This window comes from Cyprinodon tularosa, unplaced genomic scaffold (assembly GCF_016077235.1).
Source record: "Cyprinodon tularosa strain WSP-4 unplaced genomic scaffold, ASM1607723v1 ctg223, whole genome shotgun sequence".
NCBI lineage: Eukaryota > Metazoa > Chordata > Actinopteri > Cyprinodontiformes > Cyprinodontidae > Cyprinodon > Cyprinodon tularosa.
In genome coordinates this window covers 749,152-1,037,509 of record NW_024038833.1, presented here as the reverse complement: position 1 = coordinate 1,037,509, position 288,358 = coordinate 749,152, and the positions used below count along the sequence as shown (strand labels likewise).

At 36.9% G+C, this 288,358-nt stretch overlaps 5 protein-coding genes across 7 annotated transcripts in view; 3 read left to right on the top strand and 2 right to left on the bottom strand.

Annotated features, from left to right (window-relative positions):
- The window catches only part of LOC119784299 (ERC protein 2-like), a 226,543-nt gene extending 171,839 nt beyond the window's left edge, over nucleotides 1-54,704 (top strand). The window contains exon 21 of the mRNA XM_038286276.1: nucleotides 53,508-54,704. The gene's annotated coding sequence lies outside the window, so the exon portion shown is untranslated. The remainder of the gene's footprint in view (nucleotides 1-53,507) is intronic.
- Nucleotides 54,705-62,313: 7,609 nt separating this feature from the next.
- Nucleotides 62,314-76,919, top strand: wnt5a (wingless-type MMTV integration site family, member 5a). 2 transcript variants are annotated; one of them, XM_038286309.1, is made up of 5 exons: nucleotides 62,314-63,250; nucleotides 65,504-65,652; nucleotides 67,014-67,261; nucleotides 72,788-73,080; nucleotides 75,017-75,475. In XM_038286309.1, the coding sequence occupies exons 2-5, from the start codon at nucleotides 65,516-65,518 to the stop codon at nucleotides 75,473-75,475; spliced, it is 1,137 nt and encodes a 378-aa protein (XP_038142237.1). In that variant the 5' UTR covers nucleotides 62,314-63,250; nucleotides 65,504-65,515. The 2 variants fall into 2 exon arrangements, with proteins under 2 accessions (XP_038142237.1, XP_038142238.1); XM_038286310.1 differs by lacking the exon at nucleotides 62,314-63,250 and having other exon boundaries at nucleotides 65,516-65,652; nucleotides 75,017-76,919.
- A 6,715-nt stretch (nucleotides 76,920-83,634) lies between these two features.
- Nucleotides 83,635-86,958, bottom strand: LOC119784347 (zinc finger MYM-type protein 5-like). Its single transcript, XM_038286350.1, has 4 exons — nucleotides 86,795-86,958; nucleotides 84,913-85,002; nucleotides 84,684-84,803; nucleotides 83,635-84,587 (listed from the first exon to the last, which is right to left on the bottom strand). The coding sequence occupies exons 1-4, from the start codon at nucleotides 86,877-86,879 to the stop codon at nucleotides 83,827-83,829; spliced, it is 1,056 nt and encodes a 351-aa protein (XP_038142278.1). The 5' UTR covers nucleotides 86,880-86,958; the 3' UTR covers nucleotides 83,635-83,826.
- Nucleotides 86,959-119,216: 32,258 nt separating this feature from the next.
- cacna2d3a (calcium channel, voltage-dependent, alpha 2/delta subunit 3a) lies at nucleotides 119,217-287,431 on the bottom strand. 2 transcript variants are annotated; one of them, XM_038286305.1, is made up of 37 exons: nucleotides 286,684-286,811; nucleotides 286,260-286,341; nucleotides 257,749-257,865; nucleotides 238,581-238,640; nucleotides 220,224-220,386; nucleotides 206,511-206,642; nucleotides 205,739-205,950; nucleotides 203,012-203,086; nucleotides 197,749-197,838; nucleotides 196,125-196,238; nucleotides 190,788-190,866; nucleotides 186,072-186,205; nucleotides 181,270-181,287; nucleotides 173,411-173,482; nucleotides 173,061-173,141; nucleotides 170,267-170,341; nucleotides 166,187-166,270; nucleotides 166,016-166,087; nucleotides 165,382-165,443; nucleotides 165,231-165,298; nucleotides 163,940-163,985; nucleotides 163,623-163,720; nucleotides 163,429-163,522; nucleotides 163,205-163,300; nucleotides 161,814-161,935; nucleotides 161,016-161,093; nucleotides 137,412-137,473; nucleotides 135,837-135,881; nucleotides 135,694-135,756; nucleotides 133,771-133,841; nucleotides 129,551-129,626; nucleotides 129,402-129,454; nucleotides 127,202-127,257; nucleotides 125,419-125,533; nucleotides 121,906-122,018; nucleotides 120,842-120,924; nucleotides 119,217-120,764 (listed from the first exon to the last, which is right to left on the bottom strand). In XM_038286305.1, exons 1-37 carry the CDS (start codon nucleotides 286,809-286,811, stop codon nucleotides 120,672-120,674), a joined length of 3,282 nt encoding a protein of 1,093 aa, XP_038142233.1. In that variant the 3' UTR covers nucleotides 119,217-120,671. The 2 variants fall into 2 exon arrangements, with proteins under 2 accessions (XP_038142233.1, XP_038142234.1); XM_038286306.1 differs by lacking the exon at nucleotides 181,270-181,287 and having other exon boundaries at nucleotides 119,218-120,764; nucleotides 286,684-287,431.
- On the top strand, nucleotides 149,378-155,463 carry LOC119784319 (leucine-rich repeat and transmembrane domain-containing protein 1). The gene is made up of 4 exons (XM_038286307.1): nucleotides 149,378-149,696; nucleotides 151,561-151,942; nucleotides 152,601-152,806; nucleotides 154,035-155,463. Exons 1-4 carry the CDS (start codon nucleotides 149,690-149,692, stop codon nucleotides 154,556-154,558), a joined length of 1,119 nt encoding a protein of 372 aa, XP_038142235.1. The 5' UTR covers nucleotides 149,378-149,689; the 3' UTR covers nucleotides 154,559-155,463.
- Nucleotides 287,432-288,358: the final 927 nt, after the last annotated feature.

Here is a 288,358-nt window from a genome sequence, read left to right as displayed (position 1 = left end):
TGAAAGAAAACCGTTTATACTCATCAACTACAGCTTTGTAGTCAGCTATGATGTTTACCCATGCATTTGTAAGTGGGTCTGTGTGTAAGAAAGTGTTGGTTGAAGCAGCCTACATAGCCTATAATCCAGTCCATGTGTGTTGAGAATGCAGCAGTGTCAAGATTCACTGTAATGAAACACACCACACTGCCCCCTCTCTCCCTAACTTTCCATCTCTTCACATTTTTCCATCATTCCTCTTCTTTCTACCTTTCTTAAACTTTCTCAGCTCTAACTCATCTCTTTTAAAGGTAAGCCTGGACTTTGACTAGCTTACCAGTTCAGATCTTCGATCAGATATCAATTTGAGGTATGCTTTTAGTCAGTTCTGTATGTGTTTCTATTAGAACCTCTTATCCCTTCCTAATAGAATAAGCCTAGCACATTAGCCTTTTAGTTGAGAGCAGTATTGTGGCTAGCAATATCAGTGGTGCTCATCTATCCAATTCTGTTATTCTGGCATCGTGCAGCATAAGTGCTGCTAGAGACTTGAGTTCTCCTTTATGGTAGAACAGATGGGAGCCATTCAGGGGTATGTAGCTACAACCCAATAAGGCCCTACCTAATCCCCATATCCTGTCCCTGAGTGAGCTCTCCCTAATATGAGCAAACAGAGATGACAGCACAGATAAACAAAATAGCTCAGAATCTATGTGCATCATAGATTTGACTACTGTTTCCTAATGACAATTTTGAGTGCCACTTTAAGGCAACAAAGTGATTTCCCTATAAACCTTTAAGGTCTAAGTTTCAGTTTGCATTGATTATCCATAATGCTCTTATTATGGATACTCATATCTTATTGGTTTATTTAGGTCATGGATGTACTGTTTTTAATTAGAGGGGTTTTGTTTACCTTTTTGCCTCCTGGACCCCTCTCTAATGAAATACAAATGTCCTTTTGGAGACACAGCAAAGAAGAACAGGGGACAGAAAAAAAAGAGAACTCCATGCCAAAAGAATAAATTTAACAAAATAACATTTGTGGATACATTGTGCCTTTTTTCTACTGAAAATGTAATCGTACTATGTAAAGCCAAAAAAAGCTGAGGCACAAATACTTTAGTCTACACATGAATGTACATATGGACACGTACATTCAAGCAAAAGAGTATAAGGACTTACACAGGTTAAGACAGGTTTTAAAAAGGGATTTAATTCAGTCATGCAATGTTTGCAAAGATAAAGAAACTTTTTGAGGGATGTTTATTATATTTGAATCAGTAACTGGCTGTTGTTAATAAACAGTCTCATACCAAATGGCATTAAACATGCAATCCTATTCGTCATTTTGGATTACATCTTTTTTTTTTCACTAATGGATAATAGTGGCTCCTAAAGTTAAGTGGGAACCCAAACTGTGGATAAGAAGTTACAAGTGAAGGACTTTAAGATCCTCTTCTGAAATGTGATTCATCTAAAAAAAAATGATTTCCGTATGTAACACTAAAGAAAATTTTATTTCTATAGCACCAATTCAGTACATGGACAATTTAAAGTACTTTACATGAATTATGCAATAAAATAGAAGAGAGAATAAGAGAGAAGAGAGAACAGTAGAGAGAACAGTAGAGAGAACAGTAGAGAAAAAGCAAATGAAAATAAAAACATGATAAAAGCAGGTAGGAAAATAAAAAAAATAAAACATCTGGACCACATATTTAAACTAATAATATCTCAGTTAACAGTTTAACTTCAACAGTCAAAGGCAGCTCTTAAAAAATGGGTTTTAACTTTGACTTAAGGAAACTCAGGCTTTCAGCATTTTGATAGTATTCTGGGAGTTTGTTCCTGATAAGTGGAGCATAGGAACTAAATGCTGCTTCTCCATGTTTGGCTCCAGTTCTTGGTGTAGAGAGTAGGCATGAACTAGAAGACATGAGTGGTCTGGGAGGTTGATACACTGATCACAAATCTGTTACTGTATGTATTGAGGTGCTAATCTAATTAGTGATTTATAAACTAACAGAAGGATTTTAAAGTCTATTCTCTGAGCTACAGAGAGGCAGTGTAAGGACTTTAGAACTGGGCTGATGTGTTCCGCTTTCCTAGTTCTAATGTGAACATGGGCAGCAGTGTTTTGAATCAGCTGCAGCTGTCTGAAAGACTTTTTAGTCAAACATTTGAAGGCACTGTTGTGGTAATCAATTCTACTAAAGATGAATGTATGAATGAGTTTTTTCTAGATCTTGGACATTAGTCCTTTAAACCTGGAAATGTTCTTCATGTCATAAAATGCTGACTTGATAACTGCTCTTATGTGCCTTTGCAGGTTCAGGTATGAGTTCATCATGACACCAAGATTTCGGCCATAATCGGTAGTCCCTAGCTATAGTTTCTGAAGCTGTCTAAGTCTGTATTTGCTTTGGTCCAAGAATGTTTACCTTAGTTTTGTTTTTATTCATGTGGAGAAAATTATGCCGTATTGATCTTTTTCAGGCATCTGGCCAACCCTCTGATGGGTTCATAGGCACCTGGTGACTGTGTAAAGCCATGTGTCGTCTGCAAAGTTACATAAACGTATCTTGTTATTTGCTATAATCTCAACTAAGGAGAGCATGTAGATGTTGAATAGTAGGGTCCCCAGAATGGAGCCTTGAGGAACCCTGCATATGATTTTTCTGGTTTCTGATTTTAAGTTCCCTACTGACACATAAAAGTCCCTATAATTTTGGTAGCATTTAAAGCAGTGCAGTGCTGTACCAGAAAAGCTGACCCAGTTTTCCAGATGGTCTAATGAATTGAGTGATCAACAGTAACAAACGCTACAATGAGTTGCAATAATAACAGCACTGTTGTTACTGAATTTACACGGATGTCATTGAACACCTTAATCAGGGCACTCTCTGTACTGTGGTTGACACGGAAACCTGACCGGAAGACAAAAGAGCGGCTTTACATTGTTAAGAAGGCCTTAACAGTAACTGTTGAAATACAACTGTTTCAATAATCTTAATGGGAGGTTTGATAAGGGCCTGTATTTCTGCAGGGCCAATTTATCCAAGATTCTCTTTTTCAACAATGGTTTGATAAATGCTTTTTTAAGGCTCTGGGGAAAATTTCCTGACATAAGGGATGTGTTTATGATATAAATCGAATCTGATCTAAAACAAGTAAAACCTTCTTAATAAAACATCTGGGAAAAACTTCAAGACAGGAAGAGGAGCTTATCTGCTGAGCAGTTTCTTTTAAACTTTTGGTGTTTATTTGTCAGAATTGGGGCACTTATTATGTTTTATTGAAGCTGATGTTGATGTGCAGACTGCTTTTCCAATACCTTTTATTTCCTCAGTAAAAAAAAACGTTGCAAACTCATTGCAAGCTTCTTTAGATTGGAGTTAATCGGCCATAGAGATGGGAGGGTTTTTTCCTGTCGTCTTGCAGTTAAAGTGAGAGTATTGTAAATGTTATTGTTGATAATCTCAGAGAAGAAAGATTCTCTTGCATCTTTTAGTTGTAAATTATATGTGTGAAGTTTCTCTTTATAGATTTCATAGCAAACTTCGAGTCCACTCTTTCACCACCTTCATTCTGCTTTTCAGCACACCCTCTTTTCTCACTGCTGGAGCATTTCTCCATAAAGAGTTTATCTTCACAGAGACAACTTTCACTTTAACTGGAGCAACAGAATCAATTATGTCTGCAACTTTAGAATGGAAATTAGTAACCAGCTTATCTACTGAGTTACAAGGTAGAGTGGAAGCAGAAGGGTAAGCCTGGATAAAGTTCTTAATTGTGCTTTAAATTATAACCCTCTTTTTTATAACATCTCTTTTGGTAATTAGATTATTTGGAAAAATGGCTTCAAAGTAAAAAGAAAAATGGTCTGATAGGGCAACATCAGTTACAGAAACATTAGAAATACTTAGGCCTTTACCGAAGACCATGTCCAAAACCTGTTTGTGAGTTGGCTGTTTTAATATGTTGAGTCAAACCAAAACTTTTAAATAAATCAGTTGTTTTGCACCTCTATCTTCAGGGTTGTCAACATGTACATTACATTACCCCACAATAATTAAATAGTCATGTCCAATAGATATCATAGATAAAAGTTCATTTAAATGATCATTGAAAAAAAAATTTTTATGGTCTTTGGAGGCCTATAAACATCCAGAAACATGGCTCGAACAGGGCCCAATAATTGGACAGCCAGATATCCAAATGATTCAAGTCACCCAGGATCACGTTTCTACACTTTAGTGAATAAATAAACAGAGCAACAAGTGCTCAACCTTTTTTAAAGAGTCTGTTCAGTTAGGAAAATAAAATCAAGATTTTGCACAGTAATTAAATCATTGATTAAAAATGATTTTCCTGGCAGAGCTCTTACGTTAATTAAAACCAGTAAAATACCTTTGTTGATATTGTCTCTAGCTGGTTTAGCTGCACATTGTGTAGTTTCCAAGTTGGATGTTTACTACTGTCCTTTAAGCTCTGTCCGTTCTTCCACATATTTATCCTGAGATTTTAAATCCATCTTAGTTTTGAGGCCCGGGCTTTTCCTGAAGATCAAAATAACATAAAACTGTTTAAAAAGTAGTCCAACAGGAGAATCCTTGAAAAATGTAGTTTTGTCCAACTTTCTGTCACTTTGGCTAAGAGATGAGAAGGTAAAAAGTATGAAAAATGAAGGCAAGCGGGAGGCGAGGGAGAGATGCGTCTGTGCAGGCAGAGAGATGGAAGCAAATATTCTTCAATGGGAATCAGATAACATAGAATTTCCTTTATTAACTTTTTTCTTATAATAAAAGGTCAACTCAGACCAACTTTCAAATATTAAGAGTAATTAAAGTAACACATTGTTTACTTTGAGAGATTAAATAGGAAATCAGGCCACTCCCTTAAGCTAATTCAACAACAACAATACTACCGTACTAGAAATACTTAGTACTATGTACTTAGAAATACTGTACAACTTAATTGAGGGTGTTTTTTGCAGCTTTGGTCCTGTATGGGTCAGTATGAAAGCACAATCAGACTCTAGTGCACACAAAACTATAGGCACACTGGATGATGCCTGAAAACAACAATAGAGGATAATTCAACGTTGTCAAGTACTGCAACGTTTGGTCCCAAGTCACAAAAAAACATGAGATTACCCATTCTAAATGAAAAAGGAAACTTTTTTGTAACTTCTTTGGGCTTTTTTATTTCAAAGTTAAACTGTCTTCCCAAAATGGTCATGGGGCTGACTAATGGTTTGTCAAAGGGTCACATTAGAAATGCGATAAAAAAATAACAAACACAGGTTGTTGATTATTTTTAATTAATTGCGATTAATGCATTTACTCTGACAGCTCTAGTCATAGTACATTTATTTTTTGTCTTTGTTGGTTTTGTCTGCCCCATTTTCATTCACCTGTGCCGGCCTGTGATGACATGCTTTTGTCATTAGTCAAAATGCCCAGTGCATTTGTCTTTTTTTTTGTGTGTGTGTGTGTGGATTCAAAAACTGCACCCTCTATGATTTTTAGGTCTGAAAAATTGCTTTGCGGGAGTAAATATTTACATACTATGCATGTCCTCCACTTATAAATGTGGTTGGACATTAGAATATGACCTACATGTTAATGAAGCTGCATATGTAAATATGTGCGCACTTTCTACTGAATTTCGCATGCAAACCTCTTTGTAACTTCTGTGAAAACCTCCTCTGCAGATGAAAGCAACTTAGCATGCGTTTCAATACACCCAAACTTTGCCATTAGAGCAGCATTTTTTATTTTTTTATTTTAAGTTTATTACAATATAAAAAATAATATAAAAACCATTTGCAAGAACACAATTTGGCAGGCAGATTTAAACGCTACAATTGGTTAAATTGGTAAAATAAAAAAATAAAAAAACTGGGCCCCACAAAGAGTCCTTCGACCCCTAGTGTCAATGGGGCTAAAAGATCCTCCACCTCCTGCATGAGCAACAGGCTCTCTTGAGCAACACTGCCAAGATTTTGCATTACGAAGCAGACGTGGACGTTTTGTTAAAAATATTAATAGTAAATGTCTAAATGTTGCTAATGAAGACAATGCAATTCAAGACACTTTGACCGAACTATTGAGAGGATGAAACAGTTCATTGTATTACCAAAGATGAAAGTAAGTCTTGAACAATATAACAGATGGACAAAGCCAAGATCCCCATTTCACAAAGCAGGTGTATTGTACACTAAGTTTTTGAAACACTTCGTTTTCCAGTTTTCCGTTTCACAGAGAGATTACTCAACCTCTATTTCTGTAACCATAGTAATTTTCTTCTTTCAGCTAACCCTGTTGGGAACAGGTTTTCCTCGATAAACTCAGTGTCCTGTGTCAAAGCATGGAAAGTGTTGGCTTCATTGTTTATTTGTCCATTGCTACGTTAAAACAAGTTTTCTGACTTGATGTAGAGGCTGATCAGGCAAAATGCCTCGTTGGATGCCTCAGGTAATGATGAGATTCCTGTCATCTCTCGTCAAAACCATCCAATGTTTGTAATGGCTGTATACACTGGCCACATTTCTGCATTGGAGGAGCAGTCTTACAGTTGATGTCATGATATTAAACCCTGCCCCGGGTCTCTTGGCACTGATCACTTTGTCATTTGTCAACATTTGTAAGACAGAGGTTAAACACCAAAAGACTGGGCAAGTGCATAATCTTTAGAGTAAAACATGAAATAATTGGCATCAATTGCTATGTTAATAGTTTTTCTTCCTCCAAATATCCAAATATATGAATAGTGCAAAGAAGCATTATTTGGATTTTTGGTACTGGTTGTGTAGTTTTAACCTTGGTTATTGTCCTAATTTAGATGGATGCGGAATATGCCAAACCACTGATCCAATGTGTTGTTCAAGTCAGTTTTCTTATTGATTGTTTCAAGATATTTGCTGCATCAGAATCAAACCTGGCATACATGAATATCATTAAAAAGTATAAACACAGGGACACAAGATCAATCAATCAAGATCAGTCTGTGTCTGACTGTGTTTGAGAAACATACATACAAACACTTACTTGTGTTTCCATCTGTTCCTTGCACTAACATAAATCAACTTCTTTTACCAAACAGCAACTTTCCAAATACATACCCTAATCATAAGGCAACTCTAACTGTAAAGTGTTACCATATTATCTGGAAAACAACTGGGAGCTGGGAACTGACTTCAGATTAAAGCCAGGTTCCTAGAATGTGGCTGCATAAAAGTGTTGCATAGCTATCTATCAACTTGACCTGTGGACAATAATTTTTCAATATTAATTTTTAGCTTGAGATTTAACCCCAATGTATTTTTTGGCATTAATGTTTAAAACATGAAAAAAATTCAACCATACCCAACCCGTCTAAAACAAATACAGCTGAATCTGTGAAATTAATTAGGTTAGAATAGGACTAGAATAAAGTCCCGCACCAAGCTAAATTCTAGTTGATGTTTATCAAATGGGCTATAACGTATTTAAATCAATTCGGCTAACAATTCAGTTTTTTTATTTTTTTTATTATGATAGTTACACACCTTTTACCCCAAGAAATAAATGAAGTAAGTGCATAAAATTATGATTATATGTAAAGACAATTAGCATGAATACTCTGTCTCTTTTAAATCTTTTTTTTTTTTCATAATATAATTTCAATAGAAACAATATGTGAGGCTCTGGTTTTGTTGCCATAGTGCTATTTCTTCTCTGTCTGCCAAGCTTATATACAGCAGTTACCCCACACTTTATTTACTGCAAGCTAACTAAGCAGTTTTTTTTATTTACCTGAAAAAAAGTGTTAGCTTTATTGAAGCAAAGCCAGTGACTTTTAATTGTTACACTTCATGCAAGAGAACAAAGTCCATTGATCTTTATTTTGAAATGCATTGTTAAAAATAATTGAAGCAATAAACTTTTGAGACAAGATGTTTTATTTATATATTTTTGTAAGTTGTCTTTAGACAGATTTAAAACTTAAACAAAAAAAAGTGATTTAAAACTATAATTATTTAATCAACATTAACTTAAGGCTGTCATCCACTAGCTCAAGCTCAATAAAATCCACAAAACTTCCTTCCTTGTGAACTTCCTTTGTAATTTTTTGATATCCCTCTGATCTGGGGTAAAGTTGTGCCATACCATGTGTCTTTGGTAATCAGTGAACCGTGACTTCAAGGTCAGAAGAGGCGTCTGATCGAGGCCATCCTTCAGCCAGCTGTCAGCGTCAACAGTCCATAAAGTCAAAGGTTGTTCCACCAGTTGAACATGAGTGGAGAAAAGTCCTTGACTCTGCAACACCTGAGTAGTGACCCTTGAGCATTCTGTGTGTTCGATCTATTTCAGTACATACTAACAAACACTTTTATTACTTTATAAAATGATGACTAAAGTAAATCAGATATTTTAGAAATCTAGGGACACCAGGGGCAACATGAAGACAAGATTGCTCTGCTGTAGGAAAACAAAATGTTTAAACTCTTAAGTCTAAGTCATGGCCTCTGTTATCTATGGTGGCATCATGATAAATTTGGCTAGAACATATTGCTTTTTAAAAGCCATAGGCATTGTTAGGGTTAACAGGTATTTAAGATGACATTAAAATGACAGTTACTTTGTCAACGTGAGCAGAGAAAGCTTCAGACAACATAATCCAGAGTCGCTGCCAGACAGAAAATTGTAGAAGTTGACAAGATGATGAGAAAGGAAAGGTGCAACTGACACCTTTTATGAGGCATGCACGTTTATTCCTGTTTCCTCTTTTTGGTGGTTTCCTTGAAGTTGTGACAGAGAAAGCAAAGGGAAAGGCTACATGTATGGAACATAAAGCATTTTGTCTGAGTAAGCATCATTTCCCCCTCCCAGAACACCTTCATTACACACGCAACATCACGACCACACACATACTACTAGCTGGGGAAGCATGCAAACATGTAGGAGCACTTTATCAGGTTTTGTGATTCTGTGATTGCAAGTAAATCCTTACTCATCATTCCTTTATTCACTCATTCAGAATCTGCATGTGCGTGCTGCTCAAGTAATTATGGGGAATCCGCAAAGTCCTGTGTGGGGGATCCAAGTATCACAAGTTAAATAAAGGAGGATCAGAAGAGCTTAGTAGTATATTGTATGTGTCCCACCTCTTCCGTCACCCAGATTCTAATAATGGCTGCTTAACGAAGGCAACATAGATGGGTTGAATTTGGAATTGTTTCCAAATACACTATATTGCCAAAAGTATTTGCTCACCTGCCTTGACTCACATATGAGCTTAAGTGACATCCCGTTCCTAATCCATAGGGTTCAATATGACGTCGGTCCACCCTTTGCAGCTAGAACAGCTTAAACTCTTCTGGGAAGGCTGTCCACAAGGTTTAGGAGTGTGTTTATGGGAATTTTTGACCATTCTTCCAGAAGCGCATTTGTGAGGTCGCACACTGATGTTGGACGAGAAGGCCTGGCTCTCAGTCTCCGCTCTAATTCATCCCAAAGGTGTTCTATCGGGTTGAGGTCAGGACTCTGTGCAGGCCAGTCAAGTTCATCCACACCAGACTCTGTCATCCATGTCTTTATGGACCTTGCTTTGTGCACTGGTGCACAGTCATGTTGGAAGAGGAAGGGGCCAGCTCCAAACTGTTCCCACAAAGTTGGGAGCATGGAATTGTCCAAAATGTCTTGGTATGCTGAAGCATTCAGAGTTCCTTTCACTGGAACTAAGGGGCCAAGCCCAGCTCCTGAAAAACAACCTCACACCATAATCCCCCCTCCACCAAACTTTACACTTGGCACAATGCAGTCAGACAAGTACCGTTCTCCTGGCAACCGCCAAACCCAGACCCGTCCATCAGATTGCCAGATGGAGAAGCGCGATTCGTCACTCCAGAGAACGCGTCTCCACTGCTCTAGAGTCCAGTGGCGGCGTGCTTTACACCACCGCATCCGACGCTTTGCATTGCACTTGGTGATGTATGGCTTGGATGCAGCTGCTCGACCATGGAAACCCATTCCATGAAGCTCTCTGCGCACTGTTCTTGAGCTAATCTGAAGGCCACATGAAGTTTGGAGGTCTGTAGTGATTGACTCTGCAGAAAGTTGGCGACCTCTTCGCACTATGCGCGTCAGCATCCGCTGACCCCGCTCCGTCAGTTTACGTGGCCTACCACTTCGTGGCTGAGTTGCTGTCGTTCCCAAACACTTCCATTTTCTTATAATACAGCTGACAGTTGACTGTGGAATATTTAGGAGCGAGGAAATTTCACGACTGGATTTGTTGCACAGGTGGCATCCTATCACAGTTCCACGCTGGAATTCACTGAGCTCCTGAGAGCGACCCATTCTTTCACAAATGTTTGTAAAAACAGTCTGCATGCCTAGGTGCTTGAATTTATACACCTGTGGCCATGGAAGTGATTGGAACACCTGATTCCAATAATTTGGATGGGTGAGCAAATACTTTTGGCAATATAGTGTAATTTATTTCAATGTCACATGTTTCTCAATCAAATTTACAACAAGATGGAGTTTGTCTTCAACAATAAACATTTTTTAGTATTATTTGATTTTATGCCAAGCTGATGAGGAATTATTAAGTTAATCGTTTTAGGGTTTTTTCTTCCCTTTCTTTGAGTCCAGTACCAATGGATGACTGGTTAATCAAGTAAAAAGCTGAAAAACTATTTTAGTGATGAGTTTTCAATAGACAGTGTCAGTGTCATTGGTAAAATTGAGAAATGGTCTCTTTAGTGTTTAGGTTTCTAATGTTAACCAATTATCTAAACAATAACTACAACTTAACAAAGGTTGGTAACTTTTGCATTTGGAGCAATCTATTCTTCCTTTTAAAACTGGGCAGGTTTACAATTTAAATTAACCATCTTTGTCATAATCTGACTTTTTTTTTTAAACCTGCCTTTTAAGTAATCTATCATGGGATACTATTTTGCAATTGGTAAATTTTTGTCTTTACTTTGCTGTTTAGTAAGGGATTTACTCTCTTGTATTTTCTTGGTCTAGGTTATTAAGTTTTTTTTTTCTTTGCCCTCTTTTGTAGTTGTTTTTTTTGTTCTTTAATTCTAGTTCCCACACAGTTGCTTTTTATATGGCTAAAAGTCTTATAATCAGACGTTGTTCGTATTTATAAGACTTCTCCGTCGTTCTATTGTTCACTTTTCCCAGTATTTCCCTTATTTACTTCTTTACAGATTCTCCTAGTGGCTTTATTACTGTCATTTGACACATTTTGCCTTTTGATTTTGATATCTTTTTTTATGTCAGTTTTAAATTATTTAAGTTCTTTCATTTTAAAAGTGTGTGCATAATGATCTGCTACATAATCTTGATTTAATTTACGATCATCAATATAATGTAGGGAAATGTCTGTGATGTTATTTCAGCACTTCCGACAAAAGGAGAATAAAAGATAAATACACAAATACACATAACAGCCTGACTGTGCACATATAGTCAAACTGAGAAAATGTAAATTTCATTGAAAAGTCTATTTCTTTAATTTTTTTATCTTAATTTAACTTGCACACATACCAGGGCTGTACTATATGACCAAAAGCTTTTTTACATTTGTTCTTTATTCGGTTATACAGTATGATTACGACATCAATAATAAACTCAACTCACCAAAAAGACTGGCAAGAATACCTACTATAAGAGAATCATGTATAAACTAATGTGAAATGTTTTACCAATATCACCAAATTCCTCCAAAACTACATTTTAGAAAGGAATGTTTTAATAAAAACAATAAAAACAAAAACAAAAAACACATTAAATTACACAAACCCCAGAATAGCAGCCCAATGCTTTATTATGGACTGTAATATGTATTTTAAAAATAATATTAACTAACAAAGACTATTATATAAAAGCTGTTATTTCTATTTTTATGTTAATTTCTCAATTTAAAGCTGATAGAAACATGACACTTAATTTATTCTATTAGATCATTAAAGAATGTATAAACAGATGTGGGGATTAAATAATAGTGTTCAATACCTGCTCAATTAATTTTATTTTCAAAAGGTGTTTTTAATTTTACAAACAAACCTCTTTAGAATGCATTTTCTAAATTATTGAATATGGTGTTTCCATAAGATTCTGTAGTATTCTCCTGTAATTTTTGCTTTTTTTAAGTCTCTGTTTACAGCAGCCTTTCTTTCTCCAACAAAACCCTTGATTTACACATAACCAAGTCCTTACTTAGCTTAACACATAGGTAAAAGTTATTATTTTTATTTAAATAAATAGATATATACAATTGTATCACATGCATTAAAGTTAAAAGAAATGTAATATAATGTTGGCATATTAAAGATGCATACAAAGATTTATTTGCATTATAAACATTTCCTATCACCCATTTCTATGATATTATGGTATTATGTATTAAGGCGCACTAAAATTACTTAAATTAAAATCTAATATTTAGCCTGGTATTAACTAAATAAATACCATATAAATTAATTTCACTTTTTTTCAAGGGGTAACTGTGTCTTTCTTTTTCAGCAATGTTGATGATAGTCCCTAAATTAATATCAGAACTTGAAGTTTATTATATAAATAAAAAAATCTTATTCTTAATGAGGTTACATGATAATGTAATTCTTCATGTTTTTGTGCACTATTATTAAAGTCTTAAAGGTTGTGGTATGTCTTTAAGTTGGAACCCTTTCACTGAACCGTCTCATGATTTTCTTTCTGCCTGAACATGCCAGGTGAAATGTGGTCTGTGTGTGTAAACTTCTCTTTCCTTTTGGTGTTCTTAGTGTTAGCCATACTGCAGTTATAAATCAGTACGCCTCAGACTGTCGCTATTTTTACATTCTCTGGTCCTCTTTTCTTTTTTTTTATATATTAGATAACTGTTTTGTGTTATTGTTTCTATGCTTATTGCTGCAAGATAAGTTGTGATGCTTGATGTGGAGGTGAATGTTTTGTGTGTGTGTGGGTAATTGAGAGATCAAGAAGGGAGAAAGATAGATAGATTCTTGCAGGATTAAAATGGTGTTTTCTGAGCTTATGTGGATGGCAGCACACAAAAGCCTTTCCCTCAGGAGAAACCTGCACCTGGAGAGGCACATTAAGTGTCTCCATGCATTTCTGCATGTGTGTGCCTGTGTATGAAATGGAGAGCAAAATAATTGCTCTGCGGGAACTCTCTGTGGGACAATCTAGAGGTCAGATTCCTTGTTCAAGCTGGATTACCTTCTAAAGGAAAAGTCTGAACCTCCACAAAGCCATGCTGATAGAGTGAGATATTAGGATTTGGAGACAGAGAAAAGTGAATCGCTGTCTTTTCATTTTAAAGCCGTAATTTTCTTCAGACTTCCTGTGCTCTCCTTGCCTTTCTTCCATTTAACTGATACTCACTCCACTATACACTAAAACAACCACACATCCTGAAGTCTCCGTTAAGGCCTCCATTGCTCCCTAACCTGTGTTTTTAACATACAGACCCACCCCTAGGCTGACAATCCAAGACGTGCCTATTGCTTCAAGGATATTCAAAGGAAGAAAAAAAAGGAGGTTGGAATGTGAGTGATTGGGTTTTCCTTTTACTAGAGTACTGGCAGTTTACTATGTGACCACTCACAAAAATTATGTTATACCTTATAACATGCTGCACAGCTCATTTGATACTTAAAACCTGACATGGTGGCATACCTTCTCACACATCTTCTAAGCACAACTAAAGTAAAACAAACATGTCTGATCAAGATTGACACCTATAGAATACACTGTGTTAGTGAAATACACCAAATATATTTTAGAAGAAGGTATCTTACAGTTTTTCTTGCAAATTACAGAAAAGACAAAACTGTTATCATAATCTGGAAAACCTGAAAAAGAAACATACAGGAATTATGTTTGTTTCCTTGCAATAAAAGGTGTTTGAGTACAGAGTCAGCTGAGGGGGTGCCACCCTGCTGCAGCAAAATCAGCATACTTTAGAATGTATTCGACATAAAAAACTGAACCTTTAAGGCCTCATGTAATGGGTCGCTTCAGTTTTAAACACTACCCTAAAAGACCTCAAGAAGGTGTTGTTGGAACTTGCCTAAAGAAAAATGTTATGTGTTAAAATCTATATAAATCCCAATAAGGATGGTATTTAAATAACTGAAACAACCATTCTTTTTCATACTGGACCAAGAAACCCAAAAGCAGCTTATCATCTAACTAGGCTGCTGCAGTTTGGAAGATCATGAACACTGCTACAAACTACCAGAGCCAGTCTTCCCAACCTGCAGAGGTTTCAAGTAACGAAGTACAAATACTTTGTTAGTGTAGTTAAATACACTATTAGGTATCTATACTTTACTCCATTACTTATTTTTCTTCCTACTTCTGACTTCTACTTATTACATTTTCACACAAGTATCTGTACTTTCTATTCCTTACACTTTTAAAAGAAACGTTACTTGCCACTCTTGGCTTCGGTTTAATGTTTATAAATATTTATTTTACGCCATGTGTGCCATCCATTGGAGACAATTTGCGCCATCCATATCTAGTGAAAACTAGTGTAATTGGATGAGTCATATAACGCAAACACTCATTGGTTAGCTATTCGTCACATTTGTGCTGACGCCAAAGGAAATCATCAGAAGCAAGCAGGTGTTCTTGAAACTGCAAACACGAATTGTCTATGCCATGCTATAATGTCGGATTCAGAAAAAAGTTGTTGAAAGGACAGGCCAGAGCGTAACTGGAGACGGAGACCAACAAGACCTCCATCATTCTTGGCCCTATCTCAAGGAATGTTTCAAAATAGTTGTAAAATTGAGCTTTCAGTTCATATAGTGGCATCTGGCTGTTTTTTTTAAAGGTTACTTTATACATTTATACTTTCAGTAGTTTTTGAAGCACATACTTTTTCACAGAGGACAAGTTGATACTTCAGCTTTTACCAGAGTGTTTTTTAAACTGCAGTGTCTATACAAGGCAGGATATCAGGAACATTACGGTATGCTTAATAGGGCACGCTCAGTGGATAAGAAGCAGAATATGATCAGGAATACAGGAACACTATGTATCACTAAGAACATCTCTTACCACTGGCCCCCGAGAACAAGAACATGAACTATGGCATCAGCAATGATCTCCAACTCAAACTCAACGATTTGGCCCAGATAGCTCGGACTGAGACGTACATAAAGAAGCAGAAGCAGGTGGATGAAATTAGTGGTAATTGGAAACTAGGCAATGTTAGGCAGGTGTTGTGAATTGGCGCTATATAAATAAACTGAATTGAATTGAATCTTGGCCTTCAAATCTAATCCAATCCTCCCAAGCATCGTTTAACAGAAGTGCACCCAGCTGACAGTATCAATAGATCAATAAATTCCTGACTGACTATCAGCTGCGGGTATGGCTGAAACGTATTTTCACCCACTCCAAAGCATGAACTGAACTGCAAGGTTCACTCTTTAGGGTAAGGATACCCTTGGAGTTTTTGACAGTGTCTAAGGGAGGGCTGAAGTACAGGCACTGGTACTACCAAGAGATATCTTGGTCCTACCAAGTGCTGGCTGCTTTGTATCCTCCTTGGTTGGTTGCTCTGGGAGTGGGAGTGCCCTGCGCCTGCTTGGTGCCCCTTCTTGAGTGGTTTCATAATGGTGAAAACCACTTCCTCACTACCTCCAAAGAACAATAGGTTAAATGCAGAAGAATAAATCGCCAAAATGGCCTTGTGTAAGGTGATCATGGCATGATATTAGGATATTAAATTTTTCTGTAAACAGGATTTTGGTTTTTTATTAATTGTAAGTCATATTTATCAATAATTACTAAAACCTATATATCACCAACCCTAACCCTTTAATGTATAGAAAGTTGTACTGACATCTTTGGCTATAGGGCTGGGTATACTCCCGCAACAGTGTGTCGCAGTGAGGTTGTTGCAGATATTTTTTCAATTTATGCCCAATATTGAAGCGTGGTCTGAGCTATGTTATTCCACGCCACAACTCAAGAGGGACAATCACTAACTAGCTGTGGGTCTAGATACGGCCCAGGTGGTGAGGAAGTGGGAAAACGCAAGGGGCAAGTTTATACACGCAGACAACCTGGTTTCTGACTATAAACCATCCTTAAGGGTGAAGAGGCACCTGACTCTTCATTGACAGCACCTTCAGGGCTGCCAACTTTTCACCAAACCTTGGAGTGAGATTTTAAAATGCTTTGGACAGGCAAGCTTTGTCACAGTGAGATTGAAAGGCTATGAAGACAGGTGCAGCTATAGGTTGTAGGTTTTCAGAGTATTTAACTGAAACAAAGTGGCAAAACATGGAATTTTTTACTGTGCAGTGAATGTTATTGAATAACAATAAATCCGTAGTTATCTAGAACATTTTCACACAATATACATTATTTTCTATATGCTGGTGATTTTCAGAGAATTGACCTAAAAGTATGGGCCCTACTAAAATACCTACATCTTCTGTAAATTAAGAATTTCACAACTGTGTTTATTAATAATTCTGTGCAGCTCAAGTAAAGTAAACAAAGCAAAAGAAATGAGTTATTACTGGATTACTGGCACTAATACAGGAATCAGTGCAATCGAATCCTGTTCAAACTACACTGTGTATGAATATTTGGTAATAGGATAATCATTAAAAATTTTAACTCATTATCTTTTTTAATTTTTACAATTGACAATTCAGACCTTCTAGGAGGCTGTAGATTCTATAAAAACTCACCATGACACAAGACAGCATTTCTGTGGGTGTTTCATTTTGGAAATTAGGTTTTAAAACATATTTAATGGACCAAAATAAGGATATATTAATGAGATAAGTAATAATAAAATAAGGACATCCCTGTGGTTCCTCCTCTATGGATCCACGATAACTGAGTTTGTAAATCCCCTTTGTATGTAGTAGGTCTTTCTTGGGTAGCTGATCTTTTGAAAAAAAAAAAAGGCATTGTTCTTTTTGTGGACCTCCAATTGGTTTGTGAAGCATATCTGAAAGCTTTAGAGATTTGTGTTGGTTTAATTAGTCCTAAAATCCAATGGGAGATTATTCAACTAGACTAAGCAATAATTATTTTACTTGTGAGTAAATATGGACTAAAACTGGGACTAAATCAGGTGGCTAAACTAGAGCAAATAAGGATTAAAGCTTGATAAAAAAAACCAGCTCTAGATGTAGGGAAAACAAACCATTTGCTGTGGTCCTATACTCAGTGTCCACATTGATTATATAAGCCAGCTGCTGTATAGTTTATTCATATGTACTCAAGTACTTTGCTTCAAATCTTCATTAATTTACAAAGTAAATGATCTTAGTCCAGATAAGATAAGATAAAATTCAAATAGCATAGTTCATAATAAATGCTCAGAAATCCCTGTCTTTTCTCAATATCTGGCTCAGGTCCAGCTCTGTTGCTCTCAGCAGTGAATAGGTGGGTTGGTGCTAAAATACGGACTGGATTTAAACCTGGCATGTCTTCGCCTGTTAGCACTAAGGTTGTCTTGGAAACACGGACTGGGTTTTTATCAGCACGGTATTTTTATATATAAATAAGTGGAATGGAGCTTACTTTTAATATCCGTCATTTTTTTTGCATGAAAAAATGGAGATGGAGAGTGAGAGTGTGTGAAGACACTGAGATGTGGGAGTCTCACTCCCAATGGATGAGAGTTGACAGCCCTTCATCTTGTCTGACGGGAATGGGGAGCAGAGTGGTCATCGACTCTAGGCTTATTTTTAATAGAGTAGCATTGCTAAGTGTTGTTTGACTATCTCTGTCCATATTAACAATTCTTTGCAAATCCTAAGGGCAAATAATCTAAAGTAAACTTATCAATGTTATTTAATATGTGAGCAATATTACTCTCAGCATGACCCGCCCTTGTCTGCCACTGATTGGCTCACTGGTTGTTATGCCAAAAGTTAACCAATGTAATCAGTAAAAGCAGTGAGTACTAGCCAATTAGAAGCAGCGTAGTGCAGGTGATGGCTTCACTGTCCTTGGCAAAAAATGGGAAATTTGACTCACAAATTGTACTTAATAGTGTGAATCACTGGGGATTTAGAAGTGGATGTACAAAATGCCAATTGAAAAATAAGTGGGTATACGATGTATACCCACATACATTGTGGACTACACCACTGCTACAAACCACTGATTATGGTTGAAATCTTGGTGTAATGATGGACTCAATATGTAATGTATGATGTTGTCAGTTTAACAACCTCCCAGACTACTCAGATCTTCTAGTCTACTCTGTTCTTCCAGAACTAGAAACATATATGGAGAAGTAGAATTTAGTTTCTATGCTCCACTTATCAGGAACATACTCACAGAAGACTGTAAAAGTGCCTGAGTTCTTTTAAGACAGAGTTAGAAACCAATTGTTTAGAACTGCCTTTGACTGTTAAAGTTAAACTGTTAACTGATGTATTATTAATTTAAGGTTGTGGTCCAGCTGTTTTGCTTTACTTATATATTTTTTACCTGTTTTTTGCTTTTTTTCTGCTTCTATTTTTTTTGTATCTAATTCATGTAGGGTACTTTGAATTGTTCATGTACTGAATGGTGCCGTACAAATAAAGTTGCCTTGCCTTCCCTTGCTTAAGTCTTCAATTTTTAGAATAAAGTTCTCCTTAGTCCCCCAAAATGTATAACCTTTAAAAGCCAGAGTGAAACTTTGTCCAATGAATCTTACCTTCTTTGGTTAAGTAGGGAGTTTTCAGCCAAGTTGAGCTTTCCATCGAAACCTTAGAATTAGAAGCCAGAGTGGCCATGCCCTCTATCAGCAGATCGGCTCAGACAAGCAGATTAGCGATTTAGTTTCTTGATTTGTCTACCATATTTATAAATTACTTCTGAATTCATTAAATCACTTAAACAGGATGCTTGAGATTGGTGACTTTTTAAAGATTTTTTTGAATTTATTTATAAAGTATAGGAGCAAAAAGACAAAAGAAAATAGACAATGTCTATATATATTTTTTTCACCTTCTTCCTGGTTTCTCTTATCTGGGCCCCTGGAAAAGCCCTTCTTGTAAGATTACATTCAGAACAGGATTAAAGCCTGTGTAAGACCCTCCTCAGCTTACACCACCACTGCTAAAAGGGGATCTATGCCATCACACTTTCTCATTTAAACCTGAAGACACTTACATCCATGTACATAAGAATAGCCTATATCTGACCATTTCATTTTGGCGAAGAGACTGTTTCTTAAGTTAAGGTTTATAACAGCTACCTTAGCCTGAGGTACATATCCCTGTAACAGGGATAGGCAAGGCAAGGCAAGGCAAATTTATTTGTATAGCACAATTCAGTACAAAGACAATGCAAAGTGCTTTACATGATTAAAATACAGGAAGATAAAACAGAATCAAAGCAAGTAGGAAAAAATAAAAAAATAAATAAAATAAAAAATGAAGAAACAAAAAAGAATATTAAAAACAGTTGGACTAAAGAAAATATGTTTTAGTTGAACTGTTTAACTAGAACAGTCGAAGGCAATCCTAATCAAATGTGTTTTTTGTCTTGATTTAAAGGATCTCAGGCTTTCCGCACTTTTACAGTTTTCTGGAAGTTTGTTCCAGATAAGTGGAGCATAGGAACTAAATGCTGCTTCTCCATGTTTAGTTCTGGTTCTAGGTATGCAGAGCAGGCTGGAGCCAGAAGACCTGAGTGGTCTGGAGGGTTGATACACTGATAGCAAGTCTGTGATGTATTTAGGTGCTAAGCCATTCAGAGATTTAGAGACTAACAGAAGTATTTTAATGTCTATTCTCTTAGATACAGGGAGCCAGTGTAAGGACTTTAGAACTGGGGTGATGTGCTCTACTTTCTTAGTCTTAGTGAGGACACGGGCAGCAGCGTTCTGGATCAGCTGCAGCTGTCTGATCCACTTTTTAGGCAGACCTGTGAAAACACCGTAATTCGACAAAAAAAAAACGCATGGATTAGTTTTTCCAGATCATGCTGAGACATTAGTCCTTTAATCCTGGAAATGTTCTTCAGGTGATAGAAAGCCGACCTTGTAATTGTCTTTAAATGCTTTTGGAGGTTCAAGTCTGAATCCAGTACTACACCTAGATTTCGGGCCTGATCAGTGGTTACTAGCTGAAGTGACTGAAGCTGTGTGCTAACTTTAGATCTCTCCTCTATTGGTCCAAAGATTATTACTTCAGTTTTGTTTTTATTCAGTTGAAGAAAATTATGGCACATCCAGGCATTGATTTCTTTTAAGCATTTCCTCAGTGCTTGAATTGGTTCATAGTCACCTGGTGACATGGTGATGTAAAGCTGTGTGTCGTGTTCATAGTTATGGTAGCTGATGTTGTTTTTTATTACCCAAGCAAGGGGGAGCATGTAGATATTGAATAGGAGGGGACCCAGGATGGACCCTTGGGGAACCCCACATGTGATTTTTTTCATCTCTGATTTAAAGTTGCCTACTGACACAAAAAAGTCCCTGTCCTGATAGATTAATCACATCTAAAATGGAGGAGGAAATCAGAGGGAATACTTCCTAAAAATAACATGGCTGGAACTGGATCTAACATACAAGTTGAAGGCGTATATGAGGATAATAGTTTTGCTCGCTCTGAAAATTCAACTGAATCAAAGCAGTCTAAAACCCCGTTCAGATTCTAAAGTGACCTCAGATGCTGCCTCACCTTTTATAACACAATTTTAATTTGACCTAAAAGTTGGTTTATTTTCTTCTTTGATCAGTAAAACTCAGTTATCTTGTGTGGAAGTATATGCACCAATGGTGCAAATTTAGTTATATGTTTTTCTTAGATTTTAATTTCTCATTTTCTTATTTCAACTGTTTTCAAAATATTAATATTTAGAAGATATTTTGGAAATAAAGAAAATCAAATTATTTATTGTTCATTTGAAGGACTGCAGAACCGGTAGGGCCATGACTCAACCTAATTTTAATAGTTAAACATGCAAAATAAAATTTAAAGCTAATCTAAAAAAAATGTGAATTCAAGTGATTTTTTTTATGGCACAATGGAAGAGCATCCTTCTCCAATTAGAAAGTGGTCAACTATTCTATCTCTAAATATATTGGCTAATTGTGTCATATGATGTAGAGTGTGAACAAAACTTTTAACACACAAATGCTAGCCACCTTGTGGTTCCTCTGACTCTGCAAGAAATAATGAAACAAAAAAAAAAAAAAACGTATTTTTTGGCACAATTGGCCACTCTCAAACTTCTAGTAGCACATGCGGTTTGCTTATTTTAACAGGGTGGAAAAAAACCACTTTGTGTGTCTTCTAATTTGTGAGACCAGTCTTTGTAGTTCACCCAAATCCACCCACTTACTGCAAACACAAATTTTTTTTCACCCGATTTAGAGCTCCCTATTCAGAAATTTTGAAGATAAGGCCCGATTATATAATAAAGTTTGTTTGCATTTTTTACATTTTTTTTTTTTGTTCCTTTGTTTTTTTCATGGTTTTATTCTATAATTGTATATTTAGGGAAAGCTATGACAGTTTTTTTAACAACCTTTTTTATGGGAGGCAACATGGTTATATGATTTGAATGTCACTACCTATTATCAAAAGGTAACATAGTGAAAGCCCAGTGGTGCTGAAACCAGTCCTGTGACAAGAGCCATGTTATATATGAAGCAAAAAAAGAAATAATTAATTATAAAAAATAAAAAATCCAGAAACGCTTTGTTATGGCTTTTAACTACAGTCGAGCAAGGATGAAGAATGGATAACACCAGTCATCAATAGGTGTCCTATCTATGAGTGGAATAGACTGTTAGAGTTCATGTAAAGCAAGTCTTCAACCCTGCAGCTATAGGATTAGTTCTACTACTGGGTGGTCTTCCTAATGCTGATCTCAGAAAATCATCTCAGGTTGCAGCACCATCACTCAAGGTGCCAGGATTAGAAATCTAGTAAGATCACTGAGATGTATGTTCAACAAAAACTGATGTTTGTCTTAATTTCAATGCAACAACATTAGGCAGTATTGTTTTGTTCTTCCTTTAGTTGGTGCCATTTTTTTCAGATTAAGAAATTATGGCTAATCTACAGAAATTTAAATCTATTCAAAAGAAAAGTGATGTTTTGCATATGTAGTTAAAGTTCTCTGACAAATTAATAAGCTGTAGCTTAGCAGCTAGTATTGAACATGCTTAACTGACCTTTTATTTTATCTTTGTTTTTGGTCAATGCAAGATAGACAATTTTACAGTCATGGATTATAGTAGGAACACGCAAAGGCACAAATATGCTCCCCTTACACAATATGTCAATACAGTTCTTTGTGCAGCTGCCTAATCAGCTTCAATATTTGTTTAAGCTGCTGAGATATTTGATCTGAGAGTTTTTTGATTAACTGTCAGACCCTAAAAATATATTGTAAGATTTACATTCGGTGGTTTAGGAAAATGTCTTTTCTTTGAATTTAAATCAATGTAGGTTTTCTAATGGCAAAATTATAAGACACAAGAGCAAGACCTACTGACAGACAGGAGATGAACTTTCATCTACACTATATTGCCAAAAGTATTTGCTCACCTGCCTTGACTCACATATGAGCTTAAGTGACATCCCGTTCCTAATCCATAGGGTTCAATATGACGTCGGTCCACCCTTTGCAGCTAGAACAGCTTCAACTCTTCTGGGAAGGCTGTCCACAAGGTTTAGGAGTGTGTTTATGGGAATTTTTGACCATTCTTCCAGAAGCGCATTTGTGAGGTCGCACACTGATGTTGGACGAGAAGGCCTGGCTCTCAGTCTCCGCTCTAATTCATCCCAAAGGTGTTCTATCGGGTTGAGGTCAGGACTCTGTGCAGGCCAGTCAAGTTCATCCACACCAGACTCTGTCATCCATGTCTTTATGGACCTTGCTTTGTGCACTGGTGCACAGTCATGTTGGAAGAGGAAGGGGCCAGCTCCAAACTGTTCCCACAAAGTTGGGAGCATGGAATTGTCCAAAATGTCTTGGTATGCTGAAGCATTCAGAGTTCCTTTCACTGGAACTAAGGGGCCAAGCCCAGCTCCTGAAAAACAACCTCACACCATAATCCCCCCTCCACCAAACTTTACACTTGGCACAATGCAGTCAGACAAGTACCGTTCTCCTGGCAACCGCCAAACCCAGACCCGTCCATCAGATTGCCAGATGGAGAAGCGCGATTCGTCACTCCAGAGAACGCGTCTCCACTGCTCTAGAGTCCAGTGGCGGCGTGCTTTACACCACCGCATCCGACGCTTTGCATTGCACTTGGTGATGTATGGCTTGGATGCAGCTGCTCGACCATGGAAACCCATTCCATGAAGCTCTCTGCGCACTGTTCTTGAGCTAATCTGAAGGCCACATGAAGTTTGGAGGTCTGTAGTGATTGACTCTGCAGAAAGTTGGCGACCTCTTCGCACTATGCGCGTCAGCATCCGCTGACCCCGCTCCGTCAGTTTACGTGGCCTACCACTTCGTGGCTGAGTTGCTGTCGTTCCCAAACACTTCCATTTTCTTATAATACAGCTGACAGTTGACTGTGGAATATTTAGGAGCGAGGAAATTTCACGACTGGATTTGTTGCACAGGTGGCATCCTATCACAGTTCCACGCTGGAATTCACTGAGCTCCTGAGAGCGACCCATTCTTTCACAAATGTTTGTAAAAACAGTCTGCATGCCTAGGTGCTTGAATTTATACACCTGTGGCCATGGAAGTGATTGGAACACCTGATTCCAATAATTTGGATGGGTGAGCAAATACTTTTGGCAATATAGTGTATATGCTGTTGTTCCCATCTTAGGGTGTGGGAACTGAGAAAATATAAACTCTATGAAAAACATAAATAAAACCTTACTCGGATTTCTCTAGAAAGTTACAAAAAGCTCACACCCCACATATTTATGGAGAAAGTGTATTTTTGTAATTTTTTTTTATTTGAAATGCTGTAGGTCTAATGGGGATAAGGGTTCTTTTGGCATCACACCACACCTGAGTTCAATTTCACTGGCTTGTTCGCAGACAGATCGTAAAGATGGCATACCAGAATGGATTCAATCTGTCTTCCCTTCTGGGTCTCAATTAAATTTCTCAGCCCTCCTCTTTCTATGTCACATTCTTTCAGTGTGTCTCACCCTCCCCTCTCCTTTAATGGCATCATGAATGATGGATGTGTAGAGTGGCTGTTGAAAATATTTCCAGCAACAGGTGAATCAGAGCAGATTGCATTTTTGGGTCAATTTTGATGTGTTCACCAGAAAGAGAAGTCAACTTTCTTTTTTATTTTGATTTAGATTGTTCAGATGTAATCAGTAAGATTCATCTGTTAACAAGCAACAAAGTTACACTGCAAACTGTCAATAAAGCTTACACAAATAAGCAGTTTCTCCTTAGTTGATACCATGTGGGTATAATGCATAGACTACCTCTGATGTTTTATAAAAGAATGAAACATCTTTTAGAAATTAAAGTTCAAACAGTTAATGCTTGATTAAATAAAACAATAATCATCTTCCCTGACCAAATATATTAAGATTAAGGCAAAGCAAAGAGCACAAATCATTGTATTTTTTCTTGGCCAGCTTTAACCTTTCTCTGCTTTAAAAATGCAACATGTGTTTACCAGCTCTAAAAACAATAGCTTAGCAGAACCGTATGCAAGACATATCAAATGCACTGAAGTGCAGGCCAGTGAACAACATACAAGCATGTGTTTGTAATTTTTTATGCATGTGTTTTATATATATATATATATATATATATATATATATATATATATATATATATATATATATATATATATATATATACATATATATATAGTATAGTGGGTGTATTTCAAAAGCGTGTAGTCCTTGCATGCCTTTGTTTCTGCAAGTGTTGTGTTTCACAGCAGGCATTCCATTCAGACTACCCCTGTTTTTTTATAACAGCTAGGCAAACACATATGTTTGTGTGCATGTAGCTGTATCATGCCCATGTGCAACTGTGTTGATCGCTCTTTGTGTTTTGCAGCATTTTATATGTTTATTAAAACAAGTCAACCCTACAGCGTTGAACCAGAAAGCAAATCTTCAATGCCTTATAAAAGTACTTACACCAGTGGAACTCTTTCACATTGTCAGATGTTAAAATTCATAAATTTCAAATCAGTTTTTCGGGATTTAATGTGATAGACAAACATGAATGTAGAGCATTATTGTGAAATGTAAAATAATAAATATATTATTACGTTTTCATACAAGTAAATTAAAAAAAGTAAAATGTAAAAATGTATTATATAGAACCAGCTTTCACTCTTCACACATCTTGCTACTTTTTCTAAGCAATTTGCTTCAGAAAATCATTGACTGGTATGCCATGTTTAAATATTCCATACATAGATTAATTCTATTTTACAAATTAATCACCATCTAAAAGTTTTACCTTTTCAGGGTCAAACTTCAATATTCATAATGATTCAATATTTGTAAAAATGTTGAATCCATCGATAATTTTCAACTTCATCATTAAGAAATACTTTGTGATGATGTAAGACACCAAAAAAGCAAAGTCTTCAGTGATGCTGCATAGATAAAAACATTTACAATTTTTAATTTTACAAGGCTTCGTACAATAAAGCCTCTTATGTCTAATTTACTTTTCGTCTTTTTCAAATTTTTTAAGGGCCCAAGGAAAGTAGAAAATGTGATTTCTCACACATCAAAGAGGATTCATAAAGATCTATGTAAGCGTAACACCACCAAAGGAGCACCTATTTTCTTTTATTGTCAGAGGTCAAAATGGGCTAGTAATGACCAGAATGACTTTTCCAGATTGAAACTGCCTTTTGGTCATCTACTCTACAAAGGCACTGAGATCACAAAACAGGGGTTTAGGCAGAGATTTCAGTTATTATCCTTTGCCCTTTAAGCAAATAGACCCAATGTTAAATGTGTTAATACACACTATGTGACTTGAAATGTTCACCATGAACTTGGGAACCCTTTGCTCCAGAAAGCTGATGTTGACAAATAACTAAGGGGTTAAAAGCACTGATGATTAAACAAATATTACATGTAGAGATGGAGTGTGCCACACTTTTTTAAAAGTATTCCTGATCAATGTGTTTGAAACATAATATTAGCAAGTTAGAAAATATTTCTTCTTCCCTCTTGCTTGAAGTGCTTGTTGATGTGTATGTTTTTATGCTGGTTTGGTAGAACAGGACAACATGCTTTTATCATGGTGCAGCAGAAACTTTATTAAAATCTGAAAGATCTTTTGTGCACATTTCTAAGATTCCCTTCTGGTGGACAAACAATTGGCAAAAAGAAAACAAGAAAAATGAAATTTTTGTGAATGTAACTATTTATTGATCATGCTTAAACTTCATTTTCATCATATTCTAACATCATTTTCTGTGTTTTACAAACTGAGGGAATATTTCTGAATTGCATCAGAATGTTTTTTTTTTTTTTTTAGTTTTTCTTTGGCCTCAGCACCTGCTAATCCTTTTTAATCATTGGATCCTTATTATGATACAGATGTGAAAGATTTTTTTTTCTTCAAAGTCAGTCAAAAATGCTTTTTTTTTTCTCCTTCCCTACTCCTTTGGTGTTACCTAGTAAGTGCAGAGGTTTTGAGGAGGGGGGATGGACCAGGTGCTAAACCAAAATCCTTCCTTGAGTGCTACTGCAAAGACCCGAGTTGACAGTGAGGATTGAGAGTGTCATTTGTGAGATTACGTGTAATGACCAAGATTGACAGACAAGACAACGTTGCACACTTACATTGATATATACACCAGAGCACTCAAAGCATGTAGACAAAAATGTATGCTGACAATTATAGTGAGACATATCAAAGTGTTGGGAAAAGCCCCTGTTTCAATGCGTGAGAGCAGGCGATTCCATTTTTACTTCCAAACAGTGCTAACTAAGATTACTTTCACTGTTTGGTTTTTTCCCTCTCTTTACTATTTTTTTTTTTGTCTTTGGGTTCGTATGAGTTTGTATAAACAGGGGAACTGTGCCAGATTTGCCTTTGGGAAATCTGTCATCTGGTGTCAGACTCTTCTTTATTCCTTTGCTTGCCCTGAAGTTGGTATAAATGTTAGCTAATTTGACTCAAAGGCAGCACATGCGGAGATTTAGAAATGTTTGTTTGATGCAAGGACAGTAAATAGAATCTACAAGTTTAACAGAAACCTTGCAGGAGAACATTCTTACCACACAAGTGCACAGAGTAGTAAGTGGAAAAGTATGCTTGTAAGGGAGATGGACAAAATCAATCCCATGAGCATGATGAGAGCTGCAATGAATTTTCTCACAACAATTGTAACTATAATGTTCCCAAATTATTTCAAAGTTTATGAACTTGGTGTTTATCTTTCATGCTGTGGAAACATTCTGCCTGAGAAAACCAAGTTTGTGTGGTTGCTGAGAAGGCATTATGTAGTTTGAAAAAAAACAACAAAAAATATATCAATACAAATCAAATGTATTAATCAATGGAGGCCTGGATTTGGAGTCATACACAAAATTCAAGTGGAAAAAGAAATTACAGGCTTATTGAACTTTGATGTAATATCCTTAAAACAGGTCTAAATTAGGCTCAATATTGTGTGTGGTATCCACATGCCTGTATGTCCTTCTTACAACATCTGGGCATGCTCCTGATGAGGTGGCAGATGGTGTCCTGAGGGATCTCCTCTCAGACCTGGACTAAAGCATCTGCCAACTCCTACAGTCTGGTGCAACGTGGCATTGGTGGAGGGATCGAGACATGATGTCCCAGATGTGCTCAAATGGATTCAATACTGGGGAATGGGCCCAACAGTAAATAGCTTCTATGCCCTCATGTTGCGTTCCGTCCACATGAGGTCTAGCATTGTCCTGCATTAAGAGAAACCCAGGGCCAACCGCACCAGCACACACTCTTCATCTAAGTCATCCGCTTGAGGAGCAATGGGCTGCCACTGTTGGCTCCCTGGGCAGTGTGGGGTTAAGGGTCTAATACTTTTCAGAAAATGCTGTTCATTATCACTCTTTCACTTGCAAGTGAGACGTTAGTATCACCATCTTATCATTTGAGAAGTATTAATTTAGAACACATTAGCTTTTCCTGGCTTATATGCAGGCTTTTTGCCTCAGTGTGAACTTGAAAATTTCTAACCTCTTCATTTTAAAGGGATGATCGCTTTCATCTTTTCATCTTAATTTTGCAAAGTGGCACAGTGTTCAAAGAAAAGAGGCACTACTCGTTGGCACTGCAGCTATTGACACATTCCAAGCACACTGTTCAAGGAGTTAGGACTGTGTTTAATGAAGGCAGAGTCTCGGCTTCAAACAGTGATCCAATCTATGCCTGCAGAAGTGTGCACGGCAACTAAGACATGCTCTTCTATTGGCTGCAGGGAACGAACAAGATTTTGAGCTCAGAGTCTCAGTTTTATCTAATTTGGGAATGCACGTGTTACTCTTGACTGAGAGAGAGAGAGAGAGAGACACGTGTATACTCACAAATGTAAGACTTGTGCAAGGGAGCATTAGGAATGCACGCATCCATTGAAATAAAACTGCTCATTTCCTGACTTTGGCTGATGTACCACACTAATATTGAATGTGACAAGTGCTAAGTTGTAGAAAGTTTAACATTATAGAGCTAAGAAAGATTGTTTCAAGGATATGATTATTTATAACAATCTGCTGCTACACACTGACCGTCATATACTGTTAGGTGAGTTGGCTTCTCTAAATTCTCTTTTGGTGTGAGTGAGTGCAGAATGATTTGTATCTGTGTTGCCCTGCAATAGACTGGCGACTTGTCCAGGGTGTGGGCACCAGTACCTCTTGCAAGAGCACGCACGCACGCACGCACGCACGGACGCACGGACGGACGGACGGATGGATATATTATATATAAATATTTTTTTCTCAATATTTTTTTTTCTGTTTTGAAATATAAGAAGGTCAAGGGCTGACCATTGTTTAAAATCCTTCTTGCTTTATGAGTGAGCATATGCTTAAGTTTGGATATTTTAAGTGCCTGTACGTATGCTCATGTTTTGGCTCACATGCGTGACTGTGTCTCTCCGGTTCCCTTTGAGGTGTGTTACTCTCTTTGATGTTGGCAAAGGGTTTATAAAAGGCTTGGTTTCAAGGCATGAACTTTGCGTTGCTGTACATGTGTGTCTGTGTGCAAGAAGGGATGTGGTTCACCTTGCACTGGCCACCTGTAAGCCATCGAGAAAAATTAGCCTCTTTAGACCTGATGGGATGCAGAGAAGAGAAGGAAGGGAATGGTGGGAATGTTATAGGAGGGCATTTAGAGGGTTGCAGTAAAGTTGGTGAGTTTTGAAGTTATATACATGTGTTTGGGGGGGTTGTTCATGGCAGATATGACGACCACTTTCAAACTGCATTCTGACTTTGCCGTTAGAGGACAGACTAGGCATACAGCATACAATGGAAGCATTTGTTTCTCATTTGTCTGCAGTGTCTTGGGATCTCTGTGTGTGCATGTGCGTGTGTGTGCATTTATTTAGTTGTGCTATTTTGGCAGTGAACCCAACATTGCTAGGAATCCACTAAACACTCACAACCTGGACTCATTACACTTAGCAAATAAAGAAGCCATTGATGCCAGCTGGGCATGTCTACGATGCTACATACACACAAATGCTAACTTATGATAATTGTAAACAATCATGGATGCCCCAGCAAGGTTGTTTTTTCCCACTACATCCACAGCTCCTATTGGCTGTGGGGCTTGTGACTGGCGAGACTAATGATGTGGTTCTTGCCTTCCTGGTTCCTGTCGTCTGCTGGAGGACTTCCTGTGACAGAGTGATATGTTCCTGATTACAGTCCACATCTAAGATTCCTGTAGTAGAACTCCTCAGATATACACACACATACACTTAATGGGTATAGAATAACCTGCATCCCCCTTGTCAGATATGTGATATCATTGACCAGGAGCAGTGTAAATACTGAGCATCTGTGTTTACTTCTCTTTCCCCTTTCTTTAAGTTTCTCTGTTTCTCTTTTTTGACATCTCTTGTTCTGTAGCCAGAAGGTAACTTGACTTGATGAATAGCTGACTGGTGCTCTTATATTCTTCTTTCTACTCAGAAGAGTAGTCCTGGAACTACAATTCACATCTGGGCTTTTAAACAGTAGGGTGGTAGGTGCTTGAATCCAGAGCATGACATTTGTTGTCTTAGACAGTGAAACAGGAAAGGTTCTGTCAGTCTTGATATACAGTCTCTATGTATTTTGTCTGGCAGAAAACAAAAAATACATATCATCCTGGTCACGACATTGCTGTGTAAAACATGGCTGATCTTAAGCCATCCAAAATTATGCAAACTCAATGTGTACTAATCTGTCACATTAAAATCTAATATGCTTTTTTCAGGCATTGTATTTTCACAGACATTATTAGACAGACATTTTTAGACAGACCTAGATGCTTCAGAGCATTCTTAGGTTTTTTTTTAATAGGAAGGTAGCTAAAATGCCTTAATGTTGGAGGGGAAAATTGTTTCATAGATTTCCTAAAATCCCAAAAAAAATCTATGCTCTTTATTTTTATTTATTTATTTTGGCTATCTCCTGTTTTCCTGCCTTAAGTTTTTTTTTAAATTAGGCTTACAGAAAAGATATTTTTGAACTATCTCAGCACCATCCCCATCTCCATAAAAAATCCCCATCATCTTGCTAAAAAGGATTAAAAAGTGTAGGAGAGAAGAAAGCTATTTAACACCTTTAACCCTGGATCTATGTTGTCCTGATGCTAAAGGCAACAAACATTGATATAGTCCAATATAAACTCAAACATCCTTTCTAGAAGGGAGATTGACTGTATCATGTTTGGGATGGTACATATAAAATAAGCAACCAGATGGCTAAAAAGGCAAACAAATAGATAAAATATAAGCACAACTAAAAATATCTAGAATATTCTAGATTTAGTGATATATTTCATATGAGCTCCATATTCTTTAAGATAGATTTTTTTCATGTGTTGAACGTGCTCCATTCACTGAACTAGGTACTGATTAATTACACACAGGATGGTCTTTTTTTCCTTTATTTATATTACCTCTGATGACCTTCTACTGACAGCTAATGAAAACAGACATCTCAGATTACAAATTTACATCTGATCAGTACAAAAATGAATTACCTGGATGAATCTGAAATAAAAAAAGGTGTATTTGATGCTTGCCTAATGCTTATTTTTTACAATATACTTTTAATCTGACTAACTTGTCTAATTGGAGCACGGCCCACCAGGTTTGAGCTGACATCTTCCCTACATCCTTTCCTCATCCCCCTCTCCACTCAAACTTATGTCACCTCTGACCCTGGTCCAATTCACTACTGTCATTATGCAATTAACACCAATTAAGTCATTTGGCTGTAAGAATGTGCGTGTACATCTGCATGCATGTATATGCAGGGTTGTGTGTATGCGTGAAGTATGTGAATGAGTGTATGTCTGCATGATAGGGCAATTACAGCAGCACAAGGGAGCCTTTTGGAAGCTTAGAGCACTGCAATCAACCAATCAGCCTTCAGATGGCTTTGACATGAAAAGAGAGCATGGCCTCTACTAACCCTGAGGGTCAACCTCAATTTACTCTATTTACCCACTCAGGAATGAACCTCTGTGTGTGAAGAGGGAGTAACAGATAGGGAGGGAAAGGGAATGATGAATAGCTATGGAAATGTCTAAGTGAGTGGGAGTGTAATAGAAAAGAGGAAAATAAAAGGGAGGGAGCTGTAGAGTGGACTTTTGTGCAGGTGAATTTTTGTGGATGGGTGAGGTGTGGTAGAGAGGAGAAGAGGGGATTTTTTGGGGGGAGGCCTTCGGGTTATGTTTGCAAACCTAAAAGGCCAGCAGTTGGAGCCCATTTTCTAACAATTTCCCCTTAGAGAGTGGTTTTACACAGAGACTATATATACATTTTTTTTTTTTTTTTTTTTTTTTAGTGCACAAATGAGGAATGACAAGTTTGCCCTTGGCTGGAGCTGTTAAAAAGTAAGATACTCTATGAAGATAAGATGGTTGTTTTTGCCATACATAAGTTATACAATTACAAATTCAACTGAAATATATTATTAGGTTATGCTAGCTTCTGTTAGTTGACTCTTTTAGATGCTTTGAGTACTTTATTCCAGATGGTTCAGTGGTTGAGTTGTTAAAGCATACACACATATAGTTACCCTACATGTTTCAAGGAAGGGCTTTAGGTCAGTAAATGAGGTGGTTATAACTCGAAACTCATACCCCCAACTAAAGGTTCATGTTTAAGGTTGAGTTTGTCCAGATGACTATTTGAAGTTTCTTCAGGTGTTGTAATGGGTCAGTAAATGTCCAGGCAGGGTAAGCAATATTTGTAGTATTTGACTATTTCACCATCTTTTCCCAAATATAAACCTTTAAACAGAAGCTGGATTAGGATGTAAAATACTTCTTAGAGGCCTGCAAGTACTAAATGTTTTTATGTGTATTCTTTTGTTTAAAATTGGAACTCTAATCTTAGTGGTTTAGGACAAATAAGTAATGTTTCCATTCACCAAAATCTTTGAAGTACTAGCATAAGTAGGGAAAACTTTCCTCAAAGGCAAGCCCAACTTACAGTAAAAAAAAAAAAAAAAGCTAATATTTTTAAATCACACTACCAAATAAGTCTACAGTCATTTAAATGTGCATTCTTAGCAGAATTATCAGTTTGGGCAGTAGAGTAGCATAAACTAAAAAAAACCCTCAGGACTTAGATCATGTAAAAGAGTGTATGTGAAAATAGATTTGTAATAAAGCAGAGAATCCACTTAATTATATAAATTATGAATCTATGTAATTAAAAAAAATGTTGGTATTCCAAGATTCCAGGTGATATTTTTCATTAATGGATATTTTAATTATAATTTTAATAATATGTTAATTTAATAATGATTTCACTCTTATCTGCGTCATAACAATTGTTTGAATATTTTAAGGGGTTTAAGCATAAAGCTATAAAACTGTGGATATTTGTCGACTGTTCTGAAATTTTATTGAAGATGGATTTTGGGTCCAAATATTAGTTTATAGATCTGGAATGTGGATTTATTTGGCTTATGCACAGAGAATATTAAATCAGCTACCACAAGATCATGGCAACCAGAATATAAGAATTTTTTTGACGGTCAGTTTTGTTGAGATCTCCTAGATAACTGGGCACAGGGGTCAAAGGCGTCATGAATAAAACTGATTATTTTAATGCAGGGTAGTGAGTGGGCATTGAAGTGATTATGGATCTACAACATATCATGTTAAATTCATATAGCAGAACTGAATGTAGGGAGGGAAACCTGACCCTCTGTGAAGCTCACCTCCTTTTACGGACTGTTGGAAATTAAAATGGCCTAAAAAATTGGGTGTGCAAGCAGTAAACACAGGTCAGAAGGGAGAGCCAGTCTGCAACATCATGCATTTTTTGACAAATTTGTTATTGTTTCTGTAACCCCATTCTTTTGTTTGTTTGAACATGCGTAACTGAAGTCTCTGTATGCATAACACAAGTATTAAATTCATCCTAGCCAGCATATGTGGCTGTATATCTATTTAGTTATACCAGCAGAGTACGCTTGCATTACACTCCCAGGTCAACTCAAGGGGGTCTACTGGTGAAAACTTTTAAGTCATTATCATTAGAGAGCTGTTGGTGCAGAGGTATAGTTTAGTGAAGGACATAATTGGCGAGTCATAGTGCTGTGTAATCTTCTCATATTCTATGAAAACAGCATATAGCTATTGGTCACAATGGCCTGGTTAAAGTGGGACCTTTTCATTTTAAAGGAATAGTACACCCAAAACATGATTAGCCTTCATTTTCTACTCACCCCCATGCTGAACAACACTCTGGAGTACTTTTTTTATATCTCAAATGCATCTGGAGATCTGGGAGGCTTCTTGCTGTCTGCTGACATTCAAATAATGGAGGTCTATGGTGCCCGAGGCAGAAAGGTCCATAAAAGTCCACAAAAAACCTGTCAATATTCCTCCATACTGCTCGTCCAATGTATTGCAAGTGTCCTGAGTGGGTAGCATCCAGAATTTACTCGAAACGAAGTAATTTAGAATGTTTTTAGAGCATAAACAGTAGTGTATAGGATTTCCTGAAAGCGCGCGCGTGCGCATTCACAACGCTACGGAAGCCGGCAGACCAAACCAGATGAAAGTGCGCATTCAGCGTCTGCTCTGCCGATAATGCAAGCGTAGAAGAAGAAATGTGCTGTTTACCTGTGCAAAGAAAGAAACAACGAAAGAAAAATGTCTGAGGACTTCAGTGTTGAGGAAGAGCATGAGTTCTTTGCCGAGCTGAATGCGCTGGTTTGGTCTGCCGGCTTCCGTAGCGTCGTGATCGCGCAGGTGCGCGCTTTCAGGAAATCCTATACACTACTGTTTATGCTCTAAAAACATTCTAAATGACTTCGTTTCAAGTAAATTCTGGATGCTACCCACTCAGGACACTTGGAATACATTGGACGAGCAGTATGGAGGAATACTGACACGTTTTTTGTGGACTTTTATGGACCTTTCTGTCTCAGACACCATAGACCTCCATTATTTGAATATGAGCAGACAGCAAGAAGCCTCCCAGATCTCCAGATGCATTTGAGATATCAAAAAAGTACTCCAGAGTGTTGTTCAGCATGGGGGTGAGTAGAAAATGAAGGCTAATCACAGGGGCGTTGCTAGGCACAAAGCTTTACTGGGGCACTAACCCCCTAGTGCATATGCCCCTCCTTCCATACATAAATACAGACAAGCACACTGCCCAACCCTGATACATTCCTACCAAAATTACCAGTTGAGATATTAATGAGTATAAGAGCATATTTGTTTTAACAAACATGAACATTTTCAACATTGCAGCTATAAAAAATAAGACATCAACAACTTTGACAAATAAAAAGTTTCCTTATACACATTCTGACGTAATCATTAATTCCTAGGTTTTAGAGTTTTAGTTCGGGGGAAATTTTAACTCATCCTGAGCTAAGTTTACTTTTATTTTTTGAGCATTAAAGTGTACCTCCTATTTATCATTTTTGCAAAGCGGTCAATCACTTGTGACTCAGCTTAGAAAGTTCTTCCTTTTCAACTGATAAAATAGCAAGATGATGGAGCCTATCTTGTCCCATTGTGCTCCTCAGCCAAGTGTGGATCCTTCTCAACACACTGAATGACCTTTCACACCTCCAGCTGTAGACTGGGATGGTGAGGAGATCTGGATGATCTGCGTTAGTGTGGGGAACATGGTGTTATCGAGCAAGTTGAAAACACACTGCATATCCTTGATGACAAGGCTTTCTTTTTTAACCAGGAAAAGCTTTCAAACCATTTTGAATTAAATGAACGTTTGTTTTACTCCAAATTTGTCCTGGGGATGGTGGGACAACTTCACTTGTGTAGGACCATCATGCTTTCCCCCTAAGTCACTAATGTCCCCTTCTTGTTTGTGGACGCTGGTTGTTGCATCCTCATCTCCTTCATGGTCCTGTCTCTCCTGTCCTTCACCTGCCTCTTGCCTGTCAGTCTCACCTCCTCCTCCCTTTCCTACTCCAGCACCTTCATTCTCATTCTCTACAGCAAACATAAAAAAACGCAAATTTATAATTATGTAAATATCTATCATATTGCTTATAACGTCCCTAATGTAACTGCTTAGCTTAAATCACTAATTCATCTCGGGCTCTTACCTCCCTCTCTCATCTTGTTTTACTGCTTCCCTGTCTCTGCTTCGTGTGAGGAATTTCCTGATATCCATCTACAAACCAATGCAGTCATTTCCAGTTAGTAGCCTATAAATAAATCATGTGGTTTCACTGGGAAAATAATAAAACTGACAGGTAAGAAACGTTACCAGAACTAAAAATGCGTCGCGGCCGCACAGTGTCCCATCCAAAACAGCTGAGAGCAGCGTGTTAATTTACCTGCAGTTCATGCAGTGACATGCGCTGACGTGGGGGCGCTAATTCATCCTCAATTTGGAGTTACCAACACACTTGCTGCGCATTTGAGTAGAAATATACGTCTCCTCCCGTTGGAATCATCTAAATTGATGCATTAAAAAAATGTAATACTGTTGCAAATATTCATGAGATTTATACTGGGGCACAGCTCATTTATACTGGGGCACGTGCCCCAGTAAATGGGGTCTGGCGACGCCGATGGCTAATCATGTTTTGGGTGTACTATTCCTTTAAACTCACAGCATCATGGTGTGATCTGTGAAAGGGATAAAAAGGATGTGAAAATTATTTAAAAGTAAATGTTGAATACACATCAGAAATTCATTGCAAAAGAAAAACAATATAAAAAAGAAGCATAAGTAGTTCCTATATTTATTGATGTATAGTTTTTTTTGTTAGCATATGCAATGTAGTTTGAAACCCACTGCTAACTGCATACACTGAATAGTCTAAGAAGGACACATCGCTGAAGCTAAGACTACCTGGGACTAATGTGAAGTGAAAATGTTATGGTCTGCATAGATGCTTTTGTGTGCATGTCTCAAATCTTCTGCAATTCAATGGGATTGGCATATGTCTGTGCTGTGTCTCACTATGTGGGAGCTGGTGTATCCTGCATCCCTGGAGTTGTGGGAGAAATTACACAGTGATGGAGGGTATGAATAGAGATGGGCCAGTGATGACATAGCCTTGTGCTCACCTCCTCTTGTTACGATGTACTCAATATTAGATCCATCCATCATGTTATGACATTTGAGTCCCAGATACTTCTTATAAGTAGATGACCATTGTACATGTGATATCATCATTACTGTTCTGTTCATATGGTAATTTTTGTAAAATCTGAGTATATTGTGCTATAGTTATACCAAAGTTGTGTGTCTTTTTAAGGGATGTTTAGGGGGATGGAGCTGTGTTGACCCTCTTCAAGTGGTTTTAGTGCTCAGTTGATGTGTGGTTTTTCCTGTTTTCTAAAATAGATTCCCCCCATTCCCCCCAAATTCCTCTATACTCAAAAACTCTTCTTTTCTGAGCTCAGTGTGTGTTCATGGAAACATGAACGTGTACGTGAGCTTGATGTTGGTTGTAGTGGTTCTGTGTGCATGTATGAGTGTCTGTGACATGATGCTGTCACCTGTTCCTTGGGCTTTATAGGAGGCCTGTCTATGGATGAGCCCTTGATCCAGTTGACAGAGATTCCTATGTTGTGAAGTAGCCCTGGACAGTTTTCCTCAATGAAAGAGCAGACCTAAACCCCTGTTATTACCCTTTGTTAAACATTCCTCTTTGTTAAAGTGTCCCTGGGTCTTACGTTGCATTTCTGACTTATTAAGTCTTCAGTATGTTTTTCTTTGGAAGACATTTTTTTTAACTCTATCCATCAGTTAAAGAAATCTCTATCAGATTTTGTTTTGTCTTCGATACTGATCTTATTCAAGAATTTGTCAAAACAGTAAAACAGTCGACTTCTTTAGTATTTCTTGTAAATTTATATTCTTCATGAAGACAGATATTTAATAATATTCTCTTGGCAGTCTACACACTATGCTCACACACAGTTTTACTGAAGTTAAGAATGCTTCTAAAATACAATTTAGTCCAGATTATTTGTATAGTGTCTTGAAACAACAAATTATTTTAATGCACTTTACTGGGTAGAAAGAAGCAGCTAAAATATAGAAGGTTATAAATAGATCAACCCAACAGATAAACAGATATAGATTCAAATAATTTTATATACATTCTAATTTTATTTGACAAAAAAAGGTTAGGAATGACTAAGAAAAATGAATGTTGTACCTCAGTATACAGGTTTTATTGAATAATTTTTGTATATATTGGTCTCTGTGGGCATTAAGTAACCTCTGTAGCAATCTGTTTTATAGTGGATCTGCAGAATCTTATGACTTCTTCACATAATTATCTCCCCATGTTTCAAAGGAGCTCCTAGAAAAGAACCTGACTCTTTATTAGGTTGTTGATCCTTTTTTTTAGGTTACTGATTCAAATGCTGCTACCCTGTCAGATAATGACATAAGGCTATATTCTCCACCACAGACCTATAGAAGATATGATGAAACTTGCTGCAAACACTAAATGACCTTTTCTTCCTGGAGTTGTACAGTGTGCTCTGTTACTTTTTGTAGACAGCTTCACAGTTACATCACTAGTCCAGGCTATAGGCCAGGTAGGTGAACACCAAGTTATTTATACTCAATTTAGTTATTTTACTATATAGAGCTAATTCACACTACTTGTCATCTCAAGGCACTTTACAAAGACAATACTGTCCGATTTGGTTTGGAACACCTATTGATTGCATCGAATCATTGACTTGCATGACATGCTTCTCCTGGATTAGCCTGCATTGACGACCTTCGCTTGCAGTTTGTCGTTGATATTACATTTTTTGTAATTAATTGCTTACTTCTCTGTCTATATTCATGGGCCTTCTAAAACACCTACGCATGTTTGTTAAAGAAGTCATTACCTGGAAATATGAGTTTTTGATGTTAAAACCTGCCAGAAAATCCAGAAAATGAAAGTGGCTGATTTGTTTTTTTGTATCCTGTTTTTCACGGGGGCTATTTCTGTAAACCAAAATCTGGCTTTGTGAGCATGCTACGCTCATAACACAATAGACCCTTTTCCCGTGTATGTAAAATAACAGTTATAGCAGAGCAATAGCTGGGGGCAAAACAAACCAACAACTGGAGGCAGCCAAAACAAGGAAGCACAGGGTTGTCTATTCCAGCAGCTCAAATTAGCATATTTTTTGTTTGCTGCCAGAATTGACAGAGTATAGACAATTTGAAGTTTTATCCCACACCTGTCAAACCAAAGAATCTAGTTGTAGTTGTGGTTAAAAACAGAGCGTTAGACGGCCCTGGTTAAAAGCAATAAAACAAGGGCAGTGAACAGAAACTATCATCAAACATGCTCTTGTGTGCAGCGCGCGCTTCTTAAAGGTCAATTATGGTAGTAAAATACTGTCTTTCGTTGATATGGATTATGGTTTGCTTAAGCAATGTTACTCACCAAGCAATGCAAGTACAGTTTTCTGACAAGATACAGCCATTTCTTCTGTTAGCAATGACCAAGGACATCTACATGGTCATTTTACGGCCTTAGTGCAGCTAAGTAGAACTTTTCCCTCTGTTTTCCAGTTAGCTAGGTGTATATGTCACGGCACTCAACTAGAGTTAATACATCAGATCTTCCATCCACCCAGTTACTCTGTATGGGTCGACCGAACAGGTTCTGTCCGTTACATTAACTACTTTAAATAAATGACTTGGCCCCAGGAAGTAAATAACTTTAGGAGTTATATTCTTACAAAATCAGATTTTACATAGTTTTTTTTTTTTTTTTTTTTTTTTTTTTTTTTTGTTAAAGTGCTAGGGAATAATCTGCCTCCAGTTTGGCTCAGCACACTTAAATGTGCAGGGATAGAGGGGGCAGTTTCTTTACAACTTTATCATTGGATGTTCTGAGGACTCCTCATTCCATCCTATATAAAATTGCTATCATTGTACAAACAAGAATGTCTGTTGCTGCTACCCTGGAAACAGATCATCTGTAAAACAAACAAATAAATGAAAAAAAAAGGATTGCACACTAAAAATAATGGAAGCATTCCAACTACAGTATAATTATAAATATTGAGTCTTTTTGGTCTAATAAACCAGCTGTTAAACATGGATTACATGACATGTTTGGATTTTTTTATCCTCACATCACTTCCTGTGAACCATTAAGGAGGAAACCTCCACCATCAGCCAGAATAAACAGGAGAAATAATTGTTTGTTAATATGGGCAGGCTGTGCTCTTTTAGGGTGGATTTCAATGGAAGGCAGATATATTCTTTTCCATTTCAATGTCCATCTGCCTCAGTATCAACTATTATATTTTTTATCCTTACTTTGTTTGGTTTTAAGAATAATGAAAGGTTTTCTCTTAACTTGGGCAGCTTTCACCAATTGATATGCAAAATGGGAAGAGATATCAGGTGTGCCGGGTAAACAGGATTACTTGGAAGTTGTGGAGTAATGTGAGTGGCGTTTGAAAGTCATAGTCTGTGACCTGAGAAAGTTCCTTCTAAACATCATAGCATGACCTTGTTTGCAAGACTTAAAGCTGACGCTGTTCCCAGCACCACCCAGACTAAATGGAGTTCACACAAAATCTTGTGCACACACACACAGCAACATTTCATAGAGCAAATTTTATGAGTTACTGGAAGTCTGCACATACTTCACTGACACACTTTTCTGCAGGTCATCAAGTGTGACCTGTCAGCATCTCTCTCTCACTCTTTTTGTTATTTCCTCTCTAATGTGATTTTTTTTCTCTGGACATCAATATGATGTTTGGGACAGCATGTCATGCTTTTGTTTTAGTTATCTACAGTAAAGGAGCCAGAACTGAAAGGAGATCCCTAACTTAAGATGCAATCAATATTTCCACATCTGAAACTTTCATAAACAGAGCAAAGACAAGTTTACATACATTACAGTCTGTGGTCAACTCTATATCATTTTTGGTTATCATAACAAAGAAAAATGTGCTGAGCCTGTGCATCATAAACTGATGCTGTAATCCCACAGCTACAGTAAATGTTAAGCACAGGCCCTAGCACTGTCAGTGTGGATGTCTCAATCAGCGCTTATTTAATGTATATAGGGTGTTTGGAGCAGTAAATAGTGCTGGACTATGAGTCGTTTTGTCAGAAGCAATGAGGAGTATTTACTTCCTCTAAACATGCTGAGCCAAAGCTGTCACTTTGATAGATGCTTATATATGATCTTCAGCATCTCCCTTTAAATTTCACAGGCAGCGCCTCCAGTATCTTTGCAGTGTGCACCAAAGGGTTGTTAAAGGTTCAAGGGGACTGTGAACAGAGACTCAAGAATTTCAACTAGAGTTTAAGATTGATCCTTAAAGGTTTACAGCCCCTCAAATGCTATTCGTTTTGTTAAGATTAGACCTGAGCCAGTATGAAATTGATGGTTTGATAACCTTAAGTAGAATTATCATGGAAGGTTTCCATGGGATTCTAAAATAGATTTAAAGCAATATTCAAATAATGTGCACTAATTCAAAGTAGCTGTATATAAGTTATCAAAAAACAAACATTAAAAGAACTCTAAGTTGACTAAAAGCAGGAATTAAAGAACTTAGTTACTTTCAAAAGGATAGAAAATAAAAAAATATTCACTCTGTTCCCTGCAGTTTTTGATTAGTGCATCATGCCTTCACGGAGGATCAGTGCCTCCAAATCCAAGACTATGATGTCTTGGATGGATTGTCTTCCCCAGGTTGGGGAGGATATACTGCCCCCAGTGGAAGACTTGAAGTATCTTGGAGTCATGTTCATGAATGAGGGGAAGATGGATTGGTGCGGCATCTGCTGTGAAGTGGGCGGTGTACCGGTCCATAGTGGTGAAGACAGAGCTGAGCCAAAAGGCAAAGCTCTCGACTTACCGGTCGATCTACGTTCCTTCCCTCATCTACGGTCATGAGCTTTGGGTCATGACCAAAAGGACAAGATCTCGGATACAAGCGGCAAAAATGATTGGATGGATGGATGGATCTTCCAAAATACTTTGCTGTTTTGAAGAAAATGCTGGATTTTTATTTGGAAACTGTATATTTGAACAGTTGGAAACCCTTTTTACTATACCAGGAGGGACATCCAAAATGTATTTATATGGTTTCAATAATTGTTAAAGAGTTAGATATTATGAGTTTAAATCTTTAAAATGAATTTGAATTCTTCCATACTAGGTCTTAAATTGCATGTAGGTATATCTTAATTTTGTACATTCATTTTATTTCATCTGTTCTTACGTCAATATATGAACCTAAATAATCAGATTTTGACATTTAAAACCAAGAAATTCCTTTTATATTACTCCCTACTAACTCCTTTGTCATGAAACTGCTCAAATTTGCAACAAGCCCAGAATGTACACTCCTCCCACCCAATCTTTGGGTGGGAGGAGTGTACATCCTCACATGGAGAAGTTCCATATATTTTTTAAGACTTTAAGGCAACACATTTAAATTGAAGAAAGGATGCTAAAGTAAACAAAGTGTGGTGTGGGACTCATGATAACAGCATGGAAGAGGAGGGAACAAAATGGGATGGGGGGGATCTTTACAACCTAGAGTACAGTTTAATAACAGCTTACAATGAAAATAATAATAATAAAAAAAGAAACTTTTCATAAAATAAAGAGTGCTCTTAAATTATGTTTGAGTCAAGTAAAAAAATAATTGAAATTCAACATGTTGAATTTGGTCAGATAAATATAGATCATTAGATACAAATTTTTAAAAAGGGCATTACTCAGAATAAAGGACCCTAAAAGTAGTTGTCTGGCATTTTGTTAGACATTCCATCACCCTTTGCTCTCATTATGTGACTCAGAGGTCAAATGGAGGTAGAGATTTGTTGTAGACCACCAGCTAGTGTGAAAGCCTCCTTCTTTATCCCCAGCGTATTTACTATATGTCTCATGTCCTGGGGCTATACTGACCTCAAGAGCACCAAACAGATACAGCCGACAACAAAACTGCTTCTTTCTGAGACTAGACTTACCATGATAAAGCTGCGCCTAAACAAAAGAACTCTCTCCACTCTTCAAAAACTTCTTTGCTGTTTCTTCTCTCTATTTGCTGATAATAGATTGAAATTTGGTTTAGCATACGATAAAAAACCCACCAATGAGAAATAGAACTAACTATTTAGAAAACAGGTAATGGAAAAAAAAAATAAAAACAAAAAACACTTTTTTTTTTCTTTTTTTTTATAACAAAGAATGGCCATATCTCCCACTATTTGATGACCAAACACAAACTGTAGCTGACTGTGTGTAACTCTGTCTGAACTTGTTCAGCTGAAATACCATGGAGCTCCTGAATAGACATTATTATCAGATTCTCTTGGCACAGCTGTTTAACACACCGATCCACACATCAACAAAGTAAGCAAGGCACCGACTGAGAAGACATTGAAGTAATCCTAAATGCATGTCAAACCAAAATGCAACACTTCTTTTGTACTTATTATTAATGTGAGGTCTACCATATACACTTGCTTAAATATAGATGTAAAATTAAATGTTAAATCTCACTGTATCTTTTTCCCCCCACATTTTGACCTACCTGGTCTCACGGAGAGGCAATAAGACTAAAGCTGAGGCTGAACAGTGGGCAATAAAGAACAGATGGAGAAACAGTAAGTGTGTGGGCAGTTAAAGAAAGGAAGCAACTAGTTGGGTCAAGAGTGAAAACTAATGGCTCAGTGGAGTTGATGTCATCTTGAGAAGACATCAAGAGGAGGGTGAAGAGTTAACAGCTTCCAAAAAAAATTATCGTCTCTGCCATGATGGGAACTGAAGATTTTTTTTATTAAGACTCATGTAGAAAAAGAAGCTCTAACAGGTAGAAAACAAAAATGCCCACATAAGGTTAGTTGTCTTTCATTCCATACTTCTTTGCTCAACACGGAAGAGGGCAAATGTATTTTATTGTGAATGCATTTCTGTAAGCCTAAATGCAGTCAATGCACTCAAAAGTAGTTCAAAGCAAATGAATGCCACCATGCACCTACAACAACACCCCATTTATAGTTTTCCTTCCCACAATACCCACATAGAAGTGTGCCACAACTCAACTTGCATCCATTTTTTGTGCAAATGGGGGCAAGAAGCTGTTGCCGTGTCAGTCGGCATTGGCCTTTTATCGAACCATCAGGCTACCCTCAGATTCTCTTTCCAGATGGAGGTTAGATAGGGCTTCAGAGACCCGGACTCCCGCAAACTTTGAGAGCATGGAGGCCTCTCCTGATCTCCTACCTGATGGTGATGCTTTAATGTGGGCTCAGGTTTCACTTATGCCCCCACAACCACTCCCCACTCAACCCCTGTCTGGCTCGGCCTGCGGTACTTTAAACAGGCAGGCGTGTTAGGGCCTCTCACTGTAAGGCCCTGGTACTGATAGGCTGCCACTGCTCTATGTCAAGGTTAAGCTCCAGGTCAAGGTGTTGTTATGGGGCACAAGCTCACTGTATGTACTGCTAAAAGCAGGTACAGTGCTGAAACTCTGTTTAAGATATTTAAATGAAAGCAGTTGGCAAACATCAGCTCGCTAACATTTTTTATGTATAAAAAAAAAAACATTGTCAATCACACATTATCTTTGTCTCCATTTTAATTGTTGAAGGGACTAAACTTTCAATAGAAAAAAGGTTGTTTTTTTTTTTAGAGCTGAGAACAATTAAAGTGTGTCTGAGGGATAAAATTCCAAGCATCTGTTGTTTTTCTAGCTGTAAGAGTGGCATGCTGTTTTGAAACAGAAGGCTGGCTTTTAGGGTTTAAAATGTTAAATCAATGTGTGAACTGCGAGAACACTGATTTTTGTTCTGTGGATTTTGTATTGCGTTAACCTGTTGGTAACAGTTTTAACAGATTTCTCTTGTAGATCTATAATGCAATCTGAGGATAGCATTGACACTTTTCTAGCCTTCCTTTCAGTAGCAGGCATTCTCTTTCTTAGTAAGCCAATAACACCATATGTGCTTAATGCTCACTCTTTAAATATGGCCGTTAAAGCTACAGTGTGTAATAATTACAGGGATATACAGTCAGAAATGTAATATATTATACATAACTATGTTATTTATCATCATCTACGAGCTCAGCCTCTTAACCTTAATATTTGCGTTGCCTTAGAATTCGTTATTTATAATTACATAGGAGCGGGTCTCGCAGCCATGGAGGCAGACATCTTTGCGCTATGGCAGCGCAGAGCCAACAAACTAGCGATTGCGAGATCGCCCATTACGCTCGAAAGTAACTACGGCAAGTTGAGAGAGATGAACTGAGACGGTACTGAACACACAGACTAATGAAATACTAACTGTAAAATGATCTATGTAAACAAACCTCATCACTTGAGAAGGTAGGTGATGCGGACGTTGTGGAAGACATTTTGTCCCGTAACGCTCGCCGTACTGTTGGGGGGGAGAAGCGGTAGGGGGGAAATGTTCATGTTGCTGCGGTCTGCAGTCTGGACGTTAGATGTCGCTGAAAATTCCACACTGTAGCTTTAAAGCTTAGATAAAAACAACACTCTCTAAACCCCTGGTAGTATTTGTATTTGTACTGAAATGGAGCCCTCATCCTACAGCAATTCCACATTGTATAATGTTTTAATCACTGAAACCTGGAAGTGCTTTTCCTGGTGCATTCACTGATCAGAAAATATTTTAGAAGCTTTAGTTCCTGATAAGCCAGTTACTCGTCAAATCCAACTAGGCTTAATTTCGACTCTGTTTCATCACCTGGTAATTTGTCCCCACGTCACCAGTTTGAACTTGTCATAACACCTTGATGTCTTGTTATTTCCTTCTCTGTAAAAATTGTCTAATTCCTGTCAGTGTTTTTTTATTCTAAAATACATGCGCAGCCACCAGCAGCACATGTTTTTATGTGTTGGAGGAGCTGTGTGAATATGTCAAAGTAACCTCCACATTAGGAGCAGGTACAGCAAATTCCACTCGTATCACTTGTATACTGACACACTTTGGCTGGAATCAGGGAGCTAACCACCATTCCATACAGTCCTCTATCATTCCACGAAGGATTAGTGACAGAAAAGCCAGACAGGCAGAGCGAAAAGTTGGAATGGGGAGTTGTTCTGCTATTTCTTCCCACCAACACAATCTTTACTGTTATTTGGGCAAAATAAAATGGAGCTTTTAATTGTCTAGTGTTTTTTTTTTCTTTATTTCCAACAAGATGCCAGATTGAAGTGCCATAGGGAAGTTATAAACAGCTATTTAAACACAAATAAAGGCTAGGAAAAAAATGTAAGTAAAGCATGCACAGTGTCCAGTAAAAGATGCATTCTACCTTTTGATGGGAGATAATGAAACTGGTGCACAAATGTATGCATATTTTTAACAACATTCAACTCCACCTAGTGGTGTTTGTACTGAATACATCCCTGGTAGCAGCCAGGAATCTGCAGTTTTTAAGGGAAACAGTACACCAGCAACTGTTTATCTGCTCTGACTCACTCTTCTAAAGAATTGCTTGAGAAGAGAAGATCAACACTGAAGTATAATTTTGGCCATGACTCCCCAACAGCTACAAACTGTGGCAATGATGTTTTGTCTGAGATCTACCTACACGAGTCCAGTTATGGATGATGTTAGTAGGTCTCTTCAGCAAACCCCTCAAAATTGGCATCTGGGAAACTTCCTCACACTTTCTTTAACCAGGTATGTGTTTATTCAGATGAAGGAAATTATGTAATTAACCAGTGAGGAATTGTTTTCTTTCACTCTTTACCCTGTGCTCTATCTTTTCCTCTCTGTCCGTCTCCTAGCACTGGCTCTGTCTCCATTCAAGTCTGATGACAGCGAGAGATGGTTCCCATTTAACCCAAGCCACACCCTTGCTCACCTCTGTCATTAATTGCCATCAGTGGAAGAAAGCCCATGCTTGTCATGCAGATCCCGTTTTAGTTGTTGAAGAGCAGCTTTGTTGAAGTTCAAAGGGGGAATTTGAGAGGTAGATTTACGGGTGGACGGGGAGGCTCTGGATATGTGTGTGTGTTGGGTGGAAGGGGGTTGCGTCAAGCTGAGTTAGGTGGGCTTGTGTGCTGGGAGATGGGTTCAGGGGTACACACGAGCAGTATCGGTCAGAAAAGGAGTGGGGGGTGTGGACCTGGCATTATGCTCTCTAATTCCAGCCGGCCTGGAGGCCTGGAGCGCTAAGAAGGGCCTCACTGTTGCTCTCTGGATCAGCCAGGTATTGCTTACATAAAAAGCAAGTGAAAACAGCTGTAGGGATAATTAGCTTGATTCTCCATTACATGCCATGAGGGCCAATAACTAAAAAATGGAGTTTTGTTTGGGTTAGGGCTGCAGCCTCAACCAGGAGGAAGTTGTAAAAGTCAGGCTGGGAGAAAAGAAAGAGGAGGAAAAAAAATGTAAATGTTGCAGGATGAAGGAATGAGCGCTTGAAGTTACTTGCTGATAAAATATCTTGTAGTTTTGGAACAGCTTGATATGCAGGTTAGACTTTAAATTGAGCATCCTCTCTTTAACTGGATATGTCCTCTGGTCTTTACAGAAAGTAATGAATACTTTTTTTGGCTCTTTTGCAGTACTTCTCACTTGTTTTTTCATCTCCTTGTTCCATTGACTGATTTGTTTAAGAGTTGTCCATGTGGTGAAAAGAGCTGAGGAGAGGGCTGAATCTTTGTACTTGTAATTGAATTTGGTATGTTTTCCTTTTTTTATGTGTGGAAGTTAAAGAACACTGAAACACAAGGTAATTTCAAGAAAAGATGGAATCACTCATCACTGGTGGTCCCCAAATGCAACATTGACATCTAAAGTTTCTGTTAATATCACTTGTAGAATGATTTTACCAACTCACAACAAGACTTTTAGATTGGATATTAGATGTATAATGGAGTATTTTTTGCAATTTTTTAAATAGACCAGCCCACTCCACTTAAAAAAATGCACATGCACAACCCTGTACTCACTCCCGAGACAGAAAGCCTATTGAACGCGTGCGAGAGCATGCACAAGCCCATTTCTCCTCATGCACGCTGTTTAAATGTTGCTGTTCTCGTAGCTCTTACAAGCTTACTTTCCAAAAGATTTGCTATTTTTTCCCACCATGTCAGACTCAGTGTTGTATAGTAATGAAGTAAAAATACTTCACTACTCTACTTAAATATATTTTGGAGTACTTTATACTTTCCAAGAGTATACATTTTTTTGAGAACTTTCACTTGTACTTTACATTTACAAACTTAATTGCATACTTTAACTCCGATACATTTTCAATGTTTGGTTTAGTTACTAAGTAAAAAAAAAAACGAGCAAGAGAGAGAGAGAAACGCAAATGTTTTGACCCCACCTACTGACTACAAAGTCGGGTCTTGCCTGGGTTTGTTCATCAACACCAATAGGATACGCCTGTTTCGCAAAGCCAGTCTAAATTTATCCTACACTTGGTTGTGTATATTATTTTAAGAGAATTTAATCTTCAAAGTTTAGCAAAATGTTAAAAAAGTAATTCAAACTGCACTTACTTTTTACTTATACTTTTCACTACATTACTTGAGTACATCTATTTTTACAGTTATTCTTATACTTAAGTACAAGCCATTTCAGATACTTTGACTTTTACTCAAGTAACATTTCAGTCAGTGACTTGGACTTTTACCAAAGTCATATTTTGGAGAGGTACTTATACTTTTACTTGACTCCGAGATTTCAGTACTTTATACACCACTGGTCGGACTCAACACCCAAATGAAAAAGGGGACGAGCATGTAGGATGGCCTTACGTAAACATATCACCAGAATGATTGACAATTAGGAGGACCACTTATTTTCATGGTCCACCCGGAAAAAGAACATCCTCCGCTATTCCTTTAACTTCTTGTACCATAAAGATATCAACATTGATGGATGAGCAGAGTGGCATGTTATGAGTACCATCTTTAAAACTCCAGAGCAAGTTTCACCTTTGATCTGTCTAATTTAGGACAGAAATTAAAAATAAAACATTACTAACAAATCCTGTCAATATTAAAAACTAATGTTATAACTGGATATTATTCTGCTGATTACATTTATATTACCTGTTGTACAAAACCTTAAACAGCATTTGTAACTCCGTCTGCTGTTTTAAAATTGTCGGGTGGTATTACTAAATCCTGTTTAAAACAAAGTGCTGCTGGTTTTAAACAAATTCTGGGTGTTAATGAAATCAATATTCATACATTTTAAGATTCAATCTATTTAAGGGCTGCTTATACTCCCACAGCAGTGTTTCACAGTGAGCTTGTCGCAGATATTTTTGATTTATGCCCTACATTGAGGTGGTCTGCGCTATGTTATTCCACACCACAACGCAAGAGGAACAATCACGAATTAGATGTGGATCTAGATACGGCCGATGCGGTGAGGAAGTGGAAGTTTGTGCAAGAACCGAGGGACATGAGGGCGAAAATGAGCGGGGATCTAGGTGGAAAAAAGGGTCCCAGAGTTCTCACACACCTCGCTCTTCTAGCTAATCCAACTTCATGAGTCGTTTTCCACAATCGTTGTCATACAAACAAAACAAGCCGGTAACATACCAAACAGGAAATATGCTAAGTGTGGAGCAGATGTAGATTTAACCAATCAGATGCCTCCTGTCTGCGGTACTGTCTGAGGTCACCTACAATTATGAAGAGGTGCACCAGAGTGTCTGCGGAAGGGGCACATTTGCGTTCACTGCGACACTCAAGCAGACGACCTGGTTTCAGAGTATAAATCCGTCTTTACAGTGAGTCACCTTCTTTAAGAATTCTCTAAGAATTTATTTTATTAGAGTGAAGTTTAACTAATAAAAATATAAAGTAGAAAGTAGGTAAAACACTTGCCAAAATGTAAGGATCTGGCTCCACTGCAATTCCCACCACAATAGTCCTCTTAGACTAAACATTACAAACTGGATCTGGCACCAGACGAGAATAAGGACATGAACTAATTTGGTATAAAAATGTTTCATCATCTAATCAACAAAGGAACTAGCAGTAGTACTGCATACATGTTTTCACCAGAAATATTCATTTGATTTGTTCATCCTTAGAGGGGGGTAGAGTACCCAAAATAGTTCTTCAGTAATGGTAGCACCAATACATCATATTTTTTACTCAAGTAACAGTGAAAAAAGTGTTTGGTAAAAAAATGCTACTTAGTACTGACTAACTTATCACATCTGACGTACAACTTAGCATTATATATTTAAGACAGACCAAAATGTAAATATATGTGCAAATTATGTTATTTTAAAAACAGTAATAAAAATAAAAGACCTACAATGCAGCGATAGTGTTAAATCCTTCCCGCTATCACTGAAACCCCCACCCCTATACAGGGGTCCAGAACATCTCGCCTGTGCAGCTAGGCCAACAATTCCCCCTAGCGACCCCTCTCTCAGAGGCATAGCCCAATATCGGGTATTGTAGACTAACAAAGAACCCATAGGACCCCCATTCCTAAGGGGCGGACCCGTTCATCCAGTTCAGTTTGCATGTTTTCTAAGCCAGAACCAGGCTTTGTTTTTGTCCACTCTATAAAGCCACAAAGTCAATACTAATTCTGACATTTCGAATTGAAAAAGCTTCCTTGAGGGGAAGCTAAACGTCTTCAAACTTGGAAACAAAGTCCGGTGGATCATTTTTTTTTTTTTTTACTTTTTTGGAATTACTATGACCTGGATGACTGAGAATCTTCACCTGCTATTAAATGAATAGTTGAATTTATAATAGTTAATAATAAATCCAGGCTAAGGAGAACCAATTCTGAAATCAACCTTAAACAGAGGCAAATCCTGTCAGTAGGTAATTTTGATAATTACCTTGAGTGACAATATTTGCTTCTTTATATTACTATTATTTACTCCAGATACACAATAAGCTTGTCCACCGAAATGGAACACTTCTTTTGGCATAAACATTAACTGTAGTTACGTTTCTATTAAAAATTTGCTGAAAACTTTGTTGATGTTCTGCTAATTTAAAAAAATGCAAATTTTTGCAATTGTGGTATTTCCATTAAATAAGAAATGAAAGAAAAATTGCAAACAAAATGGCAGGGGCAGATAGGAAAACTTGAGATATATTCATAGTTCAGAAAAAGCTTTAATGCTCATTGTGGCTGACTAAATGTACAAAATGCTCAGTCTCCTCATGAATCTAAATATGCAACATGAAAATTCACCAATTATCTTCTCCTTCGTCTTTTCACAGGGCAGTAGGGTCCTGTTATAGATCAAAAAGGGTTTCCACTGCAGTTTTGTAAAATATAGTAAGTTTGATGGGACCGAAAAACCATCGGATGGAATTGTAAACACTCTTTGTAGAAAAATATTTGTTTTTTTCAAAATTTCTGTTTTTCCATTTAGCATTCTATTTAACAGTACAGTTTGCACATTTCAATGGTTAATGGAAACACAGTTTGGGTGTCTTTGTCCGGAGCAACTTTGTTTAAAACCCAGTCAGCCTCGGCAGATGGCCGCTCACACCAAGTCTGGTTCTGGTGGAGGTTTCTTCCTGGTCAAGCGGAATTTTTTTCTCTCTACTGTCGCTACAAGCATGCTTAGTGTGAAGGATTGCATTCAAGTCAATGAGTCGATGCCATCAACTGGTTTTCCTTAGATAGAAAATTTTGAATCAATTTGACTGTATGATCTGGTTGAATTGCAAAGTGCCTTGAGATAACATGTTGTAAATTGGCACTATATAAATAAATTGAATTGAAAACCAGCTTATTAAGTAAAGTGACTCACAGTGGATAGTCAAGACAAATGTTACTTAAGTAAAAGTAACAATGTTTTGATAACGATAATACTTAAGTATAAGCAAAAAAGTACAGTATGGTGCAGAAAAAAAGTCTTAATAGTGTATTTTTGTCAAAACATTACTTTAGTAAATGCAACAAGTTATTACTAACCTCTGTTCATCATCCCTAAGCACAATATTAACAGTTATTAATATGAGAAGGTGTTCACCTTTTGTGATCCCACCATTAAGCATCCTGAGAGTGGAGAGGAAGGGGGGAAGAGGAGGGTTACATGGGGAGGAGGAGATATGAATTGCTGATTGGAGTTGGGGGTAGAGAGAGAAATTGTATTTTGCCATACTGTGACAAAAATGTACTCCATGACCCACTTGGTTCCACTTCTCACAGAGAGGCATTTATCAGGCTAGCTGCAACTAAAAAAAATTTGAATCTTATTTGTCAAATAATGTAATCTGAGCATTCATCGATTGGCCTTTAGTGTCACGTCAGGAAATACAGACAGATTTCTATTAAAATGTTTTAGCCTGCTGGCAGTCAGCTCAACAGTGGCTCATTACTCCATGCTTAACAACCCAGAGAAAATCCTGGTAATTTTATCTGCCAACTTCTTAGAAGGACTTAAACATTTTGGAACGAATGGCAGAAAACTATTATAGTAACTTTATAAAACCTCAGTACACCTTTATGCAGCTATTTTAAAAGTTGTCATACTTAGTTTAATCCAAGTTGTTTTAAACATACAATATGTCAAATCACCACAGAAGTCATGTTCCTCAGATCATTTAGCCGACTTTCTTACTCTTTCCCAGCCAATGATCCAGAAAATTGTGGAGTGAGACCTTTATGCTACAGAGGCCTTAAGCACTCGCTCAGTCATCTAGGCAGACTAAATTTTCCATGTGCTTTCAGCTTTCCCAGCTAATATAAAGTGCTTTGCTTTAACACGTGTCTCTCCATATCAAGCCCAAAAATGTCACACCTAACCTCTGAAAACCTAAAATTTCATATGATTTTAACACTCTGTCACAACATGCTGACATGTAAAATAATCAGAGGCTGCTAAGCGTACACATGCCCATGACCACATGGCAACACACTTCCTCATAAACAACACGAATGCAGGCGTTACATGTGTGTTTGTGTAGTGAATGCATCTGTTGTGCGGAGGTAGTGAGGTGCTGACAGAGAAGAAAGAGAAGCGGCCTTCAAACACATCCACGGGCAGGTTGGGTCCATATTATGGTCTGCCAGGGGTCACATTTGTTGATTCTTGGGCCCCCAAATCATTGATTTAAGTGCAGTTGACGGCGAAACCTGAGAAAGTTCAACACTATACATACGCAAATTCACTTGCACACACACCCAAGCATAGCTAGTAAGACATATGAATGGGGAGATGCATGTGTGTGTATGCACACACATGAACATCATACAATGCATAACAAATGATGGAACTTTAATTGCTACAACTGTTTATTTACCTCTGCATGTAATGGATGATCCCTCTTTGCGTAGCAGCCAATCAGCGAAAGGCAGGAAGAGATTGGACACATTCCTTATGATCTGAAATTCCTCTATATGCACAGAATACAATAGACTTCTAATCAATGTTGTTTTACACATTTCTGTATCTATATGCTTGTTCTATAATTTTATATGTACAAAATTCTGGCTCTTGGCAAACAAAGTGTACTTTAAATCTTTCACAATACCCACAGTGAGTGAGTGATGATAGCATCTTCGTTGATTGGTAGTTATTTTGGGGCCTGTTTGCTCAGCCAATGAGGCGCCCCTAGCAAACTATACATACATCATTGTTTCATAGCCCTCAGGAAAGAGGTGACTTGTTGCTGACTGCTGTGCAGCCTGAATAACAGACACATTCCAATAGTCTCTTTTCCCTCTTCTTTATTAATGAGCATTTAATGTTTGCACGGTTACCAAATGCATTTTGAGAATTCTTAAGGAGTTCCAATGGGAAAACGAAGGTTGTCCACACCAAAATGGACATATTGGTCTGTTTATTCAAACCAAGTGAAGTAACTCAGTGATGAAACTGATTTGTTTGTTGAGATTTTTTTGTATTCCACCTCTTACTAATTGCTTTTTTTCCTCAATTCTTTTTTCAGAGCTGTTGAAACCTCAGGAATGGGTCGCTTCAGCTCCCAGGACCAGAGGATTCATCCTTGTTTTCAGCCCCTAATACTTAAATATGAAAGTGCAACAAATTTGGCTTTTAAATGGTTTTAAATATCAATGTCACTGATAAAAGTCGCATTCATGGACAAACACAATGGATGGCTGGGGAGCCGAGTTCCTTGTGGATAAATCTCCTTTACTGCAATTCAGTTTTGGCAAGCTTGTTCCTGCCTTCAATTCCTGGGCTGTTTTCAATAGACTGGAAGCTGGAATCGTTTTGCTGTGCCGTGGTGCTACAGAGGCCTGACTTCACATTAACAAAGAGTCACAACATTGCTGATGACTGCAAGGAAAAGCTGAGCGAAAAGAACAACCCCCAAACCCATACCTGCCCAGGTTTACTTTGCCAGGAAGGTATTTACTTGGGCAGATAAATATAGGACTTTTGTAAATATTACAACATGGACCTCAAAATCCTCTATGTACAGTGCCAAAGGAACTGATCCAGTCTACTGGGATGGATTAATGAGATGGGACTGCAACAGATTCAACTATCATCCAAGATTTTATTCGCTGAACAATTTAAAATTTAAATTGGGGAACTATCTTTTACCTGTTAGTCATACCCCATGGAACTTTTAACAATTTAGTCACATCAGAACCAAAAACTAAAATGCTTTTTTTATGGAGTGCATATCTCTGAGGTTTTCTTAAAAGTATATTTTTTCTTCTGTGTTTAAAGTTGAAAACACTTTTGAGGTTATTTCTCTACAAGCTCCAGCTATTTTTCTTCAAATAATAGTTAAACATCAGTTAGATCAGATGGAACATATGAGATAATATTGTTTTAGCCATGGATAACCAACTGGATTTAGGTCTTGGCTTTCAGTGGGCCATTCTAAAAGTTATTTGATCTAAATCAGGGGTATCCTGCAAGTTTTTAGATTCACCCTTGTGTCATCACAGCTTATTCATATGCTGCTATCCTGATGATTCACCAAACAGGAAGTGTGTTCAGTGTGATATGCAGTGTCAGTGTTCGGCCACTTAATGCTACGTAGGTTACAAAGTTCTCCTACTCGCTGTCCTATAGCACAGCGGTCCCCAACCACCGGGCCGCGACTGGTACCGGTCCGTCAGTCTTTTGGTACCGGGCCGCACAGAAAAAAGCATATATATATATATATATATATATAAACATTTATCGACGATCAGAGTCTGAGTGATGTTTTATTTTGAAAAATATAAAAAATTGAGATATTCTCTCCCAATTACATCAGTCGGTGCATCTGTGCCTCTTGACACTCATCCTATCTATAACGTCCTATCTTTTTTGAAACGTTTTTTTTTCTGCGGTTACAGCGACCAAAACAAAGCTACAGAAAGCTTGTTGTTTTATTTTTATGCTGTTTGCATTTGATTTTATGCCAGTCGTATCATTTTACTTGATCGTATTTAGCCCCCCTCGGCCGGTCCGTTAAAATATTGTCTGACATATAGCGGTCCATGGTGGAAAAAAGGTTGGGGACCGCTGCTATAGCATGTGGCAAACAGCACTGCATATGTGTTCATAAAAGGATCCAAATGGAAATATTTTGAAATGTTTCCTTGTAACATGATGAACATGTTCAAGAGATATAAATTATTTTATAATGCACTGCAAAAAGGTGATTCTTGACATTACCACAAAGAAAAATTTAACCAACTTACATTCAAAGTAAGGACAGTTCACTATTGAGGAAAGTGCAGTGTTTTACATTTCTCCTGTGTAATGTTGTGTTTTGTTTGATTTTCAGTAGTTAAATAATCTGAGTGCCACTCTTTTTCTTTTTACATCAGCTTTGTGTCTTAAGAAGAATGATGTATTTAATTATCTATTTATTGATCTTGTAAATATCTGTAAGTTATCTAACACTGAAGTGACTTCCAATTTAAAGAACTGCAGTTTCACTATACTAATGTTGATTTGAGGTGACAATAGTTGCTGTATTGTTGACTCAGAAACTTACCACTGTGTAAATGATTAAATATGTACAGTCGCTGTACAACATGTGTAGGTGTGTGGGTGTGTGTTTAGTTTGGTCCTACTCATTTAGTTTTAATGAATGTGAATGTCTGGGGGTAACAATGTTCACCCTTTGCTCATTCCACTTTGGCAGCTTTTGATTTGTTCATGTTGTTCAAATAGAACTTTTCACTTAAGCGGCAACATGTGTTTTTATCAGAATGACATCAGAGGCCTTGTTGGTAAATTTCATTGCTATGTTGAGCATTTTCACAAGATTAAAATATCATCGCCTCTAATGGCAGCTCCAAGAATGGCTTGCTGCACAGGCTGAAAAAAAAATCCTAGTTTTCATGGTCTACCAATTCTCTCTCCCTCTCGCTCATAAACTTAGCCAGATGTTGCCCAGTTTTCTTCCTGAGGCAACATGGGGGGATGGAAGGGGACGCAGTGAGAGGAGGAGGTGGTGGTGAAGGAGGAGGAGGAAGAGAGAGGAGGAAGGGGGGTCTTGAAATGTGGCTGAGCATGTTTTAAGTGTTCTCTGATGTAGTCAAAGCCTCCCTAGCATCCGCCATGGTAATATTAGCTGGAACCAAAACTCTGGACTCGTGGAGGTTTCAGAACACTTTATTCTAAACACTTTATTTAAATGCTAATAAAGGGAATCCAAATTTTAAAATGTCCTGTTCATCTGGCAAAGCTTTTAAATGGATATGTTCAAGATTACTGTGTGCTGCCTTTTTTGCTGTTTCAGTTTTTTAACAGCCATTTGATTTGTAATTATATATTTTGCGCATTAACAAAGTGGTAAAAAAGATTTTGTGTCAACTTGAATTCAAAGCCTATATATCATCCTTTTGCATCAATTTCAAACGGGTTAATTTAAAGTGGATGGGTAAACATACAGAAAAAGACATATTTTGAAGCATTATTTAGTAACCAAAAGGAAACTAACTATACACTGCTTTCTAATCAATTTATCAAATAATTTACTTACCCTTTCAAGACAGAAAACAGTAAAAAAAACAAGAAAGAAGACTGCATCACAGTAAAGTAACATACCTAGTGGTAACACAGCAGAGGTTTAACAGTTACACATCAAATACAAAAAAGTAGTTTATGTTCCACAAAATTTTTTTTTTTTTTAAGTCCAGACCCATGTAATAGGTTTTATTTAAATGCTGCCATACATTACTCATAAGAAAAAGAGTTTACAGGTGCTTCAGTTAAAGGTTCTTATGGCACTGTCACACCTTGCAGATTGAAACAACGTATGCCTGTCATCTCAGAATTTCCTAAAACGCAGGCATATGCTGAACTTTCTATGCATTATTTTTTCTTCAATTTTGGGCATATACTTAACATATTCATAACGAGTCCAGAACTTTTGTCTAACGACAGCCTAACTTTTGCATGATGCAGCGTAATGCCCATGAAATGTCAAAAGCCAGTGTTCTGTATGGTGCAGCAATGCGCCGGAGGCACCAAGCCTGCTTAAAAACATTTATCACGGTATTAACCTAGCTGCTGTTTACCCCCACCAAAAAAAAAAAAAAAAAGAAAGAGAAAGATGGTTTGCACTCGCAGTAGATTCAGCATCATGCCTGCTTGGAAGTTTGTTGGTCGTGGTCGTGAACACAGGTAGGACGGTTTCCTCCTTTAAACCCCCTTTTATACCAACACACTGCCAATACGCCATTATACAGTAGCTATAAGTTAGAAACGCGTTCAGCTGTCGCCTGGAACACGTCAAATACGTTGATATGCATTGGAGATAAGTTCTTGATAAGTTACGCATACATTAAGTTATGCACAATTTACTCATAGGTTTTGGATAAGCTAGACTCCACGACTTATGAGTAACTTAACGTATGTCAACAATCAGATAACTTACCTGTAACCTATGCCCCTAGAATAGCATATGCTGGCATACATTGAGAAATTTTTACTCGCCATGTATGTCAACCTGTGCCAGCATGTTTCAGCGTGCTACAGCTTTCTCATAAATTATACAAAACGTACCCATACCTTATCCACTGTATGCCAGCATTTTTGTCAAATTTTTCATACGTCAGGCATACACTGATATCAATGGTCAGGGTGTGACAGGGGCATAAGTTTCGGGGTGTGCACAGTCATGCAGTCAGGTAATCAAATGCATTTTATTTTTCCTCCAAACACATTTATTCTTAAATTGATAGGAAAAAGATATATGCAACATTCAATGTGTAATATTTTACTATGGTGTCAATTTTCCTAAGTCTTGTAATGTTACAAATGATATTTAAAGGCTTGAGATCCAATGTATATTGAATGGTTTTTTTCTTGTAATATACCCAGATTTTAACATTCTTCTCCAAGTTCACATTTCTTCCTGAAATTACTTACAAAGAATCGTTAAAAAAAGTACAATATTTTTGTCATCTGAGTCAAAAAGGGAAATTCATACCGAGTCATTAGACACTGATTGATTGATTGATTGACTTTATTGATCTCAAACTGGTGAAATTCACTTGTCACATTGGCTAAATAGTGAGAAAGAAAAGGTGCTTGTGGGATATATACAGTATGTACAGTGCGTCTACATATATATATATATATATATATATATATATATATATATATGAATAAATAAATGAATAAATATAAATGAATAAATAATATATAGCCATTATTTCTTGTAATTTGGATATTATGGCTTACAGATTAGGGTAGGTTGTAGTTCCTCCTGCTAACCTGCAACCCCTGTGGAAATAAATTTTACACAGGTTGTGTTTTTCAATTTTGATTGTTTTACAAGCAGTTTAGTAAATAGAATTTGTATTGTAATTTTAATAAAAATGGTTTAAAAAGGTGAAAGTATAAACCTCTTCTTATCAATTTGTAAGTCATATTTGTTGTGGAAAGTACACTAAATGATCTTATTAGCTCCAAAAGCATGGACAAACAACCATGAAAAACAAATGACAATTGTTGAAGTGTTCACCAGTGCTGTAGGATGTGGTTAAGAGAAGGTAAGCCCCCAAAGTGGGATACCTCTTGATATCTTGCTCATTATCCAGCCTTGTGCCATATCTGATCTGTGCATAGGCTTACTCTCTTCCTACTTTTGAAGTGATCGTACATGACAAGGTGAGATTAGCAAATAATTCTTTTCTTACCATTAACTACCACATAATCAAAAATTTATCCAGAGAAAGAAATTTAGTGAAAAACAATCCAGAAAATTAATTTGATGAAAACATTTTATTCAGTTATGTATTAAAATCCACAAAAAGCCTATTTTCGCTGAATGTACTTTGAGTCAGAAATTCATGCACTGTTTCTGTGGATGTTAAAGCAATTCTATACAACTTTTAGTTTTAGTAGGTCAGAGGCCTTAGTGGGTTTTAGCTCTTCTGAGTGGACAAAAGCTGTATTGTTGCTTAAAAAAACAATGGGTATGTTCGATTTTTAGAGGCTGCATCCTTCAAGGACAAGGTCTACCTGGACTGGATCCTTGGAGGTCCATGACAATAAGGAGGCCTAAAGAGTTTTGGCGATGGATTCAAACAGGTCCAGCCGTCTCCGGATCTCAGCGGCCGTAAGTTCTGTAGCCTAGTAACTGTGACAGTTGACACACAAAGTAGGCAAAGAATGGACACCAAACTTCACAATACAGTTCTGTTTTAATGTGTGCTTAAAGTCGTAGGGAAATGGCTGCCCCAACCGTTGCATTTCCAAATTCTCCCGAGTGGTGCCCGACTTTACACAAGTGAATAAAGTGAATGTGATTGGTCGTTTATCAAGGGGGCGGGATTGTTGTTCACAAGCAATTTTGGTTGTGGCCGGTTTGTCTGAAGCATTCTACTAACCAGTTAGAAACTTAGTGCTAGTAGGTTCCCAATGGGAAATTACATTTGGACCAAGTAGCACTAAATGGGGGACTTAGCAACGACACTGTCAAAGAAGGCTATGGACAGCGGAAGCATGCAAGAGGAGGAGAGTTTTGTTTCAGAGGTCATCGACGAGTCTCCTCCATCATACATTTCTTATTTAGGGGAGGAAATTGGGGACAGAGTTGTCGTGGGAGAGGACGCCAGGGCGGCAGAAGCTTCTTTGGTTTAGAGGGCTTACAGCCTGCAATGCTGACAGTTCTGTTAGCTCTACGCCTGCTGAAGCCACAGACGTCCATCCCTGGGAGCACTGGGATGCAATTCAATGGTAAACAAATAATAATCATTTTTTTGGATATATTTATATTATTTCGGTGTACAAGCTAACATAACTAACTGGTCTGCATAAGAAAACGAAAAAAAAAACACAGATTTTAAGACTGGATTTTTTTTTCTAAATAGACATTTTCTAACGTTTGGGACAATATGGTCTTATAAAGAGTACATTTATATACATGTTTAAACCAGAATTATTTAAATATGATTTCCCTACAACTTTAAATGTCAGCCAAACCCATTTGAACAGGGACAGAAAAAAACCTATCAATAAACCAAGCATTACCCGCTACATATATGACTCAATGACCATTTAAAAAACAACTGTCCTACATTTCAGATGGAACTATTCACATACTTCAATTATATTAAACTGCAATTACAATATTCGCCAGTGTCTGGTGCCATTTCCCTTTTTCCTATGAACAAGTAGCAACCGGCTTGCTTGGACTTGAAAAGAATCACGGGGTGCCCAAGTCTATTTAGGATACACCGGACGAGTCCTAAAAAACAAGGCAAAAAGAACTTACCGCACAATGAACTTACCCGACTCGTCAACGACTGATGTGTGGATGACTTTAGAAACTTTAAAAAGGTAAATATAATGTTATGTTTGATAATGTTAGAGTAAACACACATATTTATCCAGGTAGGAAGGTCCCTAACTGAAGCAACCAGAATGCAGCTCAACTCAGACACTAAATGTAACACTCCAGGTAAGGTAAAAACTTAGTCAAGTAATATATGAGCATGCATTATGGAAATGAACAGTGGAATACTGCAGTTCTGTGTTTTGACCACAAGTGGCAGAATACCCTTAAATCAGCCTAGGTTTCCTTACTAAGACATTACCTAAACACCTTTCCTCACACATTTCCCCTCATGGCAGCAAAGAAGGAATGATCACCTTGAATCTGCAGAGTGGTTTTTGGGATGTTCAGGAGTGGCTGCTCTGCTGACTTGAGAGGGCAGGAGGGGGTATAAGACAACAAAAAAATATGACTTTAAAATTACTTCTAAAATCTAACCAGTGGAGTGAGACAAAACTGGAGATATGCTCATGCTTTTTTGTGTCAGTTAAAAGAAGTGCAACGGCATTTTGGACCTGATATGAGCAACAGGGGAAGCACTGACCCCTATATAAAGTCCATTACAGCAATCTCACAAAGTAGTGATGAAAGAGTGGATTACGGCCTCATAGTTCTGTCTTCAAAGATTCGGCTTAACTTTAGCCAGCTGCATTAAATGAAAAAAGCTTGTTTACACAAATTTTAGATTGCTGTCAACTTGATGACTGATTTCATATATTGAGCCAAAGGCTGCAGTTCCACAAGAAGTGTCAAAAAACTGACTTCTAGTGCAGACAATGTAAAGCCATCGAGGCCTTTCATTCCTTAAGACATTGAAGCAGTAGTTCGGTAAAGAAAAAAAACCTAAAAAAAACCCTTTTATTAGGGATATAAACCTGACAATCATAAACAACAGGAAAAAAGAAAAAATCATTTGCTTTCTAAAACATTAACCCAAATAAGACAAAAAAAAAGAAGGGGGCCTAGGACCCCTGTGGGATACCACATAAGAGCAGAGTGGATGAGGATCATTTCAAAATCTGGCAATGTGTTCCCTCACTCATATAAAATCTGACCACACCAATGATGTGCCCCTAATGCCCACCCACTGCTCCAAAAGATTAAATAAAATCTAATGGTCCAAAGAGTCAAACGCAGCTGTTAGGTCTAAAAGCAAAAGAACAACCACCTGTAACCCATATAAAACATTAAAAAAACAAGACAAAATAAATACTTGAAATGTTTTACCTTTATAGTTGTATCATTATTTACTGAAATGCATCTGGTTATATCACCTAGTATAAAGTAACATAGAGGCAGAAAATTAGTTTCTTGATTCCTCTTTATCTTATTCTAAATATTTTTACTAATTATTAAATCCCAATTACCTCAGTCGATGCAAAATACACGCATTTAATGAGCACAGGAGCCTTCCTGTGTGAAACTATTAACCACTTTGCCTCCACCCCAACAGTCTGCGTCAGACTCATTGAAAAATATCGACCTAGAAGCGATCAGATTTCGGCTGCTTGTTTTCAGATAGAGTGCCATCAAAAAATACTTACCGAAAATGCTCGCAGGCCTTCGGGTGATGAGATCGGCTTGTGTAAGCAGCGCGCGGTGTGGACCTGCCTGCACTGATTGTGCTGCAGCGGTAACCTGATCTGCAGCCGGTGAAAATCTCTGACTCTGCCCTGGTATGGATGGGCTATTAGCCGCGGGTGCTTTATAAGTTTATTTTAGGTAATAGAGACGCTTGTTTTGTTACAGGCTGTTCCGCCCTCATTTCTGTTCCTCTCTCTGCCACCCCCTCCCTGCGCCACTTTACCTTTGCTGAATCCTTGCTTCTTAAAAAAAAAAAAGTTAGTTGGAGGAAAACAAGTGGTATTAATTTGGAGCGCATGCGCATTGAAGAATATCTCTTTTTATTTTTTGTTCAAATGCGCATCAGCGCAACATTGAGAGAGGAGGCAACTGTAGCAGGTGAGAGAGGCAAGAAAAAGGGGGAGAGGAAAGGAGAGGGAGGGCTATTTTTCTGCACTTGAACGCAACCAAAGGCGCACATAGAGCGTGGGAGCATAAAGCAGTCGGAGCCAGCAAGAGACGCTGCTGTTGACGCGCTCTGTCCTCCTGACACACTGCGTGCTCGTCAAGCCGCAAGCTTTGGAAATTAGGGGAAGATCATATTTTTCTTATTTGGAGCACGCTATCAGGATCCCAATTTTATTTTTTAACTCGTCAATTTGTGCAGCGGTGGACTGTTTGTGTGTTTTATTTTGTTTTTTTCTCTCATGTGAAAACCTTTAACTTTGGCTGAGGGAATTATCAGAGCACTGAAGAATGGAAGGTAAATTGACAAGCCATGTGTGGCAAGGATCACCGTGTGGATCTTTCTGCAGGTAAAGGGCGCTATGACTTGAGCGGCTGAAGCGGCTGGATCTCGTGTGCAAACCAGAATTCTCTTTGTTTTGTAGTTGAACATTAATCAGAGTCTCCCCACTTCACTTCATAAGTGAGTCGACAAAGTAGGGTTACATCCTATGACCAAACCAGTGGCACTTTGGTTTTCATTTAGTGAATCCTTCCTAAAAATTTACGCACTGAAGAAGAAAAAAAAACGATATCCACCTTATCATTTTTCAATCAAAGTTTTTATTCTGTACCTATATTCCACTATTTTATTATTATTTTTTTTTTTTACCAGACCTTTAAGCTGCTTTAAGCGCACGGAGCGCTTTTAATAGATTCACCTTTGGGGCTCTCTTGAACACTAAGAATAAAAGCCAGAGGAACTCTCAGTCGTATCAAGCACTTTTCACGAAATCCGGATTTAAAAAACACGAGGATTGACTTCAGGAACCTAAAATCCAGCCGGCCACATCTGGGATTATTTCATCGATTCCTTCTGCAAAGAGTGGATTGCATCTTCTATCATCCTGTGTTCCCTGGTGAGTATAAATGTCCCGCGCCTGATCTAAGGGAGACCGGTGTGTAGATCTATGTTTCGCCCTGTATTTAATATGTGTTCCTGAATGGTGTAAGTCCATTATAGATATAAAATGAAAACACACTTCCATTCTTAAACCCTTAATTGTAGAAATAATCAATATTCCAAATAAAAAAAAAAACACAAAACTAAGGACATTTCATCCATAAAAGTTAGTGAGACCTGAGTGAGACTACTTTTGAAGTTTACTGAGCTTGTAATATTATTACTTTGTTCTTCTTCTCAGTCTAATCCTTGCACCTGGCTCCCTCTCCTGGTTTTTGGGAAATAACAAATGGGAGAAAAAAGTTCATTCATTTTCTGAACTGAACTGTGCGCTTTCGGTTTTGGTGCGTGCAAACGAACAATATTCGTTCTTTTGTAAAACTGCGATTATTAAAAAAAAAAAAAAAGTAATTATAGCCTATTTTAAGGGCTACCTTTCACAGCCAATTAAAATCCCAGAATAAGCTTCGGGTCTTTCTAAGAGTTTACAATCGAATGATTTAATAGAGGAACAAATGTAACCTCCCTGATAGTAAAATATTTTAGATAAATTTTTCCATGAAACCCTGGATTTGAAACGGGCCCTTGTTGTTTTTGTTTTTTGTTTTTTTTCTTTTCAGTTCTGGTTGTGAGGTGTTATTTAATTTTTTCATTAGGACTAATAGTGCAGCTTTCTATAGTAATTTCTCTGCATTACAGTATTGTATTGTATTTGACCTCGTTTGATAGTTCTGTAGGCCGACATAATTTGCACCGACAAAAAGTCGCACAGTAGTCATCAGTCATCTTGCAAGGCTCTATAAGGTTCTCCTCGGGTCAGATCGTTTCTAGGGGTCACTGGGCGCACGAATTTACATCAGTTTATAGTGGTGGTGAAAAAAAAGTAAAAAAAAAAAAAGCAACATTTCTAAGTGATTCAAATCAAATAGGAAATGTGTGTCAATCCAATATTAAATTTAAAGTAAAATAACTAAGATTATTATGATTATTTTCTAGAGGGTCCATAGGTGCTCTCGTTTGGCACACAAAAAAACTACAATCTAGTAGTAGCTACTTTAAAATCTTAAGTCTCCTGCTGTTGTTGATTTTTTTTTTTATTAGAGACAGCACAAAAAAAGAAGAAAAAATAGGCAGCTTGTTAATTCTAATTAATACCGAGGCTTCTCGCAAACTCAAAGCACATGCTCATGCATGCGCACCGTGCGTGGATAATTTTGTACCCGAATCGGGTGAACTTGGCCTTTTAGTTGTCGGTATACTGTCTTCACAGCACAAACCTGAAAAATTAAGGAGAATGACTCTTTGAGTCCCAAAATGTACACCAAGCTGCAGCTGGAGGGCTGGCAGCACGGCTGGGTTTGCAAAAATAAAGGGCAATGTTTAGACATATGTTCTGCTTGCGCAAAGTTTCTCCGGACTTTCGCACTTGTTAAATAATTGCTGTCAGCTTTTTTCTTACATTTGCGTAATCTTGGCAAACCAACATACAAAACGTGGCTGGTGTTTGTCTGAAACTCAATTAACCATTGTGGAAATATGGTTTAACGCAATGAAAACCTATTTTCTTTTGATTAATGACATGTCAAGCGTTCACCTAATATATATATATTTTTTTAATATATATGTATTTTTAAACGTATTTTTTTTTATAGTAGATCTCTTAAAAGTTGTATTAACTGCACGGAATTGCAATTAAAAAATAAGGTGTAACAATAATAATATGCTATCATACATTCCTAAATATCAGAGTAATAAAAAAACACCAAAGAGACCTACACTGTCAATAAGATCATAAAACAGGTAAAACATTTCAAATATATTGAAATGTATAAAATGTGTTTTTTTATTTTTTGTGATTTGTTTTGCATGTCATATCTAAACACCTCATACCTTGAACTGCAGCTTCATAAAAATCAAACTTTAGGCCTTCCGGCGGCTGCTCCCAGGAATGTGTCTGGAGTTTCATTGTTTCTTCCCTGGCTGCATGTCTGTCAGTCTTCTGTGATTCACACTCAGACTAAATGACTTTTCTGGCTCTGCTGTTCAAGCGCAGGTGGCCTCAGGGCTCTTGTCACTCTTACATCTTTGTTGCACATGAGGAAATATAACTAGTATCTTTAAATAACATGAATGTTTCTATACTGAATAATGAAAAATAAGTAGATCAAGAATATAGACTGAAATGCTTTTGTTCTCTGTTTCGTTGCAGATCTCTGGCAGTATGAACATTGGGCTAAAGTGTGTCTGTCGGCCAGTTTGCTGGCCCTTTGGCAGCTTGCTGGACTCCAGGAACTGTGTCTTTGCCCTCACCCTCGTCATGCTCCTCATGCAGGTGGTCGTAGAGGCCAACTCATGGTGGTATGTATACATTTTTGTCTGTAAAGACCTTGTCTTGATTTGTTAACTGTGTAGTTTAAATGTTTTGCCAAATAAAAATTTAAAATATTTCTGAAACATGAAATTTGGGCTTCAGAATTTAGCCTTCAAATTCATACACACAGTAGTTCCTACTGAGATGGAACTCCACATACATAATATTTTTTACAAACTTGGCCGCTATGTATCAGTGATAGCAGGAGCACTTTTCACAAATTTTTTAGCTAAAGCGTTTTATGAGCATTTCAGTTTATAAACTGTGCAACATACAACCAATTGAATGATATAATCTATTACACTACTTTGTTTAACAATACATAAAAACATTTTTTTTAAAGACAAAAGCCTATTAAGAATTTTATTGGAGCAGCTACATTAAAGTTCAACTACAGAGTATAATTACAAATCCTGCTGTAGCCTCTTAGAATACCACTGATCTCTTAGAGATGGGAGTTGAATGCCAAAAAAGTCTGTGTGTCTTTCTGTTTCCTTTTAAAGAGAACTCACAGGTGTGAATGATTTAAGGGTGGATGTTGACAGGGCATCAATCTGTGTGTGTTTGAGTGCTGAGACGTTACCCCCCCTGCACCCCCCGTTTATGTGCCTCTTGGTGTGTATGCATTGGTGTATTCATTCCCTTGTTCCCTCACTGGTGAGTTTCCTCAGTGGATCAGGTTACACTGGGGGCTAATTGTGTCTCTCTGGGGTCTCAGAGATGGGCTGCTCTAATTGTTCTGTGGCCTGGAACCAGATGCTCACTCTGGTGTTTCCCTTTTTTGCTGCTTTATAAACATTTGCTTCTTGCTATCCTCTTAGGTAGTGTCATTATCCGTTTCTTTTTCTTAATACTGTCTTTGATTTACACATAAAACAATCAGGATCTTCCATATTTGGTACCTGAAAGCTGTGAAAATCCAGAGAGATGTACTTTTGCATTTTGGATACCCCAATAGTCAATGGGGAAAAATGGCTTGTATTGGCAACATTTAAAACATTGGGTGAGGAAAAACCTGATCAAAGCATGTACAGCAAAAATTTGTTTCTCTGGCATTCTGGAGATGTATTATTTTCCTCTGATCAGCCTCCTAATGTTTGTAGAGAACAGAACTTGAACTTCTCCCAGCTCCCAGGGACACTGTGTTCAACCCAAGACAAGCCCACATGCAGAGATTTTACTTATGACTCTGACTGAATACCCCTCTTTGCAATGATTTACATACCTTTCTCAAACTCAATCAAGGGAAATCAACTGATGATCATGGCCTTGGCCTGAAAAACCTCCATACATCTGTTTCAGTGGCACTGAGTGAAACACTGCATTGTGTGTCCCCCCCAACCCCCAGGTCTTTGGCCATGAACCCTTTACTGATCCCAGAGGCCTATATCATCGGGGCCCAGCCTCTCTGCAGCCAGCTGGTAGGCCTGTCTCAGGGCCAAAAGAAACTGTGCCAGCTCTACCAGGACCACATGCAGTTTATTGGTGAAGGTGCCAAAATGGGGATTCGTGAATGCCAGTACCAGTTCAGGCACCGGCGCTGGAATTGCAGCACTGTGGACAACTCCTCTGTTTTTGGACGTGTCATGCAAATAGGTAAGAAATTGTACACATGTGTAAAACAAAAAGGAAAAAAAAAAACACCACTGCAAAGCAATTAGGGCATACCTGAAGACTTTGTCAATATCTTTGCAGGATATTACCAACACCATCTTTTAGGCTATAATGTTAAATATTGTCTCACCAGAGCACCTTCTACATGTTAGCTGTGTTTTTGAAAATCAGTATTCTAGATTTTTAACTAAGGCTGCCTTTCATCAATATTTTTTTTTCCCACTCCATGGTAAAGATTACATCTTCAGAAGGCAAATCTATTTTCCCCTTCAAAAGGTTTTGAGCTAAGTTAAGTTCTTAAATTTGGACTCCAGAAGTCTATCTCCAAACTGCCTATGTTCCTTGATCCATCAAACTTTTCTTTAATAATGTTCTCCAAATAACACCTAAGGCAGAACAGCTGTAGTTATATTGAAGTAGGGCTGCAACTAACGATTATTTTGCAAATCGATTAATCCGTAGATTATTTTTTCGATAATCGGATAGCCAAAAATTCCTTAAAGAAGACTTTTTGCCAAATTACACTAAGTGAAACTAAAACTTTTCCACTTGAGGAGTTCTGGATAGAGCCTAATGACATACGAAAAAAGATTTTCAACTTAAATGCAAAATGTTTACGGTTTTTATTTAAAAAAATTTTGGTATAATTGTTGCTCAAAGTGGGTCACTCTGTCAGCTAAAGGCACGTAAAGATTAATTTATTACAATATTAGTTGATGATTATTTCAGTAATCAATTAATGTGATTAATTGTTTCAACCCTATATTGAACTTATATCAAGGGTATTTTCACACCAGCCACTTTTGGTTTGATTTACCAGAGTTCATTTTCGCTACTTGGTCCAAACATTCTGTACAGGTGTGAATATACTGAAGTAAGCCCTGGTCCAAACTAGATGGCTGGACGAAGACCCACTTTTGTGGTCTCAGTCTCCTTCGAAATCAACTCTTCTTCACTTCTGGTTTAGAAACAAACCAACCCCAGTCCAACCCTGCGATAGAAAACATATACATTTGAGTCTGACATCATTGTGAACAACAGCATGACTCCGGCATCATACTTTTCCAGACTTAGAGAGGCAATGTTGAATGTGTCTCTCTTGACTCTGACAATAATTTTGCAGCTGTAGTATAATAGTTTTCTTCCATAGCCGGATCTGTTCTCTGTCTTTCCCTGGCAGTTTCTGTCAGCTGGGAACAAAAATCATCACACATTGGTTTCTAACAAGTTATACTTCGATTGAATAAAGTACATTGCAAAGTTGGCTGCATTTTGTGAATTCACAAGTATACTATGCTTTGCTTTCATGATATCTCTCTACTCTAGATTTTACTTAGAGACATTATAGTGAAGAGAGCCCATCACAATTGTAAGCCGCACCTTTAAGATTTTCAATCATTGAACAAAAGGAGAACCATGAGTCTTTTTCTGCTGAAGCATGAACCATGTTTTGTTGATTCATCGCTTATGGTTTGAACGTGATATGCGGCCCAGTGTTAAAATATGGAAGGCATTCTATGCATTACCCAGAGTTAACAAGCATAAGCTTACAATTTATTTCTTTTATTCAAAATTTGAGCTCCACCTTTTTTCTCTCTTTTTTTTTTTAGAGGGGGTTAAAAATGAAAGCAAATGTAAGTCTGTGGGTAAAATTGTGAAATGCATGGAGTTGATGATTCTCAGCAGCTGAGTGAAGGGAATAGTTGGTGGGTGAGGTTGCTGGATAAATCATATGTGGCTTTGGCCCACAAATGAAGCCCCTGACATGGAGCAGAAGGGAGACAGAGAATCTGCTTTCCCACTGATGAATGAGAGATAGTCTAACACACACTTCTGCCTGTATTTAAATACAAGAGGGTAGTAAGGATACACTTAAATCAACTTGTCAGAGATTACAGGGTCTGTTTGTTCTTAGAGATATATGAGGAGTAGGCTTAACTTGCTTTTAGCAACACTATATTTTGCTAAATGCAAAAGCTGTTTGGTTTACTTTCTCATCAGAACTCTATGCACTCTTAGTATAATTAACATGTAAAATAATAATGTGATTAGTGCAGAGTTACAGCAGTCTTGGTCGCTTAAGTCACAAAATGTAATTGAATCTTAGAATTGGTGTTAGTTTTTATTACAGATATTGCTTGTGGTGTAAGAATTTCTTTAATGTTTCTTTAGAGTGTGTCATCTTCAGCTGTACAAACATGATTTGTGCAAACTGGATAAAGGAAAAAAACTTTTTTTCCCACCTAACCACTCAATTTATTCTCATCCGGTAGTTTTGTGCATCTCCAAGATGATACGGTGTAAAACTCTAAGTCTGTTTGCAAGCTGCAGTGACTTGCTATGGTGACCCCTAGATAAGGTAGCAGCAAAAAGGACTGATGTGGAAGTAACCTGTGGCTTTTAGGGGCTTGTAAACAATAACTTAAATTCCAAAGCGGCTTAAAAAAAAAAAAAAAAATAAGAATACCTTATTTTAAAAGAAATGTAATAAAAAAGTACTGAATTTTTGGAAGCTTAGTGCTTTTAGCTGGCTGGAGCATACTTCTATATACTTTTTGTATAGTGTGTCATCTCTTCTGCCATCCCATTAGCATCAGAAGTACTGACTTAACACAGCTCAACAAAATAATAAAGAAGGCTGCTTCTATTCTGGAAACTCATCTTACAAAGGAGTTTTTTTTTTTTTTTTTAAGGGAAATTAGACATCTCTGAGCATCCGCTTCATCAGACTGTCATACAACTGAGATTCTGCAGTCAGAGGCTTCTTTGTGACTTCTAAATTTGACCCCTCAGCATACTGGGCTTTTTTTTCCCAGCATGCAGCACATACTAGGACTTATGCCTGCACCCCAGTCCTCTGTCCCAATCTCTCCATAGTTTACAGCTTATAGTCTATTTTGTGTTTTTAAAAAATGCTTGGGGAGAATCTCGGTTGTGATGTTTACCTGGGTTCAAAAGGTCTCAATTAACCTGGAGCACAGTTGAATGTTCACAGCAGTCCTTCACTACACAGGTAACTGGATGTAGGACTCAGAAAGTTAGCATTAATGTTTCCAATTTGAAAGTGATGCTGCAAAATGTCCAATATTTTCAAATACAGCTAAAATCAGGGCAATGATTGCCATTGAATCTTGAAATGAAGGTTTTTTTTTAAGTGGTTGCAATAAATAGAATGAGAAATGAAAATCTTAAAAAAGAAAAAAATTGACCTGATTTTGCACCAACACTAGTGCACATACATCCACACAAGTTAACTGTCTTTTACCTTACATCAGAGAAAATAACAAGGACAACAGAAATATAAACGAAATGCCACAATTGGGTCTGTAATACTGAACTAGAACCCATTCTATAAAGTGATTTTGGGAATAAAGCCCTATTTGCACAAGATAAGCATTATCCAGTTCAATGCATGTGATACACTATTCACATCTGACATTGCTTCTTCTCTCCAGTCTTTTCCTTTTTAAGAGTGAAGATGGGATAATCTCTAATTTCTTTGCTGCTTTTGCATTTATCATCTTTCATGTTGCTTTTTTTCAATATAAAAATTATGAAAATAATCCTTACGGTAGGTAATTTATACATCTTAAACCACTGTCAATTGCTATACATATTTTCAGTAAAAATAACCCTTTTATTCTGCACCACTCTAGATATTCTGCGGATGCATTATTTTAGAAAATTGCCTTGATCACAAAGTTTTACCTATGGACTTTAACACCTTTACAGAATGATTCATTGTCTTAGCCTTTCTAGATATTTTGTTGACTGTGAGGTTTATGGTTGAACAGCTGTGTTACTATTTTTTACCAAACCTAGAAATGCACCTATTTGAATACAGCCTACTACTTAACAGTGAGTCCTCAATGACAACCTCATAAGCTGCCAGTTGTTCCTGTTCCCCTTTGTGCTAGATAAAGATGTCTTTTGCCTAAATGGCTGTCTATGAAAGCCTTAAAACAAAACAGCAGAGTGAAACTGCATTCGGATTCCTTTTTTGTCTAAGGAATTTTTTCAGCAGTGTCTTCTTTTTATATGATCATCAATTTTTACATATCCCTTGTTCTATTTTGCTCCATATTTTCTTTTTCTTGACCCATCTCTCTTTCCCCATCTGCTGTTGCCATTACAGTTTAATCCCTATAGATTTGGCCTCATAGACTATATGGGGTATTATTTTTTTGCTGTTTAGCAGTCCTGATCTTCACAACCTACCCACCAGCTATACAGACTGTTTTCATCTGATTCTCCTTGAGCTTATCAGTTCTCTGTAGTTGTCTGTGGCTTTGTTAGAATGATAACTTGCATAGCTTTAGTCTTTTCCTCTCTGTTGTCTTTTTTACAGAATAAATGCCCAGGATAGAAAAACGTTAATGACCTGTGACTCCACCATCACTCAGTCATGACAGTTTAATGGAAAGATTCTATGGCAATTTTAAATGGACTAAAATGCCCATAGTTTAAGAGGCCTTTTGGTCACTTGAGGGCGCTGTGTTCTCTCTGGCTGCGGCCCAATAACAGCAAACCAGATTACACTCTTCAGCATGCTGTCAGTGACGAGCCTGCAGTACTTGGCTGAAGTGCTCTGTACTCCTTAGCCTATGATGACTGCTGTCATATGACATCACATATCCTAACACTGCACACATTTAAGTCAGAGTGACACAGAGAAATATTCAATTTTGAAAAAAACTAACAATTAGTTTTCGGAAACACTATAAACATCTTGCATTTTCTTCCAGGATTGCCCTGTATTGTCCTCCCCATTCAGTTTGAAGTTACAATCTCAAAAGTTTCACAGAAGTTTTTTTTCAAAATGATGTGCAGAATTTTTTTTCTTCCATCCATATGTTGTTTGTAATAAGCAGTTCCGTCTTCTTCATGGTTTATTGCAAATTACAAAGCTGGCTTTTTCTGGCTTTCTTTCACCGATCCTTTTTTCTTGTACATTTTCCGTAGAGGCCAAAATAATTAGCTCTTCTTTAGAATAATGGTTCCCTTTACTGGCTAATGAATTTAATTGGACATCCACAATTGCAGTTATGCTTTACTGTTTAGGTTACTGGATGATGGACCGAACAGCACTTCGTGCACTGTACAAGACTTCTAACCATAATTTGCAATCAAACCTGCTTTAAATTGCTTAAGCTTAATCACTAACCGGGGTGTTTTAGTCAATATATCCACAGAAACAGGAGTCAGTTCAGAGTAAAAAGAGACGTAATACAATGCATTAATGCACACAAATATTTTTTTTGGGATAGTATTTTGTAAAGCAATGAGAAACATGCATCACTTTCCTCCCATTCAACTATTTTGTGCTAATATATAAATCTTTTAATTATTCTACCTCAAAGGTTTTGGTTAGATTGTGACAGAATGTGAAAATGTTAAAGAGGTATGAATACATTTCCAAGGTAATGCTCATGAAATTACCTATTGTAGATATTTGTATCTTTAAATCTCACTATGTCAAATGTGATATGTCATTTTGTGTATACACAGGCAGTCGTGAAACAGCGTTCACCTATGCGATCAGTGCAGCAGGGGTGGTGAACACAGTGAGCCGTGCCTGCAGAGAGGGTGAGCTCAACAGCTGTGGGTGCAGTCGGGCTGCTCGTCCCAAAGATCTACAGAGAGACTGGCTGTGGGGTGGCTGCGGAGACAACCTCAACTATGGCTATAGGTTCTCTAAGGAGTTTGTGGACGCACGCGAAAGGGAGAAGAGCTATCCAAAAGGCTCGTACGAGAGCGCAAGGCTGCAGATGAACCTCCACAATAATGAGGCAGGAAGGAGGGTAAGACATTTACACTGGTCTTTTGCGTCATCTGATAGGAAACAAGTGTGAAGGTGCAGAAAGAGAAAAACTGACTTTTATAAGTGAGATAAACCAGGTCCGTAACATAGATTCTGTATGATCATCTGTTTAACAGCTCTGTCTGTTCACTCCCTCCTCAGCTTTGATGTGTATAGGGAGAGAGAGTCGTTGGAGACGGCTCGGGGTTTTTTCTTTCCAAACATCTTGAATCGACCTCAAAGAAAACATAATGCTAGATCTTTCTTCTCAGACTGTTTCCTTTCAAATCAAACAAATGGGTGAAAGTTTTATGTTGTGCACCTTTGGAGAGTTAGCCAGGACAGCACTGTCCTCAATAGAAAAGTGATTCCTTATGAGCATGCAGTTAAAAAGCAACTCATTGGAGATATGGAGTGCCTTGCAAAGGTATTCATACTTAGTGTTTTCTCATGTTGTCCATGGTTTCCGACTGAAAATAGGCTAAGCCTGGTAATTGGTGTCTCTGTTTTTGTTAAACAAAGCCTAAAATAAAAATAAAAAAATAAACAGGGAAATTATAAAATGAGTTTTGAATTTTGTGTTATTGTAAGATACTATTGTCAATACTTAAGCACCAGCTGCAGAGCAGAGATGCACTGATCCAATATCGATATTCACTAATTGGCTAGATCAGATGTAGGATGAATGACTCTGAGCAGTCGCAGCAAGTAACGCTGTTTTAAAGCTGTGGTAATTTGTTACCAGTTTTTAAAAAACTTGTAGGATGAGCCTGATTACTTACCGTATTTGCATGGAAAGGTTTATGGTTAATTCTTGCAGCAGTATCGGATCAGTGCGATATGCTCAGCCCACATATGAGATTGGACTGGAAAAAAACTTAATTGGGTCATCTCTGCTATAGGGTCCTAAAAAAGCCATTGTAAAACATTGTAAAAACTGTGGTCACAATAACATTTTATGATGTAACCTTTAGAAAAAGAATAAAAGTGAAGTATTTCTCTAATACCCCTCCATCTCAAAAAGGAAGAACATGGTTGCGTGCATTTATATTTGGAATTTCTGAGAATGCTTCATGGAACCACATTGTGTTGCTGAAAGGGGAGCCTTTTCCCCAGCTTAAATTTTTTTTTTTTGTCCTCTGAAAGGTTTTAATTTTAATTTCATCTGATTGTGGCTTCTTCCCTTTAGCTTTAAGCTGCTTCCCCATCTTGATTGATGAAAACATTCCCCACACCATTAAACTGCAATCACCATATATTTCAGTGAAGATGGTTTGTTCTAGGTGATATTAAAATTTAGATTTCTTTCACATAATTTGCATTTCGGCCAATCTGAGCATTGTTACTACTTCCACATATCACTTGTGTCGCTTTTAGCAAACTGCCTCTCTGCTGCTTCTCAGAATGAGCCCTATTTTTCCAACCTGTCAGTTTCTTTTGACATCCATGGCATAGTAGATTGGCACTTGTGCAGGGCCTAAGATCTACCTGTGTTTTAGTTGGTGGATTAAGATGTTCGTACCTTCGAATATACTTTAAAACCCAAACTTATCAATAACTATTCATACCAGCTAACGGTTAAAAATGAATCCTTGTTTCTCTGATGGGTTTTATAATGCTCTTTGTCAGACTTTGGGTCAGGGTAAAGAATGCTCATGATTATGATTAACATAATTTTGTATATATATATATATATGAAATAAAAAGACAACAGGAAACTATTTTATGTTGGTCTATTGCATAAAATCCCAATAAAGCCAGATTCAAGTTTGTGGTTGTGACATGGTAGAATGTGAGTGTTTTAAGGGTTATGCATATTTTTGCAAATTATACTTTTTTAGCTAGGTTAGCAGAAGTGTTTTCTAAAAAGAATGAGCACTTTTGAAATCCATTCCTAGAAACTGCTTTTAAAGATCTTCTTCCTGTATTTTTTTAAGGCTGTGTCAAACCTCGCTGATGTGTCGTGCAAGTGCCATGGCGTGTCGGGCTCCTGCAGCTTAAAGACCTGCTGGCTACAGCTGGCTGACTTCCGAAAGGTGGGTGATGCTCTGAAGGAGAAGTATGACAGCGCTGCAGCCATGAAGCTCAACTCACGTGGCAAACTGGTACCATTGCACAGCAATTTCAACCCACCCACGGGCAATGATTTGGTGCACATCGACCAGAGTCCAGACTACTGCTTAAAGAACCAAAGCACTGGCTCCTTGGGCACAGTGGGACGCCTTTGCAACAAGACATCAGAAGGCATGGATGGGTGCGAGTTAATGTGTTGTGGCCGAGGTTATGATCAGTACAAAGCCCAAATAGTGGAGCGCTGCAACTGCAAGTTCCACTGGTGTTGCTACGTGAAGTGCAAGCGCTGCACAAGAATTGTAGACCAATTTGTCTGCAAGTGAGCAGAGACACTTTGCCCTGTGGAGGATGGGTGTACATCTGTGTGATTTAATGAGCGTTTTAACATGGAGAAGATGGAAGAAAGAAACTATATAAATTATATTTATAGAGCTAAACAATTATGTCATTTGCAAAAAGACCCTTTTAAAAAAAACTAAAAAAAAAATTTTTTTTCTTTTTTTTTTTTTTAGAAACCAAGAGTATTGTGAAATATTTATTTTCAGATTGCTATGTTTTTATTCTGGCCCAGTCTGTATCAGTTTTCTTTTTTTTTTTTTTTTTCTTTTTTTTTTTTTATGTTTTTTGTTCCTTAAAACATTTTCTTACCCCAAACATTATTGATATTGTTTTTATTATATAGTTTTGTTTTTTAATAAAAATGTTTTGGTAAGTGGCTGATAGTGATGAGAGCTCTCAGCAAAGCTCAGCTTTACCTTTTATCGTCATACACAAGTGATGTCTGATGTCTTGTCGATTGCTCAGAAGTTCTGATGAGTTGGGCAGGAAATACTGGGTAACTGTAAGTAAATGTTGCTTGTGTGCCATGTGTGGATCTTAGGGCCAGTTTCAAGCCAGACTTTGCTCTTCTTACTTTCCACTTCTCAACACTTGAGCAGGAATGAATACAATTTTTAGCTTTTGTGAATCATTGCATTATAAGGGCTACAGTGAAAAGGCTGTATTTTTTTAGTGGGGGGAATGGGCCATTTATTAAACTGTCCTAGAAGCCTGAACAATCCCTAGGTGCTGGAACAGCTCCATCATTCATTATGCACTTTGATGCACAGACTTTAACCTCTCTGTAGGCATCTCTTCAACTGTTATCCATATATTCATATCCTAGTCTCCTTTTCATATCATTTCAGAATATCCATATTAACATTATTCTACAGTACTTATCATGGTTCAAATATATATGGGTAATGTTGTGGTGAACAATAGTGAAATATTAAGTGCTCTCTGTAAATAGTATAGCATAGTCTATCCAGCTGATCAATAAACTGTATTTATTTTATTTTTTTTATCCAATCTTCCTTTAAGCTCGAAGAAGAAAAGCATTGTTTCTACAAACAGATGAATTAGTCAGTTTTAAGGTCACTTTTCTAAAATGTTTATTCTCATTGACACATGGGGCTTCACTGTTTTGTCTTTTTTTGTAAAAGGGAAATGCACCTTATTGTTAAAAAAGAAACCATTCACTCCAGTTTGGCTTTGTTACATCGGTTCTTTCACAGATGTTCAGGTTTTTATCTCATATTTTCACCATGATATGATCCCTGTGATTCTCATTAGACTTATTCCAACAACTCAACAATGTGTATTTATAAGCTTCTTTATTGAATTTGAGGTTTGTTGAACTAAATGTGTTATAGTTGATGTTTTGTTACTTTTTACAAATCAACTCAATGCTATTCCTTCTTTCAATAAATATGAAATGTAAAACTAGCAGAGATGCATTTAATCCCATTATTTCTCTAAGATGTCTTTGCCTTTTTGTCTTAACTTTCATCTTCCCTCCCTCCATTGTGAAATGTATTATTTAGTCTTTCTTGTGATATTTTTTTTTCCCAGACCATACATGCAGCTCCTTGTCTGGTGAAAGGAGGAAAAAAGGGATAGATCTTTAAACATTTTGAAACATATAAATCAGAAAAATAAGGCCTGCATTTTGTAGTTTTCCCATCTAAGTTAACACTTTCTAGAACATTTGACTTAGACTCATCTTAATTTATATCTTGGGATTACTGCTTCAGGACAATGCTAGTTCTAGTAGCTTATATAGAGTACAAACATTTAACGCAAGATGCCATTAAAGATAAAGATATGACAGGCAAAATAAAAAGAGTGTATATAGTACAAAAAAGCATTAAAATAGAAGAAAGTTGTAATTTTCTGGAATACGTTTCCCTCAGATATAAAAATATCTGCACAATAGAGAGCTAAGGGAAGACTACATAGTAGTTGACTTGGATTATTGCACTTGTACTGCACAGATGTACTGACCTTATAAATAAGTAAAAAATTACACAGGCTACACAGTAGTTGGCATGTGTTATTGCACAGTGAGATAAAAGAATATTGCACATGAGTTATAATAGGTAATGTTGTGCATGAGATGTCCAAGGAGGGGGATGCTGACCCTTGTCCCCCCTCCTGACGATATAGCTGTAGGTCGTTTGGGAAATCTCTCCAGAAGATTTGAACTTTAAAGACTATTTTATTACGCATTTTTCTTTTACACAACAGAGTAAGCTCCGCCAGAATATTAATGGTTTGTGACAAGAAACAGATCATCTTTTGTATGTGGATTTCGACTGGGTAGTTTTATCAGGAACTGGCTTTGATCTAACCCTCTATTGTACTGTGGGTACATTAGTGAGTTAATTTTATTGTTCTGATGGGAAAGCCTTCACCCTGTCTAAAGACTTTTTTTTTTTTTAGGATTAGCCTGTATTTGGCCCCTTACATCATCCCATCAACTCTGACTAGCTTCCATGGCATAAAGCTGCCACTAGCATGATTACGTTTATTTAATAGCTATTAAAATTAGGTCAATTTCTCACTGAGATAGTGTGGTTTACTGGTTACTTGCCCAGTTTCTACTGTGCCTCTTATCTACTGATCACTGGAAATGGCCATTTCCTAACCCATCACCCTGACCAGGAAGAATGAAATAAGTGAACCACTGTATTCTATTCCATTATAGAATACAGCAACACCTCAGGCTGGTGTAACACAAAAACTCTGGAAAACTAACAAAGAAAAAAAAAAATTACACAATCAAAGGTTTCGTAATCATTTGACCCCTCTGTAATTTAAGCTGAAGCTTTTGTTGATTATTACTTGGGATTCTGTTAAATAGAGAAGTGGTCTATAAATCCTTAAAGGGGGTGAATTTATTTCAGAACAGTTTACCTCTGTAGTAAATGTCATAATACTAGCTAATTAGAGTTTTCCCAACTGAACATTGTTACTCCAAGCTGTTACTCACCTAACATTTTTCACTATCTTATTACAGTTTGGTGTAATTTGCCGACAAACATTTTCCTCTCGAGTGTGTAACTGTTCTAAGGTTTCTCTGCTGTGAGTCAAGAACCTCTTGACTCAGTGCAAGATTTTGTGACAGACCATAAAGCTTATCCTGAATGATAGTTATTTTAGGTGTGGAGCACACAAAGACAAGATTTTTTGCCTGAGAGCTTTTGGAAGATGGCCTGAAGATTAGATATCTCCCTTAGGGATGGTAGGGGTTGTGTTATAAGTGCTTCTCAACAATCCAGTGACAGTGGATGGGTTAATGGGATGATTAATCACATTTTGTCAGGAGAATAAGAAGGGGATTTTCCATAGAGGGAAATTGGGATGTCTGGATGACTGGGTCTTGTCAGAGGCTGCTGATGTAGAGACGTAAAATGCATGAGAGAAGATTGGGGCCCAAGTAAGAAAGGAGGGCAAAAATTTTAAGGCAGAAAATGTTTCAAGTGAAAATTAGAGCTTACTGACTGCCATTTTAGAGTAAATGCTTCTTATATTGACTAATATAGATGCTAATAAAATTACACAGATTTTGCGGGCACACCTCCATATATAACCACGTCAAGTTTACAGAGTTCTTAAACAGAAATTCATTTTCAACATTTTGTCCAGACTCTGTTAAATGTGGATTTCTGATTGGCTCCACACAGAATAAAAGGCAAAACAGAAACAAATGACACTGAGAAGTCATGAAGAGGTTAAAAATAAAATCAGGATCCAGTAAATCTAACTTCTTTATACTTTAACCTTGTATCCTCTGATCTGTGAAGATTCTCCATCATCAAAGTCATAGTCAAGCCTGGAAAAAAGTTAGTCTAAGCAACTGGACGGGAAGTTTTTTAGAAGACGTTTCAACTCTTATCCAAGAGGCTTCTGAGGTGCTGTTACGTCTACTAAAAAACTTCACGTCCAGTTGCCTAGACTGAACTTTTTCAAACCCTTCTATTCTCTGCTATTGTTATGAAATCATAGTGTATTTTTGTATTTCTTGCATGTATGTTATGCCATACAGTAAGAATGACTAGCTGACCTCATACCAGCAACTACAATTGCTGTAGCATAAACAGAACCCCAGGTGGCGGGTTGATATAACAGGATGGGAACCTGAAACCTACAGGTGCACAGGTATGACTGATGACAGACTTGATATGGTGATATTTTCAAATGTGTAGATGTCTGACCTTGTTAGTCCTTTCCCCACCTGCCTCTTTTTGTACTTTTGATGGTTGATGCGGGCAACTGTATAAATATTTATACATCTGTCCTCCAGGACCCTTTTAACAGCTGTGTTAAGATTGTAATCAGGTATGGTTTTAGTTGTTTTGTTTCTTTTTTTTTTTAAATAAAGTAAACTTTTAAGCCTAATATACAGTTCTCAAAAGCAAGGACTACATCTGTATGTAAGGTCTTTGGTACAAGCACAACAATGACTTAAAACACAATTTAAATCACATATGTATTTTTTATTTCATAAGGAAAACTGAATACTTTTAATGTTTGTCATATTTATATATTTACTCTTTTCATATCCAAGATATAGATTAAACCATTAGAGATATTTGCAAATATCTTATCTGAAAGTTAGTTAATATTATTATACTGTAACAACAATTATTTTATTATGATTTTGACACAAGTTAAACTTGTGCATACAAATAGATATCTGAATATAAACCTATCATGACTTTCGCATAATAAACAGCAGATTGTCAGAACTGACAAGTATAAAAAATGTATTTTTCAAATCAGTACCGTACAATCAATCAATAAATTCCCATCTATGAACTAAATCTGTAAAGTTTGTAATTAAAGTTTAGATTTTATGAGATTACTCTATTAATAGATTTCTGCAGGGGATACATTATGAAATAATTATTTTTTCAATATATAGTAATGCGAATTTATTCAATACGTAATATAAAAAAAAAAAAATCTGAAACTGTTTTCTTTTTCTTTTTTAATGTTCAAATTGAATAGATACGGCTAAACTAAAACTTACCAAATGTGCTGAAAGTCTGAAAGCTGCCTAAAACTCAAGCTAATTGACCTTACAATGCTCTTGGTTTTCTCTCATCACAAAGAATACACAAAGAAACTGAGGTCATTTTAAAGCAACGAAATGGAGCTCATTTATATAGTGCTATTATTCCTCACTGACAATTCAAAGCACTTTTACAAAAGATGTCAAAATCACCCAGTCACATAGTGGGGATTGTTGGGTAATGTGGGATTCAGTTTTGTCCAAGGACACTTTGACATGTGGTGGGTTGAAGCTGGAACACAATGAGTCATCCAACTTAAGTTCATTTAACAAAAAACAATAAAAAAAAATGATCGGGGCAGGGCTGCAGGAAGAAGGAACCAAAGATTGATCTTGAGAACATTTAACATTTTTTCAGTAATGTGTGATAGAAAAATATCAGGTCAAAACTGACATTTATACATTAAAAGACACGTGTGAAGGGAAAAAAACTAATTATTTCCAAACACCTTTTTAGGCAAGACAAATGTGGCAAATCAGTTTACATAAAATAAGAAAATAAAATATCTTATCGTCCTGCACACTGTACCGAATTGGTTTGGGTCTCATTTCCTGCATTTAGTCCAAATGAACCTGCTGAAACTGATAAAATAAATTACTTATTCTATCATAAAGTAATAAAATCTTGATTAGGAATGACAAATCCAAGTATTCACTTTTATTTAATTGAATTGTCATGTATTTCATTTATTACATTTCAGAAGAGAGTTTAGATTGTAGCATGATGGAATGGTCAGAAAAGTCAGGAATTTTCCACTGGGATCAGCTTCATAGTCATGGTAGGCGACTTATTACTCTCAGGCTACTTGTTAAGTCCACAGCCTGCCAAATGTTGAAAGGGCAATATTATGGCCATTACTGTTAATAAATAGTAGATTTTTACACATTAAGAATTAAAATGTTACAGGGGATGGAATGGGGGTATGGTCATTTTAGAAGAGGGATGATCTTTAAGGTGTTTTAAGAAGGGGGATGCCATCCCCCCTCAACTCAAGTACTGCCTGTACCCGCTCGGAGCATGCACAAGCCAATTTGCTTGTGCTTGTTTAAAAGTTGCTGTTCTCATAGCTCATACAAGTTCCAAAAAAGTAAAAAAAAAAAACCCACTGCACTTTGTTTCCAAGTTTGTAGATGTTTCGCTTCCCATCCAGGAAGCTTTTTCAATTCAAAATGTCAGAAATAGCATTGAAATTGAAGTATTATAGAGTGATTTGATGTGACTGAAAACAAAGCGCTGATTTTTTTTTTACTTTTTTGAAATAACTATGACATGGATGATTGAGAATCTTCACCAGCATATAGCTCATACAAGCTAACTGTGTCCAAATGTCCGCTCTAACCCCTAAATCCCTCAATCACTATATAGAGCTGGGACCAGAGCCGGCCCGAGCCTCTTGGGGGCCCTAAGCAGAATTTGATTTGGGGGCCCCCCCTCCTACCATGCAGAATCACCTATACTAGAAGATTACTGACACAAATGTCACACTATAATGTTATAGTGAATATTAAAAATGAATAGACTATGGTAATGTATTAATACAAAATAAATAAACAATACTTACAATACTTTGTTTTATTAAACCTTTTGAATACAAACATTAAATAACTTATTTGCAAATGTGCATTAACTGTGCAATATTTTAAATAAAACCAATATAGACAAACATTAATATCAAAAATAGAATGTTACAAAAACAGATACTTAAATAAGGAAAGCAAACATAAAAACAGCAAGGGTTCAACAATGAATTGTACAACAATGCCCTCAAAATCGTTCCTTCCTAGCTTTTCTGGAGGCAAAGTCACTGATGACATCATTGTATGGTATTGCTTGGCCAACTTTGTTATTAATACTAATGACTGCAAGTCCACTTAGTCTTTCCTGGGCCATTGATGATCTCAAGTATGATTTTATTAATTTGAGCTTGGAAAAGCTCCTCTCTGCTGAGGCAACTGTCACAGGCAGAGTGCAGGCTATCCTGAGAGCTACCCAAAGATTTGGGTAAAGCTCAAACATCTCGTTTTGTGAGAGGTATGTGAGAAGCTCAAAGGCAGTCTTCATAGTTTGGGGAAGTTCAGGAAGACTCTCTATCTCTAATGCCAGTGCGTTACCATCAATATCAGCCTCCTCTCCACAAGTGAGTTTTTCCGCAAGAAGCTCACATTGTTCCCTCCGGACTTTTTGATCAAGCTCCCTAAAATTGAGCAGCACTCCAAAGTTATCTTTAACCTCACTTAGAGATGTAAATCTATCCTCCAATGACTGAATGCTACAATCCACTACGGCATTAAAAAATGACACTTCAAGCCTCTTCATAGCATCCACTATAGGCTCATCTGCAGCCTCATAGGCAAAGTGCCTTTTTGTAGAACGCAATCGCTTCTCTTTCAGCACTGCTTCTGTGTTCATCCGCTCACAAATTTCTTTAGCAGATGCCTGCGCATCACAGAAGCCTGTTTTTCGGTAACTGATAAGTTCACCTTTGTTCTTTTTTAGAAGGTTAACTGCTACATCAAGCTGCATGTTTTTTGACTGTAGAAGCTTGCTCGTGATGTTAATTTTAGACAAAATGTCATACCAGACAACACAACAAATCTGGAACCTAAATGAACCTATCTCTTCCGCAAGCGAGTTGGCTTCAACAGCCACTACAGGGTCAGTCGCTTTGCTTCTCACTTCTAGCAGGGCTTCCCTCACCTTCTCTGACTGGTTACCGCAAAGCTTCAATGCTTTTTATCCTGCTTTCCCAGCGTGTTTCACTCCAGGATTTGAGTGTGATGTCAACAAACTTCCGTAAGACGTCCCACCTTTGAGTGGACCCAGCGAACAAATCGTACACCTTCTCTACATTTCCAAAAAAACAAGAAGCATCCGTTGATGCTTTAGCCGCATCTGACACTGTCAGATTTAGTGTATGGGAACTGCAAGGCACATAAAAAGCTCTTGGATTCTTAACCAATAGCCTAGCCTGCACACCTTTGTTTTTCCCCTTCATATTAGCCCCATTGTCATAGGACTGCCCCCGACAATCCTGAAAAGGGATGTTCAATTCCTCAAGCCTGCTAAGGATTAAATTGGACAAACCCAGGCCAGTGGATTCTGGAGCTATCAGAAATCCTAAAAAGTGCTCTTTTATTTCTGGTGTTGTGCCCAGAGTGACTGTGCGCACCACAACAGACATTTGTTCATGGTGACTAACATCAGGTGTACAGTCTAAAATTATTGAATAATATTTGCAGTCCTTGATTTCTGCCACCATTACCTCAATTATTTTGTCACTGACACACTATCAGCTCATTCTGGATAGTCTTACCCAGGTACGTGTTGTGCTGCATTCCACTATCAATTCGTCTGATGTGATCTTTTAACACAGGGTCAAATTTTGCCATCAGTTCCACCTCTTTAAGGAAGTTCCCATTGTTGGCCTGATGCAAAGTATCAACAGACCCCCTGAGTGCAAGATTTCTCTCTGCCAAAGACTGAATGATACTAATCAAACGGATAAGAACATCTCTCCAACGATTTCTTTCTGCATCCAAAAGGGCCATTTCTGTTGCATCAATAGTCTTCTGCTTAGAAAGACGGAGGGCAAAATCTTTCCACTTTACCATATTATTGCAATGATCTTGACTATTTTCATGCTGTTTCAGCAAAGCACCTACATTTACCCAATCACACAGTCCCTCTGATGACAGCTTTGTGGACTTTCTTGAAAATAATTTGCAACAGAAGCAGTAAACTGCATCACTTTTCTTTGAATAAATTAGCCAGCTTCGCTTGATTTTTTCCCCATTAACTAATTGTCTGTATGTATAGTGGTAGTGAAAGCTTCGTCCATCTGATCTCTTGGGGAATGTAGAGGTGTCACTGATTGGCGCTGGCCCTCTTCTTACCAGATCAGTCCTTTCTGAATCTGAGAGGAATGCTGACCATTCAGCTGGGTCTATTGGAGGAGCTGTTGATCCATCTTGATAGCTGGAGCTTGTTGAGGCAGTAGATGGGAAATCTATAGCAGTGGGTGCAGATGTAGAAGGACCTGTAGGGACAATAGATTACATAAAAAAGAATAAAATAACATAGCAGAAAATTTTATTGTAAAGCCAACACAAAACAAAAACTTAGATTAACAGACCTGTCATGCCGGCTGAGTTTGAAACCAGTGGATCAGTAAATGTAGGTGCTTGTAACTGCTCCTCGCTTTCAGTCACATGTAAGTGCTCCTCCCTTGATGTCGCTTGTGCAGTGGATGAACCTGCAATGATAAAACAAACAAAGAAAAAATAAAGAAATAAATAAAAAGCTAAATGTTTCATGTCATATTAACAGGCTATGTAACCATTTGCCATCAAGAAAACCCTCACCTGCTGCATCATCAGCTGTGGAGGCACTGACACTCGAAACAGTAGGGGCAGGTAAAGTTGGTTGTTCTCCAAAGTACTTCAATAGTGTTCCTGGGAAAAATAGCATTGCATAATGCATAGTTTTTATTTATTTATTTATTTATTTCGAACAGACAGCAAAAACAATCAAGAAAGAAAAAATTTAAATGAAACAAACGTAAGAATAAAAATATAAAACAAATTATTTTGCCCATGTGACATGCAAATTTTATATTTTCTGTTCGAAAAGGAGCAGCTAGAAGATACATCTTATAATGTCCTGCCCCTTTCCTACTTGTCAATTTATCATCAATTAACTGTCAAAACATCAAGAAACCAAAAAAACACTTGTTTCCATTCCACATGATGTTTAGCCATGTACAATTATTTTAAGTACTATTTATGTCATCAATTACATTATAGACTATTAAACAGTCATCTTATATAGCGTATTTTGAAATGAGCTCGGTTTTAATCAGTTTTTTAAATTGGTTTGCATTTATAATTTTTTTAAACTCGTCATTCAATCCTTTCCAGACATTTATCTCCACACACAGATAAACAAAAAATCTTCCTGGTTGTTCTAAAGTGTTGTTTTTTAACGTATCCTTCACCTCTTAGATCATAACCCCCCCTCTCTGTCACCAAACATTTCCTGTATATTGTGTGGAAGTTTTTGATTTCGGACCTTAAACATGAATTGTGAAGTTCTAAATATTACCAGGTCCCAGAATTTCAGTATATTTTATTTGATAAATAACTGATTTGTGTGTTCCCAGTATCCCACTTTATGGAATATTCGGATTGATTGTTTTTTGTAAAACGTATAATGGCTGTAAATTTGTTTTGTATGTATTCCCCCAAACTTCCACACAATATGTTAAATGTGGTACAATAAGTGTTTTGTACAAAATAAACAAAGATTTGTAGTCCAGGACGAATCTAATTCTTATAACAGCAACACTTTTGGTTATTTTAGATTTTACTAGGCTGATCTGATGTTTCCTGCTAAACTTATCGTCTAATATGACACCCAAGAATTTTATTTCATGTACTTGTTCTAAATCAACACTTTCAATTGATATTTTAATTGGATTGTTTTCCTGTTTTTAATTTTTTCCGAATATCATGAATTTGGTTTTATCTAAATTTACTGATAATTTATTGTAGAATGAGTTTATTTTCCCATCTTGCACTACAAGAAACTCCACACCTCACCTAACAATTCATATTCTATTGGCAAATGAGGCATAATTGCCATATGGTAAAAACTTAACATTGTGATCTACTGCAGCCTAAATATGAGGAAAGCACAATGTTAATAAAACTGCACTCTATTTTCATTTTTGGTATATTTTCTAATAAAGATAAATTACCATCTCTCACCAAAGATCTTAGAGCAGAGAGCGCATGTGCTTTGTCTATTAAGTTAGTAGATTCATTTTAACACAAACAACAATGCTAGCTAAGCTGGCTGCTGGCATCTGTGTTTTCTCCAACTTAAACCGATATCTATCCATCCATCCATTATCTTCCGCCTATACGGGGTTGGGTCGCGGGAGTAGCAGCTTCAACGCGAGGCCCAGACGTCCCTCCCCTCCGAGGGGATTCCCAAGCAGGCGTTCCCAGGCCAGGCCAGCCGAGAAACATAGTCCGTCCAGCATGTGCTGGGTCTCCTACGCCGATATGTATCAACACATAAAATACACACCTACCTAAATAAATGTATATTAATAACGGGTAATATTTCACTGTTAATGGTGATGGATGGCTGATAAATATCACGACATGAGTTATGATGACTAGCTAGCTGTGCTGCTGCTGCACAAAATATAACGGTCAGTAAATAATCATGCAAACATACCTTTATCTTGCTCTTTTTTCTCTTCCTCTTTCCTTTTCTTTTTTCTTTTTTCGGCACCAGAGGGATAAATCCTTTTTTGTGACATGGCTTAGACTTGGTTATTAACAGGTGCGCGCCAGTGTGAATTGTCAATGCAGGCGCGCTGCATACCGTGAGCTGTCTGCGGCTGCCGTCGCGAAGTGAATGCGCATGAGCAGTTGTGGACAAATCAGAATTTTTTTTGTCTTGAATTTTTTATTTATTAATTGGTATTCATCATTTATATCACTTGTTTAAGTTATTTAAATGTAAAAAAAAAAAAAAAAAAATTGACCAGGGCCTGTTCAATCATTTTTGCTTGGGGCCCCCTGGCCACCAGGGGGCCCTAAGCGGCCGCTTAGTTCGCTTATGCCTCGGGCCGGCCCTGGCTGGGACTATATAGTAAACTCAGTTAACTCACCGTTCGAACAGATGATCACTACTTTCCACTCCCGGTGAGGACTGAGGCCTTTAAAAATTATGTGCACTCCCAGAAGCAGTGCTGCACCCAAAACCTCAAATTTTAACTCAAGGTTTTATTTTCAGAATCTCATATGAGCTGAAGCGTTTCCCTAAATCACACCTAGCATATATTTTAGCAACATAATTGTTCTCACTTTCTTACGGAGGAAGGTAGGAGAATAATAATGACCCACAAGGTCTTTGATAAATGTAGCATTTAAGCAGAGTACCTGCAATTTATAATTTGATGCGAAAATCGTATATTGTACTGTACTGAACGGCACACTAGAGATTGTTGAATCCATCTTTGTTATTAGTCATCGCTGTCAGACAGCAAAAAGCCTGCTCATACACTTTGACCCTCGGCCATTTTTAATGAACCACGTTGAGAAAGGTGAGCTTTATTGACCGCCTCAAACCGTAGCTTACCACACATATACGCCTGAAAGTGCACATGTACAGAAAAAGATAGCTAACTGGAAAAGAGCACATAGGACGGCTTTACGTAAACATTTCACAAGAATGATTGAGAATTACTAGGACCAATTATTTTGATGATCCACCCAGAAATAAAAGATTGTCCTCTTTACCTTTAATTACCGATGGCAAAACAAGATCTGGGTATGAGCTAAAGTTTATCCATACTTTTTCTTCAATATGCATCATCAGGGCCCAATGATTGCTGTTGTAAGGTATATATAATTCTATCCTATCGATGCCCTGTCGGATATTATGACTCCAATAAATCCATCAATGCAGAAAACGCCTACAGTACTCTACCTTTAACAACAACAAAAATCCTAATGACTCTCCAACGCGTTATAATTTATTAATACCTTGACAATGTGTTATCATAGCAACTGTCTGGCAAGGCCCACCTCCATAAGACAAAGCAGAGCACGTTCAACTTCCCGGCACTCATTTTTAAACTATAGGTGGGCCAAAAGCAAGTGTCCACAGAGCTGCATTTGGTGCTATTTGAGAATGTGGTTGTGTGTTGTAGAGAGAGAATGAGGGCAGGGCACCACACTATGTCGTCACAAAGAGTCTGGACTAGATCAAAAAATGAGTTTGAGCCGCAGAGTTCCCAATTCTGTTAGCGTCAGTTCTATCTCAGGGTCCCCCCAGAAACCACACCAGCCACAAGTTGTTAAAACGTTTTCAGGGCTCCTGCTCAAAATAGGAAGGTTTTATACAGAGGTCAACATTTCTCAACATGCTTGATTGAGGTTTGTTTGTGTATATAAGGAGACAGGATCTGAGTGAGGAAATTATCACCGGCATAAAAAAAAAAGTATTTTTATTTAAATCAGAGTTTGGGTTTGTCTCAGTTTAAATTGTTGACATGGCTACTTGATTAGGATTTAATCTCACGTTCCACTGGCAACACAGTATGTATATTAAAACATAGTTGCAAACAAGAATAATAGAAGATATTCAAAGAAATAACCTACAGTATATTGACATGCATATCTGAAAGATTAACTACTTACATATGTGTGCAGCATAGTGCACCACAGCCCTTCTTGATTTCATCTCTTACAGATGTGCAAATATTCACCTTCATGCGAAAGCTAACTAATACATCATGTTATTTTGTCAGTGTAACCGGTTTGAGGTTTTTCTTTGGAAGCTTTCTTTATTATTATACAAAACTTGTTTAAGAAAGGTAAACATTCCTTATTCAGTTTTTCACTCTGATATTTGAGCTGCTGTTCTCATTATGAGGACTAATTTGTTCCTTTTTGCATTGCTTTTAGTCAGCCTCCTCATTGTTGAGTCAGAGAAGGTTCCATAGACTTCCACTGTCATCACATGCTTCCATTATGGCTTCCCCTGAAATTATTTACCCATTGAGACATGTTTACAAGCAGCTTAGGACAGACGTTCTTGTTTATGGTTTTGCCGTTGGGCCTTCTCTGTCTTTCTGTAGTTCTGGTCAATAGTTGTGTGTCTCCAACTATTCTTCCACATGCAGCTGAATACAAGGTCAGAATCAGTAGCTGAGTGATCCTGTCAGCCTGCTAAGCCTTTATAGATTAGACTATAGTGGGCCCCTGAGATTGCTCTGACATCAGCCCAGCTCCTCCCTGTTATGGTCAAACAAAAGCATGACTTTAACTGAGGTTTCTACAGTATTGTTCATTTCATGTTCAATGTTTCAGAGATCAAAATACATTTCATTAAACACAATGCCAAAATTTTCAAAAAAAGATATAACATTCAGCAAACTTTAACTAAGTTACAGCACATTTGTACAGTTACAGACAAGCCTGTCAAATAAGTTTAAAAACTCTTAAAGAGAATTAACCATATCATGCACTGCTGTTTCCTAGCCTAGTACAGTCACGTATTCTGCACACAACCTCATGACTAAATGAGGATATATAACAACACTATCCTTATGAAACCATTAGGTCTAAAGTTATATATGAAGTCTATTTTATAGCTGGTGATTCTGCATTGTGCTGGTGAACAGCACAGAGGTAACTCCTTCATGCATGATTTAGGTATAAATGGCAACAGCAACCAGAAGAACTTGTTTAACTTGACCTAGAATCATCATTATAATATAAAATGAAAGATTTATTTAACATAATTCAGCCAGGTTATACAATACCAATTTACAACACATGTAATATAAAGGCATTTCACAACCTCATTTCAATCAAATTAGAAATGCATGCAGCATTCACTGCTCCTGAATAAGCATATAGAAGCAGTAGACACTGCCATTGCCTTTATTCTATTCTTTCATACCGAACATTTATGTAGCGACATTAGAAAGGTAGAAAGTGACCTGCAGCAGAAATGGTCTCAAAATAACTGGCTAACAATTAAAATATGATGCTCAATTTATTTTAATTTCTTCACACTAGAGATCAGATGACACAGCTGTTTTTTGTCTTTTCAAGAGAATAAGAATTTGGTCCAAATAAGTCCAATCCAAGGCCACACTCATCGAAAGTAGAAGGTTTCAGCAAAAAAAACAGCAAAAATGAAAAACAACGCTGATTAGGCTAGCTGTTTGGACATAATTAATAAAGCATATCACCAATAATGAGGAAATTCCTGCTGAAGAGGGATTGTGATGGCTAACGACAGTCATCACAGCTGACAGTTAATTGTTATGTTTATTATACACCTATCCCCTTCCTCCCTCACTGGAACAAATACGGATACTATAACACCCCAAAAAACACATGATGATGGTGAAGCATTCCATCTGCTATAGGCTTGGAGTTCATGCTGAAATAATAAATAACAGCATGACTGTAATGGTGTTTAAAATAGACTGATTGGGCCAAGATTACCAAAAGTATTTAAAAATTTTGCTTTAATTTAATATGACACAAAATGCACCATTTATGCATTGTACTATTACAATAAGAGTGTAAGGACATAAAGTGAGTGTACTTTATGAGTGTCTGTTCATCCCCATAAGTCATCCAGGAGGCATAGGAATTGGCATGCACACTATTAGTAATGTTTACTTTCATGAAAAAATTCACAGACCATAGACAGACATACTGTAGTTCCCAGCAGCTTTGGCGATTCTTGCCCTTCTCATAATGGGTACCTGGACTACTTAGCACTCTCGTTAAAAGCCCTTAATGAAATAAGATGTATAAAAGACCCTTTACACTGACGTATTTGTTGTTAATGAATCCATCCTGCTTGGATGGAAAAATAGAATGCTGCTTCATCTAATAAACCTAGCACCTTTTAAAAGGTAAATTGTAAGGAGCAGTGTTTGAGTGTGGAACTTTTATAGTTCCTACTGGCACTAAGCCACCTTATAGGGGGAGCTGGGAAAGGTCACCTTTGTCCTGCTCGTTGTATGCCAAATTTATTTGTCCAGTTTGGCATTACCCAAAGCTTCCTTAAATGTTTTCACCACATTGTTTCAAATATTACTAAATGAATTGGAAAATAAAGTAAGAAATTCTATCAACTGTGATTTATTTCTTAGGTCATGCGAAGAGCTAGGGCTCCTCGCATGACTTCCTTTGAAATTACCTTAAAAGTAATTACCGTAAAACAATTAAAACTTGTTATTTATGTTATGGAAACTGACAGTTCTGCCTGTTATTTTCAAAATAGTTTAGGCTCAGTCTGATTAGATGTGGAGAGTGTAAAAATAGCGGTTTGAAGATTCTCTGTTATATGTACTGTACTGTAGGTCTTGATTATCAGTGTTCAATTCAAATATATAAATATATTATTCTAACTCTTGTAGTTCTTGCCGTATGTGTAAAGTCAATGTCCAGCTGAAAGATTAAACTCCACTCCAACTCTACTCCAGACCCGACCAAGTTTTGTTCTGGGATTTCAATGTCTTTTCCCTTCATCAATCTCTCCAGTTGCTCTGACAAGCTCCATGGACTGCTTAAGATGCTAACGTTATACGGCCACTGAAATGTTTTTAAATATTTTTTTTGTCATACCCATTTTATTTTGGATGAAGGCAAAAAAAGTTGAAGCACCTAAAAGAAGGAGAAACTTGTTTTTGGATATGATAATTTTCTGGAATTTTATTTCTCTAAAATCAAGTGGAATTAAAGACCAAGAGGTCTAAATACCTTTGGGCTTAGAAATATCTCGTCACAGTTGGTATAGTTTGCTTAAGAAGCTCACTTTTTGATGCAGATTTATAGGAGTGAAACAAAGAAGGATCAGTATCCAGAAATACAAGTTGCATGCACAATGGTCCGTGCATGCAAGAACTAGATGGGTTAGTGTGGCGGTGACACTGTTCCCCTCACCCCCAATCCACATTTTAGGGTTCACCTGCTGGGTCATCCGGTAGTGCCGGGACCGGGCACTGGCACTGCTGTGTCCTCTGTCCTGGGATTATTGGATGGGAATGTTATGCGCGGATGTGCGTATGACATTTTTTTTTCTTTGTTTTTCTTTGAAAAGTGTGTTGCGAGTGGGGGCACTAGGGTGGGAAGGTGTGATTGAGACTGTGTGTATATATATATATATATATATATATATATATATATATATATATATATATATATATATATATATATATATATATATATATATATATATATATATATATATATATACATTTTTTTTTCTTTGTCACATTTGGGTGTGACAAAGAAGGGTGTGAAGCCCATTTCCCCATCCTGCCACCCTCCGCTGGCTGGCGCTTTGGCCTGCCGGTGCATTGGTGGTGCTCGGTGTTTGGGATAGGATGCCCTGGCAGGTGCTGGCTTATTCCTGGCGGTTGCTTCATATGGCCTGGCCCCTTGGGGCCTCGGGTCCCCGAGGCCAATGGCCGATTCCACTACGGGGTGGCTGGCTGCTGGCGGAGCCTGTGGGCTCGTCTCCGTGGCTCCTCAGGGCTTCAGCACTGCGGCGGCTGGGGGATTTCCTTGGGGCCGGCTCTCCTTTTCCCTTGGTGGGGGAGCGGATTTCCTGGGTTGGCCCCTCCTGGGTGCCTTTGCTGTGGGGATCCCTTGGGGCATCTTGGGTTTTGGGTCCCCCAGCGCTTGCCTCGGTGCTCTGGAGGAGCAGGTATTTGGCTCTTCACAACCACTGTTGAGCATTTTTCCTTTGGATAAACTTTACATGCACAAGTGCACCCCCACAAGCAACTACAGGTGCTTGGTTCCAGGTACTAAGAGATTCACCTACATACAGAAAGCTCATATTCTTATCTTCAGCTACCACAGTATACCTGTCAGATTAAATAATACCAATTATACTTCAGCGATAATATCAAGGTGCCACTTTATTGTATCTCCTATACTATATTCGTTGGTTGTGCTGTTCTTTTTACACCTTTTTACAGGTGAAGCAGACTGAAGACGTTTTATCATTGTCTCCCTTTTATCTACGCTTTCTTTCATCTTTTCTCCTTTTTCCTGTTTTTCCTTTCCTGTTCTACTTACATTGCAGTGTCCATATATTACTCCCTGCATAATCATAATAAAGCTATTCATATGCATAAATCAAGCAGAACACTATGATGATAGCCATACTCCTCCAATCTGTTAGGCTCTTTTTTGGCATCAAAAATTTATTCTTATTGCCATATTGCCAGAAAGGACACTGTAAAAAAAAAAAAAAAGTTCTTCATGCGTAGTAGCTCCTCTGCAATACAGATGTATAGGAGAGTTCTTGGTGCACCAAAGCTACGCCCTGAGGTGACAGAAACTGTTATCAAAGTTGTAGTGCAGGTGATGACAGGTCGAGTCGTGAAAGGGAAGAGAAGCTTTAGGTGAAATAATTTAGACCTGCTTTGGCTTGGATAACTGCATGCAGCGAGGCTAACACTTTATTCTGCTCCCTTGACTGCCTGCTTCCTCTTTCGAACGTCAGGATCTGATCCAGCATGGTAAAAACAGGTAGGACTGATTTAAAGCACTTTTTAGAAAAGGCAAAGAAGCATGAACAATCTGGGATTCACGTGGAAAATAATATAATATGATGTACTTTTTCTAGGTGTTTGTTAATTTGCACTGTGCTTTTAAATAAACACATTCTCGTAAGATAAACAGTTTTTATATATTAAAAAATCTAAACCTGACTAATAGCTTCTCAGTTAATAAACTGGTAAATATTTTTAGGTTTGTGACACAATATTAAATCATGCAAAACACAGATTTGCCTTCACAAAGCCTCAGAAGGGCACAATTTATGTACAAAAAGTAAACTTGTGCTTGAAATTATGTTTTGTTTATCATGTTTTTTGCTGTTGGCATTCATATAATCATTCTGGTGTTATAACTATACGCTTGATTTTTTTTTTGGTTCATATCTATTTTTAATTTATATCCCCCCCTGGAGAAAACTCCACCAGCTGCCAATGGAAGAATCACATTTTACTGACTGAAAAATAGCAGTGGCAAACCTGAGAAGTGTTTGCTGATTTTTATACATGAACATCTCTACTGGGACGAAATGTGTCAAAAAGACAGCAGACAAAAAAGGGCATTGCACAATATGTAAACACAATTTTGTGCTAATGATGGTGTGATTCAGGCAAGAAAGAGTGAAGAGTGGGTTTGACCTTTTGACCTTGTCTACTTTTTTGGGAAACAACATAATTTAAAATTGATTTGCCTTTGCAAGCTTTCCTCTATTGTAATCCATCTTTTAGTCAATCCAGGAAGATAAAGACTGTATTTCAGTCTTTGATATAGTGAAAATCTGACAAATAATTGCTCAGCATGAAGAGCAATAAAAGAAGACTATTTATTGCCATGCTAATTAGGCAGAGTATATGAAGCCTCCAAATCAAACAAGTAAAACCATTTCATTAAAACTATTTCAAGCTTTAAAAAATATGCAACAGGAACTTCATGATAAACTAAATCCAACAATTGATACATCTACTTTGGGTCTGCTCATTAATCTTTGAGCATATTCTGGCTGCATCTGGTAGCTGACTGACCTGCTCAGCTTGCTGTGAAACTCCTGTTCTGAGGGGCCACCCTTCCTCAGCCATTTGGCGAGCCAGCTCACATCAAAGCTGATGGAAGGCTGGACTGTGGCCCAGCTCCATGACAGGCTGGCCAGAAGCCCAGAACTCAAGCCCCTGGCTTAAGGCCTACAGGCCTGGGGCTGGAGGTTGACAGGGCCCAGCTATGAAGGCCTGATGAATGGCTTCTGGCACTCAGGTGATGTGTGTAAATTTGTGTCCAAAAACACATTGAACATGTACAGAAAATGGTTATGATTGGCTATGCTGTCAGAAAAGAATGAGATGTCCAGTTTTTGTTGTTCTTACACCAAGAAATGTGGTTCATTTGGGTTTTACAGACCAAACCAGAGGTGAGTAAAAACACATTCCTTGCAGCATTGTACAATCTTAGAGGGTAAAGTTCTCTTGGGCCTTTGTCGTACTGTAGCTGTAGAACATTATTTACAATGCATTATTTCTCAAAGGGAATTTATCTCGTTAAAACATGAATTCAGAGTTATCAAAATAGCTCATAATTTCATTGTCAAAATCTTGCAAAATTATGGGATTAGTATAATATTTTTCAATAATATACTCCCTTGTTAAATCATGTATTAACTAAACTTAATTATGCATATGGTTTAGTTTTATTAGCCAAAATGAGGCCAGACCCTGGTCCATACTATAAATAAGATTCTGTCTAACAATGTGAAGTTGGGTAAGAGATTTATAAAGCAACCCATCATGCCTTTATCTGAAGAAATTCAAGAATGGGAAACAGATGTATAAAAACCTGTCAGCCTGGAAAGGCTTAAAAATTAATTTCTGATTAAAGCCATTACCCACAAATGGACAAAATATGGAACAGTGATGCAACCATTGCTCAGGAAAAGGTTCTCCCAAATGGAAACAACCTAAAACTCATCTAAGGACTTATTCATCTATCCATCTTCTCTGTCAGGGATGATGCCTATCTCTGTATCTCCAGTCTATGAGGAGAGGCAGGGTATACCCTGAACAGGTGTGCAACATTCAACACAGAGACAGACAAAACATTCAACTATACCCACACACACACTCACTCATACCTAAGGACAATTTTAGTGAGGCCAATTAACCTAACAGTAATGTTTTTGGCCGGAGTACCCTGAGAGAACCCACTCTTCAGACTAAAAGTCAGTGACCTAACAGGAATGATTTCCATCTGACGGCTCACACCCCTGTGACGGAGTTTAAGGAACCGGCGCCTATCCAACTTCCTACTTCCTACAGCTAGGTAAGGCTAGACACACCAGTCCTAAGCTGAAAGCTATGTTAATTAGCAACCAAATCCCTCAAGAGAAATATATGCTTGTTGGACTGAGTCAAACTACCTTTCCTACGATTCAGAAGGAGCTGATCGTAGTGACAGCCTTTTCCTGCGGTTCAAAGCGACTTGAATGCACCTGCTGAAGCACATGAGAGAGCTATCCAGCTCTGGCCTAACTGCTTACGCAACAGCTGGACCCTATTGCTGTTTGCAGAGGAACTGATAGAAGCTGCTGACCCGTGCCATACTGTTCCTGCCTCTGCCTGAACCTGCTGTGCCTGTCTGGGCTGGGGCTAGAGAAATTTCCTGTTTAAGACTATCGTGAGTTATATAATTAAGCTTTGCAAAATTACCTGTTGTTATTGCATTGGATGAATACAAATCTCTTTGATTGATGCTTGTGTGATGATCGGAGTGGACTGAGGATGGGGTCTCCGAGGCAGAAAGAACTGAACGACTCGAAAAGTCCCTTCCAGTAAGCCAAAACAGTAACATCCATCAGTCCCTCTTTCCATCCAATGCTTAATTAGTGGTCTGACTGTGTGAACTGGGTAAAATAGATAATTGTTCATATGTTTATGTTTTAATTGAAAGAAGCTTACCGATTTAACTGCTGATGAACTCTGAGCTGAATGCTAAAGCTCACTGAGCCGACCGAACAAACAAAGTGGTTTTACCATCTGTGTCCGGAGAGACTGCTATAGTGGACTGGCTAGCTCCCAGCTCCCTCATGTCCGCCCATATTGTGAGCTCTAACGTTTCCTTTATTTCAGCTGGACCCAGCCGAACCGGACCTCCTGGGGCAAGCTAAGCTAACCCTTTCTCTTTCAGCTTCATTGCAGTTTAATGCATTCCTGAGTTATTGTTCATTTTTCACTGTAAAGCCAAATGAAACTTCACTGTTTTGATTGCATTTAGTATCTCTACATCAGCGTTTATTCACAATTATCTGCTGCTATTTTAAAGGGCATCTTAAATGCATTAAGTCTTAAATGCATAAAACTGGAACATTCCTCAGAGACTCTTGAACAGATTTTAAAACCCCTTTCCCCTATTATTTGCCTTATTTACTTGAGCTTGTTTTCAGTAGTGTTTGATGTTTGCATTATTATTAGATTTAATAATACTTTGATAGAGATTATTGGCTATTAAAGGTACCATTGTGTTTTAACCAGTGGTCTTTTGTGGTTATTTTAATTAGCGAATGGTTTATCACTCAGGCCAGATTCACTCCTCTTTCAGTAACACCTAAATGAACAGAGACAGATTTCTTGGTGATAAATAACTGTGCTGATAGGTATCTTTTTAATACAGTTGCCAAACTCACCCAGATACCTATAGTTGAACCGTCCTTCCCACCTGCTCTTAGCAGTAATGATTTTATTGAATTCTTTATAAATAGCTTGATCTTATGTTATGGTCTTGGTTTTGTTAAGTTTTCTTTGAGTTTTCAGTTTCATGTTTTTCTTTGTTTTCTACTTTTATTGATTTAATTCCTATTTTGTTGTGTTTTTGGATGTATTTGAGTTCCAAAGCTTTTCTGTTTTCTGGTTTTCATTTCCATTTCCTTAGCTCTCTTCCTACAAGCCTCTGTTCTCACCTGCTCCCTATCAGCTCATTAGTCGTCCCTTTGTTCACTCAGCCTTAAATACTCTCCTTGTGCAGTCCCTCAGTGCTGGTTCCTCATCTTACCTCGTCTCTCCTCACCTTTCCCTGACTCCACGTGTTCGTTTTCCCTGGTGTCTCCATGGTTCTGGTTAAGTTTTACATTTTAAGTTAGATTTTGGATTCCTGCCTTTGTTACCTGTGTTGAATCATTAAACCTGCAAGAACTCACCTCTGCCTCTCTGCCTCTGCATGTGGGTCCTCAAACCTCAACCAAAGCTGACAGAAGGAACCAGCCAAAAGCATGGACCCAGTAGAGATTTAAAAAAACATTTGGATCACTCTGGACAACCACTCTCACCCCACCTTGGAGACGAGCAGTCGCAGCTGCAGAACTCTAAAGGATTTTAATCCCCCAAACTGCTCTCCTGTCAACCATAGGTTTTCCGGACATTTTGGAAGAGGTGGAGTGGAACCACAATGTGGCCATTGCTCGGCTTTTCGGTAAGCCTCCTCTACCTCGACCTCAACGATTCACAGAACATGCAGCTGCTGCCTGTTCTACCTCTCCTCCATCAGTCCCATCCACAACTCTGGATTCCCCTTCACCCTCATCCTCTGCAACGCCTCGCAAACACCCCCCCAAACACTAACACTAAGGCTGGGGAAAGAAGGCCACACCATCAGGTCAGCCTGACGCCGCCACTCCCTCTCCAACGGGTCAGCCTGACGCCGCTAATTGCTCTCCGATGGGTCAGTCTGAAGCTGCTAGATTAAGAACACCTCCTAAACAGGTCAGTTTTCTCAGTCGTCACCTCCATGACCAACAGCTAGCCTCAAGCATCAGAAAACTCAAACCAGGTCCTAATATCACATCCCCCGCAATCAAAGCTCCACATCTTCAGGAGTCCCAGTTATGGGACTTCTTCCCTTTTATGGGGAAAGGGAAGACCTTTTCCCTTTCCTGCCACCTCCATCAGCCCCTGCCAGCCAGCAGATCCCCAGTCAAAGCCCTTTGGCGGGCCAGATCCCGAGTCAGAGCCCATTAGCGGACCAGTGTCCCTAGTTCCAGAGCCCATTAGCAGACCAGTGTCCCTAGTTCCAGACCCCATTAGCGGGCCAGTCCCCCTAGTGCCAGAGCCCATTGGCGGGCCAGTCCCCAAGCCAGAACCCCTAGCATGCCAGTCCCCGAACCAGAACCCACTAGAATGCAGTGCCCGAACTAGAACCTATTAGCATGCCCACTCCTCAGACAGATCCACTCAGTGCTCCTCCACAGACTGAGCCTCTTTGTAAGCAAGCTCTGTGCCATTCAGAGATATCTGAACCCTGGGAAGGACCTAATGGCAAGACTTTACATGCAGTTAATGGTTGACAGGCATCAATGCGCAGCAAAAGGTCCTGTGCATTTATGTGCAGCAGGAGCGGGGTGTCTGAGCAGCCAAAACAGCACCTCACGAGCTTCTGAACACTTGACGCATGTGACGCGCTTCAGAAGCTTCAGATGCTGGAGTTCAAAAAATTTTACTTTTGCTGCTGATCAAAGGAGAAATGCTCACTATTACAGATTTAGACAAGTTTGTGAACAATATTTGAAGGAAATGGTTATATTATGTAGGTGGAAAAGGTTTATAGATCTTTGAGTTCATCTCATGAAAAATGGGAGCAAAACCAAAAGCATTTATGTTTTAGTTTAGAGTATGTAAGAAGAAAGTTTTTAAATTGTATCCTTCTTTATCTTTGACTTATGTTACAATAAATAAATTCAGAAACATTTTAATCCGACAAAAAGCAAAGACACAAGAAATCCGAGAGGGAGCTATGGTTTTGAATGCCACTATTTGTATGATGCTTTAGATTCGTGAAAGATAACATCTATAGTAGGGCTGGGCGATAATTCAATAACGATATATATCGATCGATAGACGTGTGGCGCAATAGAAAAAAAAAAGGGTCGATAAAAGTTCGATAAAAAAGAAACGTAGTTTTCCTTCCTTCTCATTGTAGCCTAGCATGTAGGTTTATGCTAGTCACTGCTTCCTCCCAACCAATCACAATCGCGGACCCAGGCACGCCGTCACCAAGCGCCGCCCTCTCAAACCACAACACAGAGCACATGAAGGTGCAGCAAGGAGAGGCGGAGGAAATTGTTCCAAAGAAAGGTTTTTGTAGATTGGCAGTTCGGCAGTATTTCGGTCATGGCAAGTCGGACCAAAAACAAACCACAGTCATCTGGTAAATGTGTCGGGAACCAGTGAAAACCAGTCTGATAACGAAACCAACTTTTTTTTTTTTCATCTCAGCCGCTCACAGCCGCAGGAGTACGAGCTGTGTAGGCCCCGACGCGGCTCTCCTCCGATGAATCTTCGAAAAATATATATATATTTTCAGTTCTGGGCAGTTTCCCACGTAGTTCTAACAATTGAGATAAAAATGCTGAGGGGCCAGAAACTTCAAAGTAATAACTCAGGTTAAAGCAGGAAACGGGGGCGGCGGTGGGGGGGGCATTTATTTATTTGTTATATTTATTTTGGTCTCTTTTCTGGTCACTTTAGTTTATTCTTTGTCAGTATTTAATAACATAACTCAGGTCTCTTAAGTTATTTTTCTTTAAAACAATTCTGTTATGGTTAAAAAAGTTGGTTAAATAAAGATTTAATTCGAAGTCTGTGTTTGTGTTTTTTATTAAAATTAAATCATTTAGCAATATTATAAAAGTCCAGGCAGAGCTGCACATAAAATATGGTTTCAAATCTTTTCAATAATTATCGATATCGATCAATATGCATTTCTTTTTATCGATAAGCTTTTTTTCTATATCGCCCAGCCCTAATCTATAGTGACATTCTCTGGAATAAAAGAAAATCAGATTTTCTCACATCAGAGGAGAAAATCCACAACTACAACTAAAAATGTTTTTTTTTTTGACACTGTAGCTTAAAGGGGTCATAGAATGAAAAAACAGTTTACATTTACATTGTCATAGATAAATAGTTCAGTGGGTGAAATGGACGTACAGAGAAGTTCAAACCCAATCGACACCTCCTCCTGTGCAAATCTCACAATTCTAAATTCCCTCCATAAAACGGGGGAAATCCAAACGAATCCCTGAATTGATGTCAACTGGGGAAGGTTGCCGTATGTGGTTCTGGCCTGTACTTTTGTCATGCCCTGGAATTTACATACAGACCAGCCCACTGGTTCACTGGTCCAAGAACATGAATAGGGGTAGTTGTAAGACACCAGTTTAGCTGTTTAGCCTAGTTGGGTTTACTTCTACAAGAATTGCAAAGCAGGCCAGAACCCCGGGTGTAAATGCAGTGTTCCAGGCTGTACGGAGAACAGGCATGGATTATTTTTGTGTATCAGAAGATCCCTGCAAAGTTTGATGCCCTGCTGTTCATTTGCTCTAAGCATCTTACCAAAGACAGCTTTCAACAGCTTTGGACAGTTCAAAGCAGGATTTGATAAACTTCTTTATTGAAACGAGGGGCTGTTCCGACTGTAAGGCCATCACAACCGCAATCTAGTAATGCTAGCATGTCTATGGTGACCAGAATTGGGTTTTCTGGAAAGGAGGACACTTTTTTTTATTTTTTTTGGCGATGGGGTTCGCTGCTGGGCCACTGACTGGACCAGACCGGGCATTTGAACCAAGCCATCAGCTCCGCTGGTCCGGGAACCCTGGCGGATGGGGTTGGGTTGGGTCGCTCCATCGCCTGCTGGCTCCCTGTCCCCGTCTGCAAAGGTTCCCGGACCAGCCCCAGAGCTGACTGGTTCGGTTTGAATGCCTGGTGTGTTCCGACTACATGCTTCACTGTAGTCGCCCAAAATCACGGACGATTTTGAAATTCCACACGGACAATTTTGTTAGGTATAAAACGTAGGACATCTCTGAGAAAAAGAGGACACCTGGTCACCCTACCATATAAACAATTTAAATGTTTCAGTGAGTGTGTGCTTGTTGCTATGATGTGTCTTTGCTCAGCACTGTCCAATCAACGCACAGCTCATCTAAATATTCATGAGCATACCATAAAAGGAAGAAAACCTGTTGTTTTATTCTAGGGATTTTAACCAGGGTTGCATTAGGGCTTATAGAACAGCAAATATGCCATTTTTAGCCCAACCAATGTTACACACCCTATTCATTCTTTTTCTTTATCTTTTTCTTTTTTATGGAGAAAACAGCAATTAATCTGTCAACTGTTTTTTGTTTTGTTTGTTTTGTCCTGAAAAGACCATACAAAGGATGTTCATGCAGAATAACCGTGATGCCAAAGTATAAGTGTTGTTCTGGTATGAGCACACTGATTCTACAGTACATCAACTTATTACGTGAGGATTGTGTCTTAATGGCTTCTGGAGCACATTCCTATACTGTTTGCCAAGTAAAACAGGCCAACACTAACTGAGGCAGCATGTTAACCTGATTCATAAAATTAAACAGCCCTGAGGCCAGTCTGAGAAAATCAATTAAAAAGGTATTTAACAGTTTCTCCACTTTTCACACCAGCTACATAAAAGCACATTGATGGCAACAGCCTCACATCCATGATCTAAAAATAACCTAGACTTTTGATTTTATGTTTTTAAAAAATAATAATTGGCAAGGTGTTATAAAGTGACCACACAAGGATCGATCAGAGTCAGACTTTGCAATCAATAGGAACATCTAATAAAAACAAAGTTTCCCTCTACAGTAAGTTGCATATGCAGGTGTGCTGTGGAAAATTGTTTCCACTTTGCGTGATCATCCTGTTCCACTTACTTTGTGCCTCTCCCCTTGCTTATGCTTTGTTTGAACAGAGGTGGACTAGTAAAACCAGTCACCCATCCCAGCAACAGTCCAGCACAACCCTGCAGACATGCCACAGACCTGTACAAATGAGTTACTGTCCGCATAAGAAGGTTCTTTATATAACTGGGATGTCTGAAAATGAGCAGATGGGAAGTTTATTTAGGAGAACATTTTTGGTTCCTTTCCATTTCTGTAATGTGTGTATAATATTTCATTGCACTTTACCTGCTGGAGGAGAAGATAAAATGCTAGTTATGTGAAGGAAGGTTATTCAGCCATGGAAAAGATGACACAAGCTATATACGGCCCTTTTTACATATCACTGTGTGTACCCACAAATGGTTTTTATTTATATTTGTGTGTGTGTTCATGTGTGTTTGTATAAAAGCCAACATTCATCAATGTGTATATTGGATCAGGATGTCGAAACTCTGAACACTGCCCTCTATAAGGCACAGGTGTTTTTAGTCAGACCGTGGTTCCTAAGTCTTCACCCGAAGGGTTTTAAGAGACTGGCATTCCTTTTAGGCATGTCCCTATGCACTGCAGCTCTGGAAAGAGCGCATGCTAGCTGCAGCTTTTGCAGACACTACACCACTGATTTATTTTACTGTCATAGCTTCATATTGCCAAACTCTATTTCAAACCAAACAGGTTGAAGGATGTATTTTCTTCAAAATGGTATTATGGGCATTTAGCATCCTTTAATGTAAAACTCAGACAGTATAACATATTTAACATCATTCATATTTTCAGCTGTTTTTGCCATTATTGATCTAAAGAGTAGAGGGCAGGAGTAGTTCAAACACAGGAGGTAGACTTAGATCTCTTCCGCTCTGTAGTAATATGTGAGCGTTTCCTAAGCATTTTGGGCTGCAGGAGATGTAACTATGTATACGCCTCCAACACACACACATAAAATCTCTGTAAGTTGGATCATGTAGTAGTGAGGTTTAAACGGCATTTAATAATTTCGGCCAACCAAGAAAACTTGTTAAATATAAAAATTTAAAAATTTTGATAGTAAAATCTCTTGGGCTCTTTTTGGCATCAAGACAATTATTCTTATTGCCAGACAGGACAATGTTAAAAAAGAAAAAAAAATCTAAATATGTGATTTCCTTAAGAATTTATCAAATTCATTATTTAAGAAATAAATGACGTAGAATAAAATAAGTATTCCTCCAAACTGATATACAATCTGTTTGTCTTAAATAGAATGCATAGAGAAAGAAAAATCAATTTTGAGCATCTCAACTAAGGTCAGTGGATCTTGGTCTTGGTTTATTTGTTGTGCAAACACATTGTTGTGCAACTTTAATACATGTATTACCCACCCCAGTAGGTGTGGCAAATATGTTATTTAATAAGATATTATTCAGACTGTCATATATTGTTTATGAACAAACACACCCTACTGGCTGTGTGTTAGATCCTCAAATGAAAGTGTGAATTTGGCTCAAATCATGTCAAACGTTATTTGGCCAAATAATTGATTTATTAAATTATTTGCTTGATCAAAAATCCGTAACCTTTAGTTAACCGATTCTTAGTCTTCTTTGTGTGAGCTAGCAGTTAGAAGAAATGAGGATGCCATTAAACAACCTTTGGTCATAATTTGATAACCATATTTTATCAAATCAATGAGCATATTAAGAAAACACATGAATGTTAATGTTTTATCAGTGTTTAAGCCCTAAGTGAAATACAGGTTGTTTTAGCTTTATAGCAACAGCTGAGAAATTATTACTGTAGCATAGTGTACCATGCGATCCATCCTGTTAGCTTTGTCTTTACTCATCAGTAAACACCTGAAATGATCCAAATCATCAAAGGACATATTGTTTAACATGAAAATCTGTCTTTAACAGTGGCAGACCTTGTACCTCTGCCAATGTTCGCTTTGGAAAGTTAGGGTTTCCTCCAGCAGTTAGCAGCTTAGTATGGCAACCTCAAAGTAAGTAGGTTTCCTTTGTTCCAGGCACCATCAGGGGAAGTTCTCTTGGATGCTCAGACCTCCAGTCAGCATCTAAAGCTTCTGAAACTCAAAGAAAAATGTTGCAAACAGTCTGTTCAGAGCAGTTCAGCTCTTAAATGTCAACCATCATGACTAATTTTGGCACCCACTTTCAATGTAAACCCTAGAGACAGTTTCACCGAAAGAAATCCATGTGCAGTTGTGTTTCATTGTTCTCAAACTCACTGGAGTTAGATGGGTTGAGAGGGGGTTGAAGAGCACAGAAGAGCAGCGCTGTGGGGCAAAACTGCACCCTCTGGTGTAGTGAACATGTCAAGATGAAACATTGATATTTTTTCTTAATGTCCTAATTATTATCATGGTTTATGGCCCAACATAAATGTCTGATTCTCTGAATTGTAGCTCATGCCGACAGTGTATGTAGTATCATCAGTTCTGTTGCTGCTAAGTTACTCACACAACAAATAAACACATCTATGGCAATAACTGGTGATTTTAATTATGTCTCACTCTCTGTTACAGTGCCAGCCTACCAACAGTTTGTTATCTGTTTTACCAGAAAAAAACACAACATTCATATCAAAATCTTGTTTGTCTGCTCAGAATATAGGCCCCTAATAATAAGAGATAGCATGCTTAATAAAAACTGCAAGACAATTGTCCCAGTAGGCTGAAAATGCATTGCAAATTTGTTTTGAGGCTACAAACTGGGATGCACTGCCAGCCACATGGAGAGAACCTCAATGCAATGACCGAGTGTGTGACTGATTATGCAAACATCTATGTAGGTAGTACCATCCCCACCAGAACATTGAAATATTTCCCCAATAATAAACTCTGGATTACAAGTGATCGGTAGAAACCTTCAGGAAGGGAGAGGAAATAATTAAGCAGTATACAGAAGGAACTTAATGTCAAAATAAGAGAAAGCAAGGAGGCATATAGGAAGAGGCTGTAAAGCAAGTTCCAGCAGAGCAATATCAGAGATATTGTGTTGCGGTGCATGATGGGGTTTTGCATCTGTTTACATTATTCCATTTCATTACCCATATGCCACCTAGACTTGCAGTGAATGCTGATACACCGCTGAGCTTCATGTATTTATTCTTGAAGAACTGCCTATCTCCCTATATATTGTATTGTTTTATGTTGGTGTTTTTAAAACACTCAGGCTTACGCTGTGGACCTAGTATGTGTGAGTGGGAGACTTGTTGGCTTTGTGCAAGTGTGGATGTTGTGCATTAGCAGTCATTGTTGCTTCCGTGTTCATAACCAAAGCCAGTAAAACTGCATTATAGAAGTCTTGGTGATGGTTGTTGTGTGATGCTGGGAGATACATCGGTTAATCCACAATATGAGACGCAGTTTGACAGTGCTTCTATTTTGTTTTTCGGTGGGAGAAATCCTTCAAATAGCTAGACAAATCCTGACTCAAGGACAGCACAGAGGCACTCATCATGGCTGCACAGGAGCAGGCCATAGGCACCAGAGCAATAGAAGCTCAGATCTACCACACCAGACAAGACCCCACGTGCAGACTGTGCAAAGAGGTCCCAGAGACAATCCGGCACATAACTGCAGGGTCTAAGATGCTGGCAGGGAAAGCTTACATGGAGTGCCATAACCAAGTGGCTGGAATAGTATACAAGAACATCTGTGTAGAGTATGGGCTGGAAACCCCAAGGTCAAAGTGAGAAACACCTCCAAAGACGGTAGACAATGACCAAGCCAAGATCCTGTGTGAATTCCAGATACACACGGACCGAATGATAATGGCAAACCAACTGGACATTGTGGTGGTGGACAAAAAGTAGAGGAAAGCCCTTATGGTTGACATAGCAATACCAAGTGACTGTAATATCAGGAAAAAGGAACATGATAAACTAAAGAAATACCAGGGGCTCAGAGAAGAGCTGGAGAAAACCTGGAAGGTCAAGGCATCAGTGGTACCAAGCTCATTGGGGTACTTGGGGCAGTGGCCCCCAAACTTGAAGCAGATCCCTGGAAATACATCAGACATCTTGGTCCAGAAGAGTTCAATTTTAAGAACAGCAAAGATACTGTGCAGAACCCTTAAGCTCCAAGGCCTCTGGTAGAGGACCCGAGCTTGGAGGAAAAAAGGGGGGAAGACCGCTCACAATGGGTGAGGAAGAGTTTTTTTATAAATATATTTAAAGCTTGAATATTTCAAACAAATACTTTTTTTCTTTGTTTTAAAAGGGGCATACTGACTAGCTGAAACCTGATATATAGTCAATGGAGCATGACTGTTGAACAAACCTGGGAAGGCTTAATGGTTTATTCAACATGTAACAGGAAATTAGCTCAATCAGCCAACTGAAACTGAGCTGAAACACTAATAAAATATTTCCACCCAATATATAAAAAATAGTAAAATATCCTAATGCTGATAGAAACTTCATAACTAAGACGAAATTCGCTCTGTATTTTCATGTCCATTCAAAGAGTAGTTTGTTAAGGTTAGATTTACAAGACTGTTTCTCTCAAAAAGATTACATCTATATTCACCTCATTCAAGCAAGTTTTGTGTAGTACAGCAAATGTGTGCCAGTTTGCTTTCATTAAATTGATAGATATTGGAGATTGGCCTGTTTTTCAGTGTAGTCCTGTTTCTCTGACTATGACTGGCTGGATGTACTCTCTTCATCCTCTGACTTGGGAGCTGGCTCGGAGCTCGTCTGCCTGGCTGTGTGTTTCCTTGATGGGGCCGCCTGTTACAGTTGCCTTTTGTATCTCTGCATCTGTCTCTTTGGACCCCAGTCAGCCTCAGCAGATGGCCACTCACACTGAGCCTCGTTCTGCTGGAGGTTTCTTTCTGTTAAAAGGCAGTTTTTCCTCTCTGATGTTGCTACAATCATGTTTAGTGTGAGGGATTGCATTTGAGTCAATAAGTCAATGCAATCAACTGCTTTTACTTAGATAGAAAACTTTGAAGCAATTTGACTGTATGATCTGATGAACTGTAAAGTGCCTTGAAATAACGTGTTGTGAATTGGCGCTATATAAATAAACTGTATTGAATTCAACCGAGTTCACAGCATACTTATAAAATCAAAAATACTGATTAATATATGAGAAATGTTCTTTGCTGCTGAAGATGGAAGAAAAGTCATGAAGGGAAACAAATCGAATTTAGTTAGTAAATCAGGATTTGTTGTATAAGACGAGTACTTTTTTCTGTATAAAAAGATACAGAAACATCTAGGACATGTTTTGTTCGCTTTTTTAATCATTGACCATTTTTTATGTTGACTAAACACCTTGACATAAATTCTTGAACAGGTTGGGACAGAGGCTTGAAACAGAATTGCAAATTTAAAAGAATAAATAAATAAAATAAATAAAATTTCAGTCATCTGAAACCATTATATGACCCTGAATTATTTTGCCATGCTCAAAATTGTACTGTCATATCAAAGGCAAAGCAAGATTATATAAAAGCACCATTATACTCAATAAAATTCAAAGTGATTTGCTGAACCACAAACAAATAACCAAACATATCTAAACATGCACTCAGTAAAAAGCAAAAAAAACAAACAAAAAAAACGTGACATGTTATGATAAGAAAATAGCCTTGATTGAATGAATAAACAATAAGTGATCTTTTGGCTTTATAGGTAATTTAAAGGACTAATTAGTTATTCCACATCTTAGGTTTGCAGAAAAGTTTTTGCAGAGAAGAAGCTAATTGCTGTCAATGCTTATTTAGTTTTTGGTTGTGTCGTAGTATGCTGTGTAAACAGGTTTCAGATGAACTGAGATGTCTACAGACTGTAGTTCATCACAGCAACACGTACTTAAATGTATATTGTTTTCATTTCTTTTCTGCTCTGAAACAACCTCCAGTTAAAACACAACCATTATAGTCAGTGGCTATGTTTGCATGGAGATAAGTATTCCTAAAAAAGAGAACAGCAGAATCAAAATGTATAATTTAAAAATGCCAGTTTGTGTGGCATTGTATTGGTTCAAAAATTAAGATTATTAAGGACCCAACAGTGCTCAGTACCTCGGCACAGTTGCCTATATCCATTCCGATGCCAGCTACTGATCTGATCAATGATAGGTTGGAGTCAGTAACTGAGTGGCTGGCACTGGCATATGACATGATAGAGCGTGTAACTGAGACGGAGCAAACTCACCTGCATTAGCTTTGGAGTGGTTTGAAACTAGCATGCCTAGGCTGGTCAGTCACTGGATTACCCAGTTCCTCTACTGCCCATTAACACAGTCGGGCTGCTGATAGCATTGAATAGCTTGTTGTTAACATTAATCAGATGGAGGATTATGCTGGATTACCCCCAAAAAACTGCTAAAAACAGAAAGGAATGAGACCTGTCACAGTTTTAGTTAAAAGTAATATCCTTCGGAAAAAATAAGATAAAAATGAGAATAGTACTGATGTATTGCATCAAAAAAAGAGAATATTTCAAAGAAAATGTGTGTCACTACCTTCAAAAAGTTATACAGTAGGAACAACAGCTGTACAACATGCAACCGTCAAAGCATAGTTTAAAAGCGACCAACTCACTGATCACTGTGGTGATGTTGAATATTCTTCATGTCCCAATTCAAAGTTACAGTGAAAATCATATATAGTAAAAGCCCAAATGAATATAAATGAAAAAGCCCAGTTAGAACATGGACAAATATGTTTGAAAAAAAGAAGTAAAGAACACCCTGGGGAGGAAATAAGGTCCAGTGAAAAGTGAATGAAATAACACACAGTGAGAGGGGGAGGTAATAAAGTCCGGAAGTTCAAGTAAAGGCTTTTGGAAAATGGGGGAAAATGCATGGTGGCATTTCAGGCTGACTAAAACTAAACTTCAACATTCAAAATGAACAATTCTGGAATAGATATTATTCCAACATGGATTTACATGCCTTACAGTTTATGAGACTTCCCTCTATTTTCCCCTTTGTTCTTTCTGTTTTCTTATCCACTATCTTGGTTGGCCTAATATTTCTAACTGTTTTACTTTTTTGACAGATTTGATTGTGTGTGAGTTTCTTATTTCCTCTACTAATTATGACGTACCACATGATTTTTGGATTACACAGCTCATTAGTAAAATTCTTTATACATTCTCTAATAAGCTATATAAATCAAAAGAAACACATATCTTGACTCACAGACATGCGAAGATACAAACGAGCATACACACTTACACATCCTGAAACACTCCACCACAAACACACACACACACACACAAATACACACATTTCTTTGAGCTATGAGGAGATCATGTCCAGTATATATTACACTTATGATTATTTTTAATCACAACATGGCCTATTCTGTTACTGTAGGACTGCAAAAGTCATACAAATTAGTGCCCTAATCAAAAGGCTCCCCAGGACTTTTCTCTGACTGCAAACAGACGACTTCCCCGCCCAGCTTGCCTCAACCACATAATACACGTCAGTGCCTAAGATTTCTCCGGTGTGATGTAATACCCTCCAAATGTTCATTAAGTTAGAATGAGAAAGATTATGAGGTCTAGATGCAAAGAAAACCATCACTGGAGTGTACAAATGTCTGTACAAACAAATATTTACATGGATGTAGATTTAAAAAAAAAAAAAAAAAAGGATAATCCTGTCTTGATTATGAGTGAAGATATGAAAGGTTGGCATCAAGATCAAGCATTTGGAGGTTTCTTATGGTCAACAGGATCAGAAGGAATGAGTGCTGGTTGAGAGAAGGGGTACATGTAGGACACCAAGGCGTATAAATGCCACATTGCTTTAGTAATTTTTCAGTCAGGGTTTGTGGTTGTAACCTTAGCCTTACTTTCACAGTTCTGCTATGTGAAAAAAGGGTGTTGAAATCCCAGAGCCTGGCTTAGAAAAAGACTACGCAGCTCATCTGTGGAGCCCAACATGTGTTTGACACCTTCACATCCTTGTTTTTCTAAATATTCCGAAAAGTGTTAAGGACATAAACCTTATCCCCCCTGATTCCCTTTTACCAGCTATATCAACTTCTGATACTCTTGCATATTTCTACAAAGTTAGACTCAATGATTAGTGCTCCAAGAAATTTAAAAACAAATATTTAACTAATAATGTCTGCAGTTGCTTTATTTGGACACCAGTGAAATAAATTAAATACAAAGATACAGAGAATATTAGCTCTGAAGTCACCTAAAACCAACTCGAAGGGGCCTCTTCAATGTTACTCAACCCAAAAACATCCAAGCCTAAAATCCACAGGATCATATGGCTCAATGGTTATTTTCAGAGTTCTTACACACAAAAACATCGAAAACGCCCTTTGCTATATAACAATTTGAACTGACTCACAATCTTTGGAGCTCTACGCTAATTTCATGACTGCAATTTCCAGATTTCTTCAGTTTTTACTGGGTAGTGTATGATAAGAAACCTCCAAACAGTTATCCTGTAGATCACAGATGTATGTCTAAAGTTTCAGACATCCATAGACAAATATACAGTGATGTGAAATATCTTTATGAATGATAATTTAAGGTTAATAGAATAGAATACAATGGAAATAGATCGGGAGGTGGTCTTATGCGTTGGCTTTCAGTATGCCTGCTTTGCTGGCTTAAACCCTTTTCAGCAAATAAGGAAATAGCACTTGGGTAGTAGCTTTCAATTGCTTCATATTGATGATCTAATGCTCTTCCTTTTTTCAAGCTGCACGGTTACTTGTGTAGTACAACAGGGTTCAGCGCTAGGGTAATTTTCTCTAACATATATACATACTTCCAATTAGATTTAAATTATTATCAACGTATAGGTTTAATTTCCACTGTTATGCTGATGATATTTAGCCATATTTTTTAGAAAGAGATTAGGTATGTTAAGTTAAAATGTGCTGGATTAGGAATTCAGACAAGACAGAAGTTATCATCTTGAAGAAGCTAATTAGTCAGTCAGCTTGAATTCTATTAAAATTGCTTTTAAATGAAAAAACACAAATTGTAATTTGAATCCTATATTGATCAGGTTTTAAAATGTCTTTCTTATACCTCCAGAATGGAGAAAATCTAGTCCAAGCATTTGATATCTCAGCTGATGCAAAACGATGCAGCTAATGTGCTGATAAACATTAAAAAGAGAGATCATATTTCTCTTATTTTAGCTTCTCTTCATTGAATCCCTGTTAAATCCAGAATACGATTTAAGAAGGCAGTTTATTCCCAAGACAGAATTACTTGATCAATGATACGTCCCTACTGTTCTATTTTCTGACAGTAAAAATATTTCGAGACACAAATAAGAATATCTTTCTCCTGTCTGCCCTTGCAATTACACCTCCCAAACAGTTTTGCTTGTGATATTGCAACTGACTTTCATACAGGCCAAGTATAAATCAAGATAATGCACATCTGCAATCTCTTTCACATAAAAATGTGCACTTCATGATTATCTGCATATTTTCTACATATTCACTTGCATTGTGTCAATGACTTTGCAGCAATCCTTCACATCAATCATGCATGGAGTGAAAGCAGTGAGGAAAAACTCCCTTGCCAGTAACAAACTCTCTGAAGAACTAGGCTCAGAGTGAGCAGCCTTCTGCCAAACCTTGCTGGGGGTTCAAGGAGAGAGAAGCAGACAACTTAGTTCAGTAATTCATATAGCGCCAATTGACAACACATCTCACCTCAAAGCACTTTACAGAGACAATTTAGCCACATCATAGAAACACACAGCTAGGCAGATGAGCTCCCACGTCAGAGGATGAAAGAGAGCACATCTAGTTAATGACAATAAGAGAAACAGGTCTACACTGAAAAACAGGCCGAGCTCCAACATCTACTAACAAATGTGTTGATGGCAGCAGCACAGTTGATATTTCCCTCCAGGATGGACTCACAGCCAAACAGGAACAGACCAGATTAAGTTAGGATACCATTTGCATGTTTCCAAGCGATACAAGGCTTTGTCTATATATGGATCACTGCAGATCCAGACATTTGAATTGAGAAAGCTTCATGGAGAGGTGGCGAAACGTCTTCAAATCTTGGAAACCATGTCCAGTGGATATTTTTTTGAATTTTTACGGAATGACTATGACCTGGATGACTGAGAATCTTCATCAGCAGACCAGATTAAGCTACTATGAAGAGAAAAAGCAGAGAAAGCAGAAAGTTAGAGGTTGAACTAACAAATACTGCAGAATGGGAGAATAGAAATAGAATCAAGCAGTACAAATGCAGAAAATAGCTCAGGATAACCTAAATATTTTGGATGGGGTGTAAGAAACAGGGGTCCAAGGTAGAGCTAAGGAGAAACGTCTATCCGGACTGAAATTCTCCCCCACCGTATTGGGCTGTTAAAGCTCCTCCACCTACTTCTCTACTTCCCCAGCAACTATAGGCACACATCACTGTTTTAAACTAGAAGTTTTATCAAAAGGGAACATTTTAAGCCTTGCCTTAAAAGTAGACAGGGTGTTTGCCTCACAGGGTACAACTGGTAGTTGGTTCCACAAGAGAGGAGCCTGATAATTAAAAGATCTGCCTAACATTCTACTTTTAGAAATTGTAGAAACCACTATTACACCTGAAAACTGTGTACAAAGTGTTCTGTTAGGGATGTAAGGTACAATCAAATCTCTGATATAGGAGGAGCATGGCCATTTAAAGTTTTATATGTGAGAAGGAGCATTTTAAATGCTATTCTGGATTTATTGGGAAACCAAAGAAGAGAAGCTAGGATAGGTGAGATATGATCTCTCTTTTTAATTTTCATAACAGATGCCTTCTCAATCTCGTTTTAAAGCGGTTAAGAGTTTCAGTCCTTTTACAGATTTCTGGGAGTTTATTCCAGATTTATGGAACATAAGAACTAAAAACAGTTTCTTTAATTTTGCTACTGGTTCTAGCAGTGCCGTCTCAGACCAAGTTGAAGTAAGCGAAACTTATTTGGAACAGTCATTTGCATAGTCATTTCTTCCCTATTTCTGTATAGTGCACACATATAGATATGCATCAGGTCAAATCTATTGTGCATATGCGCTGAGGTGCACAAAATGTGGACCCCTTTGGAGCAATTGGCCCTACAAACAGTGCATGTTCTGCATTTAGGGGGCATCCGCCCTGTGTTCTAGATTTGAACCAGAACACCTGATAGATCTTCATTATAGATAAACTGACAGCAAGTCTCAAGTTTATTTTGCAGCTGCCCATTCAGTGAATTATAGAATAACAGAAGTATTTTCAATTTTCTGAAAACCGGGAAGCCATTGTAACAATTTCTTGCACTTTCTTTGTTTTAATGAGTACATGGACAGCAGCAATCTGGATTGACTGCAGCTGTCTGATCAGATTTTTAACAGATCTGTAAAGACATTGTTGCAGTAATCAAAAGAGGAATAAATAAATATGTTATATATATGTTATATATATTTTTCAAGGTCCCAGTGTAGGTACCAGATCTGTTAGGGTGGTGAGCTCTGCTCTGGTCCTGGGCATGCCATTGAGGTTACACGTTATGATTGGTTAAACATTGCCACAATGACATAAAACATTGTGGTTGCCCGGATAACAATAAAATAAGCATGCATATCTTGTCGTGAGCATCCGTAGTGTAAGCCTTTCTAATGACAGATGAAGTTTTACCTGATTGATAACAAAACTGAAAAAATCAGTTTTTGGTGAACAAAGTAACTTTGAGACCACGGTATAAAGAGCTGTGTATCACTTTAAATAGCTGTGCTCAGTAGCTAACAGGTTAGCCTCTTTTAGCTCAATCACTTACTCATATTAAGCTACAGTAAGCTACCTTTAAATTTGTGTCAATAACTGTTATTTTTCTAAAAGTAGAATAACAGTATTTGTCTTTGTCTAATATTTCCACGAAAGTGATTTTTAAGTTGTTTGCTTTGTCCTCCCCTGCCTTCAGATCTAAATAAAATGAAGTACTGAGACGTTTTGTGTCATCTTCTTAAATGGCAGAGGTCAGTCTGTCATTGGACCTGATACTTGCTTCAACGCTGAGAAGGATTTTTATCCTTTTTGCTACTTTAGGGCAAAAGAAATGTAAAATAATAGCAAATATAGTTAACAATAAGTTTAGACTTGAGAAAGTTGAGAAAGAGAAATTATTCTTAAGAAACGGGTGTTATACAGTTTGCATTGCCGTATTGTGATATCATCAGCATGGGCAGGCCCCCAGCAAATTTGACGACTCAAGCAGATCTGGTACCTACAGCTGCCCACATAGAGTTTCTGAAGTTTAACTAAACAGACAGTCTAGTCAGTGCTGAACATAGAAATTTATCTTTACAGAATGTCATAAATGGAAAAACATACTCCTGTAGAAGAAAGGTCCAGCAGTGCCACTATATCATGCAAATATTCAGCATTTATATACATGGTGAGATATGAAGTAAACAGTGTTTCACCAAAAAAACTATAACCTCTAGTTTACTGATTGGCCCACATTGAAGGCAACCTAATTCTGACTAACTGTAATCTGAAGAAACAGGATAAGCACTCAAACTACCTTTCATGGGTCTCATTTTAAATATCACTTCATACACCCTGGGAAAACGCAGTGATGTTGTTTGCTTTAGAGTCAAGATATCATGAGATCACCTACTCTATTGCAGTTAGAGTACCCCTGACCTTCACTTTAGATTCTCTACTTTACCATTCTCTCCTCTTTGCCTTCCTGTCCATTTTGTTCAGCTGATCTGCACTAAAAACAGTATGCATGCTTTTGAGTGGCAGATTCAAGGCAGTGGCCTCCATTTAGCCACTTCCTGTTTAATGGAGCTAGTATGTTTCCCCCCCCCCTCTAGGCCACTGCTGAGCACACCATGTGTGAGTGAATGAAGTTTTAGAAAAGCTTAAGATTCACTCCGATTGCATTTTTCCACATAAAATACACTTAAATATGAAATATGAATTTGAGTTTTGTCTTTTTTATTCAGCATGTGGACCGTTGTAAATAAGTTTTGTTTACTTGATGGTTTCCTGATAAGATAAAAAAAAAAAAGACAATTTGTGTCTCCCAGCAGCACCTGCATATCTACAGTACATTACAAATGCATACTCATACACACAACCCCATGAATACAGATAGAGTATTAGTACAGCTGGCTGTCAATTCCTCTGGCTCACCAAGAGGTCCCTAAATACTGAAACCTTTTTTCTTCCCTTGCCCAGCATGTGGTTGTCAGCTAATTCGTTGTATATCTATGTGTGTCTCAAAAGCATGTTTTCACCTGGCATCTTTTCAACCTTGGCAGGAATGTGTCTCCTGGCACTCTCAGGAACAAATTTGTCTATGGGCTTTTGGTTTGGTTTTTCTTGAATATAGAAGTGTGTAGGCAAATATGTGTTAGGGTAATATAGCTGAGATGTCTGCTCATTATCACCAGTGCACTCAGTGAACATGTGGTCAGAGCTTGAGGGAAAAAGATAAAAAAAAAAAAAAGTGTGGAAAGTGGCAACTACATGGGCAGGGATGAGGTAAATCTTGGGATGTGAAAACAATGACCCTGATTGTTAGGATAGGGACAGAAGTGCTCAGTTAAACTCTTCACGGAATACAGTAATTACTTCCTTATACTTTAATATCAAATTATTTTTTTCTATATTTCTGTCTTCTTTCATCAGAAAAGAAAGTTGAAAAGGAACAATGAGTTTTAGGACCTAGATACAGCTAGTGATCCAGTGGAATTTTAGCAAAATAGTGTGTGTTTTCCCAGCTTGCCTTAGCTGTGTCTTGTTGTGGTTGCTGGGCCTGTGGGTGGTCTTGGTGTATTTCAGCTGTTCAGCATCATTTTGATTTAAACATATCTGTGATCTTCAGAGCAAACCACTGATGAGACCGACTCTGATGGAGGTAACAGCAATAGCTTTGTCCTCCGCGTGACAACAGGCAAGTATTGTGCATCTCATGTTTATCATGTTTGTTTATGGTTACACTGTTTAAATGTGTGAATACAAGCGATTTACTGTCACCTATCTTCCGGCAAAAAAAACACGTTTCAACCCCTGAAATAAATTTAAAACAGTGTGAGTGCTGATGTATTGATATTTTTTGAATTACTGTGCCTCTCTAGGGCATTGTCTTCAAATAATCAGTGACTCCTCTCTTCCCACCTCAAAAAGTTCTGCATATTGGATCACTGGGAAAGAATTCAGACAGCTTTTCAGAAAACACCATCAGTTATGTGTCTTTGATTTGCTTTGTCTTTGAGAGGCTTTCTTGAAGGGAGATGAGGAAACTAAGTCTAAGCAAAGTGAAAATCTTTATACAAGCTAAACAAAGCTTATATTTAACTATAAAGGACGTACTATATGTACATCAATCACTGGCTTGTTACCATGAATAGGAAATCAGCAAATGGTTATGCAAATGGTGCAGTTTCACTTCCATATTCACCAGAGATGGCAAAAGTACTCACTTTCCGTACTTGAGTAAAAGTACAGATACTTGTGTTAAAATATACTCTGGTAAAAGTGGAAGTACTGATCAAACTTCTTTACTAAAGTAAAAGTAACAAAGTACAGGCTTGTAAATTTACTTAAAGTATAAAAGTAAAATTAGAAATCACTTTTTTCATGCCGTTGCCTACATTTTAAATGGATGTCTGCCAATAGGACTAGATCTCTGTTGTGTTCATTTTAAATCATCTCGTCGTCCATGCTACTATGCTAATGCCACCGCCACCAAGCTGCAATGATTTGCCGCGAATGAATACTGCTGAATCTGTCGATTCATCTTGTAGTGGTGCGTCAAATGCAACGTAGATTCCCATCCAATTAGATTGAATTTGGTATTCATGACGTGAAAAATAATAACTGTAACTCTATTGAAATGATTCAAAACTAAAGTATTGAGCCAATTTTTTTAAATGTAAGGAGTAGAAAGTACAGATATTTGTGTAAAAATGTAAGGAGTAGAAGAAAAAAGTCGCCATAAAAATAAGTAGTAAAGTAAAGTAAAAATATCAGAAAAATCTACTTGAGTACAGTAACGAAGTATTTGTACTTCGTTACTTCCCATCTCTGATATTCACACTACTAAAGTGCATTAGGGGCACATGATAAAATTGTTATTTATCTAAGTCGTGAGAAACTTCATGCAGACTTGGCCTGTTATTCTAGATTTATCTTGACTTTCACCTGTAAGACTTGACTGATAATACACCTCTAATATCCAGTTAGTGCCAGCTATTTGGATTTATCAGTGGTTGATGGTGGTGAGGTAATGGTGCGGGAGTTACTCACTGTACTCTATAAGGCTGTATGGAATTACAAAAACATAGAAATTGTGGGTAAATACTATATTGACAATTTTACTGGTCATCAAAAGACTTCATGTTGTAGGCATAACATTGAATTGCCCTGAGATGGACTGGCGAGCTCTCCACCATGTACACTGCCTCCCAAACAATGAATGTTGTAGATAGGCATCAACTTTCCTGCAACCCTGCAGGGATACCAGTAGATGTATAGACTGTTTTATTGAAGAATTTAAACCTGTTTTCACATGGAAACAAATGAGCTCTAATTTAATGATTTTATAAGGTACCTACTAAAATATTTTTGCTTCATTAAACAAATAATACTAGCACAAAGACATCACCTCGTCAGCCAGACTAATATGCTTTGCACACACAAAGGAGAGGGTAAAGCCCGATTTAAAATGTAAGACTAAGAGTGAGCAGAAACAGCTTAAAACCAATCAGATAACTATGAATGTGATTCAAACATTTTAAACTAAGGGAATCTATTAAATATTGCTCCATTGCACCTGCAATTTTGATATCTATGGCAAAGGAAAAGCATTGCTGCTTTATGAGCCCACCTCCCATGCTGTGATTGGTCCAGTCTGTTTAAGTTAAACGATTTACTGTATAATCCATGTAAGTCAGTCTGGCTGGCCAGGCTCGAATAGACCCTGAATATCTGGTATATATATAATTAGCCTTTTTTTTTGTAGTTAAGGAAGATCTAAGCAGTGCTCATATTCTATACATTAATAATGTAATAAAGTGCAAAAGAATACATTTGTAAAATATATTTTACATCTTACCCAAAGTAAGTCTTACCCCAAGTAGGGACAATATTCATCTCTTTATCACCACAGTGTACTCCTCTTTTTATGGCTACCTAAACCAGAATTACACACCATATCAAAAGTTCAGATCATATCGAAGTGAAAGTTTTTGAGCATGGTAATGGAGTTCCTGTACGCTGTGTAATAGTGATGAATTCCCAAGGAACATAGCAAATGCATTAGTAGAATGTATCTGTGTTCCTTTGTCTCTATTAAACTATATAAATCACTTGACATTTCTTTTAGATTTAGTATATGTCCATAGACCTTTTAGCATCCAAATACCTGGTCAGCAAAGGAGCCCACATGTAACATACATGAGCATTTATCGCTCGTACGAACAAGGTAAATAGTAATATATATGTATATATATTTTTATACGCACACTGTCTCCATTTGCTTACAACTCATCTAACAGTGCAGAAGAATCCGAGAGCTTATTGGATGGGTGTTGACAGTGACTTTTGATAGGAAAATCTACCCAAGCCATTTTGCTAAGTAAAAATGGAGGATAATCACATTAAAAGGGCAAAAGACGGAAATGAACATAAATTAAAAAATATAATTCATTGTGACATTGTTTTTATGTCCGGGTGAAGGACCTAGAACTTTAGTGTTGAGTAGTGGAGAGAGAGAAATAGGAGAGCACACCAATCTGTTGGTCATAAGAAGACATGTATTGACATGGGGACTACATCAGAGCTCCTTCGACTTTCAGGAATTCATCAAAAATTGGATTTTTTTAATATGTATTTTCTTAAACAATAGTGCGAGTTATATACATATTACTTTGGTACACACTGTGCAAGAGGCCCTAAGATAAAACACAAAAAAAAAACCCTCAAACAAATACAGATGTATTTTGTAGCTGGTCTTCAGCTATCATGTCTTGATCTTTGCTGTCACTCAATGGCTGGGTGGGGGCTTCCTCCAGGGTAGAAGTTCACATGAATGACAGAAAAGGGAAACAACAGATGCACAAACACACATGCTTGTCACATTTCTGCTTTGGAATAAATGCTGTCTTTATGCGGCTTAAACCGAGAACAAAAGAGCAATCAGTGTAGATCAAAACGACACGTTTTTTATCTTTTCAAACAGCAACTTCCGCAGAGTCTCTTAATAACATAACATTAAACAAAAGAATATGTTTTAAACATCATTTTATTTCAAAAGTACACAAACAGGAACATATCTTTTCATAAGGCAAAGCTTAATTATTACAACCACACACATCAGAGAATCTCTGAGTCACAGTTTATAGGTACCACTTGCTGACTATAAATAAACTTTTTTTTATATATATACAGTTTATATTGTAACAGATTTTTTTTTTCTCATTGTGGAAAAGAAAGATAATTAGACAAACATCATATAACAATCCCAGCCACATAAAACGTCTCCAGAATATTTTGTTTAATCATAAGAACCAAGAATGTCCATGGAAAGTCAGAGCAGGGCAGGGGAAAAGTGCATCCATCTCTGTCCATGTGGGGCTTCATGGCTGCAATGCCCAGTTCCAAGCTCAGCTACAGACCTCAGGCCTTAGCTACTACCTAAAAAGGCTAAACATTTATTTTTACCAGTGCCAGAGGCTTAACCTTAGATAACTTGCAGCACCAACTGGTGTATTTAATCCCTGTCTACCCTGATTCTTTATCCCCTGCATAATGCTTTAACATGAAATTAAAAGTGTGGGCTACGTTTGAGATTAAACTAACTGAAAAAAGTCAACATAAATTCTCATGAATTCGTTCATTAGCCACGTTTATTAGAACATTTTTAGCCCCTCTCAAACCCTATCAGAGTACTTTTTTTAAGGTAGGATTTTGACCATAGAAATTGTTTTTGCCTCTGGTTTCTCTGCAGCCCTAGGGTGAAATAAAATCACATTCAATGTATAGTTACAGAGCAGGGTTGCTAATTTTTTGACAATCTTTCAATGTAGCTCAAATAACACTTCTAACATCTAATATTTTATATTATCCATTAGGAGTCCTTTCAAATATTGAACTATCCTTAGGGGATATACTTTGAGCTGGGGATTATGTAGGTGATGTTTTGAAAATAGGGCAGTTTCATACAGGACAGAAACAGGGCACATATTCTTACAGGACTGTGGCATCATTACAATTCTTCAGTGCCGTGGCAAGCCAAGCCAAACCAGGTCAAGCTGAGGAGGAGATGAGTTGGGACCAGCTTTGGTCACCTAAGGAACAAGGTCAGGAACGATGAAAGCAGTGTTGCAGTGAGGGAAACGGTCAGACTCCTAGCCCTGCCACACTCCATTGAGTTCTCCTAGAGATGAAGAAAAAAAATATGAGAACTAAATCCATTATAGTGAGCTAGCGAAAGTACGTCTGCTTTGCCAATACCTCTGGATGAAAAGGGTGACATGTATCTGGTCGCCTTCTGTCTTTCTGCATCTTCAGTCTCTCACACTTAAGCGACTCGTTATGTGCAGTTGCAATTAAGGCAAAAAATCTGTGCAACATACCTGACTGAGTGTTTTCAGCAGAACCAAAAAATAATTTCCGAGAAAGAATAATTTGTTAGGGTGCATAGTTTTGAAGTTGGAGAAAGTGGAAGAATTGTTAAACTCCTGTTTACACACAAAAGAGAGAGCATAAGAAAACCCCAAAATCTTGCAGCTACAATTGAAACACAAAGGTACAAATATATACTAGTTACCTTTGAAGGGTAGGTAAAAAATCCTGACACTTTTCTAATCTTAATTCTTTTTTAAACCTTTTTTTCCTTCCTCTTCACATGGATGTACTACTTTGTGTTGTAAATTTGCATAACATTGAGTTAAATTTTAAACATGTTGAAATATGATGCAAGGGATTTCTTTCCCTGGCTTTTTGGAAATGTATGCATGTTATTAATTGAAGGGAAAAAGGTGAGTATTTCCCATGACAATAATCAGTTTTGTACAGAAGATAAACTCAGCACTAGAAAAAATAAATTTCCAGCAATTAATGATAAACTTTCTACTACACTGTGTTGAGTGTTCTACTAATCATTACTCAGTTGCATACATTTTGGCTACCTAATAAAATGTCAAATAAATGCATACAAAAGAAAAATGTGCAATGTTTGTGGCTGGAGACATAAAAACATTTCTCTATTTGTCTGAAATTTAGTACCTCAGGACTCACTTACTGTTCAATGTCCCTATATAACATATGTTGTTCCATGTTTGTCACATTTTTCATTATAAACATGTTTATTAATATTTTCATAAGATTATAATATAAATGTATGAATTATGTTTGGAAATAACAGGCTTAATCAAATGAAATTTGATCTTAAGTTAGTGATTAGAGATAATTGTTTTTTTTTGTGTGTTTTTTTTTAGAAAACTTCAAATAGACTTTCAGGGAGAAAAAAGGCATCTGGAGATCTTTGCCATGCCCTAAAACAATTAAAAGGATATACATAATCTCTATGGGGTCCATGGTGATGGGTCCAAAATTGCTGCAGTCACACTTGTTGTCCACCACCACCATGAAAAGGTTGCTGCTGGGGATCTGCTGAATCACAAATGACCTGCCAACAAAAGCACAAAGTCAATGGGAAAACAATGAAGGATGAGAAAAACGTAGGGAGAAGGAGATTTTGGATCAACTAGTAGTCAAAAAAGATTAGTAGAAATGAACTTTCAGATGAATAAGTGTGTTTATACAGTTGTGCTTAAAAAATTTACATACGCTCCCATTAAAGAAAATTATAAATTTACCCTAGTAATTCAAATAACACAAAACTGAAAAAGTAATATAAAATAAAAAAATATATATTTAATGTTTATTTGGCAAAATATAATATTGATTTTGAAATTCTGTTTTAAAATATTTCTAAAAAACAAACTGTCCCAGACAAATTAAAGTACCTTTGCACATAAACAGTGAACAAACATACCAGTCAACAGGTGCAGAAGTCTGACTGAATATTCATTACTTTTGTCAATGTGAATTTATTTTACTAGCAGGTGATTCTTTGCTGTCTTTAATGGAAAGGTATGTACACTCTTGAATAATCCTTTCGTAATGTATAAAGTGCATTGAAAAGACCACAGGATACATGACAAAGAGGGGAAATATCTCTTTAAGTTCTCTGAGAAAACTCACAGGCACACACAATCATAAATTGATATGACCAGACATGATACACACATGAATTTCTGACTCACTAACTCTTAGCTATGTCTAGTCAAAGTTGAAAATCAATGGAGTGTTGCTGAATATAACACACTCCATCAAGAGAAAAAAGCGAACCACACTTTGGAGCTTATTTCTTCCCACGTCTGTGTTTTACTGGCCTGGGAGATCAGGCCTCCAGCTCAGTGATTTATTTTCATGGTAGAGCTTCATGAAGGAGAAGGCTCGTAAAGATGATATTTTTTCCTTGATATCGCTCTTTCCTTTCTGTGGGTCTTCCCCTTTCTCTGCCTTTTACTTCACTTATCGGATGTATTATTTTATCAAATGTTAAAATACCACACCCCTCCTTATACATTGCCAGGGTGGTCAAGCTTTGACCATTGAAAACAGCAGAACAACTTTCTGGTTAAAGAAAAATATCCTAAACATATGACATTGCACAGCTGTTTGACTTAAACACACCCAGTGTTTGGAAAGTCAGCTCCACATCCTGTGTAAAAGCACAAATACCACAAAGACTGATTGAAGAATGCCTCAGATGGACAGGACCAGACATTAAGGAAAACTCTTTTACAAGCATAGACAAACCAGTCAACTTTAATCTCTGTGACTGAAGGAAAAGACTTGCAACTGGAGTGTTTTTGTTTTGTTTTTTCTGAGAGAAGTGTAAGAGAAGGACAGACATCGCTATGAGTGACATGGACACACAACATTAAAAAGTGCAAATAAGAACTGGAGTAGGAGCTAAAGTTTGAAAGTCAGAAATAACAAAAATGGTGACAGTCTATCTGTCCTTTCCTCTAGTTTTTCTGAGAAAAACAATAGCTCACTCAGTGGCAAAGGAAGGCAAATATAGCCGTATGTTTTCTCCTCGTAAGTTTAAATCATATAGAATTACTACAGAGAAGTGGTAATGCACTGCCATTTACATGAAAAAGTCCCTCTGTGCTAAGATTTGGCTGAAGCTGTCCTTTGAGAAAGTTTATATGTTGCTGGGGATTTAATAGCCGCACGATAATTATGACCATGACTACATGTTTTGCATGGTTTAGATTTGAGATTTAGTCTCCAGATGACTACCAGTATGTGACTAACAGTTATAGAGGGATGAGGTTGAGAAAAAAAATCTCAAAAACAGGTAAAGAGAATTAAAATAAAATTAAGCTCCTATTGTGTCATATTAATAGGTGGTTTCTGAAACAACCTTTTTAGATATAGTTACTTTCTAACAAACTAGGAGTTTAAAAGATGCTAGGCTAGAGAACCAAGGAGTTACACGATCAATCAAACTTTAACTCCTTCAACAAAATACCAATGGGATGAAAAATGTTGTTACCAAATCATTTAACTGTATTAAAAATACAATTAATGTAAGAAAATTACAATAATGTTATAAAACATATTGATCTTTTGTTATTTAAAATAAACAGCTGTAGACACCAACTTTTAAATCATCAGCTGCTAGTGGAAATATATCTAATAGTGCTCTACATTCCAATCTGCCATATGGTAATGGTAGTAATGACGACATCAAAAAGCACCTTTTTGTGTTCAACAGCATCAGTTCATCATGTCAGATAGTGAAATACCACTAGAGGGTTGGTGCTCATCTTCAGTACAGATGTAAACACTGCAGGTTTTTTATTTTAGTTATTTGGTTTAAATCAACCAAAATAGGCTCTGCTACAGTACACTAAATTACAAAGATCAATAATTATTCTGGGTGTTGGTAGTACTAATATGGTTCGATAATAAGAAAAGAAAAATACTTCCAAATCTAAAAAAGCACCAAATCTTACATAATTTAGATAGCTTCATTTAGCCAATCTAAAAAATAGAAATGTGTTTTTTCTTTTTTCTGCCATGTCATTATAGTAATTGAAAGAAAAACTATTTCTACAAATAATGACACATAAAGACAGACAGTCAAAATACAGCATAGCAGCATTAAAGAGTGTGAATCTATTTTCTTCAGCATTAGTTCTTAAACCAATATCTCAGTGACAAACTGAGGATATTTAGACAATAAAATAATGAAATTCTTATTACAAACAGTCTAATGAGCTACAAAATGTAACTTAATAAAATAAAGAGTAAATTCATATTTCTAGATTTGTTCTCGAAGACTAAGAGCAAAAACTTGCTTACAGAAGATGTGTTTGTAAAATTATACATAGTGTCATCACGGGATAAAAAAAAACTATGTCATGTAAATCCGAACTGGTGTGTGAGAGCCTGAGTAGGTGTTGCCTTTTGTGTGTTTTGCATTATGACTGGATCCCCAACCGCATTTTAGACATGGCACCAACTACAGTGGTTACCCCGCCGACCTTGAGGGGCTCTACAGGCAGCACACACAGAAGGGAAACACACAGACACACAAACAACATGCACACAAACAGATTTCCAAGCTCACTGGCAGTTCCACAGCTGGGAGCAATGAAGGGCCCATTGGAGGGATCCAGAGAACACCCCACAATTGCCTGACAGAAAATCCCAAATTGTTAATGGGGACCACACTCATTTTCCCATTTTTAAAAGGAAGCCTTTTTTTAAACTCCTCTCCCTCATCCCTAAATGCCTCGTATTTCAAACTGCTGGAGGACAGAGTTGGGGGTTTGTGTGTGTCTCTGACAGATTGGCTTGATAAATGTATTTTCAACACAAAACAAATGAGTTTTTCCCCTCATCCTGTTTGGAGGTGTATATGTGAGTTCTTTCTTGTTAGATGCTTTATGTAACAGTTTTCTACTCAGCTCAACTGTTATACATTCCTTGGTGACTCTTACTTGATGCAGCCATCACAGTCAATGTTGCCCATGTTTTCTTTGATTGTTCTTTCTGAGACGAAGGCTGGGTACTCTGTGTCACATGGCACCTGCATATGTGGACCTGCCCTCTGAGCTGAAGTAAGGTTGGATTAAAAAACATGGAAAAAGAGAGGCGACGGGTTAGAAAAATAGACCATAAAGAATGAGAGAAATGATAAAAGACGGAGGCAACTAACCAGTAAGTTAAAATGTGCAGGAAATTTAAAGAATGCTAAAAAGAAGTGTTAAATTTTATACATGGAAAAACAAAAACAAACTTAAAGGTCATGAAACTGGATTGCAGACAGGCAGTTTAACACACCAAATCAATGATATAAAATCATAGTAAAACAGTATTTGTGAAGCAGAACAACTTTTTCTGCTTTCAAATGTCAATTTAGGCTATTCATTCTCCTCAAATATTGCTTGAACACTACTGCCACCAAGAGGTCTGAGACATTTCTACAAGCTCCTTTTAGAAACTTCCAAGAGAAAATTACTTAATTTAAAGCAAAGTGCTTCCCTCATTTTTACGACAGATTTCTAAAGATGGCAGATTATTTGTGTGATTAGAATGAGGTAGTTTAATTACAGTGAGTTACTGTATTACCACAGCATTGCCTGACTTTGTGTGCGTATTTGTGCGTCCAATTAAAACCATACATGAGGATAAACGTGTGGGATTAGATAAGCTTGAGTAGCTGTGCAGATTTAGTTTCAGGCTTGCTAGGCTGTTGTGTTTCAGCTGTGTGTTACAAGCCCCGGTGTCGTTGTTGTAAAAAGATACAGAAAGTGCTTCTAATACCTGAGGCTAGCCAGCTGTAAAATTGTCTCAAATGCCTGGCGAGTGGCGATGCCCAGCTTCCCTTCATCCAGGATTAAAATGTGTGAGTAAAGCATTTTATGGAATTTTTCATTTTGCGGTTCTTTATTCTGTCCCTCTCTCACTTTCTGAAAATATTTTATTAGTTTTGGCGGCAATTAATATGACACTGTGATGCGGCTTAGTCTAAGTTTTATTCCAGACAGGGAAATGGTCTTCAACACTCCATAAAGCATGAGGAATCCCAACATTTACTGCTTTATGGTTAAAAAAAGTTGAAGCAAAGTTATAAAAATAAAAAAAGGGAAAAAGAGAGGAGGTACTTATTTCAAAAAGCAGATGTAATTTTTCTGAAATATCTACATTAATATACATTAATGTAGATATTTAAAAAAAAAAGCATAAGTTGAAGGATAATTAATACATACAAGCTGGCCTATAAAAGACTTTTTTGTTTTTACAGTTTTGAAAACAATCAGAGAAATCATGACAGAGGTGTGGCTGTTTGAAAGTGTTTTTAGTCTGAGTCTGCAAAGCAGTGGTCTCTGCTTAGATCACACAGAGGCAATACTTAAACCGCTTAGAGCTCGAGAATGTATCTCTCTAAGCGTACTCTGAAAGTAACCTTTTAACAGTCAAGTGATATATTTTACTATTCCCATTTTGAATTCCCTAAGTAAAGTTTTATGCCATCAGCAGAAAAAAATAGGGATTTTTTTTCTTTGCTTAAAGTTAAAAGATCAACTACAGATAAGAAATAGTCTTTTATTACTTTGACCCTAACAAACCCTTCAAAACTACTCAAACAAAAAATAAGTTACTTCTGTGCTATGAAGAGAAAATCCTTTTTATCATAAATCTATCCATTGAAAAAACATTTAAAGTAGTAAAAGTTACAATATTTCTCACAAAATGTCCTTTAGAACAACCGATTCTTACCTTTAGCTGTTACATCGACGTTCCACAAACTATACAAGTTGAATTCAACCAGGAATCTAAATATGGAAAGGACATAGATTACCATTACCAATATCCAGAAATATCTGTATGTTATAAAAGCTGCAAAAGAACCTCAAGTAAATTGCTGCTTATCATTTGTGCATAATACAAGAGCACAACAATGTAAGAATCCTTAAACACAATAAGTAAAATTTTAAAGTAAAATGGTTGTTAGTATTCTGTGTAATGTTTTTAAGAGATCATCATACCAAGATTGCAACGTGCTCTGGCGTCCTTTATTAGTAAGCAATCTACACCAAGTAACCATTTTCTAAGTTAGCTGCTGTTATTGGGGTGTATGGTAAAATATTGAATTTTGGAAGTCAAGTCCCATTTATTATTAAACCATAGCACAGACAAAGCATATTTAAATGCAGTTTAAACATGTGACTATATTTTACATCCGATACCTTTGAATTTGTGTTAATATATCTGGGATTTTGTCAGAATCATGCTATGATGCAAACTATTGTCAATTTGTTCTCATTCACCTTATGAAACTTTTCTATAAATATAAAATATTCAATTTAACTAACAAATTTGGATTTACCATAAAAAAGTGTTTCAACCTTATGAAATTCTCACTTTCAAATTTAAAGAGGTACAGTAAGTTGCTCTAACTTTCTTCGAAATGTCTGTATGTAAAGTATAATATACTCTGCATGTTTTTATGATGCATTGTTAAGGGAAGATGGATACTTTACCTAAAGATAATTATTAAGATTATGAAATACAAAAACAGCTCACAAAGAATGATAACAATTATATATAATTATTAAAATGATTTAATGAAATTGCTTCAAAATATATAAACATCAATATGTGAGTTATATCAGAATTACAATTATAGTTATATCAAAGTAGACTTGAGTTATCTCAAAACATTGAGCTGAAAAACAGAAGATTTAAGTTTAGTGCATTATTTTACACTTTAAAGCTATTGAGTTCTCAAGCCTGTAGCCTTAAAAACAGTGACACCAAATCGGGCTGGATGACTATCAGAAAAGTCATGTTCCTAAATAAGTCCTGACTGAGATGATGCCATTTCAAACTCATGGTGAAATGTATAAAGAGAAAATCAGATTTTCTCAGTTGGTCTTACATAACTTTAAAGACTCTTGGAAAAATTAAACGTATTGAAAATTTGAGATGGTAAGAATAAATGTATATATTTTTAACCCTTCCTTTAAAGCTACAGTAGGGACCTGTGAGAAAACTGTGAACAGCGTGAAAATGTAAACAAGCAAACCCCACAATGGTGCGTGCTATGAAGGCCTCAGGTGATGGTGGATAAACAGTTATGGCACATTTACTGATAGGAACCAAACATCAGCTAAATGTTTTACATTAATCCAGTACACAGCTGTAGCTCACTGTTAATCTTAAGCTTTCTCCTGGCTCAGATTGGTTGTTTTTGACTAGGAACAGTGTACTCTTGTAAAGAATAGCAAAGACACTGGGAGAAGAGAGATGTTCTGCCACATATTCTACTGTCAGGGCATAGAGACAGTGTTAACAACTATGTGATGAAACATATTTTTTTTTTTACAAAAGCTGTCTGATAGAACTGTGAATAACTTTTACATATTATACCTACGTTTTTGACTTAATAAACACAGAAAATAATCGAAATGTTCTGCCCAATTTGCATCTGACATAGAACAAATAGAAATGCCAAAAAGACTGCAACTGATATGTCCAAATGACATACGAATAAATGTTATCCTACTTTGAGCATTACATAAACTTGGGTCAACATTTCACTTTTCTAAAAATAGTATTTTTCCCATTTCTCTGCATTTATCTCTAATGTGTAAAAAATAAATAAGTACTGACAACTCAGTCTTCCCATGATGCATTGTGGCAGTGACAGACCACCCAACAGGACAAAACCACAACCACAAAGTGGCATCACAGACATACTCATCCTGCAGGAAACATCAGGTAGCCATTACTGGTTATGATCACAGAGGATCATATAAACGTACATGTTAAGGCCTTCATAAACAAACGCACAGCAGATATAAAGTATACTCACAAACATACAGCTAATCTCAGAGCAAAGAGACCTAAATACAAGTCTTCAGAAACCACATACTGTAATGCACAGAGCTTATAACAAGAGGGACATTCTCCTTACATGACAAGCTCAGTCAGTATCCACTTCAAAGCTGCAAAAACAGCAAAGTAAGGCTAAAAAGAAAAACAGAAAAATAATATTGATTGGAGAGTAGCCATATGCATAAACCTTACAAAATGGTTAAAATGCAGATGCTAAAGAGTACTCACATCCAGCAGCGTGTGGCCACTGTCACTGCTCTCAGAATGGACCCAGCAGAGAGCCTGGTAGTCATACAGTGTGACCCTGTGGAGATGAAGACAAAATAGACCAGTATTTCCCAACATTTTTTGACTTGTGTACCCGTTTGGGTATTTTGTTTTACCATGAGTACCCTCTCAATCAAAAGTATTGATGATTGTCGAAAAGTGGACATACAATAACTGATTATAAAACAAAAATTATTTTACTAAATCTTTTAACCTGAGCATTTATTTATTCTAAGGCATTTTAGTCTTCTCATCTCAGTAGCTGGTGAAGATTCTCAGTAATCCAGGTCATAGTGATTCCAAAAAAGTTAAAAAACAATCCACTGGACTTTGTTTCCAAGTTTGAAGACATTTTGCTTCCCATCCAGGAAGCTTTTTCAATTCAAAATGTCAGAATTAGAGTCGAGTTCGAAGCTTTATATAGTAGCCCAAAATTTGTTTTGGCTTACAAAACATGCAAATTAAAGAATAGGTCTGTCCCTTAGGAACGGGGAGTCGTTTTGGGTTCTTTGTTAGCCTGCAATACCCGATACTGGGCTATGTCTTTGAAAGGGGGGTCGTTAGGCGAGATGTTTACACACCCATTCTTCTGCTTCAATTTTCATGTTTTCAAAGCTAAAACAAGTTTTTGGGCTACTATTTAAACCTTAAAACTAGCCGCTAAATCTGACATTTTGAATTGAGAGAAAAAAAAAAAAAGCTTCCTGTATGGTAAGTGAAACATCTTCAAACCTGGAAACCAAGTCCAGTGGATTGTTTTTCAACTTTTTTCAACTCATCTCAAATAAAAAAATAACACAAGTATGTTGCCTGGAAGTTAGTAAAGAATCGATAAAAATACAAAATAAAGTCATATTATAAACATCATCTAAGTAACTCTCTTATTATCACATTTAATTAATTTTAAAATATTTGATGAATTGTGAACAAAATACAGAACAAAAATTATAGTCAGACTGACTTATTTAGTTTTACTTTGTTTTCATCAACACATGCAAAGGTTGCATTGATAAGTTCAGAAAGCTCACTGTAAAAAAAAAAAAAATCTGACAACAGGCTGTTCTCTACTTCTACTCTGTTCCTTTGCCTTGTTTAGGTGAACTCAAACATATAAGAAAAACTTACTTTTTTGGTTGATAAAAGCTTGTTCAATTTTTCTATTGGGTCCTCACAAATCAAAACCATTCCCAAATGTTTTTTATATTACCACCTAAAAAATTTTATATTTTCATGTACCCAATGAACTGGTGGACAACTAGGGGTACGCGTACCCCCGCTTGGGAATTACTGGAATAGACAACTAGACAGTGACACAGAACATCTAAAACAGAAAAAGAGATAACATTTTCCTTAGTTTTGCAGCATTGTCAAGGAATGTGCCAAAAATGAAGATATAAATCTTGATCACTTATTCTCTTTACAATTACATGCCTTGGGGGACTTTCATACTGCAGGAGCAGGAAGAGAGTATCCCACCTGTGCAATAACTGCCACTTCATCTACAAATATTATACAGAATGGATGTGGAAAGAATGGAAGTCGGAAAGCAAGTGAAAGCTGAGAGCTTCCTCAGAGGTTTGTCAAAGTGATTTCAGAAAAGTCTGTGTGTGTAGATAATTTGAGGGATATTGGAGGGATATCAGAGGATTTAGAAGCTTAGTGGACCCTGAGGGGGTGAGATCTAGCTCCGTCTGGATGAGGTTATTGCTAAGGTTTCAAACTTGCCTTTACACAATGGACACTCTTTTCCATGGTCTTTGGAAGAGGTCTGACACACACGATATACCTGTCTGTGAATGGCTGTCCGAGCATGTGTGACGATGGACTGGGTCTAATATATCTGTAGCCGTAGGCAATGCTGAAACCTCAGCCACAGTACTGATGTCATACAGCTCCGACACATTGCCCAGAATCAATTAGTGCTAAGTAAGACCAAATGGATGGGTTAATGAATGAGTTCAACTCATGTTAAATGCCAAGGTTGCAAATATCAGAGAAATATCCCTAACCAAACTTATCCATTTATTATATGTTAACATATTTTTTATAGGTTGAAGAATTAGTTTATTTTGTCAAACACCGAATTCTGCAAAATAACAACAAAAACAGTCATATGGAACTGCTTCTGTGATATTTGTCATTAATAATTGGGGACAGTGATTAATATCTATATTATATTTGAAAACACATTTCTTAGCAATATTTGTCTCCACAAACAATTAAAAAGATAAACAATAAAATATGTTATGAACTGAAATAAACAAATTGAGAGGAGACAGCTAAAATTTGACTTTGTATTTGCAAAGTTAAACAGTTCTCTAGAAATAAAGCACACAGAAATATGTGTTCAGCAGGTATTTATATTTATGAAACAAAGTTAATGGCAAGTTGGTGTATTGAAGATTTTCCAAAACCAACTGGACAGAAAGAAAGTCAGAAATATTATTTTATGTTAAAATATAAAAAAAATATAAAATCCTTAACATCACTGAATGAAGTGGTGCAATCAGGATAAAAGGCCTAGGTCAGACCATATAATACAAATTAAATGTGATTTACTGTCAATGAGAATGTTGAGAGAAAACTAAGAGGCACATTTTGGAGAGCTTTTTAAAGAAAAAAAGAGATTTTTTTTCAATTCATGTGTTTAACATTGTTATTACAATATTATAATTAGGCGGTTACTTAATAAACAAGGATTTCTTAAAAAAATAAAGTGGAAGAATCATTTTAGTGATAAAATAAAATCTGATAACAAATAAATTAATAGAGAACATTTGGTTTTAACTTTTAAACGGAGGGCAAAAATGCAACTGTCTCTGGGCTGATTTCTTACAAAAAGTAAATGAATCTATTAACTATGAGTTAAAATTTCTAAATAAACAAAACTTCATATTGTGGTTCAATTTCAAACATTTAAGTAGTGTATTGGCACAAACTAATAATCGGAGCACAAAAAGCCAATTTTTTTTATAAGTTTGTTGGCATCAAAGATAATATATTTTCTCATCGTTAGTTGTTCTGTTCTAGTTATTCAAACTTATCAATAAATCAATTTTGAGCTCTTCAACTTGACTTTAATATGTTTTTTGTACAGTATTTATTGTCAGAGAATTTATGTTTTCATAGAGTAATCCTGAATTTCCCATTTGAAATTATTCTTAAAACTTAACATCAACACTTAAGTGACTATAAACATTTTTCATGTATCTAAAGTATTGCTTTCTGCATAAATTAAAGCTCACATGGAATTACAAAATGCTAATTTTGTTTAAAAAAAAAAGACAAAAAAGCAGATATATTGATTTCATCAGTACTTAGATGTAAAGGCTTGATCAATCCTGATGCTGCTACACAAGACAACATCTGTATTTCTTAATCTCAGATGATCCACCAACCTTAGGGAGTCAAGGGAATCCCTTGTAGGAATCTTTTATGTTTATGGGGGCCTGTAAACAATTAGCTCTCAGCTTTTAAGGGTTCATTTCAATAAAACATGGGTTTGGGGTTTGCACTTATGCAACAAGTAACAGTTTTATATAGACAGACAGAAATTCCGCCTGGCCCATGTCCCATAGAAGGAGTGGAGGGTATTGCCCTGTTGCAGCCTTAGGAATGTGGTTGCAAGCTTCAGTGAAAAGCTAATTTACACAGGTTTATAAGTATTCATAGATTTAACAAGTTCCACATAATTTCATAATTGCTTTATATAAAACCATAATTTCTGCTGTGGAATACTGGGAAAGGTATCCCTAACAGAATCTGAAATATAATTACACACTCCAGCTGTTGTTTTTTTAAATTCTTTTATAAGACGAGCATGTCTGTCAGCATGCAATTTTCTGTATGTTAATCTGATATATGTTTTGCAAATGCATAAATCTTACCTCTTTTGTTTCAAGAGACAGATCTGCTTTAATTTCCTAATGGAGTTCACCAAGGCATGCTGGGTCAGAGTTAAACTATGAACGAATCAACACGATTGACTGCGTTTAAAGCTGTCAGCATGAAAGTAGACATGCTCTCATTTTGTAACCTGCCTTTTGATTTTTTGCACATGTATATATGCATACATCCACTCACCCTTATGTATAACCTCCAGCTTTGAAATTCTAAGTGTATTCACACCCTCTCACACACACACACACACACACCTTTACAGGCACGCACATATGGATTACCGTTTGAAAGAGCCCATCTGCAGCAACTTATTCATCACAGCTCCTTCTGCTTCACCAAAAAAATTTCCAGTCTAAAAGAAGATGAAGAGATTGAGAAAGTATTTGTTTTCATTTACTTTTTGAAAAAAAAATCTATGCATTTCAATACATTGTATATTGTACATCTACTTCCCAAATTGAAACATGCTAAGTTTAGACCATTCATGAAAGCTTATGCTACCTAAAAGTTAATGTGTTGATTGGCGACGGCCTGATTTTGATACCACTGATCATGTTTTTTTTTAAGGCACTATAAAGGGCTCTGTTGCATTAGCTTCCCTCTCTTTAAAGCTATGTTTGTTTTTGATTAACGACCAATGCCTCTTTATGGTATATATACTACAACTCATCGTTATGGCCTTTTGGAAGTGAAATATTTGGAGAAATTACAAGTTTTCATGATACCCCTTTTATTTTTTAAAGTGTGTTATCAAAATAAAGTTATAGACATATTTTGCTGAAATTTTCAACAATGGTATGTATATTGACCCTGGCAACAAATGATTGAATTTTGGTGATGATCCAAATCACCATCTGGACACAGGAATCTTTTTAAAAATTCTGTCAATACAGGTATTAACTTAGTGGAGGTCTGCACTCTCTGAGTGCTTTGCTAGTTCCACTTGCCTGTCAGTAAGTCAATATGAAATAACAAACGATTTTCTCCTGACTTATGCATTTGTGCAATTATATTCTTTAGAATGTTTGTAGCCACTTTTTAAACTATGTCTTCAGCAAAAGGATGTACAAGAGCAAATTGAAAGACAAAATTTCATGGCAAGGCAAGGCAAGGCAAATGTATTTGTATAGCACAATTTAGTACAAAGAAAATGCAAAGTGCTTTACATGATTAAAATATAGGAAAATAAAACAGTATCAAAGCAAGTAGGAAAAAAAATAAAATAAAAAATGCAGAAACAAAAAAGAACATTAAAAACTGTTGGACTAAAGAAAATAAAAAAGTTGAACTAATGATGTTTCAGTTGAACTGTTTAACTAGAACAGTCGAAGGCAATCCTAAATAAATGTGTTGCTAGTCTTGATTTAAAGGAACTCAGGCTTTCCGCACTTTTATAGTTTTCTGGAAGTTTGTTCCAGATAATGGGGACATATGAACTTAACAGTTAATTATACATTCATCTTAATTGAGATAACTGGTGGCCAGGGAGAACTTACTAAAAGTAAATTCTTAAATTTTGTAAAATGGTGTTTCAAAAACATTTTTTTTAGGCTGCACTATGTGCATGTATGTTTGCTTGATTGTATTTTTGGCTTGTGTTCTTGGATAGTACTCTTTTAGAGACCTCTTAGCCAGGTCATGTTTGTGAATTGAAGTAAGTTCTTAAAACATTGATAGGCAAAAAACACACAAATATATGAAAAGGCATAAAAAACAGGTATTCTCTAAACTGGAAAAGACAGCAGAATATATTGTTTAGGTAAAACTGGTATGAGTCATTTTTTTTCCAAAGTCAGTAAATCACTTCAAGTAAAAAGTTCCACATAAAAACATATACTTATCTAAAACTAAAACAATATTTTAAACATTAAAAGCATCTACCATGCATGTTGCAAACAGTTTAAAATATATATTATAGACGCCTTAGAAGAAAAAGGCATATATTTTTTACAAATCAAGATTTAATTAAAAAGACTAAGCTAAGGGTATCAAAACAGAAGACAAATGTAGGCCAACAAAAAGAACATGCAGAGAGAGAGAGAGAAGGGCAATAACAGCCAGCGGACTGAGTGACAGTCAGAGTGACAGCATGTCTGGTGACAGCTAGGCAGAAGGTACATGCTGTTATGGCACTCTATGATTGAAAGTAGTGTTTGCACCAGAATTAAAACTGAAATATATGTATATATGTACTCATGTCTTACCAGTGAATAGTCCTCAGCTACAAGAATGAAGCCATTGTTGTCAATGAGGTAGCAGTTAATATTCTGTCAATCAGAAATTACAGTTAAGGGCAGATTCATCATGTAACAAATCACAGACTAAGAAGAAAAAAAACATGTCTGACCTCATCATCACAGCTTATGGAACATTTCCCATCTAAAGCGGCACACTAAAAAATACCCATTAAAAAAAGGTTAGTTCAGCAAAAAAATGACTACAGTAAAACAACAACAGAAACAAACAATAATGAAAATATTGAGGTGTAGTGGTGCCTTAAAAGTGGTCAGCAGTAGGTATGAGAGATGAAATTTTAAAAAATCGGTCCTAATGATTTCTTAGATGTTAATTCTGTATGCAGCAGTTGACTAGAATGGAATAATAAGGAAACTCATTCTGATGCACACATCAGAACTCTAAAAAAACAGCAGAGGGTGCTATTCCTGTTCATTCACAGAAATGAAGAGATCTTGCAGGAGGATAAAATAGATGGGGAAACATTCTTTAACTAATATTCCAATTTTAATTTTCAGTATCCAACTTTAGCAGTTACCTAAACTTCTGGGACAGAAAAAATAGATAGCAGTGATTTCACCTTCTAGGGTTTTATCTATAAGGAAGTGTTGGGTGTTAAATTAGTTAAGGTGGTTTCTGATCCACACACTACAGTTGTAAAAAAGAAAACACAAAACAATAGCAAAGACTTCTGCTAAAATCTGAGTTGATAGAATTAAGATTTAGATGGAACCTTTTTTTAGTTAGGAAGACGAAGTATTGAGAAAATGCTGAGACCAAGAAGACCAGCTGCCTACTGAGTGAAATTAAAGGTGTTCTCAGTTGAGATCTGTCTGTTTGGAATTTAAACGACAAAAGTAAAAAATAATAATAGTAAAAAATACAAAGCTAGTGTTACAGTATTAAGATATACACTAAAAATTTTGAAAACACTGCATATTGACACACATGCATAAAAGGACCCATGTTTTGTCATTTTCATTATTGAAGAAACCAATAAGCTGTGAGGCTTTTAGCTTCAAAAAGTAGGTCAACACACTCTTTGAAAGACAGCCCAGCTAGGGAGCCACACTGAAATAAGAATTCTATATGACTCATGCTTTAACATATTAATAGTGAATCAGTAAACACAATTTACATCACATAACTTAAGCAACAGAGAGTTTTCTATGTTTTTACTTTTTTAAGGTGAGGATAATTTGTGAGGGTTATTCTCAGCATGATCTGTTATTGTTTATTGTCAGATCAACTGCAGTCACTACACCACTCAGCCTTGACTAAACTGCTTTGATATTGTATTTTAAATGGTTGTTGTGTTGAATTTGCTGGTCTTTTGAAGAAAATGTTCTACTTGCCTGCCATTTAATAGACTCCACCTCTCTCCAAATTAGATAATGTTAAATCTTGTTTACTACAACAAAGCAACTTAATAGACAGGTAAAGTAAAATCAATAATAATAGACTATAATTTCCAAAGTAGATGGGAAACATTCAACTAATACTCCCATTTTTTCAGTATACCATTTTAGTACGCATGGTGGCCGAAAGATGCAAAACAAAGTAATCACAGAAATAACACTTATGGAAAAAACAGTGTTGTGTTTCAGTGTTTTTAGATTTTCAAATGTGTTTAAACTTCACACATGGATGCTTTAAACCTAAAGCATGTTAGTTTTAGCACGTGTACCTGTCTGCTGGCTGTCCAAAATTTTCTCTGAAAAAACTCCAACTTTATCTGGATGCCAACAGCTAAAAGAGATTCACAGAAAAACAAAAACAAACATCAAATTTAGAAAAATGACTAATATCAGAGTGTGAATCAAACAAAATAACATTTTCAAAAGTAGTTTAGCTGTCTTGCAGGAAATATTGAAGGGAAAGCAAAGTATCCTACAAATCAGAAAAAATTGCATATTTTTGGGGGGATTTTGATGTGACTGTTCTTTTCCTGTGGAGAGAGACAGACAGACAGACAGACAGACAGACAGACAGACAGACAGACAGACAGACAGACAGACAGACAGACAGACAGACAGACAGACAGACAGACAGACAGACAGACAGACAGACAGACAGACAGATAGATAGATAGATAGATAGATAGATAGATAGATAGATAGATAGATAGATAGATAGATAGATAGATCCATCCATTTTTCATTGCGTATATCCCTGCTGGGGTTGCAGGGTTGCTGGTGCCTATCTCTAGCTGTTAATGGACAAGGGGAGTCCATCAGACAATCTATTTGACACAATATCATTGAAGGTTACCCAAGAGAAAAGAGGGTGACATCTATTTGCTTTTGTGTAAAGAGGGGGTCTCTGACTGTTTTTTCGACTGTCGTGTTGAAAATCCCTGAACCAGATTATGGACAAAGAAATAATTGTCACGGTTAAGTGGCACCAAGAGTAGAATGTTTTCTACTTCCTTATACAGTGTGGTGTTGCAATCTTGCTGTTTGTGCTGTACATGCCTCTTAGAGTTGGCCAAAATTAGGGAAGATCTGCATGTGTATAAAAGCTGTGGACATTGTGATCAGTGTCTCATTTTCTGTATGGATTGTACATGAGTCAGGCATAACCCAACCATTAGAGATAGGGTGAGGAGCTTGATCAGGAGAGGATTAGAGTAGAGCTACTAATCCTCCACATCGATGGAGTTAACTGAAGTGTCTTGGACATCTTTTCTGGACGGCCCCCGGACACTTTTCTTGGGAGGTGTTCCAAGTAGTTACACCAGAAGGGCCAGAACCAGGTAATGATGGAAGGACTATGCCTTAACTGTCTCACGACCTGGGAGTGCCAGTCACAGAAATGCTAGCTACCAGGCCAGCCGGGGGACACAGTCCAACAAATTAAGTTGGTGATAAATGTTGTAACCATACACGTAATGTATACTTAAATATTGAAAATGTCATACCACCATTATTGAATAAAATTATACAATACATACATACATACATACATACATACATACATACATACATACATACATACATACATACATACATACATACATACATACATACATACATACATACATACATACATACATACATACATACATACATACATACATACATACATACATACATACATACATACATACATACATACATACATACATACATACATACATACATACATACATACATACATACATACATACATACATACATACATACATACATACATACATACATACATACATACATACATACATACATACATACATACATACATACATACATACATACATACATACATACATACATACATACATACATACATACATACATACATACATACATACATACATACATACATACATACATACATACATACATACATACATACATACATACATACATACATACATACATACATACATACATACATACATACATACATACATACATACATACATACATACATACATACATACATACATACATACATACATACATACATACATACATACATACATACATACATACATACATACATACATACATACATACATACATACATACATACATACATACATACATACATACATACATACATACATACATACATACATACATACATACATACATACATACATACATACATACATACATACATACATACATACATACATACATACATACATACATACATACATACATACATACATACATACATACATACATACATACATACATACATACATACATACATACATACATACATACATACATACATACATACATACATACATACATACATACATACATACATACATACATACATACATACATACATACATACATACATACATACATACATACATACATACATACATACATACATACATACATACATACATACATACATACATACATACATACATACATACATACATACATACATACATACATACATACATACATACATACATACATACATACATACATACATACATACATACGTTGACTATAGAAGTGGATCAGTAGATGCTTAGCATAATAAAAAATATATACTTTCCTTTATTAGAAAAGAACAGACTATGATAAGAACAAACAATTTCTCTGTCTATTTATTGAGCTTCTACACTAGGCCAGAGTCACTTTTTAGGGTAGTTGTGGCTTGTGGAAAGAGTAGCTTTCTTGCAATTGAAAGTTTGTGCGCTTGATTTAGACTTCTCCCACCATTTTTTGATTTACCCTTGGGCAAGATACTTAACCCAAGCCTGTCTGTACAGATCTGGGACTTAGAGCATTAAAGTGTTGTGGCTGTCTCTGGGTTTAATTGTAAAATAACCTTGAGAATTCGGAGTGCCTAAAAAGTTCTTTTTTTAAAGCACCAAGGGACTTAAACTCCTAAAGATAAAGATAGATAAAGAAGGTTTTTTTTTTCAAATAATTTTTTTCTCATTTTTTAAAATTATGTGATTTACTGGTTGTTTGTTTTTTATTATTTTAATACATCATCACAAAGGTTTTCTAATAAAGGATTGTGGATGTATGCTAAACTTGTGGCTAATTGGTGAAAGAATATAGTGTAGCTGCTCATTAATGCTAGTGGTGATGGATGGCATGCAATATTTTTTATATTCAGATAAGCAAAGTGAGAGTCTAAGATTCTGGAAGACTTGCATTGTCTAAAAATCATCAATGGAAGTAACACCCAGATAAAGCAAGGTAAATATGCTCTTAGATTACAGTGTTTCATCCTTTCATGCCACTGGAAACAGTTGTAAAGTGATATATTTTTACTTAAAACAATCCTTTCATACTATAAGCATCCTAAGGATGGGAAAAGTAGTAATTTAACAATAGAAAATAGGTTCAAATGTGTTCTCACAGCTCAATGTAATGTGACAATATAATTGTGTAAATGCATGCAGTGGGGCGCCACTGTGACCCATTTTAGCTCCTGCCCATAGGAACAGGTGCAGATTATCCCATCTTAAGCTTTGCCAGATTCTTACGGCAGCCCACCATTTCTACACCCACATGAAAAACCCGGGAGAAGAGGCTAATTTAAGATACTGGGCAACAGGAATGAAAACAGGTAAGATGGAAATAAGATAGACAAATCAAAAGTACAGACACAAAGTTGTCAGAGAGGAGAGCTGTAAATCTGTACAATCCATTCCAGATTTGAAATGAGCAGACTAGAAATTCCTTCAGGAAACGTTAATGGTGGAAGGATTAATCTATTACAGTAGCTTGAAGGATTGTTCTGTGAAATGGCTGTAGGAGTTAAAGGTACTCTGATTTTTTTAATTGTACCTCAGACAATTCAGGATAACAAATCAACTCCACCTCACTAATACATGTCATCTATTTTTGTTCAGATATGTAATGTCCCTATGTATGATTTAAGAACATCGGAGTATTTATGCTCTGAGCTGGGTTTATGAATCCAAAGATGAAGAGAGAGAAAATCCACTCTAAATCCATCCCATCACAAATCTCCTATCAGTTTGGTCCCAAGCAGGGGGGATGACAACCAGTTTACTGCCTGCTGATATAGGATTTTAGCAAGGGTTGAATAAATGTGTAGGATGTTGAACAAGTGTTCGTACACCTAAAGGTTTTATTTTATCTTTTTATTTTATCAAATAGCAGATTTCTTCAGTGTTTTTCAGTTTTTTTATGTTGTTGTGAGATGAATCAAAGTCAGTGGGAGTCAGCACATGGACCGCATAATTGACTACAAATCAGTGCAGAAATGTATGTATATATATATATATATATATATATATATATATATATATATATATATATATATATATATATATATATATATATATATATATATATATATATATGGGGGGGGGGAGTATTTGAACACAGCTATTTTGCAGGTTCTCCCACTTAGAAATCCTGGAGCATTCTGAAAATGTCATCGTATGTACATTTCTACTGTGAGAGACATAATCTAAAAAAATAAATAAATCCAGACATCACAATGTATGATTTTTTTTAAACTCTTTATTTCAATTTCAATTCTTTTATTAAGGGATAGCCCCTTGAGATGATCCATCTCGTTTTCGAGGGGGTCCCAAGAACAACAGAGACAAACAATACACACAGTCACACATCCATACCAAAGCTCTTCATCACTACAAGCTAAACAGTCCAACATCTCTACACAAATATATTTATGCAGGTAAACAAACAAATAGAAAATATATGTATCTATATATATAGAACACTAAGCAGAAATAAAATAAGAACAAAAGACAAGTAAAGTACTCAGGAGAAAACCCACAATTGGAAAATCAGTTAAATACCGTATTTTCACGACTATAAGGCGCACTTAAACGTCTTTTTTTCCCCTCAAAATGTGCGGTGCGCCCTATGGTGCGGTGCGCCTTATGTGTGTTGTAACTGCGACTTTTGAGACCACCTCATTGAGGAGATGATGAAAGAGTGGCTGAATGTAAGGAGACCAGGTGTTTTTTTTCCACCCCTCACCATCGCTGTTAATATGTAACTCCATGCGTGCCCATCTCACAGCTGATGTGAAAAACATGGGGAAACAAATTAACGCTGCTTGACATCGGTGTGAACCGGACCCAGCAGGTGCAGCAGAAGCAGCGTGTTTACATGCAAAGTCAATGGTTGACGCGCATATAGGTGCAGCAAAAGGTCCCGCAGCGCATTTTGGTGCAGCACGTCGGGAGCGTTTAAGCATCTGAAGCGCCGCCAACGCGCTTCTGCTGCTCGAGATGGTAAAATTGAAGTTTTGCTGCTGGACGCGCCGCATCAACCAATCAGAGAAGCTGATCTGGGAGCTGCCAGCGAGACAGACAGCGCTCTGATGACATATGATATTAACGCAAATGGAAAAGGCTGGATGGATGCGTGGCTGAGGCAGGTGTATGTGAGAAGACTAGGTGGTTTTTTCCACGCATCACCATCGCTGCGTGCCCATCTCACAGCCGATGTGAAAAAAAGGTGAATCAAATGAACGCTGTGCTCGCCGTTATCCCGGGGGTCTGACAAAGGAGCTTCAACCGCTCGACATCGGTGTGAAGCAGCCGTTCGAAGTAAGGCTGTGAGCGGCGTGGGAGCGATGGATGACAGACGGAGACAACAGTTTCAGGATAAGAAGGCAGCGCCGGGCAGATTACGCCACAGTTTGCGGATGGATTGTAGATGCTTGGACTAAAGTGTCTGCTGGCTCTGTTGTTCAAGCTTTCGCAAAAGCCGGCATTATTTCTGAGGAGCTGCGCTGCACGGAAAGTGACTGACAGCGAAGAAGGGGAAATTGGCATGTCTGATTTAGCGCAGCTGTTTTATTCAGAAACAGAGGATGATGACTTTGATGGGTTTGATTAATACTTTGTAATAAATACATGAATAAAGCACAATCATACTCAGTTTTGCTCCCGCTGTATTTTTCTCCCTGCAAACTTAATTCAACAGCAGCCCCGGCGCGTCTCCTCCTCTTCAGCGCGGTGGCTGGCAGGTGTTTTTCATCTAAATAATCTAAATCTTGCAGCTATATTTGCTGTGATCAGTGGGAATAAAGTAGTTTTAATATGTTTTTAAGTGAGAAAGGCCACCTGAAAACTTAATAATTGCAGTCAGTTCATCCAGATTATCTATTTCTGTTGGAGGCGCTCAGACCCCCACATACCAGCGGTGCGCCGACAGGAGAAATCCTTTCGTTCACCGCGGCTGCTGGCAGGTGTTTTTCATCTAAATAATCTAAATCTTGCAGCTATATTTGCTGTGATCAGTGGGAATAAAGTAGTTTTAATATGTTTTTAAGTGAGAAAGGCCACCTGAAAACTTAATAATTGCAGTCAGTTCATCCAGATTATCTATTTCTGTCGGAGGCGCTCAGACCCCCACATACCAGCGGTGCGCTGACAGCAGAAATCTCTTCATCAGCAGCCTGTAGGCTGGGCAGCCTGGGGTTCACCGCGGCTGCTGGCAGGTGTTTTTCATCTAAATAATTTTAGCTGCAGGCACCAGGATACCGGCAATAAAAGCGAACATATTCCGTCAGCAGGTTTCAGGATTTTAAGTTAATTTAGGAGTGACCACAGCGCTGTGTCATCTGCGATGTGTCTGTCTCACGGCCAGCTGCCAGGTTTGATTAATACTTTGTAATAAATACATGAATAAAGCACAGTCATACTCAGTTTTGCCCCCGCTGTATTTTTAAATACGCAGTAGAGGTATTTAAAGGTAGTAGAGGACTTGTACCTGTATATAAAAAACGCGCCCTATAGTCCGGTGCGCCTTATGTGTGTGTTAAATACAGAAATGGGACACATAACTGAGAGTGCGCCTTTTAGTCCGGTGCGCCTTATGGTCGTGAAAATACGGTAAATAAAAAAGATAAGAAGGAAAAATAAGCATGTATATATGCACAACCGCACAGATGAATATAGGTACGGCAGCAGGTACATAACTTTTTGTTTTGTTTTGTTTTAAGGACCACGGCCAGGAAAGCAGGTGCACTGGTCACTTGAATGTAGAAAACTTAATAAGGATGATTTAAAGTGAGGAAAAGATGAAATTGATCTCAATGATCTGGGTAAGCTATTCCAGTCAGAAGGGGCTTTAAATCTGAAGGCACGTCTTCCTATTTCTTTAGATATGCTTGGAACAGAAAAGAACAAATGATCAAGATGTCTAAGTCCATAAGTAGACCTATATGGATTCAAATGGTTTTGTAAATAGGATGGATAATTAAAGAAAAAACATTTATAAATAAACTGAAACCAGTGTAACTGCCGTCTAGTCTTAGGTGATAAGAGGTTAAGTTGCTGATACATGTGACAATGGTGGGTAAGGTATGGGCATCTCAACACAAATCGACAGAGACTGTTGAAAACAACATTTAGAGATTTAAGGTGTGATTCTGTTGTATTCATATACACAATGTCAGCGTAATCAAGGATTGGAAATAAAAGCTGTGTTACAATTCGTAATCTGATCTGTTGAGTGAAACAATTTATAGAGCGATATAAGAGTCTAAGATTGAAATTAATTTTCTTGACAACGGAGTCAATATGTGACTTGAAGGAAAGATTGGAGTCAAGCAGTAGGCCCAAATATTTAAATTCTTCCACATTCTCCATAAGAGTATCATCCAGAAACCTTATTGACAGAGTATGATCTTGCTTAAAACGGGTTGTCCTGTTGTCAAAAAGCATACTGTAAGACTTAGTCTTATTAAGTATGAGCCCATTAGCTGTAAACCACTTCTGAATATCATCAAAGTCTGATTGCAATGAAGACTCAATCAAACTAATGTCAGGTTTAGCAGAGTAAATAACTGTATCGTCAGCATACAGCAGGATATTACAGTTTGAGCATACTTTTGGAAGGTCATTTATGAATATAGAGAACAACAGAGGGCCTAAGCATGAACCTTGCGGAACCCCATTTTTCATAACTGTGTACTGAGAAAGACAGCCATTGAAAGCCACAGACTGACGTCTTAAATGAAGATAAGAATTAAACCAAAAAAGTGACTGCTTACACAGACCGATACCATGCAGTTTGTCAAGAAGTAAATAGTGATTGACCAAATCAAAAGCCTTGGTGAGATCTATAAATATTGCTCCAGTAGGCATGTTATTGTCTAAAGAGGATGTAACATCATTGACAAATTTTGTGAGGGCAGTAGTGGTAGAGTAGTTTGGTCTGAAACCTGATTGCATCTCAGAAAGGACAGAGAAGTCATTGACATATTTAAACAATCGCTTAAAAATAATTTTTTCAAATATTTTTGCCACAGTGTTAATAATTGAAATTAGTCTATAGTTATTTGGGTCAAGTGGATCACCACTTTTATGTATAGGTGTTACTCTAGCATACTTCCACATGGCTGGAACTTCAGATGTGGATATGGATAAATTAAATAGATAGCATAGTGGAAATGCCAGGATGTGAGAGGCAATCTTAATAAACTTAATTTCCAGACTATCATTTATCTGTATGATACAGCTGCAAATAAGTATTTGAACACAATTCCACAATTCTGGCTGTCAAAGACCTTTTAGTCTGCCTTAAACATGTCCACCTCATCTCCATTTATTATCCGAAATTAGATGCAACTGTTGAGGTCATTAGCTGCATAAAGAAACTTGTCCACCCCATACAACCAGTAAGAATCCAATTGCTAACGTGGCCAAGACAAAAGAGCTGTCCAAAGATGCTACAGACTAAATTGTACACCTCCACAAGGCTGGAAGGGCTAGGGGGAAATTTCCAAGCAGCTTGGTGAAAAAAGGTAGCCTGACGTAGTCCGACTTAATTCTAGTCAGAATATGAGTCTGATACTGCTCCATAGAGCTGTGATTATGGGGCGTGTTTCGAACGAACCAGGAAAAAAAAATGCCTCTGCACTCAATTGGATAGATCTACAACCAATAAGAGCAACGGAGTGCGTGACGTATGTTAAGCGAGGCATAGTTGTTGTCCACAAAAATCAAAGCGTGCAGTTGCACGCCTATAATAAGATGAGACTTGATCGCGTTTCTCTGTTCCTCTTTTAAAATTAATTTGCTGTCGATATCTTCTAGAACAGACCTAATAGCAGAATCTACTCACCCAAACTCTCCAGTGGCAGCCATTATTGTTGTCACTCAAGCGCGCTTTGGTCACGTGGTTGATTACGTTACTGTTGATCATCTGTCCATCATCGTATAAAGCCCACCCTGACAATTTGATTGGATCGCCAGAGGGTGGGCGATCATACTCGCGCTACTATGGAGCAGAGCCAGACCGAACTTCCCGACCTCAAACTTTGTGGGCAGGACTAAGTTCGGAATAGCACCTAGGCTAGAAAAAAGGTCCACTGATGGAGAAATCTTTAGAAATTGGAAGGAGCTAAATATGATCGTCAATCTACCTCGGACTGGGGCTCCATGCAAGATCTCACTTGGTGGGGAGAAGCTGGTCAATGACCTGAAAAAAGCTGGGACCACCGTTTCCAAGGTTACTGTTAATACACTAAGAAGTCAAGGTTTGCAGGTTCCCCTGCTTAAACCAGCAAGTCAAGGCCCGTCTTAAAGGAAAAGTCCTTTAATAATTTTCGTTGCGATCACTGAATCTGGGAGCGGCCATTTTTGTCCAAATATAGTAACACCTCACTCCGGACATCTTCTGACAGGGATGTCACAGTGCAGTAAGCAGAACGCCATTCTCCCTGCTTTACAAGCAAAATCGATGAGAACTATTATACACACCCTCAATCAGCAAAGATTATTTTAGATTTCAAGAGGGCTTCGCCATTGAAATTTGTGAGAGCCATTGTTAAAGTGGCAATGCCCACGTGCATGGCAGCTGGATGTTGCAAAACATCGGGTCAAAGTAAAAAATAAAATTTGTTTTTTCACCTTCCTGATTCATGATCCAACATGGGTTCATCGTTGAATTGCCAACTTGAAGAAGCAGGATTTGCCATCAGATTTCTGGCCAGAATAAAAACACAGAAAATGTAGCCAACATTTCAAAGAAGAATGTTTTCAAGATGACTTGGATAATAGCACATAGATAGTACACCAGATACGACACAGGGACTTGCTCAACAGCCGATACCTCACTGTGACGTCACAAACTGGTAGGTGGCATTAGTGTTCTTTGACAAACATGGATGCCTCCAGTAAAACACATTCAAATAAAAATTAATCTTAATTAAAAACATCTGTGTGTAGGAGTGGGCCAAAATCACTCCTGCAGTGTGTGCAAACCTAGTGAAAAGCTATGGGAAACGTTTGATCTCTGGAATTGCAAACAAAGGCTGCTGTACCAAATATTAACATGGGTTTTCTCAGGTGTTCAAATACTTATTTGAAGCTGTATCATACAAAGAAATAGTTACAAAATCATGTGTCTCAAGTGCCTTGCATTCTTTCGCAGGATGCAATCCTTCAAGGGTTGTGAATTAATCTTATTATGAATTATGTTGTTATGTAATGGCAGTACCGCAAACACTTGGCATAAATGCGTCTATGAATGTGGGTATGACTTGTTGATTGAGTAGCTAAAAAAAAACAGGCAAGCAAAATAAAGCCCTATGAAAGTACAGGCTCTTATTGCTATATAAACTACTGTTGGTGTAGATATATTTCTTCCACTTAATTTACTGCAACTTTGAATATTTAATTATTAGTTTATGGCCAATATCCTGTCTTTTCCTTTATGAAAGGGACCAGATGGATTGTATGCCAGTTCCAAAGTAGAAATTAAGTAACTTCAAGTTAAACTAAGATTTAAAGTAACTTTAAATTTTTGGGTGGTACCATTTTGCAGTACAAACTTTACTTATATTTGAGAATTTATTTATCAAAGGATTTGCTTGAGTGATATTTTTCTTTAGTTTGCACTCTTTCCCCCTCTGCATTGTACCAAGAGATTTGGTGCTCTGACATGTGAATAGACTTCTATTTACATGCTCTAGTCTAGAATAGACTAGATCCAACATCGAATAAATAATTTGGAGGGGTTCCTAAGAGATACATTGTCAGTATTTACTAGAACTGTTTTAAAGAATAAAAATATAAAAGAGTTGTTGAATCTTCCCCATAAGCATGCATATATCCAATGTGTCAAGGCAGCTTTTTTTATGCTATTGACAGCTCATCAAGATTAACTTGATATATTAGCATATGGCTTTTAAGCAGATTCAACACATTGCAGAAGGATGTATGCAAATAATGTTCAATAGTGTTTAAAATATGCCTATGAATATGAATGTCTGTGTGCAGGTCTATGTTTCTTTGAATGTTTTTTATTATATGTTGAAGCTACTTGATAATGAATGGGCTGACATCTTTACTTAGATGACCAACTGTATTTAATTTAGGACAGGACAGTTTGAAGGCATAATTAAGGCACAAATTAATCTAATAATATGCGCAGGAATAGATCTGAATCTGAATTAATGAAAGAGTAAATATCCAACAGCCAGAGAACTCTTAAAGCTTAAAGTAATTAACATTAGTAAGGATTCATCCACATTAGCTTAAAAGGCAATCTTTAAAGAGCAAAGAAAGGTAAAAAAAAAATCCTAGTAGTTTATTACAGGCTCTTAACGTTGGGCTGTGAGCGAGCATGAATGTGTGCATTTGAGCAATCCGAGTTGCTGTGCTGAGGGCGTTTTCTGCCAGCCCCTCTGCCCACGGGCTTTGCATAATATTATCAGAGCATGTCACATAATAGGCATTGTTTATTTTATGTGCATTAGGTTTTTTTTTCTCTCTATGCAATCTATTTCTAATTTTGTCTTCTTTAGTTCTTGCTAGAGCATTAGGTAGTGTAGCATGAATGTTGGTGGATGTGTTTGTGCTTTGATTTAAGAGGCACAGCTGTCCAGAGGGAGATGACACACAATCATATACACCAATGCAACTGGGAATAAAGGGAGGGGTGTGTGTGCAACTGTGTGGGTGGGGATGGGGGTGGGGGGGGTGAGCAAAACAAATAGTAGACAGAGTTTTAATTCTGTGTCAAATCAAAAGATTTTAAAAATTCTGTCAAATTTGTACATTCAGTCAACGTTAATATGGCAAACAGTTTGAAAAATAAAAAAAATACAGGAAGCCAAATGAGAAGTTGAGAGATAGTAAGAGAGCAACACAGAGAGATAGAGAGTAAGAGAGATAGAGAAAGAGAGAGAGTGGAGAGAGACAACAAGCTCTGAACTCCAGTGATTCCCAGACTGGCTGACTGTGAGCTTGTGCTCTGATCTGCCTGCTCTGATGGGGTTTCATGCCCTCGCAGGCACCGCTCAGGAACCTGAGGGCATCACTGGTTTCTGCTGCTACTATTTTTTCCCTCTAATTTCTACCCATTGACCAGACAAAACGAATGAAATCTGGGACCAGACAATCTCAGCCTAGATGACGGCAAATGGACCCTACACCAGTGACGCTCACAGCCAAACAAAAAGGGAGCTAAGAGAACCCTGAATGCAACGCGGCCCAAAGACAACTGACAGAAAATGAGAGGTAGGAGCTCCATTTCTGGTTTGTTTGGATGTGTAAATTCTTAAAGTAGTTAGGCATCAATCAGGTTTTAGAAATTACTTCAGTGAGAAATTACAATAATATTTTTACATTAACCTCTTCATATCAAGACAGCGTTGACCCTTTTTGAATGTTGCAGTCTCTGACATTGTTGACAGTGGAGCTTATTCAGAGCTGCACTTGCTCGGGGATATTTGGGCATGTCATTGCAAACTTCTTTGTATAGGCATCATCTTGAAGGGACAAAACAGAGCAAAGAAAATTGTGCTGACCGAAATTTCGTAACTGCTGTAATAGTGCTCATGTTTACGTGTAGAATTGTTTCTTTCACATGCTTTAATCAGCAAGTAAAAACAATGACCAACCAATTAAATATCCTGACACGAAGTCCCCAATTCTCGTCGCTGAGGTAACCAAGATAGATATTGAAGTGATTATTCCCATATATTGTTGAACCAATGACATAATTTAAATCCCACAAAAATAGCTGGTTTCATAACCTCATGTGCTTAAAGGAGTAGACTATGATTTAGTAGATGTAATCTAAGCCATTCATTCCTCAGCTTGGGGTCACAACCCCAGGAGGGTTTCCAAATAATTTCTAGTGGCTGTGAAATAATTTTGGAGTAAAATAAAAATTCATGCCAGCAATTAAAACATAATTGGACACTGTTGAGAGTTTAACATGCTTTATTGCTTGCATTGGTATGTGAATTTTAAAGCATGCTAGAGCACATTAAAAAAGAGCCACTGACATGGCCAAGTTTCCCAACCACCAGAAACCCCAACTATATGTATCAATATATTATATTATATAAACTGAGTACTGAGGTTAGATCAAATGGTAAAGGCTCAACTACAGAGACATGACTGCTGAATTACAAATTAAATATGTCAGCACGAGAACTCTGTTTTATAATATGTAAGTAGAAAAAGCATTGACCTCTGAAGAGATTTAGAGATTTCATAAGAACTAACAATTGAACTGCAACGCTAACAAAAGACATCAACATACACAAATTAGAGCTGTATTTAAGGTAAAAACTGATTTCCATGTACAGAAATTGTATTAGCTAGATGAAAATCTTATTAAATATTTGTATTTATGAAAATAAATATGGTACACAGGCACAGCTTGACTACCAGTGCAAGATCTGTTGTGTGGAAGCTATAGTCATAGGCCTGGGATAGAGCTTTATTTCATTGAGCCTCCAGCTAGTCAAGCCAGTGCTATAAATACTACAGTTATGTTCCAGAAGGAATGGACATGTGAAGTTATCTCAAAGGGAATCAGACACCCAATATGTGCTGTGTATAGATTTGTGTGTGGGTGAGGGGTTATGAAGGTTTGGAAAAGTCACCAGGGGTCGCTGTATAAGGGGGTGGAAAAGGAGGTGTTATTGCAGAGAAGTAGTCGTGCACATTGACAATAAGTTTAATTTCACATCTGCTCAAGCAGAAACTAAAATCAGTGGAATAAAGCAAAAAGAATGCAATACATGTAAAGATGACACTGAATCTATTGTGATCTATTCAGTTACGTTAGAACAATCCATCCATCCATCCATCCATCCATCCATCCATCCATCCATCCATCCATCCATCCATCCATCCATCCATCCATCGTTTTGTTATCTCATGTCCTTGGGTTTCCAGAAAGGTGCTTTAGATAAAATGTATCATTACTAGTGACTGACGGCAATCAAACTGAGACGATATAAATAAATGATATTGATAAATAAATGCTCCATAAAAGTTTAAGGCTGTATGTTTTTGGCATTAATATAAAAAGCAACAGCAATTCCACCTGATGCTATAATATCTCTTTCCTGTGTCTCTACATTAGTTTTGGTGTTTGCCCTCCTATCCTCCCTTCCTTTGTCACATGCCTGTCCAAAGGAGTGCAGCTGCACTAGCAACAGCAAGGTGGTGGACTGTCGGGGACGGGGCCTCTATGACATCCCTCGGCTACTGCATCCAGCTACACAGGAACTGTACCTCCAAGATAACCGTATCAGAGGGCTGAGCTCAGTTGCTTTCAAGGAAATACCTCTTGTCCGCATTCTTGATCTGTCTAATAACTCTATAACAGCCATATCACCGACTGCTCTGCTTGGTCTGAGGACATTGCAGCACCTCAACCTCGCATACAACAGCATCAGAGAGCTTGACAAAAGGCTGTTTGGACCTATACGCACTCTTTCCCACCTTGACCTCTCAAACAACAGGTTAAGTATGGAGGCTTAAAATCTTCCAGAGATTGTGACACATACAAACATAAAACAAATAACAGACAACACTAGAAAACTTAAAAGGAAACAAAAAATGAAGTTTTTCCTACATAATTGGACAGAAATGAATTATAGGGAATGCTGCAAGTTAAAAACTTACACAATACCTCTCAGCAATATATATTGTTCTTAACCAAATTGTGTTCATTGTGAAAACCTTTAGTCTTTTTTAAGTGGATCTGCTATCATAAATCTAAGTACCATATGACAAATGGTTTATAAAGTAAGCTTTTACAATAAACATTAATCCTGCTGCTACATTTTAGATGTATACCAAAGATAAGTACAAGTGCAAAAGTGAACCAGATAAAGATTTTTATTACAGAGCAAAAATGTTAAGGATATGCAAAATCCTGTCTTTTCAAACAGGGAAAACATGCAAACGATATTACAATTGTTGTTAAAATGCATGAAAAAGAAAAACGAACAGCCAAGTTTAAGTCTAAACTGTTTTTCATCCAGCTCTTCTGTGAAATATTTATATGACTATAATTGATTGTGTCATGATCATTTTAATGTATTTTGGATTCAGTTAGTTCAGACCAGAAACTCACAAGCCGGTTCCCCATTTTTTTAATATCATGTCTTGTGATAGCCTGTGGGGCTTGCCAGGAGCCATGGGGGACAGTCTGAAAAACCTCAGCTACCTGGGGTTAGCAAACAACAGGCTAACAAGACTGGATCGCTCATTGTTGGATGCCATGACCCACCTGGACAGCCTCACACTAAGAGGCAACTTCTGGAGGTGTGATTGCCAGCTCATTGGCCTCAAACTGTGGCTGGAGACCTACCTCTTTAAAGGTTAGACCATTAGTTCATTGTTATGTTAGTCTTGCCATGGTGGCACTGCTGTTAAATACATACATGTAAAATATGAGATTTTTGACATCAGCCAAACGGTATTTCATTTAGCGGAAGATCGAATGTCCTAAAGATATCAGATGAATTACTTTTATCAACTCAACTGCTGAGGGTCTTTCTCCATTGGGTTTGCATCCTAACTACTGAGGAATGTATTTTTTCTTGGTTTATCATTTTGAGACAACCACATATTCTAAAAATAGTAAGCTAGAAACAGTGTGTATTTTATAAAAACAAACAAGATCACTTCAATGGTGTATATATACAGTGCTTCTCTCACCTAGAAATTAACTCAAGTTTTCAAATTTGGACAAAATCAATGTAGCCTATATTTGTCATAGATGATTGTGTATTGATTCATTTGTGTACTACAATCAGTAATGTGTTGTAGTAGAAGCACAGATATCTTGTATTCTTTAAATACTGTTTTTTTAGTATAACAGGATTTTAATACATTTACAGGCATGTATTGTATTATGATTTGGTAAGAAAACACTGAATTTACAGCTACATTTTATTTCACTAGGTACTTTGTGTACAAAGGAGAATCTTTTAAACACTATGGCTTTCTCGATGAGAGAATGTGAGCATCATGAAGCCATATAATCTTCTACGCTAGGCCAATACAATGGGCATTGGATAACAAAATTACCACTGTGTAGTGAAGGCAAAGCATTCATGGAGTTAGATGATCCGCCTACATCTCCAAGATACTCTGACATAAATGTTTTCTCCCAGATGAAAATTCGAATTAGTGCAAAAAAAAACAATGAACCCATATTTAAGTAGGCACATAGATACAAGGCTAGTGGGTAATCAAGTTGACAAATTTGGAAGTGTGCATTACAAGATACCGGATCTGAAGGAAGACAGTAGAGGCTAATGAACTATTGCTTTAACATTCAGGAAGACCCAATTTATTTGGTTCTTTTGATCCCAATTACAGATAATTTCAGGTTTTACACATTTAACACATACTAATGCTGCTTATTCACTATAGATTAAACATTTGAAAAGATGAACCAGTCTTGGCTAAGTTAGGGTGACTATAAATTCTATTTTCACCATAAACTGAATTTAAATTGTGCAATATTTTCTGAGGAGAAAAAACAAGTTTACATTAAACTTATGTCTTGATTCTCTCTTTCTCCATATCTCTGCTCTCAAGGAGGAGTTGTGGATGAAGTTCTCTGCACTCAACCAGAGGAAATGAAGGACAAAGACTTGCAGAAAATCCCATATCAGCTGTTTCATGCATGTATGACTACAAGTTACCATTACCTGTTTGCCAACATACACCATCTAGAGTCAGAGAAGCTACTGAGAGGCCACATCCATGGCAACCATGCCCATCCCTCCAGCCACTCTCTTCATGTCCCCATGGCGATAGGTGAGGGTTTTGGTGTTGGTGGAGGGGGAGGAGGGGGAGGGGGCATGGCGGAGTGTGAAACTAAACAGAGGCACCGCCCTGTCAACCTGCGCCATGCAATTGCCACGGTGATCATCACAGGTGTAGTGTGTGGGATTGTGTGTTTGATGATGCTGGCTGCAGCAGTGTATGGGTGTGCCTATGCGGCAATCATGGCCAAATATCAGCGTGAGTTAAAGAAAAATGAGGAGCTGGCTGCAGCGCAGGGGGCCGATCATGCTACAGCAGACGAAAAGGAACCACTGGAGAATGCTATTGCTTAAGAGCTGGTAATATTTTCCCTCGACTGTAAACTTCTTCCCTTTAACCTAACTATCTCTGGTTGCCATGTTCGGGTTTGCACATATGTGTAAAAAGTGAGATTTTTTTCATTTTTTTTAACAAAAAGTTTACCTAATATTGAGAGTGGGGTAGCGATATTTAACAGGTATTTGACTATGCACTAAGAAGAGTATCTTCCACTTTAAGCAGATTTCAAAGGCTGAATTCAAATGTGAATTCAAAAATATACATTTTTTGTTTTGTCTGGGAAAAAAAGCATATCAAAAGCATCTAATATATATTTCTATGTGTGTACTTGTAGGTATTCGTAACATAAAGCTTTGGTATTGGTAGAATGAATTATAGATTTTATTTATTTTTGTCATTGCTCATCATTTTCAGTCTGTTTTTGACTCTCAGTAATCCATATTAGGCAGCTGTTATATGTTGTGTCTTTTTTTATTTGTATTAGTAATCTGCAATTGAAAACAATAAGTCTGTGAGTCTAACTTGTGCTCGAGGAAGTGTGTGTGCTTGTACATGTGTGTTCAGAGAAAGATTTATCAGAAAACAGCAAATTTAAGAGTCTGTGCCTAAATGCTTAAAGGTTTGTGAAAGAAATATATTTTTGGAGAGAATATTTTCTGGAAACTCAAGTAAAAATGAGAAATTTATTGCAGCAATAATGAAACAAACTAAAAAGAAAATAGCTGGGACTCAGCCTTTTTGTATGTCTTATGATTTTTTTTCAGTTCTTAATAAAAGAAAATTCTGTGAGGGTCATGCTTATACATGCAAGTGCTGATTTTTTTAAGATCAGTCATTTTTGTGACAAAATACTAATTACACAATGGTAAAACTGTCCTTCAGTATGTATGATATATAATAAAGAAAACATTGTTCTCAATTGATGTATAAATACTTGCAGTCAATTTGAAAAGGTCTGTGTCCGTGCGAGTGAAAATGAAATATGATTTATTTTCCTATGAACTAGTTATATAGCAACCTGCAGTTTGAAGTATTTTGATAAAATCTATATGAAAAATATGTCTTGCATGTGTTACAGGTATTTAGCTGACAAAAAAAGCTCTTTATGGCAGGCCAAAGTTAGTGTCAAAGCAAGGCAAATGTAAAAACCTAGATCAAATATTTTGAAGTGAGGTTCTGTTTTTTTTTTATTGTTGGCAACTGTTATTTTGCCTCTAGCTGAAAGATATCATCTCACTGTGAGATTATTATCAGTGTAGTAGAAGGCAAGTGCAGTGCACAGCCTGCTGGTAATTTTTAATAAATTATATTTTTTTATTATAAATAATAAAGTATATATATACATTTTGATAATCTACTCTAAATTTGGAAAATTAGTTTAAGTGAAATTCATCTCCCTACTAATTAAACATGCAAGCTACAGAAAGTAGTTGTTAGGAGTGATTTAACATGATCCAAATAGGAAAATGGCCAAGAAAACTACATGCTGAAATAAATTCAAAAGATACATCAAGCAAGTATTAGTTGAGTGTGTTTACACCAATGGAAAAATGCTACTTTAGCTTTCTTGTTTATTTCTGCTGCTTAGAAAAGATTTTTTGTTTCATTAGTTGGGTCATACAGATTAAAGGTGGAAAAAGTTAGCTGCATACAAAGGATTATAAGATAAACTAAAGTTATCTTAAGATGGCAGCTGCTTCCTTTTAGACTGGCATAAGGTTCCTTTCTTTATTTACAGCTAATACATTACTGACTGCTACCGAGATCTTCCCCTGTTTTAAAAACTATCATTGTAAAATCTAAAAGGTAGAACCGTTTATGTAAAAATATACCAATCTTTAAGTTTGTTTGAGTGACAAAGCGGTACTTTTGCTGCTGTCATACAAGTAATCATAATGTAAAGACTATCAAGTGCAATGTAAAAAATGTTCAGCCAACCAACATGCGGAAAGGACTAACTGAACCAAAAAACAACAAACCAAACAACTAAATTTTTATGTTGGTAAAAAAAAAAATTAAAAAGTACCAAAAATAAATAATAGTAATAATTAAAAAAAGTAAAACGTTTGCTATTTTAAGTTGACCTCACTAAAATCTTAGGAAAATGTAGATTTTAATTTGCCTGTTAAGTTTCTTGACAAAAAAGATGTAGTCTTTAATTACTTTTTTTTCTAACCTGGGATATTGTGATAGTTTTAAGAGAACTATCTCATATATGACAATGTTATTTTATTAATAACTCATCTAATCAAGCAACAGAAACAAATTTCCCTGTTTGATGGTTTCAGCTTTCATCCTCATATGTTTTTTTTTGCATATATAGTGTGACAGAGAACATTTATATAATTAAAAGGATTAATGTACTTGATGTACCTTAGTGGCACACTGAGGTACACAGATGCCTTGGGTTTTCATGCTTGATCAAAGTCAGATGGTTCTGTGAATTTCATGGTAGCAGTTTTGCTGCACGTGGCATGGGATGTGACCACAAACACTGACACACACAAACTGACATGCTGGTGTAAAAGAGTATCTATGGACATGCACAGCAACATTGTTACTCCAGTGATGTCTGCAGGGCCAGTGGTACGTGACGTCATCGGCCTGTCCTGTTAAGTTAGCGTGTTGGCGTATTCACAAGTCTGCAGCTCAGTGGAGCGCGGGGCAGTGAAAACTGGCCCTAACCGGCTTACGCTAAATTTGCATTCTAGCCTACATCTCGCCTCCCATCTGATGCTCTTATATAAAATCATCCTTACAGACATATCCAGATAGGACAAGCATGATGATCATTACTGTACATCACAATAGGTTCCTGCTTAATCCTTCTGACTGATTAGTCATTTGTTTTGCTGCTCAAAAGGATTGTATTATGTTGAATGAACAGTGATGAAATGAACAGGGTCAAATTATAATGTGGGCTGGTGCAAAACGTGGGCTGCTTGTGCACCACTCTGCTCAAAATCTAATGCATACTCATGCACAAACACATACTGGGTGTGTGTGTGTGTGCAGTAGCACATCACAGACTCTCCCATCGTTGTCCTTCTGCTCCAGTGGTTTCCCCCAGGCAGAGACTACCCACAATGCACTGTTTTCAAGTCAACATATCCAGACACCATGAAATATTTTTTTTAAGCTTCTTCTGTTATTTTATCTTTTATACCAACAAGGTCATCCTCCTCTTTGTTTCAATCATCATTTCTTCCCTCTGTTTCAGAAAAGTTCCAGTAATTCTGCTTGACCTTAGCAGTTGACACACAGTAACCATTTCAAGATGCTTTGTGAAAATCAGCCTAAAGTAATCCCCTGTTTTAATACCTCTGTACTGATTCTGTAATAGAAATTGTAGGAGTTTTAAAGAGATTGTAAGCATCAGATTGTCCAAACGGAAAATACAGGTGCTGGTCATAAAATTAGAATATCATGAAAAAGTAGATTGATTTCAGTAATTCCATTTAAAAAGTGAAACTTGTATATTATATTCATACATTACATACAAACTCATATATTTCAGATGTTTATTTTGTTTAATTTTGATGATTACAAATGACAACAAATGAAAATCTCAAATTCATCATATCAGAAAATTAGAATATTACTGAAGACCAATAAAAACAAAGGATTTATAGAAATGTTGGCCAACTGAAAAGTATGAACATGAAAAGTATGAGCATGTACAGCACTCAGTATTTAGTTGGGCCTCCTTTGGCCTGTATTACTGCAGCAATGCGGCGTGGCATGGAGTCGATCAGTCTGTGGCACTGCTCAGGTGTTATGATAGCCCAGGTTGCTCTAATAGTGGCTTTTAGCTCTTCTGAATTGTTGGGTCTGGTGTATTGCATCTTCTTCTTCACAATACCCCATAGATTTTCTATGGGGTTAAGGTCAGGAGAGTTTGCTGGCCAATTAAGAACAGGGATACCATGGTCCTTCAACCAGGTACTGGTAGCTTTGGCACTGTGTGCAGGTGCCAAGTCCTGTTGGAAAATGAAATCTGCATCTCCAAAAAGTTGGTCAGCTGCAGGAAGCATGAAGTGCTCTAAAACTTCCTGGTATGTGGCTGCGTTGACCCTGGACCTCAGAAAACACAATGGACCAACACCAGCAGATGACATGGCACCCCAAACCATCACTGACTGTGGAAACTTTACACTGGACTTCAAGCAACGTGGATGAAGTGCCTCCCTTCTTTTCCTCCAGACTCTGGGACCTTGATTTCCAAAGGAAATGCAAAATTTACTTTCATCAGAGAACATGACTTTGGACCACTCACCAGCAGTCCAGTCCTGTTTCTCTTTAGCCCAGGCAAGACGCTTCTGACGCTGTCTGTGGTTCAAGAGTGGCTTGACACAAGGAATGCGACAGCAGAAACCCATGTCTTTCATACGTCTGTGTGTGGTGGTTCTTGAAGCACTCACTCCAGCTGCAGTCCACTCTTTGTGAATCTCCCCCACATTTTTGAATGGGTTTTGTTTCACAATCCTCTCCAGGGTGCGGTTATCTCTCTTGCTTGTACACTTTTTTCGACCACATCTTTTCCTTCCCTTCGCCTCTCTATTAATGTGCTTGGACACTGAGCTCTGTGAACAGCCAGCCTCTTTAGCGATGACCTTTTGTGTCTTGCCCTCCTTGTGCAAGGTGTCGATGGTCGTCTTTTGGACAACTGTCAAGTCAGCAGTCTTCCCCATGATTGTGTAGCCTATAGAATTAGACTGAAAGACCATTTAAAGGCTTTTGCAGGTGGTTTGAGTTAATTAGCTGATTAGAGTGTGGCACCAGGGGCCATCAATTTTGAACCTTTTCACAATATTCTAATTTTCTGATATGATGAATTTGAGATTTTCATTTGTTGTCATTTGTAATCATCAAAATTAAACAAAATAAACATCTGAAATATATGAGTTTGTATGTAATGTATGAATATAATATACAAGTTTCACTTTTTAAATGGAATTACTGAAATCAATCTACTTTTTCATGATATTCTAATTTTATGACCAGCACCTGTATTTCAACCATAAGAAGGATTATATGTTGCAGAGGCAAAAGGTTGCTTATAAGAGTCATCTACTGTAAATGTATGACCCTAATCGAGCGAAGGAATATTTATGTTCCTCTTTATGTTCCACCATTGTGAAAATGGACAATAGTCAGTATTTTAGAGTTTATTATTAACAGCAGTTTAGTTTATTATTAACACCAATATCATATTAATTTTAGGGTTTAATAACTGATTCAAAAATGTATTTTTTAGGTTGGAATAACAGTATCATATAACTATTTTTTTGACAAGAAATTGACAACTTTTTTTTTACTTTTAATTAGTGTGATTTTTCTCACTCTAACTGAAATAATTGTCACTGAATGAGTAGCACAGACATCATATTATATATATTTTTGCAGCTGACTGGTTACAAAACAAGAAAATTGTGATAATTGTGAATCACCTTGTTAACCCTATTATAAGAAAAATGTATAATGAAAAAGGGAAATTGCAACAGGCCTGGGGATACACAACCCTATCCAATTTAAGGGAGTGTTATCTGAGAAATTCCCAGAGGTAGATGCTATTCTGCTTTAACCATTTTGAAACCAGTTTTGTTGTCTTTTGGTGATCATTAACTTGATAAATAACAAAAAATTGCTCAATTTTTGTTTTACTTTTTCGTTAAACCTTTCTCCAAAAAGACAGCATGTGTGTTCAAGTGGACAACTACACATTGTTTAATGCTTCAAGATGGACCTATACCTATAAAAAACATTTTCGGAGAAGAGCTTAAAAGGAAATGGCCCTGATTGACAGGTGGAAGAAAATGAATGGTCATTCAGAGATGTATCAATTTTGTAATATGTAAGGATTTATTCCTCTGTACAGTTTAACATCTTAAGCTTTGGAAATTGGAGAAAGTCTATATGAAATTGCAACTCAAACCAGAATGTGATTTATTTTCTAAAAAAACAAAATTAAGCTGTTTAAAAATTCTTTTGCAGAAAAAAAAAGATTAAAATCCATCATCAAAGGCCCCATATTAAGAATACATTCATGCAGTGTTGCGTGATAAACTTCTAAATTAAATCATAGTTTCTTTAGTTTTGCACTGCATATGTGTGGAGGTTCTTATTCACATTGTACTTTGCTCACCACAAAAAACTTAATACAGACAGAAAATGCACAATGTTTACTTAATTATATATACTGATATGTGTTTGTGTCGCTGCACTATATAGATATATACTGTGTAGTGCAGTTCAGCAGATGCAAATGTTCACATAAAACATCTGAACATGTGGGCCTTCAAGTCCTTCAACTTGACAAAAAGAGTAAAATAAGTAAGGGAGTTGGACATCTGTAGACTAGGATTATAAAGCCCAGCAGTGTGAGGAAGAAAATACTGCAGTCTCTGTAAGTGTAGAAGAGTGTTTGTATAAGAGAGACATGGAGAAAGAAGCACTTGAATTTCCACTTACCCGCAGCTATGGGGGATTTCCTCTCATCCAAAAGCTGAATGGCAGTACTGGCCAGTACAACACTCCTGTTTTCTGAACCTAAACCACACACACAGGGAACAAATATTGGACCAGAGAAAAAAAGATATCACAGACACAAAAGGTTAACATTTTGGTCATAACAGATAGGTTTCTATGATTTCAGGCTAATGAGGGACTAACAGTTAACAAATATATCTGACTGTTGTGTAATTGCTCCAGCTACCATAATCCTCTGAAAAAGCTGGGGGCATCTGAGGCAAGTCAGGCAAGAAAATAAGTGGCTTTCAGATCACTTGTATTAGCTGGCATTAATGGAAAGCCTGAGGCTGAGAACAGATGAGAACACATTCTTTCTTTGAAGGACAGAGCATTATTTGGCGAAACTGTTTAGCTGAATATGCCCAAGATGCTAATGCTTTACTGCCTTTCTTTATGAAACGATGGGTTCTGGGAAAAGTCACCACAGAAAGAGGCGATCCTTTCAGTGACATATCTTATTTCAACCATCAGCAATCAGCCAAGTCTAAATGCAAATAGAATAGAATTAATAAAAGAGGAAGGCCAAACTCGGATAAAAGCCATAGAAAATAATGAAATCAGGATAAATAAATAAGAAAAAACAGAAATGACTAAGGTGGTTTGGTTTTTTTTAAAGATAAACTAAGAGTTTTGTGAATAATTGCCAATTACTTTATGCATTAAAAACTAATTGAAAACTTATCCTGAAATACCCCTTAACTAAAAGGAAAATAAAATCAAAACAAATAAAAAACGAACCTGAGTTGAAAGGCAGAGAATAAATAAAGGTTCCAGGAACTTGCTCTGCTGCTCTCTTGTACCACAACGGAAAGTGATCGGCATTGAACACCCCCTCCTTGTCTTCTGCTGTCAAAAAGTCTCTTGATGCAGACAAGAAAAAAATGATACAAATAATGAATAAACAAACTAACTCTGATTAGGGATGATAAACAGAGGCAATCAAGATTAAGTTTTGGTCAGAACTTTACAGATGCTCATCATACTGTACAACTAAATGTTCAATTTGGAGTTGGATCCAAATCCTTGCTATTCTTTTACCATGGTTAAATGATAAAACAAAGCACAGTTTGACTTAAAAGGTAATTGAGAGCTCAAATTTGAGTTTTTACTGGATTATTGCTAAATAACATGGTGAAAATAATAAAGGAAGCCTTTAATTCTATATACAGACCATTACCCTAGGATATAAGAACAAATATCCTTTTGCACATTTTACAAAAACCTCAGAGATTTTGGAGCCATAAACAACCTACTAGGATAAGATTGGCAATGTTATATTGGCTTGTCTTTCCCTAGCCATGACCCTTATACTATTGCCTATATTATGATTTCATTACTATAAGCATCATTCTTTAATACAGAGTTGGTTAAATTGGACCAGATAGCTTAGGTCCCTGGCCCTCAACAATTTTTTCAAGCATAGGGTCCAGACCTTATGTGCAGAAATATTGTTAGCCTCCCTCTATTCATTTCGAAAACTATTTTCATATTTAAGATACATTATCATGTTTGAACGCCCAATTTTGTCTCGTCTCAACAGTATGACCAGTTTTTTCCCTTAAAATGAAATCACTCTGTTCAGAAAGTTCCAGTAAAACCCCCAAGCCACTAAAGATGATAGTAATACCGTTACCTGAAAAAAAAAAAAAACAGTATAATCATAAATCACTTGACCACCAGTCAAGATTAGGGGTAGTAGCATTATGTTGTTGGTTGGTACACTACACAATCTAGATGGAATCATTTTAGGCAAATCAGCTTAGGAAAGCATTGCAAGGGCAACCATGCAATGCTCTGAAACAGACATAAAACATTTGGTAATGGATAAGACAGGCCAACATTAAGATTAATTGTTTCAATGCAAAGTCTGCAACAAATAACCTGACATATGGTTTCTCTGCAACTGCAATTTAATCCAGCAGTCTGCTTACTGCATGTTTACAAAATTTTAATATATTCAAATATCTTGTTTAATGTATATTTTTCATTTATTTCAACAGAATTTAGAATAGGTTTAAAAACAAAATCAGAATCCCACAAATTATCCAACATCTTCACCCTTCATAACTTTCTGTAAGCATCTGACCAGAACCAATCTAAAGCAGACACACAGGTACTAGATCACTTACTGGTTTGTGAGTTCGTCGGGGACCACAAATAGATTAATTCTAGATAGTCCTGTCCTTGTTCCCAGATAGGCAATCTCAACACCTTTATCGGAGTTTCTGTTTAACAAGACACATGCATAAACCATACATTAACTTGGAAGGCCACTGTGTTTCTGGCAAATGAGACAGACTATTTATTGGTATAAATATTGTCCAATAATAAATCAGTGAAGTGGGTGACATACTCTGACTTATTGAGCACCAGACTTGTCCAGTAGGCCTCCAGTGGGGCTGTTACAACAGCATCAAAAAGAACTTCCTGAATCAGTTCCTTGTCACCTGATACAAAAAAGCCAGTTTAGAGAAAAATATGGTTATTCTTTGCCAGGTAATCTCTAGTTAAACACTAGGTAATATACTGTAGAAAAATAAAACTTACAATGCAGGCGGGGTTCCTGGCCACTCAGATAAATTTTTATTGCATCTATTTGTGACAAGTAGCGATGTTCAGGATGCTCGTCTGTGTTGCAGTATGTCCTGAGGAGTAACGAGGGGGGAAAAACATCAATAAAGGGCTTTTTTTTTTTTTTTTAGTTTTGATTCATTTCAATGTATCATTTTGTTATAAATTCAGGCTATAATTTAAACAAAATAAGGAGGGACGATATATTAATATTTTAATGCTAATTATCTTCTTAATATTAAAATTTAAATTATCTTTTCAAAAACAAAAAAAACAAAAAAACATCTTCCCACCATTCATCAGCTAGCGCTACATCAGGATGCTCCAGGTCATGAAGTCCTGTGAAAGAATAATAATATTACTTCTAAGGTGATTGAGTCCAAATATTCATAAAAGGTTTCTGTCTTTAAAATGCTGAATAACAAAGGCACCAAAACTGCTTGCAAAATGTCCTTTTTAAATGAATGTGACAGCTCTGATTAGATCAGGAAGAGCCAAGTCATGCTTATAGAGTCCTTGATGACAGACATGTTTAGAGAACCACACAGAGACCTTCAGACAGAAACACTGCCACATGAATATTAACATGCATGAAGCTGGGCACAAAAATATAAAAAAATAAAAATACACTGGCAGGTGTAGACACACACTGTCAAGCAGGACAAGGACAGGCACAGCGAAATCGCCTGAGTATACAGTGAGAAAAGCGAAAACAAGCGAAACATAGTTTAGTTAAGGAAAAGGTGGTGAGTAATGATCATATTTTCTACTTTAGGCAACTTTAAATTTTAATGAATATATATCTATAATCTTCAAGCCTTTCACATTTGTAAAGTTATCAGTGTTAGGTTATTCTTAGGGCTTTGGTTCAGACTGAATACAGTATAATTAAAATAGATAATATGAACACCATGTATCATACACTACAATTATGAATTTCATGCCTAGCTTATTGCTTCACAGAGTATAATACTTAAAAGTTTAGCTTAAATGTTATTAAGTGTAGCAGCTTTAAATATTGAATACATTTGTTTGTGGTAGATTTGATGGTAATAGATGTTTCAAATACAACAGAATACATATTAAGTATGTTTCTACATTAAAACATGTTTTCCTAAACTTTATTTGACTTTTTAAGATATTAAAAGCAATGTGCATCAGGTGATGCTTCTTGTTCGATACATTGCTAATGATACACCTTTTAGAAAAGAATAATTTAAGACCTAATCAGCTGATATCAGTTTGAACTGTATATACTTTATTATATACATGATATCAGGTGTGTATTTTATGACAATAGACAAATTAAAATATTTTTATTTAAAAATTATATGAGCATATTTCATACTTCTCTGCTGTTTACATGAAGGAATAACTACTGCAGAATTTAAAACATGTAAGGTGCAGCATAATAAAATAGAAATACTATACGGGATAGGGACACCTTTAGACATTGAAAGGAAAAGTTAGAAAAAAAAATTCCAGAAAAGAAACAAGTATAGAAAGGATTATGGGAAAAACATTAAGCTAAAGACAATGGTTAAAAAAACTGAAGAATGAAGACAGGTGGTGGAGATTTCCTACCTTCTTCCACAGTGACATTCCCTCTGAAGAAATATTTCCCATGCCCTCTGGAAAGGGCAACTCCTAGACTAAAATCAAGAGATTTTAGTAAAACAAAACACTTTAACTTTCTGTATGGGCTTATTTAGATAAATGTGTCTGTTCATCTTACCTGAAAGGAGTGCCTTTAATGTCTGTGTAGTAATAATCATTGTGTAAAACCAGCACACGCTTCTGAAAGAAAAAAAAAGGATGAAATCTTTCAGTTGATTTAACAAACATTTGGAACCTTATTATGCTGAGATTCTTTACAGTCTAGCCCCCTCTAGTGGCCCTTTGACTGCATCGTTGTGGCTGGGACCGGCTAAGCTGCTGTGTGTATTCCTACTGTGCACTTAGATAATTGTGAATATGCATGTGTGAATTCCTAATGATCCGCCTAATGTATAAACCCCTCTAAGCTCTCAAAATGCTAAATACATACAGATACACACACATACACCTGCACACCACTCCACATCAGAGACAGGCGAGTAGTGAAACTGAATCATTGGGATGCTGCAGCCCCCTGCTTTCAGCAACATGTGCTTTGTGGAGATAAGGGGCTCACACACAGACACACAGTAGTGTATGCAGAGCAAATCAAATCGGAAACAAAATCCCTAAGTCATGGCAGAGCATAGCTGTGCCAGGTTAAACAAGCCTTTGGCAGAGTAGATTCTCACTGTTGGGTTGTATTGCTCACACCTTTCGGAAGCAAATAACACATGCTTGTATTTTTTATTTCTGAATTTTGGACCCCTTACCCCTTTGTCCACACTCTTTGTCACCTCCATGGAGAAGGTCCCTGTCTTTCTGTTGACCATGGCATTTCTCAACTAGAAACACAAAAAGCAGACACATAAAAGCGTTGCACTTCTTCAAATATTCAGAGCAGCACTGCGCTGGGGCTTAATGTGGATTTGCTGGTGTCTGACCGTGTCATCCTTATCCTCCCATTCCACTTCAGAGAGATCCACACTGCTGTAGTTTGGCTTTCTTCGCTTTTTGCCATCTCCATACTGGACACAAGTGTCCAAGAAAAAAAAGCAAATAAAATCAAGAAGATAACTTTACTTAACTAAGCATTAATAAGGCTGTGAGTAAAATATTTTTATACTAAAAATTCAACTCCATATTCAAATGCCAAGTAAATAAAATGTATAACATTATTTATTATACCTATGTTTTTAAATATTCAATTAGTAATTTCAGATTCCTAATTAGTCTTGTCGGCTGTTTTAGCTTAGTTCACCTAAGGTAATAGGATATCTCACAGTATGAAAAGAAGTTTCTAAGCCACAAACATTATATTAGGACACATGCTTTCACATTCGCAAAGATAATCATAGTAAGCATAAGTACAAATTTGGTTAAGCTAGGACTGTCTTTAAATACTAAATGGATCAGGGAACAGATTCACAAATAATTTTGCAAGGAACTATATACCCAATAAGCTATAGCTCTATATGCATTGCTTGAGCAAAGGTATTGGCTGTGAAAAAGCCAGTCATTGGTCAGGTCAGTTTTACCTCTCATATGCGCTCCTTTAATCAAAACATATGTGTCTTTTTGTTTTGCTGAATGTTTGTTGAGTAAATGAGAACATGATGAAAAGATGATGAGCGGGTGTTTCGTTCAGGACAATGAGACAGTAGAAAAAATGTTTTTGGCTTTTCAAATTTTGCAGTTTAAGGAAACTAAATATTGTTTTGAAAATGCAAAATGTAGACATAGTTTCAAATCAGTATTTAATCCATTTGATGGGAAAGGATCGTTTAAACTTCAGTCTAAGAGAAAATATTAAGAATGAAATGTTGCAATTACCAATTTAAACAGGTTTAGAATAAATGAAGAAATAATGAAAGGTTAAGTTTAATTTGTAGTAAAGGTTTGACAAGTTTTATTTGCCTTGAATAAGCACAAATGAATATGGAGAACATATGCTGATCATAAGAACGTCCATAATACTGGGAAGATGGCAAACAAGGTCACTGAGCAGTTATAACTGTGATGTGATTTATCGCACCTGAAATAAAGTGTGGGTGCAGTTTCTGACTCTATTTAGCTCATTTGAAAGTCAGAAAGTCATGCAAACTCCCATACAAACAAAAATTCCTGTGACAGTGTGTCAGAAGAAAAAGAAAATAGAAAAATATATTTTGGCAGACGCAGCAGCGTGACTGCACACCTAAGCAGAGGTGGGCTGACAGGCCCAGACCGTCTCAGCTTGTCTGGTTTATTACCCAGACAGGATAACACCAGGGTACACGACACATTTCAGAGCAACCGCAGAGCAAATCAGAGAAGAAAGCCTGATGAGTGTGTGTGCACGGCAACTAGTAAAAGCAGCATAAACTTAGCTTTAAAATCTGAATGCTGAAAACAAAATAGACTAAATATAGGTAACAACTAATCTCTTATACTCCCCCTGCAAGAAATTAGGGATTTCATCTACAATTAGACCTACAGTTTGACCCTAAAACTCCAACTATGAGGAGGTAGATTATAACTGGATTTGTGTCAAGATGTGAAAATATTTGGTGACCGGTTCAGAGAAAAATCATCGTATTTAAAATAGCTTAACACATCAAAGGGTCCCTTAGATCAGCCCCTTGTTTATTATTCTCGCAGCCATTCCCAAATCTACATAATAACAAAAAAATTGATAAATAAATAAAGGTTTTGATTCATAAACTGGAAACATATTACATCCCTGTATGATAGTAAGACATAACTTTTATGTCTTTTCTCTTCCATATTTTCTGTGCCGATACTAAACATACAGTTTTTGGCAGTATTCATAAGAAATAAACCATTTTGATTGATCTTTAATGTACCATTATTTAATTAACTCCGTTATGTGTCTGAACAATATTTGTAAAATATTTTATTATGTTAACTTTAATGAGGAGTCTTGGCCTAGTGGATAGAGCTTGTGCTCTGAGAAGGTTGCAAGTACCCGCTTTGATCCCCACAGCCTGCACTCTGGGTTCCTGAGCAAAACCATTAACCCCACACTGCTCCCCGGACGCCAAACAATGGCAGCCCACTGCTCCCCAAAGGGATGGGTCAAATGTAGAGAGTGAAGTTCCCCATTGTGTAACGATAAAGGGACTTACCTTTACAACTCAACTAATTAAACAAGGATACAGTTTTGTTCAGTAAAATACAATTTTAGGAATACATTATTAGTGATTGCTGTATCACTTTTCTAACAGGATGAAACATGAGGATTTAAGAAAGGTTGAAGATGATGCTTCATTTTATTTTCCACTCTTAAAAAGGTGTTTTCACAGGTTTGTTTTAGCTTACTTTTGGCTTCTTCCTTGTTGCCTGTCGAGTCATTTAAATTGTATGCACAATGTTGTGTATTTGTATTTAGCAACATGTATTTTATAATGTCTGGCCATTACAGCCAGGTTTCAGTGAATACTTTAAATCTATATTAACAATATATGCCATGTCAAATTTCAGTGGAACCGTTATAAAATCTAGGGACCCTCATATGTCCCCCCAGTCATTATTCCGTGATGCCACCGCTGCCATTGTAGTACCAGAGGGGCTGATCTGAGAATTTCAGAAACTTGCAACTGAGCTAGTTGTTTTCAAATGTCCTGCATGTCCTAGATGTCATCAAATAACTGCACTTCTTTCTAAAAAGCCACCATGGGATGCAGGGGCCGGCTAATCATCTATCTATTTAAGTCAGGTGTGTGGAGACAGGGCAATACATAAAACATGCAGGACAGCGGATCCTGAGGACCGGGTTTCATAACCACTGCTTTAACAAGTTTCACATTGTATGATATCTCAAATTTAAAAAAATCCAAATGAATGAAAATGTTCAGTAAGTAGGAGTTATGTGCAAAATAATGACTCGTCATTAAAAACTTCAGAAAAGATTTGAGATTGTAGAAAGGCAACAGCAGCTTAAATAACCACTTTTTAATAACAAGCTCCACTTGTACGAATAACCAAGCAATGAGTAACACTGTCCATGAATACATAGCCTTATTAGAATGGAAAACTGGTTATAGATTGCAAAAACTCATCACAATTGGAGGATAACAGATTAAATTCATTTTAATGGCCTGTTGAGTTCCCATCTCTGTGGGCAGGATCAGATTTGTGATATAAACATCTTGAAAAATTTAAATCCATACTGCACTGTAACTAAATTTTTATGTTGGTGGTTTTAATTTAAGGTTGTTAGAGAGTCGTTCAAATGTTCAACTAAATCCACTACAGTAATGCAGGACTTTATGTTCAAGAATGTTTAACTGGATGGCTGTTTGAAACAGTCAACCATATTTGCAATCTTAACATAAAGGTGAAAGGAAGCAAAAATGTTTCTATATGTACTAGTCAATAAATTATTCCAAGTGTGTTTATTTCTAGATTGTGCTGTACCTACAAATTCTCCTTTCCATTTATCTGTGAGTAAGGAACCACCTCCCATCCCTTAACAGTTGTTAAACACTGTTCATTAACATCTTTAATTAGCCCATTATTAAACCATCCATCTGTCTGCTTCTCTATCTGCCCTTTCCTCATCTGTTCTTTGCATATTCTTCATTAAGCCTTCCTTTTCTTTTTTCATCAGGTGTTGCACTGGGCTTTGATACTCTGCCCTTTTTTTATTATATTTTGGAGGCTGTCACCTTCCTCAGCTCCTACTGTCGGTGCGCTTACTTTCTTCGCTCTATTGTGGGGGAAGTGGGTGAGTACAATAGAGTTAATCACAGCTATTCAGTAGCCCTATATCTCTCTATTCAGAGAGTGACAGAGGGCCGGGAAACACTCTTCATCTACATAGGCGACACAACAGGAAATAAACCGAGCACCTATGCCTTTTTTGTTCTGAAACAATCTTCAGTCTATCTTAATGCTAAGGCTAAATTTATGTTTTATTTAACAGAAAAATCCAAAATAATGCACTAGACTATAGTTTTCATATCTGCAGGATTGCTTGGTTAACAGGGTTAAAATTTGGGCTCAGCATCGGAGTTACTCACAAGTGGCCGTAGATCTGGGTGGGTGAGGATGTAGCCATTGTTGGTGATTGCAAAGGCGTAGCCGTGAATGCCGAGCTAGGACAGGATGATAAGCAGAATCACAGAAGAGCATCAACAAGATAAATTCATACCTGATTGTAAATTTGTACTAATCAAGCTCTTTGTCATATCATGTCTGTGATGAAACTAAACACAAAAAACATTAATTCATTAATGTCAGAAAAAGGAACCATTTTACAAAATCAAATAATACAGCCACACTTCACAGTAAGACGGATTCTGTGCAGAACATCTGGTGATGATAAGACTCAATGCATTATGATATGCAGTGTTGAATGTTCTCCACATATTAAACTAAACTAAAGAGAATTATGGGAAAGTTGTAAAAAGCCCCAGAAATCACTCAGATTGTGTGTGTTTTTTTTCTTATGAAATGTTAATATTTTAATATAGCCTTGTCAGAGTCCTGAACTGAATCTGGAATTTGAGGAGATGAGCTAAAGATTAAAGTGAGTGCAATGATATCTTATACTCTACGTCTCAGGCTTCATCCAGTACCAGGTCAGTACCAGGAGCAGCAGTCTCAGCGGAGACTCCCAGACACCTCCTCCAGGTCACCTGTGGGAAACCTGAGCCACTCCCAGGCCAGCCAAGAGTAGCCTCTCTAGTGTGTCCTGATTCAGCCTTGGACCTCCACTTAATGGAAGGGTCCCTGGAATGACCAAGTTCCTCACCATATCTCTAAGGGAGCTCCCAGCAGCTGTATAAATAAATATTTCACCCGCTTTAATCTGGGATGTCGTTCTCTTGGTCATGATCAAGATTTCTTGACCAGAGGTGAGGGAAGGAACATAGAAAGACTGATATAATTGAAAATTTTGCTTTTTCGATCAGCTCTCTCTTCACCACAATAGACAGGTGTAGCTTCTGCACTATAGCAGCAGCTGCACTGATTCATCTATAGATCTCCTGCCCCATTCTTCCCTCGCCCATTTAGCGGGACCCCAAGACTTTAACAGGGCTTGAGGGAGGAACTCTCTTCCAACTTGGAGGGGACAAGCCACCTTTTTACAGTCGAAAACTGACTTGGAGGAACTGATTCTCATCCCGGCCGCTTCACACTCAGCTGCATACCATTGCACTACCTGCTGTAGGTCTTGTCAGGAGGGAGCCAGCAGAACCACTACATCTGTAAAAAGCAGGGACGATATGCACTGGTGCCTGAACTGAACCCTTGGCTACACCTTGATATCCTGTCCATAAAGGTCAGGAACATGACCGGTGACAGAGGGCACCACTGTCAGAGTCCAACATGCACTTGGAATCAGTCCAAATTTATGCCGGCAATGTGGATCAAACTCCAGGTCCGGATGGACTCAACCTTAAATTTGCATGGGAACATGCACTAAGTTTGCAATCATAACAATGATTAGATATCTGCTCTCGATTTTTTCATCCATTCAAGGATATGAAAGTTTGTTGACACAACAGAGTTAAATTAAAATTTAAATACTATTGGTTAAATCTTAAATTACCTGGCACTGTCTAAATGTTAAAAAAAAAAAGAAAAAAAAAAGAAGAAGGAGAAGAAAGAAAAATTCTCAACAGAATTAAAATGATTCAAAACAGAAATCTCCCAAGGGGGAAAATCATGTTGGACTTTGGAATTGACTTTATTTCCCAAAATAAATTAGGCGTACTCTTATAACTTTCTCTTTAAATGTTAAGGTCGAATCACTCAGTTGCGTATGACTTTTTAATCTCTAAACAAATTTTTCCCCATGTCACACTGACTGTGTAGAGAGGCTGACTGTGCAGGGTGGGCAGATCTGTGCAAATTATTTTCACCTCTGTCTCTGTGCTATACACAAATAAAAAAAAAATCCCAAATTTGAATTGAACAGATTATGAAAAGTTATTAAAATAAATACATAAAAGTGTAGCTACAAAGCAAAATGCCATGTAGTCAGTCTGTGCAGCATCTCAAACCAGAACAGATAGATAATTTTTATAGGCCTATATTAAAAACTTAATGGGAACTACATCTAAAGAAAAGAAAGAACGATCACTAAAGGCCGTGGGACAGTTCATATGCTTGCTGAGTCAGTGAGAGATGATTCTCAGAGAAAGATCTGTAAAGTTTTTGTTTTTCTTATTTTTCATAAAAAGGGGAGGGCAATAAACTTCCCTTACCTGCACTTTCTGTCCCTGTTGTTTTTGTTTTTTTGTGAGGCTCAAAGAGATTCACAATTTTAAAACATCCTTTTTCTGGCCTCCTGAAGTTTTTTTCTTTTTCGAGGAGAGTGAACTGAGCTGTTTTTCCCTCGTTGTTTTTGCAAGGTTCAAAGAGGATAACTACTTTATCAGTTTTTTGTCTTCCTGAACTCTTATCATGGGTAAGTAGTTAGTTTCATTGATTATTTTAGCACGAGTCGGTCACACTTGCTAAATACGAGATGTGTGACTCCAAAACTGACTGTTTTCTCTCTAAACAGATTTTTTGTATTTTCCCCAAAGCTGATGTTTTTTTTACTATGCAATTGCGTCTCTCTTCCTGTCAGACCCATGAAATTGCCATGGAATTGCTGCGTAGTTCTACTAAAATAGACCTGGGGTGTATCTCAGCACCCTTGCTGAAAATCATGTCGGTTGTGATCATCCCTATTGACTTTTAATGAGAGCTAAACGCCACAACCACGTCCGACACGATTTTCTGTAGGATCAGACGATAAATCGTATTCAGTGCATTCTGGCCGTTAGTCTAACTTAATGAGATGCATGTTATGCATATTACCTTATATTTGGGAATAGTTTTGAGCAGCTCAGAGACAGGTACATCTGTCCCAACCACCCCAAGCAGGATTCCTCTGTTTCTCTGTAAAAAATTTATGTAGTAGGAATTATTCAGTTTTTTTGGTAAATTATTTTAACTGACTCAAGCTAAGACACTTTTTTATAATATAGCCATTTCAATTTATAACATAAATGAAACTAGTCATGCTCTACTATGTATAAATTTGTACACTGCAATCAAAATGATATGAATGTGTTCCTAAAGCATCATTCCTTAAATGAATGGGAAATTTATTAGATGTCAAAGGAAATTAACTTTTAAGTTTGTAAAGAACTCTTAGGCGAACTTACAGTCTCGTTCTTGGTGCTGAACACTGGCATTGCTACAGTTGTCATCAAGACTGGACCTTGACCATCATCCATCTGGTGACATCAGGAGAGATTGGTGGCAAAAGTATAAAAAAGGGGTGAGGGAGACAAGATGATTTGAAAAGAGGTAAGCTAAATATCAAATATAATTATAACAACAAACAAAATCTAACTCCAGGCACATCAAATAGTTCCATGCATTTTATATGAAATATCCTTCATCACATCCAACAAAACCCTTTTTTTTGGTCTGCATATAATCTCCCTCTTAAGTAGTGAAACTGATGGGATTCTTGCAGCAGCTTTAGTTATATTATCATCTTTAGGGACCTTCAAAACTTCCACAGCATGTTTTATTCATATCTTTTTTATTTGCCATAAAATGTATTCAATCTGAGCCTGCCTTTGATCTTGTTGAGAATAATTTTATCTGAAACAAAATCCATTAGAGATGAAAACCCGAAACTATTGAGCTTGACAATGCTACGACCTTCTCCAGTCAGAAATGTATAAAAAACAATGAAAATGTCATATGTGAATATCCTTTAGCCTAAACTAACAACAGACATTCAAATTGTACTACTCCACAACGAAAGTGCATCTCTGCAAATTCTATCATTTATTACATGTATTTTAGGGTTTTATTTAGCTAATACAAAATAAAACAGTTTCTCACAACACTTCAATAAAAACAAAAAAAGAAAAGTTATATGGAATTAAGTTAAGTTTTACAGTGCTGTTATAGCCTACACCATGGCTATTTAACCATAAATATTTTTTAAAAAAGCATGATGGGAAGACATTCACATTTTCTGAGGACAGTCCCAATTTTGGATTAAGTGTCCCCAGCAAAAGATTTCACCTGAAATGTCCCTGGTTTTATGGTCTGTTAAATGAAAAAAAAAATATTGTCTATCAGCTGTTAAAACATCTCTTTAGAAGCACTTATCATAAACAAAAAAAAAAGAAATAAAAGACCAGCATGTAAGCTTCTCATCATCTGTTCTATGATATTAGGGTACCGATATTATGCCAAAATCTGTGACCCCAGCACGTGATAATTACTAGTCTGCCGCCCATTGGTTATGTTCTGCACTGACACATACCAACAATCATACAGTATCATAGAACAAATTCTTTCTCTGGCTAGGGACACAAAGGCTGTTGTGGAGCAATCCTAGTAACATTGGCAACAACATAGCCTTGATTAGCATCAGCCTTTCATTCAAACAGTGAACTATGGTGAGGACAATGCAATAAATAACAGAAAAAAACACTAATATTGTATTTTTCTGCACTCTTACAAATCATGAACATCTTAAACTAATCCTAAGCTTATACAACATGTACATTGATTTATGCAGTCTAACAATGTTGGAGCTTATACCACAATTTTCAAAGGTACCTGCAAAAGCAGTAGCTAATGGTTCTTTATTAAAATTTTACTAACTGAATGACTGTCATTATCTTTTAATTGCAGAACATGTTTTAATGTCTCTTCTTGCAGTTTAGAATAATTCAGTCAAAATCAAAGAACTAGATTTTGTGGTTTTTAAACCAGAGCAAATCAGAGATGGTCAAGCTGAGAATAGAAACAAAAACAACAAAATGTTGGATATCACCCTTTAACAACCTCTTGACATGTAAGCTTGTTTCTGCTCTGTAACAAATAGTATCACGTATACTTGATACCAATTTTCATGCCACATAATGGCTCACAGATAATTCTCAAAAATGGCATTAGGAAATGAAAAGTCCATTTGGAAAAACAAAATTATGATTATCACTTTTTAAAAATGACATTTTGAAAGACAAGAAACAAAAACTGACAAAACAAAAACAAAAATCCTTTAACACTGGTGTAATGAGATTACATGGACTATACAAGAATGAAGGGTACGGGAAAACCTGTGCTATCGAACTGTAGGTGATATACTTTGTTAATAGTTGGTAGAAAATAACTATGAGGAAAGTATGTTATGTAATTTCAATATTACTCCTAAAAAACATGCATTAACCTTACTTCAGAATCTAATGCATGAATCTTCTGTGCATACAACTATTTTTCCAAATGGACAGTAATAAGACCTGCACGCATTATAAGGTAAACAAGTGATTTAAGCAGTTGGCTAATCAGGTCAACATTTTAGGAAAACAGCTTTAGAGAAAAAAAGGACACTAGATTAGATCTATTATTACATTTCTGTGGAGATTCTCAGTCATGGGGGTCACGATCAAGCTTGAAAAGTTCAGTTTACATATTTACACTATGTTTATACCACGCATTATAGTTCAGGGCAGAAATATTGGCAGCTTTGCCCATGTGTGATATATAAGCAATGAGATAACAAAGATGGTCTCTATCCTGCTTTTTTTGCAATGACTGGATATGAGGATTTTCAGACCAGGCAGCAGCCTTTACCTGTAAGGCAGCATGTAGGAAAGTGAGACAGTAATGATGGAACCTTTGCTGCCTCCAGGTGAAGTTACGGTAAACCCGCCAAAAACACAAAGAAATGTCATTAGATTTGTCTCTAGTCGCTTTTTAAAATAGCAACTGGAGTGGTCTGAAAGATTGGTCAACAACTTGTTTGTAAATATGCTTTATAGATAAACTGGATTTGATTAGACAATCTGAAAAAATCAGCAGATATGATTTAGGTGTGTAATAGTGTAAACTGGCAACACTGAGCTGTTGTCCCTAGTTTTCCTTCACAGTGAAATGTAGCCACCAGTTTGTTTCAAGACAGACAGAAGCACACAGTGTTTAATTTTTTTATTAAATAAAGAAAATTTTAACATTTAAATTATATCTTCACTCAATTTTAAACTCTGACTATGATCAGAATAGGTGCATACATATACAGTATGCTAAATCATATGCCTCCTTACACTTTTTAGCATTTTTTCCCCCTTATTTCTGAAGATGTGGTCATTTTTATTTTTTGTGGTGGTGCTTAACTGTAGCGAAAACCCTGATAAATCAAAATCAGATATCTTTTTGTATTATTCCTTGGGACTAACTGTTTAATAACTTAGATATTACACAGCACAACCTGGTTCCTTCATTGCTTATGCTTGTCTACAAATAGTAATTACAAGCAATGACAGGACAGTTATTCTCCATTTTGTCTCCATGAGACAGTGAAGAAAAGGGCTTTTTTGACTTGTGTTCAGACAGCTGGTAACAGCAATCTAGTGGGCAAAATTGCACATCAAAGAGAGAACAAAGCGTACCTAAGTACGGCTGTTGTGACAATGGATGGCCTTGCTGCTGGAGAATGTGATCGATCAAAGGACAGGAGGAACGAGCAAAGTATCATCTAAAAATACAAAATCTATTTCCAAGCAGGGGTCTATTGGGTCATATATCACTAGAGTGGCAAGCAGTTCCTTCATGGAGTACTCTCTGCACATGAACATTAATCTACCAGTTATCCATTATGGTATAACAACACTTTCTAAAAGTCTAACCTTCCTAAGCTGTTTGAGGGAAAGTACACATGATGGTCTGTAGAAAAAACAAGAGAACAAAGCAGGAAAGCAGGAAAATATATCATTGACAGAGGGTGTTCACAACCTACTTTTGTAAGAAATTAAAATTCAGCGTTCATGTAAAAACAAGTCCCAGAAATAAATAAAGGGTTTGGATATCAATTATCTCATATATTTAGTTTCTAAATATTATAGATTATTTGGAGAGATGATATTTACATGTACAGGCATTCAAAACTGTTTTACCCTTAAAGGGGGCATCCCTCTTGACTTTTAAACTTGTTGAGTTATTTTCCGACACTACCATCTCTAGGCATTTATCCGGACAGAGTAAATGACAGGTGTAAGTAGTTCCCATTGTAAAGGCTTGGAGGCCTAAAAACAACCAGTATGGCTCAATGTTTTTTCACTCCTATGACACATTTACATCGTTTGAGAGTTCAAATGCAATTCCTAATCAGTGTTCTGTATTTCATTGGAAAGCATAATCTAGGTTAGTATGACAAATTGTGTACTGGTAGAGGAAGTGACCCTTGTTGCCTTGGAGACAAGGTTTAATGACTTTGCTCAGCACAAAGCATCAAAGATAAAACCTTCCCTGTTGGCTTCTGTAAAAGACCTAACAGCAAGCTCCACAGCCAAAAAGAACTGGCATAGACTAAGCATATACATTTACTCCACAGGTGATTTGGGAATATCCATGAAACTTCTAAGGCCCCGTCCACACGAAGTCAAAACAAACACGAAACGCTGATATTTTCCAAAACGTTTGCCGTAAAGACGGAGACGTAAAATAAATGTGAGCGTCCACACAAATGCATGAAAACGCTGCAAAATGTATGCCAGGCCTGTAAGTGGCGCTGTGGTGCCAAAGCAAAAATAAGCGACGAAATGTAGGGCATGCGCACTAATATTTATACATGGTTGCCCTGCGGGTCCATTTTCGTGGTTAAGTCAAATTCAGGTGCTGAACTATGTGGTCGATATTGCTCTGTTCTTCCTGGAGATATTCCAGAAGAAGAAGATTCTGTTGTAAGCCCGACCAGCCCGACAGCAGGGTGAGTAGCATTAGCAGCAACGGCGCCATTGTTGTTGTGATGTGTCGCGCTTGCGTGTTTAGAGGCGACGCTATGACGCATGCGTGTAAAAAAAAAATGCGGTTAGGGTGTAAAGATGGAAACGCGAAAACGGCGTTTCAGAATCTTCCCACTCTGAAGGGTGAATAAAAAAATGATCGTTTACAGACCCCCGAAACGCCGGCTTCGTGTGGATGAGAGGCTGGTTTGGTGAAAAATTTGTGCGTTTAGGCCAGGGTTCGTCTTCGTGTGGACGGGGCCTAAATCCTCTTTAATTAATGGTAACACTTCCCCTTGAAACTAAAAGTCTTTTGTAATAATCCATGAAAGTGTTTATAATTCATGTTACACAGAAATTTAACCGGACACACCTTTGCATTTGTAGGTTTCAGTGTTTAATCTACTATTTATAACTCCTTATAAAAAAAAACATACCTCTCTGACTCAAACTACCAATTGCTTTAACGTTTATTTTCCCTTCTACTACCATCATCTCTGACCCCTCCAAGACATGAATTCATCTTGACTCCTGAAAATGTGTTGTGCTATTTGCCACCAAAGTGTAAGTAGCAGATCATTTAAAATGAAACTTACCCCATGTGAAAAAAATTATGTAGATGCCAGACAAATTTTGAGAATTACCACCAAAGTTGTCTATATCAAGAAATATGAGTGCCAGGGCTGTTTGGGAATCCCTTATGCTGTTTTGATCAGGACAGCTATCTTAGGGTGTATCCCAATTCAGCGGCTGCATCCTTTGAAGGCCACATTTCTAAGCCCAATGCATCCCCCCTTTAGCTAATTTGAATAGTGTCCCATCATATCCCATTATTCACTGCAGGTCAAAGCAGATTTAACATTGGTTTTACCTTAACTTCTATTATATTGCTAACAATCCACTTCCTATTGCATTTCTGTAAGACTAAATATGGAGATTGTGTCACACCATCCTTGTGGGGACTTTCCATTGACCTTCATTAATTTCCGAATCAGTTCTATGATCTAACTCAGATCCTGAAGCTTGGTTTATGGTTGATGCATCAACAAGGAAATTCTGTTTGCACATAGGAAAATATTTCAGTGCTAAGAGGGAACCTGGCAAAAAATCTGGTGAGCAGCACTACTGGCGAGGGTTTACACATCTAAACATCTACAGAATTCACCTGATTTCACTCATAAATGTCGACATTATCTACAGATTGTGGAAAAACTCCAAGAAAAACATTGCTGTCACACTTTTTCTACTTCCTCATGTAATTTGGTGTTGTCAGCTTGCTGTTTGCGCTGAATATGCCCCTCAAGAGCCAACCAGAATGGTGGAAAGCTGCACAGAGAATAAATGCTGCAGACGCTGTGACGAGCATCTTGGTTTTTCACCTCAAATTTCAATGCGTAATGAGCCCTTTAACCTAATCCTAACCATAACCAACACACATCTAACCCTAAACCTAAGCTTAACTCAATTTACACCTTCGTCCTTAACCTAAACCCCACCCAAAGAAGGGAACTTCTGCTAATGGAGACCAGTCGTTGGTCCCAACAAGTACCTATAAGTCCCCAAAATGTAGAATACTCCTGGGAAATTGCCACCACAAGGTAACAAAAATAGGCCACACACACAGAAATATATTTATCCTGTATTAGGGCTACATAAATCATAGATCTGTGGCTCATGCAAACAAAGTAATGCTGAGGTAAGGGCAGGAAGACTTCTGAAGGCTAGACCATCCAAATTCAAAGCTGATGACATCCGTCTTTTGTTGTTGTTGCTGAGGTCTGCATAAGGACCCTGTGTGCGTGGGCCAGGTCCTTTGAAGGAAGCACTCCGTAAACCGGAACACAACTTTAACCAGACCTAGCCTTCCAATACTGAAGCATAGAGATGGAGCGCTGGAATGCTGGAAATTATGCCACGAACAGAACAGAGTTGGAGGATTTTTCTGAAACTTTTTTACTTGCCTCTACCACATTAATTTTAAATACAAAATGTTCACCAGCTGCAAATATATCACTCCCAGTAATAGATACCAGAAAAAGAGACAAACAGTTATATTTATTTATTTTATATTTATTTTAACTTCATAATGTTATGCTAATTTATTTAATAATGCATTATCCTAAAACACCCAGTGACGCACCCTGTTCTCACAAGCCTTAAATCCTCTGCAAAATACAGCATGAGATCATTTTAAAGACAGGGACACAAAGCCAAATGAGCCAGAGAACAATCAATGAAGCTAAAAGGCAATGCATGAGGGAGTAAAGAGGTGGTAGAGGAACATGTTAAAGAGAGAGCCAAATAAAATGATAGAGATCAACAACAAAAAAGATGTGGAGCATAGTATGACCCGGCATATGAAAAGGTTATGCAACAGAACACAAAGCACTAATGTGAATCACAAATCAAAACTAAAACTATTATTTGACGCTATAGCCAAGCTGCTGCAAGTGTCTAATCAATATATGAGAGTTAAAATCTGGGATAGTGTATTGTTAGGTGAAGTTTTAGTCAAAAATGTGAAAGCCCATCAATCCATCCCATTTGAACAGAAGCACTTCATTGTAAGTCAGCGCAGAATCATGATTTTAACAACCCTTTGTAAGATCTCTGCCCTTCCACCTGTCCAATGACACAACTCATTGCCCAGCTCCAGCTGGTAAGAAGACAAATCTCTCCTTTGTCCTGTCATTATCACTATAATGAATACAGAGCATATTTTAATTCCTTTCAAAAAATATATAAATCACAGAAAATACAGAAAATAATAAAATACATCAGAATTGCATAGTCATTATGAATTACTGGATATTCACCCAGAACACAATGAAACAGTTAACTTGAGAGAACAACAAAACGAATGACAAAATATTGAAGGCACAAAAACCCCTGAAGACAGAAATGTAACCCTGCAATTACACAGATGACCAAACTGCCGGCATGGAAATACTCCCAGAGCACAGCTAACATCATCACTGATGAGTGATTGTGTGAACAGACGTGTTTGTTTAATCTCACATGCAAAAGAGAGCAATACGGGGGAAAAAAAGACTTCCAAGATGCAAGACTTGAGCAATTAACTTGACAAACAGCATACAAGTACCAAACGAAATAATGTCATGAGGATGACAGTTTGTTATCCCAAACAATGCACCATCTGCAACATCTCACAGATATTTGAAACCACAACCTGCATGCATGAAATGCCCATTAACATACAGAAGCTCCTGACAAAACACAGCATAACGATGGCCTCAAACAGGATGTTTTACCTTTTGTGCTTGGGGAAGCTTAAGGACAGCGGTTTACAGAAGGAAGGAGGAGGGGGAGGAGAGAGAGAGGGTCAAAAACATTCATGGATAAGTGTCAGAAAGCCTTACGTATAATGCACTTTTTTACTGAACAGAGTGTTAGTGTTTGAAAGTCACTCATGTTCATAAAGGCAGTAACTTTAAAAGAGTTACCGTAAGAAACAAAAGCTTTCTGGCACTGAGGGTTGGCATACAGGGAATATTTAGACTGTTGAGGCTTAGTAAGCGAATTAGAAAAGAAAAATCAATAATAATGAAGAGAAATAAAAGAAAATGATTGTCAGATAAGGAGTATAATATGAGAACAGTGAAGACACACAGTTTTACTAATTTAATTTCAATTTAATGTTCAAGATTGTTTTTAACAGGAGCATGAAACCCCTTAAATCTAGTGAGAAATTGGTGAGAACATTTTTTTGTCTTAAAATAATTTCTTCTACATGTGCATAATCTATGTTTTTAATTGCTTAAATACTTCATGATTACAAATATACATTGTGCCTAATTTTGTATTTTAGTTTACTTCTATTTTTGCCCCTTATCTTTCCCTACTGTTGTCCTCTACTTAAAAAAACCTGTTTGATAACCTCAGTTTTACCCAATGATAACATATTGTCAGTGTGCTACAATCACAGACCTGGGGACAAGAGACACAAATCTGAAGATCTAACAAAATTCCAGACAATCATGTCATTATTCTCTGCCACTGATGCCAAAAACTCTTTCTACATTGATATTATCAGAACTGCTGATACATAGACAGTTCATTCCAAGTTCAACGCTCCACTTAAACCAACATCTCCACCATCCTAACCTGTCTGACATCAAGCAGTTTACTAAACTTTTCACATTCAAACTATCCCAAAATGGTCTGAATTTATGCCCATGGACCCTGTGCAAACTATTTAACCCTTACTTGGATTTTATGGTAACTGCAACAGTCACACATGAATAACCTTTACCTGCATTGGGAATATTTCCTACTACACACAAACACGCTTGGGTAACACCACTCCTCAAAAAACTTTATCCCCCACCAATTCACATGAAGAACTATAAGTGCCCTCCGCCCATTTTTATCTAAAACCACTGAAAGGGCTGTCTTCATGCAGGTCACTGAATAACTCTCACAACAAAATTGTCCTTGACCCAACACTATCTGGGTTCAAAGGTGTTGACTGAAACCACTCTATTGCGGGTGACAGAAGCCTTAAAAGAAGCCACAGTGGCAACCAAGTCCAAGTCTATCCATAACTATCCTGCTTGACTGATCAAGTGTATCTGATGTTAAATCAGCCTAAAGTGGACACATCATCCACTATTTGCTGAGGTCCATTGGCAACTCTGTGTTACAAGAATAAAATTCAAGTAAATGATAATAGCCTAGAAAAAGCTTAATGGAACACCCTCATCTGTTTGAATATCACAAATTGGTCAATCCATTCTTAAAGAGGTTAACAGCTAGCACTTTCTACAAAACCTTCCAGTCAATTCAGACTATTTTCTTATGTTTTTCCTTGAATTGAAAAATGACTCACCATTGGACAGATGAACAAGACCTTACCTATCTACTGTATTAAAAAAAATATATATTGAGGAACCAGTTCTTCAAAGAGTATCTCCTACCCTAGGACTTACTCTGTACCCCTTTACTGCCTGTGCTGTACTCAACTGCAACATCCATTGTTTGATTCTTGTTGTTTTTATTATTAGCTTGTCCTGTTGTATGTCTTTGTATGTTGTATGAATATGTATGTAATCCTCTTGGTCAATTACTCCCATACCACATGTGTATCCATATTGTTTTATCTTAACATAAAGTGCCTTGCGACAGTAGGCGGCCCTCTTGAACTTTTAAACCTTTTGCTATATTTACGGCTGCAAACGTAAAGACTAGGGTTGTCAAAAAAGTATTGATACTGAAACGTTGTATCCGGATACAATACTCGTTTTTAAAACTATCGATACAGTGCCACCACCAGTGGCACCTAAGCCACTCATTCATCTAAAGTGCAGAATAGAGGACAATGGACTTTCAGAACACTGTGATTGAATAATTCTGTCAACTTTTCAGTTTCAGGCTTTTTTTTTTGTAAGAGGTGCAGCTGCTGAGAATTATTTTTGTTTCTTAACCGGTTCGGCTAGTGTCATTGCTATGAGTGCAAAGCATAGCCAAGGAAGAAACACTTAATTTTAATTTTATACGTTTTTTAGCAAGCTTGCCTAATATTGTGCACAGCATACAACCTTTATTGTATTTATTTATTGTATTTTATTTATTAATGAAAATATTTCTGTAGAATTTTGGAGTCTTTTTTTTTATCCTTGTGGTATCGAAAATGGTATCGAGTATCGAATATTTTCCTTAGTATCGGTATCGAGTTGAAAAGTTTAGTATCGTGACAACCCTAGTAAAGACATAAAATTATATTTCTTTGTGAAGAATCAACAAGTGGGACACAATCATGAAGTGGAATAAAATTTATTTGATATCTAAATTTTTTTAACATAAAAAAACTGAAAATTAGGTTTGAAAAATTATTAAGCCCCCTTGAGTTACTACTTTAAAGTGCCACCTTTTGCTGCAATTCCAGCTGTAAGTCGCTTGGTGTATGTCTCTATCATTGCACACAATGATGAAAAAAAGCTCTAGCTCAGTGATGTTGGGTGGAGAGCACTTGTGAACATCAGTTTTCAGTTTTTTCTACAGATTCTCAATTGGATTCAAGGCTGGACATTGACTTGGTCATTACAACACCTGGATATGTTTATTTGTGAACCATTTATTGGTAGTTTTGTTCTAGGTTCGGGATCATTTTTTTGTTGGTAGATAAATCTCCGTTCCAGTCTCAGGTATTCTGCAGACTCCAACAGGTTTTATTCCAGAATTTTTCTGCGAGTCCTTCAGTTTTTTATTTATTGAGAAAGTTTAACAAATTTCATAATAAATTTTATCAAGCCTCAAGATTGTGTTTCACTTGTGGATTCTTCATAAAAAAATATGTTATAACTATGTCTGAAGCCTGAAATTAACAAAAGGTCGAAAAGATCAAGGGGGCCAAATACTTTCACAAGGCACTGTATTTACCCATAAAGAAACAAATACCTATGTTCATAAGCAATGCAAATTATGTCAAATTTTCTCTGTTAATAATTATTTATATTGACTGAACTGATAAATGATAGGGAAAATTTTACCTTGAAACCAATATTTTTGTAAGTGACCTTCTGGTTTAGGATGTGATTCATTAGACTCATATTACTATTTTATACATATACTCTATTGAGAAAACATGTACAAAATATCACTAAGCCTGATAAAAATGTATTGTGATGATGGGATAAAAAAAAAAAACTGTAGCAGATGATCCCCATTTTATAAATGATAAGCACAAAATTACGAAAAACCTTAAAAGTACAAAATGGCAAATGGGAAAATCAAGCACTTGCCTTGATCTTTATTTGCCAATTTATTGCCACCAACCATGTGGTGTACAAATTGTCACTTTCTTTTCTTTTTGGTTATTTTTTGTGTAATGGTGATGTGTCTGAACAATAAAGCAAGATGAAAGGATCTAAGGTTTTTATGCAATTTCATGAACGTTTATGTAATGAAATGCAATTGTCTACTTTATGCATACTATATAGGGTCAATGGACTGCTCAAGTTACAATGCTCCCAAATGTTCACAAGAGGCTCATTTACTGAATGGTTCCATCTGCTAAACATACAAGCAGACACTTTCACATGCTGGTACACAGGCACCAAGAGACACATTTTCAGCTATCTTACTGTGTGTGAATCAAAGTATTTCTTATCAGTTATATTGCATTCACTATTGAAATGCTAAAGTTTTTTTTCCATTAACACTAATACAAACATAATCAAAATATGTATTGACAATACTTTTGACATTCTCTGAGACCATAAAAGTGTATTCTATTCTAATTAAATTAAAGTGTGTCGCTCCTTGGGTGTTTGGCATAAAATGTCTTTTCATCACATTGTAATTCTTTTTATACTCATTAATTTAAGTATGCCCCTCCACCTTGGTTCATAGATGCCAAGATGAATTTCGTACCTGAATGAAGTTGTCCCCCACTTTGCTTTCAAGTTAAACAGGTTGACAGGAAATTTGACATTTTCTCCTTTCTTAAAGAAAATTTAGATTTCCAAATTTAGAAATTTAGGATAATTTAAAGAGAAAGCCAAATAGAATAATCTCAAAGAAGACCTTCCCTTTTGGAATTAATGACACCTTTTTTGTTTTTTGCCGAACCTGTGATTTTCTTTTAAGTAGATGAAGATGCAGCAAACCAGCAAAGATTATATTTAAAAGCAGGTGTTTGCTCCATGATTAGTCTGACCTTACATCCACTGCCAAAGTCCAGCGAGTCCACAATCATACAGCTTTGCTCTGTAAGGCCTGAAACTTCCATTCACCCAACCTACTACATGCTTTGGGACGGCCCTTAATGTGGCGGTCCCTCTGCGGGAAATCACAAATGGAGGGTTGGTGCTTTGGTGGAAGACTTTAGGGGCCAGTTTGTGATTTAGACAACAGCTTTCTTGATGTCGATTCTACTGGTTCGTCTTGTTAGAGTGCCTGTGCTCAATGTCCTTTTCTTCGTTGTTAGTTCTGCTAATTTTCTGTTTTTAATTAATAAACTTCTCCCTTGTTCATCACAAGCTCCTGTCTACCAACACTCAACATACAAAGCAAAATAAAAAACAGGAGAAGGATAATAGAAGGATCGACTCACAGTGCTGTCAATGTATGCCTCAGTCCACACTGTGTCATGCTCCTGGTCAATGACCTTGGGACGGCTCAAAACATGGAGATACTCCATTACGTTCTCTTGAACGTCCGCCAGAGTAGAAATTTGAGTGAAATAGCCTGCAAGGCAAAAACAGAAATTGGAGTAGCTTGAAAAAAATATCCTTAGTCCAGTAGTGAGGAATTTCCAGTCATCTCAATCAGTTTGTCTATGTATATTGTGACTGAGTTCCTGGAAGCAAATATTCTTTTTCAAAAAGAAATTTACACTGCACACTTATCTAATGCTGCTTTATGCATAGTTTATCATCTCCAAAATTGATAACCATTTTCTTTGGGATCTGAAAATTTTTAGAATACATATTTCTTACATATACAACATGTGGCAAAAGTTACATAATTTCTCAGAGCTCAGCAAACTCCTATACCTGCAGTACAATGTTGAATGATTATGGCAAAGTAACTGCTTTCTTTACACGCAGCTCCGCTCCTGGCATCATTATCACTCATTCTTACCACCTGTGCAACTCCTCCCCTCCTTATCTGCTCATGCTTACCACCTGCTCCCATTCCACTATAACCAGAGCTCAAACCAGTTACTGTCTGACTTTGCTTTTGTCTCATGGATTCCATGCCTTTGCTGGGGTTAAAATTTCTGATTTCTGGACAATGACCAGGATTTTGCCCTCTTAATATTGTTTCTTGTCTTTCCCTAAAAAAATCTCCTCCTGATTCAAACCGCTTAACTGTGACCCTTTTTCAGTCCTGCGGCAGAGCTAGCAGTGAAGTCACCACTCTTCAAGGCATTATCCACTAACCCGGTCTCTCTTCCATAAAGGTTCCCGTTTCCACTCCTGAATGGGTTCCTGTTTGCTTTATTTTAAGTTTAATCTGGTAAATGTTTTTTGTGCCTAGTTGAGTATTGGTCAGAATAGCTGACATTATATAGATACATATATTAAACCAAACAAATTTTCATTTAATTTGTTCAGAATACTTTTGTTATTGTATTGTACATGTGTTAATCCTGAAAGCTTTTTATCTTAATGTTTATATCATGTAAATAACCAGTTATATGTATTTTGATTAAAAAATGCATCTTTTAATAAACTTTTTGATTACTTTTTAGCAATACTTTGACTTTAGCATTGTCACGTTTTAGTTGGTGTTTGTGGACCAACTTAATATGTAACGCAAACCAGAACAATGGAGACATCAGGGTAAAATAATCACGAGGAGCCAGGGAGAGACGAGATAGGAAGAGAACAGCATTGAGAAAGCAGCAACGACAAGGAACCAACAAGGAGTGACAGCAAAAGGATAGAATATTTAGCTGACTGAGACAAAGACAGGGCTAACGAGCAGATGAGGAGCAGGTGTGAGAGGAGACAACGAGGGAGCCAAGGGGAAAGGAACACACTCACACACACAAGAGGGCAACAGAGGACAACAGAAAAACCCGAGAACTAACATAAATCTAGAAATTACAACAAAACAGGAAATAAACCAATACAACTAGGAAACATGGGGCAAAGTAAAGCACAATAGAACCAAAACCATGACAAGCATGGCATGTCTGCTCTGAAAATACCAATATTTTTAGAAAAAGAATAGAGCCTTGTCTGTTTGGTGCAGTACATATTAAAATAAAAACCATCAGCTGGACTGAAAGCATTTGAATAAAATAAGATTGAAACTTAAACATGCAGAAATAGTTTTACTGGCTTGTTTAAGAAATTTTTATCTTAAAACTTTATTATTAGTCTCTTTTTATTCAGTGTTGTAAAACAAAAATGGATTAAGAGTAAATGTCTATGCATGTTCAAACCTAAGTTACATCAGACTTCATTCAGTGTTATTCAATAAACATTTTCTAATACTTAACATATCGTGGTCACAAAGCTGAGTACAGAGGGCAGTAGAGATGTGCTTGGTAGACAAAACTGAATATATGTATTAAAGATAGCAAAAGAATTTTTAAGTCGGAGCAAACCAGCATGGGTTCGTGAATGATTAAATGGTACATAAATGGGATGCAAAATCTATTCTCAGTAAAGCCAAATGCTGTGCCATTTCCTTGAGCGGTAATGCCATCATTATGCTACTAATGTACATGTGGAGGAGTGAATATTGTTCTCTCACCAGGAGAAAAGAAAGCTGCAAGTATGATAATATCTGGCAACAGTTAGACAGAAACAAGGCATATGAAGCAGCTCAATAACAATAAATTTCCAATCAAACAAAAAAGGAAAGCAGGAAAGTGCCAAACGGCCTCCTCCGATGCAAGCAAGGCCACAAAGCACCTTTCATAAAAAATAATAAATTTAGGGTCATTATTTCAAAGCAAAATCTTTACGCTTTAGGGGGAAAAAAGTCTTCACACCTAAAGAAAAAAATACCAACTTTAACATTCTATCAACTAACAACCAAGTCTGAATCTTTATTTGTGATAAAAATAAAGTAAATTGAAAAATAAAAATTTGAAAAATCTCTGAAATGTAACCGTAACCAATATGGCTTCACAACAGCACTTGACTAAATTTGATCTAAAAAAGAACAGATGAAAGTGTGGATTTCTATTTTTTTGCTTTTTTTTTAAACCAGAAAGTTTGGCAACAGGAGACATATTCATACACAGAGTTACATTAAATAAAAAATAGACTGTCTTATCTTAAATGTATCATTCATCAAAGTAGAAAGCTATGAGAGACTAGTCCCTGTGAAAGGCTGAGGTTGTCCTTCAGGCTGAGCTACTGGGCCAGTGAGATGAGCTGGCCAGAAGAAAAAAATTAATCATGGTCTCTGCTCTTAGTGACACAGCACACCTGTGGCATGGACTAGACAGACACAATGTGGCCCAGAAATTGTGAAGGCAGAGGAGCAATTTTTAAAGGACCTTGGTTTGGCATACAATGTATATGTAAGCAGAAACTCACAAGGTGTCCTTACACATGAAGATGATGAAGTGGGAGTAAAATATGCATCACAGTATAAAAAGAAAGGACTAAAGGTTACTTTAAAAGAATATGGCAATGGTGTGATGTAATATACTGTAGAAATTTGAGTGAAATAAAATAAATAAATGAACTTAATATAATATTTGTAGATGTTAAAAACAACAGCTAAAGTGTGATTGATTTAGTAGCAACCAGCTAAATTTAAAGCAAATGTAACTAACTAACACATGGACCATTATGCAAGACTTACTACTTATTTCTATACATTGAATTAGAATAACTAAATAGGAATTAGAACCCTGTAACAGATCAAGAAAATACAATGCCTTTACATTTCTGATTTCACATTCACTTAGTGAACAAACAAACTCTAGTTTTAAGGTTTGTTCAACAAATGTCTTATCTCTTTTTTTTTCTTGGTCACCTGCCTAACGACTGCAAATGTAAATTAGCACATCTGCAAGTGCTACAATCTGCCATATTCAGCCTATGTTGTAGACGTTCATTAATATGCACTGTTCCTATTAAATAAATAATGAAACAGAATGAAAATAATAGCTTTATATACCCCCAATATGTACATGTATGAATAAAAATTTGATACATATTTAGATACTTACATATTTTTGTGAGAACTTAAATGTTTTAAATTATTATACCATAACGTACAATGCATTTTGTGTCTGCCACCAGTATAATTTCTGATAATCTGATATTCCTTTTAGAAATGGTATTAGAAATTAAGGCGGCTCTTAGAATTTAGTTTTAAAATAGAAAAATAAAAACTGACATACAAAAATAAATACAAATAGGAAAGAAAAAATGCTTTATATTTTAATTTCAATATTTGTTTTTTAAATTTAAAATCAAATGGCCACAAATATCGATTCTTTGAAATAAAATCCTGAAATAAATGTAATAATAATCCTTAAATGACCAAAGACCAGTTTCTTTCAGGCTTGCCTTTCTCTCAACTTTGGGACCTTTGAAGCATTACCACTCTCTCTATTACTTTGAGTAAATGCCACTGGCTTGACAAAGAACACGGCTGTCCTTTTAAAAGTAAGATACAGTTTTCAAGTCAAGTCAAGAGTTGACTTAAATTTTGAGCTAACAAACTTGTATTTTCTTGTTACACTACTTATTGAAATAACCAAACCAGACATTAGTAGAACCAAAACTTCTAAACTGTCATGTAAAATATAAAAAGAATACAAACTGGACTGTATAATAAACTTGTATTCACACAAATTTGTACAACATGACACACATTCAAGTACAGTTGTTTCTTCACTAAGACCAATACCCTGAAACTAGATGGATGGCCGCTCTGATACCACTTCTGCACAATGCTTTGGCTCCGTGGTCATTAGTGCAGACCTACAGATGAATACACACATACAACTTCTGTGTGACTCGATTGTATTATCTAGAGCACCTGAGGGAATGGAGCCAGACAGTCTCTGTCTGCCATGCACCTCATAGCTAAATATAGAACCTAGGGAAAAGTGACAACATTTAAAACCTCTTACGCATTTGTATTTTGGTCATTCTTTCAGCCTGGGGTAAAGATGTAATAACATGACATGTTGTTAGGGCAACTGCAACCAACTGCCTACTGTCATGTGTTAGTGCTAATGCTAATGGCCACTGACAAACTTATTGATAATATTGATAAAAGAGAAATAGTTCTCTTTTAGAAACATGCTAGAATTGGCCATGAGGAGAAAAAGGTAAGATCCCACCTTTGTTAGCACACGCCATCCATTTTAAGTTATCTGCAAAGGCAGACTCCCGACCAATGAGGTAGGGAAATATTCGGACCTAGAGAAAGAGAGCAAATTGCTACAGTCATTCATTATGATCACAATATGATAAAGAGCAGCAAAGAGCTGAAAAATGGATAACTCTCTAAGGTCAATGTGGAAATTCTTAATCCAGCCATAGCCACACAAGGAACTGAAGGATTGAGACTCACATTTATACTTTAACCTTTTTATCTAAATGTATTTGTCAAATGTAACAAATCTAGAAAGCAGTTCTAAACAGATGCAAGTTCTGACAAGCAAAAATTTGATTCGAAACTCGAAATCTATCAACAAAGTAAGGAGAAGCCACAAAGCCAAGGTTTTCCAAACTGGACAGACAGCTCTACTGTAGCAGAAGGTGTAGCTGGCAGGTGTATGTATGCATTATAGCAAGTGCATGAGTGTGTTTTTGCCAAACTGGAGCAGATGCAAGCCTCTGGGGGCACAGCTGCCATAGATTTATTGCCAAACGTTTTCATTGCTCAGAATATTTTTGTTTACCTAACAAAGGGGGGACTGGTGGCTACATTTTTTTCTGACATTGTGGGGACCATATTCCATAAATCATAGCACATTTTGGAAACTGACTGTTCCTGTCCGGACCAAATTCTGGTCCCTATGGATACAAATGTTTAGAGGTTGAAACCATAATTGGTTTAGGGCAGAGGTCACAGATTAGCAGAACACGATCCGGATCCGGACCCACATGCTGGCTAATCTGGACCCAACTTGATTTAAGACATGTATAAATTACTGCATGTTGTCCGTGTCTAAGTGTCTAACTTCACTTGCACCGCTTCTCCTGTTAATATGGTAAAGCTTTGCAGAGGGCCAGCACCAGGCTACACGTGATACAAATTAGCCAATGAGCTGTCAGTCAGGTTCGCTGTGGTGAGCTAGTTTTAGACACAGCAGGTAAACCTGTGGCAAGCTGGGTGATGGGAAAGTAGGAGAAGACGGTGAGTAAAAGGGAGCAGAGAAACTATAGAATGCTGGAAGAAGAGCGGTGAACTGGTTAACGAAATGTGAAATGGTGTGCTTGAAGATGACCCTGTACATTTTGAGTTATGTTTGGCTCAACCTGAAGCAAGATTCTCCACTATGAACATAATCAAAAATAAACATTTATCCAGGCTCACGAATGAGCTCCATGATATGTGCTTTAGAATGGCTTTGTCGCCATTCAAACCCAGGTTTAAAAGCCTTGCAGGTCAGCCTAAAGCCCACTTCTCTCATTAAGCCACAAAAAGAATAAAAAAAACAAACAGTCAGTTCAGGTGTTTTATAAAATATGTGAGTCAGGAAATTGTCTATATACCAAACTGAACGATTGCTGTTCTCTACTCCAAAAACACTTTAGATTTTAAAATAGAAAAATATTCTATTTTTTTTTCATATTGTTTTAGTTAAAAAATTCAATGTATAACATGGATGCATGGAAACATGTTTTTTAGTTCAGTGTTAAATTCTATTCAAAGTAACAGATTATAATTAAAAATGTCTCCAGACTTTTGTCTGTATTCGGACCCTACTGATTTGTAATTGGTTACCTTTGGTTTAGGGAAAGGGTATGGTTTTCAAGACTAAAATTTCTTCTGTTATTTATTTCACCTATTAATAAAAACATTAATATTGAGACATTATTTTGAAAATAAAAGGAAAGTAAATCTAACGAATATTGTTTGTTTATTTCCAAGTGGGCCACACCACATGATATTGTATTGAGAGCCTACAAATTGCTCGAACATGATCACTTAAAATACCCTTTATTGTGTTTTTTCCTAAGACATATAACCACTGGCTGGTTGAGTCTTTAGCTCTGCTCATGCTCCCAGGTGACAGCACTATGTAGGGAGCAGCTATATATATATATATATATATATATATATATATATATATATATATATATATATATATATATATATATATATATATATATATATATATATATATATATATATATATATATATATATATAATTTATTTAATATTCTCTTTGTTTATTTGTTAGCATTACTTGAAAAGTTAAGTACGAATTTTAACTAAATGTTTCAGCAGAGGTGTACCTAATGTCAAAGAACAATTCATTACATTTCAGTGATGACCCAGACCATAATCCTTGATAAAGGAATTGTATAAAGGATTTGTTGACATTTTGAGATAGGACTATTTGGCGGAACAAGCAGCTCCCTCTTAAACCAGAGGGTGGCAACAGTGACTCAAACCAATATCTCCTCTTTTGGATAAAGTAAAGTTGCTAAAAGATACTATTTACTTTTATTTCATTTACATTTTACAACAGTAATTTTACAAAATATCTGTACTTTTACTTTAGGACACTATTGTTTACCATTTTCACATGTGGTTTAAAACAAGTCTGACTCAGTTTTCCACTTGGACCCGTTAGCCCAGTAAACTGGTCTCACAAAAGCTCCTTTTGTTATTGTAAGAGAAAATTATTAAAAGAAAGTGGGAAGAAGTTAGGATAAAAAATATGATATCTTCTATCAGTAACGCTGTTAGAAAAGAATGATTAATTTACTTTACAGTTTTGTATAGCATTCTTTTTTCCCCTTAAAACAAATCTAATAAATTAAGATGTCGAAAAATTGTCAAATTTCATTTTAAAAACAAGAGGTAACAAGTATCCTTTTCGTGCCCTTGACTAGCACAAGAATGTTTATCACAGCAATAAATAACTCATGAATAAATTTCTAATTTGGTTAAAGACTTTTATGATATTTGCATTAATCTTTCCAAAGCCAAGCTATATTGTGATGCTGTACAGTGGCGAGTCAGTAAAGCCGGCAGGGAGAAAAGCCATTATGAAGCAGTGGTGGAGGAAGAGCGCGGGTGAGCAAGACACACTGGAGAGAGTGACAGAGACTGAAGACTTCTATTATCAGCGGGGGTTTTCTAAATGGAACTATCTAGCAGCCTTGCGTCCCCCCCCCACCACTCACTGCTGTTGAGCTTTTAGGCCTGAAGAAGTGGGAGGTGCTGGTGCAGAAGGAAGTTTTAACTCAAACCAGTGCAAGCGTACTATTCATACTAGCCCATATATTGATTATATCAATATAATTTATAATAAAATACACACAGAGGCATTTATATATGTATATATCTAGTAACCTTTTGACCACTATTAATAACTATGATTGCTCTACCATTTAAGAACACTCATGATGCATATATTTGTTGGGATTTGGCTGGGGCCAGAGGGAACATCTTCCTTGGGGCTTGTTTATAGCTCAGAAAGTTTCTCAACTGCATCATTTTAAAAACTGATTTTACACCAATGAGACAATACATCATACATTAATCTTATTGTGGTAATTTTAACATTAACATAGTATTGTACTGTTTTAGTTTACTCAAAATAAAAGAAAAAAGTCTGAATATTCTAATAAATCAATTGAAACAGAAATCATACGGAAACAAAATTTAAACCAGATGTCAAGTGGAAGTACAACACAATATTTATTAAGAATGTTTAATTTTATAGCTTAAAAAACAATTTGGTTAATTTGGGATGGACAACATTTTGTTAAAGACTACAATGATTTTATCATATTTTAATTTGATTTATTTTACTTTCCAAGCATGTTGCACAATAAGCAATGTGTTTTAGACATTGCCTTGAATTATATCCACAGGTGTTCTGTTGTTGGACTCAATGCTGGGAATTCATCCATCTGGAGCTTATAAAGCCATAACATTCTCATTTGGGTTTCCTCAATTGTTCAGAGGCCTTTAAATCACAGCGTATATAATAATCTGCAGTAATAAAATAGTAACATTTTCATGTTTGGCAAATGAAAATAGTTTTGATAATTCTATCGGACCTGGATTAGAAAATGTTTAGACTATTTCAAGATCAGACAGTAATAAATGTTTCCATAATCTCAAAACCATTTTTGTTTTAACTACTCTTTTTGTCATCACAGTCCAAATTTATTTGTTCCTTATTTCTTATCCCACAGATATTTTCTAGAGTACATAGGGGTGTCCAGATCTGATGCTGATGAAGGTTCTCAGTCATCCAGGTCATAGTCATCCCGTAGCTTTCTCAATTCAATTGAGAAAGCTTCCTGGAGAGGTGGCGAAACGTCTTCAAATCTTGAAAACCAAGTCCAGTGGATATTTTTTGAATTTTTACGGAATCCAGATCTGATATCAATATTGGCTGTCAGTTTGATATTCACAAAAAAATAATATCAGAATATATGGGCCTGCATTTAAATCTTCAATACTGTGATCCTGATAGAAACAATTCTGCTTCTGTTTAAAGTACCTTTCACTCATTAGTCGATATTACATGGATCAGTTGTTCTCATACCTATTTTTGCTGACTATTGTTCTCGGCTTTAATAATATCACTTGATAATTTTTTTTCAAACTTTCTACAACACAAAATAATTAATAAAAGCAAATTTTATTGCGATAATATATCTGGTCATTATCAGTATCGGTGAATTCTCAACTATGCAATACCGTATGGTAAGGTAAATTAAAAAGTTGGGTCGTCACACCTCTAAAAGTAACATTCAAAAATCTCTACAAATTTATAACAAGATTTTTTTAAGCTTTAAAAAACATAGAAACAATAAACGTTCAGTGGCTCACAAAAAGAAATGTATTTTATAATAGATTTCTAAAAGATTAAACACTTTATTCGGGTTTAAACTTCATGTTTATGTGATTTAATGTTTCAATTATTTTAGATCTTTTTTTTTTCATTAGTTATATAAAAGCTACCTGTTAAATTCATATGGAAATGTGAGGTTATGTTAGTGGCCTATTCTAAAACAATGGTAAGTGATGTTTAATGAGGGACACATGTTGATTTAATGTAAAAAAAAAAAAAAATGTATCCATTTCTCTTTGGGATGTTTATGCTTGGTATAAGGCTAAGAAACTGTCTCTATTTGGAAAAAAGCATTTTGAAAAACAAACGCTATTAAAGGCAGAAACTTGGGTAACATATTTGAACAAAATCCTAAAGTTCGTAGATACTGAGCATTTTGGCACATAACCCAAAACAGGCTTTTCTTCAATAAAAGGAAAACTAAGAAGTCCTGAAACCTAAAAAGAAAATCTTAAGGCTTAAGATATTTTAGGTAAAAAGATTTTCATTGCCACCAAAATGAAAAAAAAATTATAAACGAAATGTAATAAATAATAAACAAATACTCCTACATGACAAATGAAACTAAGCCTGGTTTTTCAGGCTGCATATGTTTTTTTAAAGAAGAAAATATGGAGTTACATTACCTTCCTCTCTGGCCAGTTATACTTCTCAAAGATAGCATCATATGTATCGACTGCTCCATCTGTCACCAGCATAATGGCCTTGCTACACTCACTGCCCCTCCCGGTCTTGTTAAACTGAAAAAAAGAGAAAAAGACAGAGTTCTTGCACCTTCAAAAAAAAAAAAAGAAAGAAAGAAAGAAAAAACTACATGCACTCTTGGTGGTGTCCTTTCAGCTGCACTCTTACTCATGGGTTGCCACAGATATTCATCACCACTTGTTTACAGAGTTTGCAAACTTTTTATGCCGGAAGCCATTCGTGGCATAACCGGAATTCAAATTACAGTCAAAGACTTGTTTTTAACATAAACAATGCAGTCAAAAACTACTTCCTTTCATTTTTAAACACTAAATTGTTACTTAAACATTTAAATATTTAGGATCAAATAAAAAAAAATTGTTTTGAGAAAAAAGCTTGCCAAACCTTTTAGGCCCAATACAAAAAAGTTATTTCAAACTGATAACACCACTTGCCTGCATTGAGTTCTATCAAGTCTTTATGATAACAGGCAAAAAGTCTTCTACATCACTGTAGGGAACGTTTTCCCAACCTTTTCATGCTGAACCATTTTCTTCTGCTACACTGAAAGATTTGAAAAATAAGCCTTAATGTAAAAATGTTAACACATACAACACTGGTTTCCAGTTTGCAGTGATTTCTATGTAACATTTTTATTTGTGATATGACAAAGTAATTCTTAACCTTGTTAAACCTGGCATTAGATTATTACTTTGTGTTTAGTCCAGATGTTAAAGAAGCTACTGCTACACCCTTCCTGGTTTTAAAGCAATTTATGCCTGTTTTTCAAAGACATTTATCTTTAGAATGCTCTCAACTGCTCAGTCGCTCTACGCTGTACTGAGCCTGTTGCACCTCCATGAACAGCTGGATTCCAGCTTGCTTCAAAGTTTGACTAAAGAAGTAAGAATTTAGAGATTTATGGCGAGAAGATTTGCCTCGCCATAGCAAAAGCAGGAATTAGGACTTTTAAGGCCTGATATTATAATTTTATTTTAATGGTTGAGAGTGATTGATATGAAACTACAACAGACTGACTACAATGACTTCAGAAATATTTTAAAGGAATTATTTTGTTCATAGCTCTGTCTATAACTAGTTTAAATCTGCACATTTGAATAACTGATTGGCCTTTCATTAACTTACTTTCTACTAGAAAGTATAATTTTGGCTTTCAAAATGAAAACAAGCCCAACACAATAATGTGGATACTGCTAAAGCAATAAAGAAATCTAAGAGTTTTTTTAAAAGTGTAAAATAATTGGGAACACACATGCAATCGCTTTTGATATTGTAGGATATAAACATTGACTATATTTTTATTTTAAAAAGTAGAGTTCGTTATGTGTGTCACATTTCTTGCATGTAAATTTGATTAATTGCTGGTTCCTAATGGCAACAACCTGAGTCATCAAGTATCTTGTTTACTCAATTTTTTTTTGACTGAGTTTATTAACTAGGCTATTAATTACAGCCCTAATTAAATTTCATCATAAAACCATGGTTCAGGTGAGTGTGTCTGTGTGCGTGGGTCTAATAATAATTATGAATCTGTGAGTCACTTACATCACTGAGAAGATTGAACGCCTCCGTAAGAGCTATGTCCAACATACCAATGCCTTGAGCAAACAGCTTATCAAGATGCTCCCGGAAATGCTGCAAAGATAAAGTTTGAAGAGGTAGGAATTAAGGTGATATGAAACTAAAACAAAGAAATAAAGTCCATATTTCAGCAGATGCTAAATTTATGGCTCAGATAATCAGATATTTATAATTCAAATATATACTCAGTTTGACAACAGATTGGTCTATTCTTTGTTAACATACAGTACCCAGTGTTGCGCATAAGGCGTTCAGTGAACGGCCTTCTCTGAATACGTTCATATTTCAGTGAACGATGAACTGCATTGATCAGTTTTGAAGTAATGAACATGAATCAGGGGGATGTTCACTCTGAGAATGATGAGCGAAACACACAGCTCATGTTCCTGTTCAATTGATAACACTTTTCATTGGATTACATGAGTTTGTATGGCACCTATTATGGCAAACAGCATGACAGAACAGCATGTCTACTGCTGATCTTATTGTGCATGATTCAGACTCATCTTCTGTGGTTTCTTCCGATGCCAGTTTGGCAGATTATTTGTCAGAGTTTTATGAACAAACAAAGAAAGACTCGGCCAGAAATAACATACGTTCTTGTGCAAACTGTGCCCACTGGTACTTAACTAAAAGTCCGTTTGCAGCCACGTCCACTTCAAATTTAAAGTGACACATTAAGTTATAGCATCCAAGCTATCTTGAGAAATATGTGCTACTGAATGAGGAACGTAAGAAATCCTTTTTGATACAGATCTTTTCAGCAGAACCTGAATTTACTTAAATGTTTCTGAAATCCTGTGTAATTTTGATAAATAAAGGCTTCCCTGCACATACAGTATACATTGACTGCAATAAGTATATTCAATTTCTTTCTATATATTATGATCACACATTTAAAGGATGAAATAAGAGGTTATATTGTGTAGGATTGTGGCTTAGTTCACCAAATGAACTTGAACTAGTTCATTTATAGGTTTTGATTAACTTGTGAAAACGTGAACTATGAAAGTGAGCTAGTTCATTTTCATCTGTGTGAACTGACCTTGAGCTTGTTCTTTCTAACGATGAACTGGTACAACAATGATCATACCAATCAGAATTTTATAAATGTTGCTTTTTATAGATGGTTAACCTACTGTAATGGACTCTTAGAAAGCCTTGCACCAGATGATGAGGCTCAAGAAAATATTATTTAGAACTACATGTCAACTTTCCCCTTAACTTAACTGACACTAGGACAAATTCACATCAGTAGTAATTCTTTAACAACATACAACTATAATGCAGTTCCTTGAGGACATTTTCATTGTTTCATTTTTCTGTATTCAAATTTTTGTTTAATATTTTTTAACAATAAAACAAACAAGCTTGTACAGTAATGACCCCATCCCTGCACTCCCCCAGAAACAGAATTTCACAAAAAAACATACAGAGTATTTATATATGTTGAGAATAAAAACGCAACTATACACATGTATATGGTAACGGGTCACTTCAATCAGCATAAGACATGCTATGGTTTTGAGTTCAATAAAGTATTTGGCCATTGGCAAAAAATTGCTATTTCAACCTGGAGAGACATGGAGAAGAGCTGCAATAACAAATGTTTTATTCAATTAATTTCAGTTTATTCATACAGTGCAAATTAACAACATGTGCCACCCCAGGGCACTTCACAGAAACCACCCAACCAGGCCACCCAGTCAGAATGGTCAAGTTTTTTATCTAAGGAAAACCAGCTGATTGCATCGACTCACTGACTCTTCTGCTATTCCTCACACCAAGCATGCATGTAGTGACAGCGGAGAGGAAAAACTCCCTTTTTACAGGAAGAAAGAAGAGCAGAACCATGCTCAGTATTCCATCTGCGAAGGCTGACCGGAGTTCAGGTATGTATATGTATATATGTATATATATATATATATATATATATATATATATATATATATATATATATATATATATATATATATATATATATATATATATATATATATATATATATATATATATATGTGTTTTTTTTGCATGGAGTTTCCGGCTTCCTCCCACAATCCAAAAGCTATGAGTGTGTGTGTCCATGGTTGTTTGTCTCTGTGTTGCCCTGCGATTGACTGGCGACCTGTCCAGGCTGTACTCCACCTCTCGCCCACAGACTCCAAGAGATAGGCATCAGCCCCACTGTGACCCTGACAAGGACTAAGAAGGGGAAGATGGATGGGTGTATGTATATGTATATTACAAAACACTTTAAATTATTATTATTTTATTTGTAAAAGTGGAAAACATTTCTACCAGCAAAAGGGCCACATCTTCATGCAAACTACAAGTCGTGTTGGAAATAAAACATTTCATGTGATTCGTATATCTTATAGTATATGACCACCTCATTTCATCTACGTCATGATCTTTGAGGATTGCTGCATTTATTTTTTGTGATACTCTTGGTAATACATCTTTCTTTAGCTTATCTCTTTTTTTCATATCATTTTGAACCATTCTTCTCTTTTTATGTTTCTTCAATTATGGTCAAAGAAAAGTGTTCCGGCACCCAGCTGGGGCAGCAAGATATATATTAACATAGAGCACAACAGAGTACAGCCAGTAGAAGACAGCCGTACAGTTGCACACACATACACACAAGCACAATAACATACTGTGTGTAAACAGAAATAACTCACAGTGCTTTTTCTAACACCATCATATACTGTAGCAAAAAGACAGCCTTTGCATGTATTATGATTAAAGGTTAATCATTCCAACTAAAGACAGTTCCCTGGAGCTAGCTTTAACTATTGCCAGTGCAGACACCTGTACACCTCTACTTCCATAAAGCAGCGGGCTATGCTTAAATCCAGCAGAGTATTTAAGTGGCAGACAGAAAATGTGTGTGTGCTGAGAGAGATTCTAGCTCCTTGAGGGTGAGTGCAATACTAAATATGCCTGTGCCAACTAAAATATGTGTTAGACATTGAATTCTTCAGAGAGCAGACACCTTTAACCCTTTAAAGTTATTATAGTATATCTGCCAAGCTTTAAGTGCATTAGTGTGAATGAAAGAGATATCTTTAACCACAGCTTATTGAGGCATTTGGTTTAGATTTTATGGCAAGTTGTTAATCTCAACATGGCGATTGTGCATCTCTGATAAGTGCATTTAAAGGCAGAAAAGAGCTTTCAGTTAATAAAAAGGAGCAGTTTAAGTAAAAAGATATGAAAACTTCAGCCTGTTTTAATCCGATTAGCAGGCGTGAACAGTGATCCAGTACGACGTCAAATCAAGAGTTTAACATCCTGTGACACTACATTACATCATCTATTTTTACTTTCATTATCTTAGTATAATCCTTTTTTTTTTAGAATCTTCTACCTTGTATGTCATTTTAAAATGTACTAGCTTCTATATGTGTTTGCGTATATCCCTTTTGCAATAAAACCTATACGTGAAAAAAACATTTTTATATCTAATTAATAACCAGGACTCTCCAGGCAAATGGATGAATTAACTCAAACCATGTTGGACAGCTGCAGTGACCATGATTTGGACAGATCAAAGTAGAAACCATACCATGCTGGGTAAGATAACCGAAGAAATATGCTATGTGTGGAAGCTTATCTCCAAAGAGAAATTCTTTGTAGGTATGAAATACTTCCTGGCAAAAGTTTTTTTTTTCAGTTTCTTAGTCAGGGAGGTCAAAGTAAAAGGATTGCCACTGGGCTCCGTTCAAACCGCACAACCCACAGAATCCCTACGAAACTAAATTAGCAATGAACCCACAAAAATTTAACATGCAAAAATGTATTTAAGAGCACATATAAGTCATACATATCGAAAAGTATAACAAGAAAAATCCACAAAATCTTAACAAAGAGTCTACTGTAGACAAAAAAGGTGTCTGTCTGAATGTTATAAAAAGAAAAAAAACACTGATGAGGATGAGGATAAGTAGTATTGGGTGTTTTAAATTAGGCAAAACTGCTAAAACATATCTAAAATTCAGCTTTTAAACTCCTCACTCATCTGTGACAAAAAAATAAACCTTTAGGCTGTTTGATCTGTTGAATTTCTGATCTTAATCACTTTAAGTACTTTTTACCAAGAAAAAATATGGATTAAAAATAACATACATTAATTTAAAGACGGAGTAAATTTGGAGCCTCTACTGGGACAACCTCATTATGTCCTCTGTTAAAGTAAGACATTAGCCATATCTGCTGGTGCACATTGCTTTCTTCCCTTATGTGGGCTGACTAAACTATATTAAGCTATTATCTCCACCAATCCTAAACACACAATTCTAATCCATATTCATAAGTGCCTAGACAAACAAAAGTAAACAGAAACTAACATTAAAATACATACAGAGAGCATTTTTCAGAACTTGGAAGTAGAACATGTACAGGAAACTCAGTGTTTTATTGAATTCACAATAAATATTATTTCATGGTGTAATCACTAAACATTGACAGAGAGGATGGAAATCTTGCCATTGCTTTTAATCACTGTGATATCCTGATGGCTACATCATACATTTTCAACCACCACTCATAGTATATTTACTGAGTAAGTCACTTTTAAATAAACTGTCTTATTCAGAATTTGCATAATGCTCCAATATTATTGGGATTTTGCAAAGAAATATTGAGGTACTAAAGCTTGTGCCAAGGGATTTTGAGAGTGCAGTGAAGATCTTCCCAAAAATGGCATCATTGCACACTTAACCATTTATTACAAAAATATTTTATCTCAGCTTTGGAATTAGTACAGCATTTTGAACTGAACTAAGTTGAATGGGATGAAATAATTAAAAGTATTTGGATATGCTTCTGCATGCTGCAAGTTTAAAAAAAAATGTTTTAAAAATATTTATTTAAGCTTTATAAATGAAATCCAGCATATGTGATTTTCATTGGCATCTGTTGTTTTCCTTTACTTCACCCTGAAAGAGTAGTGTTTACCTATTTCTACACAGGTTTATTTAATTATTGCTCCCCCTCGTTTTTAATGACAGAACCAAATATTGTAAATGAAACAGTTTTTAAGTTGATTTAGGATTTTTTTAAAGAAAAATGCAGTTATCCTTCTGAACACCCACAATTGCAATGCATGTCATTTTCTGTTGCCTCAAAGTCCTAGCAAAATGCTAACCCATGAACTATTTCAAGTTGACTTAAAGTCATATTTTCCTTAATTTAGCAGTTTTAAAAAACTCTCAATACTCACATCTTTGTTGGTGACATCTGCTTGAACCAGGGTTCCATTCAGACATGGCTCCACATAATGCAATTCCTCATTGTACTAGAGAAATATAAAGAAAGGATATAAAATTAAATAACAAATTATGGAATGGAAAAAAAGGCATTGTGGAAAAGTGATAAACTGCATTTATCTCAATGAAATCACATGCACATTCTACCCAAGGTTTATAAAAAAAACAATACCAGTTAATGCGTAATTATATGTTAGGTTAAGAGTAGTTGGAAGACAATGTAATTGTCTTTATCCAAGCCAATAGTTATGCTCTTATCTTTTTTTTTCTGAATGTACTGTATGAAAAATGTTTTGGACTGAGAATGTGTTTTTATTGCAGTGCAAAACATATTCCAACTGAAAAAAAATCTATATTTGTAAGTTCAAGAGTGCAATTGAACTTAGTGAAGAGATCTTAGTGAAAATATTTCCATGAGACATAAGGGCAAAAAATGGTTTGAGAGAAATAGGAAATTAGGAACCAATTGGTTGTCACGCTCTGACCTGACAGTCTCTGTTGTCTGCTGCTGCATTCAGCAATCAGGATCCTTGGCTACCTGCAATTCTTTGCCAGCAGCTTAGTCAAGCCAGTCCTCTACAACTGTTTAACTGCATGCTTAGGCAGGTTTCACACGTACATTTCGTGTTTGCTCTGTCACTCCTTTGCAGGATGGACTAAAAAGGCATCAATATGTAATGGTTTGGAGGATGTGGGAATGAGGAATTGTGCAGAGTTTCAACAATCAGCCATTGTCAGATTTTTGAAAAACTTTGCGTGAGTAGATGTCCAGTATTATTTGCCTGCCATTTCTTATATAACTTTTAAGGTTCATAGTTTCCTGTGTTTCCCTTTCTCAGCCTGTTCTCATCACTCACCAAATTGGCTTTTTCTCTCTGGTCACATGTGTAATTTTATCCCGACGACCAACCTTGCCTAATCCATGGACCATGTCTGCCGTTCTCTGTCCTCCTGTGAACAACCTTAGTCTTTCCAATGAATGCATCTGAAGTTTTAACCATCCTGCCTTTGACCCCCTGCTGTGAGCTGCCTATCCAGATCACCCTAATTTACTGCTAATCTCTGAGGAAGTTTTCTTGTCAATAAACGTTTAAAGCACAATACCGTGCCTGCTTGAATGTATCTCATTCTCAAAATAAGCAACTACTTTAATGTATATTTTCAAATGTTCCTTTTCTTTCAGTAAAATAGTTTTCAACTTACCATTATATTTAGTGTCAATTAAACCTTTTTTTAATGTATAAAAAGAAGTGACTTCCTAACATCTACTTTTGTGCTTAATTCAGGATCATATCATTTCCAATTTAAATTTCTGTCACGATTTGGAGATATTGCTAAAATCCGACTGCTTACGCCTCTGTTCAGCCAAGATTTAGACTTTAAATTTCTGTGTATTCAGAACTGCATCGGTTTGAATAAATGATAACAATAGCTTAATCCTTAGGGCAGGCAACAACTAAGTCTGTCTGTTTTGCATTTCAAATCTTAATTTCAATGGCAATTAATTAGTTAGGAGCATGACAGAAAGCTAATTTTCAAGGCATGTTTCTATTCTGAACAGACAAATATAAAAATGAGCTGTCTCATTTGTGTGTTGAAGCTTGCTGTTTGTTAACTGGGTCAGAACATAATTTTTTTGGGTCCAAGAAGCTGACTCGACACATATAAGAAACATTACTCATAGTGATGAAAGTGTTCTCCAAATAAATTTTTAAGGTTAAGACTTATGTATTTGAAATTGTTCATTGGTAGCTTTAGTATTAAGAGTTATGGTTTAAGGCTATGGGCTGCTCAGTGGAACAGTGGGTAGCACTGCTACCTTGCAGCAAGAAAGTTTTGGGTTCGATTCCCGGTCTGGGGTCGTTCTGCATGGAGTTTGCATGTTCTCCCTGAGCATGCGTGGGTTCTCTCTGGGTACTCCGGCTTCCTCCCACAGTCCAAAAACATGACTGTTAGGTTAATTGGCTTCTCAAAAGTCCCCTTAGGTGTGAGTGCTTCATTCCTACAGGCATTTGCTTTACATCTCCTTTCTTGGTAGTATGTGGTATTTGGGCAGTCGTGGGTGAGCGGTTAGGGCGCCATTGAGGGCTGCCCCCTTGCACGGGTGAGGCATAAATGCAATTTCATGGTGTGCAGTGTTCACTTGTGTGTGCTGTGTCACAATGACAATGGGAGTTGGAGGAGTTTCCCAAAGGGCTTTCACTTTCATATTACTAGCATGGGTTTTCTCTTTGGATTCTGCATATAATCCAACATTCATGTTGTTTGATTTTTGAATCTTGGACTCAAATCCTGTTGTTGTTTAGTGCTTTTAAACTGGATCGTAGGCTTTCTGAATTACTTTTACACTCCCACTGAGAGGTGATAACTGGCCTGGCCCATTACTACCTTTTTTCCTCCTGCTCATAGGCTCAATATTCCGTTGTTATTGTAAACATACAGGGAGGGCTTTATATACTAACAAACAAAGCAAAATAGAAGCGTAAAAAACAATATACAAGCAGCATGCAGCAATTTAAAAATACAAACAAACTGTGAACTACTGCCATATAACTTTATAAATGTCATAGACCTTTAAGTGCACCTTTATGGAGTACAGAAAATGGAATCAATTGCGTTAATGTAGTGTTTCATGTGTCTAATGACTGGTTCTCTATTAGATTTATTTTGTGTAGACTTACAGCAATGATATTAAAAAAGTCATCATCTCCAAGAGTGTCTAGAATGGAGGAAACAGTCTGCCTGGCAATCGTCAGTCTCAGGCCTTTCATGCTCCCACTGACATCCACCAAGATCACAACATCCTTTGGAGAGGTGGCTGCCTGGATGTACCATTTTCGGTTTCTGCAGTCAAAAGCTATAACTCCGTGTTCATCTGGCTTCCATTTGATTCCTGTAAAAGCATTTAAGATCAAAAATAATATTGTGTATTGAAATTAAAAGTGTGTATTGATTAGTTGGTTCCATAAGAATTTTTATACTTTTTTTCAAACATTCATGCTTCTTAAAATAACCTTTTGCAGCTGTCTATTCAAAATCTAAATTGAAAGAAATTGTAAAAACATGTTTGACTACAAACATTTAGAGATATGCATTTAAGAAGTTTTCTTGCCAACAGCACTGAGAATTACTAAACACCTCATAAAAAGCACTTTCAAGCTGTTTCCACTTAGGATAATTTATTTGATATGTAGAAAGCCTTTTCATTAAAAAAATCAAGACAGCTGTGATGAATTCAAAACCAATAAAGGTAGAAATTTTTTTTTGTTTCTTTATAAAGTATTTAGGAGAAGGAGGCCCTTGCATGACCTGTTCAATGATTTTCAAATTTTCAATACTGTTTCAGAATATATCAATTCCATAATATTGTCTTTATCATTTTGTGTTTACTGTGATGTATTAGTTTTCCCCCATTTTCTATAACATTTTCTCTTAAAAAAAGTTCACACTTACCAGGATATTGTCGAAAAAATCCCTTAGCACTGCCAAAGTACTGCCATATTAGTGAGGGATCCCTTTCAAAGTTATCCACAAACACCTTGTTTAGGGCCTCTGACCAGTACACACCATTGACGATCGCAGAGTCTACCCAATACAGTGAGAAAAATAAAACAACATTAAAAAGTAATTATATATTGAAAGCAGAAGCAAACATCTCAAGACAACAATGTTAAAGAGAGCAATGGATAAAAATTAAATGAAATTAGTGAATGATCCCTCAGGGTTGAGGTCAACCCCATCGGGGGGGGGGGGGCTTAATACATTATTCTATAAATTCATTTTTTATAATTCATTTAGTGTCTGCAAAGATGTACATTTGCATATAAACCCTTCCTAACATGAAGTTTAAGTTGTTTTGATAAAGTAAGAAATTAATAAAGCTTCTTGTTAGTTTTTTAAGCTTATTTTACTTAGTTAGGGACCAGTCAGCCAAGCTTATTACAACAGCTTACCATTTAGTAAAAAGCAGAGCAGGAGGATGAAAGCGGAAAGACGGATAAAGAGTGAGAAAAATCATGAAGCAAGACAGAAAAATAATACTTTTTATAGCAAACAGAAAAAGACTGCCAGCTATGCATACAAAAAGATGGGACAAAAAAATGACAGACACACAGACAAGTAGGCTACCTAATGGATGTAGTGAAAGAGGAGTGGATAATAGTTTTCACATTATCTTCAATGATTTCAACATTGTCCCGCTGTCAACAGTTGTGCCAATAAGCCATGACTGAATTATTCTTTTGAAAACTATAACACACTGAAGCATCTTGTTGATAGTCATACCCTTCTACCTCCATGGAGTCGAGTGTAGTGGGTGAAGATGAGACTGGAATAGATCCAGAATTAATTAACACAACAATGTAGTCACTTCTGCTGAATTCTGAGTGTCTATTACAGGCTGAATTAATCATAATGAGGAGGTAAGCATGGGCTCTATTTTGCCAATAAGGTTCCACTAAAAAGCTCTAACTTTAGCATACTGTAGTTAAAGATATCAGTGATTTTATGTATTTTTTTCAGCCTTTTATTGTCATTAAACTATCACAAGTACAGAGCAATGAGATAAAATCTGTGAATTTAACCCATCCCCTTGGGGAGAAGTGGACTGCCATGTGGAACGCACAGGGAGCAGTGTGGGTGTTAAGGGTCTTGCTCAGGGACCCAGAGTGGCAGTCTGTGGGAGTGGGGCTTGAACTTAGAACTTCAGGATTCCAAGCACAATGCCCTAACCGCTAGGCTGCCACTCCCCAAAGCAGGCATTAACGTGAAGGGTCTTGCCTAAGGACCCACTCTGACAGCTCATGCCCCCCAGCTGGGATACGAACTCAGGCTTCCTGTTTGCAGGACGGGTGACACACCTGTACATATGTACACACATGATCATGTCATCAGCTGAAAATATGAGATTAAATGAACTCAGCATTAAAATAATAAAAAATAAATCTGTACTTCACTTGCTTGAATTATTGTCAGTGCTCAATGTAGATTATAGCACCTCAGGGAAAATAGGAACTTAAGAAGCAAGGTTTGAAATCATAATTGAACTGAAAAGTGATGGACAAGAGAATGTCAGGAAAAGTTTGAGTAATCATCATTAATTTTGTGTTGTGAATCATCTGCTTGGCTTCAGACAATCCACAAGGTTTGTATCATGTAATTAAAAAAGTCCAAGCTCATGGGTGTAAAAGTCTGAAAGAAGAATATTTTATACACAAGGCTTTGCATGACAATAGACTCTAAATCAAATTTTGGCTGCAGAGGAGAACCTTTTGTACATTGGTTGCAGACAGCACTTTTGAAGCATTAAGGTGCTGGATTCAAGTGACAATGTTTGGACAGGTCATGTAGGGACAATAGGATTCTGCGTACCAAAGTAGCTAAAAAAGACTCAAATTTTTTTTTTTTCCTCAGTTCTTTCACCCACGGTTCCTTAATAGCAATTTTCTTAAGCTTTGAAATTGTAGGGTGTGAGAGAGACACACAAGGGTTTTTAAGCATCATGCATTTAACAAAATGTGACAAAATGTTCTTTCTTGGTAGGTGCCATTTAAAACCAACATTTTGATTTGACATTTGCATATTGCATCATCTGTTTTTCCTTTAATTTTCAAAGGTTTCTACACAAAAATTGAAATGTGATTGATTTATGTGTGTAATGTTATATTAAAGATGTCAAATTGATTTCAATAGCTCTGTAATCCTTCCTCTCCCTTTGCTCCTTTTTTACAGGGTGCTTTTTTAAAATCTATCATTATAGGTAATTTTTTTCAAGTAATGCCAGGAAGGACAAGTTTGTTTATAGCATATTTCATTGGCAATACAATTCAAATCACTGTCCATTAGAAAAAAGACAACAGAATAGCTTAAACGCAACACAAATATTTAAAGAGAACAAAAGTGAGTAATGAAAATAAAAGGCTTATACAAGAAAGATGAAATGATTTATTGAAAAAGGAAATTTGGACTGAAAGCTTCTGGGAGTTACTTCAAAATCAGTTGAGCATAGGAACTAAATGCTGTTATTCCATTTTTGGTTCTGGCTCTACGTATGTAAAGTAGATTTAAGCCAGCACAACCAAGATATCTAGATAGATGATACACTGACAACAAGTCTGTAATGCATTTTGGTGCTGAGTCATTTAGTGTTTATGGACTAACAGATGTACTTTAGTTTATTCTTTTGCCAGTGTAACGATATTGAAATTGAGGTGAAATGCTCCACTTTCTGAGGACACAGCACTCTCTATCAACTGCAGCTGTCCTACCAACCTTTCAGCCGAGTTGTGAAGACACCACTGCATTAATCAGTTCTACAAAAGACATTAATCACTTTTTTAAGTTCCTGCTGAGACATTAGCCCTTTAATCTGGGAGATGTTCTTTAAGTGATAGAAGGCACACATTATTACTGTCTTTATGTGCCTCTGAAGGTTCAGGTCAGAGTCCATCACCACAACCAGATTTCAAGCCCCGATTAGTGGTTTCTAGCTATATTAACTGAAGCTGTGTGTGATATCGCAAACTTACTCTAAATGTAAATTCACATTTTCTAATGCCAAACTTTTTTACTGGGACCTTTCCATGTTAACAAGGTTTTATTTCTGGTAGAGGATAGCAAGCCTAGCACTAGCTTAGTGCTACTATGGCTCTGTCTAAATCTCCTCTGTCCTACTCTCTGCATTAGATGTTAGTTATTCCTCTGCCCCCTTAGCAATAATGGTACGTGTAATAAGTGGAGTATTTTTGTAGCTTTGTGGGAGTGGTTGTCATAGTTAGACTCCTGGCTTCAGGCTGCTGAGCATCCAGGAATCGAAAAGGGCCAATTGACTAACAACTCAGTGTCACCGAGACCAGGTACACAGTAACACAGTGGCCACAGTGGGATCCCATATGTACTGCAGGTATATATATAAGGTATATATAATTAAACCTTTACTTAAGGTCTCTTCAGTTGTACTGATCCCTTTACACCTTAGACTTCCTCATCTTCCAGACAATTTACTAGAAAACATCAAATTTCAACATGTTAAGGATGAGAAAGCAAGTATTATGGGAACCCCAACACTATAGCTGAGGTTCAGTAGGTGACTGGTGCACTCCAGAGTGGAAAATTCCCTGGACCTGATGGCTTTACTTCCAAATATTACCAGACACTCTTTTGGAGGCCACCATGCTTAAAGAGGACAAAGACCCTCCACTATCTGATAGTTATTGAGCCATTTCACTTTTGAATGTTGACTTGAATATTCTTTCTAAGATTCTGACCTCTCATTTATGACATGTTCTATCAGGAAAAAAGAATTAGGAGAGTCACGTGGGATCGCCGAGCAAGATGGCTGCTCACTAAACTTGTCCGTAAGCCACACCGGAAAAATGTAACTTATCCGTCTCTTATAATTTTGCTTTTTGGAAATCGTCAACAACCAGCCATCATTTTTATTTAATTTTCACCGGGAAATATAGCCTAGCACAATGTCATCCTCGAAATGTTCCAAGGGAACAGGCACGCGTGGGAAGCCTGCCGTGGACAGTGACGTTAGCACTCCACAGAATACAAGCATGGATAAGCTTCTGGCTGAAGTGACTAAAATGGGTACCACGCTCAAAACAGTGGCTACTGATGTGTCAACTATCAAAGAAACAACAACGGAATTGAAAAACGCTGTTAGCGCCATGCAAGTAAGACTGACTGAGGCAGAAACCAGAATATCCGACGCCGAGGACACCGTACAGCAATTGGCCCGCGACCGCGAACTACACAGTCAGCGAATTGATACGCTGTGGAGCCGCATAGAAGATTTAGAGAACAGAAGCCGCCGTAATAATATTAGGATGTTGGGCTTGAGAGAGGGCAGCGAAGGGGGCGACATAAAGACATGCATTGAAAAGATCCTAACCGAGGGCCTAAAGATTGTCATTGATGGTGAATTTGAAGTGGAGAGGGCGCATCGCTCTCCGGCTGCACGCCGAGATGAAGACCAACCCCCGAGAGTGATCATGATCCGATTTTTGCGCAGCTCTGGAAGAGATAAAGTTCTCAAAGCGGCGAGGGAGAAGAACGGAGCAACTTGGAATGGGTGCAGACTTTCGTTTTTCCCTGACATGTCGAAAAGTCTGGCTGAGAAAAGAAAAGCCTTCACGCCGGCCAAACGACTGCTGCACGCAAAGAAGGTGAAATTCACACTCGCTTTCCCGGCGATACTGAAGTTTTCCTGGAAGGGGCGGAAACTAAACTTTCAAGATGCTACGGAGGCGGAGAAGTTCATCCAGCAACGTGTTACGGGGACGGAATTCGAGGAGGGAGATGATGATGGTGAACAGTAATGCAGCGATGGTTATTCGACTGCTACTGAGAGACTTTGAAAAAGGTATGGTGTGGCCGGAGGGTGGGTGTGGCTATCTTAAGCTGGGACACTAGTCGGACGTTCCACAGACCAAATAAGGAGTTGTTATTTTTTTTTTATTTTTTATTTTTTTTTCTTTTCTTTTGTTTTTTTTTTAATTCATTTTTAGGGAAGAGTCTCCATTTTCTAGGAGTCTCTAGGGGTGGGAATATGTTTTCACCTGTTTTTGAGGGGGGGGTGGTGTTGACCAGTTTGGTCGTATTTGTTCATTTAAAAGTTAAGGACACTTTGAAATTACTCAATGAATGTACAACAGCTTTGAACATGGAACAAGTTTATGAGGGTCAGACATGTTACAACTATTTTTGTATGCCCAATATTTGCTTTTTTATTTCTATTATATCCTGAATGGCAAATAATTCTTTTGTTAAGGTTGTATCCTGGAACATTAATGGATGTGGAAACCCAGTAAAACGGAAAAAGGTACTTTCATATTTCAAACTGCAACAAACAGATATAGCATTTATTCAAGAAACTCACTTAAAAGATGATGAGGCCAGAAAGTTTAAAAGAGATTGGGTGGGGCAAGTTTTCTTTAGCTCCTTTTCTACCAAGAAAAATGGTGTTCTTATTCTGGTACACAAAAGGCTAAATTTCTCACTAGTCAGGGAATATGCAGATAGTAACGGTAGAATTATTTGTATTGACACTATCATAAATGGCATGAAAGTAACACTTTGTAATATTTATGCCCCCAACAAAGAAGAGCCAGCGTTTTTTCATGAGGTTAATAACATCTTGGGGAACGCACACGGACAGGTAGTGTTGGCTGGAGACTTTAACCAGGTTCTGGATGGTGCTTTAGATAAGAGTAGATTTTCAGGAACTGCTCTGCCTAAGGATAGAGCAGCTATCAAGATGTTAATGAAAGATAATGGTTTAATTGATATATGGCGTATGGTTAATCCAAGTAAGAGGGAATATTCGTTCTACTCCCATTGCCACAAATCCTACTCGCGTATAGATTTTATATTGATGTCTAATGGGCTAATCAATGATGTCATCGACTGCAAAATTAATGCCATTTCTTTATCGGATCATGCTCCCGTTGAACTCTGTGTTAAAATACATCCAGACAAACTCAAACGAGGTAGATGGAGGATGAATACCTCCATCCTTCAAAATGACATTTTTCAGAAGGAACTGGCAATAGATTTGTCATCATTTTTTGAGATAAACATGGGTAGTACGGACAGTGTGGCTATGGTGTGGGAGGCGTCAAAGGCATACATTAGAGGCAAAATTATAGCGCATACCTCTAGAATAAAAAAAGAACACACCAATACAATTAAAAAATTGGAGGCAGAATTAATCATAATGGAAAGAAAACTGGCAGAACAATATTCTGATAGGCTGTTAAATGATATTTGTAAATGTAAATCTCAAATACAGGAAATATTCAATAGAAAGGCAGAATATGCTCTGTCTAGACTAAAAACAACATTCTATGAGGCGGGAGAGAAGACAGGGAAGCTCCTGGCGAGACAGTTAAAAGAGGTCAATTCTGCGCATGCAATTCCTGCCATACGGAAAGATGGGGCACTAGTAACTTCTCCCGCAGAAATTAATGAGGTCTTTAAAACTTTTTATGAGAAGCTATATTGTTCAGAAGGAGAGCCAAGTAATCTATCACTACAGAACTTTTTCCACAAAATAACTCTCCCAAGGTTGTCAGCCGAACAGGCATGTAATCTGGTTAAACCAGTGTCCCAGGAAGAGGTGAAGAAGGCCATCCAATCTATGAAAATAGGGAAGTCACCTGGAACCGACGGATTCCCTGTGGAATATTATAAGCAGTACATGGATATCCTCACACCAGTCTTGACCAAAGTGTATGACGAGGCCTTGCATACTGGTTCCCTCCCACCATCTCTGAATGAAGCACTTATTTCTCTAATTCCAAAGAAAGACAGAGATCATACAGACCCTGCCAATTTCAGACCTATCAGTCTAATTAATGTTGATAGCAAAATACTTGCCAAGGTGCTTGCCCTGAGACTAGAAACAGTATTGCCAGACCTAATACATCATGACCAGGTGGGTTTCTTACAAGGTAGATCTTCTACTGACAACCTAAGAAGACTGATGCACCTCATGTGGTTGAACTCCTCCAGCACTGCGCCAGTGGCAGCCATGTCATTAGATGCGGAAAAGGCGTATGACAGGGTATCGCTGGAGTTCCTTTATTCAGCCCTGTCAGAGTTTGGGTTTGGATCTGGTTTCATGAAATGGGTTAAAGTATTGTACAGCGATCCAAAAGCGGCGGTTATGACTAATGGCGTGACCTCACCATTTTTTAAACTCTCCAGAGGAACACGTCAGGGGTGTCCTCTTTCACCACTGTTGTTTACAATTTTCTTGGAACCTCTGGCAATAGCCATTAGAGCAAACCCCGCCATTAAAGGAGTACATGGAGGTGGAAGTGAGCATAAATTAATGTTATATGCTGATGACATTCTATTTCTGACTTGTGACCCGCAAAACTCTCTACCTGCCCTAATGCAAACTATCAGTGACTATTCCCAGATCTCAGGTTACAAAATCAATTGGACCAAGTCCGAAGCAATGCCAATATCCAAACATTGTCACCCACAAATAATTGCACAGTACAATTTTAGATGGATTCCAAAAGGCATGGTATACCTGGGCATTAGGTTGTGCCCAGACCTTGGTGAGATTGTTGCGTTGAACTATGATAAGCTACTTCAAAAAATCAAGACAAACATAGGTAAATGGGGAAAGCTAAACCTTACCCTATGTGGTAAAATAAATGTTGTTAAAATGGTGATTGCCCCCCAGTTCAACTACATATCCATGATGCTCCCTCTTAGTATACCTGAAAATATATTTAAACAATATGACGGTCTCATTAAGGAATTCCTTTGGGCGGGGAGAAAGCCCAGGTTTAAACTGGATAAGCTCTATGCACCCAAGGATAAAGGAGGGCTGAGTTTACCTAATGTTAGATTGTACAACTTGTCTTTTGAAATGTCCAAGATAGCTAAACACTGGAGTGGAGATGCGTCCGAATTAAATTGGGTCAATATAGAACAGACTCTTGCCACACCATTTCACCACAAACAGTTGTTATCCCAACAGGTAACTGGCTTAGTGGAGGACAAAAATCCAGTTGTCCAACACTCTAAGGAAGTGTGGGCAAAGATCCACAAGCTACACAAACTCTCACATTACAAACAGCAGTATTCCTCTCTGTGGCTCAATCCCGAAATTAAAATAGGTAAACGCACTGTGTTTTGGAGAAAGTGGGTAGAAAATGGAATCCACACTATTGGTGACCTTTTCAGTGAAGGTATTATTAAATCATTTGCTCAACTTGTACAGGAGTATAATCTGCAAGAAAAGGGTGACTTCTGGAAGTACTTGCAGATTAGACACTGCATATTGAAAATAAATCTAACAACAAAAGAAGACAATGTAATTTTGCAGCTTCTGCAATTGCCATTTAAGCATGGGGCTTCTGTGTTTTACAATAAAACAGTTTGTTTAACCAGTAGCTCATGTGAAAACTTAAGGTTGATCTGGCAAAGAGACCTTGAATGCAATATAGACAAGGACACATGGGAACAAATATTGGCCGATAATGGTAAATATATCAAAGAAGTACGGTCTAAATTTATTCAATATAAAATTCTACATAGGTTCTATTGGACCCCATGCAGACTTTTTACAATAGGATTAATAACAAGTAATATATGCTGGAAGTGTAAAAAAGAAACAGGAACTTTTCTACACCTTATATGGGAATGTACCTTGGTTAAACCATTCTGGAACAAGATAATTAAATTCCTAGGGACATGGATGGACATGACCCTCCCACTGTGTCCGCGTCTATGTCTTCTTGGAGACAAATCAGCAATACCACAGCTCACAAAAGGGGTACACTCAGTGTTGATGGTTGGGCTAGCTTCAGCTGCAAGAGTTATACTGAGACACTGGAAGGCATCTGAACACCCCACATTCCAGGAATGGAAAGTGTTAATGACTGAAACGGTATCATATGAGGTTATGCTAACTAGACTGAGAAGCAAAGGACAGGTGGGGTTAAATAATTGGCATTTCTTTCAAGTCTACCTGACTTCTCAGTAGCGACCCTTTTTTATTTTATCTTTTTCACCTATTTATTCTTTAGTTATTATTTTATTTTTTATTTGTTTCCCCTTCATCATCCAGAAACACCGTCTATTTCTGCTTTTATCCTTATAGTTATGTTAATTGTCTGACCATGTGTTATAAGCTGTTACTTTTTGTATACTATGCCATGCAAGCTTTGTATCGTACTTGTTTGATTGTTTAAAGGAAAATAAAAAACTTTAATAACAAAAAAAAAAAAAAAAGAATTAGAAGAGAACTTATTTTTATTTTTTATCTTTTGTAAGCAACTATTGCCTATGAATTATTCTGCCAAAAAAAATTCTCCCTCCATTTTGGTCGTCATCTGGTGGTTTTCGATACCTGGGTAACCAGATATCTAAATCTATTGGGGAAATGTGTTGTATCAACCACCTGCTTGAGAGAACCGAAAGGGATTCTGTTGGGCTGTTATGCCTCTTTCATTTGTAGGCCGGATACATTCGGTTAAAATGGTGATTCTTCCAAATTCCCAAACTTGTTTTAGAATATTCCTAATTTTCTTAACATATTTCTTTTGAAAAGTCGAACAGACTGATTGTGATAACTTTTTATGGGATGGCAAGCAAGCCAGAATTCGGAAATCCAGTAAAGTACTACTACTGGGCATAAGAGAGATTCACTGCTTGGACGGGTGCAAACAATGTTTATCTCTGTTTTCCTTGCTCTTATCTCTGTGATCACAACTTCCACTTCTACAATTAACTGGTTGTCCAGTGGTTATTGCTTCTTTGAAAATCTGTTCTTGTTTTAAAAAGCAACTCGAGCTTTCTTGCCCCTACTGCTTTAACTTTTGTTTTGTAGAAAATTGCTACTTTGTCCCATTCAGGACAGATTCAGTATCCTGGGCCTGACACAAAAAAGGAATAAAGTCAGTTAATTATTTAAATACAGACTCTATATTTTCCTCGATCAAGCAGCTTTCTACTAAATTCAGCCACCCCAACCATTACCTCTGTAGCTTATTTCAGGTTACAGATCTGTTGGAGGCTGTGATTTTCACAGACCCGATAAAGGATGTACTGTATGTCAGGTCCGTATATTTCTATTTGGTTGGTATTCTCAACCTCAATTACTGCAAATTAATGTTTGGGAGGAAAGCCTGAAAGTTCGATGTAGTGAACAATGATACAATTATTCTTTGCCACTTTTCTAAGGAAATTATTTAAACTGTGTGCTAGCCAATAAACTGTGTGCTTGAATTAAACACATGGTTCTTCTGCAGATGGGATCTGGAATTCAAGTTGGTTGACACTCTTTCTAGGGGTTTTCAGGCAAAACCAATTCCATGTGCATAAATATTCCTAAAACAAAAGCTATAGGTAAAAGTCTTATTTCCAAATGCTTTGAGTGACCCTCTATCCAACAGTATGCAGCAGAATAAGTTTTGTTTAGCTTTAACTTATTCAGACACATGAAAAACCAGGTCACATTGCAAAGACAATCATGTCCAAAGTTTACCCCTGAGCTGTAGATGTTTCAGATGAGCGAGGAAAGATGGAGTGAATAATTACACCTGTGATGTTTACCTGACTAAATTAAACTAGAGCAGAGTTGAAAGATAACAGCAGTTTTCCATATTTCTTGTAAAGCATCTAAATATGTAAGTTTCTCTGTTGAATCTTTAGTCTATAAATCACATATTAATTATTCCTCCTCTTCTATGAGCTGATAACCCAACTTTCCATGCAATTGATTTATTTAGTTTGTAACTTTTGTTCCTGACGCTCTCATTTGCTTTTCTTTTCTTTTTCCAGGGTGCAATTAATTCCTTGCTTAGACCTTCCATCAGTCTGACTTAACCTACTTTCATTTTCAATTATATTCTCCTTGCTCTCTTCCTCCATTTTCCTCCTCTCTCTTTTTCTATATACATTTTTGCCTCTCATAACTCAGTTAAGTCAACTTGACATTCACTTTGTCCACTGAGCCTTGTAAGAGGCCTTAAATTCTCATGTTGGATTTGAGCTGATGGTAAATCAGAAGAAGCCTAATTATTAACAGCTAATTAGGTCAAAGTGTTGCAGTAATGAACCAAGGAGTTGCATATAATAAAGTCATGTCCACCTCCTGATAGAAACATGCATTATTCACTTAAGACTAAAGCTATGTTTTTGTGTGATTTTTAAACTTTTTCACTTGTAGTATAAATTCTGGCTTTGCTATTATTGCAGTTTTAATGTTATAGCTCCAAGCCTCATTACCTGAAGATATATAATTCAGTTTTATCAGACGAGAAGCTATAAGTACTTACAATTGGGCAGGATGAGCTTTTATTTTTTATATGCCTATTACTAATTTGCCCGCAGCATCCTTGCAGTTTGTAAAAACATAAAAGAAAAAAAACATTGCACTGAAAATATTTTTTTTCAGAAATGTTTTCAAAATCAGAAATATGCTTAACTATTACGTACATAATGGTATTGATAATCAAATGTATTTTTTAATAAAAATTTCTAGCCAAGGCACATGACATCACCTGGAACATAGCCGTGACCCCACCCCTGAGCCAGGCCTGGTGTTTAGGTTATTCCGCGAGCGTATGGTGGCCCCAGTGGGCTCAGCTCCTGCAGGGAGAACCATGAGGGACATGTGCAAAGAGGATTGGGCAGGAGTCGGAGGCGTCCAAATGCATGGGCCCCCTAATGCATGGGCCCTAAGGCTGGATCTGGGGAGACTGGCTCTGTCACTTCACTGGGAGCAGCGGGGCTGTGGGGGTTCAGCTTGTGTGGGAGATGGAACAAAACCGGCTAGCGATAGTCAGCCTCTCTGCCACACATAGCGTGGGCTCTGGAACCCATCTTTTTGAGAGAGGCTGGACTCTTTCCTACTCTGGAGTGGGTAGCAAGAAGAGACAGAGGGCAGTGTCTCCCCCCACCTCAGAACACCATTTTCAAGCTTAAGGATGTCCATAGGTGCACCTAGCGCTAGGACACCCTAGGCCGAACATGGACGTTGTAGTCGTATCTTCTGACCTTTTTTTGCATATCTTGGACAGTCGGGTGAAAAAAGGGGCAGAGCTGTACACCGACCACTACCTGGTTGTGTGCTGGATGCGCTAGAAGAAGAAGAAGCCAGACAGATGTGGCAAGCCAAAGTGAGTAGTAAGGATCTGATGGCATTGTTTGGTGGAGTCCTCGGTAAGGGATGTGTCCGACTCCAACCTCCTGAGGAGCTTCTTCCAGATTTGGCTGGAGGCTGGAGACATGGAGTATGAGTGGGCCATGTTTTCACCATCTATTGTTGATGTGGCCACCCGTAGTTGTTGCCATATGTCCGACTGATGGTTGAACTTCTGCATCAAGAGGAGCCGTCTGGTTTTTATCCTGGCCATGAAACAGTGGACCAGCTCCACATCCTCTGCAGGGTGCCCGAGTGTTCATGGGAATTTGCCCAACCAGTCCTCATGTGCTGTATGGACGTGGAGAAGGCATTCAGGAGTTGTGGTGCCTTGAGGGGGGTGCTTCAGGAGTATGAAGTCCGGTTCCCTCAACTAGAGGCAATCCGCACGTATAAGTGTAGTAGGAGCGTAGTCCACATTGCAAGCATTAAGTCAGACCTGTCGTTAGACTCAGCCAGGGCTGCCCTCTGTCACTGGTCCTGTTCATAAACTTTATTGACACAATTTCTAGGCGCAGCAAGGACAAGAGGGGGTCTGATTTGGGGACCGGTGGATTAGAATCAGCTCCTCCAAGTCAGAGGCCATGGTTCTCAATCATGTGTATCTCTTGAATCCCTGCCTCATTTGGAGGAATTTAAGTATCTTGGGGTCCTGTTCACAAGTAAGGGGACAATGAAGGAGAAGATCAATAGACAGCTGCTGCTATAATGCAGCTGTTGCACCTGTCTGTCGTGGTGAAGAGATAGCTGAGCAAAAAGGCAAAGCTCTCAATTTACTGGTCGGTCTACATTCCTACCCTCACCTATGGTCATCCAATCTGGATCCCGAATGAAAGAACAAAATTCCAGATACAAGCAGCTGAAATGAGCTTTCTCCACAGAGTGGCTGACCCTTAGAGATAATGTGAGGAGCCACGTCATCAGGAGGGGCTTGGAGCAGAGCCCCTTCTCCTCTGCATCGAAAAGAGTCAGCTGAGGTGGCTCGGACATCTTTTCCAGATAACATCTGGACACCTCCCTCGGGTGTTGTTCCAGGCACACCCCACCTGGGAGCAGACTCAGGTTTCCCCAAGCAGAGCTGGAGGAGGTGTTTGCAGACAGGAAGACTTGGAGTCTCTACTGAGACTGCTGCACCCATGAACCGGTCCCTGATGAAGCGGGAGACTGCGAGTACGAGGTATTTCTTCTAGATGTTTTTTTGTTGCTTGTTGTTGTTTAGTAATGGTAGGTTTAGGAAACATAACTGAAACTTAATCAATCTTAGTCAATTATTCCATATAAAAAAAATTATAGTTATTGTTAACCACACATTTTAACAATAAAATTTTATTTAAGATTCAGCATTATCTAGTTGACTGTTTTTGACAGCAATTACTTTTTTCATGGTCAAACAAGCAAACAGCCTGCATCCATTTAAAGCTTTTCTTAACATTTATTTTCCAATATTAATGTAATTTTGTGTAAGGTTTGTATATTGTGGATTGTGAACATACCTTTATTGTACATGTTGGTGGGCACCTGGACCACACTGAGGCTGAGATTGACTGATAGGTTGTTAAAATGTTCGTTGGGCTGCAGGATAAACTCTCCTCCCAGCTCTACATTGTTCCCCTCCTCATCAACCTCATTGATCAGAACTGCATTGAAGTATTCGTACTGTAGACACAAATAAAAAACAGAGAACCATCTGCACCAAGATAAAACTTAAATTCACCTTGAAATCTGTAACAAACGTTCATTAAGATCAAAGGGTGTAATTATCAATAAATCATTTTGCCAAATCATGCTGTTGATACAGTACATGAAAGAGCCAGATCAATAAGGTGCTAAATCAGGGAGTTTCACATGTTCAGGTAACCTGAATCCCCAGATCATCCCTGGATGTGCATGTTGTTATAGAGGAGAGCTGCTGAGATGACAAATACCACCTCAAGTGTCTGTGGACTACTTGCCCAGCTGCATCGTACATGAGGTGCTGTGCTTCAAAAGTATTTTTAGTACTGCGTAACCTAGGAAGAGTATTAATAAATCATAGTTCTAGACACAGTGAAAGCACAAGTGTCTCTGTATCCCAAAGCTCCAGAAGACACTCCGTACTGCGCTTGTAAAAGAGTAACACTGCATAATAAGAGGCAACTAAATGGCAAAAACCATTAAAAGTTGCAGCATTTAGACTTTAGTAGGCTGTCTTGTAAAAACATAAGTGATGCTTCAATATATTTTAGAAAAAGAATGAATATCAGTCATCTCACTGCACCTAGCCCATTTATTTAATGTAAGGTCATGTTCTTTAAAGTAAGCTGCAGTTTCTGGCCATGCCAGGTATACTTTTTTTTAGCATTTAATATATCCGTCACTGTAAAGTGTGGATTTTTACATTTCTGTCCATACATCCATTATTTGATTTAATTAGATATTTTTTGACCACATAAACATAAATTCAAGCCAAACCCCATATCTAAATCGTTTACATTAAAATAATGAAAAGATTTATTGCTTCTCTTGAAATAAGTAATTTTTTACCAAACCTTATTTCAGAAATGTTAGTGATGTTTCTTACTTTTTACAATCAGACATAATTTTTATATCTTATCAACATATTTTAGACTCCCAGTTAATTAATACAAAGATACCAACTTCTTCAAGATCAGTTCATCATGTCTACCAAATAAAGGCAGCAAAGATAATCACAAGGTTCTGCATTTTTTTTATTCCCAATTCTTATTCTAATCTAAAATATGACAGAAGACAGACTTAAAACAAAGACATGTATTCAGTACTTCAACAAGCAGTGAATGCAAATACATGACAAAGTTAATATAATCTATTAAGAATAGTTTCTTAGACAAAACAGAAATAACTTGCACTAGGTTTATATAAAAAGTTAATATTTGAAAGAAAAATTTAAAGCAACATTAAACATTAAGTTAAGTTTATCAGTAAATAAAGTTTCTTAAAGAAAAAAACACCTGTTCTAGACACACCAACAATACCTATTACAACACAGTTAATTTACAAATTGTATAAAGCAAACTTATATTGATGTGATACTACATTTGATTGTAGTGTAGTAATATTTACAAAATATGATAAATATTTTATGTTTCAAATGCATCATCAAACAACTGTGGCAGAAACACTCTTACCTTAAATGTAATTTAATGGACTTCTACATCGTTTAGAAGACTTTGTTCTCTACATGTTTTAACAACCCCCCCCCAGCTGCTAAACTTGAGCATTAGCAACCTTCAAAGGGGTAAATCTTCCTGTGTTCTCATGAGAAACAATACCATCCCTTCAGCACAGTGCAAAACACAGATAAAGCCATCAATTAGGTTAGCAAGCTTTGTGCCTATCAGTATAATTAATCAGGCCTGATTAGACTTAAACTCCTTTATCAAAGAGCATACTCCTAATTCAAGGTGAGAAAGTGCAAGGTTGAATATTTTTTCCATATTGAGTGTTCGGAAGGCCACAAGAATAAAAAAAAAAGAGATTCTTCGATCAAGCTCTTTGCTCATCATTACATAAGTGTTCAATATAAACTAAATTGGACTTTAGTGTGCTCAATCATTTTTGGCATCCAGCACTACTGCACCCTTTATTTATTTATTTATTTTTTATTTTTGTTTCAGCTACATTTAGATAAGATTAGATCCTGGTGATTCTGCACTTTGACTATTTTATGTTCGTTTTGCAGGTTCAATAACACTATGGGAGACTTTATAGGAATGAAAAGGAGCTGTTGCATGAGTTACAATGCCTTGGGAACAATTCATACCTGTTTTAAAAAGTGATAATTTCATGTCTTTTTAAATGTAATCATAGAGTAACTTTAAATAATCTACGTAAACTACTTCAACGGAAATTGTCAATTTTGATAAAGCCAAACACTTTTGGTTTCATCAGAGGCTTATTAATACGTTATATGTTCTGATAGTCATTTCAACCTGGAAAGACTAACAAGGAGACAATAAGACAAGGAGGCAATTACATAGATATAGAGCAGCGCATTGCTGCTGATGATAGAATGGGCAGACTAATTAGAATGAAGAGGTCTTACCCCTGGGGCCAGGACACTAGTGATGGACTAGAAGATAAAGGATGAAGGGAGCTGAATGATGTAGGAGGTAGACCATGGTGGTGAAGGTGGTGGAGGTGGGTTGAAGCCTTGTTAGAAGGCAGGCACACTTGACCTTGATGAGGCAGCTTATAAAGCAGTCTTTGATGTTACTGTATTATCTGATGAAGAGGTTTGGAGGGCAGAAAAGAAATGGCAGCGGTAGATTTCGGATGACAGGACAGTTGGGATACACAGGTAAAGCTTGGCACAGTCTATTACATTGAAAATATGCCTAGGCTCCATTTAGTTCAAATGGGGATCAGATCCCTGGTTAAACATAAAAAAATTCTAAAAAGAATGAAGCAAATCAAAAATTCTAATGGAAAGGATTTGAACACACTTTTGCATATTTTTCTTATATGTGACATTAAACAATTTTTTTCACAGGCGCCAAAGGAAAGGAATTTGGTAAAATACTATATGCAATTCTTGGTTTTATAATTGAATTGGGAATTGCTGTATGGCCATAAGGACCTAATAAAATATGATTCTAGTTGAGAAATGAAACTGTAATTTTAATGTAATATTGTTTGGTTATTCCACAAAAATATGGTCCTCAATATTAACAGGTGTGCCTCTGCAAAAATACCTCCCGAGTTATGCATTTGGTAAATATGACATTGTCAGGCTCAGAACAGTAAGATCCAGTACTCAAGGCTGACAAACAGTTAGATTTCTTAAAGCGTTTATTGAAAACTGAAGAGAGCAGTGTTGCATTAAAGGCAGGAACTTCTGCAGGAGGAGATAACAGGTTAGTGACCACGTCTTTTTGGAACCTGGTCTTATAGTTCAGTTAGAGCCCAAAGGGTGAGGTTGGTCCCAGCCGGTCGGTTGCAAACTCGATGCAGTGGTTTCCACAAAGAGAGTCCCAGACGTTGAAGTATCGGTGTTCGGAGGACAGGCAGGAGATCAGAGTTGAGCAGACGAAGGAAGGCAGGACAATCCAGAGGGCAAAGCCGATGCCAGTGATGTGCTCGGTTGTCTGAGTCAAGAGGTCAGAGATCTAGTGAAGTACCGATGGAGAATCCAGGACAAATTTGGTTCAAAGTTACAGGTACGGTACACAAACAGGCATGAGTCAGAAGACAGATCAGGCAAAAAGATCAGACAGGGACAGGCAGGCTCAGAGGTCCAGAGGCAGAATGGCTCAGGATCAGGTAATCAGAATACAGGAACCCTAGAATAATTCCGACCAACAGCTCGAAAATAATCTGGCACTGATGACTGGCCTGAAGGCTGGTTAAATATAGACTAAAGCAGGTGGATCAGATAAGCAGGTGATGAGAACCCGGCAGAGCTACTGTAAGCAGGTGTGTGAAATGTGTGTCTATGTGATCGGACAGTCAAGCTCACTCAAGAAGTTGCCACAACTTGTCTTATGAAGATTGGATTTAGGCCAAATCAGGAAAGGCATTGAAGCGATGATGTGCAGCTCCGAATGATCAACATAGGCCGAGCGACGCTGAGCTGTGAGGCCTGTCCAATGCTTGCAGCTTTATTTCTCATTATAATGCATACACTTATTTTAAATAGCAAATAGCAATTATTTTTACCTTTTTTTCCAGCCTTTTTTCTAGACAGAGTTCAGTCAACATCTGGGTCAGTTCAAAAGATGTATTTATATAAGCCATGTAATAAGTCATTAATAAAACATTCAGCAAAAAGAACAGTACAACATGAACTCTTTAGAAGGGGAGGTTCAGAATGTCCTGTTTTAAATCTTTTGTTGTTTCTTTTCTTGTGGCAAAAGGTCAATTGAGAAAGATTGCAGGCTGAGAAACATTTAAAGGTTTGTCCGTGTTCGTTTAAATTTTCCTAGTGTTTTTTATTTTATTAATCCAAAGAAGATCCCGGTGGCTCCAGTGAGAAGACAGGAATTTTGCTCAAATGCATGTTGCTTTTAAATCTAACCAAAAAAAAAAAGAATGTTTTGGAGTGTTCTCAAATCTTCAGAATATGAATAATTGAATGACCTTATTATTCTTACTTTCAAAAAAGTCAGTTAGTCTGTGTTAATATTTAGAAAGTACTGATATAACTGATTGTGAAGTTATACATTTACAATGGTATAGAGGATTGTAAATGGATAATTGATAGATTTAAAAAGATATGAAGCAATCTAAGAATATTAATAACTTTTAATATTATAATTGATATAGGTTGGGAGACAAGGTAATTTGAAGGAGTAATCAGGCACAGCTCAAAAATAAAAGATGGGAAGGGAGAATACATGACAAAACCTGGAGAGCAAGCACAAGCAGACAACCTCTTTAAACCTCTTTATTACATTTTAAATGTACATGTTGATTGTGTTTAATGCTATTAAGAAATGAATTCATTCCATATTTTTTTGGATGCAAAGGAGACTGCACTGACACTTTTGATGTCCAGAATGCATATGAAAGAAGATTTAAAACTGAAAACGACAGTGAAAGATGATGCAGGCACAACAAAAATGCTTTAAAAGCAATGACCTTCTTCTAAATATGAACATTTTAAGTCACTATAAAAGAATAATAATAAAATAGTCATAAAACTGACTAAGTCAAAATCACACTATGGAACCCTTAATTTATTTTACACAATTTTTAAGTTGCAATGCTGTGGAACTCGGTGTGGGTGTAAGAGCAGATATGGTGTCAATGCATCTGCTACTGTGTGCAAGCTGCAAAGATGGAGTGTCCAAATGTGGGTGCATATTTTCAGTAAGTCAATTATGCTTTTTCAGCAGCACAGTGGATAAGCACACTGTGCCACTAATGCAGGCCTTGATCATGTGTTAACAGCCTGATCTTTAACTCTGCACTGCATTAAGCTGTAGTATTGCATATACTCAGCACCCACTCACTTGGTGTGGGTTAGACAAAGAAGATAAAAGTTATTAAAAGTAAAAGGAAGCACTGGGGAAATGCTTAACTTAGTCAATTTTATGTTGTTCAAAGCCTTAAATTAATCATAAACAGATATTCCGCTACTTAAAGCATAGCAAGTTTAAAATTACTTTGTATAGAAGATTAAGCTTAAGTGTAAATTCAATCGAGAAGAGTCTTATCAGCTTCACCTGAACTACCTGTGATGTCCTTCGTTCAGTTCCAGCCAATCAACTCAGGGGGCCACAGCTTCTCCGAAGCCAATAATCCTTCAAGATTCCCTTCATTTAGCTTCTGGCCCAGCTTCTCTCTCCCGTACGCAGGTGAGCTTTCAGTCATTTCAGTGCAAGCAGCCCACACATACTTTTCAAAAGTTCACTTTCGGTCTCTCCTGCACCAGCTTCAGCGTGGATTCCATCCTCATTGACACCCGTTGATCCATGCTGCAGTGATTCGTGGCTCCACCACACCTTGTTCCCTCCACCTCTGTACAAGCCTCTGTGTTTTCGCTAAAGCCATTCCCAGCATCCAGGTGGCTCGCTCTGCGTCCAGTTCGCCGACACTGATTCTCTTCATGTGAGACATATTTTTTTCCAAAAGTCCGATGTTTACCTCATTCCTCGCTTCAGTCCTCCCTCTCTAACAGAAACAGCAACATTTTTGTTCCTCATTTTTAGTCATTAGTTTTATTCCCCTCTAGCTTCAAGTTCTGTCCTAGTTGCTTTCAGATCCTGTTGTTTCCCCTGGCCCTTCTCTCTTGCACCCTAGTGTCCTTTTTTTCCCCTTAACTCCTTCTAGTTACTTCTGTCTACACCTGCTCCATATCAACTAATTAAGTTCTACAATTGTTTCTGTCTACCATATGTACACCTCCTGTTGAGTTAAGCTGGATATACACTGTACGACATTTTCAATCATTGTACACAGCTACTGCTCATCTGTGTGACGAAACCGCAGAGTTTAAAAGTTCACAGCTCATGACGTATGAACTTAGACTGTACGGCCCAATGCTCTGATGCGATCTACCTGCTAACACTGCACATCTAAAAACCACAGGACGGACTTAGTGCCAAGAGATGGCGTTGGTCGTACTCGTCAATCTGGAAGAAGAAGAAGAACTCCCTTGTTTGCACATCCACAGTGTGTGATCTGCTGGTAAATTGGTTTTGTAGATGCTCGTAGCTCTGCTTCAACAGCAGGATTTTCTCAAATACACCTTATGAGGGCCAACTGAATTTCAAACATGTTTGAATTTATTTCGTATTTACGATTCCTGTTCAGGAGGTGGTTGTGAGAGGCTGATCGTCCCTTGTTACCCCTTATATACTACACGATGCAGGACTCAGCCCGATCAAAATAATTCTCGCAGGACTGGAGAATCAGCCTGAAAAGGGCAAGAAAATCATACAGTGTGTGCCCGCTTTAAGTCATTGCTGGATCCTTGTAATTTCTTTGGATTATTCCTCCCTAGTGTCTCCTAGTTTTTTGGTTCCTGAGTTTCTGTCAATTGCTTCTGGACTATGGATTCTGTATTTTTAATTCATTAAACTTTGAAAGAAATAGTTTCTGCCTCTTCAGCTCTGCATTTGTCTACTACAAAATCCACCAACCTTGACAGAGACGAATCTAACCTGAAATCCAGACTATTTATTACAGTGAACTCCATACTTGTCTCTGAAATCCTATTCTTTAGGAAAAACGAAAAGCACCATTTAATGTAATTTGAATGTTGCATTAATTCCTTCCCCCTTGGCTGTGTTGTAGCAGTTGTTTTTAGGATGTGTTAATAGATCAACAACAACCTGCAGAAAAGGGCTGTACTTCTCTGATATTTAAACTTGAAATGTTTTGTAACTTTATAGCTCTTAAGATTTTCTGAGGGTCATCAATAGTATTCTTTGCATAAACCCATATTTTCCATTATTTATTATTGTGTAAGTTCTGACATTGACATGCAACTTGTCCAAGGTTTATATACACATCCCAACTGAAAAAAAAAACATAACAGAGGAAATGTTGAAAAGTATAGTTTTGAGGTTTACATTGACTGCTAATGTGACATGTTTTACAAACCCAGCATTTCAAACACTGTGAGTTACTCAAAAAAATTTTGAGATAACCATTATTATTCGAAACTCGCTTAAGAAGGTTGCACTTCTTTATGTCCTCAGTTGAAATGTTCTCAAATTATTTTATTGTAGGCTTTGTTAGGTGTAGACCGCTCCTGTGACTTACACAGTTATAAGCTGTTAATGAGCTAACAGAACAGAAAAGATAATTTATTCTAAAGTTTTTTTCTGAATTTTAGTACTTCATTGTTTTGAATGATTTTTATATGATACTTTCAAATACTTAGCAAAAGATTGCATAAAACAAATTGTGTGGATAAGTCTCCCTGCTGCTGTTCAGAATTGCGTGTGCAACAGCCTCATGCATGACACACCATTTCTTCTCAGAGTTAAGAAGCTCAGACTTTAAGTTGCATGAAGTGAGATTTTAAGTATTGCATATCCACCATTACTTGGCCTCTTCTACAAGTTATTTACCCAGGCTGCTGGCTCATATAAGCAGTGATTATCGACACGCATGGCCCCTGGTTATTTTCAAGTCACATTTCCACACTTTTGGAGTGGTGCCTCCCCCCTTTCACAACCATAGAAATACACAGTTTAGATACGCCTGAGGAAAAGTGAAGATTAAAGTTAAAAGTTGAGTACTGGAGGGTGGAGTGTCATGGTCACCCTTTTTGCTACCCATTTGTGTCTTTTTGTTTTAAATTGCCCTCTGCATCTTTGTACTGTTAACCAAGGTTCCATTGACAATGTATTTGATTTGTTTGAAATGATTAATTTTCAGATTTAAAAAAATACATTCCTGTTTTGGTATGTACCAGAGAGCCTTTATTATGCAAAGCTTTATTTTGAGGTTATATCTAAGTTACGATGATATTACTTTGTTTGAATTATGCAAAAAGTGATGATTCACTTGATTTATACATGTCTGTGTGGACTTAACAAATCCGCTCTCTGAGAACTAGTCCATATAGTGTCCAAAAGATAGCCACATAGAGATGCCCTTATCTGAACTGTCCAGCAAGATCCTTTTTTCACCAAGCCACACTTGGATAATAAACATACACCTACTTTTTCTGTGATAATGTCTGCTTGAATTTGAGACAAAGTAACAATTTTAGCACCTAATCTGCACAGTGACAGCAACCATTATTTTTCTAGCTTATGTGTAAGAAATATCTAATGCCTATGGAAATATGTTTTGGGCTGCAAGAAGTCTCTGACTTTGCTTAATCACCAGAAGTGGGGATGGCATGAAATGGGTGCCACCCTCACAAGGAGAGGAGGCTTTGCTTTAAAGCACATTTTTCTTCTGGGTTTGAAGAAAACAACTTATATATCATCAAAGATATTGCCAAAGGCAATACTTGGCTGATTATAGTTGACCTTAAAAGGCTTGAAAAAGCATGACGAAGGATCTTTAAAGTGGCCTGTTCAAATAGTCACCTATTTTGACGATAAAAACACACAAACATTATACATTTATCCTCAAATAAAACATATGCTTTTTGAGCATAAAAATTATTTCTGCAATTGGCAGTTATAAAGACTCCTTATGCCGATGCCATCTGATAGCAGCTTATATTACCCAGTTGGAAACTTGAACAATGGTGAATTTTGTAACCATTGCATACAATGTAAACTTTTCTTTCAATATAACGAAGAGCCTAACATTATCATTGGTATTACTTGTATGCATATTTGTAACAAAGATACTCCATCAACTTAAAATTGCATGCAAATGTGATGAACACAATCAAAAGCATAACTAAAATGCCAAGGTTGAGACAAAGATTTTGAAAGGCAAAACTCAAAAGAACAAATGTAAACTTGAAAGGTTTGCACCATGTTACAGATAGATTTAGAAAGTGTTAACCCTCTACTCTGTTAGATGGGAGATTATCTGTTCATTTCTGTTACCTTATATGGATAGTCTTTGGTCTGGATTTTGGAAACTGTAACTCTAGGCTTTGAGAGAGTCAGATCAAATCTAAGAAGGGGTTGGTTTTAGGATATACAGGAGGGAAAACTAAAGTTAGAGGCCACTTTCATCTGCATATTGAGTCGATTTGGTTTGAGGTTACTCCTTCACAAATAAAGGACTGGGTTCAAACAACCCGAAGAATATTACAATAACCATATTTTTATAAAACAGCTTTTATTATTTTTTCTTATTATTATTATTATTATTTTTTATTTTATTACTTTCTAAATACTTTTCTTTTTTGTAATACTTTGAGGTCTTTTTGATAAAAAGTGCAGAATAAATCAAATGTATTATTATTATTATTATTATTATTATTATTATTATTATTATTATTATTATTATGTACATTTCAATGGGGGGGGGGGGATGTACAAAAATCAAAACCAGCATAAAACTGCAATATCAAAACCAAATCTAAAATGTCAAGACAATAAGTTTGAAAGGAAACAGCCTTGAAAGCCTTGAATGTTAACTTAAAAGATGAGTACCAACTTGAAAGAAAAGTATCATGAGAATGTTAGAATAAACAACAACTCAAAATGCCTTACCACTGTGGTTAGGGGAGTACAGAATCAAAAGCAGCACAATCAAAAAAAAAAAGTGTCATTCTAAAGAAGTTTCTGCTTCCATTTATGTCAACATAAAAAATTATACCCCAATGTCGAACCAAAGTAACCTCAAACAATTAAGGAGTACTAAGGTCTAAACTCAAGGAAAATAAGTTATAGGGCCTCTATTTTAGGTTTGGGCCAGGTTGGAAAGGTTTGTGGCCTATTTCCACACATCTAAAACACCAAAACTCCCTAACATTCCCAGTGTTGTTTAAAAATGAGCTATTCTGGACTTCCTAGCAGCAAAGGCATAATACATACTGTAGATACATGCATTTCATTTTTTACTTTTTGCATCCTGACCAACAAATGACGTACCAGGCAGCTGCCTGTCTTGCCTATTGGCACAGCCACTCCTACCTACGCGTGTGCCACATCAGATACAGCAAATATTCTTACCTCCAGTAAATGATCTTTAATTTCTCGTAAACCTGATGTAGTTAGCCTGTGCATAAGTGAGCGCGTGTTTGCAAGAATTGTAGATCTGCATAATTACCTTCCAAGCAGTGCCATATAAGGCTGCAACTGCCCACTGCTTGTCAGTTGTTCATTGACAGAAATGGTATTGATTACATTACTTTACTGGTTCTGAGCTTTTACATAACATATTTTAATGTTATGCTAGCTCTATAAAATGTTTGGGGTTGTAATTATTAATTATTCTATGTGTCTATCTACTGTATATCTCTTTATGGTAAACCTGTTTAAAAGGTAGATCCAAACTGTTTATGTGTAAACTTAGCAGGCAGAAGAAACAAAAAAGTTAGAAAGGGTAATTGCACAATATATTGTTCAGAGATTAACCAACCAGCTGAAAGAATAGCCTAAAAATAATCTTCTTCACATTACTGCCAGTGTATGTGGAGGGATATTGAGGTAGGCAATACCATGAATACACAGACACAGGTCAGCCCATCTTTGCTGCCAATGTTGCCAGCAAATTGACAAATCAACAAGCACTCAGCATTGCTCTGTCCTATTTAGTGCCATCATAGAGAAGAATGCCAGAGCAATGCATAAATAAAAAAGTAAAGAACAAAGCATTTCTTTTATTTTTCCCTTCTGACCAAGGCTACATTTTCAGTCAGCCTATGAGTTGGCAATTGGATGTTTTGTTTACAAACTCCAAGAAAGGGTTTTATTGGCTGCACAGGCCACAGGAGACTGATCCTTGCTTCCCTATTTACAGCACAGGGTAAAGAGTGAGGGAGGAAAATCACAGCAGATTACCGTGCCAATTTCACATGGAAGCAGAAGAGCTCTGGAAAGGATAGATAAGGAAATTCCTATCAAACTGCTGCCAGCCAAATATGTATCCAGTAGCTATAAACCACACAAACATTTTATTATAAACCCCCAAATAGTGATGGAGGAGGTTTCACCCTACAGCTTGGATGTGGTATTTTTAGTTCAGCTGGTGATAATTACCGTCTATTCACCATGTGCTGCAGTAAAATGTGCTATTAGGGTTGCCACCATCAGAGACATGAACACATACACACAGGTACACGGAGAGAGTGCTTATGAAAACATATGTTTTTGTGTCAATCAAAAAAAATAAATAATAAAAAAATATATATATGTTTTTATAATTTTTTTTTTTATTGAGGAAATATTTTATAATGTAAAAACGTCAATGAAAAAAAATCTATTCTAAATCTAATTTATTCAATCCTGAATAAATCTCTTATTCAGGATTGAATTACTGTACCAAAGGTACATAATTCAAAACTGCTAACAAAATACAGCTCTAAATTGTAGTGCCCGTCTGTAGTTAACATATTAAAAAAAAAAAAAAAAAACATAGTAACACTACTGAAAGAAAGTTTTAGTAGTGGGATTGCTGAAGAGTCAACAACAAAATGCAAGCAGTAATCATTTCCTCCTTTAGGAGGAAAATGCCTTGTAAGTCAATGTCCGGACGCAATAGACTGGTTTTCTTAAGCATTCTTTTACAGTGTTGTCTCTATAAAGGGCCTTGAAATGACCTCTGTTGTGAATTGGCACTGCATGAATAAACTGATTTTAAACGGAAATTTTATTGAAAGTTTGCCAAATCACAGAAAGAAGCTCTGACATGCTAATAGTACCGTATTTTCTGGATTATAAATCGCCCCAGAGAACAAGTCACACCAGCCAGAAAATGCCTAATAAAGAAGGAAAATACATGAATAAGCTGCACTGGAGCATAAGTCGCATTTTGGGGGGAAATTTATTTTACAAAATCCAACACCAAGGACAGTCATGTCATTTTCAATGGCAATTTGAAATAAAAATAGAATAGAGGCAACAACAGGCTGAATAGTTGTACGGTATTCTAACTTGACACAAACAACAAACTGAGAACGTGACTGGTGTCTTTACATAACATATTAAGAGTTATTCAGAACTATAGCATACATGAGATGCTAACAAGTTTATCAAACCATCAGTGTCACTCCAAATTATTAAAAAATCCAAACAAATCTTCATCAACACTTTTGCAGGTCCAGTTGTTGTCACTTTTAAACAACTCCGCTAGCTTCAAACATTCTTTCTGCTGTTCGATTACCATTTTCAGCCGCATATTTTTGTACTCGCAGCTTGTAATCTGCAGCATATGATTTTGTTTTTCGGAGCCATTTTTGTTAAGCCCTTTTCAGTTGTTTTCATAAGTTAACGCCAATGTTCAAATTATCAACAAAGACCTAGACCACCCTCTTGCTGTTTAGTGCTAATAATTTTACACATAAGTCGCAGAGTATATGTTGCACACCCAGCCAAACTATGAAAAAACTGCGACTTAAAGTCCAGAAAATACAGTATTGTGAAAATTACATAAAAACTATTTTGCTACAGCATTATTTTTAATTTAAGAAAATGTAACTTAATGTTTTAGATATAAATAATACAATATATTAAAATCATAATGCAGTATAACTTAAAACATTACCCTGCAGTGCTAAGCCACACCTGTGCTCTAATTATGGTGTCTAAGCAACATCTTGATATATCACACCTGTGATGTGGGACGGATTACCTCAGCAAAGGAGAAGTGCTCACTTACACATATTTAAACTGGTTTGTGAACAATATTTGAGGGAAATAGTTATATTGTGTATGTAGAATAAGTTTTAAATCTCATAAAAAATTGACCCAAAGTCAAAATATTTAGTTGCTTCTTCGGGCTGCACTTTTCATGAGCACCATTACATTATTTTCTGCCTGACCCTGACCAACAGACATTGTTGCAAGACCTTCTAATTTAGATATTTCATCAAAGTGAATGCTATCACCATGACCAAAACCATGGCAATAAGAATCTGCTAACCCTCTCAATTTTCTCTTTTTTCGTTTTTCTTTTAACTATTCTGAGGGATCTTGGTACTGTATAGCATCTTGTTATATCGATAACGTATGATTTATTTATTTATTTATTTTTTATGAAAAATTATGCTGTGATACCACACAAATATTATGCTTATCAAATACCAAGTAAAAAAAAAACAGGTAGATACATGAGATATGTGGAATACACCATTGAATGAAAACACATAAAAAAAATTACCACTTCACAATAAGTTCCCCTTATAGATTACTAATGACTAGTAAATATTTATCTGTATTATTCTGTACAATAAAATTTCTCATTCATCAGTGTTTATCAGAAATTAATTAAGGGCAAGTAAGAACCAAATTTGACCAATTCCTTGTCAAATAGTGAGCCTAGTGTAATCTGTTCAACTGTTCATCTAACATTGCTTATATTCAACAGGTCAGATTCCATTGCTATTTTGCAAGCACAATGTGCATTTGGGTAAACATTTTTTAAGCATGCATATATTATTACAGTATCAAAAACACTTATGAATGAGTAATAAAGTGTGTATAAATCAATTAATGAAATGTTTATAAACAATTTACCAGCCATCCACAGTATAAGGGGTGCCTTATACTGTGCCTTTGAAGTGGTACGTAAAAGTTTTGCAAACATATCTCCACTGATAATATCTGCATTATGTTTGTGAACATAGGAAATACGGATATAAGAAAAAACAAGGAAAAACAGGAGACAGCCCACAGTGGGTGAGGAATATATATATATATATATATATATATATATATATATATATATATATATATATATATATATATATATATATATATATATATATATATATATATATATACACTATATTGCCAAAAGTATTTGCTCACCCATCCAAATTATTGGAATCAGGTGTTCCAATCACTTCCATGGCCACAGGTGTATAAATTCAAGCACCTAGGCATGCAGACTGTTTTTACAAACATTTGTGAAAGAATGGGTCGCTCTCAGGAGCTCAGTGAATTCCAGCGTGGAACTGTGATAGGATGCCACCTGTGCAACAAATCCAGTCGTGAAATTTCCTCGCTCCTAAATATTCCACAGTCAACTGTCAGCTGTATTATAAGAAAATGGAAGTGTTTGGGAACGACAGCAACTCAGCCACGAAGTGGTAGGCCACGTAAACTGACGGAGCGGGGTCAGCGGATGCTGACGCGCATAGTGCGAAGAGGTCGCCAACTTTCTGCAGAGTCAATCACTACAGACCTCCAAACTTCATGTGGCCTTCAGATTAGCTCAAGAACAGTGCGCAGAGAGCTTCATGGAATGGGTTTCCATGGGCGAGCAGCTGCATCCAAGCCATACATCACCAAGTGCAATGCAAAGCGTCGGATGCGGTGGTGTAAAGCACGCCGCCACTGGACTCTAGAGCAGTGGAGACGCGTTCTCTGGAGTGACGAATCGCGCTTCTCCATCTGGCAATCTGATGGACGGGTCTGGGTTTGGCGGTTGCCAGGAGAACGGTACTTGTCTGACTGCATTGTGCCAAGTGTAAAGTTTGGTGGAGGGGGGATTATGGTGTGGGGTTGTTTTTCAGGAGCTGGGCTTGGCCCCTTAGTTCCAGTGAAAGGAACTCTGAATGCTTCAGCATACCAAGACATTTTGGACAATTCCATGCTCCCAACTTTGTGGGAACAGTTTGGAGCTGGCCCCTTCCTCTTCCAACATGACTGTGCACCAGTGCACAAAGCAAGGTCCATAAAGACATGGATGACAGAGTCTGGTGTGGATGAACTTGACTGGCCTGCACAGAGTCCTGACCTCAACCCGATAGAACACCTTTGGGATGAATTAGAGCGGAGACTGAGAGCCAGGCCTTCTCGTCCAACATCAGTGTGCGACCTCACAAATGCGCTTCTGGAAGAATGGTCAAAAATTCCCATAAACACACTCCTAAACCTTGTGGACAGCCTTCCCAGAAGAGTTGAAGCTGTTCTAGCTGCAAAGGGTGGACCGACGTCATATTGAACCCTATGGATTAGGAACGGGATGTCACTTAAGCTCATATGTGAGTCAAGGCAGGTGAGCAAATACTTTTGGCAATATAGTGTATATATATATATATATATTTATATATATATATATATATATATATATATATATATATATATATATATATATCTTTAAAAGAAAAAAAAATCATATTTGGGAAAAAGATGTAGGGGGCTGATATATATGTGGCTATATATATGTGTGTGTGTGTGTGCATATAGATGTGTGTGTATATAGCGATAATATATATATATATATATATATATATATATATATATATCACCTTTCCAGTTTTTTATTGTTAGCTTGAAGGTAAAATCTGCTTTCCTTTCTGTCAACATATATCTAGTCCCACGCTAAAAAGTTTGACAATGTTGCTTTAACTCTGCATCAGTCCTGAACCTAATAATTTACAGTACATTAAAATAATCGTGTGCTTGAATAAAACTATGATTCAAAATCAGTTGACAAGAAGAAAGTTGTTTCTCCTTTGGTGCATAATCCCTGTGTGGTAAGCTATTTTAGGAATTTAAAGTGGTTCAGCAGAAAAAGCTTGTCTCCAGGCAGTAAGTAGTACCTTTCAGCAATTCCATATTTTTTTTATTTTTCAAGCAGAAACAGGACACATGTTCCTAAAACTTTTACCTTTACATTTTCATTTTATCTACATTACTGTAAGGCTATACACAAACAACATAAGAAATATGGTATATTTTATGGATCCCTAAAAGGGGTAAAATGCTGTGAAAAAAGTAGAGTTGGAGCATCAAACAATATTATGTTAAAGCTATTTCTGCCTTGGTCTCAAATTCTTAATGCTGCACTATTATAAGTAGGTTTACTGCAGCTCAAAGTATATATATAAATAAATAAATGAATAATATAAATGTAAATAAATAAATGAAGAGATCAGTAATTCTAATATATGTAAGTCTTATAAGAATTTATATTTTATAAAGATTTCTTTAGATTTCAAAATCATTTACATGTTGAATGTAGGAAAAAGGAATAGATTATTAATCTGTAAACAGCTGTACAGTATCTCCTCACACAGCAAAGCTTTAGCTTCACTTTACTCACATTCTGATGATCAGCAAAATAATTGTTAGTTGCAGCCGTAATGCAGAGCTATCAACATTAGACAGGTAATAGAACATCCTAAAACATTCTTGGCATGTAATAGCAATACCAGGAACAAAGAATAGATCAAATGAGTCTCAGTTCATGGTCTAATCTTATACAGCAGAATACATGTCCGATAATATCTACAGTTTAACCCAAAATTATCCTTCAACCTATTTTTTTTTTCCTGATGGGAAGTGAGGGGATTTCTTAAAATAATAAATAATGCTCACCTAGCTAATATTAAAACCATGGTGCTGTGAAAACCTCAGTCCAATTACTTTTAGCTTCAATCTAAATTATTTATTTTCCTTCAGCAAAGATACAAAATTCAAACAATATAAAATAAACTACAGGATCACCAAACATGACCAAAAAGATTTGTTAAAATCCAAAAGCTGGAAAGCAGTTAATTTAGAAATTAATCTATAAGAATCTGTGCTTGCAGGAAAAAAAAAATCACTGTAGTACTCTAAAGAACTGACAAAGTAAACACTCACTTTAAGCAGGCACATATAACTAGAACTTGGACTTTATCAGGGATTTAGGGGCAAATTCTCCAAAGTCTACTTAGTATCAAAGCTTCTTTTAAAAAGCTCAAGTGTTTGCTGCTCCTCCTACTTTAACAAACTGTTTAAAACTGTGCTTGATGTTCAGCAAACTCCACTACAAACATCAGGCACACAAAACACTATGAACAAACACTGCACTGAACACGACATACACAATTTAAAGCTGCACTCACAAAATTAAAGTAGTTAAAATGGATTTGAGGCAGAACCATGAAGGCAGCAGCTTGGTTTAGGGGTGTGCATGCAGATGTGATTAAAAGAAAGCATTTTGCCCAAATCGGCAGAAAGAGAAACTTCTTTGGAATAGTTTAAAATGCTTTGTGTGGATTTGTGTGTGGGTTCACACACACACACACACATACACACACACACACACACACACACATTATATGTGTCTTTATCTTTGCAGGGTCTTTCTATTGACTTTCATTCATTTCTAAAACATTTCTACAGCCTAACCATGTCACTTATCCTCAACCTAAACATTTCGGGCTCATATCTAACCTTAATCCCAACCAAAACTTAAATGTGACCCCAGACCCTAAAATACAAATTCCCCCCTTTGGGAAAAGGCATTGGTCCCCTCATGGAGCAGTCGGTCCCCACAACATGTTATTTTTTTTCAGAGCATAGACCCTATAAAGTATAAAATATGAGAGCAGAGAGACACAGGACTGGTGGCAAGTTTTGTTTGGAGGGGGGTTTCATAAGTCACACATGCTTGAGTGTGTATGTGTGCATATCTTCTTTGAACCTTTTTATTACCTAGGGGTTAATTTGAACTGATCATAGTTGAAAAAAATAGATTTTTTTGTTGTTGAATATGCACCAATAAGCTTTCTTTCCCAGCTGCCAATTCTGACAAGCAAGTCTTAATGACTTACTGTGGCAACCACTGAGCAGCTGCGGAACAGTTTTCTTTTTATTTCATTTTAAAATAAATAGTGATAATCACCTTTGAGGTGAACTATAAAATCTTTCATCCTCACCAATAATTCATACCTAAAGCTCTACATTTGTATATCAATGTGGATAATATTTTTCATCTTCAAAGGATAAGGAATGAACATGTTTATTAAAATGCATTGAGACAATACAAACATAAAAACGTATGCAATGTATGCACTGACTCACCTGCAGGTCTGGATCCTCTTCATGCTGTAGGTGCGCTTCTTCTGCCGCCTCTACCAATCTCTATAGGAAGGGAGAAGATAATATTATAGTTTTTTTTTTTTTGTATTTTTATGTGAATTAACATGAAGTGTAAAAGTAATAGGAAAAAAATCTCTATATAAATTTTCTTAATCTCCACTCTAAGGTTTTGTGGGCAGTATTTTAATATTAACACTAAAGGACAGACACAAAGAGAAGCGAAACATTTGGCACTCTCATAAAAAAAGCCATTTTCCTTAATGTTTCAACAGAAGAGGTAATGACTGCCCTGAACCCTTTGATCCTGTGATGCCAGACATCATTGGCCCATGCTGTTTAACACATGCATGTTTCCTCTCAAACAACTATTACCATGCACACTCTCAAGCAAGCACACACAAAGTCACTCGCTCATCACCCTCTTGCTGGTACCGTCTGCTGTGTTTTTAGGGTGGTGTTATTTGGTATCTGTCTTTAGTCAGTTTCATGTTTCTTACTATCTCTTTCTCTCCAATAAGAAATAACTTGTTTTTTTGGTTATTTTTGTCAAATGCTTCCATGTAAGTTATCAGCACATCCAAACAAAATTGGACATTCCTTTTTCTGTAACCCCTTAAGCCCAAGGAGCCTTGGGCTTAAGATGCTTCCCATCTCTTTTATTGGTCGAATAAATGACATTAAAATGAATGTATTGCCATGATTCAATTATCTTTTTCAGTCCTTACCATGTTACCTTAATAAACTATTCTTTCAGTCAATCAATAAAATAATGAATTATTTTATATGGAAAAAATCCACACCCAGGATCTCCTTGAAAACCCTAACAAAATCTAAAGAAAAGGGCAGACTGGGTCTTCCAGATTTTAAGCTGTATTACTGGGCAGCACAGACTAAGGACATAATTAGTTGGACACAGAACCGGACAACAGCTCATTGGACAGAAATTGAGGGGGAACTCTGTTGTCCCAACTCACTCATTACTGTGCCATTCATCAACAACACAAAAGCTATAAAATCAATATCTTTAACATAAGTAATAGCAAACAACCTTCAGGATTGGCAAGATGTAAAGAGATTCTGTGGATCACATACCATAATTTCTATAATGCTCCTCTATCCTCTAACCCAGATTTTCCACCCCTGAGAGGGAATCTTTTTACTTAATGGAAAGAACATGGCATACATCAGTTCCAGAATTTATTTGAGGAGGGCTCTCTAAAATTTTTTGTAGACCTCAAATCAGAATTTGACATCCCAAACCAAACTTCTATAAATATCTACAGCTTTGCCATTGTAAAGCAATCTATGGAGTATTACTGGACTATAATAGCTCCTCCTTGATGTCACTTATGGTAGAAAGCTCTAGAACAAGACCTTGATGATGAGCTTTGGACCAAAATATGTGTTAATGCTTTTATTTCCTTATCTTGTAACAAAATTATCAAGCAAAATTACAAATTCATGCACAGAATGTACCTAACACCAGTCTGTCTTAGCAAATTGTATCCTACTGCGTCTTCTAAATGTCATCGCTGTAAAACCTGTAATGGCTCTTTTGTCCATGTATTTTGGAAATGCAAGAAACTCAAACATTTCTGGAATGCAGCACATAGTCTTAAAATCAACCTCTTGCAAATTCAATTTAAACTCTCACCTCTATGTATCTCTTTGGTACAGATTCAGATTATACTCTGGACCCGATCTTGGATAAAAGGAATTGTATAATTGCTTATGTAGCTAAAAAATGTATACTGCTCAACTGGAATCAAGCTACAGCACCTACAATTAATTTATTTAAAACAGTAATGAATGAAACAATGCAACTGCAGCACTATACTTACCACTTGAAAGGTAAAGATCTTTTTGCTAAAACATTGGGACCCTAGATCATCACCTGACTTCCTTCTATGTGATATCCCATCTTGACCTAACACATGACTTGTAATCGTGCTTACCTGTCTTTTTTTATGATAACATTGATAACAATAAACTTGACTTATTTTATTGTGTTTATGTTTATTATGTTTTATATTTTTTTTAACTATTTTTTTGTTACATTAAGTTTCTTTTCCTCCCAACCTACGTATACACCCTTAATATTTGCAATTATGTATTTTTTTTCCCTTTCTGCTTACCTATGTGTTCTGAATGTTGTGTTGGTGTAACACAACATTCAGAAATGTAAATAAACAATTGAGGAAAAAAAAGGGGGGGGGGTTGTAGCTATTTTACAACATTATAGGCTTGTAGCTGATTAATTGAGAGACGAACACACACTTAGAAACAGGAAGAATTTGAATTCTATTTACATGATCAAAGTAGAGGTTGAGATGGAGGAACAGTATAAATACCTTAGAAAACAGACACTGGAGACACAACTGTGAAGCTGTCAACAAGAAGGTAAACTGTGCTTCTTAAGAAAGCCTCGGTCCTTTAGAGCGTGATCTCTTCTGCCATCATCCACTGGTGTAACAGCATCAGAGCAAAGGACTTAAGAGCTTAACAAGCTGATACAGTAGGCAAGCTTTGTTCTCGAAGTTATAGAGGAACTCGAGAATTCTCGATATGATTTTTACAAAGAATACTTCATAAAATGAAGAACATTATCTAAAACTGAGAGCCTCCTCCTCCAGAACACTGTTAAACCACAATCAATGGCAAATTTAGATCTGGTGCAAGATGAATAGCTACAGAAGGTCCTTTCTGCATACAGCTATCTACATATTCAATAACTTGATAAAAAATCAAGATAAAAAAGATCAAACTGTATTTCTTTTTTTATTTAATTTAATTGAACTAAATTTAATTTCAGTGAATTGAAGTAAACTGAATTGAAATAAATAAGTAATTGTACAATATTACTACAACATGCCCTACAACATGCTCAGATTTGGAATATGTTACTGTGTTTAAATTGCAAAGGCCTCTGTAGAAAGCAGGCTTTACAAAGAGGTATGAAGCTCCCTGATTGGACAAATGTTACTCAGATACGACCATGCGTCCTCATGCATCTCTTTCAACTTAGCTTTGTATATATATCGTGTATTTAAAGTGTGTAAATACACAGTGCTAAAAAAAATTTTACTTCTGATTTTTGGAAGAGTAGCTCTTTTTATAACTAAATATATAACAGCATTCCAATTCTTTTAAATTTCAAGAATAAATTCCAAATTTTAGGATTTCTGCTAAACTATTCCAAAATGGCACAGCAAAGGTTATGATTTTTTTGTTTTTGTTTTTTAATCCAAACATCTATAACTTCTCAGTTGCTTATTGTATGGGCAACACACTTCCTACATCTGTAGCCAAAAAGTTGTAGTTACAGTTAATTATGGATATTTCTTTTGTTACAGGACAAGTGAGAAGTTTGTACATAAACATCTGTTTTTCTATTTTGGCTTTTTATTTAACTTATGTATTTAACTTATGAAGAATGAGTATGTCTTTTCAGGAAAATAACCTTGCGGGCTTAGAGGTTTCAAATCTCTCTGCAGTGAGATGCTTATCTCCATTTTTTTTTTTAAGTTGAGGTATGGCAGAGGCAGCAAACAGCCTTTTAATTTATGCATTAAAATTGCATTAAATTTATGCATCTGCAAAATCAGAGGTTTCTGATCATGCCACACTACCATTTAAATTGGTTGTATTGGATCTATTTTATCTGGGCTAAAAACACATGCCACACTTTTTAGTTTGGTATTTGTTTAAAAAAACTAAACTGTGTATCTTTTTCCTACGATCTTTATGAATATGAGGGGCTTTATTTTGTTCTTAAGTAAATATTAGTATTTTTCTAACCATACTAAGTCCAATTCTATTTAATTAAAACTTTTTATGGCTGCAGGTTTTGTGGTCAGAATCAAATAAATTCCTTCAAAGATTTGTGATCTTAAAATTTCAACTTATGTCTAAAATAGAGACATCTGTCTGACGAAGCAGATGTCAAGGAGCAGCCAGCATGACTTTGTCTGGCTAAATTAGCATTAAAATGGCCTGCGTCACTTTTAAATTGTTTGTTTGGCAGCATTTAGAGAACCCATTAGGAAAAGTAAATGGCAACAAAGTGGCTTAAAAGAAAAAGCATGTTTTGTAAGCAATGTCTTAAAAAAAAATGATATACCCTTACTAAAAATGTCATCCAAATTAAGACTACATATACATACATAATAGTAATAGAAAATAGTAATATAAAACATTTATTTTTTTGTTGAAACCCAAGTGATACCAGTTGTGTCCCCAAGGGTTATGTGCCCCCTGACATAGGTTGCCCCTCCTACACAACATACCCCTTGAACACTGTGGTATTGTTTGGAAAAATAGATATTTTAATCTAAATAGGAACTTTTTTTTTTTACTTAACATACTGACCTGTCTGTCTGTCTGTCTGTCTGTCTGTCCATCTACACAACAAAATATAAAAAGTCAAGTGAGTCTAAACATCTTAAGGGGTCTATGGAGTTAGGGGAGGTCATGAGGCTGGTTGATCAATGCTGATTGGCAAACAAACTTGAGGATTTTCTTACGTAAAGTGGTCAGACAGAGAGGAGGTTTTCCTCATGAGTTGAGAGGGAAATATCAGAACAATCATCTTTTGCTGAACTTGTGCAGTGGTTTCTGGAGATTATTATTTTAGAGCACTGCACAACAGCTATTTTCCACCGTTGTACTATTTTTTATGTGCTTCAACATTTCATAATGCAAAAGGTGACGTTTGGATTTTGTTAACACCATTAAGCCTCCCTATTTCAAAGAGTTTTCTTTATTTTCATGACTATGAAAATTGACACTTCACAATGAAGGCACCAAAACTATGAATTCACACATGTGGAATTATATACTTAACACAAAAAAATTTCTTAACAAATGTGATGAGAGACTAGGGGTGCATTTTACTGTATACTGGGATACTGGGATCAATCTTTCTCTTTCACATCTGGTTTCCCAGCCTTAGAGTTTGGTGATGAACTTTCATTTCAGATTTCCATTCAAATGGATTTCCCCACTAAACTACTGCAATAAGCCATCCTATTTTAGCTGAGCAATTGGTGTGTGTTGTGTTGCCGTTATGTGTGTAGGCAAGCTGTTTTGGGAAGCAAACACTGTAATCTAGACTCTAGCAAATCATTTTCTTCACCATAGCAACACACCTGCTCATTGCATATTGTTGCATATTTTGAGATTTGTTTGATTCAGCTTTAACAGAGTCATGTATGCATTTGTTCTGCTAGCTTCTTGAACTCTGAAAAGTTTAAAGAAAATGCAAAGAGGCTAAGGTCATTTTGAAATGTTTCTGAAAACCAAAGCAAAATATTGAGAGCAATTTAAGAATTTTTCAGTTTCCATTTAGCTACACGTCAATGAATTTGTTGATTGACTAATTGAAATGTAACAAATTAATAAGACGTAGGTGGAGAGGGACATTTGTTGCTTGTCTACAGCAAATAGCAGAGTCAGAACAACAAACAAATAAACAATTAGCAAATAACAAATGTACATCAAAAATAAGAATTTGATAATAATTTTCTTTCAAGGTGTGAACTCCTTACTTCACATTGCTCCTCACTTACTTCACTCCTTACTTCACATCCTTATATTCCTATTTTTTTCATACAGAAAAAGTAAAAAAACAAAATTAAAAGGCTGCATTTTGAAACTATTTTGACAGTTAAAGTATATGCTTGTATATGCATATACTTTAACAAGTATATGCTTGTTATGTATATGCATTTCTAGAGCTAGAGTTTCATATGTTACATTTTTAAAAAACCTCAGGATGTTCACATCACAAGAGACATTCTAAGCACAGATTTTAGTATTATCCTCAAACGCCCAAAGTTGGTCTGCCTGAGTGACTGGTGGAAAAAGGAGAAATGAACCACCTGTTATGTAAAACTTTTGTTATTACCGGTACTTTAAAATGATCTATTACTTACCAATTTGAGCAGCAAACATTCTTTTGCAGCCTACATAATTCTTGCTTTTTTTGTGACAAATCTACTGACAGTCTGAGCAGTGTTCTAAAGATATTACTTAAAAATAACTTTTCAACCAATATGTCTTTAAGATAAAAGTTCTCAAAAATCACCACTCCGCTAATTAATAAAAAAAAAGAAACAAGCCAATATCTGTCATTCTAAAAACTGTTACAAAGTCCATGAATGGATTTAAGGAAACAATTTCTCTTATTTTACTGCCTGACATCAATCACTGCATTTACTTGGTTTTTTATGGCCTCCGCTTATAATCAAAACATTTGCATAAGCAAAGAATGTTATACCAGTTTCTACATAAGGCTGGGCACCTGTTTACAAAGTGCCATGACAGTCTTCCATCTTGAAAGTACTTACTCTGACAAGGGCTAAAACAGCTGAATAACAAAGCCTTTTCCTTTGCTGGCAGTTCACTGTAAAGATAATTTGGAGCTGTTAACCCTCAGCAGAAAGATGCTCAAATTGAGCCTGGCCCTGCTGGTGGTTTCTTCCCGTTTAAAGATTGCTAAAGAGTCAACAACAAAATGCAAAGTAAATTCTGCTGTCACAACATGCTCATCCAAGAGGCGCATGTCCTGCAAGTCAGTGACTCAGTGCATTGAGTTGGTTTTTCTTAGATAGAAAACATATTAACACTCTGACTATATGCTTTGATTATATTGTCTCTATAAAGTTCCTTAAAATTATGTGTTTTGAACTGCCGCTATATAAATAAGCGAAACTAAACCAGAAATTCTACATAACCCCAGATCAGTGTTGGGCACGTTACTTTGAAAAAGTAATTAGTTATAGTTACTAGTTACTTCTGCCAAAAAGTAACTGAGTTACTAACTGAGTTACTCCACAATAAAAGTAACTAGTTACTAGTAAAAGTAACTATTGCGTTACTTTTCCGTTTCTCGCCCCCGTAACCCTCACCACCCGGCCCCCACCTTCTCGCAGTGTGTTTCCAAAGCCAGCTGAATAGAGCGGACGACAAAGACAAGAACCTGCAGAGAGTTTTGCATTTATTGCAACTCAACGTAAATGACATCAGGGGGGGACGCGATGTGAAGTTTTTTAGCAGGGCATTCAGATCTGGTGAAATTAATAACTGGGGATGTCTAATTCTGAAATCCTGTGTGTTTGGGTTGTTATAGATACTGCAACATCTATCTATCTATCTATCTATCTATCTATCTATCTATCTATCTATCTATCTATCTATCTATCTATCTATCTATCTATCTATCTGTATACTCTGAGTGTGACATAAAATATGGATCTCCATCCCTGCCACAAAGGCCATCAAATAATGTTTAAAATAAAAAATACAGTAGGTTGAAAAGGCAGAGTATCCATCCATCCATCCATCCATCCAGATTTCTCCCTTTCATTTGATCGTTCACGCTCTCCATAGTTCTCCTGTGGCGCTAACACAGGGCGACTGTTGCGCGCCTTTAGCGAGCATGCGCGTTTCCTGTCGCTTGCGCGGTGAATCGTGCCGCCTGCGCTGTGCGGAGATGCAGGGGAAACCGTATGTGATGGGGAAAGGCAGCTCGACGTAACACCGGTATTTCCATCAGGAAAACGCTGTTTTGCTGCTGGAGTCATCCTCACTCTCCATCTCTCTGTGTGTGCTGTTTAACACCCGCCAGCAGAAACACCCACCTAACCCAACTGACAGACGGAATCTCACTATTCATCAGCCATTCTCATCCTCCCCTCTCTCATGACAACGCGTGCACCTCTGGATGACCTAAAAAATAATATTTAATATCTCTTAAACAAAAGTAGCACAAACAATATTTTTTTCTGCACAAATCTGCAATAACGTTGCACTAACCATTCAGTCTATTTGCAGAGTTTTTTGACGTGGGTGGGGTGTCAGCTTCACGCAGCTGCGCACGAGTCCTATCATGAAAAAAGGTTCATTGTGCGACCTGAGTAACGTGCAGTAACGGGGTGTATGCAATGGTAACTGCGTTATAGTTACAGTCAAAGTAATTAGTTAGATTACTCGTTACTAAAACAAGGTAACGGCGTTAGTAATGCCGTTACTTTCAACGCCGTTAGTCCCATCACTGCTCCAGATAATATAAAATATTTTAGCTTTACCTTAAACAGGGAGTGGAATAAACTCCAATAGAGTTAAGACATATAATCTGCAAAGATTAATAGGCAGAAATGAATTAACATGGATGTAAAAGTTTTAGTGCTAGTAATCAGAAATAGTTGATGTTCTATGCAGGCAAGGCTGGCACATTTAGTGGATGAATATTGTTTTACTAAAGATCAGGTGGACTTAAGTAGCTTTTTTATTATTATTGAAAGTTTGCCACATCCTTTGTGTTTTGATTCAAGTTTTTTTTTTTGTGAGTGTGGTATTAAAACAGATATTATCCAATGACACCCTGAATGGAACAAACATTTCTGTTGTTGTTGCAAAAGAAGCTTCAGCCTAAAACCTTCATTCTTAAAAGCCTAACATTGATTTAGCACACCACAGATCAACCTTTTTGACAACCTTGTGACATTTGTATAATAAACTACCTTCTTTCAATATTCTGGTATCTTGTTATTATATATTACCTATAAATAGACTTTCTTTTTTAGTCTCTCAAAAGTTCATCAATGATCCCCCTCATTCAGCTGTCAGCTTGTTTGGCTTATTGTTTTAAGTGAACTGCATCTGTTGTGCAAAAGATTTCCTAATGGCTGAAGCCAATGACCTTACCAAATGCTATTCATTATAGATTTAGCAATAATTCCGTCAAAGTTTACAGATGTTGTCGTGTACAGCTGAGCTATGCTAAAAGCAGCTGTCAGTGAAGGAGAGGTCGATTGGCTCACATACATTATTGACCACCATCTTTGCTTTCTTTTTATGCAACACAAAAAACGATGACTCAACACATTTCTGTGGGCAGTGACCTGAATCTCAACCTTTCGATAAGGTAATCCTGAACAGGAGCCAATCAGGGAGAGTTCTGAAAAGACCCTTATAAAAGCGTAAATAGATGTCCTGTCTGCTACTGATTAAGTGGATACTTCTACTTTCAATACACATTAACTTCATTTTAATGTATTTTTCTCTATCTGACATATGGAGATGTAGGTTCTGGGTAATTGTGAACAGTTAGGGAAACCCTGGGAATTTAAGGCCTCAGTTTTGTATTTTTAGGTTCAGGTTTTTTGCTCCTAAATAAACACAGAAGAATCGATTTTCCTCCACAACACCTTAATTACCAACCTTGCATCAAGTTTTACCTCCTATGAGTATGTTGTGTGCAAGCTTAGACAACTCATGACTTTATGTAATTTTTTAAAACTCTCTTGACCTGCTGTAAGAGATGTGATTATGTGTACAATGAATAATATCTACCCTGCAGAAGGTCACGTTGATATTTTTTCTTTGGTCAGGGGTCATAATCTGTCATATTTTATTTAGGTTTCCCCGACCCAAACTTATATGAAAACAACATTAAATAAAAATAGAATGAGACATATGTGAAGAACAAAAACAAAAGTAGGAACATGTCAGCAGAACTTAAGCAAACAAAAAAAAAAACCTGTATATACCGTATATAGTTCTTTTCAATTTATTGCAAAATCTGCAAGTTGAACTCAACCACTCAATTCTAGCTTTGCTTTGCTTTGCACAGGTTTTTGTTACACATGTTCACTAGCAAACTGCATCCTTAAAGTAAGTACATGGCTACTTATGCAAATATTTTTTCGATGAAAGTCTGTTTCATCTGCACATTTGCACTCACATGCTGTGCTGCGGTGAAAAAAGAAAGGGGAAAAATGGAAGCAGAGACAGTGGCTGAAACTTATGTGCCATATCTTGTGATGGGTGCCTCTCAAAGTAACAATGCGCATGATCATAAAAGCTCTATCCCTAAAATTAAACAAATAATATCATTACAATATTCAGAGGAAAATAACCTGTGCAAAGTGAGCACACAGAAAGTAGCTAGATATAAGTCTTACTTCATAGATGTGTGTTTTACAGAGTGCCGTAGGTGGGCTGGTATATGGTATGCATTATCATTACTTCTAAATTCTACCCCTCGGTGTACTGAAACATTTTTTTCAGCGTGCAGGGCATACCGCGACTTCTAACTACATCCCTGCCCCAGCAGCCTGCCTGACCTTTCCACAGTTTACAGCTTGTAGCCTATTTGTTGATAAGAAATTCCATCAAAAGAAAAGAAACAAAAGAAATTGATGATAATAGCAGTATTCTGAAAAGTCCTTCAATACCAAAGGTAACAAAAGTTGGACTCTGCAAGCTAAAACTGGTATATCCAAGGGGTATATTCACAGTTAATAACAGCAATTTCCAATTACCAGACATGGTGCTGTTTTATAATCAGAACCTATTTGTACTTTATCTGAATGTGGCTTTGTGTGTATATCCCACTGTTTTTATACTGCCATGGAATAGTGTGACATAGATAAAATAAGATGAATCAAACTTACTGTACACAATTAAATAAAATGTTATGCCAAATCTAAGCACTGTTTTAAATATGTAGGACATACTATATAAAATAGTTGCAAAATAAATTAAATCTGCATCAACAACTTGATGGTTTGAAGCTTTCCCTTGGGTTTAACAGTAAATGCTAACTAAGGTTTGGGCTCCTCAAGTAGCAGGGCAGGTCCTTTGGGTCTTAGTTCTGCCAAAGGTTCAAGATCGGTTCAGATTGGCTTGGCTCAGCCTATCAATAGTACTAGGGACAGGAATTAATATTCTTATAGGAGCCAAGGAAGGTTGCAACATCAACAAAACAGGAGAGTGCTCTGAAGGTTCCTTTCCCCCATTTAACCGATTTAGATTGGGTCCAAGCCAAATAGGGAGAGACAAAGAGTTAAAGGGGAAATGTCAGGTCCCAATAATCAATAGTTGACAATCCTCAGAAGTTTTGCTGACAGTAGAAAAAATGATGTTCTCAACCCAACTCAATTACAACTACTACCCCAACATTCCTTTGCTTTTACTTCAGGATTAGACTGACTTATCTTTTCTTACTGACATATACCTCTCCCACTTGTTCTGCCTACATGGTTATTTTTTATTTCTAAAAAGAAAAACAAAACTGTCAGTCTTTTGTGTAATTTCTTGTTGCTGAAAAGCATAACATGATTGGAACAGGAGGAGAACCTTTTAGGTCTTATCAGCGGTTATCAAGCTCACTGGAAAGACACAGAGATATTGTAGTGATCAAAAGCTGGTGCCTGCTGCTGAAATGAGAATACCTGCATCTCTACAAAAAGACTAGAGTTTATTTCGCTACAAAAGTCGGGCCCACTTGAAACATTTCTCTACTTAACAGTCAAAAAAATATCTGAAAGGAAAGTGGCACGTGTCAGGAAGCTTTATTGTAATTGTACAGGAAAAATTTTACTTTTTAGCATCACTTTTTGGCAGGATCAATGTCAGAGTTAAGATTTGGGGTTAATTAGTGACCACTCTACAAATACCATTAAAAATGGCTCATGGTTAAACTGACAAACCTGCAAATGCAACACTACATCTGCCGCTGAATCAATAATTTTATGACAGATATGTCCCAGTGGATGAGAATAAACCCAATATCTTTTGAAGTGTATCTCACCCTATCTCCCAGATACACTTGGCCTTTTAGGTATCTTAAAACAGTCTTAGTATTGTCAATGTAGGATTGAACAGCTGTTTTGGGGTTCATTTTACCTATCGGCTCAAATGTACATTAAATCCTATATGCATATTGTAATACTGACATAAAATATACTAGTAATATATATTCCACTTTCCACAGTCACAATTGCGCTGATGATTACAGAAGTGTAACTGCCACAGGTAAATGGAATCAGGTACTAAGCATAAACCAAATGACAATACAGGAGAAACAGTGCTAGCAGCAGAGTATCAAGTCTGCTTTGAAGTGTTTGTCACATAAAACACAGCCCTGCTTGACTTCAAAGTAGACATTATAATTGCTCAATGCCTTTCAACTTTGAAAACACCACCTTTACATTCTCTTAATATTTATCGCTGTCAGCTTGCACACACCAATTCTTCCTGTAGCAGTGAGAATAAAGAGAAAGGAATGGGTTAAAATAAAATACCGCCACCTTGATTCTGTAAATGATGAAGGTTGTTTTTATAAAGCAATAAAAAAACAAATAATGACCAAAGATCATTTCTCATACCAAGAACAAACACATTGTTAATTAGTCATAACATGAATACACACCAACAAAAAGCTGCTGATGTTGTCCCAATAAAAAAAAAATTGCTAAATGATCCTGCTGTTGGATTTCAAAAGAATAGATGTTTATGTTAGAGGTTACTTCTGTCCCCCTGCTTGTTTGAATTCTTCCTTCCCACTCCTTGTTGTCCTTGTGCTGTGTTACTCTTATATCTCTTCAACAAAATCAAAGAAAAGTTAGACTAAGAATACTAAGAACTCGCAAGGATTATTATAATTATTATTTTTTTCAAAAGGATTTTGGCGTGTTTTTAATCCAACCCAAAAGGACAAGTCAGGACAATTAGAAGAAGGTGCCTCCCTTAAGCTGGGCAATCACCGTATGCATTTTTTCTCTTTTCAGGCAGATTCTCCAGTCGGGCGAGAATATTTTGAATTGGGGTGAGTTTCAGCCTCATTGTGCTTCCTGCATCGTGTAGTACAGTATGCAGGGGGTAACGAGGGGCAATCAGCCTTCAGCGACCACCTCCCATTTCAGTTGGTCCTCGTGAGGTGTTTGTGGATAAATCCTGCTGTTGAAGCAGAGCTACAAGTGTCTACGTGCCAATTTACCAGAACCTCACGCACTGTGCATGTGAACACAAGGGAGTTTTTCTTCTTCTCTTCCAAATTGCCATGTCTGACCAGCGCCATCTCTTGGCCCCAAATCCGACGTGCGGTTTCTGGAAATGCCGTGTGAGCAGTTAGATCGCACTGTATGGGTCGTACAGTGTAAGAACATATATCCTGAGCTGTGAACATTTAAATAGTTTTGTAGCACAGTTTGAGTTGTAGCTGAGAACAATGACTGAAAATATTGTGAAGTGTATGCCCGCCCTTTACCACAAAAACTTCAACAAGCTTTTGTAGAAAATGGGTTTGACTCGAACAGAACACAGACATTGAATCCACCTGCTGATCACCCAAAACTACAGGCCAAAAGATTGCGCCAGGCCAAAGGAACGAGGATGGTGGCTTACAAGGTAAATTCTCCACTTAGACAAAAACAACTTGCCAGAATTTCCAAAAATATTCTATATTATTCATAAATAAGTAAAAATTTTCTTAAATTAATTGTTTATACCATTAATTTGATTAGGTAAATACAATGATTTACCAATGGAATTAATATTTTTACTCTTAAAATAATGTACTTAGATAATATGCACTTGAAATAAGACAATGCCATTTTTTTTCTTATTCTATATGTAAATTTCCTTGTTCCATTGGCAAAGTGTCTCACTTACCTTCTCAATTCAAGAAAAATGCACTTATTTTAAGAAAAATTACTTATTTAGATTTACATTATTTGCAGCGCACTAGCCCATGGAAAGAGAGATCACAACAGCGGGCTGTTCTCACAGCAAATGATAGGAGTGAATTAGGTTTTGAATACCGCAACACAAACAGATAGTTTTGCACACACTCCTGTTTATTCTTCTTTGATGATGGGGCATCTCTCTTTCCTTTCGGCGAACTGGGCATGGAAACTAAAAATTGAAGCTAAAAAATGTGAAATGTTCCAGGAGAATTTTAACCAGTTAAAAGTGATTATTATTGAGGCTGAACCCTAGTCGGGAAAATCATTTTTAATCACTTCTAAATTACAATTTTCTTTCTGAGAGCAGACAACAAAGGAATGTCGGAAGAGCGGCTACATTGTTTACAATTTTGTGAGAATGGACCCCAAACACTATTTTCCCCAAGCATTGTGCTCAATAAATATAAAGAAGCTTGTTTTAAATTTTTGGCTATCTCGGTAAAGAGCCCAGTATAAAATATGTCCTTGAATGCTTGGAATCCAAAACAAAAGTTTTCTGTGGTTTTAATGATCTTCCATTTGTGATATGTGTCGATTATGACTGCTTAATTATTGTGGTAGACTTCAACATTTGCAGTAACAATCTGGAAGAAAGAGGTGCAGTAGAACTATATGATAGGCTTAGAAATGTTGGTTTGACTCGCATGCTAAACTGCAAATGTAAAACAGGGACATATTTTGGTATCATAAGGGTCTAAACAATCCCAAGGTGTTTGTAACTGATCTTGCCCTATCGGACCACTTTTCTCGCAGTTTTGTAAGCATAATATTCAAGGTCTTAGATAGCCAAAGAGACATCATAAGGGAACACATCTTTAAGGACAGGTGTATTTAAATCTGTAACCACATTTAATCTTCTACATACACTTTGTTCTGTAACTCTGTAGATAACTTTCATTCTAAAATTTCTTATATTGTAACAGTTTCAAATACTATCCACAGTACTAAGACTGCCCTGATTATGGTGTTCAAGAACACTGCCAGGACTAAAGGTCAAATGTACAAGCAATATCTAAAAAAAACTCATTCATGCATTTATCTGTACAGTATATGTACAGTTTATATTCATAGGTTTGCCTAAAAAGTCCATCAGAGAGTGCAGCTAATCCAAAACTAGATGGCTCATTATTAGATGCTTTAAATCAGATTGGCCCACTTCAGTAGGCCAACTACATTTGGCCATCCAAGATGTGAGCGGAGATCAATGTCCTCCACAGGACATTGTGCAACATGAAGCCAATGACTATAATCTGCACAACATTTTTTGTGGTACATTATGTAAGAGCACACCTCCAGTAAAATACAGGCCACGGAACCTACTTTTAAGTGAGGGGCAGGTGGCAGCTTTAAACGGCAAATTCACTTCTGTAAGTGAGCCCTGGGGGTGCTGTGGCTACAATATAGCTTGTCAACATCACTTTGTGAGTGTGTGAGTGAATGGGTCAATGACCAAATTCAGTGTATAGCACTTTGCTCAACGCTCCTTACTTAAAAAAAGCGCTATACACGTCCAGGCCATTTATCAAAACACTGCTGTTCTCACTAGAACTAAGAAAGTAGAGCACATCAGCCCAGGTCTGAGGTGCTTTAATTGGCACTTTATTTATTAGGTAAAAAACTTTTTTCCTTTTTTTTTTACCTTTCTACAGTGTCACTTTAATTCCCAGATTATACTGTATATGCTTTCCGCCAAAAGAGCTGAGACATTGAAAAAAAGTCTAAAGTAGTAACAGACACTTAAATCTTACATGCTGGTAAATTAATTCAAGTTTAAAGAAGCACCACTCCATTACAAGGGACCTCAAATTATCTGCAGCCATGTATATTACCAGAAATGTGTTGGATCAATTCAGAATTACTGCATACCTTCATCAAAAAACACTATACTGTAAACTAGAATATAAAAGTATATTCTAAATGACACGCATTACTAATCAACAGCTATTTAAGGCAAGTGCTTTTTGGCCTTTGAATTTGGTACTTTGAATATTAAGTAATTTTTCCCATTTATGCAATAACTGTTTCAGACAAGGGTTCAAACAAACAGTTTGGTCTAAAAGGATAACCTTGGAGTTGGAGAACATCTAATTCTTAGGTCTGCACGGAGTAATTTCAGTTTTACAAGTTTTTCAGTGAGGCTAAGCTGGAAGATGTGGTGTTATCACAAGTAATGGCATTTACCTGCAGAGCAGGAAAAAAAGCTAAGGTTTGGAGGAAGAGTATATACAAAAGAAAGAAAGCAGAATATAGAAAATGTTTGTGTCTCCTAACTGTGTTTTACATCTTGTTGCCTAAATGATCCCTCCATCCATCCATCCATCCATCCATCCATCCATCCATACATACATACATACATACATACATACATACATACATCCATACATCCATACATCCATACATACATACATACATACATACATACATACATACATACATACATACATACATCCATCCATCCATCCATCCATCCATCCATCCATCCATCCATACATACATACATACATACATACATACACACACACACACACACACACACACACACACACACACCCACCCACCCACCCACCCACCCACCCACCCACCCACACACACACACACACACACACACACACACACACACACACACACACACACACACACACACACACACACACACACACACACACCCACCCACCCACCCACACACACACACACACACACACACACACACACACACACACACACACACACACACACACACACACACACACACACCCATCCATCCATCCATCCATCCATCCATCCATCCATACATACATACATACATACATACATACATACATACATCCACACACCCAGTTTGAAAAAGGTAGAAATGAAAACAAAAAAACCTTCAAATCTAAGTCTTGACATGCATGTAATTTTGACACCAAGGGACGTGTAGGACCCCTGACAATATTAAAATATGGCCACGAATGCTTGCTAGGTCTGATAAAATACCTATAACAATAAAATTTTAACTGAGCAGAGTTGTTGTTAACGGTGATAAATTCCTTTAAATAAATAAAAAAACACATAATGTTAACAAGCACAGTCATAAGCACTTGTTTTAGACCAGCGACCACATCAATGAACATACAGCACTCATTCACAGGTGTTTCCTCTTACAGCACCAGAGACTGGCTTCTCGTAGCAGGTGGTGGTGGGCGATAAGCGAAGGGGGGTGGGATCAACGAGCAGATAAAGCCACAATGACAGGCAGGGGAGAACGACTGCACGGAAATTGAATCGCTGAAGCGTCACATATACTTTAGAAAAAAAGGCAGAGGGATGGGGAAAGATGAAGCAGAGGGGCCACAGACAGACAAAGAGCAGAGGGATGTTTAAGGATGGCTAAAAGAAGTGCATGCCAGGCCTGACTTGAATCACATTTTTTTAATAAAAGCAGAGGAGCAAATTGGAAAAAGAAGGAATTGTAGTTATAGAAGAATCTGTCACATGTTTACAGCTAATAACTAATTACCAATGAGGAAGACTGAGTCACAGTGAAGTCCTGCCCTTAAGTTACATCTCTACCTCCAATCCCATTTTTTCTTCTTTTGCTCTGACATGTAATTCCCTCTTTAAATTATTGGATCTGCCTTTGTGACAGAAGGACATTAACTGCCTTGTTTCTCATAAAACACATACAACTATATAATGTGAACAGATTTAGCCTTAAACAAGCCTTATTAGAAATAGCCATGGTTATGTAGCATGCAGACAGTTTTTGTTTTGTTTTGTTTTTTAACTAGACAATCCATTTCTAGAATTTAACACTTTCCCTGGCTCCAGGTTCTGGGAGGAAAGTAAGACCTACTTCTCGCCAGTCTTTCTAGCTTGTACTGGGATATCCCAACACATTGTCAGGCTATAAAGGACATAGAGGCTATCCAACCAGCCATGGCTTTGCCCTTCTCCTTTTACTAGCATGGTGATACTGAATGATGTTTGTAAGTAATGATGGTGATCTTAATGCCAGAAAGCCAAACATGGATTCTTTAACAGCTGTTTTGTCATAAAAAAGAAAGGCTTAAGGACTCCCTTTCTTCATTCTCCATGCCTGAAATTCTGGATATTTATGTCAACACTAAGCCAAATATCTACTTATACTCAGCTTACACTTTGCAACATAAAAATGAAACAGAAAACCAAACAAAGCAAGCCGAGGCATCTTTGCAGAGAAATTCTGTGCCCCTCTGTCTAGTCGCTCTTTTTCAGTTTCGTTGGATCAGGTTGTCAGAGAGAAATCCAATTTTTCGTAACAGCACCATGTTGTCCTGATAAGATCTATCATCTGAGCAGAAGCTACAGCCAGACAGCCAGAGCATTGTGGCAACCTGTTACAACACTGACACACAGATACCTCAGAGATGCTAAGGAAAGGATAAATGGACTGATATTCCAAGCAAACCTCTTCAAGTGAACTGGCAAAAAGAGACTGATGGAAAAGCACGAAGCATTTAAAACCTTTCAAAACCATAAAACAATGCTCAGTATAGAGAACACCTTAAATCACAACACAATATAACAGACCTTAGAGTACAGTTGCTAAAGATATATAGGGAAATACGTCTTACTTAATGAAAGCCTAAAAATTTTGAACAACTGTCACTCAAAATAAGGGTTTAAGATGCCTATGTATTTTGATGAAAATAGTACTATATATTTGTTCAATGTAATTACTTGTTTACATGTTAATCAAATATAATTTACGTCACTGTAATACTTATACAGGAGAGCTCCAATTAGGGATTAATCATAAATTTGTTAGCTGACTAACAAATAGATAGAACTGGTAGAAAAATGTGTTAATTCAATAAATCTTGCTAAATAAAATAAGAAGTCTGAAATATTTCTAGACAATTTTCTGGATATTTGTTATGTAGTATTATCTATTTATATTTTGGAAGGTGGATTACAAAATGTTAGCTATGAACTGTTTTAAGAGAGTCGAAAATTATGTCTTAATACTTATACAGTCCACAAATCATGAAAAAAAACAATGCCTAAATATGCTTCTTTTGGCTTCAGTTTTCAATTTTTAATCATTCCTCCATATTTATCTAGACTTAGACAATCATAAAAAATGCCTTTCAGACTTTTAAAACAGCACAGGAAACCTGTTTAGAATTGCTGATCATAAAGATTATAGCAGGAATGCTTAAATGAATAAACTTAAAATTACAATCACTTTGAACTATGCATCAGGTGTGCCCTCCATAACTGTCATAAAACATACTCTATGTACTGCCCCAAGACATAAAGTCTCAAATCTCATCATAAAGATATACAGAAATTGGAATTTCTTTTATTTGTACACTCCTTGGAATCCATGTGTTGCAACAGTTTTGAAAGCTCTTTCACAGGGCATGTTGTTTTTAAAACAAGCTTTACTCTTTTCAATAAATATATATTCCTGTTACTATTATTTCTGCATACATGTTACTATTATTTCTGCATAAAAAACACTTATGGAACAAAATAAGGACTAGAGCAATAAATAAAACCCAATTATATAAATTAACTTAAAAAAATATATCTGATTAGTAAGAAGCTATGCTAACTGGTACTAGGTGTAAATGATGCAAATTGAATACCTTCATAGCCTGGGCTTTCTTGTGAAACATTTCTTCCATGTTCTTAGCTAGTCTCTTCACCAGTCGCAGTCCATCAATCTCCTCCACCCTCACTGCCCGCTCAAATTCCTTGTATTTCTGAAAGGAAAGAACAGATTCCAATTATTACAGCACTAATAATGTTAGAGATAAATAACACCAGTGTTACATTTTCATTTGAGTAAAGTACTGGCAGATATATAATGTTACAGTTACTGTTCATCAAATGTATGTATATATGTATCATTCTATTTACTAGAGGAATCACACTGTTTCCCAAATGTTTGTAACATCACTGAACTTCCCTGCTTGTTTGCATCCCAACTGAGCTTTTTATGGTTACAAACGCAGAAGGTTCAGACATGGTGTTTTAAGCTTGCCTCTTAAACTACATATTTCCCACTAAAGTGGCTTTAAAAGATCTATCTCTCATTGCCACCTTAAACCTTGATTACAGTCATGCTGCAACTTTTTTTAAGAAAGTAAGAAGAGGAACATTCACATTTGTGACAATTATGGTTTATCCTCTCAAAACCCACCGGGTCACTGGCGTTTTAAAGCATTTAAAACTAATAACTCAGAATACATGGAAATGACACTGGTAAAATGTTTACCAATATAGACATGTTAGACATTGTTGGAATGCTTTCATCCTACACAATTCAACCACCAAGTTCATTTTATTGACACACCGAGCACCAAAGCACAATTAACACAGTTATAGTAGCATGTCAAAATTTCAACATGCCAAAGCAGCCACAAGCAAGCATGTCTGTTTAAAAAAGACCTATTTTCGAGAATAAAAAACCCCAATTTTGAGTCATATTTGAGCTGATGCAGCTTGGGCTGTGTTTTACTCATCTGATTTTCATGTATATATTCAGAAACTAGAATGCGTTAGCTTTCAAATAATGTACCACACATGTAATTTGGGGATAAAGTTCCTAAGTTATTTGCTTTTCCATTTAGGTATGCAAAATAGCCAAGAATTTCCCAAAATGAGATGGACACAAGAAGAAACAAAAACAAGTTAAAACTACTTTTTAAAAGCAGAATTGATATATATGATTTTTACACAGACCTCACTGTCAGCCTAAAAACAAAAACAGACAAAATAAATACACACATCTTTGGACAAGGGTCACGGTATTGCCCAATGATAATTGTACCTGTGGAGGAGTTGGAAATTAAAATTGAAATTCAACCTCCCTTGTTGCCGGAGAAACACTGTTTACATGCAATGAGATAATTACTAGAGTGATAGAATTACAATATCAGCAATTCTAAAGTAGAAAGTAACTCTATATAAACTAATTTGCATATGAATAAAACCAATTGCATAACCCAGGAATTATCTGCCTTCTTTAGGTCTTGCTGCACAATGAGCATTGATGTCACCCCACTGCCCCCAGTATATGCAGAACACCAAATCTCATTATACAACTGTACACCTCTACAAGGGAGCTCAGCTCAGCAGGGACCTCAAACGAACACCAATATTAAGTCCAGCTATTTCATCACCCATATCAGTTTAAAAGCAAAATGCATGGTTTTATGTAAATAAAGCATAAGGAGGTTATTTTTCAATCTAATGGTTTTTTACAAATTCACAGCTATGCTAAATAATATGTCCATGCTAATGTTTATGGCTTTGACTCTAGTTTTAATATACATTTGTATCAATGGAAAAAAAAAACACATACACAAATGTGAGTTTGGTAGGGGGAACAGCAAAACAAACTCAGCTTTAGGATTTAAAATTTTTTTTCAGAATATTGCAAAAATTAAAAAGTCTTAAATTACACTAATTGTTTAAAGGGAAACACTATTTCATTGTAGTTGAATATAAAAAGTCATACGACATAAAACACAGACTAACATAAAACCTATCCTGAAAAAAACTGACTATCATTTGAGAAAAGAACACAGTAAAGTACAAAGTAAAACCCAGAACCCTCTATGAGGACAATGACGCACAAACTGAAAGAAAACTCTATTTTGATCTTGCTTTAATTTTTTGTGTAATTTATTGGCTCATTTCCTACTACTGTGATTATGCTGCAACAACATTGAATTTAGAATGACTTTCAAACAGTCAGAGCTTAGTTCATTTCAGATTCATTTTGTTTAATTATATTCATGTATAGCATGTATATGCAATGCATATCAGAGTTAGAAAAGGTATTTATTTTCGTTTATATTTTAATTTAAAAGAAAAAATTTGTCCATATATTTTTAATAAGTAATGAAAAATAATTATGGACATACAGCGGTCTAAAGGTTAAGTTAAGCTATGTTAAGTTGTAAAGTTAAGTGTAAGTTAATAGCAACTAAGTGCTAGTATTTTAACAATTCAAACATTGAAAGCGGAAGGGCGGTTTGTTATTATAGTAATCTTTAGCTCCCTCCTCAAAATCGCAATCAGATTAAAGTTTTATAAACAAATAAATGTTTCATTTTCTCTGGCCAGAAGAACTGTTTAAATTTTAACAAAATCGAGACCAAACATAATAAAAATGTATCCTTTTGGAATTCTGTTACCATGTAAATTAAGGTTATTTTGAAACCTAAATTCACAGCATCTATGCCGTTCAGCTCCACTGCCTTTTCTACTAGCAGCTACAGTTTAAATGCAGTATCGTCCAAATTATTGAAACTAATTTTAAAGAAATTCAATATAATAATATGATGAGATTTTTATAAATTCAGTTTAAAGCAAACTATCAAATAATAAAATGAAATTCAGTTCATTCAACTTGTTTAAAGGCAATCATTTCAAGGATGTCAAAAGTAATGCGTTGATTGGTTGACTTTGCAGCAATTCCTAATTCTGAATAAGAATGTGGAGAGCAATTAGGGAGACCACTGGCAGAACAACAAAGAACAATCAGGTGATAGGACAGTGAAAAAAAGAAATCATCAGGTTAAATAATCTATTTTGCTGTTGGCACTATATAAAAGGATGAGAAAGGAATTAAGGGAGGAAAATACATTGTAAAAGTACAAATGGAGAGGTTTAACAAAGAATTTAAACAGAAATTAAACACCAGACTTGAGGTAGAAGTATTTTCACAACAACAAGAAAAAGGTATAACAGGACAACTAAATAACAGAAGTAAGACAATCTTATTAAAATAATTGTACAGAGTAATTAATTTACTGAAATACAATAATGAAGAGACAAAAGTGTGAGATGGGGATACAATTTGGCAAATGAAACATTGCTTTGGATCCTTCCAGCCTTGGTAGCAAACATTGCATTGTTTTTTTATGTATGATTTCAAATGGCTGCCAAGATTTTACTTTACTGCCAATCTTTCCTGATGAAACATTCAAACACCTTGAAATCTTCCGAGGATTTGCATACATAAGGAGAGAGAAAAACAGAAAGATTGATAACTAAATCAAATGCTATTTTGATGCATCTAAAACTCTTAAAGTCTCAAGTTTCAGTCTCAAACCTATCTGCCTACTTCCTTAATCAGCACTGCTTATTAATTGCTGCCTCAAATAATCTGGGATGTGACCAATCAAAGTGACTGGCTGAAGACTCAGATGCCAAATCAGAGGGATGGTAATGGTAGGAAAACTGGAACGTTAATCCCTCTGGTTAATTTAAAGAGCCACTTTGTGACATAGGGATTAGAAATCCAGGTTTTAAAGCAATCCTGCTTCCTTGCTCACTGTAGAAAGCTGTTCAAACTGACACTCTAGCAGAGGCTCAAACATGAACTAGTCTGACAGGTTTCTTCACTAATTTTCTTATTCCATTTTCTGTCTCCCAAGAACCTGTTCTTTTTAGGATTTCCTGCTCCATAATTCCTACTCAAGTCCTCTATTCTGCATTGACTTTCATTAAAAACACAAAAAAGATTTACATCAGAGATGTGAAGAACCTAATTATACATCAGATTTTAAAGTCCTTTCTGATAAAAACAGTACAGTTTGGTATTGTGGTTAATATGTTCACTAAATGGACAGCTATCTTACACAGACGTAAAGAGAGCATAGATTTTCTTGCAGTCAGCCGGCAGTGTTCATGTGTCTGTATTCATGTTTGTGCAGTCACCGAGACACAAACAGGATTCTACTGACCACATACTGTCTGTAGCACTATGTTCATTCTGACTGACCAGTGCAGATCCTGCCCAATTAGCTGGAAGCCACCCTCTTCACTTCAAATCCTCATCAAAGGAAAGCCAACTGACATACATCCAACAACCTTTTGCTAGCACAGGCGAAAGGGAAACACTCACACTGAGCTGAAATGGCAAAACAAGAATCAGTTCAAATAATCTGTAGTTTTTTGTTTTTTATTAGATGAAATCGGTAAACTATAATGAGCATCTGCAATGCCTAAATAAACAAAGTAAAATACCTGTAGCTTAACATTGCTCACTATACATGGTCTAAAGTGTCTCCTTGTCCCTCTGTGGTGGAAATTTTTTACCCCTTAAGCCCAGAGGGTTTTAGGAATAAATTCTGCTGGAATTACATATCTAATAAATCACATGTAGTCATATAAAAGTGAAAATGTAAAAAAAGAAATATTTGTATGACACAAAGTTATTAAGAATATGTTTCCAGGTGGACCACTATTCTAACATTGTTATTTCTGATTTATCGGTGATCTAACAGTGAAAAAATAAATAAGTCAAAACTTTCAAGTCTCACCATTCTTTTTTTATAAACACTGCAACACACAATGAAAACCCCTTTGAAACTTCAGATGAGGCTTCATACTGTATAGTAGGGCTGCAACTAAAGATTATTTTGAAAAATCGATTAATCTGTCAATTGTGGGTACCCCTCATTTAACAAAAAAAAACCCGTCAACAGTCGGACAAACAACTCAAATCTGAAAAAAGTCATATGAATATGACATTCTAAGAAAATGAACTGCTTCAAAATAATGATTGTAAAAATAAACTTTTGAAACAGGCTAAAAACGATGATACCGCTATAAAAGGACACTACAAAAGGACTCTAAAAGTTAGCATCACAGATGTCTACAATCTTGTGATCAGTCAGTTAACCTACCGTATATATAGGGCTGAAGCAGTCACTGTGCTGTTTTTTGGCACGATTACAAACAAGCATGTTTAAGAACATCTCCAAGTGGCTTGATGTTCCTGTGATTATAGTTGCACATATTCAGAATTTTAAGATCCATGAGACTGTAGCCAACGTCTCTGGAGGTGATCCCAGAGGACAATTGATGAAACATCAAAGAGCTGAAAAACACAAATGGTAACAAAAACCCAAAAACACTTGTAAGGATTAAAGGTAAGCTTCAAGTTCAAGGAATATCAGTGTCAGACCGACCATCAGTAGTTGTTTTAGCAAAAGTGGAAAAAACAACCAAGGAGGACACCATTGTTGAAAACAAATCATAAAAAAGAAAGCCTGGAATTCGCCAAACTATATGTTGGCAAGTCACAATGCTTTTGGGGGAAAGTCCTATGGACAGATGAGGCAAGAATGGAACTTCTTGCTAAGGCCCATCAGCTTTACGTTCACAGACAGAAAAATTAAGCAAATCAATAAAAGAACATTGTCCAAACTGGGAAAGCTGGAGGAGGCTCTGTTGTGTTCTGGGGCTCCTTTGCGACATTTAGAACAGGGTCTCTTGAGTCTTTGGAGGGTACAATGAAATCTCAAGATAATCAAGTGATTCTAGAGAGAAATGTGCAGCCAAGAGTCAGAAAATCTGGTCTCAGTTGCACGTCATGGGTCTGGAAACAGGATAATGACCCAAACACAAAGCTAAAAACATCCAAGATGGCTAAGCGGAAAACATTAGACTACATTTTAGTGGCAATCATTTATCCCTATGAGCGTAGTAGCTGAAGCATGTCTTCTAGCATGTTAAAACCTGAGACAACTGGAGCATTTTGCTCAGCAGGAGTTACCCAATACCTGCTGAGAGGAGCAGAAGTCTCATTGTCAGATACAGAATAAAATAAAAATAAAAAAGCTGAAATCGTCTGATTGCAGTGATTGTCTTAAAAGGCTTTGTTACAAAAAGTGAAGTTGGTGTACCATAATTTTTGTTTGTCAGTTTTTCTTTACTTTTGTCAGAGCTGAGTTACTTCTGTGACTTTTGAAGGTTTTCTTTCATTTAACAAGGAGTACCAACAATTTTGTCCACTTACACTGCAAAATTGCTCTAATCAGAAAGCAATGCAAAAGTTCATAAGGTCTAAGAGAAAATATTAAACATTCATGACCTAATGAGTACACATATTTATAATCCCAAAATTAATGTTATATCAAGGCATAGTTCCTGCTAAAATGTTAAATTAAATCCCAGAAAAAAATGTCCACAAAAGGAGATAATTTTCTTTTGGGTAAAAAGCACCAACTCAATTCAGGTGCATTTTCTTCTTTGATTATTTTCTTCCAAGCATGTTGAGGAAATGCAATGTCTTGTAGCTTCATGATTTAATGTGAAGGGGCATGGATTCCCCAAAGCCATGTTTGTAATTATAGCGAGCACGATTCACGGAGGAGGAGACAGCAGGGGGTGGATAGGCAAGTGGAACTGAGGTAATGGGGGAATAAAAGAAGATGCAGGACCTCAGGGTGTCACAAAGTCAGTGGTCAGTACAGCAACTGTCTCATTGTGTGTTGAACTCTGGATAGATTATATGTTATCCAAAACTTTCTAAGCTTTGACTGAAGCTGCTCCTTTGAGACACTTGGTTTGTATATGTGAGTCGGGACTGGAAGTGTCAACCAAATTCCACAGTAACAAATTACTATCCCATCACAAAATTGTGGAGAGACATCAAATCCCCCAAACCCCCACCCAAAATCCAGCCAACAAATTACACCCTAAAAATAAAAGTGCTGGTCAGAAATGAAGTGGAACAATCAATTTCATGCTTGTCCTACATCCCTCAGAAGCTAGTATGTCTGAGTCAGGTGCAAATCCACACGCGATGAAATTAATGTGTTCAAAACGTATCCAGCATAAGAACATGTCACCCTTTAAAAAAATCATGATTATTTTCACTTTTCTGGCCACAAATGATGAATACCTTATGCACCAAAGCAAAATCTGTTAACAATAATATATAAATCATCATTAGGTCAATAAATATATCTTTTGCTCCCTGAATGACTTGTGAGAACACACAGAATATGCACGGAACCTAAATCAATGTGTGGAAAGGAGCCCATCGGCTTTCCAACCTGGCTCTTTATTTTTGTAGTAGAACGTTTACAGCCTGTTACATCCATACTCTCTCAACTGAGAGAGATCCTGGGCCATAAAAATCATAGCGATATGTTGTAGCCTTCACTCTCAATGTAATTTTAATAGAAGAAAACAATATTCATTTTAGAAAATATAAATACATTGAGAAAATAATATAATCTAGTTTGACATATAGTCAAATTTAATAATCTTTTAAAATCTCCCCTTAATATTTTTTTTAAATACAGGCCCGAAGTAATCACACATGATAATTGATTATTCACTTAATTATTTACAATTGTATTTACAATTTTAAAGGGAAAAAAATACTTATAAAATCAGTATCTCTATATTTTTGAATACTGTGTCACCAGGGGGTCAAAATAACCCCCTCTAGCGGTGCTAGTTGGTATTGGAACGTTGGCAGTTCTAAGGTTAAACTTCAGAATTTCTTTTCATAAAAAATATAAATTTCTGGCATTAATATACAAGGATTTATCAGTTTTAAATATCTGCAGGTTCTGGATGAAAATTAAAGCTATCAATGCAAATAAATTTACTTGGGTAATATTTATGAGAGTAATACTAAAATAAATTCCCTTACACTTTTGAATTGTTTTTATTTTATTTTACATAGGCTTAAATATATGTTTGTCTTTTATGTTGCTGTTGGTTTTTGTTTTGTTTTTCTTTGCTCTGGTTCTCTAGTTCAAAAAAGGTTTGTTAATAGAAATAGTCTCCATGGACTTTAAATGTTCTTCTCATGTGCAGCCAGAAAAAAAGGACTTGCACTGATTTCAGGGTCTGCAAATCAGGGGTGGGAAATTAATTACATTTGGGATGTAATCGCAGTTAAAAAAAAAAATGCTATTTTGAAATCGCAGAGGTACTCAATTTTGGACAAATTGTTTTTTTACAAGAATAAGGGGCTTATTTTCACATTTCAGCCCTTTAGATGTTGGTAATATGCATAAGGTGGGTTTTAAACCACTCAGAAGGGAAAAGAGAGATGCCGCTAGCATATAGACGCATGCATGGAATTTAGAACTCTTTTAGAGAAAGGTTAGAGTAAAGTCCATCAACAATGGACTCTCGACAAGCAAGGTCACAAAAAAGTCTAAACCCTGCAGTAAAGCATTTACATGATTGTAGTTAGTGCAAAGCAAATAAAAAACAAATCACAATCTGAATATATATACTTCAAACTAAAGAATGTTTTTCTTAAGTGATGGTCAATTTTTTGCATGAATTAATTTTTGCAGAAGAGCAGAAGCCATAAGCCATCACACTAACATTGGACACTGAGGACCAATGTCCAGGCAGGTTAACTTTGACCATTAGCGGAGAAAAATGTTTAAAAATGTCATAACATTTTGCAGAAAGATTTAGAAAGTAAAATTATAAACATTTTGAATATATTTTTTTAAATCTAACGCATTGTATTAATAGACATTAAACAGGACTAAATGATATTCTTCTGTACCACTTTCCATACCGGTAGGTGGTGGGATTGCACACCTTTAGTTTGTTGCCAACCGCCAAATAGTCACTACGAAGTAGAGAAAGGGTGTTTACTCTCCTCTCCAAGAGGGTATCCCATTCTCTTTTATACCTTCCACTTTCGACCAAAGCACCCCCCAAAGCTGTGAGTGTGACTTCATTTGTAGTGACACAGGGGTAGATAGTGTGCAGTTTTAGATTAGGCCCAAATTATTGCAAACCTCCCTCACACAAGACACTCCCACAGGCACATGCAATCCTGCCCCCCTCCATGCTTATCAATCCTATATACAGTACTATGTAACTTTGACAGCATTGCAAACATTACTTCCATCTCACAGTAAAGCATGTAGGTGTTTTATCAAAAAGTTTAAATTAAACCACTTTCAAACCTCATTCATTTCTCTTCGCAGCAACATTCATCCATTCACAGTTCATGAGAGGATGAGTCTTTCTTTTTTTTTTTTGCTATGGTAGTGTTAAAAGGTTGCCAGAGGGCTTTTTGAGAGGAACAGTGAAACAACAGCTGCACTTTAACACAAACATAAGGACATATTGGATAGCTGGTAACTGTGCTAAAGAGTCTGTCACAGGGTGCACTGCTTCTGTTAAGTATGCCCCATTGGCTCTTGAAGGGGGTGCCAAATCTGAACTTCTAATGACTGTAATATTTAATTGTCTGCAAACATCATGAACCCACCACCTGAGCTCCACAACACTCACAAATGTTGCTAAAGGTCTTCCAATGTAGCTCTTAATACCAGCATGAAAATGTTTATGCTTAAAACTCATTAGTATATATGTGCCAAGTGAAGATTTTCCTTTCAAACTCACGAGGGTGCATTTATCCCCATCTTCTTTCTTTTGTATAGCGTAATTTAGCTCAGAAAAAAGCATTAAGCAGTTGGTTAAGGTCAAATCATATCAAACAGATAGGAATCCTCTGACTATACACTCATATACTCAGGCTCAGCAGCATGAACATTGTGTCCCACTGTTTAACTTCCTATTTATTTTTCTTTGTTTCAAATGTATTTTAGCATCAGCCTGCAGGAGATTGAAAACAATGGGAAAAAATAGTTTTTTCATGATAAACATTAAAATGTTTATTAGGGAAAGTTAAAGAGTTAGATTTTTTTTTTCAAAGTTTAAGAACTTTTAAAAAATTAATTACAAGTACAATAGAGATGTTTTTAAAGTGCAGATTATGTACTGCTAGAGACTATAAGTTAAAACAGCAAAAAAAAAATTATTTTACAAATTGAAAATCAAATAAAGTTCAGGACGAACTAAATAAAGAACATCCATACACAGATCAACATTATTATTGTTTAAGATATATTGTTGTAGATTTTTACTCATAACTGTAAAATACTGAGATGAGTATTCATCCAGCTTCAAAAACATCAAGTATTGTTCTAGTCTTCACAGATATAAGCTAATTATATGCCACTATTTAGTGTAAACATCAATTACATCCATCCATGTATCCTTTTTCTGACACGCTTAATCCCAAGTGGGGTCACAAGGGGTGCTGGTGCCTATCTCCAGCTGTCACTGGGCGAAAACCGGGGTACACCCTGGACAGGTCAACAGTCTATCGCAGGGCAACACAGAGACTAACAAGACAAACACACATTCATGCACACTCACACCTAAGGAGGATTTTTAGAGAAACCAATTAATCTAACAGTCATGTTTTTGGACAGTGGGAGGAAGCTGGAGTACCCGGAGAAAACCCACAAATGCTCAGGGAGAACATGCAAACTCCATGCAGAAAGACACATCAATTACATGAGAATTTAAGAATTTATATATATATATATATTAGTGCTGTCAATCGATTAAATTTTTTTAATCACGATTAATCGCATCAATGCCTGAGTTAACTCGCGATTAATCGCATTTTAATCGCAAATTTTTTTTCTGATTGAAAATCATTTAAATACTCTCGATGACATACAAAAAATACATACAGGCTAGGTTTGTGCCAATGTTCTTTTTTTAAAATGAGAACAGGTCACAGACACTGATTTATGCCATAAAAACATATGGCAAGAAGATGGGGAGGCATGTAGCAAAAAATAACAAATATGTAGCCAAAAAAAAGGCCCTGAAAACAGGCTGTTGTAAAAGACAGTCTTTACAGTTAATACAGTCTTTTGAACAAAGACAAGCATTTTACCCTACTGCTATAAAATGTAGTACAGTTAACATTAGATGTTAATTAACCAAGATAATAATGAACAATTTTCAATCAATACATCAAAATCAATAGACCGACATCACTAGATGGAGGAAGTCTCTCTAGAAAGTTACTTTTCAGCCTCTTAACAAAAATGAGAACACCCACACACACACACCCACACACAGACACACCCACCCACCCACCCACACCCACACACACACACACACACACACGATACCGACCTGTGGCGTACACAGACAGCAATAGTGCCGTAGCAGATTCCATTTCACCTCAGTAATCTGTTTTCTCAGCGTATTTCAGGTTGCTACTAGTTACCAGACACTCAACTTGTTTGTTGGTGGTGGGGCTTAAAGAAAAGGCACTAGCGTCACCTAGTGTATGAGCGTCTTTTTCCCTTGAGGAGCTCCGCTCTCGAAGCCTATGGAAAATGCATAGACTGGCGGAAAATAGCCCCGCCTTCCCGCAGGCTGCAGCGGGATGTACTTGGAAAATTGTACCATAAAACCACATAGCATTAATCTCACGTTAAAAAAATTATCGCCGTTAAAATGGCCTCGCGTTAACGCGATAATAACGCGATAATTTTGACAGCACTAATATATATATATATATATATATATATATATATATATATATATATATATATATATATATATATATATATATATATATATATTCTAAAACCATCTTAACGGAACATGTAGGTTTGTTTACGCATCGCATTTAACCTAAACCAACTGTTTAGAAAATATTTACATTTCAACATATGTACAGGGTACATTTTTTTTTACTTGAATTCAATAACAGCAATTGGGGTACATTTGTGAACAATAAATTAACTATTTTGGCCTAGTGGTTATAGCACGGTGCTTCTGCTCTGATAAAGTTGCAAGTACTCGGTTCGATCCCCAAAGCCTGCACTTTGGGTCCATGAGCCAGACGCTAAACCCCAATTGTGATGCACAGTGGCATCCCACTGGTCCCTAAGGGGATGGGTTAGGACACAGAAGGGAATTTCTCCATTGTGAGAACAATGATGTTCAATTATTATTATTATGAAAGCCAACTCTCGCAGTACTTTGTGACTCCATATGTCTCCAGACGGTTCAATTTACAAGTCACTTTTTCCTTGCTGTCTTGTTCTAGATTGGGGAGCTAAGGACTTAACTCAAGACTACCGACTGAGCAACCTGTAAAGTGTCAAGGCACTTCTTGATTTAGACAACATCAACATAAAAAACAGGGCACTGCACTGATGGTGCTTCTTACCTGATCCAGCTGCATACAGTATACACACACGTCTGTCCACCCTTGCCTCCAAACAACCTCTGGAGATCAGCTAACCTCCAAAGAAAATTGCACACCTAACACTCACCACCAGTAAGCTGTTATCTGTTTTATATAACCACTTTGGGATCCTCAGCATAACCTCTGTCGGTAGCCTCCCTGCTACACATAAGGTTTTATAAAAAGACAGTAAATCTTTACATAAACCACTGAAGCCTCACCTACCCTGTTCTCATCTTGTCTACTGTATATCATCCTCTTGCTACTAAACACATTGCTGCTTAACATATTTATTAAATCTAAAATAAATAAACATTTCATAAAGTCAACTCTTTTCTGTTTTAATTTTTTTACAGAAACAAATTTGTAAATTCAGTTCACTGGCATGATGTTGGTGAGAGTAATGCTACTGTAATGAAATGTTACGATTGAGGCTTATATGGCACAGTTACAGCCGGTGTAAAGTTATACCATTTGATCAATAAAGCTCAACTTTGACCACAATGGCTCCTCTGGATGTAAGTGATCGTTTGTCTCTTTCTCATTGCTCAGCAGTGCTTAAGGCTTATCAAAACACTGGCAAATGCAGTGAGCTAAGCAAGAAGTGCATTGTTTTTACAGTCTAAAAACTAAAGAAAAAAGGCGTTACAAAACATAAATTAACTAGTTTTTGGTCAAGTTTGTTCAAGGAGTGTTCCTTGATGAAAACTGTTAATGACTTTTTGCCGTATCATGCTGTGTTCAGGTTTGTGTATGTGTGAGAACGAGCCAAATGCTGGTGAAGGTCAAAAGGTGGGGACCTGCTGTCCTGCTGAGCTGGTGTTGGCAGCAATATCACAGCCTGTGAGAAGTGTTAAGTTTTTTATGTGTCTGTGTGTGTGCGTGTGTGTGGGGGTGTGCGTGTGTGTGTGTGACTTTGCAGAGTTGATGCAGAGATAAAGGGGGTGGGTAAACTGAGATGTACAGTGATATGCAACATTTTGCCAAAGTTCTAATGAGTAACTGCTTGTATGAAACACAGAACCACTTGAAGCTAAAGATTAAAAACTTATATAATAATAAACATTGAGTACATTTCAGTCACTATTAAATTCAATTAGCAAAATCTAAACCTGCCTATTTGATGTGTACTTTTTAAGAAACCTTTTATTTTTTGCAAATAACAGACATTAAAACACATATAATATAGCTTTTCCATTTCAAGTCACATACTGAATTGGACCCAGGTGAAATGCCTTAAGTCATGGGTCTTCAACGTTTTCCAGGACAAGGACCCCCAAACTGATGGCGAGATGGAGCGGGGACCCCCTAATTATATATATTGAATGAAATTGTGTTCTATCAAACTGGTCCTATAGTCACTCTATTACAGATGGATTAATGTAACGGAAGTAATTTCTACCTAGGATTATTAAAGAATTTCTGATTCTGTTTTCTAGCTGATAGGACAGGTGTTGTGAATGAAACGGTGCCCAGTTTAAAAGAGCTCCTCTGTGTCGCTGAATGTGTGCATTGATGACTGAAAGACATCTTCTGCCTCCATTTATCTGTTTAATACAGTGTGTTTAATTTATGTTTATGTGTATTGAAAGACTTTTCAATTAGTGGAAAAATTGCAGGGGGGAATATTAAAAAAAGAGTGTTATCAACCAAAACTTTTGCGACCCCCATGCAGTACCTCCATGGACCCCCTAGGGGTCACGGACCCCCTGTTGAAGACCTACGCCTTAAAGGAAAATTCCGTTTTTTAACACTTTTAGCCCCTTTTCTGTAGTGTCCAGCATGAAATCGAATGATCGACACCAAAATTTTGACGATTGGTCCTGTCAGGGCTATTTGGCTCATGCAGAATCCCCCCCTGGCTGCTTCAGAATGCCTTGCATAGTGCATGTCAGATAATGTCATTAAAACAACCTTAAACGTTCTTTTTTTTAAATATGCTACTCACCGAGTCGTCTACGCTGTTCAATGACGTTCAAAAACAAGTTTCGTAAAGAAAAAACGTTCCTGTAGTGTTTTATTTAGCATTTTGTAAATCCCATTGAGTTCTGTTGGAATAGTCAATATCCCTCCGCCACCGGAAACGGAAAGGGGGCCTGTTTACACTTAGTTGTAGTCTTTTCGCAAGGCCCAAGTGTTTCTGCTTCACTCTGTGTACTCCGACGTTGAGGTGCTAACGTCTCTGTTAAACACTTTAAAAAACTCTGAAAATGGAATACGAAAGGTGGATTCTTGAGGAGGACATATTGGACTTTGAGTTTGACAGTAGAGGATACCGTTTTGAACCGAAATATACTGAGGAGGAGCTTCGTCAAATGGAGATCGAGATGGAAGCTAGAGCTACGGAGGAGCCTGAAGCTACGGCTGAAGCGGCCCAGCGAACCACGGGAACTTGGTGGTGTGCGTGTGGAAAGTGCAGACAGATGCCAACTGAGGAAGAAAGCATGTGCTGCACAGAATGGGACCTTATTGTCACGACTGGTATGGCCAGGCTGAATGTCTCTGTTGACGAGACAGATGTGTCGCCGGTGTGCATCACCGAAAATGAAGTGCGCCTACTACTCAACAAACCTTTCTTCTGGGTCCCTAAAATCAATTGGAAAAAACGCCACGCACCCGAAGGACCAAATGGCCAATTGTCAGAGAGGTAAGTTACTGATGAAATACATTTTATATTCAGATGTCCATTTCTACTGCCGTATTTACATGAAGCTAGATTATTAGCCTACCAGTTACTGACGTAGTCTATTCTGTGTTTTGTATTCCGTAGGCAATATCGACTTGTGGCGTATCGTGTCATTCTTGAGTGGGCCCTGAAAGGTCAACCTCTGGGAAAAGGACATCGAGTTGCGTTACCCAGCTGCGTGGTGTGGGCCATTAGGGATACGTTCCCATCCCCCACTGGACAGTATGTGGGGTTTACCCCCAGAGAGATAGAGGACATATTCTGACCCTCTTGAAATAACATTTCTACTGTTCTTACCTACCTGCACTCTATACTTTGCATTGAGCTTCTGGGCATTCTTTTGTCAATAAAAGAAAAAATATTTCTCAGAAATGTTTTCATTTTTATTTGTGAAGTGCACACCATAGCTTTTAGAACTAAACAGATTGGGTTTAATTGCTTGTTGGCGAACAGTATATACAAATATTTACATAAAAAATTACAACCAGGATTCTTTTATCAAACTTTACTGTGGAGAGAATCTAGACTTCTTCTGTTTGCTATGTCCTACACAGTGGTCAAGCATTCCCAAAGTATAGAGACATTGTCGCCAACTAGTGGTCTGGAGTGTGCAACGCTTCAGATTCGAACGGGAAGCGGAAGTTTATAAGCGGTTGTGATGTATCGGAAAAAATTGTTCTGGGATTTACAAAATGCTAAATAAAACAAGACAGGAACGGTTTTTCTTCACGAAACTTTTTTTGGAACGTCATTGAACAGCGCTGACGACCCGGTGAGAAGCATATTTTAAAAAAAGAATGTTTAAGGTTGTTTTAAGGACATTATCTGACATGCACTATGCAAGCCATTCTGAAGCAGCCAGGGGGGGATTCTACATGAGCCAAATAGCCGAGACAGGACCAATCGTAAAAATTTTGGTGTCGATCATTCGATTTCATCCTGGACACTACAGAAAAGGGGCTAAAAGTGTTAAAAACCGGAATTTTTTTTTTGTAAATAAAATATTTACAAAAACAATGGTTGCTAATGTTGAGCAATGATTATATATTAAATGCCGACCCCAGATGGGAGGGGCACCATTTTACCATCAACTCCACAATCACCACAACTTCAACCAAAAATATAAGAGTTTATTTTAAAAAAAATCCAACCCCATGTTAAATATATTTTGATTAAAAATCTTGACTAAAATAGAGAAACTCAACAAAACAAGGATACAATGTACACAATGAAGAAGGAATAAAAAAAAAATGGGTGAAAACCATCATCAACGAAATGATGCAATTAGAATGAAGTTCTACATAAAATTTTTGAAATTTGTTTTAGAACCAAAGTATTTTAAAGAATTTGGAGAAAGGTCAAATTAGCTTTTAAAAATTTTAGAGCAATTGCAATATGGACAACTAGGCTTGTCCGATACGTGGATCGGATCGGGACGCCGATATTGGCAAAAAAATGCGTATCGGCAAAGCATGTAAAATGCCGATCCAGTTTTTTAAAAAATAATCCGGTCCGTATTTTCCAGTTTCGCCGATTGAAACGATCCATTCCACTATTTTGCGCCAGTGTTTCCCTGTTTTGCATTTTTATTAAAACTTACAGTAATACTTGCACCTTTAACTGTTTACGGTTTTACTGTTCACTGTGCAATTTCAGATTGCTATTCATAATTTTGTCCAGTTTGTGTTTATCTCTTAATAAACAGGTAAGTTTGTTGTTACCAAGCATTGTGTTTTATTCAATCTCACCTAATTTAGCTGGCTAGATGTTATCAAGAGTACTAAAACCCTTTTCAACATGAGTCTTACAACTAAGGCTAAATACTTTAACTTAAACTTAAATACATGCTCGGATAGGCTGGTATCGGCCAGTATCGGTATCGGATCGGAAGTCCAAAAACAATATCGGTATCAGATCGGAAGTGCAAAAACCTGGATCGGGACATCTCTATGGACAACTCACAATGCAAATCAAGGGACTCAAATAAAACATGGAGAAAATATTTTGTAAAGTTATTTGCTGAATCAGATAAATAAGCTTTAGTTAAAGGTAAAGGGCATGATCTTTGGAAGCTCACCTTTCTCACTGCGGTTCTTTGAAATTGGCCAAGGGTTGTAAGAGAAAAGGGGTCTATAAAGTGTATGAAAAGGTCCCCACAACCAAAATAGTTTAATTGTAAACACTTCACCTAACTTTCCATAACCTTTCCTAATTCTGGTTTTTAAAAAGGCTAAGTTGGCTCCAGTATTCAGCAGCTTAGCATGTTAGGCCTGCAGCGGGGTCCTTCGTTCTTCAGAAGCCCCACTGCTCCAGTCTCTGGCATATCAAAGTTTAATGAAAACTCAGAGAGAAATATTTCCCCACAGTGTTTTTTTCAGCAATCTGGTTCCGAAATTCACCACCAGGTTCACATAGCCTCAGATCAATCTGTAGATTCTGGTTCCGGCGGCTTGCATCCCCTTTATACACGGGGCCTCTTAGGCATGCCTGGCATGTAATAAGCCAGAAAAAAATAAGTGCCTGTTAGCTGATTATTTTGTCCCCAAGCACAGTGGGAGGCAGATCACATGTACCTCTAGGAGTGTTTTGTAAGTGTCTTGCATGATGGGATTTGCGGAAGCTGGTGAGTCCAGCAGCAGAGCAAAACTGCATTGTCAAAGGTAAATGTAGCATGCACAGTCACATGCACAACCCTGTACCTGCACCTGAGAGGGAACGCCTAGGAAATGTGTGCGAGAGCACGCACAAGCCCATTTATCCTTGTTTCACTAACAGTGATGTGAAATGGGTTTCTCCAAATAGCATGCCAAACTTTACATGTCAAGTAGAAACTTCCAGCCAAGACATCAGTGGGAAGCCCATCTGTGCTTTCAGTGTACACATTGCATTTGACAAGAGAAAAACACTACATTTGTCAATGCAGCTCTTTAGGAGGCAGTAATACACTTAAAGTGCATTTTCCGCCACACAGAAATTTAGCAAGAGTTTCAGCTAGTATTCAATCCATGCATGCGAGTAGAAGTAAGCAATTTTTCATACATACGTTTAAGTACAAGCTTTCAAAGTGACAACAAACTGAAACTTGTTAATAAAACATCTACAAGTTTGGGGTTAGTGCAAAGAAAAATCTAAATCACATCGCAACTGGTTAGACTGCTGCCTCCACGACCCAGCCCCAGATAAAGCAGACAAAAATGGAAAAATGGAACATCTCAATTGTGGTATTAGTCAAAAATAATCGCAATTTAGATTTTTGGCCAAATTGTTCAGCTCTAATAGTATCACAGTTCTCATTTGTTTGTCTTACTTTGAGGCCAGCCAATAGCAACATATCTTGTCAGTGTTGGCAACAGTGCCATACTCACTTTGCCTCAGCTGTCATTAAACGACAAGGTGATAAGTGACTAGACTGAGGGTAAGTGTGACTTGTGAGTCACACTAACAAGTCACACTTACACTCTGCTTAATACCCTAAGCAATAGCCATCACGCAAAATCATGCTAGTCAACTTATAGATGCAGTAGGAATTTACTATAGGCCTTTATAGACACCAACTGTCCACAAGTTTGTAACCTGAATTTGGTTGATCTTTCTATAAATACTGTATGGAACACTGGTTAACCCTCTCAGGTTCAAATTAGGTTGTAACTGCAGGAAAAAATATGATATTTGGAGAAAATGATCATATGTGGTAGTAATATACAATTCAGACTTTTTTTGAGAGAGACCTTCACATGCAATGAATTCTGGACCTGGAGTGGCAAATTAACACTGAAGACTGAATCTGATATGTAGGGATGGGAATCGAAAACCGGTTCCTGTTAAGAACCGGTTCCGTATTTTCCGATTCCATGGCATCGTTTGGCAGCTCGCTGAACGATTCTTCTTTCGATTCCCGCAGCACCAGAGCCTAGAGCGCCGGCTCTGGGGAGCACGAGTTACGTCACGTTATTTACGTAAGTTACGCAAGTTACGCAAGTTGGAAGAACTATTCGAGGAGGAAGACAGCGGGCTGCGGTCACTTTGTGAATCAAAGCCCCGTCTTTCCTTAGCCCAGAGGGTAGATCAGGAAATCCAGCTCTATAAAAGCTTGCCCTCCATCCCCTGTAGGGATAGCGCCACACTGTGGTGGTTGAACAAGCAAGATACGCTGCCCTTGCTATCTGGACTGGCTGAAAACTACCTCTGTGTGCAGGCTTCCTCCACCCCATCTGAGAGGGTGTTCTCCACGGCTGGAGACACCATAAGCCCTGAAAGATCCCGTATCCTTCCAGAAAAGCAGATATGCTCATCTTTCTGCAAAAGAAGTGTTAATTTTCCCTACTACTGTTTTATAATTAGTATTTTTTGTTATTTAAAATAGGTTATTATCCCATCATTTGTTATTAGACATTGTTGGTTATTAAGTTTGTTCTTGTATTCATTTTTCATTTAAACACAGATGTTACTCCAGTTTCACATTTCCTGTGGACATCTTGATCTTGTTGAGTTTGTAAGATTGTGCAATAGTTAAGTAAACAAAGTTGATTCTGATAATCAAACTGTTTGTTCTCCTTTTTCCCCCAAATTGGAATCGAAAAAAGAATCGATAAAGAATCGAATCGTTTCATAGAATCGAAAAGGGAATCGTGAAAATCTTTTGAATTCCCAACCCTACTGATATGAATGTCACAAACAAAAAATTAACAAAACATAATGCGAAAAAAAATTCTCTCACAGAATTAAAAACAACTTTTTCTCAAACTTTTTCTCCACCGACATCTCAAAACCTCTTGAGAAGGCAGTTTCTGTTAAACTGTTGCTCAAAATGTAGGCAAACCAGTAGATAAAGCTTGTTGCATCCATTGGTACCTGTCTGGGCACACGTTGCGTGTGAACAGTGAAATTGAGAAGCCTCTGATGAAAAAACTACTACTTGATTAAATCTACTAATTGGCATGTGTCATATCTATACACCATTATGATTAATATCATGTAGTATTGATTTCAAAATAATATAAATTGGTAGTGATACTTACATGAAATTGGTGCTTAGAAAATCTGTTTCAGTGACACCAAGGACTCAACCATGTTGAAAGTGAGTCAGCAGTGCTATCTGGTGAGCTGGAGAGAAACTATTTGTTGCAAATGCACAACTAAGTCCTTCTGTTGTACTTCTGAGTAACCAAAGCTCTTAAAATATGGATGTGGAGTAATTAGCTAAGTGGCATTTAGCTGCTGCAAATCTACAAGATCTGCCTGGAGAGGGTTAATGATTAAGGACCATTAGGGGACCGCTATAGATATATGACTTCAGTGAAAGGGTAAGCTCCCAATCAGTCAGTTTCAGATTGCCACACTAAAGATATCAACAGGCCCATACAGCAAACTGTTAGAGTTGAGAGAACTTGACCCTGGTTGAGCAGGGTTCATGCTGTTTCAGCTCCGCCCGTGGTTTTGCAGCAAGCATCCTCTCATACAACTCAAGAAACAGGGGTTCTTGATTTATATAGGTTAGATACATGTAAATTTGTAATATTACAAAAATATTTTAAACAGTTCAAGGGGTACGAACAGTGTTTGAAAGCTCTGTATTATCAGCATGCAAAACCTATGACGCAAAAAGTGAAATTTGTGATTGATGGAGCTGCTATAATGAGCGCTAATGGTATTTGTTTCTTTTTTCGTGTATCTCTTCATTAGTAAAATATTCACCTACGGCACACAGCCAGGATTCAGACAACTTGCTGGATGATTGATGTGTAGAAGAAGCTAGTCACAGACAGTCCTTCACACAACCCTGCACACGTTAATATGCTTAATAGTTCCTGTCCCACCCCTTTAGTGGCTGGAGAATGTTTACTGTAAAGTCGAGAGCATACCATGAGGATGATCTGTCATAATTACAGAAATGTGTGATTATGTGTGTGTTCTTGTATTTGAAACATTGTGAGGCATATTTTCTTGAAAAATACCACTTTTTGGGGAATGACTGCTCCTTGTTGGACCCAATTACTTGACCCCATGAGGGGAATAGCTATTTTAGGGTCAGGGGTCATGTTTAGGACTAAGGTGTGAAATTAGTTTAGGTTTGGGTTAGGGTTACATATAAACTCATAATGGTTAGGTGCAGGGTAAGGATCAGATGTAGGGTAAGGATCAGTTAGACTGTAAACATGGGTCTGAGATTTGCAAGTTAATGGAAAGGTCTGATAGAGAGACATGTTCATTGTGTATGCGTTTTGGGGGTTTGGAGTGAGTGTATGTATTCTTTAACATTGGAGTGACCAGAACAACTGCGAGAGACTGGCAACCTGTCTAGGGTGTACCCCGTGTCTCGCCCATAGACTGCCAGAGATGACGGACAGACAGACAGGCAGGCGGATGGGTGGACGGACAGAAGAACGGACAAAAAGATGGACTGATGGATGACAGGAGCAAAATGCTTTTTTCTGTGTCCAATAGCAGCAGAGACAGATCCATAAACAACAGCCAAAGACAGATGTCTGTGGATGTTTATCTTCAATTGCTAAACTAGCAATGATCTTTCTTCTGCTACCCCCTATTTAAAGGGATGTACAGCCCGACTTTACACCCATTGAATACATTTCTGGATGAAAAACTGATGAAATGAAGAAGTTGTCGTTCTGAATTCAAGTTTAATTTCAATTTGCCAATATATCTTGGTTCAGGGAGGTGGTGAGAAATCAAGCAACATGTCATCAAAACTTGCTGAATGCCAAAAGTCCCCCACATAACATGTCAGCATTTCAGTTCTTTAGGGATTAAAGTTTTTTTAATCGGCGAGCACAGCGGCTGCTGCTGCTGAGCTCTCTATCGTAAAGGTAGCGTGTTTGATTAACACAGTTTTTATTCCTGCTTTTCTCAGCAACAAAGCCCTAATTACACTATGAATGGGTATCTTTGTTGGCCAAAGTTGTCCAGGTTGAACATGAAAGTAGAGCAACGTGCTCTTCTCCTGTCTACTATCACTGCAATTACCTCTGTACCAAGACTGCCTAAATGTTTTTCTTAATTCTTTCTGTTGCATTACGTTAACAAATGTGGCTAAATCCTCTCTTTCCTTAAGCTGAAAAGCAATCAAATAGAGCTCAATTACACTTTCTTCAATGATGAGATAGAAAGCTTGGGAGAGAAAACACCAGAGGAGGTGAGAAGATGATGGGAGGTTAGAGAGGAGAGGTTTGAGAGAGGAAGTCATCAGCACACACCCTTACACGCCCTCTTTCCTCAACTCGTTGCCAGTCATGCTGAACCAAACCTGACAGCCATTCAATTTTCCCAAAGCTAAATCTAATCTGCCGCTGTCTCATGCTTACCAACACACTGTTATACTAAAACGCTTTAGCCGTCAACCACCTTTGACAGAAAAGTCACAAAATCTTAAATGCTTCTCTGCAGTATGGCAAAAACACCCAATATCAAGATCTTTATTAGGCAAAAAAATCTAACTGGAAGACTCTAAGCCATTCTTTCTTCCATTGGTTCAATTAGCTATAAAATTACTTTTAACAGATGAAAGTGCATGCAATTAAATCTAAAACTATTAAAGTTTACCTACATATTTCCTATTTTGACTGGCTGACAAAATCCTGTATCTGTGAAGGGATTGAGAGAAAACAGCAAAAGCTGGTGTGCAGTTAAAAATTTTTTTTTAGGTTTTACAAACTGAACATGTAATCTTTCATACTTAAGTGTATAAATACTTTGCATCTCAAACTGTTTAGCCAAAACCAAAAAATAAATAAATAAACAAATTAAGCCTGTATTAGATTTTACTGACTTTTATCTTTACAATAGCCATTTTATTTTATCATTTACGACTAAAACATTGTATATTGTATACATTGTATATCCAAAGTATAAATAAATACCTAAATAAAAACTTGCATATCAAGTTTAAATATCTATTAATTATATTTGTGCGTTTTTTGTTTTTTTTTCTTTATTCAGGATTCTCTTTCTTTAAAAGAATTGAAACAAAATGTGTCAGTGGATTGAGAACAAAGCTCTTGGATTGTAGAAAATGGTGTAGTTCCTCTACTACCCCAAATCCCCCTCCAGACACACACACACACACACACACACACACACACACACACACACACACACACACACACACTCACAGACACACACTCAAACCTTGTCTCACTATCTTTGAAGAGCCTTACCATTGACTTCCATTAATTTCTACAGTCTAACCATGACCCTTGCCCTAAACTCAACCTAAACTAATATCATAGTTTAGTCCAAAACATGACCCCCACTCCAAAAACAGCAATTTCCCGTGTGGTGTCCACACGGGCCCTACAAGGAGTAGTCGCTGTCGCTGTCCACACAGCGTGCTATTTTGCCAGAAATCGGTCCCCAGAACGCATTAAAAACAGGAGCATGCACTCACGTACACAAACTCTTTTTCTCCACCAAAGCAAATCGATTTCAACATAGTCTTGTCACACATCATTACATCTTCCTACTGTCTCCTGCTTTTAAGCTCTATAGACAGGTGTCTGTATGAGAGAATTAATGTGTGAGTGTGTGTCTGTCGTGGAGGGGGGGGGGGGTCTCATCTTCTTTTTTGCTAATAGAACTATAGTGTGAATTTGTTTTAAGTTAAAATTAGGGTTAGGTAGGCATTGGTAATTATCAGGTTTAGGGTTATTGTCTGACTTAGTTTAAGATTTGGAAATTAGTGAAATTCACTACATGTAGCTAATTGGGAATGTGTGTGAATGTGTGCGCCAGCGGTGTAATTGGGCATGCTTTAAGTAGATATGTAAACATAACACACGTTGCAGTTTAGACACACATTACCAATTTCTCACCCTTAGAAGAAACCTCTACGTTGAAAGAGGAAAGCAGATACACATGGACAGCCACAGCCTCACTGACTGATCATTTTTCTTGTATCTTCCATTACCAAGACGTTTTGAATTATTTCCTTGTAGGAAAAAAACATCCTTCTGCTTTGATTCCAGCAAAACATAACATCATTTGGGGAGAAATACTCATCCGACCAGCAATGAATACACAGACCCAGCCGTCGCCACCAGGCTGGTTCGTCTGGACAGCTTGCTCAATGATACATGAAATTAAAGATTTAAACAGAACAACAGTGAAGTAGGAAAGACCTCACAGCTCATTCCTACTGTAGATTTTTAATATGGCTAGACCCAAAGCCACTTCTTTTATATTAATATATCTGAATTAAAAAAGCTAAGATCAACATTGGATTTTTGTTGAAAATTTCAGCTGTTTTTTTATCATTGGATATTTTTATGTGGGGAAAACACACATGCCTTTACACACTTACACACACGTACATACACACAGCAGACCTGACTGGCATAACCTTGAAACAAGAGCTGTTTCCGATGGATATAGAAAGTATGCAAGGTTGTGAAATGGGACAACAGATCTGAACAGGAGGTAAGAAAAGAGGCAACTAAGGTTTAAAAAAATTCTAAAACATTAATTGTTCAGTTTTCATTATGTTTTCTCACTATAATAACAGTATGTGAGCTCTAAGAATTATTAAGCTATTTTGTGTAGATATTATAATTTCGTTCAAAACACCTGTTTTCGTCTTTAAAAGATTAAAGGCTCCAATATAATTTGTTGGGAGAGATATCAGTTTAAGCCTTTAATGTCTTTGATTAGAACTGCACCTCAATCAAATATAATTAAGATGTTTATTGCATGGTTTTGTGTTAGCAATTTTAATTAACAAGTCCTTTAGTTCTTGTTACGAGTGAGTCTTATTAAAGATAATTAAACTGGAAGTCAAGCATCTAATGAATGCAGAATCAACACAAAGGAAGACTCGCATTGAATTTGTTGTATTTAATCTTAGAGCAAATGAAACGGAGAGAAAAATAGCTCCCACATTCTAATATAATTCAGACTGGGGATGAGTTGGTATGAGATTCACATAGTTAATCCTAAGTTAAAATACAATGGCTTGAAAATATAGAAAAAATGACTACACAGTCTCAATGAAAATATTTTGAACCTTAAATCAAATCAGGTAAGATAATAAAATATGTAAAACAAAAGAGGGGATTTCATTTGCCAAGAAGGATAAGACAAAAGTAGCATTCAAATACAATATGAACATTAGTGTTCAGTGAAGCGTGAACTAAAGCTGCAGAAAAAATTCAGATTTAGCAGCAGAATGAATAAGTGAATGAGTTCGGGGCTCTGCTAATACTGATATCAGGGGTAGCAATGCTACTTTTAGGCACTTAGTTAAAGAGAGTAATAGTTTATGGTAAGCAATGTACACGACAGTCGCCTTTATTTATTTTTTACATATTTTTTACAATCAATATCTGTAGACAAGGGCTGTAAAGATACATCTATTGATTTGAGGAAATTGATTCCTAAAATTAATTGAGACAAACAATTTGCCCGGAGACTTTGTTAAATGCACTCTATTCTGGTCAGGTGAATACTTCTAATGATAGCAATGGATGCCAAGTATGGTTATTGGCAAAAGAGGGAAAGAGCAACCAAGCTAAATAGGGATAATATAAGGTGTAGATTAACTTTAAGCTTTTGCAAAAAAGAAAACTTAACAGTGAGCTGGTATCAACTCAGGCCTGGATGCAGCATCTTAGCTCTCAGCACTGCTCGGTGCGCTGTTGCCAACTCTTTCGTTATTGGCTGTCTTAAGTCACTGGATGTAGTCATTGCCTAATTTACATATTTGGTAATGCTTTGATTCAGCTGTAGGAGAGTGAATATCAACATTGGCATGACAGAGAATGACTAAAAGCCCTTTATATGTTTTCAATGATATTATACCTGAAGTACATGTACATAAATCAATCTTATAGTTATGTTATCGAATTTAACTTACAGTATAGGCAGTAAGCAGAGACGCACACACAGTGGATGAGACTGTGTATGAATTGAATGCAGGGAAATATCTATTTATGCAATAGTTTCAACTTAAAAAACATTACATTAAATATTGTACTTAAATACTGCTTTTACCACAGTTTTACTACAGAGCGTTGTAAAGTCATTGCATTGCATTAATATTAAGTCAGCCAAAAAGGGCCAAGCTTACAATATATTAATATGGATTTTTTTTTTGGGTGCAGATTCATCCTTATTATTCTTATTAGAAAAAGGAACTGAATAACAATATTTTTTGTGTATGTGTAGCTATGCATAAAATAACCTAAGGTGATTGACTTGATACAATTAATGACTTAATTACTAAAATAATTGTTAGTTACATCCCCATTGTACACTATAATTTACAAACAAAACACAGTTGACAGTTTTACAGACTGACTTTAATAAATAACATTGTGATTAAAATATTCCGTGTTGTAAATATCAGGTTTACCTGTGTAATATTAAAATAAAAGAAAAATAATAGTGTCAGTCAGTTTTTAGCAGTAATTGTAAATTAATTAATGCAGCTTTAAAGCAACAATAATGGCTGGATGCAGGTTGATTAATTAATCTTAATGCGTTGCTGTTATTTCATGCTAAGGGATTTACTTGTATCTGGTTGGCAGTGGAAATAAAAGAGAAACGCAGTAGTGTTTTCTTATTACCCCCACCCTCTGGACTGTAGGGGCAGTGAAGCTTTTCTCAGGCTGAATGTGTGGGGAAATGGGGAAAGCACACTGACAAACCACCTGGGTAAAACAAATCCCGGGGCTATTAAACCCTTGCGCATTCAATGGAAAAGGGGTTATGCACAAAAATCTCAGAGTCCTTTCTCTTTAACACCAGGCTTCCTTCTAAGCTCAACAGATCATGTATCGCAGTCTGCTTGCCTGTTTAAAAGCATTTGTACCCTCAGGTCAGCTGTAGCCATTCCTGCTGTATCAACATACTATAGGCTGACATCAACATACAGGAAGCTGTGGACATGTTTTCAAATCTGTGCATTTATTTGTACAACCTGCAGACAAGTGAATAACTTCACATTTGCATCACAACAATATACTGTAGGTCTGAAAGATGCACTTCATCGACAAAGTGGCCCTTTGCCTTTCTTCACTCAATTAACCCCATGGTCCTCATTTGCATTTCACAAGAAGGTTGTCACTCTGTGGGAGAGTTATCTACTTTTTAGAGGCAGAGAAAGATGAGAGGGGTGAACAGTCTATTTTTCTCTAGTCAAAAAGATAACACCACTCATCTGCCTTATCACTTACTGATGCTCATGCATGTGGGTGACTGTGCTTGTGAATATGCAACACGTCCTCATGACCATACGCACTGTGCAAGTGAAGTGGAATTTTGATACTGTGTGCCTACTGGGTACATGTAAATGCTAGATGCAGGTCCTGTCCATGCATCATGTCAAACCTCTTACATGCCTTGAGATGCTTCTTGCCTTCATGAGTGCTCTGACCTCCTGGCCCTACATCTGAATGCCCACTCAGGGGGTAGTTCCATTTTGGCCTTTCATCTTCTAATTTTCCATTAGCCAGTTTTTAACCCAAGCTTTATCCACTGACCTTCCATTAGACAAATTTGCATTTCATCACACTCAAAACCTGCATTAATGGCACAAAACACAGTGGTAGAGTAACAAGAAAAGACTGCAAAGAGGGATACAAAAAAAAAAGGTAGATAAGAGAAGGAGAGTGAAATTGAAGGAAACACTGCTGGATAGCAATAAAATTTGCTCTTTTCCTAACTGTAATTTGTGAATGTGCATGAATATATGTGTGAGTGTGTATTTGAGCACTCCGGCAGAGTGCTTTAAACTGACATCTATTTAAATGGCAAATGTTTTGAATAGGCTTTTAAATCTGTGCCTACAATGCTGACATGCACTACTGGTTCTGAAGTGGCTAAAAAAGGACAGGTACTTAAATGTGAGAGGTGAAAATCTCAGAAACTGCAAACTCAAATCTGTTCACAAATGGTTAATGACTGGAATTTTACAGATAAAATGCTTCTACACACACAAACACATTTTTTTATTTTATTTTATTTTGTTTTTATTTTTTATTTTTATTTAGTTTTTCATTGTGAGCAATACATGTACACTTGCACATTATTCCTTATTTATATTGATATACTGTATATACCTGGATATACTGTATATATATATATATATATATAGTTTATTCTTCTTAATGCACCATTTTCCTCCTTGTTTGCACCTTCTTCCAATATTTGACGAGTGAATTTCTCCGCTGTGAGATCAATAAAGCTAATCTAATCTAATCTAATATCCCCCCACACAAACACATATACACACTTTCTTATATTGTGTGTGTGTGTGTATATATATATATATATATATATATATATATATATATATATATATATATATATATATATATATATATATATATGCAAGTATAAAAACATAAATACATGTACAAAACACAACATTTTGTTCATAGTAGTGCAATATGTAATATCACTACTGAACCAAGAATTAGATCAATTTGAACCAGCTCAGCGAACATTTATTATTTCATAAAAGTTTGAGCTGCCTTCAAATCCTAAATGTGTGTTTTCCAACAAAACATTTTACTAATATTTTGAGACGGGTTTCTTTTTCCATAATAAACATTTAGCCACTTATTTTACAGCTAATTAACTTTGTAGGTAAATCAGCAAACCTTTTGCAGCAGCTGGGAGCCAGAGTACTTTGCAGAGATTGACTTCATCTCCCCACCAAACGCAGAGGCCCAGAGCTTCACCCTACATGTATGAGTGCAATAGTAAAAACAAATAAATAAAAGGAGAAATTATGATATTGGTGAAAAATGTATAACCAAATAAAGCACAAACAAGGAAGCTTTTTAAATTTGTGTTTGATTTATTTTACATATTATCACATTCTCTCAAATTGACACAAAGTGCAACAGATACTTATAAATCTGTTATTGCATGTTATGCGTGTTAAGTATGTACCACTTAAACAAAATGCGTTGACTGATTACAGGACTTGCATCCAAATGGGAAAAAAATCACCAATTGACTCTATTCTGATACTACTTTGAAAAGAAGCACATTTGCGTAAAAGTAAAGTGAACTACTTACACAGATGGGGGGATGCTTTGATGGGTGCCTGTGACTCCAGTAACTCTGATGTTCAGAGTTGAGAAAAGTAAGAGTAGCCAGACAAACCAAGAAAAGCTGGAACCCATGCAGCACCGACCCACCTGCATCTTTGACACTGACACCCCCTTTTCTGCGCACACTGCCAGTTTCCAGTGTTCGCTGCCCCCCTCAATCACTTCAGTGACGGGAATGAAGCAAAATACTGACTCTGGAGTCACCTATACTGACAGGCAAAATAATTCATGCCACTGAGTTCAGCTTTATGAGACGCAGATTAGCGACGCGTCTTGGCGAAACGCAGGTCGACTTATCCAAAGTGCGGCGGTGCGTCTTTGCTGACCGGTGCGGCGCACTCGGCAGGGCTTCCATTCACCAAACTCGACCTCGAGTCCTCCCGCAAAAAGATAGTCCTCTTAGTGGCTTTGATTTGCCCACCCCAGCCTCTGACAAAGCCCCTCAGGATGCTCGGGGGAACCGAGTAGAGCATCAAACGACGCAACACACAAGTGCACGCCTTCTCTTATTGACCGATGGAAATAACCTCATCTCCCTCTTTTTCTCCCTCCCTCACACACAAAACCCTTCTTTTTCTCCCCCTTCCTCTTAGAATCTGATTGTTATAGAATTACGCCATACTTGGGATTGCCCGACTGGTTCTTCTTCCCTCGCGTCCCTCCATCCTTTTGCTTGTGGACTCTAATATTGCAATAAAAGCTGTAGCCTGTAGCTTTCAGGACAGACCCAGTAATGTACTGTGAGTTCACTGAAGCAGGAACTGCAGCTTAAGTGCAGGAATAATAAAAGGATAAAGAAAGAAAAACTAACGGTGACAAATTGAGGTGTGTTTAGCCTCCTATTGGAAGAAGGGAGAGCATATAAGTTAGTGTTGCTGCATCAAAGCATGCCATATGCACTTTGCAGTAGTGATGTGGCACTGCTAGTGTGTGGGCATATGGGTTGGGAAAGAGGATGAGAGCCCCCAGGCGACAGACATTATGTGATGGATTGCATTTCACAAAAAAGCTGGGATACTGGCTAAGCGCTGAAAGGGGATCAACCTTGCCTCAATGGCCCCTCTAACCCTGCATGTAGCTTGGTATCATGTTTGGATATCAAAAACGGACAAATATGGCTCAAGCATCTGTTTTCAACAGCTGGCAGGCAGGTCTCCAGAAGACTATTCTTCCTTAATGAGTTTTTTTTCCCCATCCCCAAATTCACTTTGAAAAGTTTGATTTATTGCATTTTTTTTGTTGTTGTTGTTTGTTTGTTTGTAATCAACCATTAGAGTTGTACTGCACAATTGTGAATATTTTACAAATAATAATCTAAACTGCATCGTGCGGCTTTTTGGTGTGTTCCCTGCTTCTTATTATTTAATTTCATTACCAACATTTTATAGCATCTGAGGTCAATAAAGAGCAGATCATTTAATAATGGAATAGGTTTTATGGCATTGGCCAAGGTTTACCAATTAGGTGAATTCTGTAGGGTAGTTTAATGCAAAAGATGATACATAGGTTTTAATAGTAAAAGGGGTTGAATTTCTTTGTTTGTATAGTATTTTTGGAAGCCATGCATTATTCGCCTTCAACTCAAGACTCAAGGACATTCAACATATAAAGGATTTGCCATTAACTGAATTTGGTAAAGA

Bases quoted from the DNA above. Each gene is read 5' to 3' on its own strand.
- cacna2d3a (XM_038286305.1), bottom strand. From the start codon at position 286,811: ATGCAGGTGGGTCGGTGCTGCATGGGTTCCAGCTTTTCTTGGTTTGTC. The intron at 203,087-205,738 runs GTAAGTCTACAC...ATATTTCTCTAG, and splicing joins ACTTTTTTAATATCATTGCT to TACAATGAGGAATTGCATTA. The intron at 186,206-190,787 runs GTGGGATCTTAC...TTTGCCTTGCAG, and splicing joins GATGGCGTGTGCTAACAAAG to GCTATTTCACTCAAATTTCT.
- LOC119784347 (XM_038286350.1), bottom strand. From the start codon at position 86,879: ATGTCACAAAAAAGGATTTATCCCTCTGGTGCCGAAAAAAGAAAAAAG. The intron at 85,003-86,794 runs GTATGTTTGCAT...TATTTTTCCCAG, and splicing joins GAAAAAAGAGCAAGATAAAG to GAACACTATTGAAGTACTTT. The intron at 84,588-84,683 runs GTCTGTTAATCT...TTGTCCCTACAG, and splicing joins AAACTCAGCCGGCATGACAG to GTCCTTCTACATCTGCACCC.
- wnt5a (XM_038286310.1), top strand. From the start codon at position 65,516: ATGAACATTGGGCTAAAGTGTGTCTGTCGGCCAGTTTGCTGGCCCTTT. The intron at 67,262-72,787 runs GTAAGAAATTGT...GTGTATACACAG, and splicing joins TGGACGTGTCATGCAAATAG to GCAGTCGTGAAACAGCGTTC. The intron at 73,081-75,016 runs GTAAGACATTTA...TATTTTTTTAAG, and splicing joins ATAATGAGGCAGGAAGGAGG to GCTGTGTCAAACCTCGCTGA.
- LOC119784319 (XM_038286307.1), top strand. The intron at 151,943-152,600 runs GTTAAGTATGGA...GTCTTGTGATAG, and splicing joins CTTGACCTCTCAAACAACAG to CCTGTGGGGCTTGCCAGGAG. The intron at 152,807-154,034 runs GTTAGACCATTA...TCTGCTCTCAAG, and splicing joins GGAGACCTACCTCTTTAAAG to GAGGAGTTGTGGATGAAGTT.